The sequence below is a fragment of the Phascolarctos cinereus genome, unplaced genomic scaffold, assembly GCF_003287225.1.
Source record: "Phascolarctos cinereus isolate Bilbo 61053 unplaced genomic scaffold, phaCin_HiC Scaffold_2;HRSCAF=192, whole genome shotgun sequence".
NCBI classification, from domain to species: domain Eukaryota; kingdom Metazoa; phylum Chordata; class Mammalia; order Diprotodontia; family Phascolarctidae; genus Phascolarctos; species Phascolarctos cinereus.
The window spans coordinates 375965003-376253360 of record NW_027555625.1 but is presented as its reverse complement, the minus strand read 5'-3'; the positions used below and the strand labels follow the sequence as shown (position 1 = coordinate 376253360).

Sequence of the window (288358 nt, the reverse complement as noted above, 5' to 3'; positions counted from 1 at the left end):
AGTAATAGGGAAGTAACAGGGCAAATCCCAGGAAGAGACAGTGGTGAAGGTAGGTGATACGCAGTGGAGCCTGAGGAAAGGTAGGGGCAAGATCCTGACGGAGAAGGCAAGTTCCAGGAGAAGATGTTGGCACCATTAAAGAAAGCCTCAGTTGCCTCACTCTAGTTATTGTTCTGCCAATAGCCTCACACTCTCTGTGGGTACAGTCAGTATTGGTCAACATTCTCTGAAGATAACACTTGAAATGAAAGACTGCTCTATTCAAACCTAGACATAAACCCAGCTGAAGCAGGAAATCAAGGAGGGAAATGAAGAGAAGCCTTTCTTCCCTCTATAGCACTGGCAAAGGGTTCTGTTGTTATAGACTACAAAGCTGGAGGAGGATCATCTAGGATCATCAAGTGATGGTTATAAAGATGTTCCGAAGAAGAAGAGGCATGCAATTTGGCCTCTCTGTGTGCACTCTTGCATTCAATTAGCATCAAAGTTACATTTAACGATGCTTAATATGGGACACAGATGCTGAAGTCACTCTGGGTTAAATAATTAAAAAAGCAATCAATAGCCAGCAGGATAATTGAACTATCTTGAGAAGTAGGTTTCCTTGCTTCAGTTACCTTTTTCTTTCTTGATAGCTATTTAAAGGAGTCATATACTACCAACCTGTGCCTGATACACCAAAGCTCGTCCTAAAAAGTACAAAATATAGCAGACACATTAGAGACCATTTTCAATTTAGATTTGAGAATATAACTGGTCAGATATTATTGTAGGGTGTCCCAACTAAAACACAAATTAGGGATTGTGTTGGTTTCCCATTATTGACAAATACTAGTCATTGTCAGTCAGAGTTGGAAGGAAACACTAGGGGACACTTTTCTTTGGGCTAAGAGAAGTTGCTTTTGTGCCTAGACATTGAAAAGGCCCTACCAAAAAAACCATGGGAGCAGGGTGGGGACATAGGGAAGAAAAGAGTATAAATCAGAATAGTTCAAATGTGATTTTCTGAAGTGCCAGCCTTCAGGGAAAAATAAGTAGAGATTCAGAATTCAGTTTTCTTCAAAAGCTGGAGAGGAGGGGAGTGGGATCTGAAGACCCAAATCATAAGAAATTCCTTTGGATTATCAATAATAGCTCAAAGAGAAACTAAGCTTCTACCTTAATTTTGAACAATTGAGGTATATGAAAGTAGCTTGCCATGTCCTTATTATGTCTTCTTGGGAATGAATAAGAAATGAGTCAATCTGAGCCTCTGTAGTCCACTACACAATAGCTTTAAAATGGTGTTATGTGAGTGCATTGTTTCTCATTCTAGTTGGCTAACTGGCAGAGAGAGAGTTCACTGGCTCACACTTCAGGATCCAGACTTCTCAGTAACAAAATCATGTCAAGGTTCTTAATAAATTCTTGTTTCTTTATTTAATGATGACAACTATAAGGATCATTTTAAAAGGAATTTCATTGAACCTGAAAGGTTTATGAGAGCAGTTCAGATCAGGAGATTTTTACAACATATTAAAGCAAGGTTATCCTTAAGGAGTCTGGACTGAAAATTATGCAATGAAGTTGTGGAAACTGCAACGTTATCCCTGCAGGTTGTAAAATTTTAGCATCAACTGGAAACCTAGGAAGACGCAGTCAGGTGGTTGGAACTATAAACCAGAAGTTTGTTTTCCTTTATAAGTTAACAAATGACAACTCTCTATACAACAAAGACAAAACCCTCAAAATCCGTGTGGTGTTGTTATTGTTGCTATTTGCTGTTGTTCTTGTTAGCAAGCTAGATGACATAGTGGATAGAGTGCCAGGCCCTCTCTTGGCTGAATTGAGTTACCTCATTCTCAATGAGATAACTCCTTCACCCTGTGTTGTCTGGTATATATTCCCCTATGTATACCAGTTTCTGTTTTGCTACAATTTGGATAAATAAGCTTCTTTGATATTTGTTGTATACTGTTCAAGTCAAGAAGATTCACCTTCCTAAATTCAAATCCAGCCTCAGATACTTTCTAGCTGTATGACCATGGGCAAGTCATTTAACTCTATTTGCCTCAGTTTCCTCATCTGTTAAATGAGCTAGAGAAGAAAATGGCAAACCATTCCGGTATCTTTACCAAGGTCACAAAAAGTCAGACATGACTGAAACAAATGAACAACATTTAGTGAATTATGCAAATACAAATAGTACAAATACAAATCCCTCAAAATCATTGAGAATTCAGTAAATAAACAATCCCCAAATCAGAGCATCATCACAGATAGAACTGTTATCACTAGTGCCCAGACTTAACATTGCCATAAAATTTTAAGAATGATATTTTGTTAGGTGTCACCATATAAATACTTATAATCTCCAAACTATATTCAATGAAAAGCCTTCAAAACATAGAAACCTAACCAAAAAAAATTTTAATTCATGTAGGAACAGGCCATCCTGTGTGCTACTGATGTTGTTTCAAAGATACTGTCAGCAAGTCTACAAAATATGGGCTTGCATACCAATACCCTCATTCAATTGCAAAAAAAAAAAAAGTCTTATTTACCTGCACCTCAGTTCACAGAACATTAAATATAAAAGAATATCAGAAGTCATAACCCCATTAAAAAAAGGTAAGAATGAAATAGCGATTGTTGTTGTTGATGATGATGATGATGATGATAACCTCAAACTATATGTGAGAACTCAACAAATAAACTATACCAGAACCAGAGCCAGATCACAATGGATAAAACTGTTGCCCACAATTGCATAAACATAACACTTATCTATAAAAACATAACTGGCTTCTAATAGACGTCATCATGTTCAATATGCACAGTCTCTAAGCATTGTGGAATGAAAAGCTTTCAAAATATAGAGACCTAGAGGGAGAGATCAAAACCACATGAAAATATAATGAAATATATACCACCCCAACATCTTGTCTACTACAGCAGTTATCCTGAAGATGTTTTCAGTGAGATTGCAGAATATGACTTTGTGTCCCAATGTTTGTATTCAATTATAAAAAAAAAAACAGTCCACAGAATATTTAAGATGTCAGACAACAAGAGAGGGCCTGTCATATGTGACTTGAAGGGAGGCAAAATAAACATCTCTAGCCTCTTCTCCACCCCATCTTTTCTCCAAGGGAGACTTTCCTTATGGTCAGAAGAGGAAACAGGATGTTGGGGCCAGAGGCCATCACTCTGTTCTCATCAGAGAGAAGGGGGTACCAGACTAGAAGTAAATCTATATGCTGTCTTAAATATTGCCTAGAAGATGTGATTAGATTCCATCTAACTTTTGATGCCTTTGTCATTGAGGTGCAGGGGGTGGGGGGAATGGCACATGGTCTTGAAGGAGGAGAAACCTTAAGCTCTATATCCAAGCCTTAACCCCTTTCCTACCTAATACCAGTTCCACAATGAACAGTATACAACAAATATCAAAGAAGCTTATTTATCCAAATTGTAGCAAAACAGAAATCGGAGAAGGTATACATAGGGGAATATATACCAGACAACACAGGGTGAAGGAGTTATCTCATTGAGAATGAGGTAACTCAATTCAGCCAAGAGAGGGTCCTCTAAGTCACCCAAGGAGAAACTCCCTGAAGTCTCTAGATTAGCAAGCTGGGAACAGGGACATGATCTTCTCCTCCCATATCTTTTACTTCAGCAATCAAAATGGGTTTGGCTTTTTCCTTCCTCTCTCTCAAAGGTAGAAGTTGACTTCATACTACACTCAAAGAAGATTTTAACTTGAAGAATCCCCAGAGGGGACTGACAAAGACTGAAATTCTCTCATTCTGTCCCACCCCTCATGTAGGGCAGGGGCTTCGTCTCCACCAACAAGGAGAGAGATTCCATACCAATGGGCCTTTGAACAGCAGTTACAGATGAATAAATAATAAGATTCTCTAATGACTCTTCTGTCTAAATGCTATTAAATTAGATAAAGGAGAATGAGTTATACTGGCAGTAATACATATTTGAGAAAATAAAAATAATCATTTACGTTCATATTTACATAGTGACTTATGGTTTACAGAAATTATTTCATATTTATTTGCGTACATTATTTCACTTGATCCTCATAATGACCCTATGGAGTAGAGATGGTGTTATTATCTCTATTTTACAGTTGTGAAAACTGAAGTTTAGAAAGGTCAAGTGACTTGCCTGTAGTTAGACGGCTAGTGAGTGTCTGAAACAAGACACTAGGCACTCTAGAAAAAATAGCAGCCACTCCCACAGATCTCCTGGGCATTATGGATTACTCCTACAAGACCCTTCATTGCTTGTTCTGTACCTTATTATGTCCCCAGACAAAAATTTAACTGCATCCAGGGCAGAAACTATGGAAGGGGAGATAAAGTTGAGCCTAAATCTATTGAAAAGCAACCCCGTGCTCTCATTTTTCTTCCTATCTCTTGTGCTATATCCTCTTCATCTTCTCTACCACTTCATTTTTCCCCACTGTTATTTTCTCCACCAAAGAAAAGGTGAGAGCTTGACCTGTGTCTATACAAAACAACTAGGTGGTTCAGTCATCTTCATCCAAAACACAGTCCATTTACTGGGCATTGAAGGGGAAAGCAGTAAGGAGGGCAGAGGAGAGAGAGAGAGAGTAACTACATTCATTTCAAGTAACATGTAGACAAAACAAAAGGTTGATTTTTTTAAAAAGCTACAGTCAAAATAGTATTATTGAATTGAATCGAACTTCAGTTATGCAAAACCTAGCTAATCAGAATCCTCCATTAATCAGAAATTCTTATCTATATGACCTTGAGGAAAAAAGCAAAACTTCTCCACATTCTGATACCAGGGATATAGCCAAAAAAGCATCTTACATAAAATGTACTAGTCAGGATAGATTAAGCCCTTTCCCTAGCTACAACCCCGGACCTCCTATAATCCAACTGCATAATGAGGACCCTGAGGCACTCACTGCAAGTCCTCAATTATCAAAGTAGGCTTCAAAGAATTGCACTAAAAATATTTCTCCTATGGCAGAAAAGTACCCTGGCACATTATAGAGAGCATTTCAACTAGAGTGGAAACAAAAAGTTGTCTGTATAATCCTTAGTTAACCAGATCCTTCAGTTAACCCCACCCTACCTCCACCCTCCAGAACAAAAGCACATTCCCCAGTAATTCTAGTTATTTGAGTTTTTATTATAGCTACATTGGCATCATTTATGCAACTCCTGAAGAATTTCATTTTATAAAATTGTCATAGAGGGAAACTTCATGGAAGACAGCTGGTCCTAGAATCTGAAGACCTGGATTCAAGTCTCATTTCTGACCCATTCTGGCTGCATGGCCCCAGGCAAGTCATTTAACTTCTCAGGGCTTTAGGCTGCTCTCTGAGACTATAAATTGCAGGGGGAAAAAATGCTTAAATGTGTTTGGAGAAGGATTTCTTTCCCAGAAGCTTCCTACACAGATGAAATCTTAAGCCTGGGCAAAAAAAAATGCCAATATTAGTGTATAAGTAAATATAAATCATGGCAGTTGTCCCCTCTCCTATAGTTCCTGAGAGAGCTTGTGGAATTGAAGTTTTAATTCTAATTTTCCTAGAGAAGGCTTCTTTTCTCTGGGAAAACATATTTTTAATTCTCAGGGTACTGTTAGTGCATTTCTTCCAGAAGATAAAGAAAGGTAGCTCAATTCAATATATGTTTTAAGCACCTACTATGTGCAGAGCCCATTTATGAACTAGATGTTTTCTTATAAGGCCTGTTTGAATCCTGCTCTAGATAGTTTTCAGCTGTATGATCCTAGGAAGCCAGGTAACCTCTTCAGTCTCAGTTTCTTTATCTGTAAAATGAGGATAGTAATAGTACCTATCTCACAAAGGCTGTTGTAAGGATTGAAAGAGGCAACTTATGTAAGATGCTTTGCCCACCTTAGCATGCTGTTTTCCTCTAGCATCATGTACCTCTGTTGTTTAACTATTTTGCTTTCAAGCACAAGGTCATTGTGAGAATCAATGTATGCACAATGCTTTGTAAACCTCAAAGTGCCAAAGAGATGTCAGTTAGCAGCAGCAGCAGCATTATATAGCAACTGAAATTCCCTTTCTTCTTTTTATCCTCTGCTGTTCACTTTCATTGTAATGACCACCTCATTCTGTGTATCATTTAGCTGGAAATTTCATGGAATAAATATGTAGAAGAAATGGATTTGCAGAATTTAGAACAGTACATTATGTGTATACTGTTGTATTATGTTCTATTTGTGCTGGTTGAAAAGCACTGGTTAAGCTAAGTGGCAAACTCAAATGGCTGCAATGTTTTCCATTTGGACAGCATGATTTGTTTAGCCTGATATATAATAGCATTCATTTTCTTTACCATTAAATATAGTGCAGTTGCTTTCTGAGCCTCAAACTAGTTCCAGGGATCACTTTATCAGTTATGCCCAGCTGTCATGGCCAAGAAGATTGCAACTTCATCTGGTTTGTATTTTCAATGACAGATATCTTGTTAGCATTAAGGAACTGATGAACTTCTAAGATAAGTTTAGCTTTAGAAAAGGACGATGAGATCTCCAAGAATATAGTAGAATGTGAGAGGAAAGCCAAGGCAGAATATGCTCTAGGGAATAGCTAGGTGGCACAGTGGATAGAACGCTGGCCTTGGAGTCAGGAGGACCTGAGTTCAAATCCAGTCTCAGACACTTACTAGCCAGCTGTGTGACTCTGGGCAAGTCACTTAATCCCCATTGCCTCCAAAATAAATTTTAAAAATAATAAAATAAGTTGTTCGATATACTGTCATAGATCTGAGATCTCATCCATGCAAGTATTCCCTCCACCTGTAAAGATTGCAACTTGTCTATACCTTCTCATATTAAGAAGCATTTTGGTAAAATTCATCTACTAAACAACCTCCCTTTTACCCAATCTGACCTTTTCAAACATGCCTCCTTTTGGAAAGACTTCTCTGACTATAGAAAAAAGAAAACAGTCTACTTGCTTTCTTTCTGCCTACCTATACTCTTGCAGACACCCTACATAGGCAGCTAGGTGGCACAGTGGATAGAGTACTAGACTTGGAGTAAAGGAGATCTGAGTTCAGATCCAGCCACAGATATTTACTGGCTGTCTGTCCCTGGGCACATTTCTTAACCTCTGTTTTAATCAGTTTCCTCATCTGCAAAATGGGGCTAATAATAGCACCTACTTCCCAAGGTGGTTGTGAGAATCAAATGAGATAATAATTGTAAAGCACTTAGCACAGTGCTTGGTACAGGGTAAGTGTGACATAAATGTTAGTTATCTGTATTCACACAGATAAAAATGAATCTGCAAAGCATGCTTCCAGAAAGCATCTGTCATTTTCCAGATGCCTCTACACTAAGTAGCCTGATCCTTCCTAAAAATTAAAATGAAACAGAAGAACTTTGAGAGATTAAAAAAAAAATTAATATGAAAACACTACCTTGATATAAAGAACTGCCTCAGGGAAGTAAGTAGTAGGGACTGAGCTTGGATGGTAGACTCGGGGGTTTAAATTTAGTGTAATCCATTAGCATAACAACAATTTCAATAGACCCTCCCACAGAGATTATGTATTTTTAAAAAAAGGAAGAGAATCTCAAAGAGGAAGGTTAACTGTCATCTCAAAAGGATTAATTGTCACAAAGAGAGACTGAGTGGGGGCACAGACAAAAAAGACTAAAAGAACTTCTTACTTGAGAGGTCGAGTGAGTTAACTGTCAAAGAAAGAGTATGAAGAGATATTTTGAGAGAACTACATTTAAACTCTTATTTCATAAAGAGGTTATTAAGAGAATCACTGTCCCAAAACAAATGTGGCAACATTAGTATGTGATATTCCACATTTCTTTTCTCTCCCTTTGTTTTTTAACTTTAATTTTTATGATGAATTTTTAAACGGACATTTCCAAATACACAAAGAACAGAAAATAAGGAATGTCCATGACACAGAAAGTCTCCATTATGTGTAGTTTTTCTACTTATATGTTAAATTTAACATGGTATTTCTAATACTGCTCTGCCTATTTGCCTCCTCTCCTCTATATATTCATTTAAGAATTTTTACCGTAAATTTAGAGAGACATTATCTATTGAGACATCTTAAAATATGATCATTTTCATATTTAAAAAAGGATATTTGTATAGGAACCATGAACATATATACAGCTTGTTCTTTTCAAAAATATAATAAATATATATAAATATATAATATATATAATAAATATAATAAATTTAACACGACAATTCCAATGCCATCACATACACATATACACATACACATATACAGCATATAAGATTTTTGTCTGAGAAACTCATTCCAAACATTTCTTTTCCAGTTAACTATTTCCCTCCTAATTTTAACATTCTTAATTTTGTTCATGCAAAAATTTTTAAGTTTATGTAATTAAAATTGTCCATTTTATCTCTTACGTATTCTGCATCCTATGGGGTCAAGAATTCTTCCCCCATTCAAAATTGTGAAAAGTATCTCCTTTGCTCCCTCTCTAATTTGCTTATTATATGACCTTTAATAGTTAGATCATACATCCATTTGGACCTTATTGTGGTGTATGGTACAAAGTTCTGGTATAAACCTAATTTCTACCAGACTGCTTTGTATTTTTCCCAAGAGGTTTTATCTAATAGTGAGTCCATTACTTGGAGGTCCTTGGGTTTATCAAATATTAAGCTACTATGTTTGTTTGCTTCTGGATCTTATGTACCTAATATGCTCTACTAATCAACTTTTCCATTTTTTAAACCAGTACCAAACATATTTGACTATTGTTTTGCAGTATACATTGAAATGTGGCATTGTTAGATGCCCTGCTTTTCCACTTTTTTTTTCATTAATTTCCTTGAGATTCTTGACTTTTTGTTCCCTCAGATGAATATTATTATTTTGTCTAGTTGTATAAAGTAAACCTTTGATAGTTTCCTTGGCAGAGAACTAAAAATAGTAAACTAATTTATGTAATTTTAGCACTTTTGTTATATTGACAATTAATAAATAAATCTCAAATCATTTAAGTCTGTTTTTTTCTTTTGTAAAGAGTTTTGTAGTGGTGTTCATATAATTCTTATTGTGTTTTGGTAAGTGTACTCCCAAATATTTTCTATATTCTGCACTTATTTTGAATGTAAATCCTGTTTCTCTATCTTCTTGCTGGGTTTTATTGGTAACATACAGAAAAGCTAATAATTTGTATTTATCTAATATCCTGTTACTTTGCTGGAGTTATCGTTTCATTTAATACTTAGTTGAATCCAAAGTTCTCTGAGTAAACAATCAGACCATCTGGAAAAGCAATAATTTTATTTCTTCTTTGCCTGTTCTTAATCTCTCAACTTTTTTTTCCCTTGTCTTACTGCTTTAGCTAAAATATAAAATAATAGTCATGTCACTGGACATCCTTGCCTCAACCATGACCTTACTGGGAAAGCCTCTGCCATTTTCCCCATTACAGATTTATGTAAATACTTTATGTAAATACTCAACAACATTAAGAAAAGCATTTTAATATTTTAATATAAAATGGTAGTGTAGCTCATCAAAATATTTTTGGCATTCACTAATACAATTGATATTATTGGTTTTGTTATTAATATGGTTACTTATGTTCACAATTTTCCAAAATTTCAACCGATTTGGGGAGTGGAGCCAAGATGGCGGAGTGAAAGCAGTGACTTGCTTGAACTCTCCTCCAAACCCTGCAGATACTCATAAAAAATGTCTCTAAACAAATTCGGAAGCAGCAGAACCCACAAAAAGACAGAGTGAAACAAATTCCAGCCCAAGACAACCTGGATGGTTGATCGGAAAGGGGAGTGCAGCGCAGCAGCCTGGACACACAAGCCACAGCAAACCTGGAGCAGGACTCAGAGGACTGAATCTCGGGCAGCTGTGGAGGTTTCCAGACTCCTCAATCCACCAATGCCAAAGACAACTTAGAAGGTCAGTGGGAAAAGTCTGTTTCTGTCCGTGCTTAGACAGGAAGGTGGGGTCTCAGCTCCATTCCCCAAGAGAGTGGCCCTGGGTGGGGGGCAGCTGCTTTCGTACTTCCAGCCCATGACTGAGGGGGAATCCAGTGGCTGATCAGAGAGGGATTGCAGGGATCTCTTTGCCAGTGCTAAGGCAGGAATCTCTTGCTTTGCCCATGTTTGGATCTGGGTCACAGTTCTGGGCTGCAGTGCTGGGGTGAGGAGGAGTGCTGGCTTGGTGGAGCTTGTAGTGGCTGTAGAGAAATCCTCACAGTTACAGGACAGAAAGGAGTACTTGTGGTCACAGGCCAGGCAAAGAGTAAACACCTCGCCCCTTATCATACCACCTTGGAAGAACTGAAAATTTACAGGCCCCTACAAGTATCTCTGAAAATGGCTGTAGAAACCGCTGAAGCTTGGGACAGTACATTCTCCACATTGGAAGCAGATTCTTACCTTAACAAAGAGTTTAAAACTCAAGTAATTGGCCAGGATCATGAGCAAGCAGTCCAAAAAGAGTCAGACCATAGAATCTTACTTTGGTGAAAAAGAAGATCAAAATATACAACCAGAAGACAACAAAGTCAAAGCTCCTACATCCAAAGCCTCCAAGAAAAATATGAATCAGTCCCAGGCCTTGGAAGAGCTCAAAAGGGATTTTGAGAAGCAAGTAAGGGAAGTAGAGGAAAAACTGGGAAGAGAAATGAGAGTGATGCAAGAAAATCATGAAAAATAAGTCAACAGCTTGCTAAAGGAGACCCAAAAAAATACTGAAGAAAATAACACCTTAAAAAAAGCCTAACCCAAATGGCAAAAGAGGTCCAAAAAGCCAATGAGGAGAAAAATGCCCTAAAAAGAAAAATTGGCCAAATGGAAAAGGAAGTCCAAAAGATTACTGAAGAAAATACTTCCTTAAAAATTAGAATAGAGCAATTGGAAGCTAGTGACTTTATGAGAAATCAAGACACTGTAAAAACAAATCCAAAAGAATGAAAAATTAGAAAACAATGTGAAATATCTCATTGGAAAAACAACTGACCTGGAAAATAGATCCAGGAGAGAGAATTTAAAAATTATTGGACTATCTGAAAGCCATGATCAAAAAAAGAGCCTAGACATCATCTTTCAAGAAATTATCAAGGAAAACTGCCCTGATATAGTAGAACCAGAGGGCAAAATAGAAATTGAAAGAATCCACAGATCTCCTCCTGAAAGAGATCCCAAAGGAAAACTCCTAGGAATATTATAGCCAAATTCCAGAGTTCCCAGGTCAAGGAGAAAATATTACAAGCTGCCAGAAGGAAACAGTTCAAGTACTGTGGAAACACAATCAGGATAACACAAGATTTAGCAGCTTCTACATTAAAGGACCACAGGGCATGGAATATAATATTCCGGAGGGCAAAGGAGATAGGATTACAACCAAGAATCACCTACCCAGCAAAACTGAGTATAATCCTTCAGGGGAAAAAATGGTCATTCAGTGAAATAGAGGACTTTCAAGCATTCTTGATGAAAAGACCAGAGCTGAATAGAAAATTTGACTTTCAAATACAGGACTCAAGTGGAACATGAAGAGGTAAACAGGAAAGAGAAATCATAAGAGACTTATTAAGATTGAACTGTTTACATTCCTGCATGGAAAGATGATATTTATAACTCATGAGACCTTTGTCAGTATTAGGGTAGTTGGAGGAAAAAAATTATATGTATGTATATGTAGATAGATAGAGGGCACAGGGTGAGTTGAAGATTAAGGGGTCATATCTGGAGAATAAAATTAAGGGATGAGAGAGGATTATACTCGGAGAAGAAGAAAGGGAGAGGTAGAATGGGGTAAATTATCTCACAAAAAAAACAGAAAAGAAAAGTCTCTTACAGTGGAGGGGAAAGGGGAAGGTGAGAGGGAATGAGTGAATCTTATTCTCATAGGATTTGGCTTAAGGAGGGAATAACATACACATTCAATTGGGTATGGAAATCTGTCTTACCCTACAGGAAAATAGGGGGAGAAGGGGACAAGAAGGCAGGGGGATGATAGAGAGGAGGGCAGATTGGGAAAGGGGTAATCAGAAGTAAATACTTCTGAGGAGGGACAGGGTCAAAAGAGAGAATGGAATAAATGGAAGGGCAGGATAGGATTAAGGGAAATAGAGTTAGTTTTTCATAACATGTCTACTATGGCCGTGTTTTGCATAACTTTTATACAACTTTTATTGAGTTGCTTGCCTTTTCAATGAGGGTGGGTGGGAAGGGAAGAAGAGAGAAAATTTGAAACCTAAAATTTTAAAAACATATGTTTAAAAAAAATGTTTTCACACGCTACTGGGAAATAAAAAATACAGGAAATGGGGTACAGAAGTCTATCCTGCCCTACAGGAAAATAGAAGGGCAAGGGAATAAGAGAAGGGGGGAGAGATAGAAGAGAGGACAGACTAGGGGAAGGGATATTCAGAATGCATGCCATCTTGGGGTGGGGGGAGGGGTGAGATGGGGTAAAAATTTGGAACTCAAAAACTTGTGGAAGTGAATGTTGAAAACTAAAAATAAATGAATTTATTAAAAGTCAAAAAAAAAGAACATAAAGAGTTTAACTATATTGAGACCCTTGTAATTGCTCTTTCATGTTTACCTTTTTATGCTTGAGTCTTCTGTTTGGATGTTGGATTTTCAATTCAGCATTACACAATAGTGTAAAGATAAACAACTTTGAAATAATCCATTCGGGAATGTTTGAAAGTCCTCTATTTCATTAAATATCTATTTTTCTCTGAAAAAAAAAATCAACCAACTCTTTACTCCTTTTGTAAATCCAAACTTGTTAGAACATAACGATATTTTTTATACATTGCTGTAGCCTCTTTACTAATATTTTTGTATCAATGTTCATTATGGATACAGGTCTATAATTTTCTTATCTACTCTACTACTTTCTGGTTTAGGTATCTGGACTTTTGTTTGTATCATAGAAAACAAATGGTAGAATTCCTTCCATTTTGGGGGAAAGCAATTAAAGTAATATTAGAATTAAATATTCTTATAATATTTAATGTATTCCACTTGTAAATCCAATTATCACTAGGGGCTTTTTTTTCCCTGTGGGAGAAAGAATTGGCTTGCTAAATTTCTTTTTTTTAATAATATTTTATTTTTTCCAATTACACGTAAAGACAATTTTTAACATACTCTTTTTACAGACTTTTGAGTTGCAAATTTTCTCCTTCCCTCCCTCCTTTCACTCCCCCTTCACCAAGATGGTAAGCAATTTTATATAGGTTATATGCATGTGCAATCATGTAAAACTTATTTCCATATTAGTCATGTTATAAAAGAAGAAACAGAACAAAAGGAAAAAACACACAAAAAAGTGAAAAGCATATGCTTCTACCTGCATTCAGGCTCCACCAGTTCTTTCTCTGCATCTGGATACAATTTTCCATCATGACATTTTGGAATCATCTTGAATCATTGTATTGTTGGGAAGAGCTAAATCAATCATAGTTGATCATCATACAGTGTTGCTGCCATAAAAATGTTCTCCTGGTTCTGTTCACTTCACTTTGCATCAGTTCATGTAAGTTTCCAGGTTTTTCTGAAATCTACTCATCATTTCTTATAGCACAGTAGTATTCCATTACATTCATATATGAACACTCATTCAGCCATTCCACATTTGATAGGCATTGCCTCAATTTCCAATTCTTTGCCAGTACAAAAAGAACTGCTTGTACAATATTTTTATTCAAGTAAGTGCTTTTCCCTTTTTTATGATCTCATTGGGATACAGATGTGGTAGTGGTATTGCTGAATCAAAGGGTATACACAGTTTTATAATCCTTTTCGCATGTTTTCAAGTTGTTCTCCAAAATGGTTGGACCATTTCCCAACTCCACCAACAGTGTGTTAGTGTACTAATTTTCCCACATTCTCTCCAACATTTATCATTTTCCTTTTCTGTCATATTAGCCAACCTGATAGGTTTTAGGTGGCACCTCAGAGTTGTTTCAATTTGCATTCCTCTAATCAATAGTGATTTAGAGGATTGCTCAATTTGTTTTCTGAGATAGAGTTATTTAAATTTTGAATTTCTTGCTCCGTTAATCTTAGGATGTTATATTTTATAAATATTCTTTTTTTATTTAAACTACTGATTTTCTTAACTTATAATTGGGCAAAAGCTTCCAAAGATTTCATTTATCTTCTTCAATTGTTTGGAGTTCTGCTTTTCATTTTTTAATAGCTCCTTGTTTTATTTAATCAACTAACGGGTCTTTTTTGTTGTTATTTTGTATCTCTCTTCTTTGATATTCAGGATTATTATTTTTGTATTTAATTGTGGATTTTGATTTATTGGTTTTTCTAGTAGCTTCCATTGCACGTACAATTAACTGATCTATTTTTTCCCTCATTTATTGATTAAAATTTTTAAAGATATAAATTTTCTTCTAAGGATTGCTTTAGCTGCATCTCACAAATTGTGGAATATTATCTTAATATTGTTGTTTTATTTGATGAAATTTTATATTGTTCATATAGTTTGTTCTTTGACTCAAATTCTTTAGGACAAAATTATTTAGTCTCCATTTAAGTTTGGATTGTTTTTTTTTTATTTTCTTTATTCATTGTAACTTCATTGCATTATAGTCAATGAAGCATTTATTTAACATTTCTGATTTTCTAAACTTGCTTATAAAGTGTTTATGTCTTAGCCCATGAGCAATTTCTGTAAAGGTGCCAAATGCAGCTGAGAAATATATGTAATTATAATCATTCCATAATCAACATGGATTTATCATCCTTATCTTTTTCTCATGCTATTCCAAGATTTTCTCTCCTTTAGTTGCAGTATAGCTTTGCATGAAGCTTACTATTATTCCTTGGCATTTAAGCTCTTTCTTTCTTGTTTGATTCTTGTAGCTTTTTTTGCTTTGACAATCTGTTTTGCAGTTTCTTTTAGGAGATGATCAGCTAATTCATTCTATTTTCACTTTGCCCTATGACTCTAATAGATCTGGACAATTTTCTTTTGTGACTTCTTGAATTATGGTACCCTAGTTTTTTGTTCAATCGTGGTTTTCAAGAAGTTCATTTACTCAATGATTCTTTGTTTATCTCTTCCATATTTGTTTTCCAGAGCAGTAGTTTTTGATAGCAGAAACCTTACATTTTCTTCTATGTTTCCATCTTTTGACTTTGTTCTACCTCTTACTGTTTTCTAGACTCGTGACATTCTGACTGTTCCATTATTTGTTTTTTCACTAAAACCATTATACGGGTAAGGTTTTCCATCTCTTCTTAAAACATTTTTATTCTCCTTCCAGGCTTTCCCATCTGAGCTCTTATTTAAATTTTAATTTCATTTTTTTCCAGCCATTGTTATAGTCCTTGTAGCCACATCATTTTTCTTCTCTGTGGATCTGTTTATTGTGGATTAATCCTTTTCACCAGCTCATAATCTTGGTTATTTATTCATTGTATGTGATGTTTTCTTTTCTTTACTTACATCTTCCCAAGTATAGCTCATTTTTCAAGTCTCAAAAGCTTCAGCTTTATCTCAGTTTTGATTCAGTTCCCTGGTGCAAAATCTTTCCTATCTTCCGCTACATTTTGGCCACCTTATTGTTCAGTTCTTGACAGAGTAGAGAAGCTTATTCTGTTACTCTTTGGTTTTCCTTTACTTGGGTCCTATAGGGGAGCTGAGCTCTTTTGCAACCTTCATACCACTACCTTAACATATATGTAAGATAAGGGAGTAGGGAGCAAGACAGTCAACCCTAAGGAGCCACTTGCTTTTCAAGAGCATGGAAGTTACTCTAGTCATGAATTTTACTACTCTAATATATTGTAAGCAATTATTTTGGGGTTTTTTTTATTTATTCCTTTCTAATATAATAAATTATATAATTAGTAACATTGATATTGTTTAAGCCTATGAGACCATAAGTTTTGAGATTAAGATACAGAAGATTGAAAGCTCATAGGAAAAGAAGTTTCTTTGGTTTGTTTATAAACTAGCTGAAGGGACAGAGCTAATTGATTAATCAGTGAGAAATATTAAGTAATTTGCAAATATTTGGTCTTACATTGTATTGCCTTAGAACCTGTATAGAGAATGAATTAGAAAAATGAGCCAGTAGAAGATAATAAGGGGTGAGAGCTGTTGCAGTTGTCAGATAGTGTCCCCTCACAGCCCACCTAATACCACCTTAACTATATATGACATGTGACCATATACGTCACCCATAAACTAACTTACAGGAGAATCATAAATCTAGAGCTATAAGGGATCCTCAAGGTCAACTAGTCCAAGAGTTTTTAACTTTTTTTGTGTCATGGACACCCTTGAGCCATTTTGTGAAATTTATGAACTCCTTCTCAAAATAATATTTTAAGATATATAAAATAAATATATCCAATTATTAAAGAAAGAAATTATATTGCAATACAGTAATAAAAATAGTTTTTAAAAGTTTACAGACCCCAGGTTAAGAACTGATCCTGTCCAATCCTTCATTTCACAGATGAGAAATTATTTGCCCAAAGTCACATAGTTAATTTCTCAGTCTAGTATTCAAACCCATGTCCTCTGATTCCAATACCAGTCCACATTCCACCACACCACACTACCTCATATCATTCAAATTCCAATTTGCACAATGGAAATGCAAGTTTAACAACCACTTCAAAGCCACCTTTTCATTTTCTTGCTAATGAATCAGACAGATTACTTTGTCTAATATTTCTCAGTTTCCAGAATAGAAGTCAAGGCTTTAGGAAGTCAAAAGCATTTGGCACATCTTTAAATATGACTCAGCTACCATGGCCCTCATTCACAGAATGCATAATAGCTGACCGGATGGTTGACTTGGAAGTGTTAATAGTGATACAATTGCAGAGGCAGACAGTCCTGACAGTCAAGCTGTGCCAACACCCAAAATGTGAAGGGGAGAACTGGGACAGTAACGACAGTTCAAGGTAAAAACAAAAAACCTAACTCATTTGCCTCAATCTCTGAACCTCTCAGGTGACAATGCTTTGAGGTCTAGGATAATGAGAATAATTCCCTTAATTCTTCACTTCTCAATGCATGGGGGCAAAGTCTTTTCGTACATCTCCTCCTGAGACCTGCCTCCGTACTTATAAATAGTCTGTGCAATGTGGCTTAAAAGGTAATGTGGGTTAAGGTCTATTTTTTCAAAAGTAGCTCCTCTAGGAATCTGAAATTCCTCATATTAGAGTTGTTTACGCATGTAGTTACCTAACTGGGAAAAATAACAAAGAAACTCACTGAAACCCATCCACCATCACATTGTCACAGATTAGTGCTTCAGATTAACTAGCTGTCATAGGACACTAGTGGAATAGGACCCTGGACAGGAAAATTTTTAATAGAGACAAGACAGCTGAAAGTACAGCTCTGGGCCTTCAGTAGGCAAATGATCACACAAAGACAGAATAACTACATGACAGGAGAGGGTGGGGAGAAGTAAAGTAAACTTGGTCTATTTCACAATTTTGTTTGGGGCCAAATTTGTTCCCTCCTCCTTCACTAACACCCTGGCAACCGATAGAGAGATAGGCAGATATGAATCCATTAGATGTGGCTTCACAATCCAACTCTAAATAAAGGAATTACTCCTACAGATTTCCCCATTATAGGTATTTTACCATTTGACACAGACAAGTTACATAATTCCGCTAGTGATTAAATTACCCATGAAGCTGCTATCTGGTTATGTAGGTTCAAAGTTATTGGTTGTTCCCGTACTTTGGTTTAAACTGATTTGAAATAACTCTGTCTTAACCCCACTCGATTTAAAAAAAAAAAGGCCACATTAAAAACTCCATTTGATCTTCATCAGACGATGAAAAAGCATCAGCCAAACCATATTCATTAACCACTCTGTCCCCTGGGTCTAATCTTAGTCTTGTGTTTAGACTCATAGGGTGTGAGATCATTGTCAGTTTCATTTATCTTGGTTATTAAATTTACAGGGTCTCCTTTAAATTTGATTATATCTTTTTATCTAATTCAAACAAATTCCTAACTCCTGTATGGTAAAATCTTATTGTTAGCTTAATAATGGAGATAATCTTGTTTTACCTCCCTGAGAGAGGTCTCCAATGATCCCACGTGCTCACCATTCCACCCAAATGCACCAAGGCTTTCTTAGAGCAGCTTCTATTGCATATTCTTTACTCTCCATTTCCTCTACAAGTACAATGAGTTTCTGCTATGCACTTCAACTGTGTCTATGCCTCCATATGCATGCTTATTGTATGCAACTTTAACACATTCATTTTACCCAAAAAGAACTGCACAAATTCAATCCCCCCCCTTTTTTTTTTGGTGACACGATTGGGGTTAAATGACTTGCCCAGAGTCACACAGATAGTGAGTGTTATGTGTCTGAGGTCGGATTTGAACTCAGGTCCTCCCAACCTCAGGGCCAGTGCTATATCCACTGCACCACCAAGCTGCCCCAAATTCAACCACTTTTATTGGCTGTGAATTAAAAACTGCTCTCCATACATGATATTTTACCTCCCATCTCTATGGGGGTATGCTATCCCCCACACCTGAAATTCACTTCCCTCCTCACCCTCACCCCAGAGAATTCCTACTATCTTTCAAAAGCTCTGTTCCAATGTCACCTCTTGCAGACTTATCTTAATAACCCCCAACTGCTAGTCCTTCCTCTCTTAAAAGTAACTTTGTATCCATTTGAATATATATTTTTATGCCTCCTACCTTTCCAGTCTTCTTACACTTTACTCTCCACCATATACTCTTTATACCAGTGACACTGCCCTTCTGGCTGTTCATCTCTACACCTCAGGCATTTTCTCTAGATATTCCCCCTTCCCTGCAATGTTCTTCCTCCTCCACTCCAACTAATAATTTTACAACAGACTTCCTTCTTACCTTCTGTCATGATCAGCTTAATCTGTGTAAACATCAGAGGTTCTTGACTCTGGAATACAAACAATGTGGTGGAATGGAAAGAGCTAGGGTTGCAGGCTGAGGATACTGGTCCCTGTTCTGTCACTCACGAGCCACATGTCATGGAGCAAGTCATGTCCTTTGTCAAATATCATCTGCAAAATAAAGAGGATGGATTAGCCAGATTAGATTTGCTTTTCTTTGGCCCCAGAGAACAGCAGTGGATAAAAGTTGCAGGAAGTAAGTTTCTGCTTAACATATGTAGAATCTCCTAATAATTAAAAGCCATCTAAAATTAGAGTAAGCTGCCTCAAGACAGTGAGATCTTGCTGAAAACAGCAAGAACATTTATCGGGGACTTGTAGAAAGCATTCTTTTTAAGATATGCATTAGACTCATGAAGATGACCTTGGAGGTCCAAAAATTCAATGACTCATTTCTTTTGTAAATGATTTAGCCAAAGATATAATTGAAATGCTTATTAAATTTGCAGATAACATGAAGCTGAATATGTTTTATAACAGAAACAAGATCCAAAAAGATCTTGACAGGGAAATATAATGAGTTGACATTTAACATAGATAAATGTAAAGTCCTATCCATGAGTTCAAAAAATCAATTGCATAATTGATTGCACATAGGTTGGGGAAGATAATAACTAGACAGCAGTTAATGGGAAGGGGTGAAAAAAAACACCTGGGGGTATTAGGAACTCAAGATCAGTAAGAATTAACTATGACTTAATAGCCAAAAGTGCTGATGAAACACTAAGAGAGCCATAGCAGAGCGTGGTGATGGTCCCGCTGGAAACTCTTGTATTCTGACCACATTTTAGGAAGGAAATTTATACACATAAAGTATCTACAGGAGACTAAACAGAATGGTAAGGATACTGGAAACCAAGCTATATTAGGATCAGTTGGAGGAACTAGAAATATTTACACCAGAGAAGATAATTTAAGGCATAAGATAGCTATCTTTAAATATTCCAAGAGCTACCTTAAGGAAGATAAATTTTATTCATTCTACTTGGTCCCAGAGGACAGAGCTAGAAGAAGTGAGTGGGGTTACAGAGAAGCAGATTACATTTATCCAAAAGCTGAGTGGGCACAAAATGGATTAAAGTAGTTTGGTGGTTCAGTAGACAGAGCCTTGGGCCTAGAGTCAGGAAGACCAAAATTCAAATGCAGCCTCAGACACATAACAGCATTAGTTGTGTGATCCAGGGCAAGCTACTTAACTTCTGTTTACTTCAGTTTCCTCATCTGTAAAGTGGGGATAATAATGGCACCTACCTTGCAGGGTGGTTATGAAGATCAAATGAAATAATATTTATAAAGCACTTAGCACAGTTCCTGGCACATTGCAGGTACTTAATAAATGTTAACATTATTATTGTTATTATATTATTATTAGTGGATTCTTTGAAGACAGTTTTATGTGGAAAGTGGATGACCACTTATTACAGATATTTTAGAAAGGATTCTAAAATGTCATTATCATTTCCCATTATTTGTCCTCCCCACCACCACCTCCTTAGGAATGATCTTGACTCCAGATCCTTCCAAACCTCTCCTAAAAATAGCCTTTCTATGATGGTGGCCATATTTATTAGGCCATTCTATTGGTGATAAAGAAACCAGTAGCTAGTTCCTCAACAAGAATTATATTACATCAAAATGAAAATAGAGCATACCTGGAGTAGTGAATAGTTACCTCAAAGCTAGAAGACCCAGATGCAAGTCCCCCTTTTGACCCATACTGAATATGTGACCTTGGCCAGCTCATGCAACCTCTCAAACAACTCTCTAAGATAATCAATAGCAGAGATGGCCCAGTCTACATTGATAGAGAAGAAATGGAATTCCCTAAGGAATTCCCAAAAAGAATTAAATCACATGTCTTTTCCCCCTCAAAAAAAAAATTTTTTTAAATGACTCAGTCAAGTCACTATCTCAGGCTCAGTTTCTGATCACGGCACACTTAAAACTTGGTTATATGCCTTATGCAGTATAAATGACAATCTGATTTGATTTTTAATTCCTGGGCACCTGACATTTAAATTCCCCTTAATTATTTATTAATAAACAGAAAAGTAAATCAATGGAATAAAGTAACCATACATTTAACAGCAGCAAATAAACATGATGACCTTATATTTGACAAGTGTAAAGACTTAAGATTTTGGAATGAGAATCTATTATTTGATAAAAAAAAAATCATTGGGAAAATTAGAAAGCAATATGGCAGAAAATGGGCATAGGCCACCATCTTACATCATTTACCAAAGGAGATTTTATAAGAAAATTAAAAGAACATAGAACATATTGCTTATCAGACTTATGGATAGGCAAACAATTTATGAATAAAGAGAGAGAGAGAGAGAAGAGAGAGAGAGAGAGAGAGAGCAAATTTAGCTGTAAAATGGATAATTTACATTAAAAAGGTTTTGCACAAATAAAACAAATGTAACTAAGATCAGAAGGAAAGCAGAAAAATGGGAGGAAATTTTTATAGACAGTTTATCAGATAAAGGTCTCATACATAAAATATATAAAGAACTTTTGCCCAATCTTTAAGAATATGAATCATTCCCCAATTGATAAATGGTCAAAGGATCTGAACAGGGATTTTTCCAATGAAGAAATCAAAACAATTTATAGTCATATGTAAAAAATGCTCTAAATTGTTATTGATTACAGAAATGCAAATTTAAAAACCTTGAAATATTATTTTACACCTACCAATTAGCTAAAATGATAGAAGGGGAAGTGACAAATGATGGAGGGGATATGGAAAAATTGGGACACTAATTCATTGTTGGTGGAATTGTGAACTGATCCAACCATTTTGGAGAGAAATCTGGAATTACGCCCAAAGAGTTACTAAACTACCTTTACTGTTTGACCAAGGAATACCACTACTTGGTCTGTTTCCTCTTCTGTAAAATAAGTTGGGGTAGACTAGATCAGTGGTGTCAACTCAAATAATATCAGATCCCTGCAGGCCACATGTTTATTTAGAAAATCACAAATTAACATTATTTATGTTATATTGCATTTTTAATTTATTTAAACATTTCCCAATTACCTTTTCATCTGGTTCTAACTATACTTTGCCATCCTGCCTATAGCCTACAGGCCACGAGTTTGACATCTCTGGACTAAATTACCTCTGAGATCCTTTCCAGTTCTAAATCTTTAATCCAAAGACCACTCTGGGCTTAGGTTTCTTCTCCTTTGAAATGAGCTGGAATAAATGATCCCTAAGGTGCTTTCCAACTCCAATATTCTGTAAGTCTGAGGTGTATCCATTCTCTATGTAATCCAGTGATAAAATTAAATGAGTTTCATTTTCTCCTTTCTCCTTCTTCTATTAAAGCTGCTGATGGGCGATCAAAGAGCCAAAAAAGCAGATGAGGTGCAAAGCCTGAATAATTCACAAAATCACTAATTAGCCAACGAATAATAGAGTCAAGAAACTCTGGGAATTAAGTGATAATTTATATTCATTAGAATCCAGGGTAAATATTGACTGAAATGAGATAGGCTGTGAAAGGCAACAATATTCCCACAGCTTTGAATATCTGTTTGCCTTTTAGGACATCTTCAGGAAATACCACAGACTGATTTATTAATGCTTTTTTTTTTTAATTCTCCTGGGATTTCATTCTGAGGATGTTTTTAAGTTGAATTATTTTTTTTTCCTCCAAAGGCCCTTACATATTCGTTCAATTTAAGAAACATTTACCGAGTTTCTGCTACATAAAGGCACAGGTTGCCAAGCAGCAGTGAGGGCCCGACTAAAGTGAGACAGCAGGAATTTGTGGTGAAACCAGCCCTCAGAATCATGTGACTTTCTTCAACAATATTTGGCAGCCTGGGAACAGCAGTTGAAATGCTGAATGATGTGGATTACCCTGTTTGGGGGATTGGCAAGACAGGTAGAGCAGAAGATTTAAGCAGATAATAGATCCTGGATTATAGTGACAGCATAATTGAAATAGCTGTTCTTGAGGCCCAGGCTGGGTGGAAAGAAAAGTGAATCCAAGAATGTGCTGGTGCCGATGGGCTTAGAGAACAGGGAGAGGTCAGGGGACTAGAGATTTCCGTGAAGGTAAAGAGCAGGCTTATTAGAAGTATAGAAGTGAGGAAGGGTGGAAGGTAAAATGGTAGGAAGTTATACTCTGAAAAGGAGAATTTCAGAACTCAAGAAATAGTTGGAGGGTAATGCGGTTCTGAGCAACGCTCAGGTGGGACTGATGGAGTAAGGGCCCAAACCGAGACCTTTGACCCTTATCCTAAAAAGAATTGGGGTCCCATTTGTCAGCAGGCCCTAGGGCTTAGACTCTCCTTGAACTCTCCCACTTGGTCAAGGAAATCTCTAGCATTCCCCTGATGCTATAATCCTATCAATTGGCCTTTCCTTATTGCCCATGCCCAATCTCCCAAATCTTTGTTATCTTAATTTAGCCCAGCCCTCTATTATGTGTTACCTTCAAATGGTCCCTGGCCACTTTCCACCTTTGATCCCATCTAGACTCCATTCTACCTCTTAGTCACTCCCATCAAGATCCTCCCTAGACCCCTCTTCCAATCACCCCAAACTAGTTGGCTACTCCTAGATCCCTCCCACAGTCTTTCTGTATATAAGGTCCATCTTGTCTCTATTAAAATGCTCAGATTCTTATAATCTAGCCAAAAGCTCACTAATGTGCAGATTCCTTAAGAGTCTGGCCAATATGGCAGATCTTTAATAAACCTTGTCTTTGGCTGGAAGAAGGCTTGGGTCAAATTCATTTAGACAGGACCTGTGTGTCATGATTTTGGGGCCCCAGCACCCCTAAACCTCTAAACCTCAACAGGACTAGCCATGACTGTGAGTAGCAGAAGTAAAGAAGATAGCAAACTAGAGTTGAGATGGTGGAGGAACTATGAGGCTGGGAATATCAACAAAGATGTTGAAGTGACCAAAGATGATCACAGGCAATAGGATAGAGAAGACAAGTGAACTAAATAATAAAGTCCTAAAAATAAATAAATAAACAGGTAGATAGATAGATAGATAGATAGATAGATAGATAGATAGATAGAAAAATAAATAAATAAATAAATAAATAAATGAAAGGCATGCAATTGTCCCAGAGGCAAGTAAAGCCTGGCAAGGCAAGGAGGGTAGAGTGAGGCTTAATACAAGTTTTCATTGAATTAAGTTTTTGAAATTCCCTTTCAATCATGTAGCTTAAAGGGTGTATAACATGTCATCCACCACTTTTTTTAAATTTAATTTATTTTTAGTTTTCAACATTCACTTCCATACAATTTTGAGTTTTAAATTTTCTCCTCCTCCCACTTCTCCCCCCTCCCCACCCACAGCAGTATACAATCCAATATAGACTCTACATATACATTCATGTTAAGCATATTTTCCCATTAGTCATGATGTAAGGAACAATTAGAACTAATGGGAGGAACCATGAGAATGAAGCAATAAAACAAAACAACAAAAGGAAAGGAGAGCAAATAGTGGGCTTCCACTATTTCTTTTTCTGAGTATGCATAGCAATTTCCATCATGAATCTTTTGTAGTTGTCTTAGATACTTGCATTGCTGTGAAGAGCCAAGTCTGTCACAGCCAGTCATCCCATAATGTGGCTGTTACTGTGTAAAATGTTCTCCTGGTTCTGCTTACTTCATTCAGCATTGGTTCATGTAAGTCTTTCTAAGGTTGTTTATTTTTTCAATTCTGCTTGCTCACCATTTCTTATAGCACAATAGTATTCCATTACATTCATATACCACAACTTGTTCAGCCATTCCTCAGCTGATGGGCATCCTCTCAGCCTCTAATTCATTGCCACCACAAAAAGAGCTGCTATGAATATTTTTGTACATGTGGGTCCTTTGCCCATTTTTATGATCTCTTAGGGATACAAACCTAAGAGTGATGTTGCTGGGTCAAAGGGGATGCACATTTTTATAGCCCTTTGGGCATAGCCCCAGATTGCTCTCCAAAATGATTGGATCATTTCACAACTCCACCAACAATGCATTAGTATTCCAATTTTCTCACATTTCTCCAACATTTATCATTGTCCTGTTTTGTCATGTCAGACAATCTGATAGGTGTGATGTGGTACCTCAGAGTTGTTTTGATTTGCATTTCTCTAATCAACAATGATTTAGAATATTTTTTCATATGACTATAGATAGCTTTAGTTTCTTCCTCTGAGAACTGCCTGTTCATATCCTTTGACCATTTATCAATTGGGGAATGACTTGTATTCTTATAAATTTGACTTAGTTCTCCACATATTTTAGAAATGAGGCCTTCATCAGAGACACTGGTCATAAAAATTCTTTCCCAGTTTTCTGTCTCTTTCCTAATCTTGAATGCATTGACTTTGTTTGTGCAAAACCTTTTCAAATTAAGGTAATCAAAATTGTTCATTTTGCATTTAATAATGTTCTCTATCTCTTGTTTGGTCATAAATTCTTCCCTTCTCCATAGATCTGAAAGGTAAACTATTCCTTGATCTTCCAGTTTGCTTATAGTATGAGTCTTTATATCTAAGTCATGCATCCATTTTGACTTTACCTTGGTATAAACCTGTAAGATGTTGCTCTATGCCTAGTTTCTGCCATACTATTTTTTTTTTCAGTTTTCCCAGCAGTTTTTGTCAAATGGTGAGTTCTTACCGCAGAAGCTGGGGTCTAGGTTTATCAAACAGTAGATTGCTATATTCATTCACTACAGTGTGTTGTGTACCTAATCTATTCCACTGATCTACCACTCTATTTCTTAGCCAGTAACAAGTAGTAGATCAGGTACAGCTAGGCCACCTTTGCTTGCATTTCTTTTCATTAATTCCTTTGATGTTCTGGATTTTTTGTTCTTCCAGATGAATTTTGTTTTTGTATTTGCTAGCTCAATAAAATAATTTTTGGTAGTTTGATTGGTATGGCCACTGAATAAGTAAATTAATTTAGGTAGAATTGTCATTTTTATTATATTAGCTTGGCCTATCCATGAGCAACTGATCTTTTTCCAATTATTTAGATCTAACTTTATTTATGTGAAAAGTGTTTTGTAATTGTGTTCATATAGTTCCTGGTTTTGTTTTGGCAGGTAGACTCCCAAATCTTTTATAGTGTCTATAGTAATTTTAAACAGAATTTCTCTTTCTATCTCCTGCGGCTGGGCTTTGTTAGTAATATATAGAAATGCCAATGATTTGTGAGGGTTTATTTTATAACCTACAACTTTGCTAAATTTGTTTATTATTTCAAGTAATTTTTTACTTGATTCTCTAGATATACCATCATATCATCTGCAAAGAGTGCTGGCTTTGTTTCTTCTTTGCCTATTCTAATTCCTTCAATTTCTTTTTCTTCTCTAATTGCTACAGCTAACATTTCTAGCACAATATTGAATAACAGTAGTGATAATGAACATCTTTGTTTCATCCCAGATCTTACTGGAAATGTTTCTGGTTTATCCCCATTGCATGTAATGCTTGCTGATGGTTTTTGATAGATGCTATCTATCATTTTAAGGAAGATTCCATTTATTCCTTTGCTCTCTGGTGTTTTTAATAGGAATTGGTGTTATAGTTTGTCAAATGCTTTTTCTGCATTTATTGAGATAATCAGATGATTTCTGTTAGTTTTGTTGTTGATATGGTCAACGATGCTGACAGTTTTCCTAATAATGAACCAGCCCTGCATTCCTAGTATAAATCCTACCTGGTCATAGTGTATTATCCTTGAGATAAGTTGTTGTAATCTCTTTGCTAATGTTTTATTTAAAATTTTTGCATCTATATCCATTAGGGAAATTGGTCTATAATTTTCTTTCTCTGTTTTGGCTTTTCCTGATTTAGGTATCAGCACCATATTTGTATCATAAAAAGAATTTGATAGGACTCCACCTTTTTTCCCCAAATAGTTTATATAATATTGGAACTAGTTCTTTAAGTGTTTGATAGAATTCACTTGTAAATCCATCTGGTCCTGGAGATTATTTTTTTTAGGGAGTTCATTGATCATCCACTCCTTTCCACAGAGACTCCAGGGAAACGAGATAAAGTCCCTGGGAAGGTTTGTAAATGACTGAAGCCGAGGCTAGTTTTGTTGGTATGAAGAATTAGGCACTGGCTAGGGCTAGTCTTTTGCCACCCAGGAGTGCATTTTCCCTTCTTCAGCCTTAGTTGTCAGAAGAGGAGTCTGCAATCAAGAGATGGGCTGAATGTACCATTAGGGATTCATTCATTCAGTGAACGGCTAGCTGTACATTCATCAACATCTGTCTCTTGTTTGCTAAGCAGCTCCAATTGTGACCAGGTAATTTACTAAACACAACATAAGCATCAAAATAAAGTTTTTAGTTTTTTGGATAACCTTTCCCTGAGTGCTCTCTAAATGAATTGCTAAATACCAAAGCCATGGGCATTTCCTTCATACCTCCCACTGCACAAGATCTTTCAAATAGTCAGATTCACTTGGTTGTGGTACTAAAGAACAAGCATCCTTCACAGAAGGAGAAACCAAACAAGTAGCCAGTGTGGGAGACTGTTATTAGGGTTTTCTATTATGATCACTTTACCCACTTAATAAATTCATAGACTATAATGCTGAAAGGGATTCTTTAATCCATCACTCTGTATCTTCTTATTAAGAATTCAAAGGAAAGAAAATCATAAATTTGTCTGTTTTTAGAAAACATTTCAGAATCTGACAATTCTTCTACCAGAAAACTCCGTGACTTGGAGTGATCCAGGTTACCTCCAGCGTATAAGTTGCCTCAAGACTTAGGTCAAATTGTATATTAAAAAAAAAAAATCAGTCTCACCAATAAATGGATCAACTTACAACTAAATCCTTAAAGACCAGATGGGGACAATTAGCATATAGGTTGATATATTCAACCTTTAGAAACAGTTGGAGGAAGATTTTTTTCAATAATACCTTTTTGCAAAATGGGTAAAATAGAAAGCACACACACACAAAAAAAATAAGGTTGAATACATCTTAACCAACAGGATTAGTTACTTAGAGAGAAGTCATTTCAGAATTCACAGAGGGGCGGTTAAGATATAATTGTTTAAATATTTAATAATTTTAAGTTCATTACTCACCGCTAAATTACAGGCATAAATTTTTCTATAGGACACAGAAGCATTTTATGTTGGAGGCATAAATTCAAGGGGAAAACTATAGAAACTTTTTTGTTCGTTTGTTTGGTTTTTTATGAGGCAGTTGGGGTTAAATGACTTGCCCAGGATCACACAGCTATGAGTGTTATGTGTCTGAGGCCAGATTTGAACTCCTGACTCCAGGAGGTTTTTGGTCCCCCTGACTATAGGCCCTATGCACTGAATAACCTAGCTGCTCCCTTATAGAAACTTTGTAAACATGCTCTCAGTCTCTTGGCAGAGAGATGAACTATAGGTGCAAAATGAGACATACATTTTAAGACACAACCAGTATACGGATTTGTTTTGCTTGACTATGCTAGTTTGTTACAAGAAAATACTTTTATTTTTTGACAGAGAGCATTGAGAGAGGAAAGAGAGAGAACAGGGAATAATGGTGTTAGGGAAAAAAAGAAAACAAAGGAACGAGAAATGATACCAACTGCCTAATGAGGTCTTTTTGTACTCTTCCTAGATGACTGGAAAGTTGCATCAATGACTTGAACCTAGTCCTCTGGACCAAATAAATCTCAGAACACCTTCCCTGTCTTTAAGGAAAAACTAGCCCAGTCTATGTAGTAGCACTCTAGGCAACGGAAAAGTTGATTAATGGCTTGAGCCCTAGTTTCCTGGGCTGATCAAGTCTAAGAGCAGCTTCTCTGCTTTTTAAGCAAAATTGGACAACTTTGGATTGCCTTTTGTAGTTCCAAAATAGCTTTGGAAGTTCTATACAATATCTGAATTGTAGCTCAGATTAATATTTTTCTCTTCAGGTCTGGGCCCATGCCCCCATAGCCATCTTAAACATCTGTCTAAGATATACACTGAAAAATTAGCTCAATGGGCTGCCCATCCTACTGTGTTTGGCAACATGGGCAATGTGTATTTTCATCCACTTTCTTTTCACACTGCTAAAAGTTAGGGTCTTCTCTTTCAAGTGACTACAGAGTTCATTGAGGAAGGCTTGCGGCACCCTGGGACTCATTGTAATCAGCACAGTGTTTTTCTGTGAACAGAAGCATCTGGAGAACTTTACCATCAATAGGGAACCCCTCTTATATTAAGACTGTGCTCAGAACATTTTCCACTGTTCCTTAGATCAGCTTTCACCCTATTTTGTGACTTTTTTTTAAGGCTGATATTCAGCAGATTTTGAACAAATTTATCTGTGAGATTCATCTGTCACACAGTTTTACATGATTTTAGTATGTGTGGGAAACACCTTGTTTGGGGAGGTCCTTTAAAGCTTAAATTTTTTTCTACGCAATTAAATGCTTCTTTTATATATATCAATAGAGAGAAAATTGTAGGTTCATGTATTTTTTTTTTTTGCTGTTAGGCAATTGGGGTTAAGTGACTTGCCCAGGGGCACACAGCTAGTAAGCGTCAAGTGTTTAGTCTGAGGCCGGATTTGAACTCAGGTCCTCCTGACTTCAGGGCCAGTGTTGTATCCACTGTGCCACCTAGCTGCCCCAGGTTCATGTATTTTCTACATATGAAAGTCAGTTTTATGACTATGCTGATGTGGTCTGCTTTACATAAGAGTCTGTAACTGACTGTCTACTTACGTCCCAAGTTTTCATTAAGAATACTCTTAAAGTATACGTGTACATACATAGCAAATTCTTCTAAGATTATGTAGTGATTAGAAAGTAGGCATATAATTAGTCTTTGCTATAAAATTCTCTTTATCCTTTGTTGGAAAAAAAGTACCATTTACTATTTTTTCCCTTGGAATCTTCCTCTTAATGAAAGTTCTTAAAAGTCAATAAAAATGCAAAAGATAACAAGAAAAAGTTCTCAGCATAATTCTCATACCTTACATTCTGAATCTACAAGTAATGTCCTAGATAGATAATAATGAAAATTGCAGTAAGAACAGAAGACAATGGAAAATAGTTCTACTTAATCTATAATCTTTGGAAATAAAAGAGAAGGCTCAGGGATAAATCCATATCTCTAGCCTTCTTCAACCTATCCCATAGCCCACATAACTGATCATATATGCACTTCAATTTCGAGCTTTGGATGGGGTGGCATATATCGATCTCTCATTAGTGACCCAATGTGACCCAGTCACACATCCATGTTTTAATGGGGAGGGTAGGATGATGCGGAGAATATTGACCTTACCTAGTCACTAGATCAAAGAGAATGAATAGCTACAAAAAGGATGGAGTACAGAACTGATCTTCCATGCTGAGGGAAAAGAGGAGACAAAAGTAGTACAAAACCAGCTGTAGAACACTCATATGAAATATCCATGTGGCAGGGAAACATCCAGATACTCCTAATACTCAACTTGAGAGGGCTCTTAAGTTATGCAACTCTCATGGTTTGGACAGGAGGAAAAATAAACATTGTGGATAAAAGAAAAGCCAAATAGTATCTATGCCCAATACATTTTGCCAACTAATCAGGAGGGTAGTGTCTACCATAAGACAAATGATACAGAAAACTTAGAGAGAAGTCAAGACCCAGGCAGAAAAACTATCTAAATGATTCATAAAGACAAATGAAAAACTAAGCAAGGAGATCAAAAAAAGTTCACAGAACAATGAAGAAATGTCACGCCATGACAGAAAACGGTCTAAAAATCTCCCAATGGAAAAGGAAGTAAGAAAACAAACTCTATGGTCTCACATAAATAATGAAACAACGAGAAATTTTTGGACTGGTTCAAATGAAGAAAATGTGAAAATTAAAAGAAGAAACATGCACAGAAACTGGGACTAAATTTGTTGTAGAAAGAACTTCTTCAAGGAAGAAATCAATAAAACAAAAATGAGAATAGAGAATTATAAAACACAATAGAGAATTTCTCCATGGCAACAGAGGCTCTGAGAAAAGTGGAAGTCTGATATGTAACTCCAAAATACTTATTTGAAGAAAATTCATCAACAAAGAGTCAGAGAAACACATGAGTTCTGTACAATTCAAAGTGATCATTTGAGATCATAGATCTCCCAGAAAAAAAAAAGATTAAATGAAAACCCTAGTGCATCAAATACTATAAGAACATTGCCCCCAAAGTCTTGATAAAAGAGACTAACATCATACTTGATAGGCTTATAGACTGCCAATGGATAGAAACCCTATTCTTCAATCACCAGGAAATATAGAGACTAAACTTCAGAATTTCAATATCGAATAAGAAATATTACAAATGTATAAGAAAGAGGCCATTAGCTTTTCAGGAAAATCAATTCATGGAAGCCAGAAATGAAAAATGACCTAGGAATATGATCTGCTTAAAAAAAAGAAAACTGAGATGCACCTCCAGAATAATCTGTCCTACAAAGCAAAGCCTATTCATCAATGAAAATAAACGACTTTTCGACAACCGGGTGACATTCAAGAAATTCCTCCAAAAGAAAACAGAGAGAGCATTGTTGTCATTCTTCCTTTGTTTTCAAAGAGAATCAGTGACATCATGGGTCGATGTCTTGATTTGTATGTGAATTGTATTTAAGTGAGGCTGAGTGGCACAAAGTCATCAGCCTCACTTTCTCTTCCTGAATCATCAATCCAGTGGCAAGACTGCCAAAATGACTGGCAGTGGACTAAAGTGTGGTGGATGCCCTTGGCATTGGTTGTGTGACTAAGCTCCAATATGACCACTGGAACAAATTGCTCTGTTTGCCCATTCCATGGGGGGAAGTTTCCACTTGAGCTAGATTGTCCCCTAACTCACCAATGGGTTTGAGTTCTAATGGTTACCCTCATTCTGGTTTAGCCTCGCTGCTAAGACACTTCTACCAGGTATGGCTACTGCGCATGATACAGCTTCTTGGACCCACAGGTTGGATGAAAGGCAGACACCAAAGATAGATGAGTAGCCCTGAAAAGGACTCAGCAAGCCCTCTCACCAGAGGTGCTGATCCTCCCTAAACACCCCGTAAACTACAAGGGAGTACAATATTTGATACTCAAATACTTTAAATAGAAGACACACTAGAAAAGAAATGAGTACAGTAAATAATTAAATTTACTAATTTATATTTCCAGGGCAAAACAAAGCATTTAATTGCTTTTTTTAAATTTTATCATTTTTGAGGTCTAAAGATAAAACAAAGAGATCACATGGAGGCAAAAGGATCCAAGGGGCTAGATCAAATGGAGATAAAAGCATCAGAAAGCAGGAAGACTGTTACTTCTTAAGTGAATTACCACATAGAGGTAGAGGAGCACATCTGTCAAATAGTTCAAAATAATGGTGGAATTTAAGGAGAAAGGATATGTTGAAACAAAAGGCAACAATAAAAGGTTTTTTTAATAAAAAATAAAATAAATGTGCTGTGTAGTTTAAAAAAAAAATTTAATTCCATCACTGAGTAAAATCATCTTGTCCCTAGCATATATCTCTTCTTTCTGTGTTTTCTCAGCTCCAAGTTCACATTAAGTGTCATTGCCCCTTGCCATTTACATGGTCTATCTCATTCTGAGATGGGTTTTACACGGTCATTATTGATAAGAATTGATTAATACAGGAACTATGTATATCCATTCCATTTGAAATCTATTTAGTGTTCTTCCAGTTTCATCTACACATGCTCTAAGAATTATCCTGCTTAAGTGGGTCCCCAACTTTACCCTCTCATTCGGCTATGTGAGTTTCAAAACTTCTTCTTTGCTTCATTTTTTAAAAATATTTATTTAGTCAATTACATGCAAAAACAATTTTATGTTAGGTTTTTTTAAAATTTTGAGCTCCAAATTCTGTCTCTCCCTCACCTCCCCCTTCATTAAAAAGGCAAGTGTGATATAGGTTATACATGTGCAGTCATGCAAAACGTGTTTTCACATTAGTCATGTTGTGAAAGAAGTCACAGATGCAAAGGCAAAAATAAAAATAAAAAATGAAGAAAGTGAAAAACAGAATGCTTCAATCTGCATTTAGACTCCATCAGTTCTTTCTCTGTAGGTAGATAGCACTTTTCATCATAAGCCCTTCAGAATTGTCTTGGATCATTGTAGTACTGAAAATAGGTGAGTTATTCACATTTGATCATCATAAAATATTGCTGTTATTGTGTTTAATGTTCTCCTGGTTCTGTTCACTTTACTTTTCATCAGTTCATTTAAGTCCTACCATGTATTTCTGAGAGCATCCTGCTTATCATATCTTATAGCACAATAGTATTCTGTCACAATCATATGCCATAACTCATCCAGCCATTCCCAATTGATGGGTATCCCTCAATTTCTAATTTTTGCTACCACAAAAAGAGCTGCTATAAATATTTTTGTACATATGGCTCCTCTTTCCTTTTTTGTGATCTCTTTGGAATACAGACCTAGTAGTGATTTTGCTGGATCAAAGGATATACATGATTTTATAGACCTCTGGGCATAGTTCCAAATCGCTCTCCAGAATGATTGGATCAGCTCATAACTCTACCAATAGTACATTAGTGTCTCAATTTTCCTACTTCCCCTCCAACATTTTGTCATTTTCCTTTCTTGTCATATTAGCCAATCTCACGGGTATGAGGTGGCACCTCAGAATTGTTTTGATTTGCCTTTCTCTAATCAATAGTGATTTAGAGCATTTTTTCATATGGCTACAGACACTTTGATTATTTCATCTGAAAGCTGCCTATTTATATCCTTTGACCATTTATCAATTGAGAAATGGCTCTTATTTTTATAAATTTGACTCTGTTCTTTATATATTTGAAAAGTTTCACAGAAACTTGCTATTAAAATTTTTTCACAGTTATTATTACTAACTGTATATCCCCCCATCCTACTTTCCCCCATTTATTCTCTCCAATACATCTTCCATTACTGGTTAGTAGGATTTCTATCCCAACAACATAGCTTTCAATAACAAGTCATCTGCACACCAAGATGAGGCATTGAAGTGCTCTTTTATGAGGTTTAAAAGCTATCAAATAGAGCATTTCAAAGCATTTACCTCTATATTACTTTAAAATAGTAGGAAAGTACCCTATGCACTATATTTTAGTAATATTAGTAATACATTTGATACAGATGTTTTCACAATAAAATAGCACTAATTTGGAATTGTGATAAAATTGTAAAAAGTTTGCAAAGCAAATCGATGTCAAGTAGAGGGAAATATTTAGTCTGTGAAATAATGAAAGGTAGCAAACTTTTTAACTTTGTATAAAATTATTTTAGGACATCCTTAACATGAAACCATGAATAAGTTAATTAATGATTCGTTATTTATTAAAGTACAATGTAAATTCCTACAATATGTAGTCTACTTTTATTTTTGTCCCCACTAGGAGTGCTACTCTATGAAATTAATGAAAATACATTTCATAGCTATGGTTAATCATAACTACAAATGAATATGTTGTATATATTTTAAGTTTACTTGGATATTGCTATATAACAATATAATTTTCCTTTTTGCCTTCTAAATGAACTTATACTCCAAATACAGCAAATTAACAGGTTTTTTCAGGTAATTATTTACTACAATGATTTTCTTTCAGTTCTGATTGTATTATTAAACAGCTTTGGACTTATAAGGCATCTTTTATCCTAAGTTATTAGGAGATTTACACTTCCATTTAAACGCTTCTTCAGACATTGGGGGAAGTCAGCTCTCCACAGTGTCAAGCCTGGAGGCAGATGAAGTCTAGCAAGTCAATAGTTGAAAGAAAAATGTGACTTATGTCTCAGTCTTGTGACTCTCACTTTTTCCACTCATGTTCATTTATTTGGATTGACGACATCTTGACTGTCCAGTATTTATATATGTTCTCTTTCTTATAATCTCAGACAGGTAGTTACAATCTGTATTATTACAATATCTGTATTACAATATCTGTAATATTGCCTAACACAAATAAAAATAAAGTAACATTCTAGATTTTCCTGGAAAGAATTTTGGCCCCCTTCACAAGTGATTCCAAAATCAGCCCACATCAACTAGAATATCAGACTATACTGTGTCAGGAAAATGTCTTCATATTTTCTAGATTGAAATCGGGTTGTTGTAAGTCTATCACATTTTACAGCTAATTATGATTCCTCCTTTTTAAGAAAATGTATCCTTGAATTCCCTCAGTTATTCTATAAATTTGGAGATTTGGAGGGTTTTTTACTCATCACAGCCTCCAAAGACAATATAACTTGATGCCTCAATTAGCAGGAAAGAAATGGAAAGTATCCACATAGTTCTTTTGATTTCTGAGCTAAAGGATTTAAGATTTTCATAAGAAATATTTTTTTTAATTTCAGGTTTCATTAGGCATGAAAATTGAATGCTCGCAAATCAAGCTTTAGAACCAAAAAATGTCAGAGTTACAGGGGACTTCCAAAGCCACTGAGTCCAATCCTTCCTTGCACAAGAACACACTCCGTTGTATCAATTAATCAACAAGCATGATTAAACCTCTATTATGTGCCAAGTATAGTACTAGGCACAGAGGACATAAAGGCAAAAGTGAAAGTTTCTGCTCTTATGGAGGTTACATTCTATCTAAGGAAACAACATGTACGTATATAGTTGTACATATACACAAAATAAATATAATGTAATTTTCAGAAGGAAGGAACTTTTATTTGGTGGAGGAGTCATCCTCTTAAAGATCTCCCCATTATCTTCTTAGGAAATACATTCTAGTCTGATATAACTCTAATTGTTAAGAAGCTTATTCTTATATCAAGCTTAACCTTTCCTCTTTGTTTGTTATCTTTTTGTGTATAATTACAAAATGCTTCCCAGAACAGTTGTACCAATTGACAAGCACACCAACAGTGTATGAATGTGCCTATTTCCCCCACAAGTCTTTTTTTTTGGAAGGGGGGAGGAGTTGGGCATCATCTTTGCCAATATGATGCCTGTGAGGTAGAATCTCAGAATTGGTTTCATTTGTATTTCTCCGAAAAATATTCTTTTGGAGCATTTTTTATATGACTATAGATAACCTGGGTTTCTTCCCTTGAGAACCACCTCTTCGTAGCCTTAGATTATTTATCAATTGAGGAATGGTTCTCATTCTGGAAATTTGAATCAGTTCTTAAAGATAACTAATAAGTCTCCTCCAAGTTTTCTCTCCTCTAAGACAAATATTCCCAGTTTCTTCATGTGATCCTCATGTGGCATGATCTTAAGGCTTTTTGCCATCCTGGTCATTCTGAACATTCTCCAGATTGCCAAGGCCCTTCCTAAAATGTAGCCCTTAGAACTGAGCAGGACACTTTGGTCAAACCACAATAGAACATAATAAGTCTATCACCTTCCTAGTCTTGGACATTACTCCTCATAACGCAGCCTAAGATGTCATTAGTTTTTTGGCTGTGATGCCTGATTGTTGACTTATATTGAGCTTGCAATCACTAAAACCCCCAGATCTTTTTCAAATGGACTGCCATCTAGCCATACTTCACCCTACCTTGTTCTTACGAAGTCAATTTTTGTAAACCACTGGTAAAACTTTACCTTTATGACCATTAAATGTTTTCTTATTAGATTCAACCCTAAGTTCCAACTTGTCAAAATATTTTTGGATCTTGCCTCTGAAATACACTGGACTTACTACCCTTTCCAGTTTTGTATCATCTGCAAATCAAACAAGCTTATTGTCTATGCTTTCATCCAATTCATTAAGCCAAATGATAAATAAACAAGAGCCAAGCATGGATGATGGAGGTGTTCCACTGGAGACTTCTGTCCACATTACATCAAAACAACATACAGAGGCTTGGCAATCCAAACACCTCTTACCAAATCCAAAAGTGGTCAATAAAAAGATAATCTTGCCACTCTCTATTGAACAAAGTTGAATTTGGAAGATAACTTATACCCCTTACTCAATTCAATTTAACATGTAATCTCTCTCTTTCTTGAATAATAACTACTTACGTTGATATAGTATTTTAACATACCAAAGCACTTTCTTCATCATCCTGTAAGGTAGGCAGTGCAAATATTATTATTGCTCTTTTATGAGTAACTTTCTTGCTAACTGAGTGTAGTGGTTTTATTGGTTGAAAGTGAAAAAGAAAGGGAGAGGTACTCACTCTCTCCTCTGGTCCCTAATTTTAGAATGGGGGCACTACTGGCTTGGTCCAGATATTCCTTGTCTCCTCATCCCAGATATGGCCTACATTCTCTAGTTACCATCCTCAATTCTGCTCTTATGGACAGAGTTCTCTGTGCATGCATATTGTATTGCATAATGTTATTATGTTATATTGCATAGGAGAAAAGGGGGAAGCAATGGAGAAAGCATCATGACTCAGCAACCCAACCTCCAACCAGACAGCAATGGAAATTGACTCTCTTTCTAGCCCAGCTTTATCTACTTTTGGACTTTTATCAAAATCAATAATTCAGTGTTCTCTTTCAAATTGCTCCTGAGTCCCAAGTTGGTATCCAGATTTACCAACAATTCATTTTCATCTCTCTTGCAAGTCCCTATTTGCAATAATGATGCACACAAATAAAAAGAGTTAAATTTTTAATCTTGAAGCACTGTGACGATGTGGGTAGAGAGCTGGCTGAAAGCTGAGAGGACATGGGTTCAGGTTTCATTTTGGATACATATTGACTATATGACCCTGAGCAAATCATTTTACTTCTCAGTGTTCTAGGCAACTCTATAGAAGACTGTATGTTACAAAGAAATTGCCAACCTTCATTGATAAAGTTTCTTTATTTGAAAATTCTATGCACCATAGGCCTATTCCCTATCCCTATTTTCATCTAGAGCAAGTCAGTGTTAAAGTAGTAATTAAATTATAAATTATGAGCAAACTTAAAGAACTGAGAAGTTTTGTATTAAACATCATCTTCATGGTTGGAAAGACAAGGGAGAAGGGGAAATGCGCTTCACTGTTTACATGAATTCTCAATCAGGGACAAGTTCATCACCAACTGGACATGTCTCTTTCTCCAAACTCCACTGTTATATCTGGCCTCAGTGGAAGAACACAGCAGCCTACTTACCCTCCTTCCCTCTCGCCATGAAACCCAGCTATCCTCAACCGCCATGATGGCTGACCACCCCTCTTTATTCCTTCTCTACAAAATCTGTCTCTTCTTGTTCTCCACGTTAATTCCAATTGAATCGGGCACTCAGTTTCTCTCTTCCCTTCCCTCTCTGTCTGTGCCACAGGGGTGCCACAGCAGCAATAGCTATAATGGCCAGAGCCACCTGGTACCTCCACCTCCTCCTTAGCTTCTTCCTCAAGCTATAGCCTCTTCATCCAAACTCCACATGCTTCCTCACCTCTTGCTTTTAGATAAACATGTGTAAAGCACTTTGCAAATCTTAAGGTGCTATATTAATGCTAGCTATTATTATTATTAATTATTAATAATATTATTATTGTTGTTATTCATTCTAGCCCTGCTCTACTTCATGCAATAGCTTCTTCTCCAGCCAAGGGGAAACAAGGCTGTCTCTCTTTGATACTCAGCCCCTCTTTAGACAATAAATTGTAACAAGCCAGAACATTCTGCCCTGGCCAATAGAACTTTCATTCCCAGATGTATGTCCTTGACAGAGAAGAAAATAAAGACTCCATAGAGAAAGGGAGTCCTATTGAACTTTCATGGTTTGCCCAAGTGTTGTCATGGTTCTTTTAATTCCAGGTCTAGTCCTTTTTGTTTTGCACCTGTGCTTCTTCAAGTAGCAAGGGGGTTTTAGTGCCTTTATTCTTTATTCAGCATCATCCTAGGTACTGTGGAAAGTTTAAAAGAGCTGTGAGACCTGATCCTTGCCTTTGAGGAGCATAAAATCTAAATTCAAATTTTAAATTAATTCAAGAGATATGTCACAGACTTTTTCCCAAAAAATCTCTGGTCCAAGGTCTTCTTAATCACAGGGAAATGGTTTTCTCTGTCTCTGTCTCTGTGTGCCTATGTGTCTTTTGCTGTCTCTATTTCTGTTTCTTTCTCTGTCTCTATCTATCTATCTATCTATCTATCTATCTATCTATCTATCTATCTATCTATCTACCTATCTATCTCTCTGTCTCTGTTTATCTCCCTGTCTCTCTATGTGTCTCTATTTTGTTGGGAGCAGGCTGTGGATAAGCTAAGAAATTAGAGAAGAGAGATTCCATGGAAAATCACGATTCACAAACATATCCAGAATGTTCTCTGTTAACCAACAGTTTCAAATTGTACCTTCTTTTTTTCCCCTTCCTCCAGTCCTTACTTCCATCACAACAAAATCTTTTGCATAACTTTGGATGACATAACACTGGAAGAGATAGCTACCACTGAATGACAAAGTCAGGATCCAAAAAGGATATTGGTTTAAATCTAATGACATGAATGTCAACAGTGAGAAAACCAAATACTCACCTTGTTTGTTTATTTTCATTCAATCAATTTCACAATATAAGGGGAGGAAGCATGATTAAGATCTGGGAGTGTTTGTCAGTGCTTAATATAAGTCAATAGTATGACATAGCAGCCCAAAAAAGATAATGTGATCTTGGACTGCATTAACAGAACCTACAGGGTTAAGAAGGTAAGCTTCCTGCTTCACTTATTCCTGATCAAATCACACCTGGAGAATTGTGTAATCTCATTTGAGTTCACAACTACCCTGTGAGGTAGGTTATTTCCATTTTAGGTATAAGAAAACCGAATATAAGACAGGTTAAGTGACTTGCCCTCTGTCATAACATCTATTAACTGTCTGAGGCAGATTTCAGATGCAAATCTCCATGATTCCAAGTCCAGCATTCTAATCACTATGCTTCCTAGAGCATAGAAGCAGAACCAATGCAATTTAATTAAGACTACATTTTTTTGAAACTGCCTAAGGTAGTAGAATTCCCTTCACTGAAGGACTTTAAGAAAAGGCTTGATAGCTACCAGTTGTTTATGTTGTGGTGGGGACTCTTTTCCAGGGAGGGGTTGGCTAGAATGAGAATGGCTAGAAGACCACTAAGGTTCCTTCCAATTCTGAGATTCCTTGATTCTGTGATTTTCCTGACTGGGTGTGGATACCTAGGAGCAGTAGAACTGCTCAAACCTTGGTCACTAGAGGGAAGAACTAAGCGAGAAGCTTGGATAATCCAGAAAGTGGATAATTGTCCATGAAACAATCAGTAGTTGACTGTAATTACTTATGACATTTGCAGAGCAAACCTTTGTGTTCACACTTACCTTACCAAAGCAGCCCTCCTTTCATGTTCCACATATCTTTTTCCTCGGATGATCACAAATTCACTGGCAGTTCTCATCAGAGCAATAAATTTAATAGCCACTAGCCAGCCAGCTTTCTGACAAACTTACTTTTGTCAACTACTGTATTAAGAACATATGGATCTGCAAGGAACTAAATCAGCTTGGGTTATGTGAGTTGAGGCTCTGGAGAAAGGAAACCTGGGACCTTTAACAAAAGCTGCAATTTGCCAACCAGAGATTCTAACTTCAAATTCAGGAATATTTCTATAGTAAAGAGTTGAGACAAGACATCTTTCATGGCAAATACTCAAGTGCTACTTCCTACAGGAAGCCTTTCTTGATCTCCCCAGTTGCTAGTGTCCACCTCCTAGAAATTAATCAGTATTTCATTTTCAATTACTCTAGAAACTTTTTATTGTTATTGTTCAATCGTTTCCAGCTATGTCTGACTCTACATGACCTCTTTTGTGATTCTCTTGGCAAAGATCCTAGAGTTTTTTTGCCATTTCCTTCTCTAGTTCATTTTACAGATGAGCAACTGAGGCAAACAGGGTTGAGTGACTCACCCAGGGTCACAGAGTTAGTAAGTGTCTGAGGCCAGATTTGAACTCAGGAAGATGAGTCTTCCTTACTCCAGGTCCATCCAGCACTCTATCTACTGCAGCCACCTAGCTAGAAACTCTTTACAATATTATTAATCCTTTGACTATGTCTGCTTTTTGTATTCTATTCACATTTCTATAGGTAAAATAAAGACACTGGACAGAGTAAGTGGAAAATGGTCTCCCATGGGAATGTAAGTTATGCGAGGGCAGGAACCTTTTTTTTGGCCTTTGTTTCCCCAGTACCTAGCATTTAATAAATTCTTGATAAATGTTCCTCATCATTTCTAAGTCACTCTGAGACCTAGAATATAAATTCCCTGTGGTAACTTTCTACAAGAAATTCCATAGCTTTACCAAGATCACCCACTCTTCCAATCAATTTCAATTACTTTTACTTAATAGGTTCTCCTTTTTCCCCTCATTTACTTCTAATTTCCTTCTACTGTTTTCAGTACACTTACACATCTACATATATACAATTAATTGAAGAATTGAGGCAAATATCTAGAATAATCAGCCGAAGATATTTTCCACTCCACTCAGGAATTCAGCAATTCAAGGAATATTTACTAGTTGTAAAGCACTCTGGTAGATGTAGAGAGAGATACCAAGTTTAAATTAAGAACTGGTCTCTGCCCTTAAGGAGCTTACACTACAATGGAGAATTAGCATAGCACTGAAGAGTCAAAAGGCCATGGTTCAAATCTCTATTCTTAACACTTCTTACCCATAAGTCCTTGAACAAGTCATTTAGCCTCAGTTTCCACAACTGTAAAACTGGCAGGACAGCTAGGTAGTACACTGGACAGAGCACTGATCCTGGAGTCAGGATGGCCTGAGTTCAAATTTGGTCTTAGTCACTACCTAGCTGTGTGACCCTGGGCCAGTCACTTAACCCCAATGGCCTCAAAAAAAAAAGTGGATTGGCCTACAGGGGCTCTGAAGTCCCTTCCAGGTCTAGTTCTATAATCCTATCATCCTCACCAAGAACAAGTCACTAACCCTCTCTGATTCTCAATCTCCTCATCTTTAAAATGGGATGGTAATATATTGCTCATCTTACATAGTTGATGATATATGTCCATATGAGATGTTATAGGAAACACTTTTTAAATTTTAAAGCACCACGCATATGTCAATTATGATTAGATCACTGATTTACTTGAATTATGTGGCTGCTGCACACTTAGCTTTACTTGTGTAAACATAGCATTTCCCTCTCCTTCCCACCTCCATTAAAAAATAGAGATGGAAGATGCTTTTAGTCCCAGGCTAAGCTGCCAAAATAATTAGGAATGAACATGCTCCTATTCTTCTTGGCCAACTTTCCCATCAAGTCTCAAGGGAAACAAAATCGTTCTCATTCCTCAGCTTCCCACTTGACAACCTTGTCACCACCATGAGGGGAAGGACACACAGCTACAAGAGAAAGAGGAGAGAGGAAAAGCCCCTTTAAGGGCAAGGAGGTTCTGATGCAGGAACAGGTAGGAACACGTGGGTTCTGGGGATCAAGTTCCCAGCGAATTTCTTAAGCCTTAATCATCCTTCTTGGCAAAGTTCCCATCACTGCTATTTGTATCAAACTGGAAGGGGCCAATTGCATGAATTTTTATTTTATTTAAGGTCACATTTAATACAAAATCCACAGAGACTCATTTTGATCTAATACTCAGCTTTCTTTTCTTCCAGGAAGTTGCTTTGATCTTCCTCTTCCATACCAAAATCTAGAAAACACCGAGCAGTCTGAAGGAGCAAGGGAGCCAGTTAGCATCTCCTTTAGTATTTCCAGTAAAACCTGAGAGAAGCTGGAGACATTCACTGACTGATCTGAAGTAACCTTCCCTGTGAATAAGAACAACAGCAATCACTGTCATGAACTGGGAACCTTTATGAAACTATTTTAAGGATCATGTTTACACTTAAAGCTATAAGGACTACAAAGGATGGCTAGAATCTTAAAAGCTTCCACACTGAGGAGAGGTGGAGGAACGCGCCAGGTGGCCCCACATACTTAAAGTTGGAATTTGAGGGCTTTTGTGATCAGAAAGATATGTCATGTAGCTGCAGGTTTTCTGCTTTTAAGAAAAAACACATTGAGTTTTTAGAAGCAAAAGTCCTAAAGCCACTCAAGTTTATCACTATGAAACACTCTCAAAACTATGGCTACAAGTGGTTAGAGAATCCATACATGGGTTCAAAGATGACAGGGAGGCTGTCCCTGCCCAAAATTATGTCTTACACTGATGCCTGAGATTTCACCATTAGATATTCATTTCTTTGGATTCAACTTTACACAAATTCACATTTATGTAGCACTTAACAGGCCCCAAAGAACTTTCCTCACAATAACCTGAGGTCATTAGTGCTTGAATCATTAACCTCATTTATTGATGCTCAGAGAAGCAAGATGATTTGTACAGCCCCACGACTAATAAATGTTGGAGTCCTAATTTGAACGCAGTTCTTTTGATTCCAGGTTCTGTCCACAATACTACTGTCTCTCTTCTCATTCATTTTTCCATATGACTATACATTGTCATTTAATCCTTGAGATTGGTACTTTTATTCCCATTTTCAGAGGGGGGACTAGATAATGTTATAGATAACGATATTAAGTACCTAATACCCCAACAGAAATGAGTTCTTCAGATAAGCTTCTTTCCTGCAGGAGATGAGGCAGCATGAAAGTAAATGTGCCCAAGGAAAGAGGATAATTGTGAAGAAGAGGAGGGAAGGGCCTAAAGATGAAGGTGGGAATATTGAAAACAAAGGATACATATAACCCTGAAAATTCTCACCATAGTCAGATTTTCCCAAAAGAAAGCATGTTTTTCCCTCTCAGAGTAAGAAGGGAGGATAGGATAGACAAGTATGAATAGAAGTAGGAGTTGTGGGAGCAAAGAACAGGTTCTCTGCTTTTAAAGGACTATGTTTCTAAAATATCAGAACAGTAGACTTGGAGACATGAAGAGCCAGGTTCTAATCCCAGTTCTGATACTTAATAGTTGGATGACAAGTCCCTTTATTTCTATGAAACTCAATTTCCTTATTTGCAAAGTGGCACTAATAGTACTTTCTTCAATTCAAGTCAAGGGACTGTGAGGTCTCTTCCATCTCTGGATCTGTTGTCCTATGATCTATGAACAATTATTTTAGCATCGACCTTATGCCAGGTAGCAGGCAATGTGCTGAAAACAGAAAAGCAAAAAAGGGGAAAGAGACAGTTTCTGCCTCTTGGAGCTTTTGCCTGGAAGAAATACAAATAAGTATATATACAATCTAGACAAAGTGAATAAAAAGAAATTTGTGGTGAAGGAGAGTACTGACAACTGAGAATATCAAGAAAGACGTCCTCAGAGTTTACCTGTCAGATCTATGGAGAAGAGAAGAATTTATGACCAAACAAGAGATAGAGAACATTATGAAATGCAAAATGGATGATTATGATTACATTAAATTGAAAAGTTTTTGCACAAAGCCAATGCAACCAAGATTAGAAGGGAAGCAGGAAACAATTTTTATAGCCAGTGTCTCTGATAAAGACCTCATTTCTAAAATATATAGAGAACTGAGTTGAATTTATAAGATTATAAGTCATTTTCCCATTGATAAATGGTCAAAGGATATGAACAGGCAGTTTTCAGATGAAGAAATTAAAGCTCTCTATAGTCATATAAAAATGCTCTAAATAGCTATTGATTAGAGAAAAACAAACCAAAACACCTCTGAGATACCACATCATACCTATCAGATTGGTTAACATAAAAAAAAACAGGAAAATGATAAATGTTGGAGAAGATGTGGGAAAATTAGAACACTAATGCATTGTTGGTGGAGTTGTGAACTGATCCAACCATTCTGGAGAGCAATTTGGAACCATGCCCAAAAGGTTATAAAACTGTACATATCCTTTGACCCAGCAATACCACTTCTCAGTCTGCACCCCAAAGAGATCATAAAAATGGGCAAAGGACCCACATGTACAAAAATATATACAGCAGCTCTTTTTGTAGTGGCAAAGAATTGGAAATTAAGGGGATGCCCATCAGTTGAGGAATGGCTGAACAAGTTGTGGTATATGAATGTAACGGAATGTTATTGAGCTATAAGAAATGATGAGCAAGCAAACTTTAAAAAAACCTGGACTTATATGAACTGATACAGAGTGAAGTGAGCAGAACCAGGAGAACATTCTACACAGTAACAGCCATATTGTGTGATAACTAACTTTCATAGACTTGGCTTTTCTCAGCAATGCAAAGATTTAAGACAACTCAAAAGACTCATGATGGAAAATGCTATCCACATCCAGAGAAAGAACTGTGGAGTCTGAATGCAGATCAAAACATACTATTTGTTCTCTTTTTTTGTTGTTGTTTTGTTTTATTTCTTCTTCCTCATGGTTCTTCCCATTGGTTCTAATTCTTCTTTACAACATGACTAATGTGAAAATATATTTAATATGAATGCATATGGAGAGCCTATATCAGCTTGCATGTTGTCTTGGAGATTGGGGTGGGGAGAGAAGGGGAGAAAATTGAAAACTCAAAAGCTTATGGAAGTGAATGTTGAAAATCGAAAATAAATTAATGAATTAAAATTTTTTTTAAAAAAAGAAAGACCTCCTCTAAGAGTTGGCACCTGAGCCATACTTAGAAGAAAGTCAGAGAGTTTGTAAGGTAAAAGAGAGAAGGGGAGCATTCTAGCCTGTGTTAAGGTGTGGGAGCAGGTGATCAAATGTTTAATATAGTGAGGATCAAGTAGGCCAGATTGGCTGAAATATAAGCAGGGAATATGAAGAAATAATATGCAATTAGTTTATCAGGATAGGTCAGGTCAAGTTTAGATAGTGAAGGTCTTTAAATGACAGACAGAAGAGTTTATAATTTACTCTAGAGACAATAAAGAGTGACAAGGTCAGACTTGAACTTTAGTAATATTAATTTGGTAGCTATGCAGAGGTTGGATTAAAGAGGCAAAGAGACCAGAGAGAGAAAAAGATTAGAACCACCAAATTATAGAGCTGTAAGGGACCTCAAGCCATCCAGTCCAATCTATCCTTAAAAAAAGGATCTCCACTATCCCAAATAGGGTCACCCAATCTCTGCTTGATGGAAGAGCTCCAATGATGATAAACCCCACACACATGCTCCACTCTTTTGCAGATATGGGAGGTCTACAGGTATGACAGATACATTGCACATATTTTCACAGTTTTTCAATGTATTGATCAGCTTTGCTTTTTTTCTTTAAAAAAATACAATTTGTCATATGGTATAGCTGACAGGGTGACCTAGATAAATTTTGGTAATGTTAAATACACACACACACACACACACACACAACTTTATAAACTTATATAACTTTATAAATATATATGTGTACATATATATATATATATCTCTTTATAAAAAGAGAGAAAGATCACTGGTAATTTTGAAGAGATGGGGGGGGTTTTGTTTTCATTTTTGTTTTTTTTACTAGAGAGATGAGGTTAGAAATCAGTTTTTGGAGAAACAAGAAAAAAAGTTAGAGGAGAAGAAATGGAGGCAATGAGAAATCCTTTTGCTACACAAGCATTTAACTTTTGGCAAGTACTCTTTGATTCTTGTCATTCAACCAACTCCAAACCAATTTACTTATTTTGCATCAAATGCTTTGATAAAGGAAACTCTATCTATAGCATCCCCCTCATCTCCTATCTTAGTAGCTCTATCAAAAAGGGAAACTATGTTATTCAAGCATGACTTGTTCTTGACCAGTTAGCAGGCTCTTATTGCAATATTATGGGCAAGAAGTGATGAAGGCCTGAACTATGCTTATGATTGTGTGAATTGAAAGACAAAAATGAATACAAAAAAATGTTTTGAAAGTAGAATCAATAGGACTTGGCAGTTAATTGGACGTGGGAGACAAGGTTGACTCTGAAGTTACAAACCTAGATTACTGAAAGGATGATTTCTTCAACAGAAATAGAGAAGTCAGGAAGGGGAGTGGGTTTGAAGGGAAATTAAGGAATTTTGATTTAGACAAATGTGAGTTTGAGATTAAGTTCAATAAGTAATTGAAAATTAAAAATGGGAAATGGACAAAAGAGATGACATTAACACAGAGACTAAAAGACCTCAAGAAGTGCCTTAGTCAGCAAACATCTCATTTAATAGCCAAATGGGAGAGATGGCTACAAAAGACAGCAAAATGCTAGAATACAAACTCTTTTATAAAATCTTACAAAGAAGTATAATGAAGTGTTATGAGCAGCATTGTCTCATAAAGTAGAGAGAAGTGGCAAAAGGTAAAACCAGTTTTTTTTAAAAGTTGGCAAGATATCCAACTAAGCAGTCATATCAATAGCATCTGAAGATTGAAATGGAAGGATTATGAACAAAAGAAAAATGAAAAGGATTTTCAAAAGTCACTATTACAAACTTTTCTCCATCAAGGATATTGGAACTACCACCCTTGGTCTTTAATATGATAGTCCTAGATGTGCTTATAAAGGTAACATGAATGCAGCTCAAAAATATAAAGAAGCAAAAAGTAACTGAATTTGGCCGCTTCCACTTCCAGGAGCCAAGATGGCGGAGTAAAAAGGTAGTCGCTCTCACTCTCCCCTATCAACCTCTGAAAACCCAGAAAATATCACCCCAGAAAAAAAAAAACCCTGGAACACCTGAACTAGAAGAAAGACGAGGAGCAGCAGTGCAGTAGCACAGCAAACAGGTCTCCCAGTGCCTCAGCAAAAATAAGGAAGGCAGAACTACAGGGGTCCCCAGGATGATAAGTACCCTGTGGCATTCAGCTGAAAGGAGGTGAAGAAAACAACCTAAAGGCTTCCTAAAACCCCAGCCTTGCTGATTCCAACCCAACACCAGGTGAGCTTTAGGAGCCCTGAAACCTCCAATTGTGAAGAAATCCTGAAGCCCAGGTGGTAGAGCAGGCAAACACCAACAACTAGACCTCCGAGTGCCTCAGTGAGGGCGGGGGAACCGGTGGAAACCAGCTCAGAAAACTACCAGGAGTCTCAGCACTCCACCGCAAAGGAATCTCCGGGTGTATTAGCAGAAACAAGGGAGACAACACTGCAGGGGGCCCCAGGCAGATAAACACCTGCAGCACCATCTAAAAGGAGCTGAAGAAAGCTAAAGGAAAGGAAAAGCAGGCAACCTAGAATTGCCTGAAAGTTCCAGCCTTGCTGATTCCAGCCCAACACAGGTAAGCTGCCAGAAACCTACAGCCTCCAATTCCAGCATAAGAGGCCCCAGCAACAAAGCCAGTGACCAAGACCTAGGCTCCCAACACAAGAAGCTTGGGTCAGTACCCTCTGTTCCCCAGCAGGAGAGCTCAATCTCTTTAAAGGCCAGGGAATAAAGAAACACCATGAGTAAAAAGAAACACCATAGATTCATATTATGAGAAGAGTGAAGATCAAGACAGAAATTCTGAAGAGGACAACATTGTCAACAAACCCACATCTGCAACAACAAAAGGGAATATGAACTGGTCTGAAGCCCAAAAAGCCTTCTTAGAAGAGCTCAAGAAGGATTTTAATAGTCAAATGAGAGAGGTAAAGAGTCCTTCAAAAATACAATTGGCCAATTGGAAAAAAATACACTGAAGAAAACAAGTCCCTAAAAAACAATTGGCCAGTTGAAGAAGGAAGTACAAAAACTAACAGAAGAAAACAATCTGTTAAAAACTAGAATTGGACAAATGGAAACTAATGTCTCTATGAGAGAGCAAGAATCAGTCAAACAGAAACAAAAAAATGAAAAAATGATGAAAATGTAAAATACCTCATCAGTAAAACAACCGACCTGGAAAATCACTCAGGAGAGACAATTTAAAAATTATTGGACTACCTGAAAATCATGATGAAAAAAAGAGCCTGGACAGTATCTTTCAGGAAATCATAAAGGAAAACTGCCCAGAAGTCCTAGAACCAGAAGGGAAAATAACCATAGAAAGAATCCACCGATCACCACCTGAAAGAGATCCCAAATTGACAACGCCAAGAATATAATAGCAAAATTCCAAAATTACCAGATGAAAGAGAAGGTGCTGCAAGCAGCCAGAAAGAAACAATTTAAATATCATGGAACCACAGTCAGGATTACACAGGACCTTGCAGCTTCTACATTAAAAGACCGCAGGGCATGGAACATGATATTCCATAAGGCAAAGGAGCTTGGAATGCAGCCAAGGATCAATTACCCAGCAAAAATGAGCATCATTTTTCAAGGGAGGAGGAGGATATTCAACGAAATAGGAGACTTCCAAACTTTCCTGATAAAAAGACCAGAGCTCAACAAAAAATTTGATCTTCAAGTACAGGACTCAAGAAGGACTTAAAAAGGTAAATGGGACAGAAGGATACAATATGTTGTTAATAAGGGGGGGGGCTGTTTAAACCCCTACAAGGGAATATGAGACTTGCAACCCTTGAGAACTGTATTGTTATTACACCTTGTTAAAGGAGTATACATAAAGAGGGTGGATATTAGTTGACTTTGATGTAATGATAAAAAAAAATCTAATTCAAGTGGGTTAAATGGATCCAAATAAGTGGATCAATCTGATCTTAGAAAATGTACTGAGAAAGGAGGAGGCAGACAAGGGTAAATTACATTACAGGAAAAGACACAAAATCCTATTACAGCAGAGGGAAAGAAGGGGGGGAGCATTGTTTGAACCTTACTCTCATCAGATTTGGCTCAAGAAGGGCATAATATAATCAGTTAGGTATAGAAATCTAACTTGCCCTATAGGCAGTAGGAGGGAAAAGGGGAAAGAAAAGGGAGGGGGAAAGAAAAGAGGGGGGAAAGAAGGGAGGGAAGCAGCAGTAAGACTAAAGGGGAAGAAAAGGGAAAGGGATAATAAAAGGGGAAGGGACTGAAGGAGGCGGTGGTCAAAAGCAAAACACTAGTGAAGAAAGGAAAAAGGAGAAAGAAAAGCATAAATGGGGGAAAAGGATGGAGAAAAAGACACAGATAGTAATCATAACTGTGAATGTGAATGGGATGAACTCTCCCATAAAACAGAAACGGATTGCAGAATGGATTAAAAACCATAATCCTACAATATGTTGTTTACAGGAAACACATTTGAAAAAGAGTGACACATACAGGGTAAAGGTAAAAGGCTGGAGCAGAATATATTATGCGTCAGCTGAAGTAAAAAAAGCAGGGGTAGCAATCCTGATCTCAGATAAAGCAAAAGCAAAAATAGATCTAATCAAAAGAGATAAGGAAGGAAACTACATCCTGCTAAAAGGCACCATAGACAATGAAGTAATATCATTACTAAACATATATGCACCAAATGGTATAGCATCCAAATTCTTACAGGAGAAGTTCAGGGAGTTACAGGAAGAAATAGACAGCAAAACTATACTAGTGGGGACCTGAACCTCCCCCTCTGCACTAGATAAGTCTAACCACAAAATAAACAAGAAAGAAGTTAAGGAGGTGAATAGAACATTAGAAAAGTTAGGTATGATAGACCTCTGGAGAAAACTGAATGGGGATAGAAAGGAATATACTTTTTTCTCGCAGTACATGGCACATACACAAAAATTGACCATGTACTAGGGCATAAAAACCTCACAATCCAATGCAGAAAGGCAGAAATATTAAATGCATCCTTTTCAGATCATGATGCAATAAAAATTATATGTAATAAAGGGCCATGGAAAGATAGACTAAAAAATAATTGGAAACTAAATAATCTAATCCTAAAAAATGATTGGGTCAAACAACAAATCATAGAAACAATCAATAATTTCATTCAAGAGAATGACAATAATGAGACAACATACCAAAACTATGGGATGCAGCAAAAGCAGTTCTTAGGGGAAGTTTTATATCTCTAAATGCTTACATAAATAAAATAGAAAAAGAGGAGATTAATGAATTGGGCATACAACTAAAAAAACTAGAAAAAGAACAAATTAAAAATCCTCAACTAAACACCAAATTAGAAATATTGAAAACCAAAGGAAAAATTAATAAAATTGAAATTAAGAAAACTATTGAACTAATAAATAAAACTAAGAGCTGGTTTTATGAAAAAACCAATAAAATAGATAACCTTTGGTTAATTTAATTAAAAAAAGAAAGAAGAAAACCAAATTACTAGTATCAAGAATGAAAAGGTGAAGCTACCACCAAGGAAGAGGAAATTAAAACAATAATTAGGAATTATTTTGCCCAACTATATGCCAACAAATTTGACAATCTTAGTGAAATGGATACATATTTACAAAAATATAAATTGCCCAGATTAACCAAGAGGAAGTAAAATACTTAAATAACCCCATCTCAGAAAAAAAATTGAACAAGCCATTGATGAACTCCCTAGGAAAAAATCTCCAGGGCCAGATGGATTTACATGCGAATTCTATCAAACATTTAAAGAACAATTAATTCCAATACTATATAGACTATTTGGGAAAATAGGTGAAGAAGGAGTCTTACCAAATTCTTTTTATGATACAAATATGGTGTTGATACCTAAACCAGGAAGAGTCAAAATAGAGAAAGAAAATTATAGACCAATTTCTCTAATGAATATAGATGCAAAAATTTTAAACAAAATACTAGCAAGATTGCAGCAACTTATCACAAGAATAATACACTATGACCAGGTAGGATTTATACCAGGAATGCAGGGTTGGTTCAATATTAGGAAAACTATCAGCATCATTGAGCATATCAACAACAAAACCAACAGAAACCACATGATCATCTCAATAGATGCAGAAAAAGCTTTTGATAAAATACAACACCCATTCCTATTAAAAACACTAGAAAGCATAGGTATAAATGGAGTCTTCCTTAAAATAATAAATAGCATATATCTAAAACCTTCAGCAAGCATTATATGTAATGGGGACAGGCTAGAAGCATTTCCAATAAGATCGGGGGTGAAACAAGGATGTCCATTATCACCACTGTTATTCAATATTGTACTGGAAATTAGCTTTAGCAATAAGAGAAGAAAAAGAAATTGAAGGCATTAGAATAGGCAAAGAAGAAACAAAGCTATCACTCTTTGCAGATGACATGATGATATACTTAGAGAATCCTAGAGAATCAAGTAAAAAACTACTTGAAATAATAAACAACTTTAGCAAAGTTGCAGGCTATAAAATAAACCCACATAAATCATCAGCATTTCTATATATTACCAACAAAGCCCAACAGCAAGAGATAGAAAGAGAAATCCCATTTAAACTTACTGTAGACATTATAAAATATTTAGGAGTCTACCCCGAAACAAACCCAGGAACTCTATGAACACAATTACAAAACACTTTTCACACAAATAAAATCAGATCTAAATAATTGGAAAAACATCAGTTGCTCATGGGTAGGCCGAGCTAATATAATAAAAATGACAATCCTACCTAAGCTAATTTACTTATTCAGTGCCATACCAATCAAACTACCAAAAAATTATTTTATAGAGTTAGAAAAAATAACAAGATTCATTTGGAAAAACAAAAGGTCCAGAATATCAAAGGAACTAATGAAAAGAAATGCAGGGGAAGGTGGCCTAGCAATTCCAGATCTTAAATTGTATTATAAAGCAGCAATCATCAAAACTGCTTGGTACTGGCTAAGAAATAGGGAGGTGGATCAGTGGAATAGGTTAAATATGCAAGACACAGTAGTCAATGACTATAGTAATCTATTATTTGATAAACCCAAAGACCCCAGCTTCTGGGATAAGAACCCACTCTTTGAAAAAAACTGCTGGGAAAACTGGAAAAGAGTATGGCAGAAACTAGGCATAGACCCAAATCTCACACCATATACCAAAATAAAGTCAAAATGGGTTCATGACTTAGATATAAAGGCTGATACCATAAGTAAACTGGGAGAACAAGGAATAGTTTACCTATCAGATCTATGGAGAACAGAAGAATTCATGACCAAACAGGAGATAGAGAACATTATGAAAAGCAAAATGGATAATTTTGATTACATTAAATTGAAAAGTTTTTGCACAAACAAAGCCAATGCAACTAAGATTAGAAGGAAGGTAGAAAATTGGGAAAGAATTTTTACAACCAGTCTCTCTGATAAAGGCCTCATTTCTAAAATATATAGAGAATTAAGACAAATTTATAAGAACACAAGCCATTCCCCAATTGATAAATGGTCAAAGGATATGAACAGACAGTTCTCAGATGAAGAAATTAAAGCCATCTATAGTCATATGAAAAAATGCTCTAAATCATTATTGATTAGAGAAATGCAAATCAAAACAACTCTGAGGTACCACATCACACCTATCAGATTGGCCAACATGACAAAACAGGAAAATGATAAATGTTGGAGAAGATGTGGGAAAATTGGAACACTAATACATTGTTGGTGGAGTTGTGAAATGATCCAACCATTTTGGAGAACAATTTGGAACTATGCCCAAAGGGCTACAAAAATGTGCATACCCTTTGATCCAGCAATAGCACTTCTAGGGCTATATCCCAAAGAGATCAAACAAATGGGAAAAGGACCCACATGTACAAAAATATTCATAGCAGCTCTTTTTGTGGTGGCAAAGAATTGGAAATTGAGGGGATGCCCATCCATTGGGGAATGGCTGAACAAGTTGTGGTATATGAATGTAATGGAATACTATTGTGCTATAAGAAATGATGAACAGGCTGACTTCAGAAAAACCTGGAAAGACTTATATGGTCTGATGAGTGAGCAGAACCAAGAGGACTTTGTACACAATAACAGCCACATTATGATGACTAAATGTTAAACTGAACCCTTCTCAGCATTAAGGATCTAAGACATCTCCAGAGGCCTCGGGATGGAAAATGCTGTCCACATCCAAAGACAGTACTATGGAAGTCGCATCACTATCACTTATTTTTACCTTCTGTTGAGTTTTGTTTCATCTTTCTGATGGTTCCTCATATTGGTTTTAATTTTTACTTACAACTTCACCAAAATATGTTTAATGGGTATGTAAATGTAAAGCCTATATCAGATTGTGTGCCATCTTGGGGAGGGTGGGGGGAGGAAAAGGGAGAAAAATTTTCAACTCAAAAGTATATGGAAAAAATAAAAAAAATTTTAAAAAAGTAACTGAATTTGATCAAGTTCGTATATTATAGAGAATACCCATGCTATAGTTATCAAGGTACTGAACAATCAATACACAAATTATCAGAAGAGAAGAAAGATATCAAAGGGATGTAAGAAATCTCAGACTGTATTAATACTAAGAAAAAGTTGCCAAGAGAACATGAGTAACTATTGACCTACTTTTCTAGTGACAACAAATCTTTATCAGAGTCACTGATACAAGAATTGAGGGCAACCTTAATGAGGCAATTAGTAGGGAACAAGCAGGCTTCCACATGGGCTATTCAACATTTTTTATCATTTCTTAGTTAACTGAAAAATGTAGAGAATATAAGATTCCATTGTGCTTGGTATTTTTTACTATGAAGAAACATTTGATTCAATGTCAGGGCAGGGGAGAGCTGCCTTAGAGACTCATTTATAACAAAGTTATCTTCCATTCATATACCATTCAAACTTCCTTGAAAAAGACATAAAAAAAGCCCTGTTCAGTGTTCAAAGATAATAAACACCAGATGGGACATAAAACATACATACATTTGTATGTTCACCAAAGTTATTTGCCACAGTGAAGGAAGAGATGCAAGGAAGAATCCAGGTTGTAGAAGAATTCGACAAAAATTGTAGAAGTGGAATTGAGATTAGAAGAATTGGAAGAAGTGAGGTCTTCCAAATACTTGAAAATCCATACAGAGACCTCATATGCATGCACACATAGGGGGTGGGAACTGGATGACTCCACAAAAGAAGATTTAAAAGAAGGCAGAGAAGTGGGAAAAAAACCATCAGAGCACAGTGTCCTAACAACCCAAAGAAGGAGATAGCGTCAAGGAGTTGTGTCACAGGATTGCTGCTAAGAAAATGATTTGCAAAAAGTGCTATATAATGTTATAAGAAATGCTCTGTTGTGGGGGTGAGGAAGAAATATATAGAGAAATATGAGTGGTATAAAGAGAATAGATCAAATAAAAAGGACTTCCAATAATGTGACTTATCATCATTTCTGGGAGACCAGGAGCTTCTTGGACATTTTCTTCTAGGACTAGAACTACCTTGTGACATAATTCCACCCAAAGTTGTACTCTCTGGTAACCTGATGGACTAAAGCAGCCTGGTGTCTCTGAACTTCTTTAATATTTTAATAACTTTTATTTCAATATAGTTAAATATTTCAATATTGTTATTTCTATATATGACATAGAATGTCACATACAATGTCATATACAATCAGTTCAAAAGATCATAGAGAATGTAAGGAGAAATAATGTTAAACCAGTCTAGAATAGAAGCTCTGAACATGGAATCTGCAAACTTGTGTGTTTGTTTTTATATTTTGATAGCTGTATTTCAATCTAATTAGTTTCTCTTGTAATCCTGTGCATTTATTGCGTTCAGCACTGGGTGCAACAATTTAAGAAGGACCTTGATCATCTAAAGCGTCCAGAGGAGAGCAACTAGCATGTGAGAGGTTTCAAATCTATATCGTATGAGAATCAGTTGAAAGAACTGGGGACATTTAACCTAGAAAAGAGAAGACTCAAAAGAAACATGATAGATGTTTTTAAGACTGTCATGTGAAGTAGGGATCAGACTTTAGTCCTAGAGGGCAGGACCAGGAGCACTGCATGTATATTTCAAAGATGCAAATCAGTCCAAGGTTTAAATGCATACGCCTGGAAGACTAGGGGAATGTTCTAACAGTTTCCTGTAAACCATTTCAGAGACATCAAAGAGAGCCCTGGGCCCAGACACCACGTGAGACCTTGAACTCAGTTAAGAGTAAGTGGGAAATGAGAGTGGGCAGAGAAGGTATCTCATTTGGGGAATACTTATTCCAGTATCACAGAAAGGAAAATCATAATGATGATGGAGAAACTAAGACACAAGGAATCAAAAAAAAAGTTACCTGGATTGATCCATCAGGGTCTACCTTATGTCCTACTTCTGGGAACCCTTCCCCTAAGAATGTTGGGCTGGGAGTGAAGAAACCAAGGTTCTAATCTCAATCCTGCCTCCTTGTGCAAATCCTGGGGGGCTTCAAATCCTCCTCAAGAAATGAGGGGATTTAGCCAGGTGATCATTAAGGTTCTTTTTTTTTTTTAGGCAATTGGGGTTAAATGACTTGTCCAGGGTTCACACAGCTAGTGTCAAGTGTTTGATCTGAGGTTAGATTTGAACTCAGGTCCTCCTGACTTCAGGGCCAGTGCTTTATCCACAGTGCCACCTAGCTGCTCCTCTAAGGTTCTTTCTACTTTCACTGTTTTAATATTTCTAATTCACTTTACCCCCACCCTGCTTATTCTGTCTTAACCACTGATTCTAGCACATAGTTGCTTTATTTCATTATTGGAACTGACCCATGTATATTGCTTTTGTTTCCTTAACTGTGCTAGTACTCACTAGCTAAATGGTCTGGAACTGTGATTTGATAAATGTAGGGAGGCATGCAGTGAGAAAACTCCTACCAATGCACATCTATAAATTCTCTGCCATTTTATTACAGAGTATTAGTTGCTTGAGATGTGGGCAGGATGGAGGGAAGAGAACATTTATTACTGTGTATCATTGTGATAAGCGCTTTTATAAACACTATCTCATTTGATCCTCACAAGGATCTTGTGACGTATGTACTGTTATTATCCCCATTTCACAGTTGAGGAAACCTAGTTGAGTCGAGTCAAAAGTTGAGTTGAGATCAAATGAGATAATACTTCTAAAGTGCTTAACACTGTGCCTAGCACATGATAGGTACTTCATAAATATGTATTCCCTTTGCTTCCCTCCGTAAGGCGGAGTTTAAGCAACTTCCCCAGGGTCACACAATTAGTAAGAGTCTGAGGCTAGATTTGAATTCAAGTCTTCCTAACCCCAACCCCAGCAAATTCATGCTCCTTCTTTTATAGATAAGGAATGTAAGGCCCAGAGAGGTCAAGTGATTTGCTTAGGGTCATTCAAGTAGTAAGAAGCAGACCCAACTAACTAACTACCCTATGCTAACATTATCTTAGACACAGTTAAGCCCAGGTCATGTGAAGTGAAATGACCTGCCCAGGGTCATATAGCTTGTTTATACCAGAGGCAGGATTTGAACATAAGTCCTCCTAATTCCAAGGCCAACTCTCTACACGACAAACCACACTACCTATTAACAAATAACTATTTTGGGATCATGGATCATAGAATTAGAGCTGAAAGGGATCTTAGATGGCATAGAATCTAACCCCCTCATCTTATAAATGAGAAAATTAAAGCACAGAGAGGTTAAGTGACTTGCTTTGGGCCACACAGCTAGTTAGGTTTGGAGAAAGGATTCAAACTCAGGTCCTCTTGACTCCAAGTGAAATGTTTTTTCCACTATGCCACGTCCACAGAGAGCTTGCCACCTTGAAATGAAGTTGTTGAAATTGTGAAGTAGGCAGTTTGCCCTTAATTCAGAACTTCCTCCTTTTCATGAATCACATCACCAGGCAGGCTTGTGTGACCCATCATTTTTGGCATGCCCTTTCCAGACAGTGGTTTCCCATGGTGGCCCAGCGCTGGCCATGAGAACATTCTCCGTGGCTTCCCTTCCCCCAGCCCCTTATAGCACTCTTGGCACGTTCAGTCTCTGTACCTTTCAACACAACTAATTTAACTCACAACATGCTCCTCAAAATAAAATATCATTCCTCTCAAGGACCCTCAGACTGGTCCATGTAAGCATGTGTACATTTCAACAGTGGCTTTCTGGAAGCAATACCTTTTTTTTTCCTTATCTAACATTTAGGAATGACATACAGTGGAGATTTGGAGTCAGATAAGAAGAGAAGGTAGTGTTATGGCAGAAAAGCAAAGGAGATATTTTTGGGACAGTAGAAGCTTAACAGTGCCCTCCAAATTATAGAACCAAGGGATTATCTATTCATGTAGTCTCCTCCCTCAACCCCTCACCTTCTGCACCTTTAGATTCCTAGGGAATCCTAAGGTGCGTTTTATATGGCCTTCTTCCTCTGTTGCTAGAGAGACAATGAGACAGTGAAGAATGACCATAACATAGGAGCCAGGTTCTCTGTGTGTGACTCAACCTCTCTAGCCTCTTGCTAGGGGCCTGAAACTCAGATTTCATGTTCATTTTAAATGTACAATTCTTGTGTGTTTTCAGTACCTAAAACTGCATTCTCATCACAAAAAAACCTGTTACTCTAATTACACATCACAGATTCCTCTGAACAAAGGGACAAAGAAACATAATATGCTGTGCCCTAGGTTTAAGATCTCTTCCCTAAGCTGGGATAAGACATTCTTAGCTTTTTACGATTATAGGGTCATATCATCCAGCGAGTTAAAACTGAAAAGGTCCTCAGAGACCATCAGATCTATTCTGCTCTTTTTATAGACAAAGAAAGTAAGGCCCAAAGAGGTCAAGTGATTCACTCAGGGTCATTCAAATAGTGAGAAGGAGACCCAACTAACTACCCTATGCTAGCATTATCTTAGACATATATAAATCCAAGTCATATGACTCTAAATCCAATGTCCTTTCCACTATACCAGGCTCCATGCCTGCTTAGTTTTGGGGTTTTTAAAAGTACCTCTATAAAAATCATATTCAAAATTTTCAGCCTGAAGATTTTCACATAGAAAATATCTGTAATCATTCACTCTGGGAGTCATAAATCTGTGGTTAGTTTCATAAATCACTTTCCTTACAGCACTTTCACATTACCTAATTCTTCACATTATGACATAGTGGGCTGAACTCTTATTCCACGACTTGAGTATTTCACCATAATGCCTGAAAAAGCAATGAAGAAATATTTCCTTTAATACTGAAACTTCCTCTATAAATAATGCAGCATTGCTTTGAGATGCCATATCAAAATCCATGGCCCAGAATTCTTAGAAATATAGAATATTAGAGTTGGAAGGTCCCTTTAACAAATAGAGTCAAACTCAAATAGAAATGTGGGCCACTAATCCATACACAAGGTTCTCTGTGGGCTGCATATTGACTTAGTTTTAAAAGGTAATGTTATCTATGTTTTATTGTACTTTTATTTATTTTGTTAAATATTTAACAATTACATTTTAATCAGGTTTGGACTGAACCCAGGCGTGTATGGTCTGCAGGCAATGTGTTTGACATCTCTGCCTTAGATGATTGAGTTCACAGTTGAATACTAAGACTGTTAACATGTAGAGTTTAGAAATGAATCTCTAAACTGGCAAGGACCTGAGAATGTAGAATTTTAGCATCAGAAAAAAAAATTAGAAAATACAACATAAAATGTCAGAGGTAGGAAGGACCTTAGAGACCACTTAGATCCACATTATCACTCATTTTATAGATGGGGAAACTGAGTCCCAAAGAGGGGGAGTAACTTGCCCAAGGTCACAGGATAGGAATTGGAACCTAATTTCCAGTCAGTGCACAACTTGGAATTTGTTCCTTTATTCCATAAAAGAAACAGTAACACTATCACAGAGTCATGAAATTTTAGAGCTGAAAGGCATCTTAGAAGTCTTTTCTGTTTAGCCGAGGGGGCAGAGGGCAGGGGGGAGGGTGCAAAAGATATCCTATAATTGAAGCTCTGACCTCCTATGGACCTAATTCAATATTGAAAGATTATTGACTATAGGACTAATAAAGACTCATCCAGAGCATCTCCTTTCTGGAAAACCTGAATTTGGTTCATTTCTGTCTCTCATCCAAGACATCATCAATTCCCTCATAAGCACTAGGCTAAGAAGGCATGGAACATAGAACAAATTTATCACACACAACAAAGAATACAGAAAAGACTCACACCTGAGTCTATAGATGGTAAAAAAAATAAATTCTATTGTGATGAGCCCCATCTTCCCAGAAAATTATAAAATTACTCTAGACTTCTACTATAACACTAGGCATTGAGGCCTCCCCTAAAAAAGGAAAAAGTATGTTAGGTGGGGCTTGTTGGGGGCATGACTAAGCAAAGAGCTAGAAATGTAGTAAGGAAATAAGAAGTTAACCCTTATGACAAAGCCTACTTTTCACAAGGACCTATACATTTACCCCAGTTTTATAAGGTCATCATGGTGCTGAGGCCCACCCAAGTGGTGAAAGAACTTGAGGCCAATTAGAAAGCTGACATCTCCACCCAGATATTAATAGTACACATAATTTACAATGCCAACAAAAAGCAAGGTCCAGATTTGTTCTGCCTTGAGCTGCCTTTTGCCTCATCACTCCTTAGTTTGGTCCAGGAACTCCTCTACTTCGGAATTTCTGTCCACTTCATTAAAGACCATTCTACCTAACACCTATTGCTTCTGTCTTCTGACACCACAACTATCATCCTTCCCACTGACACTGCAAGCAACATCACATTGAGAGATTCCTTCTGGGGTCACTCCCCAACTGATGCTGATTCTGGCAGTTTGGGTCATCAGAGGGACAGCTGCAGCCATATGTTCTACGAGTGACTCTGCAGTTGGCTTTGCTCCTAAAACTATGCTCATGAGCTTCCGTTGGTGTATTTCCCATTGATAATCATAATAACCTCAATTAATTCTTAAGAAAGGCATTATTCAAATGGTATGACAAAAGCAGTAATTATAAAGCATGAAAGGAGGCTGAGATGCTTTGATATCCAGCCCACAACAAAATCATAATCAGAGGGGAATGAGCCAGAAAGTGAGCAATAGGAGAAAATAAGGAAGGGAGAAAGGGCTGAAATAATCAAAGATTTCAGGAATAAAAAAATTCAAAGACCTTGAATGTAAACAGACAAATAAACAGGAAAAACAGTATCAACAGAAGGAAATATAGCCTTTAGAATCCAGGAATCTATGAATAAATGCTGTGAAACAAAGGAAAATGGTCCAACACTTGATGAGACAAAGAATCCTGTGGAATTTGAGGAAAACATGGAACAACACACTGTTCTTATATATTTCAAAAAGAAATGAGAATTCTGAGAGCAAAATTTATGATCTGCACAACAAAAATAATGGACAGATTTAAAAATTAGATTCTGCAATAGCATACTGCAAGAGACCTTTGAGTGTGACCTAGGGTAATCTACTCTACAAATCTAAGCTTAACCACACATGGAAAAAAAATGGATGTTCAGTGATAAAGAAACATTTTAACTATTTTTGGTGGAAAAAAAAGGAGAGTTGAAGAACTTGTTTGCTTCTCAAACACCCCAAACAACAGAAATGCAGGAATAATGAATAAATGCATCTAGCAAGGACTGCAACAGCAACAGTGACAGCATGAAGACATATGAGACTTCTTTCTAAATGCACACAAGTAAACAGAGGTGAAGGCAGAAATCTGGTAGAGGAAACAATGAAGTAGAACTGAGTCATGACGAATAGAACTTAATGACACCCTGGCTATAGGTGAATCCGTTTGGGGGATTTTGTTTTGTTTTATTTTATGAGACTACAATATAATATGAAAAAGGTACATGAGAAGGGAGGAGAGGAAAGCAGGGAGATAGAATATGTGATGCAGCAGGATCAAATCAAGGACTAGCAAGGAGGGGCAGGTGGCCTCTGTGGTCTCAGAAAAGGAAAAGTCTGTAGGAAGTGGGGAGAAAGATTGAAAGGAAGGAAAAGAAAGGAGGCCTTACTATGGTGGTAGAAGGGGGTTCTTTTGATGAATGTTCCCAAAAAAATGAAGAGAAATGGTTGAAGGAAGCTGAGGACCTAGGTGCCTGAATTTGGTGCCTAAAAATTCTATCTGTCCTACATCAGAAGAGGGCAGGGAGTTGGAATTCCTGAAGATAATTAGCACTTGGGAGAGTGGAGAAGCACGGAGTCAGGAAGGAGATATGGAGGCAAATATGGAAAAATAGGTAACTAGGGGAGGGTATAAATCAGTGTTGGGCTGCATGACCAGGGACATGGTAGGGTAGGTACCCTGCCCTGGGGCACTGTCCTCTCTGACACTTGCAATAATTGACATTGTTTTGGGAGCAAGGAATAATGGAAAAGGGGAAATGATAGAATAAGCTCTACAAGGAAATTGCAGAAATCACATAGAAGGTAGAGCCTAGAATGGACATCTTGGAAGTCTTCATCACATGAGGAATACAGGGAAAAGAGAGATAATAAATAATTATAGGGGTCATGAATCAGAGCATGAGAATCTAGAGTAGACAAAGAGGATAAATAATGAATAAAGTGAGAGAAATCATTTTTTGGAAAGGGGAACAAAAATGAAATTTAAAAAACTAATGAATAGGACAAGTTGAAGGGGAAAACAGGAAGAGGAAATCTACCTGACTGAGAGGAAAAATAGAGGAAATAATTATATAAGGACATAGAAACAGGAAAGTAAAAAAAGGAACTAATATGCAAAATCCCAAAGGGAAAGTGATAATAAATGAGAGGAAGGACTTGGGGGTGAGGGGAAGAGAATCAGTGTAAACGGGGACATCTAAAAAAAAGATTCAATAAAGTTAACTGAAGGAACATAACACAGAAAAAGAAGGGAGGAAAAATAACATGAAAAATACTCAATATTAGAGACAAATGAAAGAAAATATAAGCTTAACTCATAACTCTAAATGTGAATAGATTAAACAATCCAATAAAATGAAAAAGAGGGACAGATTGGATAAGAAAACAATGCCCTACAATCTGCTTACGAAAATACCTTTTGAAAACAAAGACATATGCAGCATAACATTGGAGGGATGGAAAAAATTTACTATGCATCAAGTAACCCAAAAAAAGCAGGAGTTCTAATCATGCTACCTGATAAAGCAAAAACAAACATTCAAAAAATAAAAAGGGATAAACAAGGGAACTATATTATACTGAAAGGCACCATAGACAACAAATCAATATAAATAATAAACTTTCAGTTCCCAATGCCTTGGCATCCAAATTCATAAACGAAATATCTGAGCTACAAGAAGACATAGATTATAACAATAATGATGGAAGAGTTCAATTTCCCTCTCTCAGTTTTGGATAAGTCTAACAGAAAGACAAAGGGAAAATATGGAACTGAACAAGTTGCTGGAGACAGTAGAGTTAAAAGACTTATGGCATCTTCTAAATGGGAAAGCAAAAGAATATTTATGTGTGTGTGTGTGTGTGTGTGTGTGTGTGTGTGTGTGTGTGTGTATTTCTCAGAACTACATGGAAATTTTACAAAAATTGACCATGTATGAGGGCACAGATTAGATAGACAGACAGACAGACACATAGATAGATAGATAGATAGATAGATAGATAGATAGATAGATAGATAGATAGATAGATAGATAGATATGGAGAACATACATCCTTTCCAAATCATAACAGAATGAAAATAGAAAGTGGTTCAAGGACCATAAATGAAAGATACTGAGTCAAAGAAAAAAATCAATAGAAACCATTGCTGATTATGGAAAAGAAAATAGTAATGATGAAACAGTACACAGCTAAAGCAGTCATCGGGGACAAATCATATTCTTAAAAATATACACTAACAAAATGGGGAAGGGGAGGACTAATGAACTGAATATACATTTTGAAAAATTAGAAAGCCAACAAATAAACCTAAAACAAACACAAAAAAGGGAAATGTTAAAAAAAATTACAGAGAAAACAGATACATCAGAAATAAATAGGAATGATAAAACAAAATATGGTTCTTTGAAAATACTAATAAAATCAATAAGCCCTTAGCTAATCTCATCAAAAAGAAGAGAGTAGAAAATTAAATTAATAAAATAGATGAGCAAGGTGAAATCATAGCAAAGCCAGAAAAAATAAAAAGAATCATCAGACCATTTTATGCAGTTATATGTTGACAAAACTTAGAACATGAAAGAAACAGAGGAATATCTTCAAAATACAAAACACACAAATTATCAGAATGCTAGACAGAGATCTTAAATAATCCATCTCAGAAAAGGAAATAGAACTAGCTGTAACTGAACTACCAAAGAAAAAAACTCCTGACTCCGATGGACTCACAGGAGATTTCAAACTGTTAAAGAACACTTAGCACTCATGCTTCACAAATTATTCTCAAAAACTGAGAAAGAAACACCCCACCAGAATACTTTTGTGAAACAAATATAATTCTAATATTTAAACCAGGGAAAAATAAAACACCAAAAGAAAACTATAGATCAATATCATTAATGAACATTGACTCAAAATTTTAAAACAAAATTCTATCAGACTACAGCAATTTATCCAAAAAATCAATAATTATGACCAAGTGGCATTTATATCAGGAATGCAAGGATGGTTCAAGATTAGGAAAACAATAAATATAATTAATCATATTAAAAATAAAAATATCTAAAACCAAGTGATCAGCTAAATAGATACAAAAAAAAAGTCTTTGACAAAGTGCCACATTGTTTTATGCTAAAAAACCCTACCAAGTATAGGCATAAAGTGGCCTTTTTTTGATATCACAAAAAGTATCTAAAACCAAAAGAAAGCATGGCATGTAATGGGGATATACTATTTTTTAATAAATGTGGACCACTCTCCCCACTATTATGATATAGTTCTGGAAATGCTAGCAACAATAATAAAACAAGAGAAAGAAATTAAAATGATCAAGAAACATAAAGAGGAAGTAAAAATATCCTTGCTGATGATAAGATAGATTACTTGGAAAATCCTAGGGAATCAGTGAAGATGCTAATTAAGACTATTAATAGCTTCAGCAAAAGTGTAGGTCACAAAATAAATCCTCAAAAATCAATGGTATTTCTATATAATAATAACAAAACACAAAAAGCAATAATAGAAATGAAACTTCCATTCCAAATAGCTACTAAATTCACAAAATATCTGGAAATCAACCTCCCAAAGCAAACATATAGATTTAATTACATAGTGTTCCTTAAGGAAATAAAGAACGACTTAAATACATGGAGAAATATTCAGTGCTTGTGGCTAGGACATGACATTATAATAAAAATGACAATGTTACCAAAATTAATTTATACTTTTAATGCTATGCCAATCAAATTACCAATGAGATACCTTACAGAACTTAAGAAAGTAATAACAAAATTCATTTGGAAAAACAAAGCTCTAGAATATCAAGGGAAATTATGGGAAAAAAAGTAGACACAAAGGAGGAATGGCACTTCCAGACCCCAAACTATATTATAGCGAGATTATATATATATATATATATATATATATATATATACACACACACACACACACATATATATATGTGTATGTGTATATGTACGTGTGTGTGTTTGTATATACACACATGTGTATGTATGTATAAGTATCTATGTGTTATTATATATGTATTTCTCTATATATGTGTCACTATATATGTGACCGTATATTATATATGTCATCTATATGATTATATATAGTCACCAAAATCATCTGCTACTGATTAAAGAATAGAGAGATAGATCAATGGAATAGATGAGACAAGGAAGATTCAGAAAAAATCAGAATTCAATAACCCAATGTTTGATAAATTGGAAAACACATATTACCTAAGGGGGAAAAACTTATTTAATAAAAACTCTTGAGAAAACTGGAAAGCAGTCTGACATCAATTAGGCTTAGACCAACACCTCACACCACATTCCACAATACATTCTACACGCATATATGACCTTAACATAAAGGTCATTCCATAAAACATTAGAAGAGAAACAGATCATATACCTCTCACAGCTACATATAGATGGTGAATTCTTAACCAAACAAGAGATAGAGGAAATTACAAAAGATAAAATAGTAACTTTGATTATTTGAAACTGAAAATCTTCTGCACAGACAACATTAATGCAGCTAGGATAAGAAGGAAAATGGAGGAAGGAGCTTGGGGAATGTTTTTATCAAATTTCTCTAATAAGAGTTTGGTATCCAAGATAAATAAGCAATTAATAAATATATATGACTAATAGTCATTCCCCAATAGATAAATGTTCAAAGGATATGAACAAACAGTTCTCAAAAGAACTGCAAAGTTTTTGCAAACACATGAAAAAAAAACCTAAATCACTAATAAAAAAAGAAATGCAAACCAAAACAACTCCGAGACTTCAACTCACATGCTGCAAATTTGAAAAAAATGACCCAAAAATGGCAACAATTAACATTGGAGGGGTTGGGAAAGAACAGGCATGTTGATGGACTGTTGTTGGAGCTATGAAATGCTACAACCATTTTGGAAAGCGATTTGGAATAATGCAAAAAAGTGACAAAAATGTCCATATCCTTTGAATCACAGATTCCATTACTGGGTTTATTATATCCAAAGGCATTCATCAATAAGAAGAAAGTATCCATGTACTCCAAAACATTTATAGCAATACTTTTTCTGATAGCAAAGAATTAGAAGCAATATAGATATATCCATCACCTGGGCAATGGCTAAACAAATTGTGGTACAAGAATGTAATGGAATATTACTGTGCTGTAAGAAATTATGTGTAATGGGAAGCAGGGAAACATGGAAAGATCTATGTGAATTGATTCAGAATTAAGTAAGCAGAGCCAGGGAAACAATGTACACAGTAACTACAATACACATGGAAAGAATAAATACATGTCCAAAAATCAAAAGTAAACGTAACAGTATTATAAAGCAAAAGCACTCAAATGAAGTGATATGAGAAGACACCCCCAGCCTACCCCTTCGTGGAGGTGGGAGGTCCATAGGTATTACACATTGCCCACGTTTTTCATCTTTTCCAATGTATCCATTAGTTATGCTGATTATTTTCCTCTCTGAAAAATGCTATTTGTCATACACATTTGCTCTTAGAGAGGGGGAGGGAAGCTTAGGCTAACTTTAGTGATATAAGAAACAGAAAATATTAATAAAAACTTTTTTAAGTGTCGCAGCTGTATTAAAATGTGCTAACTAACCCGGCCTGCATGCTGCAAAGCTAGACAACCCATTTCTAACTTTTTCTTAATCATTTCCACAGCCGCACCTACCTGTCTCAAAAGGGTATTATCTGGAAGCATTAAAGTCCTCCTAAAGATATGCTGGCTCACCTTTTTTAAAATCAAAGTTTCTCAGCCCTCCTCCCTCCTAGCTGAGTATAGAACAAGTAAATTCTATTCACCTCTTCCCTGCCTCAGCACTTCAGGAGTCTCTGTCTGTCTGTCTGTCTGTCTGTCTGTCTCTCTCTCTCTCTCTCTCTCTCTCTCTCTCTCTCTCTTTCTCTCTTTCTCTCTCTCTTTCTCTCTCTCTCTCTTACTCTCTGACTCTCTTTCTGTCTCTCTGTCTCTGTCTCTGTCTCTCTGTCTCTGTCTCTGTCTCTCTCTGCCTCTCTCTCTCTGCTTCTCTCACCGTCTCTGTCTTTCTTTATCTCTCTCTGTCTCTGTGTCTGTCTCTCTGTCGCTCCCCCTTTGTCTATGTCTGTGTGTGTGTGTGTGTGTGTATCTCTCTCTCTCTCTCTCTCTCACTCTCTCTCTCTCTCTCTCTCTCTTTCTCTCCCTCTTCTGCTAAGCCTTTTTGAGGCTGGGGAAAAACAATACCTCTTCCATTCACTTTTGCCAACTCCTGTCATTCTCTCCCCTCCCAACTCCCCCACTTCTAATAATTAGTACCAGGCTACCCAAATTACCTTGAGGGTCAGAGAAGCCTCAAAATGGCATTAGGAATACAAGTACGTCCTTTGCAAAGGGGCAAGAAGCAAGAACTCAGACAGCCACAGACATCAGTGCTATTCCAACAACAAATGCTCCCAGCCCCATTAATCATAGAGATAGGTGGAGATTGGACCATGGTGGGCCTTCGATGCCAAGAGTTTTAACTTCATTTTATAGGCAATGGGTTGTCCTTAAAGATTTTTAAATAGGAGAGCTGCATGGCCAAGGTGGTAGGGGGGGGTGTGTGGGTGTGTGTGGGTGTGTGGATGTGTGTGTGTGTGTGCGTGTGTTGTGGCAGCAGGCACTATTACTAAATGGGATGGACTGAATTTTTCAGAAAAGAAGGAAATAGGGTTTTTAGGAGGAAACAGAAGGTTTTGGGGAAGGAAAACCTTTTAAGCAACTAGATATGTTATACCATACAATGAGATCATGACTGTACCGTACTCAGGAAGAAAGCTCCATTTAGAATCAAGGTGTGATTATCATTATTATTACAATCATCCCACCAGGGAAATAGTGAAAAACCCATTGTCTAAGCCAGTTGAAAACAATCCTGGACAAAAAGCACATTGTAAGGTCTGATACTGCCCTAAAAGAAGCTTAGTAACTCTTTCCCCTCTACAGTTTTTGGTGGCCTGAGTTATAAAAAGACATGGTCTATACATGTTTTAGAGGGAGTGGTGGAGTCCAACAGATTCCCACATTTCCCAGTGGAGAGGAGCCCCTCTCAGATCTGGTTTATTTTACAGTCATGAAGCATCTGTTTACTGTGTTAAACTCATTACCCCGTGGGCAGTTTGGAAACAGCAGCAATTCATCTGTGTAAGTTTCCAAAATGTTATGGTCCTGACTACCTCCTGCTCTCCAGGGTGGAAATAAAGGCTGAAGAAAGGAAAACCAGGATGGTTTCTGGTGTGTGGCATTGATCAGAAGGACTAGGAAGTCATGGGGGCTGGAGAGAGTAATAGCCAAGTAAGAGGCAAGGAAAGAGGAAAGAAAGGGACATTTCAAGAACTCTACTCTGTTCCTCCCTCCCTTAGCCACTACACTGGGTCCTATGTTCATCAGTTTGGGATGGGGAGGGCATAGCTAACAGCCGATACATAATTGATGCCAGCATCTAAATCCAACTATGATTAGCACATGAAAACCCACACCCACCCTAACATGGGCTCCGACACACACACACACACACACACACACACACACACACACACACACTCCCACTTACAACTTTGGCTGAAGATTCAGATGTATAAAAATAGTAGGTGGGGAGAAAGGAGCCATGCACAAAATGATTTCCCACCCCCAGTTTCACCCTAGGTTCCATAATCTCCTAAGGGATGACATGTGGAAAGTAGTGTAGTTTCTAAAGCCTTAAGTAAGAGGTAGGTAAGGTCAAACACAACTCTAAGGTACACATGTCAGGCTTCAAGGCACATGGAGAGGTGGCCTGGAGAAGCAATGAAAATCAAGCAACTTTTCAATCACTTGGATTCCCAAGGACTAAGGCAGTCCAGTAAGGGTTTGCTAGAACTATTGGTCATAATTAAGCTGTTCTTCAAGAAAAGTATGTAATATATTATAAATTCCATCAACCCTGGCACATGAACCAGGAGGTAGTAGAGAGGGTATCTACTTAGTGCTGTATGAGAACAATTTTTGCTAACTAAGATTCCCTTCATCCACTGAAGGCAAAGTTATTTGATGAGTTCAATGATTTCAGAAAAATAGGGAAAGACTTGTATGAAATAATGAAGAGTGAAAAGAGCAGAACCAAGAGAACATTGTATACAGTAACAGCGATATTGTTTTAAGAACAACTTTGAGTGAATAAGTTATTTTGACTGTTATAAATAGCCAAATTAACTATAAAGGACATATGAAGAAAGATGCTATCTGCATCCAGAGAAAGAACTAATAAATAGAAGTATGTGTAGAGTAATTTTATGTATATGTACATATATACATATACATATTCATTATATATATATACATATATATACACACACCTATATACACCTCTTTGTGTCTAATGGTAGCCATTTCTAGGGCAGGGTGAAGGAGGGGGGAAAAAAAGAAATTTACATGATAATTTTGTTGTATATTTGAAAGAAATAGCAAGTTGTGCATAGTAGATTTCCAGTTTCATGAACAACCATCTTTTTTTTTGTGCTATGTTATGGAAATGCTTGTTTTATTCCATAAATGTGTATTAATGTAATTAAAGAAATGAAAAGGAAAAAAAGATAAAGTTACCTCTAGGGAATGAAAAACAAGAGGTATTACAAGGAACCAAATGCAGCCAGGCGATATAGCAGAGAGAATAAGGGACCTGGAGTCAGGAAGACCTAAGTTCAAATCCCACCTTGGACACTTACTAGCTGAGACCCTGGACAAGTCACCTAAACTCTCAAAAACCCAACTTTACATCTGTAAAATAGGGACAATAATAGCACCCATCTTGCAGAGTTGTTGTGAGGATCAAATATATGGGAATATAGACAGAGAGAGAGAGAGAAATAGAGAGAGAGAGAAAGAGAGAGAGAGAGAGAGAGAGAGAGAGAGAGAGAGAGAAGAGGAGAGAGAGAAAGAGAGAGAGAGAGGAGAGAGAGAAGAGAGAGAGAGAGAGAGAGAGAGGGGAGAGAGACAGAGAGCGCTCTGCAAAAGTTGAAGCAACATATAAGTACTTGCTATTATTATTGTCCTCAGAGGACAGAAGAAGACAGAGCAAAGCAAAAGAAAGTCACGGGCATCCAAGGACCATCATAAACATCCTAGCTGAAAACAATTTGAATGTTTAAGGAGAAAGAAAGGGGGTTAGTCAAATTAAATCTAAGGGCCCTTCCAATTCCAATATTCAAATTTCTAACATACTCAGATACTAATCTTCTGTAACTCTCTGAGTATAAGAAGGAGTTAAATGTCATCTACAATTGCTTCTTCAGATTTCTATCCTGGCCTATCAGCATCTTGCAGGGATGAAATTTAAACCAGGTAAGAGTATGTATGGAATATTAGAGAATGCTCCCTGAATGTGGTACGAGAAAGCCGCGATCCATCATGTTGGACCTACTGCTTACTAGCCATGTGATCTATGACAAGATACTTTACCTTAATAAGCTATAAAATGGGAATATACATTACACCTCCAATAAGGCTTTAGCTGATGTTCCCAGTTGCTGGTGCCCCAAATAACTACCTTGTATGTATTTTGCACATACTGTGTGTGTGCTGGCTCCCCCTAAGCTCTTTGAGGAAAGAGACTTCATTTTTTCCTCTATCTCAGACTCCCTTCATCCACTAAAGACAGAGTTATCTATAGAGAATGAAAAGAAGAGCTACAAGGAGCCCATCTGGAGCAGCTAGGCAGTGTCTTTGTATCTCCAGCAACTGGCACAGCGATTGGTACATAGTAGGTACTTCGTAAAAACATGGTGAGTGACTGATTCTCCATGTAGCACATTCCAAGCCCTAAGGATTCTTATCCTAATTTCCACTCTCACCAACAAGTCTCAGGTCCCAGAGTAAGGGCACATCTCCCCCTCAAGGTTCTATGATCAGCCTGAAGTCGCCTTCTGCCCTACCAGACCCCCAGGTATTGCCATCTGACCTGCTAATGAACTTCAAGAATTCCTTGGGCCTTGCCATCCATCCTGCAACTGAATCTTTAGAGCCATGAGGCCCTTTTCTCCATTCTGCAGTTAAACTTGCCTGTATCTGTTACCTCCCCCACTTAGTGTATGAGGTCATTGATACCTGGAATTGTCTTGTTTTTGTAATTGCATCTCCAACACTAAACGCAATACTCAGGGAAATAGTCAGTGTTTGTTTGTTTTCATTCATTCAAGATAAAATTAAAACTACTCACCAATCTTAAGATCTTTTCAGGCTAGGTCCTGGATTCAGTCTGCCTTTTCAGATTTATTGCACATGATGCACCTTCACGCTCTTTTTTCCAGGGTATTGCAGTAGAAAGAGTACTAGATTAGGAGTTGGAGCTGGGTTCAAATCCTTGCTCATCTTCTTACTAGCTGTATGACTTTGGACAAGACTCTTTACCTCTCTGCGGTTCAGTTTCCTTAATTATAAAATGAAGAGATTGGACTAATTCTTCTTTGAATTTCCTTCCAACTCTAGACTTAGGATCCTCTGACTAAACTAAATAATCACTAAGGTCTCTTCCAACTGTAAGTTCTACGATCCCTCTATGTTAGAGCCAAATTGGTCTGCCTGCTTTCCAAAACTTGACATGCCATCTCCCACCTCTCTGCCTTTTGCATGAACAATCCCCCAGCTCTTAGAATATCCTCCTCCCTCACCTCTGCTTCTCAGAATCATTTATTTCCCTAAAGGATAAGGTTCAGGTACTATCTTCTATGACAACCCTTTATTTTTCTCCCTTAGTTATGGTCTCTTCCTCCTCAGATTATATTATCTCTATTTTTCTGTGTATCAGTTGTAACCACCCCACTCCTAATAGAAGATAAGCGCCTATTAGGGCAGGGCAGACAGGGGACAGGAGGAAAAAAAGATGTTTACATGATAATTTTGCTGTCTATTTGGAGGGAATGGTATTATGGAAATACTTGTTTTGTTCCATGAATTGAAAATAAGATAATTTTTTTAAAAGAATGAAAAGAGCAAGAGTAAAACATTAAACATAATACAAAGAAAATTTATAGTATTAAAAACACAGAAGAAAACAAAAAGAAGCTCAGAAGGGAACACAAATGGTAATTTTGATACTACTTTGTTCAATTAAATCTACTCTTTTAAAAGAAACTGTAAGAGAAGTTTGTGGTTTCGTATGTTATCTTCTTTTCTATTCTTTGTTTATTGGAATGTTTGTGTTTATTGATGATAAAGTTCATAATAAAAAAGAAAATTTAAAAAAAGAAAAAAGAAGATAAGCTTTTTAAAGGCAGGGAGCGTGTTTTCTCCACAGTGGCTTTCATATAGTAGGCAATTAACAAATACTTGGGTTGTTTTTTTTTTGGTAAGCCTTAATCAACAAATAAATGTAAGCTATTTCTTTATTGTTATCAGGCAGATGCTTTCTAAAACATCCCATATGTCACAAATTTGTGCATTAAGGTGTTAGAAGGAGTAGTTGAAGGTGAAGTATTTAAATAAAGTTTGGGTCCAAAGAAGATATTTTACAACAAATTCTAGGTACAAACTTGGAATAAAGAAAATTCAATCGACTAACATGAAATTGGTTCAAATTATCTAGCACTGATATTTTGTTTATTGTTGACACTTAGAAAAAATTGTTTAGGGATAGTATTATTGCATGATTTCTAAATACACAATAAAATAAATCTCCTGTTCTTTAGGGCCAAATGATGTTCTTTGTCTCACAATGAAGATTTGAGTAATATAAACGTACTTTTCTTAATTCATTTAATTTCTTCTTGGGTGATATTCTTCTGTCTTTTCTTCTCTAATAACTTAGACTTCCTGGCAATTTTATGTTGAAAATTAAAGCAATATCCTTTCTGAACTTGAATTGATTTTGTCCAAGTCTGTGTTTCAGAAATAATAGCAAAGAGAAATAATGAACTCAGAGAGACCTTGAATTTCACAGATTTCTTCTTTTCTGTCTGGCTTGAAACCATTTTATGAGGTGTGTGGTTTTTTTTTTTCCCAGTTCTCTCCATCTCCCACATTTAAAGAGTCATCGCTTCACTCTTGTCATTACTTTGTATGATTTTTTGTTGTTGATTCCGAAAATAGATTGGTTCAGGGGCTGGTAATTAAATCATCTACTTATATTTCTTCCCTTTACTCAGAGCCAGAAATTTTTTAGGCCCCAAGAAAAAATTTATCCAATATGTGCAGTCAGATCTACTCTAGCCAAATAAGATAGAGGACAAAGGACATTGCATAGATAATTCTGATCCAATGCTTTTTTGAGGGGTTCATTTGGTCCAAATTAATGAGAGAATCCCCTCCATTTTGTCTTTACTTCTCTTGTGCAGACCTACCTTTCTTCTCATAGCATAGCTTTGACCATGCTTATGTAGCCTAAAGTGCCATGGGCATTGTTAATTACCTAGCCAGTGTTACCAATGTAAATAAGCCAACCCTGAGAAGTAGAGCCAGAACAGTCAGTCCATTTTGGGAACATGAATTATCTAAATTATCTGTCTACAATGAGGAGCTAGGGCAGATCTCTACTTCAATATGTATCAGCAATCTGAAACTGAAAATTTAGCAAAAGGATGAAAAATAGATCAAAAGGAGGCATCAACTAAATACATCATTTTTATATTATTTTTAGCAATTCATGTTTTGTTGAATGAAAATATAAATAGTTGGGATTTAACGGACGCATTTAGGACTCTAGTCTATATTCTGTTTTATTTGTTGAGCATGGTTTAACTCATAATAAATTCTATTTTTAATTCCATCAATAATGTGCTACTCTTTATGTCAGGAAACAGCATGGAGTGGTTGAAACAGCACACACAACGTGAAACTAGAAGAACTATGCTGTATTGAGACTTTGCTGTTCACTAACTGCATGGCTTTGAGCAAGTCATTTTCCTGCTACATTTCCTCATCTGTCAAATGAAAGATTGGACTAATTCAGGGGTGGGGAACCTGCAGCCTCGAGGCCACATGTGGTTTCCTAGGTCTTTGGGTGTAGCCTTTTGATCTAGCCCCAGCTTTTTGGATTCAGTCAAAAGGCTGAACTTGAGGACCTAGAGGGCCACATGTGGCCTTCAGGCCGCAGGTTCCCAACCGCTGGACTAGATGATCTAGCAGGTTTCTTCAAGTGCTCATATTTTGTCATCTCTATTTTATCTTGGCTCTGAAAATATTTCTGCTTGTCTGTTTCATTGCCCAGTCATGTCTGATTCTTTGTGGCCTCATTTGGGGTTTTCTTGGCAAAGATACTGGAATGATTTGTCGTTTCCTTCTCCAGTTCATTTTATAGATGAGGAAACTGAGAAAAAAAAGTGTTACATGACTTGCCCAGGGTCACCCAGCTGGAAAGTATCTGAGACCAGATTTGAACTCAGAAAGATCAGTCTTCCTGACTCAGGCTCAGAACTCTATCCACTGCACCACCTACCTGCTCTGCTTGTCTTAATCCCTCTTTAAAATTCCTTGAAGAATTAAACAATATTTAAATAAAATCTCATAGAGATTTTAGATAGATGGAGCTAGAATAGTAGAGCTAGAGCCAACAAGGACATTAAAGGAAATCTTGTCCAAATTTTAGGAAGGTGAGGCATAAGAAACAGGGGTCTATTTTTGTCACTCACTTGCAGAGAGTCTACAAGACTAGTCCATTGCCACACATTAAGTGGGAGAGCTAAGGCCTTGAATCCAGGCCTTTTCATTCAAAATCTAGAACCTTTTCAACTTTACCTCCACCTTCATTCTCATGTGTAACAGCATGGGTAGCAATGGAGTTATCTTGACTCAATTCTTTCACCTTTCTGAAGGGTCCTGAGACAAATCCTACAAATCCTAAAATGAGAGGCAAGATGGAGCATGCGCAGGTTCCTTTAACTTAGAGCCAGGAGAGAAATCTGATGCTTCTAAATAAAAAAAAAAAGATTTTCTTTCTTTCTTTTTTATGATTACTTTGCACTAATTTCAGCGCTTGGAAAAGCTGAGGATTTGACAGCCCAGTATGGTATTTCTCTTGTTAATCCATGGTACAGAAGCACAAAGGTCAGTGCTAACTTCCCCTCTTATTGAGGTATTTCCAACCTGTTTAGAAAAAATGCCAAGATGGTGGAGAGAAGCCAGGAAGTTGCCTGAGCTCTCCCCAATTTCCCTCAGAAACAATGTTAAAGCAAGCCACTAAATGGATTCTGGAGTGACAGAACCCAGATGGAGTGAAACAATTTCCCAGCTTAAGATAACTTAGAAGGACTTCAGGAAAGGGTTGTCTCACTTGGGTAAGAATAGAGCACAGCCCAGTGTCCAGGCAAGCCAGTGAAGGGCTCTTAGCCACAGCACAGATCAGTAATCAAGGCCCCTGAGTCCTGACTCAGCAGGCTAGTGGCACAGCAGGCCAGCTGTGAGGCCTCCAGCACTAGTGCAGAAGGCAAACTGCCAGCCCAGGAACCCACGTACAAAAAGGTATGACTAGGGAGGGCCACCCCAAAGCAGTGGACAAGCTGCCAGCACCTTTGGCCCTGGTGCAGAAAGCCAATGACCAGGCCCCTGACTCCTAATGCAAGAAATTTGGAACAATGCCCCCCGTACTCCAGGAGCAGTGCTCAACTTTGAAAGTCATGAAATAGGATTTTAAAATGAGCGAAAAATAGAAAAGATCCCTGACCATAGAAAGCTACTACGGTGACAGGGAAGATCAAAACATAATCTCAGAATAGGACAACAATGTCAAAATGCCTACGTGTGAAGCCTCAAACAGGAATATAAATTGGTCTCAGGCCCAAAAAGCCTTCTTGGAAGAGCTCAAAAAGGATTTTAAAAACCAAATAAGGGGCAGCTAGATGGTGCAGTGGATAGAGCAGTGGCCCTGAAGTCAGGAGGACCAGAGTTCAAATCTGGCCTCAGACCAAACACTTGACACTTACTAGCTGTGTGACTCTGGGCAAGTCACTTAACCCCAATTGCCTAAGAAACAACAAAACAAAAAAACAAATAAGACAGAAAAAAAGGTAGGAAAAGAAATGAGAATTAAAGGAAGGACAAAAATTGACTGAAGAATACAATTCCTTTGTTTTCCCATTTAATAGTATTTTATTTTTTTCCGATTACATATAAAGATAGTTTTCAACATTTGTTTTTGTAAGATTTTGGGTTTCAAATATTTCTACCTCTCTCTCTTCCTACCCCCTCTTCAAGACAGCAAGCAATCTCATATAGGTTATCCATGTATTAAACATATTTCCACATTAGTCACATTGTGAAAGAAGAAACAGAATCAAAGGGAAAAACCATGAGAAAGAAAAAAGTAAAACAAAAAAAAGTAAAAGTAGTATGCTTTGATCTGCATTTAGATTCCATAGTTCTTTCTCTGGATGTGGATAGTATTTTCCACCATGAGTTTTTTGGAATTGTCTTGGATCATTGTATTGCTGAGAAGAGCTAAGTCTACCATAGTTGATCATTGCACAATGCTGCTGCTACTGTGTACAATGTTCTCCTTCCACTGCTCACTTCACTCAGCATCACTTCATATAAGTCTTCCCAGGTTTTTCTGAAATCTGCCTGCTCATTATTTCTTATAGCACAATAGTATTCCATTATATTCACATATCACAATTTATTCAGCCATTTCCCAGTTGGTAGGCATCCTCTCAATTTCTAATTCTTTGTCACCAGAAAAATAACTGCTATAAATAGTTTTGTACATGTGGGTCTTTCCCCCTTTTTTATGATCTCTTTGGGATACAGACCTAGTAATGGTATCACTGGATCAAAGGTTATGCACAGTTTTATAGATCTTTGGGCATAATTCCAAATTGCTCTCCAGAATGGTTAAATCAGCTCACAATTCCACTAACAAGAAAACAATTCTTTAAAAAATACAATTGGCCAAATGAAAAAAAAATCCACTGAAGAAAACAACTCCTTAAAAAGTAGAATTGGTCAAATGGAGGTGCAACAGCTAATTGAAGAAAACAATTCCTTAAAAATGAGAATTGGGCAAGTGGAAGTTAATGACTCTATGAGACATCAAGAATCAGTCAAAATCAAAAGAATGAAAAATAGAAGAATATGTAACATATCTCATTGGACAAAACAACTGACCTGGAAAATAAATCCAAGAGAGATTGATTTAAGAATTATTGGACTGAACACTTACTAGCTGTGTGACCCTGGGCAAGTCACTTAACCCCAATTGCCAAAAGAGAGAAAGAGAAAGAGAGAGAGAGAGAGAGAGAGAGAGAGAGAGAGAGGAGAGAGAGAGAGAGAGAGAGAGAGAATTATTGGACTGCCTGAAAGCCATGATAAAAAAAAAAAAGCTTGGCCAGCATCTTTCAAGAAATTATCAAGGAAAACTGCCCTGATATCCTAGAATCTGAGGGTAAAATAGTAATTGAAATAATCCATGAATCACCACCTGAAAGAGATCCCAAGATGAAAATTCCAAAGAAAATTGTAGCCAAATTCCAGAGTTATCAGGTCAAGGAGAAAATACTGCAAGTAGTCAGAAAAAAAAAACAATTAAAATATCAAGGAACCACAGTCAATATTTCACAGGATTTAGCAGCTTATACATTAAAGGATAAGAGGGCTTGGAATATGATATTCCAGAAGGCAAAGGACCTTGAATTATAACCAAGAATCAACTACCCAGCAAAACTGAGCATAATCTTTCAGGGTAAAATATGGGCATTCAATGAAATAGGGGACTTTCAATCATTCCTGATGAAAGACCAGAACTGAACAAAAAATTCAGTCTTCAAATACAAGACTCAAGAGAAGCATAAAAAGATAAACAGGAAAGAAAAAGAATGTTATTCAATAAGCTATTTATATCCCTACACAGGAAGACAATACTTGTAACTTTTGAGAACTGTTATTATTATATTAGGGCAGTTAGAAGGGGTGTACATAGACAGAGGGTGTGGGGATAAGTTGACTTTGATGTGATAATATAAAAAATTAAGGGGTGAAAAAAACTGTACTGGGAGAAGAGGGTAGGAAAGGCAAAATAGGGTAAATTACATTGCATGAAGAGGCACAAAACATCTATTACAGTTGAGAGAAAGAAGGGAGAAGGGTCAGCATTGTTTGAACCTTACTGTCATAGGATTTGACTCAAAGAGAGAATAACAAGCACACTAAGTTGGGTATAGAAATTTATCTTACCTATAGGGAAATAGGAGAGGAAAGAGGAAAGAAAAGAGAGAGGCTGATAGAAGGGAGGGCACATTGAGCAGAATATATTATCCTACAGTTGAAGTGAAAAAAGAAAGCAAAGGTAGCAATCCTAATCTCAGACAAAGTAAAAGCAAAAATAGATCTAATTAGAAGAGATAAGGAAGAAAACTACATCTTGAAAAAAAAAAGGTACCATAGACAATGAAGTAATATCAATACTAAATATATAAGAACTAAATGACATTGCATCCAAATTCTTAAAGGAGATGTTAAGTAAGTTACAGGAAGAAATAGTCAGCAAAACTACACTAGTGTGAGACCTCAACCTCCACATCTCAGAACTAGATAAATCTAAATACAAAATAAACAAGAAAGAAGTTAAGGAGGTGAATAGAATTTTAGACACATTAGATATGATAGACCTCTGGAGAAAATTAAATGGGGAGAGAGAAGTATATACCTTTTTTCTCAGCAGTACATGGCACCTACACAAAAACTGACCGTATATTAGGGCATTAAATACTTCACAATCAAATGCAGAGAGGCAGAAATATTAAATGCATACTTTTAGATTATGATGCAATAAAAATTATGTGTAATAAAGTGCCATGAAAAGATAGACTACAAATTAATTGGAAACTAAATAATCTAATCCTAAAGAATGAGTGAGTTAAGCAAGAAATCATAGAAACAATCAATGATTTCATCAAAGAGAATGACAGTAATGAGACAACACACCAAAATTTATGGGAAACAGCCAAAGCAGCTCTTAGGGGAAATTTTATATCTCTAAATGTTTATATGAAAAAAACAGAGAAAGAGCAGATCAATAAATTGGGCAGGCAACTAAAAAAAATTAGAAAAAAAAGTTAAAATTTCCCAATTAAATAGCAAATTAGAAATTCTGCAATCAAAGCAGAAATTAATAAAACTGAAAGTAGAAAAGCTTTGAACTAATAAATAAAGCTAAGAGCTGGTTTTATTGGGGGGGGGAACCAACAAAATAGATAAACTTTTGTTTAATCTGAGTTGAAAAAAAGAAAGAAAAAACCAAATTACCAGTATCAAAAATGAAAAGCTCAAATTCACCACCAATGAAGAGGAAATTAAAGCAATTATTATTAGGAGCTATTTTGTCCAACTGTATGCCAATAAATCTAATAATGTAGGTGAAATGGATGAATATTTACAAAAATATAAATTGCCCCAATTAACAGAAGAGAAAAGAAAATACTTAAATAATGCCATTTTAGAAAAAGAAATTGAACAAACCATCAATGAACTCCCTAAGAAAAAATCTCCAGGGCCAGCTGGATTTACAAGTGAATTCTACCGAATATTTAAAGAACAATTAATTCCAATAGTATATAAATTATTTGAAAAAAAATAAGCAAAGAAAGAGTCCTACCAAATTCCTTTTATGACACAAACATGGTGCTGTTACCTAAATAAGGAAGAGCCAAAACAGAGAAAGAAAATTATAGACCAATTTCCCTAATAAATATTGATACAAAATTTTTAAATAAAATATTAGCAAAGAGATTATAACAACTTATCTCAAGGATAAGAGATGAGATTTATACCAGGAATGCAGGGCTGGCTCAATATTAGGAAAACTACCAGCATAACAGACCATATCAATAACAAAACTAACAAAATCATATGATTATCTCAAAGATGCAGAAAAAACTTTTAACAAAATACAGTACCCTTTCTGTTAAAAACACTGGAGAGCATAGAAATAAATAGAGTTTTCCTTAATGATAAGTAGTATCTATACAAAACCATCATCAAGCATTATATGTAATAGGGATAAACTGGAAGCTTTCCCATTAAAATTGGGTGAAACAAAGTAAAACATTATCACCACTATTATTCAATATTGTACTAGAAATGTTAGCTTTAGCAATAAGAGAAGAAAAAGAAATTGAAGGAATTAGAATAGGCAATGAGGAAACAAAACTATCACTCTTTGCAGATGATATGATGGCATACTTAGAGACAATTAACTTTAGCAAAGTTTCAGTACATAAAATAAACCCACATAACTCACCAGTATTTCTATATATTCCCAAGAAAACCCAGCAGAGAGAGAGAGAGAGAGAGATTCCATTTAAAATAACTATAGACAACATAAAATACTTGGGAGTCTACCTGCCAAGACAAACCCACACTAACTGTGTGACCCTGGGCAAGTCATTTAACCCTTTTTGCCTCTGTTTCCTCATCTGTAAAATGAGGTTGAGAAGGAAACAGCAAACCATTCCAGTATCTTTGCCACGAAAACCCCAAATGAGGTCATGAAGAGTTGGGGTACAACTGAACAACATTCAATTGCTGTTGTTTCCATGAAAAACACTGGAATTATTTCAATAACCTAACCAAAATAGTAACTGTTTGATATACTTGGATTCTGAAGCTTCTATAAATGGGTTATTTCTTGTAGGATTCCCATATATTCATGCTTTATTTGTACATATATTTAGTTGATTCATAACTCAATGTAATTAATGTTTCCAACAATATAAAAAGAGAAAATGGAATTCTTGAAGCATAGTGATAATAATTCACATATACATAGCACTTTTAAGTTTTACAAAGCATTTTGTATACGTGTATGTGTACAATCTGTTTTAAACCGTATAAAAATTTTGTCAGGTAAGTGTCTTATTATTCCCATTTTACAGGTGGAGAGACTAAGAATTGGAAAGGTTAATCAAAGAACTAGGAAGTACCTGAGGCAGCATTTGAACTTAGATTTTACTAAAACTGAATCTAATACACTGTTACCTCTCCCACCCAAACAGGCAATATCCTATGCAAGTAAGATATGTATTTTGTATGGTTGGGTTTTTTCCCCCTAATCACTGGGGTAAATTTTCACAAGTCTTTTCACTCTTAGTAGGCTATACTTTCTTGCGTGGACTTTCATTGGTTATCCAATTTCATATGCCTTTGCTGGTAAGAAGGTAAGCTGGAAAAAATTAGGAAGCTAAAAAGTCTATTTTTTTGTCTAGGTGGATTTGAACCTGGCTTGCTATCACTAAAAATGTTCTGTGTTCTATAAAAGATAGGTGATAATGCCAGGTAGGCTTAATCTTTCATGATCAATTTTTCTTGTGCTCTCTTTCCACTTTGCTCTTGGACATGAAATTCTGGAAGATGGGCCTTGTGTCAAAAAGTATTTATATGAATGATAAAAAACATGTTTCTTTCCAAAGACCTAAATAATCAATCATGTGTGTAATTAAAATAGGGAAGCATGTTTCAGCTAAATGACCTAAGCAAAGGAATCTTCAAAAAGTATTTAGGATAAGGAGACTGGGTACCAAAATGACAATGACATTCCATACCCATATGTGAATCTTTCCCCCTTCCCCCTTCCAAACAAGCTGATAAAGGTCTGAGAAAAGTCATGCCAAGTTTCTAGTTTTAAAATGAGGTTTTTTTTAGATACTTTTGAACCCTCCCTCCCCCCTACTCCCTAAACTCTAAGCATGTTGAAATTCAAAACTTGGAAAGAGGGGAGGATGGGGTGGTTAAGGGGAGGCAAATGCTTTTTACAGCAATGGACAGTTTCAGCCTTAAGGGGATTATTTTGCCAGGATAATGGTTGAGTGAAAGTAGGAGGCTTGCTAAGAGTAATGGGTTTTGTCCGAATTAGCTGCAACTTCTCTGGTACAACTCTAAGGACAGCCTATTACCAAAAATAATAATAATAGTACCTGGGAAAGCACATTATATTGAAATCTGTCACACAAAACTAAGAATTTTCTTTTTGACTCTTTCATTTCTAAAATGCTTTTTGCAAGTTTTAGAAAACTTTTAGCGTATAGTGTAGATGATGTTCTTTCTGCCTCCCAGATAGCACAATTTTAATCATTTAAGTTCAGAGTAAAGTTTTCTTGAAATGGACTCCCTTAGTTCCAAATATGTGATCATTTGGACAGGATTAAACTGAAGTTTCACTTTCCAGGCTATTTTCCAGGTTCATAGATGTAGAATTGGGAGGGATCTTAGAAGTTGTCTAGTCTAATCCCTTCCTTTTACAGATGAGATGTATGGGGTATGCAGGAGGACTAGCATCTCTGGGATGAGGCTTACTGAGCCCTTTTCAGGGCTGTTCATCTACTTTTGGTGTCCATCTTCACCCAACGCTCACCTGTGGCTCCAAGAAGCTCTGCACGTGCAGTTGTCACACCCTGGTAAAACCATCTCAGCTTATGGACTAAACCAGGTTGATGGTAACTGACAGGCCTCAAACCTATCAGTGAGTTAGGGGGATGTCTACCCCAACTTGTGAAGACTTCTCTCAGTACAATGGGCAGATAAGAACAGTTTGTTCTAATGGCCACAAAGACGGCCAAAACAGGAGCTGCAGAGCTCTTTGAGTTGGTCAGACACCAAAGATGCCAAGGTCTTCCACTGCATCCTGGGCCATTGCTGGTCATCTTGACTTTTGTTGTGCTACTGGACTTCAACGACTCAGGAAGAGTGAGGCTGATGACTTTGTACAGCTCTGTTTCACTTAAATCCAATTCACCAGCAAGTCAAGACATCACCCAAGATGTCATTGGTCCCCTTCAAAAATGAAAGATGGGGGCATCTAGGTGGCACAGTGGATAGAGCACCGGCCCTGGAGTCAGGAAGACCTGAGTTCAAATCTGGTCTCAGCCACAACACTTACTAGCTGTGTGATCCTGGGCAAGTCACTTAACCCCAATTGCCTAACCCCCCCCAAAAAATGAAGGATGAACAGCAACAGATGAGGAACATGAGGCCGAAAGAGGCAAAGTGACTATTAGTATCGTGTAGGTAGGTAAGTGACAGAGCCTAGGTTGGGCCCAAGACTTCCAACTCCAAATCCAGCACTTGCCTGCACCACACCGAGTCCAGAGGATCAGAGGGGCACTGATTTAGAGTCAGAAGAGGACTTAGAGCCCTCTGAGCCTGACCCCTTCATTTTACAAATGAGAACATGAAGACCGTTGCCAGTTTAGCAGAAGTGCCAAGCACCCTGTCTGACCATGGATCTACAACACTCCTTAGTATAGCCCAAACCTAATTAAAATGTAACTGGAAAGTATTTAACAAAATAAGTAAAATTGCAGTAGAACACAGATGATGTTAATATGTGGTTTTCTAAGTTAATATGCTGCTACAAAGATCCTTAGATACAGTCTAGTGCTCCCCATTTCTATTCGAGTTTGACACCATTGGTTTAAAAACCAGCCCGGGGTCACATAGCTCGGTGTCTGAGGCAGGTTTCAAACATAAGTCTTTCTGATTCCAAATCCAGAGTTCTATATAGCACATTATCTTCTACTAGGCAAATTAGAAGAGTAAGCAAGATGGGGAGAGGAGGGAGCAGAGATGAAAAAATATGAATTTAACTTAATTAAAAGAATAAAATTTTCAAGCCAAAAGTAGAAATCATCCTTATCAATTCATTAAAGCAAGTCCCAAAAGAAACTCTTTTTAGCAATATTCCCAGCTATACTTTATTAGCTTAATTTAAGTTACTGGACATACTTGGGCATAATGGGTTGCATTTCTTTTAAGAATTAATAGGTCAGATTTTCATTCTGGTTGGCCTTTTACCTTAGCCAAAAGTAATGAGATTTCACTCTATCTTTGAATAAGACAAAGTTTAAAACTCAATTTCCTAGCATTTAAAAAGTACATTTTATATGTGGCTATATGTAAATAGAGCAGTTGCTAGGAAAGAGGTTTTATTATAGTTTGGTCTTTTTATACCTTATGTCTTTATTATGTGGGTAAGACTGCCTTAATAAGCAATTTTGGAATAGCTATAATCCTTGAAATGGCTGGCTAAAATTCCAACTAGATTAATTCAGTCCTTGGTCTCCAAAGTAGATCCATGAGGCACAATGCATTTTACTTTGAATAAGGAGACCTCAAATAAAATTACAATCTGGTTGTCCTAGCACAGGAGTTACAATAAAACTCTACCTAGTTTTCAATGTTTTATGTTACAAAGAGGGGCAATGTAATGTATAGACAAAATGGGAGCTGCCCACTACATTCAGTGGGATAGGACATGTTCCACGAAAGTCCTTACACCATAACTATGCAATTTGCTTTTAAAGATACCTGAAGTTGCCACTGTTAAATTCATATTATAATATTATAATTGAAAAAAAACATTGAACTTAGAATCAGAAGACCTGAGTTCGACTCCCAGTTCTCACACTTATCAAATCACTTGGCCTTTCTTGGGATCTGTTTCTTCAGCTATAAAATGAAAATAGCAAGCCCTGCCCTCCCAACTTCATAATGTTTCTGTAAAAATCAAATAAGAGCTGCTATTCTATACTGACTCTCACCAGAAGGAAGAAGTGGCTGTTGAAGTGCAATTGATGGGAACCTTGGGGAGAAAGAACTATTCCATCTTCGAATTTGTGACAAAGAGGAAAATAGATTTTTAGAGAGTAATTGGACAAGTATTTATTAAGTAATTAGTATGTGCCAAGCACTATGCTAAGAGTTGAGGATACAAAGAAAGATTAAAAACAAGGCCTCTGACCTCAGGGAGCTGACATTGTAATGGAGCAAACAACATGTAAACAATAGTGTCAATACACGATATACACAGTGTAAAGGGAAGGTAATCTCAGAAAGAAAGGTGGGAGGAGGGAACCAGAAAGGCCTCCTACGGAAGGAAGGATTTGAGCTGAGTTTTAAAGGAAACCAGCACGTATGGGGTGTTCAGAAGGACTATCACTTCTGGTATGAGGGCTTGCCGAGCCCTTTTCAGGGCTATTCATCTACCTTTGGTGTCCATCTTCACCCAACTCTCACACGTAGCTCCAAAAAGCTGTTTCATGTGCAGTGGTCACATCCCAGTAACACTGTCTCAGCAGATGGGCTAAACCAGGTGGACAGGCCTCAGATCCATTGATGAGTTAGGGGGATGCCTACCCTAAGCATGTGTAGACTTCCCATGGCAAAATGGGCAAATGAGAACAATTTGTTCCAATGGCCATGAAGGAGGCTGAAGCTGTGCTCCAAAATTTACTAAACTGTGCATGTGCTTTGACCCAGTCATACCACTACTAAGCCTAAAGAGATAAAATAAAGAGGGAAAGGACTCATACGTGCCAAAGTATTTACAGCAACTCTTTTTGTTGTGGCAAAAAAACTGGAAAGTATGAGGGTAGCCCAGCAATTGGGGAATGGATGAACAAATTATACTATACAAATGTGACGTAATGTTATCGTGTTGTAAGAAATGATGACAAGTTGGTTTCAGAGAAACCGTGCAAGAATTGAATGAATTGATGAAGAATAATGTGGGGCCAACCAGCAGTACAATTTATACTATGACAACAATATTGAAAAAACTCTGATCAATGAATATTGAAACGAACTTAAATGAACTTGTTGATAAATCAAAATCAATTAATTGATAAATCAAAATCAATTAATAAAACATTTTAAATTTTGTAACACTTTTTTAAAATAAATATTGCTTCATTTTATCCTTTCAACAATTTTAGAGGGTAGGGTAGGTGCTGATATTATCTTCATTTTACAGATAAGGAAACTAAGGGAAACAGATTAAGTGACTTTCCCACAGTCATATAGTTAGTGAATGTCTGAGATAAGATTTGAATTCAAATTCTCCTGGCTTCAGGTTCAGCACTCTTCCACTATACCACCTACCAGCTTAAGTTTTCACTGGTAGAAATCAGAAGAATTGAAATTAGGATTCTAGCATTGTAAAAGAGAATGTAAACTGTAAAGTACTATGCAAATGCAAAACAGTATTATTAAGCTTGAATTAAGGAGACCTGGTTGTCTCCCACCCAGGAGGCTATGCTTCCAGATTTCCAGGATGGTGCTTGTGGAAAGGGAGATAAAGGCATCAAAAAATAATCTTTGCCGTTTGTTCCTAGAGTTGGCCTTTCTTTTAAAATGTTCATTTACACACCCTAGTTAAATTTATTTTTAAATAATGGTGCTGTTTTCTTCCTTGCTCTTTCATTGCAGGGTTCTGGCTGAGAAATTCTGCCAATAACTAGTTGTCAGTATGATCTTTAAGGTCTCTTGCAATGCTAACAAACTTCTATAACCAACAGATATAGTTATACTTCAATAATTCAATGGATCCAGAATTTTATTAATGTAAATACAACCTCCAATGATGCAGATTGCAATTTACCGATATCTTCTAAACCTGCATGATCCTTGTCCATGTCCTCCCACAAATACTGAATGGAAGGATCCACCTAACATATTGTTCAGATGTTTCATTCATGTCAGACTCTTTGTGAGCCCATTTGGGGTTCTCTGGCAAAGATACCAGAGTGATTTGCCATTTCCTTCTCCACCTCATTTTATAGAAGGGGAAACTGAGGCAAAGAGGGTTAAGTGACTTGCCCAGGGTCACACAGCTAGTAATTGTCTGAGGCCAGATTTGGACCTAGGTCTCCCTGATTCTAGGTCTGGCATTCTATCCACTGAGTCACCTAAATGTTCTCTGACAAACATACTGGAGGTCTTTTGGCATTCTTTGTGTAGCCCTTGGTACATCCCATATTATCTCTCATTCTCACAACATATATAACTGGCTCACCTCCCTTTCCAATCACACATTTCATGAATAATATCTTTGATGTTACTCTTCCCTATGTGCATGTCACTGCTGGCAATAGACTGAAGTGTACATATATCAGCTATGCATTTCTCTACATTGTCCTTTGGGCAATCTTCCATTTTAATTCTTCAGAGATCGTGAGGTTCCATGATTCTTTCATTCACATAATTCTTTGGTAATGACATCCTATGAAACAAGAAACAAATGTACACTCATAGAAATCTCTGTGGGGCCTTTTTTATCAGAGGCTTCGCCTGTTTTCCTCTTACAGTATTTAAAATAAGAAAAACAATGCAACATTAATAGCCTTTATAATACAGTATTATATAGAAAAAATTCCATTGCATTTCACCTTTTCCTTATTTCACATAGCATAACACAGTTTTTATATTAGTCTATGTCATGAAAAAAATGATTCAAAAATGTGAAGATATCCTTTTCTGTCACAGACATCCTGTAATTAGCTCTAGTTTTCATCTCTTCACTGTAGGATCCTGCTTCACAAAACAGAAAAGTTTCCTTTTGTTGGCATGTTGTTGCCAGATGTTTCCACAAAATGCAAAGACAAAGTTATTTGTGTGCACTGGTGTATATGACTTCATCCTTAATGACTGCTTCAAAATGCCCCTCCTCCTTAATTAAACCAATTAGTTCTCCTCTGGTTTCTTTGCAAAGAATTTCTATTGTCTGTCTTCACAGTCTTTTTTGTTATGGCCCCATAGCTTTTCTTCTAAAGTTAAACCTCCAGCTTAGTTCATTTATACGTGCTCAAAAAAAAAAATAGGCCCAGAATAAACACTTCATTAACATTCTGACAAAAGAAAATTCTATCACTGCCAGATTAACATGTGAAACTGTTGCTACCTCAACAATTAACCTTAAATTTTGTTCGATTAAGTGGTAACTGTAAAGCTATGCTTTGAAATAGTATGATAAATTTGCAAATAATATGAGCCATCAAGTTCCTTTTCATTTTGATTTTGTCTTGAGATAGCAATATCTTGAATGCTGCTAGCAAATGTTTTCCTGTTATTGAAATTCTCTTTAATTGCTCTTCAGGAACCTCACCCTTTGCTGCTTTGCCACATAACCTTTCTCATCCCCTTACCTATCTATTTTCCTCCTGATATTGAGATGTTGTACTCTCCTCTTTTAGCAAATCCTTTGTCATCTTTTTCAGCTAGACTTTATAGTAATTTTTATTAAATTTCATCTTGTAAGATCTATCCCAGTGGTCCAGCCTATCAAATACTTTTTGGAGCTTTACTTTGTCAAACAATGTATATGGTCTATCCCTTCTGACTTTGTGTCATCTGTGAAGTGCTATTATTCTGCTTTTGGCCCCAGCATACCTGGATAATTGAAGTTTCCTGTAACTACTATACCATACTTCCATTCTAGGCAATGACGATTCCTGAACTTTTCATCTATTTTCACCTTTTGTCTGTTGTACTCTGAAGTATACTCCAGGATTTTCCTTGCATTGATCTTCACTCAAATGAGCTTTCTCTCTCTCTCTCTCTCTCTCTCTCTCTCTCTCTCTCTCTCTCTCTCTCTCTCTCTCTCTCTCTCTCTCTCTCTCTCTCTCTCTCTTTCTCTATCTATCATTCTTATGTTTACTCACATAAGTATACCATTTAAAAAGTTTTAAATAAAATTTTCTGGATAATATTTTGTTTTACATGACTTATATTTCCCAACTTATCCCTCTCCTTTTTTCTCTACCAGAGAGCTAACCTTGATAACAAAGAAAGATGAAAAAATAGAGTTCAGCAAAAGCAACTATCACATTGAAAAAGTCTGACATTATATGCAGTGTTCCCCACCTATCCCCCATCTCTGAAAAAAAGAAGGAAGCATGTCTTCTTGTATCTCTTCTTTAGAACTAAACTGGGTCACTTCAAGCATGCAATTTCACTTGTTTTGTTGTTGTTGCTTTTCTTTCCATTAACATTATTGTAGTCATTATGTGCATTGTTTTCTTGGTTCTGCTTGCTTAACTTTGTATCAATTCATATGTCTTCCCATGGTTCTCTAATTCATCATATGTACCATTTCTTACAGCATAGTAGCATTCCATTGCATTCATGCCCTACAACTTGTTTAGCCATTTCCCAATTAATGGAATTATTCCTTAATATTACAAGTGATATGAACATATATTTTTCAAAGGAAGAAATCCAAGCTATAAATAGGCAGATAAAAAAGTTCCAAATCACTAATCACTGAGAAATGAAAATGAAAGTAACTCTGAGGTTCTACGTCACACCCATCAGACTAACAGAGTTGACCAAAAAAAAAAGGAAATGACAAGTATTGGAGGGGTTGTGGAAAAGTATTAATGCACTGTTGGTAAAGCTGTGAATTGCTACAGCCATTCTGGAAAGTAATCTGAGTCTCAGTGCCCAAATTTACTCAACTGTATGTAGCCCTGGGTCAAGTGATTCTACTTTGAGACTATACCACAAAGGAAAAAGAAAAAGACCTTCATGTGCAAAGATATTTACAGAAGCTTTTTTTTTTGTGGTGGCAAAAAACTGGATACTCACAATTAACTGGAGAAAGGCTGAACAAATTATAGTATATAAATGGAATAGGATGTTATTAAGAAAGCCCAAAAATATCCTTTTAAAAGAAACCTTGGAAGATTTGTGTGAATTGTTGGAGAATGAAGTGAGCAGAATCAGAATAATTTAAATAACAACTTTGTAAAGCCAAAATATTTGAAACATTTAAGAACTCTCATCAACCTAATGACCAACCACAATTCTAAGAGACCTGTGATGAAGCATGCTACCTGTCTCCTTACATAGAGACGATGAAGCCAGGGTGCATAATGAGATATACACTTTTGGGATATGGCCAATATGGACATTTGTTTTACTTGAGTATGCATATTTTACAAGAGCTTTTTTTCCTTTTTTCCTAAGAAGTGTTGAGAGGGAGAGAAAATAGTTTTTTAAATTAATTTAAATATATATGCATACACACACATATACATAATGCTCTTCTACACCCCCCTTTATTTATTCTGTACCTTTTGAATAAAATATACTTTTATACTACCATATTTCAGTCATCGGTTCCATCCTTCCAAGTCTCAGAGAAACTTAAAATCTAATTTGTTTCCTTACATTTGGGTGTCTGGTTTAACTTGCTTGTTATAAATATTTTGCACTTTTGTTTATAGATATATGAAAGGTGTTAGTGTTGGCTTCTTTCTTGAATTTTATTACCTATGAAGTATGTATGGGGCACCAATATGTCTATTCTTCTACTACTGGAAGGTGCAATATGATGTATAAATTGATAAACATGCATAGATGGTTTTCCGCCCCTTCTTTTCATTTTAAAGACCTTTTGATTAAATGTGCAAGACTTCAGGTAAATATATGCTCTGAATCTACATTATGTTTCCTACATTAAAGCTGCAATCCAGAAACCCAAATCCCAACCTCAGATACCATACTCTTATTCAGCTGTTCACTTCCCAAATCTGCCTTTCTCTTCCGAAAGCCTTTGCCTTCAATTGATAGCAGTGATGAAAATACCACCTGTGCCCCTAAGGTCTTCAATTTCTGGTCCAAGACTTCCTAATCCCTCAAAATGCTTTCTCTATTCCCTCTGGCAGTATCATTTGTCTGCACATGAATTCCCAGAAATGGATACTAGTCATCAGGTTTGACAAGTTTGGGGTGCTGCTCCATTACATTCCAAATATAAGCCCTTCGAAGATAGGAGATCTCTCCATTCTTGGACACGTCAAGAAATCATTGTCTCATTCTTACTCAGCAGGGAGTTGCCAACCACCATGATTTGTCTCTTCATCCTTTAGCCCTTCCTCAATGATTTCTCTCTCTCTTAAAGACATCTGTGGATTCACATCATTACCCTTTGGAGTGCAAGCAGCTGCTTCATCCTTAGAGTATCTATCACTTCCCCAGTACAGGAAGAGCCTCATGTCCATTTCTTCTGACTCAAGCTGATATTCCTTTATGTTTCTTCAAATTCTTTTTCACTTCATTTTTTTTCTTGAAGCTCTTTTTTCATTTTTAAAAAACATATTACCTGATAACCTGGAGACTGTAAAGGCATTCCTTGAGGGATGCCCATCAATTGAGGGATGGCTGAACAGGTTGCAAAATGTAACTGTGCCACAAGAAATGATGAAGGGGATGGTTTTAGAGAAACTTGGTAAGATATATGCTGCAGAACAAAATAAAGGATAACAACAAGAAATTTTGAGAGCCGTAATAACTCTGGTCAATGCAATGACCAACATGACTGCATAGGACTGATAAGGAAGCATGCTACTCACCTCCTGAAAGAGAAGTGCTGGAGTTAAAATGCAGTCACTTGAGCGTGGAAGAGAGACAAACATCATACACTTTTGTAGGGCACTGAAAAAAAATGTCCTTGCCCTCATATTTTCTGGAAGCAAGATCCTCAGTCCTTCAATCCTCTGCTATTTTCAGTAACAGGCTCCCATAAGCAGATTGTCTATTAGCCATATTTTTGCACCTCATTGAGGGTGCCAAAGAATCAATAAGATTAATCAAGTGTTAGAGAATGAGTGGAGAATTCAAGCATTCTTAGACTGGGTGACTTGGAAAATGGTAGTATCATTAACATAAATAGTTAAGTCAAGAGAAGGAGCCCTTTTGAGGGAGCTTAATTAAGGTTGTTTGTTCCCAAACAATCATATGGATCCTACTACTTCCTGACCTAACTTTGAGCCACTCCTGAACTCCTCAAGATAAAAAGAATTTACGGAACTTGTATATAAGTTATATTCAGGGTCAAAAATCATATGGTTTAGAGATGGAAAGAATCTTGGTATTCGTCTATGTAGACATTGTAATTTTACAGATGAGGAGACTGGGGGCTATAAAGGTCAAGTGGCATAGCTAGTCAATAGCAGAGCCAAGATTTCAACTCAGCTATTATAACTAGAACTTGATTTACCTAGCCTTAATCATTGAGTGGACATTGCCTCAGTCAAAGTGAGAGTTCGGAAAGACTTTAGGTTAAAAAGGCCAAGATCTCTCACTGCATCTGGGGCCATCTCCAGTTGCCCTTATCTATATCTTGCCACTGGACCCAGATGGCTCTGGAGGAGAAAGTGAGGCTGGTGACTTTGCACAGCCCTCCCTCACTTCAATCCAATTCACTTGCAAATCACGGCATCCCCTCCCTGATCTTACTCTCTGCTTTGAGAACAACAGCAGAATGCTAGTCAGCTACACTATGATGCCTCTAGGGTTAAATGAATTTACTTATCAAACACTATAAATTCCCACAGTGCCCCATCACTGAATTCCAGAGATCAGCTTTGTCTCTCTAAGAGTTTGTTAAAAGGTAGTATTAAGATGAAGGATAAAATTAAGCTCATTGAATTCTTCTTTTTTTTTTAGGCAGTTGGGGTTAAGGGACTTGCCCAGGGTCATACAACTAGTAAGTGTCAAGTGATTGGTCAGAGGCTGGATTTGAACTCAGGTCCTCCTGACATCAGGGCTGGTGCTTTATCCACTGTACCACCTAGCTGCCCCTAAAGTTTTGGTTTGGTTTGGTCTGTTTCTCATGAGGCAATTGGGGTTAAGTGACTTGCCCAGAGTCATACAGATAGTGAGTATTACATGTCAGAGGCCACATTTGAACTCAGGTCCTCCTGACTCTAGGGCCGGTGTACCACCTAGCTGCCCCTCATTGCATTCTTCTTAATCCCACCCAAAGGTAAAAAGTGGTCCATGGGCCTCCATGCAAACGGCCTAGTGTCCACATGGTAGTCCACTCTTGCTTGCAAATCAGACACCTATTTGGACTTAGAGCCTGGAGCTGGATGGAAATGTAGAGATCCTCTAATGTACTACTCCCTTTATTTTACACATAAGGAAGTTGAGTCACACTGGCAGTGGGCAGCTGAGATGCAGTCCACATTCAGGTTTTAATTACAAATCCCATATTCTTTCCATTGAACCACACTCGATCATCATACACTTACACTGACCACCAGTGCTGAGACAAATTAAACCTAGCCCAGGGAAGCTGGGCTAAATTTGGTGGTGAGGGGGGGAGGTGAAAGGGAGAGTAGTCATGATGCAGAAATAGTGACCAGCAGCCATTAGACCCCACTCTACCACCTCTAGATCAAAGATACTCTTAATCCAAAGCTCCTCAGACTATTTTAAATGCCAGACAAGGCTTGGAAGTGGCCCAGCATATTCCAATAAGAAGCTATTTTTAGCCCCAGACTACCCAGTCTGTGCAACTGGGTAAAGTCAGTCATGGAGGATCTACAGACTGATAAGGAAACTAAAGAGTTAATAAAAAATAATGACAAATACCAAAGCTGTGGGGTGGTAGGGTTTGAGAGAAGGGCACAGATTTTAGAAAGCTCCTTTCTGCGATTCTTAGTGCCCACATCAGTCAGGTTGTCAAGGTTACCTCTCATTCATCTTGGGAATATTATTAGATGTTGACCTATATTGTCTCAAAATAAAATGTAGACACGCTTCATGACTTCATCCTCTACTGCTCAAGTTATTATAACATTCTTTTCTGATTTCAGTTTTCCCTTTCTACCCCATTTGAATTTGGAAAGAATTTTTTAGCTGAGTCATTAACTATATTGTGATGTCATTTTAGATTACTCTGATACTGTATAGTATCTAGATGTCTTTGGCTCAGACTGTGATACAGCAGGAAGAACCCTATACTGGGATGCAAGAGACCTGGGTTCTAGTTCTGACTCTGCTAAACTCTACCTATGTGACCTTGGGCAGGTCATTTGCCTTTTGCTAGCTTCAGTTTCCTTATCTATAAAGGGAGGGGATTGAAATACATAATCACTTCCAGCTCTAAAATTCTAAGATTTTGTAGTTCTAATTTTTAAAATCTATATTTGATATTGTGTGAGGATGTTCTCATCTGTGAATTTCTTTTTTGATCACTTGTAGTCATTGTTTTGGTTCTTACCATTTTCCTCTCTAATTTTAAACCTAAGCTTTTGGAATAATAGAAAGACAAAACTGATAGGCACCTCAAAGGTCACTTAGTCCACACTCCCTGAGGCCAGCTGTTTTCATGTTGTTGTAAAACAGATATTTGAATAAAGGGGGATTATAACTGCTTTTTTTAATTTTCTGAGAATTTCACTGGGAGGACACCAATAAATCACCCAGGCTGGTAGGGCAATAAGGAGAACTATCCAACCATTCTTTCTTTTTTAATAAGCTGTACTTGAAAATATATCCAAAATGTTGGAACCAATAACTAGTCTTAGAAGAACAGTAGAAAAGGTATTTCACAAAACTGTCTTGGAGGGAAAGTTTTTTAAAAGTAACATTCATAAATGAGGAGTCTTACAATAATGTGGAATATTGGAATAGTGAAGAATAATGTGGTGATTAAGCCCAAACTTTAGATAAATCTATTTTGTCCTCAGAGTGAAAAAGCACTAACACACCAAGCAATTTGGAGGCAATTTGCAAAAGCCTTATCTTTAATTCCCTAGGCTTATTTAAATAATAGCTGTAGGCATTTGGCTATTGTTAGGTCCAGACCTTAAAGCCACACTATCACAACTCACATCAGTTTGCCACGCTTTACTGATTACAATAGATGCCCATCTCATCCCATCAAACTTTCGCTACTTTTTACTGTAGAACCACAATGGCTTTCAGCAAAAATCACAGCTAAGTTAGGAAGAGCCATGCAAATGCCAGCAGTAGTGTTTTTTGGCTGAAACTAATAGCATAAAATATAAATGAAGGTCAAATACCATTTCCACAAGCTCAAAGAATCATAGAATCTTAACATTCAGATAATAATAACTGAGACATAACACTAAAATGCGTCAAGTGCCTTACAAACATTCTGTCATGCAAGCCTCACAACAACCCTATGAGGTAAATACTATGGTATTATTAGACATACTTTACAGATGAGGAAACTGAGGCTCAGAAAAGTAAAGAGATTTGCTTTGTCACACAGTTAATGTGTCTGAGGCCTGACTCATATCTAGGACTTTGCCAGTCTAACCCTCTACAAACAGATATAGCTAGGCAGTGCAGCAGATAGAATGCTGGACCAGAAGTCAGGAAGTTTATTGCTGTTGTTCAGTCATTCAGCCATGTCCAACCCTTCATGAGCCTGTGGACCATAGCACACTAATACTGGCTACAGTTTTTTGTTTTTGCTTTTTGTTTATTTGTTTTGTAAAGATACAGGAGTGGTTTGCCATTTCTTTCTCCCATGGATTAAGGCAGAGGTTAAGTGCCCTTGGCTCACACTTAAAGCAGATAGAGATTAAGTGACCTACCCAGGGTCACATAGCTCAGGGTCTGAAGCCAGATTTGAACTCAGATCTTCCTGACTCCAAGGCCAGGGCTCTACCCACTGAGTCACCTAGCTGCCTAATAGTCAGGAAGACCTGACTTCAAATCCTATCTCAGATACTTACTACCTGTGTGACCCTAGGCAAGTCACTTAACCTCTATCTGCCTCAGTTAAAATAAGGATAATAACAGCACCTACTTCCTAGGGTTGTTGTAAAGGCAAAATGAGATAATGTTTATAAGGTATTTTGAAAACCTAAAGCCACTATATAAATGGCAGCTATTATTATAAATATGCAATGGTACTTCCCAAGGAAGGAGCTCTGAAATCATACCTAGGTGCAAACCTGACTTCTAATGGCCGCTCTGGATTTCATCTTCCTCATGTACAAAATGAGACTGTTGGATAAGATTACCTTTGGAATCCCAGTTCTAGATCTATGATCCTAATTCACCTAATCTCCCCATTCAAAAGAAGAAAAAAAACAAACATGAAGCAATTTATCCAAGCTCACTTGTAGTTCATAAGGCAGATTGGCTTATACCCCAAGGACACCATTGATAAGAAGAAACAGCCATATATCAAAATATTTATGGCAGTACTGTTTGTGATAGCAAAGAACCAGAAACAAAGTAAATGCCCACCAATAGAGGAATGGCTAAATAAATTGTGATGCATAATATAATGGAACATTAGAAATTATATTTTGATGAATACAAAGAAGCATGGAAAGCTCTATATGAATGGATGCAGAATGAAATAAGCAGAGCCAAGAAAATATGTACAAATGACTAAAACAATGTAAATGGAAAGAACAACCACATGTGAAAAAATCAAAAGTGAATGTAACAAAATTATAAAGATCAAGCATTGGAAGATATCCCCAACCTCCTTGGAGGGGGAAGGTCACAGGTGTTACACATTGCTTATGTTTTTTTACCTTTTTCAATGTATTGATCAGTTGTGCTGCTTTTTTCCCCCTTATCTTTTTCCTTTTTTGTCTTTAAAAAATACTATTTGTTAAATGGAATGGCTCTCTGGGAGGGAGAGGAATCCTGGGAATAACTATGATGATGCAAAAAAAAATGTCAATAAAAGCTTATTTAAAAAAAAAAAGTAAAAGTAAAAAAGAACCAAATATGGAGAACTTTAAATGTCAGATGGGAATTTTATATCCTAAAGATAATAGGGAACTACTGAATTTTTTTCAGAATGAGTGCAAAATGTTTAGACATTAGGAAGGTTGTTTTGGATGGGTTGGAAGGTGAGAAACTGGAAGCAGGGAAACCAGTCAGAAGAATATCTTAAAAGTCCAGGAAAGGGGTAACTAGATCTCAAACCAATATAGTGTCTCTGTGAGAGGAGAGAAGATGGGACAGAAGCATAAAATGTTTGAGGTGGTAATCAGTAAAACTTGGCATCTGATTGTACATGAAGAGAAAGGGAGAGGGAATAGTTGAGGGAGACACTGTATAGTTACCACTGGCCCCAGAGCCAGGGAACCTGCATTCAAAGTCCACCTCTGATACTTTCTACTGGGCATGACCTGGAAAAAGTCACGTAACTTCCCTGAACCTGTTTCCTCATCTACCAAATGATAGGGCTGGATTAGATAGCCTCAGATGGCCCTTCCAGTTCTAAGACTGTATACAATCTTATGACTTCAAAGAAGGTGTACTCTCGACAGAGAGACATTTGGAGGATGGGTGAATTTGGGACGAAAGACAAACAATTCTGTTTTAGAAATGTTAGGTTTGAGATGCCAGCTTAGGAGATGCCAGAAGAAGTCAAGCAATTAGCTGGAAGCATAAGACTGGAGTTCTAAAGAGACATGACTCTGGGGTGTGTGTGTGTGTGTGTGTGTGTGTGTGTGTGTATTTCAGAGACACCTGCATAGAGAGTTAAATCCAGGAAAGATGATGAAATCACTAAAAGTGTAAGAAGGAGAGCCTAGTCCTTCTGGACTTGTGAGACGGGGCTGGAAGGGCATCCATGCTTAAGAGGGTTGGACATAAAATGGCCGGATAAGTTGGAGGAGAACAAGGAAAGAATGGTAGCACAGAAAGCAAGGGAGGAGAGTAAATCCACAAAGGGTTGCTCAGCAAGTATCAAAAGCTGCAGAGGCATCCAACAGGATGAGTACCAAGAAAATACCATTATGTTTGGCAGTTAAGAGACTGGTTGTCTTAAAGAGAACAGTCTCAGTTGAGTGGTGGGATTGTAAATTAAATCACAAAGCTTGAAAAATGAGTGGGTGGTGAAGTAGTTGGGGAATCTTGTAAATGACTTTTCCTCTAGGAACTTGACTGTGAAAGGAGGAAGAGTTCTAGGACAGACCTCTCTATAACACAGAAAAAGTTTAGCTTGAAGTGAAGAAGAGAAGCCTGGGCAAGTTTTCATATGGTTAGGAAGGAGCCAGAAAATACGGAGCATTTCGTATTAGAAGGGGGAAAAAATGTTTTTTTACTGTAATATAACAATGTATTACAAAGGAAATGGCTGAAGATAAAGTGTTACAATTCCTTGCTACTGTTAATACGTTTTTCTACTTTGTAACTATATGACTTTTTTTTTTAAACCAGCTTCTGGTGAAGAACTTCCTCTTCTAAAGTAGGTCTGCACCTTCTCTGCAATTCAGTCTGAGACAGTTGCTTAGGGCACTGAGAGGTTTAGTGGTTTGCTCAGGGTCACACAACCATGATGTATCAGAGGCATAATTTGAACTCAGACCTTCCTAAGTCTAAGACCAGCTCTTTAACCATACTGTGTAACTTCGATTCGACAACAAAGACAAAGAAACAAACAAAACAGGTGTTATTTTCTTCCACTGTTATTTTAGGTCCAGTATCCAAAGTTAAAAAAAAAAAAAGCAAAAAAGTAAACAGTTGAGTTTTCGTTGCAGCAGGTGGGATTTAGGCTAGGTATTTGAAATTCCTAGGCTATTACATATGGAACAGAATTATTCTGAAAGATTGCTCACACCCAAAAACATGTCCTCCTTCAAAGATTCTTTGATTTTTTTTTAATCCCATAGAGTTCATATATACTTTAGTTCTACTTATGTCATGGCAATAAACGAAAGGACTTCCTGAAGCCCTGTGCTTCTAGAATTTTAGGAAATTTGGCTTTTTAAAAAGTCATTCAGTTACACTGATTGGGAAAATAATCTATAATTCAGTCTCAAATTCCTTGCCCCAATTCTCTTTTACAATGGAGATCTTACTCTGTTCCATTTATGGGTCGGGAATGGCTTAGTTTTGTTCTTTAGAATTTTGTACTGGTGAGTTAGTGAAGAAGCTCCAAAGAGTCTCATAGTAAGAGTAAACCAAGGTTGGGGATTAGCAAGGTGTGCTTGGTGATAGGACAAGTAGGCATGGGATTAGAGAGAAGAGTATAGTGTAGAGGGAATTGGTTCATTGGGGGGCTGAGATATTGCCAGTGCAGGGGTAATTGCCTGCAAGAGAACACAAAGGTGGAAGAAATGGAGGTGATAGTGAGAATGAGGAATGGGGTTAGTGATTCATGACACATAAAGGTGGAGTGATTGAAAGTTGTCATCAGATGAAAGAAAGTTATAGTTCTTGAACAAGAATATGGAAAACTTTTGAGTGACAGCAAGATCAAGAATATGATTAGCCATCTTCGTATCATAGCTGAAAGTTATCTCATGAGTTCACCTTTGACCAGCTGGAAGGGAGAATCCTTGAAGAGAGGGATCAGAGACGTATTGAATGGTTTTAGGAAAATGATTCTCCAAAGGTGTGCTAAAAGCTAAGTGACTTTTGTTCTGTTTGATAGAGAGAAATGTCAGCTGAACTTTACCCTAAGCACTGTAACTATTATCTTATCTCATTGCGAAATTTTGTCTAATGTATTGGAATGCTGTAACTGTAACTCTGAAACAGCTTGGGTAAGAGACATTTTCAGAGCCACCAGGTGACCTTGCCTGTCTATGGTCCTCTCTCCTTAAGCAAATGTTTTAGGATAATGTAAATCACTTTTTAAATACTTCTGGCAGGCTTGTGACTAAAATGCAGAGTTTTCTTCCACACTGTTTACTCACATTGATCCTGTCATCTACTTAAACCTCTGAAGAATAGAATTCTCTAGTGAAGTACCTTAGGGATCTATTCTTGGCACTATGGTCTTTTACAGTTTTACTAACAGTTTAGATGAAGGGATAGCTGGCATACTTATCAAACACATATACCAGGAAATTGGGAGAGATAACATGATTAAAGTCAATATACATTTTTAATTTTTTTATTTATCTCTCATTTTATATCACCTTAATTTCTATCCCTCTCCTACCTTTATAATCAATAATAAAAAAAGAAAGAGAAAAAAAAAGTTGAGCAAACCAATCAACATGCATGCTGACCAAGTCTGACAGTACATGCAGTATTCCACACTCATAATCTCCCACCTCTTCAAAGAAGAGAGGGAGGTATGTTTTCTCTTTTTTTCTTCAGGGTCTCTCTCCTGAAGCAGATGTTTTAGGACAATATAAATCACTTTTTAAATGGTTCAGGCAGGTTTGTGACTAAAATGCGGAGTACAGAATTTTCCTGGTCATTATCTCAGCATTCAGCTTCCATTCTTTTTGTTCTTTCCATTTACGTTATTATACTTATTGGACATATTTTCTCCCTGATTCTGTTTAGCTCATGCTGCATCAGTTCATAGAATTCTTCCTTTGCTTCACCATTTTCCTCATAGTCACATTTCTTGTAGTACAGGAATATCCCATTACATTATTGTACCAAAATTTGTTTAGCCATTCTCTCAATTCTGAGATATTTTCACTCTTACTTCTGACAAACCATGACTTCTCCTTCCTGTATCTGTAAAGTTGTCTTCCTGAATCCACTGAAAAGATTTTACACTTGTCTTCAATGAATGTCATCTTCTTTGAGCCATTCTTTCAGACAGTTGAGATTTTTTTTGCATCCTGACTTTGCCATGCAATATCTTAGCTATCTTTCCCAATATTCTGTCATACTGGCTATGCCTACATCCAAATCATTAATAACTATGTTAGAGGACACAGAGCCATGAACAAAACCCTTTTGTCTGAGTTGACATTAATCCATTAACAGCTACTGCATGATTCTGGTCATTTAATTTCTTTCTGCCTATTCCAAATCTGCCTGATTGTACTATTGTATAGCCTATATCTTTCCAACTTGTCCAAGTGATCACTGCTTCTCTCTCTTTCTCTCTCTCTCTCTCTCTCTCTCTCTCTCTCTCTCTCTCTCTCTCTCTCTGTCTATCTGTCTCTCTCTTTCTGGCTCACCAATGGGATTAAGTGACTTGCCCAGGGTCACACAGCTAGTAAGTGTCAAGTGCCTGAGGCTAGATTTGAACTCAGGTCCTCCTGACTCCAGGGTTGATGCTCTATCCACTGCACCACCTAGCTGCCCCAATCATTGCTTCTCTTTGAAAGTACACACATACCATCCCATTAATAACATATTTTAGACTATGTTAGGAACTGTCATCAAGCTGATTAGCCTAAAATTCTCAGGTTCTATCCTTTCTTTCTTTCTTTCTTTCTTTCTTTTTTTTGTGGTTAGGCAATCAGGGTTAAATGACTTAAGTGATTTACTCAGGGTCACACAGATAGTAAGTACCTCTTGTTTTTGTTTTTGTTTTTAAAATCAGGTCATTTGCCAGTCCCAATCCTGTAGCACCTAATTCTCAATGCTTTTTTTTCTTTTCAAAAACAAATGGCAATAGTTCAGCAATCATATCCACAAGTTGTTTTGTACCTGCAGGTGTAATCTGTGTAAGTCTAATGAGCTGACCTCATTAAGGGCAGCAGCAGTTTTCATAACCTACTCATTTTGAGAGCAGCTTGGTGACACAGTGCATAGAGCACTAGGCTTGTAATCAGGAAGACTCATCTTCACCAGTTCAAATCTGGCCTCAAACACTTCCTAGCTGTATGACCCTTAACCCTGTTTGCCTAATTTCCTTAACCCCGTTGGCCTCAGTTCCTCATCTGTAAAATGAACTGAAAAGGAAATGGCAAGCAACTTCAGTATATTTGCAAAAACAAAACAAAATAAAATCCAAATGGGGTCATGAAGAGTCTGACATGACTAAAATTACTGAACACCATTACCAAAAAATTCTCCACTTTACTTAAGGGCAACTAGGTGATACAGTGGATAGAGAGTCCAGGCTTTAATTCAGGAAGATTAGAGTCAGTTCATATGTGGCTTCAGACACTTACTAGCTTTGTGTCCCTGGGAAAGTCATTTAACCTTGTTTGCCTCAGTTTCCTCATCTGTAAAATGAGCTGGAGAAGGAAATGGCAAACCATTCTAGTATCTTTGCTAAGAAAACCTCAAATGTGGTCATGAAGAGTTAGATATGACTGAAAAATGACTCAACAACACACTCGTTTATATTAGATTTCAATTTGAAGCTAAGCAATTTTATTTTATTCTTCTTGATATGAAGATCATTTTTTATAAGGGGGAGAAGGCAAAATAGGAGTTGAGAAGTTCTGCCTTCTCTTTATTACTTGCTATAATTATCTCATTTCCTCCCACAAGCAGTCTGAGGCCTTGTTTAGGCAATTGGTTGTCTTGGTAGATAGAATGCTAGAGATAAGAGTTGGGAAACCATGAGTTCAAATCTTAAATCTGACTATGACTCAGTTTCCCTAAACCCCAGTATCTAAGTCCCAGAATAAGGATAACAAACCTATCTCCCAAGATTGTCTTAAAAATCAAATAAGTTTGCATATGCAAAGCTCTTTGCAGTGGTTAAAACACTATCAGAATGCTATCCATTATTATTCTCAAAGAACTCCTTAAGCATCCAGGTCACTCCCTTTACAAAGTTCCCTCTATTCCTCCTCATTCCAGCATTTCTCTTTGTATTGTCATCATAACTTCATTATTGAGACCTCCTCATCACACCTGGGCTGACTTCTGATCAATATTGAGCTCTGAAATCCTATCCATCCTTGCTCTGACATCTTTGAAATCTCTTCCCAAAACTAGACTGCCTGCCAGATTTATGGCCAATTTTCCTTTTTCTTATCACAAACTTTAAGAGTCTATAGCTACTTCTTCCCCAGATTCCCATCATTTCTATAAATAAGATTTCTCCTTGTAAGACAGAAATTGTCCAGGGTAGTAAACTCCATTTCTTCCTCTACTTTTTAGAAAATAAATCTATTAAAAATCCATAAAATGCTCCAATAGTGGGTACATCCACTGTCATAGAGGTCTTATTTTAAGTCTTTTTTTAATATTCTATGATTATAATCCTCTATACATGAATGAACTATTATTATCATTTATATTTGGATATCAGTTCTTATTCCCAATGTTTCCCTCCAGTTCTAAATGATCTTTCTCCCTTTTACTCTCTCACCACTATGAACTTTTCCTATTTACTTATCATATTCCAATTTATGTTATTGCTTTCTTGACCTTATATTCCTTTCTAGATTATAAGGCACCTTGAGGGCAGGGCCTGTGTCTTATTCATCTCTGCTTCCCGTCTTCTCTTGGAAGTTGGTCCCCTCATCGTTAACGATATTTCTCCTCAGACCTCACAAAGTACTTTTGTTTGCTCCCTAATGCACTTGTCTTGTAATATTGTGTATAATAATAATGATGATGATGATGATGATAACAACTTGGTATATTGTGTATAACAACCTGGGTTGGTGTCTTAAACCCCTGCTGCTGTAAGTAAACTGCTAGAGCACAAATATTGTATCTCAATCAAAACTGTTTTCTCTCTCAGAGCCTAGCACTGTGCCCTCTTTGCACAATGAGTACTGATACTTAATAGGTTCTTCATAAATATTTATGTTTATGTGTGTAAGTGATTATCATATAAATTATATTATTTATATAAAATACAAATAAATTTATATAAATAATATAAATATTCTTCAAGTTAATCATAATTACTGATTTGTAAAGCATGTAACATGTATTAGGTCACTTGATCTTCACAACAATTCTGTGGGGTAGGTGCTATTCGAATCTCTATGTTACAGATGAGGAAATTGAGGCATAGAGCAGTTAAGTGACTTGCCCAGGGTCACACAGCTACCAAGTATCTGAGGCAGAATTCAAATTCAGATATTCCTGATGCCAAGTACTGCACTATATTCACCTAATTACCCCAACTGAAATGAATTCTAACGCTATGATAAAATAAGAAGTGACATTTTAGGACAAAGTATTCGTGAGATGACACAGAGAAGCACCTAAAGTCTGTGGAAACGATGAATATGATCAAGAGCTACAGTGTCCAAATCAGCCTCCTCTTCCACCCTTACCCAGGCCCTCCTGCTTCCTGCCCCCAAACTAACTTCCCTTCTGGACTTCTCAAGACTGATACCATTCTTTCAGTCACTCAGGCTGGACATCTTGAAGTCATCTTTCACTCCTTCCTTTCATTTGTCTATCATGTTCAATTCATCCAATATTTACTAATCAGCTCCTCTGTACAAGACACTGTGCTAGGTGCTAAGAAGATAAAGACAATAACAGAACAGTCTTTTCACTAAAGGAGTTTATGTCTTACCAAAGAGCTATACAGGCATACCTCATTTTATTGTGCTTTGCAGATATTGGGGGGGGGGGGAGTTGTTTGTTTGTTTTTTACAGATTGAAGTTTTGTGGCAACCCTGTGTGGAATAAGTTTATTGGCACCATTTTTTCCAATGGAATGTGCTCACTTCATGTCTCTGTCACGTTTTGGTGATTCTCCCAATATTTTAAACTTTTTCATTATTGTTATTTCTGTTATAGTGACCTGTGATCAGAGATGTTACTAATGTAATTGTTTTGGGGCAACATGAGCCACGCCCATTTGAGAGAGGAGATGAAATTGATAAATGTTGTATGTGATCTGACTGTTCCACCAACCTGCCATTCCCCCTGTCTTTCTCCCTCTCCTCTGGCTTCTGTATTTCCTGAGACACAATAATATTGAAGGATATTGCATAAACTTAGTTGATAAAGCAGTGGCAAGGTTTGAAAGGATTGATTCCAATTTTAAAAGTTCCACTGTGGGTAAAATGCTATTAAACAATATTGCTTCCTACAGAGAAATCTTTCATAAAAGGAAGAGTTAATCAATGTGGCAAACTTCATCATTGTCTTATTTTAAGAAATTGCCACAGCTACCCCAACCTTCAACAGCCACCACCCAATCAGTCAGCAGCCATCAACATCAAGGCAAGATCCTCCACCAGCAAAAAATATTACAGCTCACTAAAGACTCAGATGATAGTAAGCAATCTTTAGCAACAAAATATTCTTAAATTAAGGTATGAACACTTTTTTAAACATAAAGTATCATATGATTAAGTGCTACAGTATAGTGTAAACATAACTTTGATATGCACTGGGAAACCAAAAACTTTGTGTGCCTCACTTTATTGCAATATTTGTTTTATTGAGGTGGTCTAAAACCAAACCCATGATATTTCCAAGGTATGCCTGTAATCATGGTGGTGCTAGTAAATGTTTAACAACCAGCTTTCCAAAAAAAAGTAAGCGTGACATACTTTTAAGTTTAATTTGCATTCTTAACACCATCTACCATTTTCTTAAGTCTATACAACCAACAAAATGAAAAATCAAGCCTTGATTTGTAGTTTTTGCTGATTTCTGACATGCAAATGCTCACAACAACAATTTAACAATCAGCTCAGAAGAGCTGGTCAGAGCTATCTGCAATACATCCCTTCTACAATTCATATACAATAATTTTATGAAGAGAGAGCAGGAGTAACTAGTAATAAAGCTTCTCATGGGAGGTGAACCCTGAGATGAACCTTGAAGGGATCTAAGGATTTTAAAAGGCAAAGATGAGAAGAAAATAAATAAACCAGCCATACTTTGATTTCTCTCCAGGCTCCACTTTTGATTTTGAATTTTCTCCTCCATGCCTCTACCTGGGTACTATCCCTACCCCTCGCCTTTCCTCTGTACTTTTCAGCATCCTCTCAGGTGTTTTCTTCCCCCATTGGTCCTTGAGGGCAGAAACAGTCTTTCTGTTTATATTTGCATTCTGAATGCTTAGCATAATTTCTGGTTCATAGTAAACATTTAAAAAATTATTCCTGACTTGATTTAAATTGACAAAGCATATCCCAGATGTTCTGGGCCAGCCCTAACTCAGACCAGTCTAGTGGTTCAGGCTTGTGACTAGAATGAATTGAGATACCAGTAAGCCATCAAACATTTAACGAAAGGAGACTGACTTAACAATAGCATGGGAAGGATATTCAGTAAGGATACAGCATCGATTCAGGTGGACCAGCATTAGTTCACAAAGTAGTACACCAGATTAGCAGCATGTGTCAAGCCTGAGGAGCCCCTAACTCCTTGTGTGCTAAGCTTTTGTACTTAGACAACCAGGAATCTACGTTAGTGTCTCAAACCTTAGTTCCCTAGACCAATTAAGTTTCAAGGACAGTTTTGCTGTCTTTTAGGAAAATACTAGCCTTGCTTACATGGCAGAGCTCTTAGTGACTTTTGTGCCTACCATACTTGGCAAGGTGACAGGATCTGCCAAGACAAAGTGGTAGGAAATGACAGCTTATAGGACAGTTTAGCTAGAATGTAGAAGTAGAGCATGGTATTGTACAGAGGTTGGCAAACTATGACCCATGGGCCCATGAACTTAGAATGGTTTTTACATTTTTAAATGGCTGGAAAAAATTTTTTTAAAATACTTCATGAGATACAAATATTATATTTGATTCAAATTTCAGTGTCTATAAATAAAGTTTTATTGAAAGACAGCCACACCCATTCATTCACTGGATTAAGTAGTTGTGACAGAGATTACATGTGGCACTCTCATTTCTTTAAACTGCCATTCAACATACTACAAATTATCACCATAATATGACATTTTGCTGTTTTTTTTAATTAACAGCACATATTCAGCATGTCAAAATAACAACACAGAGAAAACAAAAGTTTTATTACCATTTTTTGAGCTCAGGTCTGAGACAAAATTTTTGCTGAATTTGAAGACCTGCCCTCAATCACTATTATGTAACGCTATGTGGCTTTGGAAATCAGCTTTTTCTAAAGGCTTAATAATGTTTCTTAATAAATTCAACCTAAAATTACAAGACAAAACAGTGTTTATATGTGAAATGCATACCATGGTTAAGTTAAATCTATGATAACTGAAGTTGTTTGAATCACAAGTAATGCCAAGTTGCTTTATACACTTCCTGTGCTGTCAAAAGTTAAAACAGGAAACAAGACCTCTATTCCCACGTGATTTTGCAGATAAGCTCAAACTAAAGTTGCAGTAGTGTTCTTCAGATCTCAATTCAAGCGCAAAAGAAATTTCTATATTTTCAAATCCATTTGAGAAGCTTCTACTTACTTTTGGGAATAATTAATTTGCAATGTAATGACATGCTACATGGCAGATATCAAGAGAAGAATCTAATAGACTCTATAAACACTTTCCAAGGGGTGAATATGCTCAAATAAAGTCATATGTTCATGGACTGATATATTTGATTCAAATTTCAGTTTTATTGAAAGACAGCCACACCCATTCATTCACTGAATTAAGTAGCTGTGACAGAGATTATATGTGGTACTCTCATTTCTTTGAACTGCCATTCAACATACTACAAACTGCATTGATAAACATACCTTGACAGCTCTTATGTGTATCACCATAGTACGATATTTTGACATCAGTATTGGGTAGTACCAATCTATGTGAAAAAAATTTTCAAAGATGAAATATGTAAAGTCTGGTTATAGATCAGAATTAACAGATGAATAGTTGTAATTGATTGTGATAATAGGGAACATTAACCTTGAACCCCAAGTAAGCAAAATGTTATCCCACCAAAAAGAATTCCATTCTTCTCATTAGAAGATCTATATTACAAAGGAATGTATTTAATTGTCATTATATTTTGAATTTCTTCAATAAAAATGTTATATAAATTTGTTTTCTTTCATGTAATATAATACCTACATAATATCCTTGATTTTACCTTGATCCATAAAATTTAAAATATTTGCCATCTGGCTCTTTATACAAAAAGTTTGCCAACTCCTGGTACAATGCAAGGAGAATTATATTGGGAGTGAGAGGGAGTGAGTTCAAATTCTGACTCAGCCTTTTTGTGGTTCAGTCATTTCAGTCATGTCTGACTCTTTGTGACCCCATCTGGGGTTATCTTGGCAAAGATACTGGAGTGGTTTGCCATTTCCTTCTCCATATCATTTTACAGATGAGGAAATTGAGGCAAATTGGGTTAAATGACTTGCCCAGGGTCACACAGGTAGGAATCTGAGGCCAGATTTGAACTCAGGAAGATGAGTCTTCCTGACTGCAGGCTCTGCCTGCACTCTATTCACTGTACCACCTATCTACCTATAGCTAAATTTTGCTCATTCAAGGTTCTGCTCAAATCCTTTCTCCCCTGGGAAGATTTTTCTAACCATCATACTACACAATGACCATCTACTGCCTCTGAAGTGGTATTGTACTGATTACCCTTCATTCAGCCCTTATCACACACTGCTGTTTTCTGCATTTTCATATGTTCTCACTGACCAGATTGTTAGCTTCTCAAAAAGAGAAGCCATATTATGACCCCTTTCATCTTTCACAGAACCTAGAAAAACATCCTGAACAGGCACTCAATAAATATGAGTTGGTTGATAGATATGAAAAGTCAGGTAGAGGAGAGATCAGCATTGGCTGGAATTATGAGGGGAGGAAGTAGACCTTGAGACAATGTTCCCCTTTCATAAAGGCTTTCCTGACCATCGCATCCTGAAGAGATTTCTCTCTCCTCTGAGTTCCCATACCTTTTTACCTGTCTGTTTCTTCATTTGGCAAATCAATATATTAGCTTGTATGACATTTTAATGTTTGCAAAACTCAAATATTACATAGTATCTCCTTCAATCCTCACAACATTATTGTACAGTTGGTATTACAAGTATTCTTATCATCCCTATTTAAAGATAAAGAAACTGAGGCTCAGAGGGTTTGGGCAGCTGAGTAGAGGTTAAGTTATTTGCCCTTGGTCACAAAGTCAATGTCAGAAGTGGAATTCAAACCTAGGTCTCTCCTCACTTCTAGTCAAGTGGTCATCCCATGACTCTAGTCTGATTCTCTATAAGCAAATAATCATGGTAGAGCAAAAGAGCAAAGAGGAATCAGTGTAAATGCATCATTACTCCTGAAAGAATAATACAAAAGTTGTAGGTTTATAGGGTTCCCCTTAGTCAGTGACTAATAGAACTTCAAATCATAGTTTACATTCTTTTCTTCTATTGCAAAGCATTAGTCTGGAAACTTTAGCAAACCTATGAGGTTATTTGTCCATTTGTTTAAAAGAAATAGAATGTTAGCTTCTGAAGAGCAGGGACTCTTTCATGTTTGTATGCATCCCCAGTGCCATAGCACAGTGCTTAATATATGCTTCTGGACTTGATTAACTGTCCTTTGCAACAGTGATGGTTACAAAGTATAACCAGAAAAAGAATAAGAAGGAAATGAGAAAGCTTATGATATCTTTCTCCTGAGAAAAAATTTAAAACATCTCACAAACTCCAAGAAAACCAAAATCTAAATTTGTTGATCATGAATAACAATCACATGGGGCTCCAGTAGTAGACAGTGGATCCTTATAGCTGTGTTAAATGTGTCTTCTTTTTCAGTTCCTGAGTAAAATATTGCCCCTACATTTTATCCAATTTACACCAGATTTTTCAGAGCAATTAAAAAAATGGGAAGACATGACAACTGACTCAGTGGTAACTAACTGCGTGTTCCTCATTATTCCATTGCATTCCAGCAAATATTGTAACATGGCAGTTGTTTCCAGGTGTAATTTCTGCAGATATTTTCTGTGCAGCAATTACATCATTCCAGACTATGGGTCAAATGAGGTTTTTAGACTTGGAGTAAAATAAATCTAACTAAAAGGTTCTGCTATAATTAGTCAGCACAGAGCAGAATAGGTAGCAGCCTTAAAATGGGAGCCAGGAAAGCTGAAGCTGTCTGTTCTGTTTCAAATGCTTCAACAACTCTGTAGATCATCTGTCTTATTCAGTGGTAGTCTGGGTAGCTACCATAATATACGTGTGTGTGTGTGTGTGTGTGTGTGTGTGTGTGTGTACATACATACTATATATATCATTATGGTCATATAATATATTTTTCATTTGCTCAGTTGAGTAAAAATGTGTTTAAAATCAAACTCTTTCACAATCTGATTATATTCACCTGACAGTAGTGATCAAGATAGCAACCTACCATGCATATAGGAAAACAAAAAGTACATTGATGTTTCATGTATTTTCAGATTTACTGGAAATTGTGCACACACAAGTGAATCCTATTTGGCCAGGTAAGAAAAGCATAGTTGAAATTATTTTTTAAGATGAAAATATTCTACTCCTAGAAATTTTGGTACCAAAGCTATGTAAGCAGTCATAAAAGGTCCTCAAACCACTGAAAAAGAGTCCTTACACTATTTAGAAACTGGAAATGATAGCTTATACCAAGCATGAGTACTCACTCAACTCCATTTTCCCCTCCCTTGCTCCTCCTCAGGCTTCTCCACTCTTCCTCCCTTTCTGTCTTCCCTCTCCTTCCTCCTCCTTCTCTCTCTCATTCTCTCCCTCCCTACCTCTCTTTTTCCCTTCTCTGTCTCTGCCTGTCTGTTTCTGTCTGAATCAGAGAGAGAGAGAGTGAGAGAGAGAGAGAGCTCAATATAAATATTTTTCCTTTCTGCAAGTCATTGTCAAGAGCCTTAGCAGAGGCAAACAATGAACCCTTCTTCTTTAGGACTACTGAACCAGCATCCTAATCATTGATCCCAAAGTCAACAACCTCTTTGTCCCTGAGGGATAGCAATTTGGCTAAACAACACAAGCGTGCATGTGTGCGTGCCATACACACACACACACACACACACACACACACACGCACGCACCAAGTCCCTCAAAAGATCATTCATGAGTTCAGAATGACTATACATGAGCTTAGTCACTAGTACCCTGGCCAGTCAGCACTCTTCAACCCTTGAAAATCAGATCAAAAGTGAGATTTTTCTGATAACTGTGTCAAAAGGATTTTTTCCCTAAATAAGCAATAACAATCCAACCTCAAATGCCCTCCAAAGTAGGAACTCACCATTAACATGAGGACAAGAAATCTTACCACAGGCCCCAGGAGGATTGAAAGCAGGCTTGTTAAAGTACCCTTCTCTACAAATCTGGGATAGAGATGGCTGTGTTATACCTTTCAATAAACCCTACTTGGATATTTAAGTCATATATTAGTCTCTGCTTTCATGCTTAAAATATGCCTCTTGTTTTTATTTTATAGTCATTGCCAGATATATGGAAGCTGTGAATCATCTCAAGTAGTTTTCTTGCTAGCAAATAATTAGGTATACTAGTTTCTGATAAATTTTTTTAAAATTTATTCTTTGTTTATTATGAATTTACTTTGTTTTGCACTTTGGTGATTTCATTTTCCTCTTTTTTGCATCGATTAGCTAGCTAAACATTTATGTTGTTATTATTTTTCATTAATAGCTCTTGTTATTTCTACAATTTTTGTCTTTAGATCCATCTATTTCTTGTTTAATTGTCAAGAATGCTTCTTTTGAAATTATTTTTGGTTTGTTAATATGTTGATTTTCTAGCTTTTCTAGTTGCATTTTCAGTTTGTTGCTCCTCTTTTCTTCACTGTGTTAACAAGTGCTTCCAAAGGCATATATTTTCCTCTGAGGACTGCTAATGTGATTTTGCTGTTATCATTTTCTTTTGCAAAGTTGTTCATTGTTTCTATGATTTGTTCTTTGACCTCATTATTCAGGATGTCATTAACTAGTCTTCATTTATATCCATATATTTTGCTGATGTACCCTATATTAATCACTATTTTTGTCATATAATGGTATTCATAATTCTTCTGTGTCCTTAGCACATGATTTATCTTTCTAAATCTACTATATGATACTGAGAACATGAATACTCATTAATGTTCCTGTTCAGAAGACTCCATAAATCTTTCGTGCCTAATTTTTCCTGCTGTCTGTTGTTCTGTTCAATATTATTCTTTTCTGTTCATCTTTCTGTTAAATTTATTTAGCTCTAAGGTAATCATCAAAGTCACCTACAATTATTGCATCACTGTCTTTTTGCAATTCTATTAGTTTTTCCTTTATGAATTTAGATGATATGCTATTTAGAATATGTAATAATGATGTGATTTCATTGTCTATGTTACCTTCAAGTATATTGTAGTTTCCCTATTTATTCTCATTTTGTCTTATAGAATGATTGTACCTCTTGCTTATTTTGAACTGCTTTAAACCCAGTAAGTTTTGTTCCAGCACCTCATTTTCATTCTGCAGATGAAATACACATATATCTTCTCTCTGTCCAACCTCTTAGCTTAAGTAATATTCTTTTACGGTTTCCTTTTCCAAGATAGGTTCATTTATTTTGCCTTCTCCCTTATTTACATAAATACATGTGTGTAACATGTGTGTGTATGTGTTTCATATGTTTATATGTCTTACATACATATTGTATGTGCACATATATACACCAGACATTGTCTTAAATTATACTCTCCATTCATTGGCTATATACTTACATGTTCCTTATCTGTCCTTCTATGTCTTTCATGAAAAGTAAGCATGCTAGAATTAAGCTCTATCCTATCCTATTCTATATCTCCATTACCGTTACTCCATTTGTAGAACTGACACCATCCACCCTTCCCCTTATTTTCCTTTTTTACTTGTTTTGGATTTATTTTTGGTTGTGGTCTTCTGTCTGTCATTCCTAAAAATATCAGTACGTGAAGGAAGTCGAATTTCAGGTATGTACTAGAGCTGTCACAAACCAGCTCAAGAGAGAGCTGATTGTCAAAATTTTCAGCATGAGCATTTACATCTCAGAAACTGACAAATGTTACAAATCAGAGCTTGAATAATTGTTTTGTTGATTGTCCAGTCTTAAGACGGTGATGGAGAAATTAATAAAGCAAACTAAGCTTGAAAATGTGTGGCGGGTCTATATTCTATTTCTGGAGAGCCAGTTGTTAAACATTTAGCAAATTCCTAGATGCTATGTAGCAGTCACGCTTTAGTTTCCTAAGCCATGGCATCATTCTTACCCCCTGTTCTTTCCATAACCATTTAAGCCAGTATATTCTGTTACTAGATATGTATATTCCCCTAGTACCCTCTTTTCTACAGTAAGATTCGGTCCAACTATGCACAAGCCTTGCTCGGAGAGGTGGTCTCTTAAGGTGTACATTCCCCCAAATGAAAACTGTAATGAGGACCTCGTCTGCCTATCATGAAAGGATGCTGCAATGACACTTCTTCACTTTCTTTTCTAGAATAAAACCAGCCTCTAGTTCCTCCCTCCCAGTCCCAGTCTCTCACCTCCAACCCTCTGAACTTCTTCTCCCCCAGCTTCACCCTCCTTGTTTTTTGAGGGACTAAAAAATATTACTTGGCAGCTGCATGGCACAATGGATGGAGTGCCACCAGGCCTGGAGTCAGGAAGACTCATCTTCCTGAGTTCAAATCTGGCCTCAGATACCTCCTAGCTGTGTTACCCTGGGCAAGTCACTTAACTCTGTTTGCCTTAGTTCCTCACCTGTAAAAAAAAAAGGAAATGGCAAACTGCTCCAGTATCTTTGCCAAGAAAACCCTAAATAGGTTCACAAAGAATCAGACATGACTGAAACAACTGAATGACAACAACAACAAAAATATTATTATCTTTTCTCTGCTAATATCCAGCCTAGTTGGGAGATTATTTTAACTTTCCTTTGACTCTTGCCTCTCCTGTCCCCCCCCCACTCATGATTTTCCACTCTATTGTTCACTTATACAATGTAGATTCTAACCCATGGAATATTCTTTCAAGTCTTCCTCCTTTCCTTCTCCTGACTCTTTAATTTCCACTTAAATTTTTAGTCCCCGAGGCACTTTTGTCCCTGAATGATACCTCTTGTTCTTTATTCTAACCCTCAGTCAGATTTCTGTTTTTAAAAAATAATCTTGTCTTTCTCTAGAAACAGTAGAAAAATTATTTTATTACTCTTTTCTTGACAAGTGCACTTATTTGCCTTCCTTGTGTTTCTCTTGTTTGGTATGTTTGCAAGTCAAATGCTCTAATTACCTCTGGTTTCTTTAACTGGAATGACTGAAATGCCTTTCTGTTTGATTAAGCTCAGTTTTGTAGGATATGCTGTTTTAAGGAAAATATACATTTCCTTTCCTTCTCTGATTTTTCATAAATATGGAGTAATCTTGGACAATTCAGTATGACTTTCCTTCATAGCTGAAAAATTTTCTCCTGACTACTTGCAAAATGTGTTATTCAGCATTGAAATTTTTGAAATTCAGCTACTACATGCCTTGAAGTTTCAAGTTTGGGGTCTTTTTCAATAATATGTGGATTCTCTCAATTTGCCATGTATTCTCAAAACTTCCTGGATTTTTGTATTACTCTCTGTTTTATGATATTTAGTCTTTTTAATTTATCATAATTTTTCTCCCCTTTGGACAGCAATGATCTTCATATTCTGTGTGCATTCTATTTTCAAAGTAAATCATTTTTATTTGTACAGATTTCTTGTATTCTTTTCAAATATGCTTTTGTTTGCCTCTCTTCTCCCATATATTGTCACCTGTGTATTTTTGAGTTTAAAAAAATCTATCATTTTATTTGTTAAAGCTACTACTTCAGAGAGATTCTCCACTGTGCATTGTATATACTGCTCACCTTCACTATATTTTCTTCAAGAGCTCTGATTTCCAACTTAATTTCCATCCTAATGTTCTCTTTTTTACAAGTTTTGTTTCTCTCTTGAGCCTGTTATTTCTCACCATTATTCCATGAAGTCTGAGGATTCTGAAGAATCCTTACTCTCTTTTTCATGGGGATTTTTTTTTTTGGCTAGGCAATGGGGTGAAGTGATTTGCTCAGGGTCACACAGCTAGTAAGTGTCAAATGTCTGAGGTCAGATTTGAACTCAGGTCTTCCTGAATCCACTGTACCACCTAGCTGCCCCCATGGGGATTTTTTGTTCCCTTTCCTTTGAGGTGTAATTCTTAGTTATTGTGTTGTTAGCTTTAAAAAAAAAAATCTTGCTCCTTTTCCTTCCATCTTTTAAGGGTCTCACTGTTGGTTTATCTGCTTTGGATCTAGGCTTATATTCAGCTTTTCTCTCTTGGAATTTTTCTTTGGTTTCCAGTCATTTGTATCAAACTTACCTTCTAACTATTTTTTCCCTTCCCCATTCTACCATTGCGATGCAAGCTCTCTCTTGCATAGATCTGCAGGTTTGGTTGAATTGTATCGGGAAGGGAATGGATGGGTCCCTGCCCTATGTAAACTCAACCAGGAATTCATTGACCACAGCTATGTGTTTCTAGGTCTCTTTCATTTGGGCACAGAAGGCCTTCCCCTCCAGTTCTGTACTTCAGGTCTTCTTTCTCTCACGCACAGTCATAGCCCCTTTCTAACTCATGCCTAGGTACTATCCATTTACTCAGCCTCTTGTAGAGTGTCGGGCATTAAGACTGAGTGACTGTCATCTAAGGAACAGGTAGAGTCTATCTAGTTCCTTGTACTGGCTGCACCTAGTACAGTTGGGTTAGGGGCAGCTAGGGTAAGTGAGATCTTTGGATAGATCAGCTCTGCCATTTCAGAAGATTTTTTCCTTGTGAAGGCATTTTATCTTCTCTTATTGATATTTTAATTACAGTCAAAGTGGTATATTTCTCTGTATCTTGAGGTTTTGAATGTAGAAAAGTTTAACATCTTGTTAAAAGGGGGCCCTTCCCTAGCCTTCATACAAAGCATGCACAAATATTCTTGGCATGTTTCCAGTGGACCGTGTGGGAAATCTGAGGGACCAGATTTCTGGCCATGTATGACTCATTGCTGGTATTTCCCTGACTGGTTGCTGAGCCAGAAGAGCTGGTAACATGAAATGCCATACCTGATTGAAAAAAGAGGGGGGCAGTTTCCAGTTGGTAGCTTTCTTAGATACAGCCTGCCTGGTGACTAGATGTGATTTCAGGGCAGGAGAGACAACCTTTCTCTACCATAGCATAATGATGGTGGAGTATACTGCTCTTTATGGGGATCACAGATTCAACTAGCCAGACTTATACCTGGGTTTCTGGTTGCTTTTGCCTGTCATCATCATCATCATCATCATCATCAACAATAACAACAACAAAACAGAACAATAAGCATTTATTAAGTGATTATGCTATGCCAGGCACTGTACTAAATGCTGGAGATACAAATAAGAGCAAAAACATGGCTCCTGCTTTAAGGAGTTCACATTCTAATAAGGACATAATACATAAACAATTATGTACATCCAAAATATGTTATATAAATGGGAGATGCTCTCCTACTTCATTCTTTTAGCATCAACCTCATGAGCATTAAAATGTCTGGAAAGATTGCAGCAACAAAATACCTGGGATTTTCCCTTCCCTGGTACCAAAATAACAATGGGGAGAGGGTTAGTTAGGTAGTGGCAGCAATGGCTTAACACAAGGGAAGAGTCAGAATTAGCAAAAGGTCACCAAAAAGATCAAGCTTGGTAGTTTGACCAGGGAACGCCTAATGCTGAGGTGAACTGTGAAATGGTTAATTAGCAGCCTTACAAAAACTGTTAGATGTCCCCCCAAAAGCCTGGAATATTAGCCTCTCAGATAGCTATTCTAATAGTAGTAAGTTAAACTACTAAGTTCTGTTCTAATCATTCCGTAATACCCACAATGATTCCCTTATGTTAATCACTGCTTTCTTTGAGTAGGTGTAAATTACCTATCAGTTTATATACTGAGTAACTCCTTTACTTCTCCCTTTCTGAAGAATTCCTAAGACTTTCAATCTATCACTATTATTCTAATTAGTAAATATCCTCAGATGCCAAAGTGGAGAAGAGACAATAAATGTGAGAATGGGAAATATACTTCTCTAATTAAGGGTTCGGGCTTCTCTAGGGTTGATACCAGTCATACTGCAAGAGCTAGATAAAGGCCAGGGATTTGTCCAGGTCACTATCCATGTAGCCTCAACCTCTATCTAGCTTCTATGCTGGACTGCTAATTCTCTACCTCCTCCTCTAAATTGCTTATTGGGACAGTAGTAACAGTATATAACCACTCATATAGAGAGAGGGCATTTGCTACTACATGGCAGAGAATGAACAAAAGAGACTGATCAATTCTCCACCCTCTGAAATTAATTTCTTGAACCTAGTAGCTCTAGTGGTAGATTAAGGTCATATGTGGGATGGGGGGAAGGAAGGATAGAGAAGAAAGACAAGGAAGAGAAGAGAGGAGTAAAGTATATCTCCTAGGCAGTAGAAGAATAATATTAGCAATAGCTTCAGATGCCCATCAGAATACTTCTGGACTAAACCAAACCAGAATGTACAATACAACTTGGAGATTCATAGTTGATGAAATACTTTTCAAAATAAATAATAAATGAAAGTTCTAAATCAGAAAAAATAATTCCCACCTGAGATCCCTTTTCACTAGGTTCTCCACTTCTAGTTTATGAGGTCTAAAATACTATGAGAGCAAGGATTGTGTCTTAGATTTTCACAAACTACTTAAATGTTTGTTGAAATGGATTAGATTACATAATGGTAGAGACCTTGGCAATCCAATTCCTTAATTTCACATCTGAAGAAACTGAGGCCCACAGAGGTTAAATGACTGGTCCAGGGTCACTAAAAATTAATGTCACCTAATGACCACAATTAGCAGACCTAAGATTTACAATTAGGTCTAGTGACTCCAAATCTAGTGGTCTTTCCATTACATTAATGCTTCACAGCTGGTGCCCCTTCAGACATTCTACCTGTATCACAAATGGCCAAGAGGGATTAGTGTACCAAAATGGTTACTACTGGTTTCTTTCAGAAGAATGACTATGAGCCAGATCTACATACTCTTTCCTCATTTTTTGCACCCCCATGTAAAATATTGCTGAAAAAGCAGGGAAAGGCATATATTAAAATATCTGTAGAACCATATATAGGATGGATCCTATCAACATATAAAAGTATTTTAATTATTGTTTATATTTAAAAGAACTTTCATCTTTGTAGCACTTTTCCCAAAAGGTCTCAGGAGTGTTTTCAGACACCGTCTCATTAAAACTCACAATTTGCCTGGAAGGAAGAATGGAACCTATTATTATTCCTACTCTACAGATGGGTAAATTGAGTTACAGAGTAGTTAGGACTTGCCATGGGTCACCTAGAGGCCATATAGTTTGTTCCAACAAATAATCATGGGACCAAATCAATTATCTGGAGAATTCTGGCAAAAGAAAAATATTTCCTACGGAATGATTTTTGTTTGAATTAAGCAAATAATCACCTCAATTCTGAACTTCTCTTTGCTAACAGAAATGCAACCAGAGGATTCTAGCTGAGACAGCCTTATCTTCCTCTACTTTTCTTCATATAACCCTATATTCCACCCAACCTGGAATTTACTCTTCCCTAAATACACCCCACAATTTCCCACTTTAGCACTTTTGCTCGTGATGTTTCTTCTGACTGGAATTCACTTCCTCCCTCCTCCTATCTATCTATCTACTTTTCAAGGTTGGCCTCAAATACCACTTCTGCTTTGTTACAATCTTCTAATATGGCGATTAGACACAAATGCATCACCTCAGGTGCTATATTTTGATACCAACAGGAAGTTTCAAGATGAAAGATTAATCCAAAGACTTACCAACCAAATCCTTTATAGTCTTTCCTTTTCTTTTTTTTCACCTTAAATGGCTGTCTAAATAAACTTCAATTTCTCTATCCAAGAGTAAATTTCAGCATGATCTAGTACATTTTCTAGAACAGCGTATAAACCCATCATGTGCTAGTTGAGCCAACCAAAGTTTATCACCATTTCAGGAAAAAATTGAAAGAACAAGGATTTTCTTTCAATGACCAAAAAAAATCAAGTAAGAAAACAAAAGGTCCAGAAGCTATACTTTATAACAAAAAGTAGTATAAGAAACACACACAGGATCAAGTATTTGTAAATTGTAGCAACTACTTCAGGAAGACTCTAATGCAGAAGGAGGGAGTCTCTTGGACTCCTGGTTCTCTATGCTACTGCTCCCCTGCTCCTGCTGCATAGGGACACAGAAGTGCCAGGACACCTCTAGGTGTCTTAAGTCTATAGCTGTCAATCGCTGGCTCCACTTAATGGTGCACCCATGTGTGGGTGGTCATTTCAATTGTGACCAGGTTGAGAGCATTTGGGAATCTGGCACAATTTCAGTACGACTGAAGGAAATTAATAATCTATTTTCCAAATGAAGACAACCAGCCCACTTTTCTATGAGACTCATTAAAAAGCCATACTCTGTTTAAAAAAAAAGCAGCAGCAACACAATAATATCATGGCATGTTAATACTGGGGTAACTCTATAATGTCAGTGTAGCCACTCCCTTTGCAGGTCTAGATCACAAGGCACAGATGCAATTCTTGTGCAATTCTTTTTCATGTCTTTCTATAGAGGGGTTACACAATGCCTTAAAGGCTTTCCCCCAGGTAGTTAAGTACTTTTTTGGATACCAGTTCCATATTCAGACTATCCATCAAATTCTCAATCTCACTTCACAACCAACCCTCCTCCTTTCCCAGTAATATACATGTAGCAAAAGTCATTCCACTTCTACCCACCATGGAATACATTCACAGTCACTATTGCTGGTGACCATGTAGAAGTTTGGGGGGACCTGCTTCCAGACATGTTGGACTTAGCTCTGAGGGCTTGCACTGTGAAATGAGGAAGAGTCTTCTTATTAGCTATGGAATCTAAGGAGCTTTCAGTGGATGTAGTAAAGGAAGGAGCCTACTCTTCACCATCTCTTTCCTCTTTTACTGTGAATTTATGCAATACTCTTTCCAGTTAGGAAAAAGGCAGATAGCCTATTCCTTATTCTGAACACCATACGGCCATGAGCACATTGCAGCGAAAAGTACATGGCCTTCCTAGGCAAGCCTGATCCTGTATTTTAGCTGTCTCTTTTTTAGTTTTTCTTTCCTCATCTTAGACTAACGAGTACCTATCCTGATAAACACGTGTCCAGGACTAAAGATGATTTTGTGAGTTCAAGACAGATAGACATACTAGGTCCAATGAGAGTAGCGGTTGGTTGCAGCAGAAGCAGGAAGGGGAGGGCTGTAAAGAAAATTTCTGCATCAGATAGAACAGCTACTGCTACTAAGAAGAGGATAGGTCCAAGTACAGCCATTTTACCAACAGACGTTTACTGGGAGTTGTATGACCCAAAGTCAAATATAAAATGCTAATCTCCTCACCCACCTCTGCTTCTAGCTCTCTGGCCTATAGCAACATGTATCAGCTGCCTTCTCACTCTGAAACATGCCTCTGCCCCTGTGGCCCCTTCCTCCCATGGGTAAGTTCTTCCGAGGGCCTCTGTTTTGGGTAGAGGCCCAAATCAGCCATCCTTTATTCATTTACCAATTCTGTTTCTGATTCTCTGAACTTTGCACCCCTATACTCCCTCCCCTTTCCTTTTTATGTGTTATCTTTCCCCTTGGAATGTAAGTTCCTTGAGGAAAAAGACTTTCTTTTTACGTGCTCTGTCCAGTGCTTGGCACTGGGCCTGGCACACAGTAAAAACTTAATAAATGCTTCTTGATTAATTGACCCAATACAGTAACAACCCTGCAAAATGCTTTATGTTCTGATAGTTTAAGAATTTCCCAGCAAATGGTAACATCAGTTACTGAATCCTGTTTTAAGTTTGTTTTTGACATCGCATACTTGTGAGTGTCTGTCCTGTGTTTAGCATTCTTTTTGTGTATAAGAATAAATTATCTGTCCTATAATCTATCCTTATTGTAAATAGAGAATCTGTTTTTCCCTCTCACTACTTTTATGTGAGAAGGCCCTAGATGTGAACTATTAGTAAAATCATCCCCAAAGTCGGAGGGACTTAATAAGTCAATTCATGTGAACAAAGGGTCCCTAATCCCACCTAGAATGCCCTTTCACCCTCTATTTACCTATACACTTTTCAAGATTCACCTCAAAAACCACCTCCACTTTGTTGTAACCCCCTAATTTGAAGGTTAGCTACTGTACTGATACGTCACCTCAGATACTGTATTTTGAGACCAACATTAAATATTAGTAATCCAAGGACCCTTCCCAATCACATCCTTTACATTTACTCTTCCTTTTACTTTTTTTTAAGAGATAGGCTCCCCCTAGTAGTGAACCCAGTCTGACCACATGCCTGGTCCAGAGCAGAGGGACCCCTGGGTTGTAAAAGGAGAGCCACAGTACCTCCAACCTCTCGGATGACCTAGAGACATTTTCTTAAGATTAGACACATCACTGATGATGTCTTTTATATCCTGAAAACAAATCATTGTTGGTAATAAACAGAAATGTGTTTATTCATATCATGTGTCTTCCATTGTGCTTTGGATCATTAGAAATTTAGGGTATGACATGTCACCAATCAGAAAATGACAACTATGTGTGAGATAAACTTTCAAATATAATTTGTCATTTTTCTAGTAAGAACTATTTGAAGGATCCTGCCAGGGACCCTAAAGGAATATTTCTTATAAAGTTACTTTTTTAATTGGTATGGATACCTTATGTTTTAAATCACTTTCATATACATAGAGCATATATGAATCACTTACTATATTCCTAGTCTGATATTTAATGCTGAGGAGACAACTGCAAGTAAGAAGCTTGTATTCTGACAGAAGACAACGTACAAAGCGGAGCAGGAAAGGGGTTGGGGAAATAGCATACTGTGTGAAGAAGGCTAGGAAGTGGCACAAAGTCCTGGTTCTTAGCAAGAGGAAGCAAAGTTCAACTACCAGAGCCTGGAATCCCAAGTTCAAGTCCAAGGTTCTGGTGGAAAAGGGGAGGGAGAAAGAGAATGACGACCAGAGTAGAACCAGCACCTATTAGACATGGCTGGGAAATTCCTAATCTCTCTCTCCCCTTGTCCTTATCCAGGAAGCCAACCCTTGGAACAAAGAATAATAAAGAGAAAAAAAGCAGCAGTTTAGCAAAACTAACTAGCACTGACCAAGTTTCACAGTATATATAATGTTCCACCCCAGCAGTGGAACACACCACTCCCATACCTCTGCAAAGAAGGGAAGGAAGTACATTTTTCTCATCTTATGAAGACATTGTAAGGCATTCCTAATCATGGAATTTAAGACCTGGAAGAGGGGGGTGTTGAATTTCTGCTTAACTGTGTTTTGCTTGAATTATTAACAACAATCAGTGAATGGGTTACCACCCATTACTGTAAGTAAGTAATAGTACTTTGGTGATCTCTTCAAGGTCACTTGTGTAATGAAATCATGTTCATTTTCCACATAACATCTCATAAACCTAAGTGCTTTCATAAACAAAACAGATCATATGGTCAATCAATAAACATCTATTAAATGCTACTCTGTGCCAGTCACTATATTACAAACTGGGATCTAGATGAACCACTGTGGCCTGAATCTAGTACATACTTTTCTCCTTAAATCTGCATGGAATAAATCTGGAGCGTAGTCTATCCTTAAGAAAATTACAATGAAATTATTGAAGACAAAGAGAATGGTAATTAGAAAAATAAAAATGAAACATTTTCATTTAAATAGAAATAACATCTCACATTGATATAGGAGCCTTAAGTTTTTGAGTCTCACAACAACCCAGTGAGGTATTATTATTATTATCCCACATGAGCTAGTATATTATTAAGTGTTGTTATCCCTATTTTACTGATGAAGGAACAGGAACAAAGAGGTTAGGTGTAACATGGTATCATGGATAGAGTACTAGGCTTAGGAGACCTAGGTTCAAATCACCTGAGACCTTCAAAAATTGGTATAACTAGGGGCACATATCACTGTGCATCTCTGAGTCTCAATTTCTTCTGATATTTGCACTCTGGCCCCATTCTCTCTGAGCCAGGTCTACTACACCTACCCCCTCAGGTTTCCAGGTTGCTAGGAGGGGTGTGGGGCTGTTTTTTTTTCTATTGTTGTTGGCTCAAACCCCCATTGGCTTATTCTCTGATTTGTTAGGGGCCCAGTAACTAGTACCTCAATTACATTTAACCAATTAGTATCAAGTAATTTTTACAAAGGGATTTTTTCCTTCAAAGATAGAGCAAAAACAAACATACAAATATTCCCCCACACACACCCAATACCTACTGGGCAATAGGCTCAACACTTAACTTACTCCCAATGTAGCCTGAGATCAATTAAGTTCATGTCCAGTTGCAGCATGATTGCCAGGTGAGTCCTTCCACTGTCTGGAGTCTCAAAGGTCACTCCTTGCTCCTTAGGGCACTCATTCTGGGCAACACCCAACCTGGATTCTAACACCAAGATCCTGATGGCTCTCTTTTCTGACCAAGACTATACTCCCCTTCATTCAGAATGGAAAAGAATGAATGAAAAAGTCCAAAGACCAAGGCCCATTTCTCAGGGGCCATTTAGCCTTAGAAGAGAAGATGTTCCTAAGGTCTTTCCTCTTATAGTATTGTCTCTTACCAGACACTGTGAAAGAGTCACAAAGACCTCTACCAGATGCAAATGAAGGTCCAAATAAAAAAGGCCCCTTCCAACCACATGGTTGGTCAACTAGAAGCAGTTACCAAACGTCCACAAATGCCTCACAGACTCTTCAAGGTACTTCCCTTACACATCATCGTGGTTTTCCCAGAAAACATGGAGTTGGGGTAGCTAATGAGTTCTGCACATGCGCTAGACCCCATTATGCTTGCATTATCTACCTCATATGGTTGCCGTCAGGAAAGTGTTTTGCAAACCTTAAAACATTTTATAAAGTTATTGTTCCCAGGGGTTAGCCACTAATAAGTAGTAGGGCTGAAGTCTATTGAAAAATGTCTTACTAGGAAATATTTCTCCTTCTACAGTTAATGGAAAGGGATGCTTTTTATCTGTGATCTTTGAGGAATCTGGAAAAAGAAAGAGGAAGAAGGTGAGGGAAAACTTCCTTGTCAAAACTGTTGTAACTATGGTGATATAAAGAAATATTAAAAGAAAACATACATGAAGAATTTCCGAGGAGCTAGTAAGTACGATGTATTTTGCAAAGACTGTTTTCTATGATAACTGAATAAAGGGAAAAGAAAATGATTAATCTAGCTCATTTCCTGTGGGACTAAATTTAACTCTTAAGGAAAAATATTAAGATCTTTAAGAGACTCTAATCAGTATCTGGAGTGAAATGAATGTTGAAATTGTGTTTCTTGAAGTGAAGAGAAGTCGTCTATTATCATACTGAGGGTTTAAAGACACTGGCTATGAACTTCCTCACCAACAAAATCTTATAAATACTTATATATTTCTTTATAATTAATTGTACTTGCTAACAATTTTTAATTTATTGACTAATTTTAATATTTAAATATAGACAAATAAAAATAATTACTATTTCAGGAAGGTTTCTCTAGTTCATTAAATAATTTAAATATAATTTGCAAAATAGTAATTACTCTTATTATATCTATGATGTATAAGAATGTAAATAAGGAATATAAGGAATATGTGTCAAAAACAGAAAAGTTGAGGACTAACTCCTTGTCAGAACTATTTTTAATTAGCATTCAATTAACTGAGGTAAAGTGGAGGCTTATTTATTATTATTGTTTAATTATTTAGTGTTATATTAAAATATTAAATTATTATTAAATAATTAATGAGAAAGTCTGCAGTTTTGTTAATGAAAAAAAATGTAAGCATACCCTTGAGTCATTCTAGTCTAGGACTTCTTAATCCTTTTTGTGTCATTGGCATTTGGCATTCTAGTGAAGCCTTCTATGGTTCCCTCCTCAGAATAATGTTTTTAAATGTGTAAAAATGAAATACAAGAATTACAAAGGAAAATGAGAGAGAAAGAGACAGAGAGTCAGAGAGAGAGAGATTGAGGATTGAACTTGGTGTATGGGAGAAAGAAATCTTGCAATTGTATAAACTCATAGCCAAAACTGCATCTACATTCATTCTCAGTGCTGACCATGACTCTCTAGTCAAAGACTATTTTTAAGGAACCTCTCATCAGGTCCTGTGCTTGGAACTATTCAGTGTATCTTGATCAGCCATGGGATCATAGAATTTGACAGAAGGAAAGGGAGAGGGAGAGGAGGAGAGAGGGGGGTAGAAGAGATAGACAGACGCACAGACAGAGATGGTGGGGGTGGGGGTGGGGGTGGGGGAAGAATCAACTAAAATGCCATGTGGTCTAACCCCTTAACTCCTAGTTTTACAGAGGAAGAAACTCAAGTTCAGAGAGATGGAGTATCTTGTCCAAGGCAATGGACTAGACGGGTACCTACTAGTACAACCCAAGTTTTCTGATTCCCATTTCAGTGCTGTTTTCTTTACAGTGAACAACGGACATAAGTAACTGGAAATGGCAGGTAGCTAGTCATAAACAAATAAACAAGTAAAAAATTAATGAATAAATAAGCAAATAAATGAATGAATACATACATACATAAATGGTAAAGACTTTCATTCTTTCAAGTCATTGTCTATGGCCAGCAATCTAGTCTGGGAAGTTATTACAACATGAATTTTAGTTCAGGGACTCATGCTCTGTGTGTGACACTGGGCAAATAATAGATTGTAAACCCCATTTGGAACAGGACTATGCCATATTTTTGTATTCCCCTCTTCAGCCCTCATTATGGTACCTTGTACACAGCAGTAGGTGCTCAATGTGATTGTGGAATGGAAATTCAATTTTTCAGACCCTCTATGTCTAAATTTCTCCAGCTGCAGGATCATATTCTGCTTCTTCAAGAATGAAAATAAGTGATATTCTATTTGTGAAAGAGTTTTAGGATCTCAAAAAGATAGTTCAGGGTTATAAATTGGAAAAACACTGGGGAGGAAAGTTCACCTAGCAAAGAACATAAAAAAAATTAGCATTTCAGAGAAGCAGCAAGGAAAAGGAAGAGACAAAGGAGAAGAAGGAAGTACAATGGGACAAGGGAAAATAATGACTTATACTTACTGAGGTTCTTCAAAATTAAATATTATATTATATAATTACTGTTTATATTTCACAGTAGCAAAATTTATATGAATAAGAACTCTACTTTCACCACCAATGAAGTAGATATATTTTTGCGATTATTGGTGGCTTTTTCTTAGGCTTTTGGGAGAATAAATAGTTGGGGGCAGCTAGGTGGTGCAGTGGATAGAGCACCAGCCCTGGATTCAGGAGGACCTGAGTTCAAATCCGGCCTCAGACACATAACACTTACTAGCTATGTGACCCTGGGCAAGTCACTTAACCCCATTGTCTAGCCAAAAAAGAAAGAAAGAAAGAAAGAAAGAAAGAAAGAAAGAAAGAAAGAAAGAAAGAAAGAAAGAAAGAAAGAAAGAAAGAAAGAAAAGAAAAGGGAGAATAAACAGTCTATATTTCAGTCAATTACTAGACATTCAGAAATATTTGACTATGCTACATGTTTACAGGTATTACATGTTTTTAAACAAACCAATAAAAGGATAAGGTTGTATAAGCACTAAACAGAAACTAGATTTTGGCTTTCTACCTTAAAAACCAGATTTTTTTTTTCTATTAGAACATTCTAAAAAATCAATTAAAAATCAGGAATCTGGAGGTAGAAGTATCTCGCTTACCAGTCTATCACAAAAGGAGGCTGACTTTCACAGGTATTCATGCCTAGAATGTTAGAGGCAGCTAGGTGACAAAGTGGATAGGTTGCTGGGCCTGAAGTCAGGAAGACCTGAGTTCAGATCCAACCTCAGACACTCAGTAGCCCTGGGCAAGTCATATGACCTCTGTCTCAATTTTCTCAGTTGTAAAATGATGATAATAATCACACCTCCTTTCCAGGGTTGTTGTGAGGATCAAGGAGATATCATCTGTAAAGCACTTAGCACAGTGGCTGACCCAGAGTAGGCACTTAATAAATACTTGTTCTCTCCCCTCTGTTTTCTTCAGCTTCACATCTTTGTGTTTAGAGAAAAAAAAAGTTTGATCTAGTAGGAGGATGGGCATGTCCTTGTCCAGGCATTTTACATACTTTTAGAAGCTATATAGCCTCTAGAATTTTGATATAATGAACATTAATGGTATTAAATGCTTGGGAGCTGCAAGGGGACACTGCAAGGAGATAGTCTCGCTTCCAAAGGGAAAAAAATGTCTCTGAGAAGCCCCAAGTAGAAAAGTAGTCACTGAAGTTTGTCATGAGCACATTCCTACCTCCCTTCCCGGGTGTCTCTCCCTTCTTTGTTCATAATGCCCCCTTATCTTTTAAGGCCCAGCTCTCCTTTACCTCTAGGGCAGTTAGGTGGCACATTGAATGGCGTGGTAGGCCTGGAGTCAAGAGGACCTGAGTTCAAATCCGGCCTCAGACACTTACTAGCTGTGTGACCCTGGGCAAGTCACTTGACCCTGTTTGCCTCTGTTTCCTCATCTGTAAAATGAGCTGAAGAAGGAAATGGCAAACCACTCTAGTATCTTTACCAAGAAAATCCCAAATGGAGTCACAATGCGCCTGGACTGAAAAACTTCTTCACCTAATTTAAACACTTAAATATATAGATGAGGAACCTGAAGATAACAGTGATCTTTCTCTCCAATCAGAATACTCATTCCATCATGTATCTTTCTCATGAATTGATCATATTCTATTCTGTATGTACATGACATCTTTCTGTATGTTCATCACTATCTACAAAGTTGTGTGACAGACACTGAAGGAATACTTTGAGTGGCCTCTGTAGTTAACCTACAGGTCATTGAGGGTAGTTACCAGACCCGTCAGTGCCTATTGTACTGCTTTGTAGAAAGAAAGTAATCAATTAGCATTTATTGAATGAGTAAGACAAGTCCCATTCAGTGGTAGACAGACAAGTCTTCTTCAAGGATGTGTGATTTTGGAGGCATAGATATCCCTTCCACCAATGTAGACTTAATGCCCGGAGGCTTTTGCAGACAATGTTCATGAGCTGCTGTGAAGAAGAACAACAGTAACATTCTCCAACGGCTAATCCTCTGGAAATAAGATTTTCCAATCAATCAATAAGCATTTATTAAGCATTTACTCAGGTGCCAGCCAATATGCTATGTGTTGGGATTAACATCCAAATTTGACAAACACATCTGGAACAGATATGATGTCTGCGATGGCAAATGCACAGAATAATTTTCATTGTACCCACCATAACTCTTGCCTTAAGGTCATTTTGTCAGAACATGTAAAGGAAAGGGCCAGAAAATGAAAATGTGAGGTAGAAGCATACCCCCTTAATCAGTCTGTTAGTATGCCATCTTTTTAATGATCAGCCATTATAAGACAGAATTACTATGCAAGGGATGTTGCTCCTGTCTGATCACATCACTCCCTTGCTCAAAAAGCTCCGGTGGCTTCCTCTTGCTTCTAGGCTAAAATACAAATTCCTCTGTTGAACATTTAAAGCCCTTCACCATCTGGTTCTAATCTATCTTTCTAAACAGATTTCCCATTACTCCTCATCATGTACTTTATGGTCTACCCAAACCAATCTCCTTGCTGTTTCTAGTACACAATATACCAGTTTCCATCTCCATGTCTCTGCATAGTTTGTCCCTAATACCTGGAATATTCTCTCTCTTCACCATCATACTTTGGAATCCCTGGCTCTACTCAAGCTTCTGCCTCCTGCACTAGGCCCTTCCTAGTTGTCAGCACTCTTCCCCTCCCCAAAATTACTTAAGTTTAACGTACAAAACTGAGCTCATTATTTTCCTCCCACTGATCCTCTCTTCTAACTTCATTACTGTTGAGGGCACCACCACGCTTCTAGTCACTAACGCTCACAACCAAGGTGTTATTCTCAACTCCTCATTCCCTCTCACCTCCTAACATCCAATCTGCTGCCTATGTCTATTGATCTACTTTCACAGTTTCTCTCCCATAACCTCCCTTCTCTTCTCTGACACTGTCACCACCCTGGTGCATGCTCTTATTACCTCACACGTAAACCATTTCAATAGCCAGCTAGTGGGTCTTTCTGCCACAAGGTTTTCCCTACTTCAGTCCATCCTACACTCAGCTGTCCAAGTGATCTTCCTAAGGCACGGGGCCCCTACTCAATAAAATCCCAGTGGCTCCCTACAACCTCTGGGATCAGTTATAATATAAAATCTTCTGTTTGGCATTCCAAGCCCTTTATAACCTACCCCTCCCACCTTTCCAGGCTACGTACTCTTTGATCCAGTGACAGTGACCTCCTTGTTGGTTCTCCCACAAGATACTCCATCTCCAGCCTCTGGGCATTTTCACTGGCTCTCCATGGACTCTCTCCTCATCCCTGCCTCCTGGCTTCCCTAGCTAAAAACCCACCTTCTATCACCTTTTCCAATCCCCTTAATTCAAATGCCTTCTCTCTATTTCCAATTTATGCTGTACGTAGTTTCTTTGCACATAGTTATTTGCATGTTGTCACCCTCATTAGACTGTGAGCTCCTTGAGAGCAGGAGACGCCTTTGGCTCTTCTTTGTATCCGTAGGGCTTAGCATATTAAGCTTATTAAGACATAAGTTTCTTTATGTCTGAGATTTTTTCCTTTTTTAACTTGTCTCCCCAGTGCCTACTGTGGTGCCTGGCATATAGTAGGCTTCTTAAACTAAATTGACTAAATTGACTATCCATTCAGAACTTGAGCTGATTCTAGGCACAACTGTGCATTAGTCAAGAGTATTCTTTGGCCCTTTGAGTTTCCCTTTTCATCCTTCTTTATCCCCCTAGTTATGCCTTCTCCCCTTCCCTCTCCTTTCTCAAGTGCCCACTCTCCTCGAGTACCCTTTTCCTCTCCATAAGATATTTCATAAAATCTTAGGCTAAAGAAACAAATCTCAAATTGTAGAATTTCAGAAATCATCAGTCTCATGGGAAAAGCATAATGCAGGAAGGGAAAAGGAAAAAGAAGGGGAAGAGTGGGGGCTTCCTAGCTTCCCTGAAAACAAACTGGCATAAATGGCTACCCATTATACCTGTGATCAAACCTTGCAGGTATATAAGTGGAATTTCAAACAAATGCAAAAGTGCTTTGTAAATTTGATATGAAAATGTGCAGGGCACCTAGTCCAGTGCCAGGCTCAAAGTAGGCACTCAATAAATATTTGTTGATGATAATGATAGTGATGGAAAACTCATCAGACCCAAGAGGCTAAAAGCAATTAATCAAAAAGTATTCATTGAATGCTTACTGAGTCTGTTGCTGGTTCTGGCTTATTGCCTGCCCGATGCTAATGGGAGAGCCAGGGGAATGACATTGGAAAGAGAGTATCAGCTTGACAACATAGAAGAAACAACAGAGCTGCTGGAGGCACATAGTGACATGTAATTTCTCATCGTTTATGCATGTATCACTGTCAAAATGGTCTAGGTCTTCTTGTTAAAGAAATAAAACTGGCTCAAGACTGAGGATTGCAAAGATGTAAATATCACTAGGGCCAGCTAGGTGGTACAGCAGATGGAGCACCAGGCCTGGAGTTAGGAAGATCTGAGTTCCAATCCAGCCTCAGACACTTACTAGCTGTATATCCCTGAGCAAGTCACTTAATGCCTATTTGCCTCAGTTCCTCATCTATAAAATGGGTGCACACATTGGAGAAGGAAATGACAAACCATTCCAGTATCTTTGCCAAGAAAACTCTGTGGACAAAGTCCATGGGGTCACATAGAGAGAAATGTGATTTAACAACAACAAAATTGTGATTTAACAACAACAGAATATCACTAAATCACCTACAAATACCTCAATTAAGAGGAATTGTTGTCTCCATTCAGTTAATTTTTGGAGTAGCATTCTTCTAGATCTTTGTACTTTGTGCTTCTCCACCAAAGCAAACCATATATGTGCCTGGTAGGTACTCAGTAATTTTTGTTGGATATGACTGAAAATTGAACAACAGAGTCCACATTCTCTTTCTCTTGCCCAAAATAAAAAATGGAAAAGAGAAAACTCCAAAGCCAGTTAATCGGCGAGCATTTATCAGGCACTTACTATGTGCTAAGCACCATACTAAATCCTGAGGATATTTTTTTAAAAGTCTGAGCCTTCAAGGGACTATAAGAAGGTAGAAGGACTAAAAAAGGCCTCATGTAAACAGTGAGATTTAAGCTAAGTTGTGAAAGAAGCTAGGGAGGCTGAGGCCAAGACGAGGAGAGAGAGCATTCCAGACATCATGGGGGGCAGCCAGTGCAAAGGTATGCAGTTAGGAGATAAAGCGTCACTATAAGGAACTGCAGGAAGGCCAATGTAACTGGATAGTATAGTGTGTGGAGGCGAATGAAGTCTAGGAAGACTGGAAAGATGGGAAGGAGGCAGGTGGCAAAGAGCCTTAAATAACAAAAGCAACAGTAGAATTGACAATAGTAGCCAGTTTTCAAGTGGCAATGGTCAGAGGGTCAGGGTTGTTTCCATGATTGAAAGAAGTTACAAATTGCCTTAAATATGGAAAATTTTTAAACCTAGAAAAAAGAAGATAAATGTTACCATTATAGACTACATTTCTAGCATACAATGAAAAGTTATATTTAAATGGAAACAAAAACTGGAAAATATAATTACAGAGGGGGAAAAAAGACACAACTAATTATTACTCCCAAAAGGAATACTGAAAACATCAAATATTGGGGACAATTTGTTATTCTTATAGTTTTTCTGCTATCTGTACATTTGTAGGCAAGGGGATCTTTCTTTTTGCAAATCATTTCTGACAACCCATAACAGCCAGAAACCTGGGATGTATTCAAGGCAGCCTCGTCTAAAGCACCCTAGTTTGTGATAAGATCGAACAATTATTCAAAAAACATTTATTAAGTGGGCTAGGGATACAAAAAGAAGCAAAAGACAGTCCCTGCCCTCAGGGAGCTTACAAACTAATGGAACACGGATGGGTCCTTCAGGTGGAACTATGTAGCAGGCCCACTTAGGGTGCAGAGAACTAAGAACAGAAAACATTATCTGGCTAAGAAATAAATTGCCCTGGGCAATGTAAGATTGAAACATCTCAAGGGATAAAGAAATAATTGACTGCTTGGAGTAGGTGGGAGAGGGGGAGAAGCTCACCAATCTTAACCCTCCAAAAAATTTCCAGAAGATTTAAGGATCACATGAAGGAAACTCAGAGGCCACTGAATTCAACTCCCTCATTTTATAGATAAAGAAACTGGGCCTTAGGGAAGTGATTTAGGGCTAAATAAGAATAATCACGAATTGAGAAGCTCCAGGCATAACTTATATAAGGTGTTCCCAAAATCTTAGTGTCGTTAATAAGCTATTAGAGCTATGTTAAAACATCACTATTTATAATATGTACTTAATATTTGTGTCCCTCACTCTCTTCCCTTAATGGAATTAGCCTTTGTGCTTAAGAATGAAGTTAAGTTCCTCACTTTGTGGACTCCAAAGATTCTCATCAGCGTGCTCCAGGCTAGCTCAGTTTTCTTATCTTGTCCTGCAGGCTAACCTACCCTCTCTCTTTCTAAGAGTTCTGTTAAGATTTCCTTGTGTGTGCTAGTGCTGAGGCCCATTTGAGCCTCGTGTGTCCCTCTCAGGCTATGAAAACATGCCTTTATAATCGTTTAAATAATTCCTGACTGATTTCAGAAAAAACGTGGAAAGACTTATACAAACTAATGCAAAGTGAAGTGAGCAGAACCAGGAGAACTTTGTAAACAGTAACTGCAACATTGTTCATGATCAACTATAAATAACGTAACTATTCTCAGCCATACAATGATCCAAGATAATCCCAAAGGACTTATGATGAAAAATGCTATCCACTTGAGAAAGAACTGAGGAGTCTGAATGCAGATTGAAGCATACTATTTTTCACTGTTTTTTTCATTTTTTTTCCTTTGAGTCTGTGTCTTCTTTCATAACATGATTAATATGGAAATATGTTCTGCATGATTATACATGAATAACCTATGTCAAATTGCTTACTGTCTCAGGGAGGGGGAAGGTGCAGGAGGGAGGGAGAAAATTTGGGACAGAACAATTTTTTTAAATGAATGTTGAAATTTTCTTTACATGTAACTGAGGGGGAAAATAAACTATTATTTAAAATAAATAACTCCTGAAATCCCATCTCCTCCACAATACCATTTTAGATTGACTAGACTTAGCCTTCCTCAACCCAAAGTGGATATGGAATTACCATACGTCCTATCCCTCCTTACCTAGGTGGTAAATGGAAAGACTCTTGGCTTTGGAGTCAGGACCTAGGTTCAAGTCTAGTTCTGTTTGTTTCTACCTGTAAGACCCTGGACAGGTTACTTTCTCTAGCCAATTCCAGTTCTAAATTTATGACCCTCCTGATGTCCAGCAGATGTTTGGAGGAGAAGCACTCCCTCACTGCTTTGGGAAAGTGGATGGAACTAATTTTTTTTGGCCATTATTATCTCTACCTACTAGGGTCAATTTAGGTTGTGACTTTGTTTTGAGGTTATCTGCCTCTATTTCTGCTCTGTTCTCTTGCCTCAAGAGGTAAAGAAAACCCAAAGACTCCTGGTAAAGAGTAAATTGTCTGCTTGGAAACTCTGAGATAAACTAATGATGGTTTAGTTAATCTAGGTCAAAGGCTCTGGACTGACATGGCTCCTCTTCCCTGAAAAGTTAGAAAACTTTAAAATATAAATTAAAACCATAAATCTCTGAGCCTCCAGGCAGAAAAAGAGGCGGTCCTTCCTGTCAGTACCAATAATATGTTTTAAGAGGAGTTCAAGGGGTCAATTCATAAAAAAAGAGAGTAATGACACAACAATCCAAGTTGAACCTAAAAGAAAAGGATGAACTGATCACAGGATTTCAAGAATACTCAGAGGGATCGGATAGAGCACTGGCCCTGAAGTCAGGAGGACCTGAGTTCAAATCTAGTCTCAGACACATAACATTCACTAGCTATGTGACTCTGGGCAAGTCATTTAATCCCAATTGCCTCACAAAAAAAAAAGAAAAAAGAATACTTGGGGGGAAAATGAAACATTAAATTAAATGAGAGGTAAAGAGGCATCCAGAGCAGGCCTGACTCAGGATAGTACCCTGTTGATTCAGGTTCAGTGTCAGAATGAAATTCACTTGTTGGTAAGTCAACAGTTAACAAAGAAAGTTTACTTAACCATAATTGAAAGGAAACTCCAATACTTAGACATGTAGACATGTCCTCCCCTTATCTTCCTATGGAAGTATACCTAATCTGTAGGTCAGCATATGGAAACATATGGTCTTGGGACAACTACCAAGTCTAAAGGACACTGGCTTTACATGGTTGACCTTTTATGCTCTTAGCTGACCAAAAAACAAATCACATCAATAAGGCCAGAGCCTACCAGAAAACTATGTCAAGGGAGACATTCCTAAGTCAGTTAAGTCCCAGGGGCAGCTTTGTCACCTTTCAGATGAACACTAACTTAGCTCATGTTGGGAGGAGGTGGGTGAAGGGGACTCTAACAGATAATCCTAACATAGGAGGAAAGAATAGAATGGAGAATCAATAGCTCAGAACAGATAACAAATCTTATTCAAAAATTGATTAAAAATGAGAATGAGCCAAACTAAAAGCAAATGACTCTATGAGACAACAAGAAATATTAAAACAATACCAAATGATTGACAAAAGAAAAGAAAATGTGAAGTATATACTATCAAAACTAGAAATCAGGTCAGGGTAATATAATCTTAAAATTACTAGATTGAAATAATGACCAAAAATATTATTTATCAGGAAATCACAAATGAGAGCTGTTCATTAGAATCAGAGGACAAGGCAAAAAAATGAAAAGAATATATCTGTAATCCCCTAAAGAAATCCCAAAATGACAACTTGTAGGAAAGACATAGGCAAAACCCTGAGCTACCATATCAAAGAAAAAATACTGTGAGCAGCAAGCAGAAAGAGCGAGTTCAATACTAAGGAATCACAATCAGGATTTCATGTTACCTGGTAACTAGCATTATATAAAAAAAAAGAGATCTTGGAATATGATACTCTGAAAGGTAAAAAATAAAGGTTTAAAACTTAAAATAATCTTACAGGAGGGGAAATGGCTCTTTAATAAAGTAGTGGACTTTTAAGAATTCCATACCTATACTGAGTAGGAGGTGTCAAATACAATTTCTGGAGCCAAAAGAAAATTAGAAAATTAAATATATTTGAGCATTTGAAAGGGGCTTACAGTGGTGGGGGCACCTGCAGTCTCGAGGCCTCATGTGGCTCTCTAGGTCCTCAAGTGTAGCCCTTTGACTGAATCCAAACTTCACGGAACAAATATCAAAACAAAAATCCTAAGGGATTTGTTCTATGAAGTTTGGATTCAAAGGGCCACACTTGAGGACCTAGAGGACATGAAGCCTCAAGGCCACAGGTTCCCCACCACTAGATGAAATGCTCACATTCTAAAAGGGAGAAGAAACAAGTGCCTCTTCAAAATATAATATCTTTGAAGATCATAGAAGGAATTAAATAAGTCAAACAAAGGAGGGGGGCAGGGGATGTTCTACTTTGATGTTCTTAAGGGAAGTAAAAATGAGGTAAAATGGAATGGGAAAAGGGCATTAGCGAAAAAGGGAAGAAGAAGGAGAAGCAACTTACTATCTTGAATAGAAACATACAAAATAAAGACAGGAAACATGGAGGAAAGGGAAGTGGAAATGGGAATTACATGAACCTCACTTTCATCTGAACTGGCCAAAGGAGGATTAAACACACATGCACTTATATACATACACAGAGAAACATACAAAGAGCTTGGTATGGAAGTACATACATTAAGAACTTTCTTTGTGCCTGGTATTGTGCTGTATGCTGGAAATACAACATCAACAACAACAACAACAACAGACTGCTTCTACTTTTTCACTTCTCACTCACTTCTCAATCCCTTTGTCTACCTTTAGTCCATACCACTTAACATGTCACTTTTTGTGACAGGGAGCCATTGTGGTTCTTTTTCTACCTGTCTGACCAATCCTTCTAGTTCTTTTCTGCAAGATCATTAGCCAGGTTCTGTATTCATAAGTATACACCAGGGTTCTGTTCTTGTCTCCCTTCTCTATATATATTCTAAATTTTGGTGATTTCATCAGTTCCTATGGATTCAATTACCTACTCTATGCAATTGACTCCCAAATCTACATATCCAGTCTTTACTTCTCTCTTGAGCTCTAGCCCCAAATCACCAATGGCTTGCTCAGAGGCATCTCCACAGTTATTTCAAACATTATATCACCTCATCTTTCCTCAGAAACCAACCCATCCTCCCTATTTTATCCTCCCTTTTCTGTCAAAGTCACCACCACCTTTCAGACCACCCAGTTCACAACCTTGGAGTCATCTTCAACTCATCACTCTTACTCACCCTCTACAAACAACCAGGTGTCAAGTCCTTTCAATTGAACCTTCACAAGATTTTGTCTGTCCCCTTTTCTCCAATCACATCATTACCATCCTAGTTCAGTCTCTTCCTATCTCTCACCTAAACTATCAAGCATTCAACAAGCATTTATTAAATGCTTGCTGTGTGCCAGGAACTGTAACAGTTGGAACATAAAGAAACTATAAAAAAGCAAATCTGAAAAAATAAAGAAAAAGTAAAATAGTCTTTACTCTCAAGGAAGAGATAGCATGTATATATGATTTAGTCGAGATACATGCAAAGTAGATACAAGGTAGCCTGTAACAATTGTATGTGTCTTGTTATTGCAATAGTTTCCACTGGTCTCATTCACTATATCAATAAGCCTGTTGCAATGGATAGAGTGCTGCTCCTGGAGTCAGAAAGACTCATCTTCCTGAGTTCAAATCTGACCCCAGACACTTACTAGCTGTGTGATCCTGGGCAACTCACTTAACTGTGTTTGCCTCAGTTTCCTCATCTATAAAATGAGCTAGAGAAAGAAATGGCAAACCATTCCATTATCTCTGCCAAGAAAACCGAAATGGGGTCACAAAGGGTCAGACACACTGAAACTGACTAAAAAACAAGAAGTACCCACTACATTCCAGGCACTTACTGTGGTAGACATGAGGATACAAAGACAGAAAACAAAACAACCCTTGCCCTCAAGAAGCTTATAATCTATTGGGAGACCTATGCAGAAATTTAAATACAAAATATCTATACAGTACATATAAAAGTAATGATGGGAGGTGATATTAACAGGTGATCAGGGATCACCTAACACTTGAAAGAAGCCAGATATTCCATGAAGAAGAGATGAATCAGAATTACACACCAGGTATGGGAAATAGCCTGTGCTATGACATGGAAACAAGAGATAGAATGGATTATAGAGGAAGTAGAAAGCAAGCCAGTTTGGCTAAAACACAGAATGCATGCAGAAGAGAAAAGTAGGCATAGCAAGACTGGGAAGGAGGTAAATGGAAGAGTTTAAATTTTGAACTAGAGGCAATAAAGAACCACTGGGACTTCTTGAGCAAGGGAGTAAAATGAACATACCTGTGCTTTAATAATGCCCATTTAGTGCAAACTAAAACAACTCTGAGGTACCACGTTATGACTATTAGATTGGCTAATGTGACCAAAAAAATAATAATAATAATAATAATAAATGTTGGAGGGAATGTGGGAAAACTGGGACATTAATGCATTGTTGGTGAAGTTGTGAACTAATCCTGCCATTCTGGAGAACAATCTGGAACAATGCCCAAAGGGCTATAAAACTGTGCACACCCTTTGATACAGCAAAATCGCTACTAGGTCTATATCACAGATTTTAAAAAGAGGGTGAGGGGGAAGAACCTACTTGTACAAAAATATTCATAGCAGCTCTTTTTGTGGTGGCTAAGAATTGGAAATTGAGGGATGCCTATCAATTGGGGAATGACTTAACAAGTTATGGTATATGATTTGGTGGAATAATATTATAAGAAATGACAAACAAGATGATTTCAGAAAAACCCAGAAAGACTTACATGAACTGATGAAAAGTCAAGTGAGAAGAACAAGTAACAGCAATATGGTATGATGAAGAACTGTGAATGACTTAGCTATTCTCAGCAATACAATGATCCAAGACAATCCTAAAGGACTCATGATAAAAAATGCTATCCTCCTCCAGGGAAAGAACTGATATTACTTGAATTCAGACCGAAGCATACTATTTTTCACTTTCTTTATTTCTTTCATGCTTTAAAAAAAATCTTTGGAAACGTTTTACATGGTTGCACATGTATAACCCATGTAGAATTGCTTATCACCTCAGGGATGGGGGCTGGAAGACAGAGACGGAGAGAAAAGAGGAGGGAGGGATGGAATTTGGAACTTAAAACTTTTAAAAGATGTTTAAAATTGTTTCAACATGTAATTGAAGAGGAATGTTATTTTAAAAAATTAAAAATAAAAGAATGTCCATTTAGCAACTATACAGAGCATAGTTTAGAAAAGGAAAAGACCTCAACCAAGTAGGTGATTTATTCAGTCACCCAAGTATCAAGTATCACAGATGGTATTTGAACTTAGGTCCTCTGATTCCAGAGCCAAAGTTCTGAATATAAGTTCCTTGAAGAAAGGCACTATTTCATTTTTGTCTGTTTCTTTAGTGCCTGGCCTAACAATTCCCACAGAATAAGTATTTGATAAATATATATTGATTAAGTTGAGCCTTATCTGATCCTCTCAACAGCCCTGCAAGGTAGGTACTTTTATTATTCCCATTTTACAGATGAAAAGATTGAGGCTAGCAGTGTTTAACTTTAGGGATAAAAGACACCCCTCTCAGGATAAGCTCATCACTTCTGAACTCCCTGCCATACTGCTAATTCAAGCCTTCACTGAAGCCACTTCCCTCAGCCTCCTCTCTCCCCTGATTGGAGGGCTGGAGTGCAGAGTACCAAACCCCTCCCAATGCCTTCCTTTATAGAGAACAGAAACTGGACTCTCAGTTCATTCCACATTGCATCTGCTGCTCTGCCTGGTTTGAACTCCATGGAACAATATGCTCCTGTGGCAGGTGCCCCAAGGTTTCCCATTCACCCACTTTCCCGCTTCCTTTTGTGTGTGGTCTTCCTTTTCCCTTTTAGATTGCAAACTCCTTAAAGAAAGGGCCATTTTTTAAATTAATTTTATCTCTAGTGCTTAGCACAGTGCCTGGCACATAGTAGGTGTTTAATAAATATTTATTGAATTGGATTGGATTAGCAAAGATTAATGTACGTGGTCATGGTCACATAGCTAGAAATATCTAAGATAGGATTTGAAAACAGGCCTTTCTGATTTAAAGTCCATGCTGTCTCCACTGTAATTCACATTTTACAATGCTTAGTAATACATATTGATTCAAATGAGAAAACGTATGTGAAAATCTCTCGTAAACTTTAGAGCGATACACAAATATGTGACAGTGGTAATTAGATTCCTGATAAATCTATGATGATGATGATGAAAGATGAAAAGGAAAGAGGCAGCATGTGCCAGGCAAGTCAAACTACTACTACCATATTGACCACAATCTCTCCTCAGATCCTGATGAGGCAAGCCTATGTCTCTAACCCCAAAAACCTTGCCCCAAATCACCAGACCTGCTTCTTACCCAGCTGCTCAACTCTATCTACCTCAATCACCACCAGTAGCAATTGTTGACCAACTACCGCCAGCAGGAAGACAGAAGTCCTAGAAGTAACAGCCCACCATTTTACTGGTCCTGCTTCCGGCCCATCCCCCACAGCCATCATCTGGGTAAGTGACTCCTATGGAGAAATGGCTAGCCATCCCCACTAATGGCCAACTAACTTCTACCCACAGAGCAGGCATGCAGCCTAGCTGAAGCAATAACCCACCCTAAGAGAGAATCAGGAAACAGCATATGCCAGGCCAGAGCAAAGTTCTTGTCACCAAAGAACTTAGCACTGTCAAATGGATCAAAATCAGAAATGAATATGAAATAAAGATGAAAAACAAATGAAAAACCAAACGTGTACTATCGATTGCAGTTTTTTCAACATATCTGCTCTTATATGCTAAAAAGTTTGAAAACTAGGTCCACTGTATAAAAATATTTGTTCAATTGGTAGGTCAATTTTTACATTGCCTTTTATTCAGTTTACATATAGAATAAGTTGTTCTACTTTAAAAAAAAATACAGACTATTTCAAAGAGAAGGAAGAGGAATATGTATTTATATAGTACCTACTATGTGCCAGGCACAGAAACACCCTTGCAAGATAGGTGCTATTATTATACCCATTTAACAGTTGAGAAAACTAAGACAAACAGAGGTTAAATGACTTGACCAGAATCATATAGCCAGCAAGTTTCTGAAGTCAAATTTGAACTCAGGTGGTCTGCCCAACTCCAGCCTTGCACTGTGCCACCAGTTGCCTCTGCCTTCAATAAGTCATATAGATGGTTTTATGCTTATGAGCATGAAATATTTTTCATCATATTACAGCATGCCTATGATTACATTACCAAAAACATTTTAGTATGCCAGAGACTGCTAACAATTTCTTATAGCCAGTTTGGGTAGGAAAGAATTCCATTTACAAAAAGAACAAAATGGTATCTGTTATGATGTTACCACGTCAAATGTTTATGATAGATATGGTTAGTATAAAATGCAAATATTGCAGCAGATTCAGCTTGTATATTCAGAGCTTGGCTGGGTTTTCCTGGATGTTCTCACCTTAGAGAGTTGAACAAGAACATAGTTCTTTCACAAAGCAAGTAAGTTATTCTGAAGCAGCAATTTATTTAGTTCGTATGCTAACAATTCTACCAGTCTCAATTTTAGTACCGTAAGCAATATTATTTGTTGCTAGTAGACCAGAGCAGTTGTATAGGTTTAATAATAAAATTAGCAACATCAAGTATACATACATACATATATGAAAATATATGTATGTGTACATGTATATGTGTGTATGTGTACATATGTACATGTATGCATATTTATATATATATACATATACATATATATGTATATATGATTTAGAGCTTGAAGGGACCTTAAAAACTGTCTAGTCTGACCCTGTCATTCATAGATGAGAAAATTGAGACCTAGAGAGGTTAAGTCACTTTCCTAAGGTCACACTGCTGATAAGAAACCAAAAAGCCATGTCTTCTGGTTCTCACTTGGAAGGACTTTCTAATTCATTACCTATACACTGAAAAACTATTTATGTGATATCCCCTTCTAAGCCACCTATACCACCACGGCACCTTCCCTTTCAGCAAAGACACTTCACAGAAAACTTAAATCTCAAGTTTTCTCTCTTCTCCCCAATTCCAGTTTGAATCACCTCAGCTTTATTTCCCAGACTCTTCTCCTTTGCTTGAGATGGACTTTGTCCTTGCCAAGGACAACTTCTATACAAATTCCCCTGATCCACTCGCTGCTTCCCATCTCCTCTATGAGTTCACCTCTTTGATCATCCCTTTTCTCTCTAATCTTTAACCTCTCCTTATGCATTGATTCCTTCCTTGTTACCTTTAACATGCCCAGGTCTCTTCCATCTCTAAAAAAAAAACCAACCCAAAACTTCACTTGGCCCTGCCATCCCCTAAAGCTATCACCCTAACTCTCTCCTACCTTTCATTGTCTAACAAGCAAAAAATTCTCTTACCTCACTGCCTCCACTTTGTCATTTCACACACACTCCAAAACCACTTACAAAATGGCTTCCATTCCACTACCCAACTGAAACTACTCCCTCTTGGGTCACTAATTGCTGAATCCAATGGCCTTTTCCCAGTCCTTAGTCTTCTTGAATGCTCTGTATTTGCCACTATTCAACACCACCCCTTCCTATCTAGATACTCTTGCCTCTCATTTTGAAAAAAAAAAAGTTAATTATGAACTAAACAGTTACTAAACAAATACAAACTTTTCAATATATAGCTCCTTGGATTTTCATCACAGTACTCTGGCTTGGTTCTTTTCCTATCTGTCTTATTGCTCCTTCTCAGTTTCCTTTTCAGGATCACCATTCAGGGCCCACTTCTTATCAATGAGTATACCCCATGACATTGTCCTGAGTCATCCCCTTTTCTCTGTCAGCAATCTCATCACCTCCCATTACTTCAACTATCATCTGTACACAGATAAATCTGAAATCTATGTATCTAGTATTTGTGTCTCTTCTGAGCCCAAGTCCCATATATCCAACTATGTGCTGAATATCTCCCCTTGGATGTCCCATAAGCATAGCAAATTCAACATGTACTAAACAGAATACATTGTCTTTCCCACTAAATGTACCCTGCCTCCTAATTTCCCAACTTCTGCCAAAAATATCATCATTTTTCAGTCATCCAAGTTTGATACATCAATCATTCTCAACCCTTCAGTCTCACTTACCCTCCCCCTATCAGTTGCCAAACCTTGTCAATTCCACCTCCTCAACATGTCTTACATCCAGCCCCTTCTCTCTATTCATACTATAACCACCTGTCATCTGGACTATTTCAATAGCCACGTAATTGGTCTTCTTCTATCCAATGTCTCCCTTCTCCAATGTGTGCTCCACATAGAGCTGCTAGGTTATTATTCTTAAAATGCAGGTGTGCCCATATCACTCCTCTGCTAAAGAAGTTTGTGGGTCTCTATTGGCTTTAGGATAAAATGGAAACTATTATGTTTGGCATTTAAAGTCCTTCACAGTCTGGATCCAGTTTATCTCTCTAGGCTAATTACATACTACTCCCCCTCCTGAACTTTATCTTCTAGCCAAATGAACCTGCTTGCCATTCCTCCTATCCCAACATTCTATCTCCTGCTTTGTTCATTGTAGACTGGCTTTCTCCTGTTCCTGAAATGTTCTCCTTTTTCACCTCTATCTTTTTGACCCATAGCTTCCACCAAGACTCATTTCAAGTGTTTCTTCAAGAGAAGCTCTTGATTTTTCCACAGCTGTGAGTGCCCTCTACATTGGCCTATCCAGACATATGTTGTACTCTTCTAGCAAAGCATAAGCTCCATGAGGGCAGGGACTATCTAACTTTGCTACTGTACTTGTATCCCTATTTCCCGTCACAATATCTGGTACACCATAGATACTTAATACATTCTTGCTGATTATGACAATTTACATTTGGTATTACAAAGGTCAAAAGAGTAGAAGCAGAAGAGAGATTAAGGGCAAGACAGAAGAGAGGAGACTGTACATTACTTCCTTCCATCTTCACAATTCAGCTGTACTGGTTTACTTGCTATTCCTGACCTGTAATATTCTATCTCCTGTTTCAATGATTTTGCATTCGCTATCTTCAAAGCCTGGAATGTTCCCATTTCCCACCTCTGCCTCTTGGGTTTTTTTCTTTTTCAAGACTCAACTTAAGTACCACAGAAGGCCCTTTCTGGTCCCTTCCTCTGCTGGTGCTATCCCTTCTAAGGTCACTACCTTTCTACCTCACCTCCTGGAGGAGAGAGTAAAGCTAACTTCCTACAGTTCTGCCTCACTTAAATCCAATTCATTCGCAAGTCAAGACATGACCCTATGATGTCATTGGTCCTCTTTGAGAACAACCTAGAAACAACAAATTTATCTTTTTGTTTTGTATCTGGTACATACTTATATATGCACATGCTATTTCATTCATTAGAATGAAAGTTCCTTAAGGGTGGGACCTATTTCCTTTTTGTCTGAATTCCCAGCCCTTAACTGTGTCTGACACATAGTTGGTGTTTAATAAATGCTGGTGGGTTGATTGATTGAGACTGGCAATATAATGCAAAGGAACAGAATGTAGTATCATATATTTAGCGTTGCAAAGAACCTGGGAGAACACCTGCTCCAACATCTACATTTTATAGATGTAGAGACTAGTGAGAAGGACACATTGGAAAGAACACTAGGTCTGGAGTCAGGGGATGGATTCAAATCTCACATCTCATATTTTCTATCTATATTACCTTGGACAAAACTTAGCCTTCCCAGACTTCACCTTCCTCATCTGGAAAATAAAAAGGTTGGACTAAATGGCCTCTGAAATCCGTTCTGAGGCAGCTAGGTGGCACAATGAATAGAGCAGTAGGCCTGGAGTCAAAAAGACCTGAGTTCAAATCCAATCTCAGACACGTATTAGTTGTGAGATCTTGGGCAAATTACTTACTTGGGCAAATTACTGCCTTAGCTTCAACTGTAAATTGTGGATAAGAGCACCTACCTAGACTTAGTTCTCTATATATTTGAGAAACAAGGCCTTTATCAGAGACACTTGCTGTAACAAAAAAAAAAAAATTCCTAGCCTTCTGCTTTCCTCCTAACCTTGGTTGCATTGATTTTGTTTAAATAGCACCTACCTCAAAGAACTGCTCCAAGGACCAAATGAGTTAATATTTGGAAAGTGCTTAGCACAGTGCCTGGCATATTGTAGGGGCTTAATAAATGCTCCTTCATTCCCTTTTCCTTTCCCTCTTCTAGCTCTACAATTACAATTACAGAATCTACACTTCTATGACCTGGCCCAGAGAGGTTAAATTACTTGCCTAGTATCACACAGGTAGCAAGTAGCAGAGTCAGAACTGAAACCCCCTGTCTCTTCCTCCAAATACAGTATTTCATAGCAGATAAACTAGTGTGGTAGAGGTTAGGGCATTATTGTGAACAAATGCATGGTAGTCATAATATCAGTATCACGTGCAGAAGGTCACTACTGCAATCTGAACATTCTGAGAGGAAGGTTTGAACAGTGGAGTGATGGAAAATGGAAGATCTTGAATGTCAAGGTCTTGTCAAATCCAGTGGATTTGATGCTTTACTAATAGAGAGTTTTGTAAATTCTAAAATAGGGGCCTGACAATTAAAGTGAGGAAAATTTTAAGAAGAACATAAGAATCCTTGACAGGAGTAAAAAAAACTGAGTTCAAAACTAACTTACTAACAATATGATCTTGGGCAGAAAGAAGGTCCAGAGATAGACTTGGAATCAGCTGTCATTGATGGAAACAGAAAGGAGCTGGATGAGAAAAACATTGTGAAGGAAAAATTGCCAGGAATTCATTGAATATGTTGTTGCACTGAAATAGGCAAAATAATTCTTGGTTGTGTTTAATCCTAAGACTCTTTGAGCTCAAAAGTGTAGCATCTGCTCAGCCCAGGACCAAGAGAATAAGGATTTAGAATAAATATTACTAGCCAGAGATAATGAAGTGGCTATAAGATCATCAAGGAAAGTCTAACATTTCTAGAAACCTGCTTGCTCTCCAGTATGGCAATCAGGATATTATTATTGTTGTTATTTTTGACCAGATCTATGACTTCATCTGTGAACAGCATATCAGATGAAGAACTTCCTCTACCATGCATAGCAACACTTTCTCTGCAACTTATAATTGTAGAAAGTATATTGGGGTAATGAGAGGTTGAATAACTAAGGTCATACAGCCCCTATGTGAAGACTTGAACACAAGTCTTCTTCCCTCTGAAGCTAGTCAGCGGTTTTTGCTACACCATGCTGTCCTTTATAACACTTTATAATATCTTAAAGAAAGATGCTAGGTTAATCCACAATTTCTTCACAGATTGAACTCATTGCAAAAAACAACAACAACAAAAACCAATGATATCATATCAAATTCCAAAAGTAACAAACTTAGGTTTCTATGATCATAGACTGTAGAGCGGTAATGGACCCCAGAGATTATAAACCAATGTCTTCATTTTATATAGGAGGTAATACTCTTTTCTTTAATCAGTGTAATCACAAATAGCTCAGTAAGAAAGTGTTTTCTGGATCATTAGTAATCTGAAAGAAATTTCAAGCCCTCTTCTAGAAAAACTAATGAAATGGGAAAAAATACTTATAAAGTTCTTTAATGGAAAATGATTAATTTTAAGTAAAAAATCTTAATTTGTTATTTTCATAACCTCATAGCTAGACTTTACATGTCATCTGACCCAGCGTCTTCATTTTATAAATGCAGAGGCTGAGGCTCAGAAAGATTGTGTTTTGTCCAAAGGCTGCTCAAGCAGTAAGCAGTAGAGGGAGGATTAAAACCCATACTCTCTAACTCCAGAGCTAGTACTTATCACTGTATCCCATTGCCTCTCCAGGTAACAGCCAAAACAAATTTAAATATGTTCACATACCAAAATAAATCAAAATTGTAAAGGAATGGGAAGACTGAGTAGGGGTAGAGAAGAGAGAAGCAGAAGAAGAAAAAAAAATCCAGTCATTCCAATGTTGAAAAAGCAAGAACATTTGAGATAATGAGATTGTTCATTTAATTGGGTGGCAAAGCAAGTATTTCAGAGTGATGGGAAATAGTATTTTTTTTAAGCAGTCCTATTACAAAGATCATATTACAATGAATTCTATAACTGTTCTTTCCAACTATATTCAACAAATTATTACTGTGTTTTTGGTTAGCCCATACAAATATTGATTACACTGTATTATATCACCTAGTTGTGAGATGCCTAGTTCATGTTGACCTTGGGCTAATCATTTAACTTTTTTGAGCCTCAGTTTCCCCATAAAAATGTCCCTTCTAGCAGTCCCAGGTACTGAAAAATACCATCTATGGGAAGACAAAGGAAAGTATTTACTTCCAAGTGGGGACAACCATAGAGCATTTGAGATGGACCTTTGAAGGAGAGGATTCCAATAGTCAGATATGGAAGGAGAGAACTCTAAGTCAGGTATTAATACTGATATGAACAAAAGTAGGAAAATAAGTGTTGAGTCTGATAAAGAGACAATTCTGTAGTTTTGTGATTATTCACTGTGCAAACTTTGATCATTTCAACTCTCTGGGCTTTAGTTTCCCCACTAGGGACTTGAACTGGATGATCTCTAAATCTCTGAAACCAATAATGGTTAATGTTTATGTAGCTCATTAAGGTTTGTTAAGCTTTACATGTATTATCTCATTAGAACTTTATAATAACTCTGTGAGGTAGGTAAATACCTATTATTATTATCCTAATTTCACAGATGAGGAAACTGTACCCTTGATCACATGGCTACTCAGCTAGTCAGTGCCAGGAGTTAAACCCAGGTCTTTCTGACTTCAAATTCATTACTCTATATGGTATGCTGACTTCTAAGGTTCTTTCATGCTCTAAATCTCATGACCTTGAATGTCGAAAAATTAGGAGATGAAAAACTGTGTAAGTTTTTCAGAACATCTTTGGAAAGAGATTATTTGTGTTGTTGAGTCATTTTTTAAAAAGTCCTGTCCCATTCTTTCATGATCCCATTCGGAGTTTTCTTGGCAAACATAGTAGAGTGGTTTGCCATTTCCTACTCCAGCTCATTTTATAGATGAGAAACTGAGGCAAACAGGGTTAAAATGACTTGCCTAGGGTCACACAGTTAGTAAGTGTTTGAGGCCATATTTGAACTCAGGAAGATCAGTCTTCCTGATTCTAAACCCAGTATTCTATTCATTTAGCCATCTAGCTGCCCCTGAAAGTTCATAATATGCTTTGCCACCCAATTAAATGAACAATCTCATTATCTCAAATGTTCTTGCTTTTTCAACATTGGAATGACTGGATTTTTTTTTCCTCTTCTGCTTCTCTCTTCTCTACCCCTACTCAATCTTCCCATTCCTTTACAATTTTGATTTATTTTGGTATGTGAATGTATTTAAATTTGTTTTGGCTGTTACCTGGAGAGGCAATGGGATACAGTGATAAGTACTAGCTCTGGAGTTAGAGGGTATGGGTTTTAATCCTCCCTTACTACTTACTGCTTGTGCAGCCTTTGGACAAAACACAATATCTCCTTTCTGCTTTAGTTTTGCCAAGTGGGTAGCCCCTCACCCCAAACTCTTGAGTTTTGTTCCCCATCCTACAGGGTAGGCACTCTGCATTAGAGATACCAAATTGAAGGTCTACAGAGCTGGTTGTGCTCATTGTTGTATGCCTGTGAATCCTGGAGGGTATACCACCAACAGGCAAAGAAACGGAATGACTTCCATTTGAATTATCTTAGGAAGATTCTGAAGATCACCTGGCAGGTTAACTTACCAGACACTAAGTTCCTTTCTAGAACTAAACTGCCAGGTATTCAAACTCTACTGCAAAGAGCAAAAAACTTATGCTTGCCAAAAAGATTATTTTATGGAGAATTCACACAGGCAAGTGTTCACATGGTGGTCAGAAGAAGCCAGACAAGGACACTATCAAGGTCTCTCTTAAGAACTTTGGAATTGATTGTGTTACATGGGGGACACTGGCACAGGACTGCCCAGCATGGCATGCCCTTATCAGAGAAGGTGCTGCGATCTATAAGCAAAGCAGAACTGAAGTAGCTCAAAAGAAATGAGAGATGTGTAAATTTAGAGAATCCACCCCAAATGTTCACATGGACTATTTGTGCCTGACCTGTGGCAGAAAATTGCCGAGTTTGTATTGGTCTGATCAGCCACAACCAGACACACTGTATGTTGACTCTAGCATAGTAATGTCATTTTGGTCCTCTTCGAGACCCAAGGACAATAACCAGTCAAACATGATCATCGAGCTACATTTACTCGTTATCAGATATGTATTAAAATGTGATTGGGAAATATTTAATAAAATAAATAAAAATCCAGTAGAACATAACGTAAATGGGTGCTTTTCTAATTCAATATGCGGCCAAAGGGACTGCCTTTGCATGTACGGTTTAGTGATTCCTAGTTTCTATGTGAGTTTGACACTAGTGCTCTACGTACAAGTTTCAAACATAACTCTGGGTCAGTTTCTGGCCAGGACGTGGTCTACGCATGCACCTTTGCCCTCAACCTTTACCAAGATGGCGAACAGCGTCTACTAAGGGCAACGTTAAGGGGATGGGAGGGGCATCCAGCGGGAGTCTTCTCCGCCAAGACCGTTTGTTCAAGGTCTCTTTAGTGACAAAGGTTTTGGTTGACACGTTTCATCTAAACTCCTAAATGAAAGTATTTAACTCCTGCTTGAGAGTACTCCGTGGACCAATACGGACTCTAAGGCTCGGGGATCATAAGTTTACTTTACCAAGATGGCGGCAGGAAGCTTCCGGCAAGCTCCCCAATCCCTGGTCAGGATATCGGGAGGGGGAGGGGGATGACGGGGGCGAAGGCTAGGCCTGAAGTGACAGCTTCTCACTGCTCCGGGTGCCAGAGTCCTGGGAGCCGGGAGTGTTCCAGCGGGGGCCTCTCCACACATACTTTTCCCGCGCCGCTGTCACCCCAGGGACCGGCATATCACCTCGCGTGCACACAAAGACAAATCATAACCATAATTACGATAACTGGCACCCGGGGTAGAAGGCTGGATTCTTTTATCGCTCTCTACTGGACGGGGCGGGAGCCGACTCCCTGGGAGGGGGAGCAGGATTCCGCCCCACTTGGGGAGCGTGTCGGGAGGTGTGGGGGTCTTTGGGCCGTCTTCCCCTCTAGTTAAACACGTGATTCACTTAGACCTTTCGGGGGTTGGGGGACTGTCTTACGGGAACTATTGCAAGGAGTTTTTTTGCAGAAACTTGAAAAGATTTTGTGTCAGGGGCCCGTGGAGGGGAGGAGGGACGCGTGAGGAGAGAGGAAGGGGAAGGGTCAGTAGTGTTGCGAAGTGCAAGGTCTAGCAGATGTCACCACCGTAATTGAGGGGAGGGGCCCCGGCTTGCAATTTGGGCTGGGACTGGTGCTGAAGGGGAGATTAGATGTGGGTTATGTGTGTAAGAGGTGGAGGGGCCTGCCATTCTCGGTGCAAGTCACTGTTTCACATGCAACTCCCCCACGCCTCTTCTTTCCACTCCAAAAGTGCAGCGTGCTGGAGGGTGGGTTTTTTTTTTTTCATTTGGCTTGTAACTTCCTTTAAGTGAGAGCGATGGGAGGGGTGGAGGTTGAACTTGGCAGGCGACGCCTCTTCTCTTGCTGCTGCTGCTGCCGCCGCCGCCGCTGCGGCTCCAACTCGACTCGGGTGGGGGACCTGAGAAAGGGAGGGTGGGTTTTGCTTTGCAACTTCTCATAGCGCAAGAGAAAGGTGGTGGGGGAGCGGCGGCTGCAGACTTCGCTGCACAGACGATGCGTGGGTGGGGGGAACCTTCATGCATGCAACTATCTCGGGGCCAAATGTACGTATGCTATTTCTACCCCCCCCTTAAATGTTCGCCCGAGGGCGTGTCTGTCGGTCAAGTCTGAGAGATAGACTTGTGCACCGCACCGCACCCCCTTCCCTGCCTCCTCCTTCCCCGACCCTAAATGTGTGGCTTGGGGGCTGCTCGTTGCCGCCACCCCCTCCTCCATATCGGTCCAGAACTGTACTCCTTTCTAGGCGTTTTTTCCCAAGTGAGACACTTGAAGTATCTCTTGCTGGCCGTGGCCGGACCACCCCCGCCTAGTTGTCCCTTGGAGACAGCCGTCCCCTGCCCAGCCCTGTGTCCCAGGCCTCTGGACTTCGTGCACTAGGCACTCTTCTCTACCCTCCGCGCCCCGCCAGCCCAGTTGCCTTGGAGTGGACAGCGGGCCTCGCCGGTCCACTGTCACATGCATCACCCACCGGGTATTCTTCGTCATCCCCGTCATCAGAATTGATCTTCTAAGTCAGCTCAGCTTGGAGAAATGGAGTAGGGTGGGGGCGGGAAGGAAGGGAGAAAAGAAACTACAACAGACTAAGCTTCTCTGCTTCCTCCCTCTCCCTCCCCAGAAAGACCAGGTCTGTCGCCGCCGCATTTATTTTTATTTATTATTTTCCTTTGGGGATGAAGGACAGAGGGGTGAGGGGGTAGGGAGGGCACAATGCGCGTGCAGGGACTGGGATTGAAATGCAGTAATCATTGCTTAGCTGCTGCTATCGGAGCTGCAGGGAGGTAAGCCTGTAAGTGGGGGCCGGGGAAGGAGGGGTGGGGGCGCAGTGTGCAAGGGAGGTGGTGGGAGTAAGTTACTGTCGGAGGAGAAAGAGGAGGCGGCGGCTGGCGGGCTGGAGTGCGTTCGAGGGGCTTGGGGAGCTGAGCGTGCGATTGCAGTTGCTCACAATCACCAACAGGTTGCATCGTTCCCCGCCTGCTGCTGCCCCAGAGGCTTCATACTTGCTGGGAGCGGCGAAATATGTGAGTGTGTGTGTGCGTGTGTGCATGTGCGTGTGTGTATGTGGATGTGGCGCCGCCTCCTCCCTCCCCCCCCGCCCCCAGCTCGGTCTAGCTCTCCCTCTCTCCACAACCAGGCAGCCCTTTCCCGTGTCCTCCCTCCCCTTCTCCTCCTCCTCCTCTTAGTCCTCCTCCTCCTCCTCCATTTTGCTAGCTGTCTGTGACTAGACCCCGAGTCACCGCCCGCCTGTCGGGGACGGCTCAAAGTGGGTGTAAGAAGGAGAAGAGGAGTGGGAGGGCTCCGGGGAAAAGAAATGTACCAATAAACAACAGTCCAGAAGACCCGAAGACGGGCCGAGGACAGTTCTTGGCGGTGCGGGAAAGGGGCAAGACTTTTTACATAGGGGTTCTCCCCCTTTTCCCCCCATGGAAAAGGGGGCGGCTGTTTACTTCCTTTTTTTAGAAAAACATTTTTTCCTCCTTCTTTCACACGCTAAGTTGTTTATTTCGACAGTGGTGGGAGCTGTGGAAGGTGGCGGGAGAACCCGACCCTTGGATGAGGTAAGAGACAGATGGAGGAAAGGGGAGGGGGGTTACGGGTGCTTCTGCCCCCCTCCTCCCAAAGCCCTGAGAGTCTTTCTTGGCAAGGCACGGAGTCCTAGGGGCGGCTTTGAATCTTGCAAACTTTTATTAACGGGGTGGGGAGGGGTTGAGTAGGGAGATTTGACAGTGACGAAAGGACAGAAAAAGGGTGACAGTGCTTCATCCCTCCCCCTCGCCACCCCCCTGCCATGCCCGGGTGCGTAGGGTGGACGGGGAGAAAGCTGAGCTTGTACTTTCGGACCAGGAGGCTGAAATAATGCCCCTCTGCGAGGGCTCCAAGCTCCCAGGCGGGGAAGTCGGGGGCCCCAAGCCTCCAGGTTGAGTTAATACCGTACTAGGAAAGCCGCAATACTTTTTTTTTCCTCTCCCCGCCACCCCTTATTTTTCTTCCCTGAGGGTTGATATCTATTTTTATTCTAAACGCGGAAAAAAAACCGAAATAGTGCCTTAACTCTTTTCTCTCCCGAAAATGTTCACTGTTGCCTAGGATTGATTAAAATTTCCGTCGAGGCTACGACGTGTCTGCCTTTTAAGTTCTCTGCATGGGTGGATTTTTTTTTTTTCGGGGACGAAAGGGGCTGACAGCCTGGAAGTTGTAGACTTCTCTAAGGGGCTGGTGTTATCTTGCAGAAGTGGGCGTGTCGGAGAAAGAGCTCAACAGGTCTCGACACATTTCTAGACACTTCGCGCTTTTGTGGGGGTTTCTTCCTTCCAATTAGATAATGATTCTCTCCACCCTCCCTTTTTTTTTCTCCTACAGTTAACAGGGATGTTACCGACCCTCGAAAACCGACCCTTCCTTTAGTTATTGTGCGGCCAAAGGTTTTTGACGGACTGTGGTTTTGATGTTCGTATTTTGGTTGTAAACGTGCTAATTGACGTTCTGTGGTGCCGCTTTAGACATTTAGGCATTGTTCGTAATGGCCAGTTAATGTTGCAGAATCATTTGCAATTTTAAACTAGGAAGAGTGTTGCTTGAGGGACCGTTTTGTCGTTTCTCCCCCACCCCCACCCTCCTTCCTCCGAGCTGGGTATTGTTTTGGTTTCGGGTTTGAAGGCAGCTGTCAGGAAAGCCCGTGGAAATTCATTAGACTCCATTTGATACCTTGTATGTGTTTAGAGATCATTATCAAGTCAACGTAGCTGAGGGACAAGGAAGGTAAACCATATGCACTAAAGATTTGTTATCTGCAGCACCCTACTCCACCCACTTTCAGCCCCTCTCCCATACCTACTCCCCAGCGGCCTTACTTCGAAGCCAACGATCACGTTTATGATTTTTAACTTCTTACTACGGGAAAGTTTTCTCCTATTGAACTGGGTTAGATCGTACTAAATATTCATGTTAGCCTTTTCGAGCATTTCAGATCATTTTTATTATTAAATGTATTCTAAATTTTGTCCTCTTACTGAAGGCATAGTTTTCTATTAAAATCTTCGTAGACAACCAAATGGGACTTTTTTTTTTAAATGGGATGGGTGAAGGTTTAGAATCCAATGAGTATTATTTATTGTGGATTTTTTTTAATGGCTCTTCAGTCCCAATCAGATTGTCTGGATGTTATGTTTTTCTTTCATGATTTTATTTCTCTTTTCAGTACTCTGTTTCAAAGGGGGGGAAAATGCAGTCAGCTAAGAATAAGGTGTACTGATGGTTACGGACAACTGTACATATAGGTATATAATGTAGCATATGTTGACAGTATCCTATGCTATCAATATGAATCAATGGTAACTCTATATTTGCATTTCAAATCAGTCCAGATTTTTGTTAGAAACACTAAAGTTCCAGTTTGTCCCTTGAAATTTAAACTGTCATTAGCTTATGTTAAGTCAGGCTTGTTTTTCATTGTGAATATCCAAGACTGAGTCCTGAATTAGTTCACTTTACCACCCAGCCAGAATGATGGAGTTTAAAATGGGAACATCTTCCTTATCTAGGATACTAGCAAACTGGCAGTGTTGGTTTATTCAAATGGAGTAGAGGGTTTACTTGTAAGTAGTAGTATGATAGGTAGTAGGTATAGATGAATGGTGAGCTGGAGTTGGGAAATTTAGGGAGTAACTAGCAGGATTCTGGTACAGTATTTGCTGTTGCTCTCTTGATTAAAAAGTGGTACGTTTTAGTTATTTCCCCACCTTTCGTAACACAATGACGTATAATCTAATAAACTTCTAAAACAATCATTTTAAACTTTATTAATCATATGCATCATTGTGCATTATATTTTTACAACAGTGGCCAAATGAGTAGCAAAGCATCATCTCGTAATTTTGCTGTTAGGTTTGCAAGTGATCTGCAGTGTATAGAATGCTACATTTAATGAAGCAGAGGAAAGGGTGTTATGACTCTGGAAAGAGAGAAACTACTCTTCTGGTGATGGGAAGTACGATTAGTAGAACCCATACGTGTTGAGCTTCTGTAATATTATGAACCTAATCCTATCACTGAAATGCTGATGTGAATGTATTTGTGGCTTATTTAGTTATGGTGTATATGTTCTTTTTCTAGCTGGAATTAACTGATGGACTCAAAAGAATCGTTAAGTACCTCTCTTGGAGAAGAAACCACCAAAAGTATACATGGTCGAAGCAGAGGAAATGTAATGGACTATTATAAAACCATAAGGGGTGGAGCTACTGTGAAGATTCCTGCGTCTTCATCCTCAGTGGCTGCTGCTTCTCAGTCAGACTCTAAGCAGCAGCCTCTTTTGGGTGACTATTCTAAAGTATCAGCAAGCAGTGCACAGCAGCCAGACCTGTCCAAGGCGGTCTCACTATCAATGGGACTCTACATGGGTGATACAGATTCAAAAGTGATGGGAAATGATCTAGTATTTCCTCAGCAGGGCCAAATTGGTGTTTCTTCTGGTGAAACAGATTTTAGGCTTCTTGAAGAAAGCATCGCCAGCCTCAGTAAGTCATCCAGGGTGTCCAAAAGCCCCAAGAGTTCAGCATCTTCTGCTACAGACAATGAATTTCCAACAACATCTAATTTCGATAAAACTTTAGAAAAGCCAACTTTAAAAAAGGGCCCGACTGGCACTAATGACGGCAGTACAAAACTGTATACTGAAGACCAAAGCACCTTTGATATTTTACAGGATTTGGAATTGCCCTCTGGGTCCCCAAGTAAGGAGGCAAATGAGAGCCCTTGGAGATTAGACCCCTTGCTAGATGAAAACTGTTTGCTTTCTCCTTTGGCAACAGATGAGTCATTTCTTTTAGAAGGAAATGCAGATGAAGACTGCAAGCCTCTTATTTTGCCGGACACTAAGCCTAAAATTACTGAGCAGGGGGGTCTGATTTTGCCCAGTTCTAATATGCCATTGCCTCAAGTGAAAACAGAAAAGGAAGATTTTATTGAACTTTGTACTCCTGGGGTAATTAAACAGGAGAAACTGGGCCCAGTTTACTGTCAAGGAAGTTTTTCTGGGGCAAATATAATTGGTAACAAGATGTCTGCCATTTCTGTTCATGGTGTGAGTACCTCTGGGGGACAGATGTACCACTACGACTTGAATACTTCGTCTGTTTCTCAGCAGCAGGATCACAAGCCTGTATTTAATGTCATTCCACCCATTCCTGTTGGTTCAGAAAATTGGAATAGGTGCCAGGGATCTGGAGATGACAACTTGACTTCCTTGGGAACTCTAAATTTCACTAATAGATCCGTTTTTTCTAATGGATATTCAAGGTAAGAGACATGCAAATATTTTCTTTTAAAAGGGCGGGTCTAAGACTATTTGCTGTGGGTTTTTTTTCAGTGTGTTCGTTGTCTTTAAAAAACTCACGTGTTCCCTCAAGTGTGACATAAGGGCAGAGGATCATCACTTTTGCTCAAATCAAAGTGTCTTCATTATAGTGCGTGCTGAATTGGCTGGATGTATAATTCCATAACAATGTAAACGTACTTTTGCATAACATGCTAATGAAAATATCAAGCTTCTATACTTGCATATTTATGAATACCATTTTCTGCTTAGCACCATGAAAGGACTGAAGATTTTAAAATTAGAACGATCAACAGTGAGTCCTGCTGGTTAGCCAGAGTACTTGTAGCAGAACTTGTGTTTTTGTTTTTGACATTTATTGAATTTCAGCAGTATATGGTAGGCACGGTACAGAATACTGAACGAGACATGGATCTTGCCCGAAGAACTCAGGATGTAAATTAAATGAGAAGCCTCTGCTTATCAGTCTCTTAGGGGACTTGTCATTATTACTGAAAATTCTGAAATTTACACTTGAACACAGATTTTGTGGAGCTTGTGTTCTCAGAATGTCACTTGCTTGGTTTACTGTGTCCATTGTCAGGTCATTCAAAGCTTTCTTGATCCCGGATTTAATATGCAACCCTATTTTCTATATTTTGATAGGAAACTCCCCCGAAAGCAATCAGATCTTCAACCCAAAACAAAGAAACAAAAGGCTTTGATTTTTAACACATTTAGGTTTGGTGGAGAAAGATTGTGGGTCATAGTCTTTTGACAGTAGGAGAAGATGTTCAGAATAATGTTGACTCAGTTTTCTTTACATATGATACTGTATCATATTTCTCCTTAAATATTAACATTGTTTAGCATTCTCATTTACTTCTTGTTGAGGATTTTATATCTGGTTCACTATTTTGTTTCGACCACATTTTAAACTGGTTAGATCTTTCCACATTTCTATAGTGGAAACATTTTTGTTAGTTAAATAAGCTAGATAGAGAATTTTGTAGATTTCTAAAAGATTTGACCATTGTTTAGTTAAGTAAACAAAACTGAACATTTCTGTGTGTTATTTAAGACCTTCCAATTATATTTTGTTTAAGTTATTTATTTCTTATTTGGAAGCAAACCATTTATAATCAATCATTATCTTTCATAAAGTGTGTTTGATAAGGGACATTATGCTGTCATATTAGGGAGTAAGCATTTGTGTTTTGCATTTAAAGACATCTTTTACCATCCTTATGTACATCTAGGACTTTGGGGCAGTAAGCTGTGATTGTATATGTTTGACTCTTTGAATAATAGCACCTCCATTAATTTCCAAGTTGAACAGCAAAACACTGTTAGATTGCTTTATAAAATACATAACCATGCCATGGAGAATGCTGTGTTTTGTGAAACACTTGAGGATTATCAGAGCATTTTGTGCTCTTAATGATAAGCCCTATCATCTTGTTTTCATTTTCGTTGCCCACATATTAAATACATGAAATAAGATACATCCTTTTGCATTCAGTGTGAACACAGGAGACGTATACAAAAAAAGGTTTTAAGTGAACACACTTCCCCTTAAATGACTGAGAATAACTCCTCCCAAATTCGTAACCCTTTGTAACTCTCTAGCAATATAATTCTTAATGGATTGTCATCACAACCCTGAGAGCTGAGAAAAGGGAGTATTGCTGTCTTGTTCTTTCAGTGATCGGGGGCATTCCTTCAGTCAGTTTACTCCAGTGTGAAAGGAGGGAGTTGGACCAGGTCCTTTCCAAGGACCCTGTTAGCTTTCAGTCTTCTATGAATATACTTGATGTGATTATTTTTGTTTACTTGTGTTCAGTGTTTCAAATTAAACTGATGATGGGTTGGGCAACTTCCTTTGGTAACTTTTCTTTGGAAATTTTATACATTATGGTATTAACTTAGTTGGAATTGGGGAACTAGAATTACCCAGAAGAGAAATTCACTCAAATAAATTGAAACAATGTTTCTTTTCAGTTTCAATGTTTCTTTGATTCAGATTGAATCAATCTATTGTTTTCAAATGAGCAACATTGATATGACTCAAAATGGTTGCTTTTCTACTGTGCCTTTATATTGTTGGGTTCTAGCTAAACATTAGTCTTGACCATATCCTTTGAGAACAATTTTAAATTATTTTTGAGATGCCAGCTAGATATTGTGGTTATTAACTCTCTCTTTGTGTTAATATATGTTAATATATATGTTAATATACTTATCCCTAATGTTTTCATTGCAAATATGAAAAGACGTAAAGAAAAAACCCTACTTGTTCAATTTTAAGTCCCTTTTGACATTGCTTTTTTCTGTGTAATAAGCATTTTAGCTATATGCTACATTACTAGAAATTCTTTCAAATTTGTGTCTAAAGCATTGAGTGATCAAAAGTATGTACTTGGCATTAATACTGTAATGTAAAGATGAAGCACCTTGCTTAATTAAGCCTTATAGTCAGGCATATTGATAGGCAAACAATAAAAATTCTCCGAGTTCATACTGCCCAGTTCAACATAAGAAAAATGAGTTAAAAGGTTCCAAATTAATCTATTTTTAAATGTGGAAAGTCCACATAGAGCATAATCATTACATTGATATGAAGACATTGACTTACGACTGGCTTTTCAGAATATTTTTGCTTTTGATGTTGAAACTGTTGTAAAGAGGTGAAAGAGAACTAGATTGTTTCGGATTAACTTTTTTTTGATTTGTTTTTGTTTTGCAGCATTCTTAAGATTGTAATTATAAAATATTGACTGCTTTTAAAAGGCTGAATTAATAGGAGGAAACATATAAGGAAAAGATCAGCTTTGGAGTCAATGTGCAGTTTAGGATTCTAGTGAGAGGGAAGAAGGCGAGTCTATTGGCTTGGTTGCACTTCTGTTGACTACTGGATTCTTGACTTTATGAGAGGGAAGAGGGAGAATAGTGATAAGCTTGAGTGATGAAAATCTGTGTCTATCTTGCCTATTAACATAGTGCTGTATAGATGTCAGAAAATTCAGTTTGAGGTTTTGTAAGGGAAAATGTGTTAGGGAAAAGGAGAAGGATTCTTTTTTAAACCACTATTTAATGTCATTCTTAATAGAAACTTTACTAGTAGGTAATAAGTAAAATTTAAAATGATTTTTCTTCTCTCCTTCCTACTTTACTTCCTTTCTCTCTTCTTTAGTTCCCATCTTCCTTCTCTCTTCCTTCCCTCTCTCCTTCCTTCCTTGCTTCCTGTTTTTCTTGACACCTGTACAGTCTCTTCTCTTGGGATTGGTTACTTCTGTGCCTTTGGGGATTAATTTATTCTGTAAAATTCAGTCATATAGTAAGATGGCATATGTTGAAAGACTGCTTTTGTTTGGTTTTGGTTCTTTTTATATTGTAGTTATTAAGATATTGAGAGAATTATAGTGTACATACATAGTCTAATATAAAAGTATATTTTCATTGTTCCTTTGTAGTCTACTGTTCCTTCGTTTGAAAACAGAGAGTGTCCATATATTTTATAGGAGTTGGGGAAATTTTTTTTTCCTAGCAAAATTTCCCTGACAAAGCTTCTTTCTGTCATTGAGATATCTAAATACATTAAGATTGGGTACCTTTAGGATGGAAATATTAAGACTTGATTATAAAAATTAATAGATTTCATTGAAATTTCTTCCCATAATATTCTTGTATGATTTAGTGACATACTTATAATTGATAATATAATTTAAATTTGTTGTTGTTGTGCTGTCACATAGCTAGTAAGTGAGAGCAGATTTGAAGTCACCAAGATGAGTATATTTTGCTGACTTTTCTTAAGCCCAGCACTCTATCCAGTGCGCCATCTAGCTGCCAAATTACAACTTTGAGACCCTAGGCAAATCACTTATCCTCTGGTCCTCAGTTTCCTCATCTATGAAATGAGGAGGCTGGACTTCACCTCTAAGGCCCTCTTCCAATTCTAAATCACTGATTCCTGTGATCCTATAACCAGACTAGATAGTTGGATTATTTTGTGGTTTATCTGCTACAGAATGTGAGATATGCCAATAGAAATTTTATGGATAATTTATGCTGAAGTTTACTTTGTGTACTAATATGTTGATAAAAAGGACAGTAGGAATGTTTGGGATTTTGATCAAGGAGCGTCTTAAATTTGGATATTTTACTTCAGTGTAAGAAACTTAAAACGTGAAAGTTTGAGCATTGATATTAACTGATGAGTTATATAAGCCTGGCTTTACACCCTTAACCTCTAGGCAACAGAAATAACCCACTTATATTAGTAAATATAACATCTACAAGAGATTTGGAATAAACCCAATGAGCACTTTTGAAAAGTATATGGATTTTTTTTCTTTAATAATTCTCTGTAATAATTAGGTGATGAAGATTAGTCTTAACAGGAAGTGACTTTGCTATGTGTATATCTGTGTGTTTATAAAACTTAAATATGTGACATATGTACATATAAATGTTTCTTTGAATTTGGTCTCTAGGTTTATTTGGGTACTAAAGTAATTTGGCATGTCATTTCTTAGAATATTTTTTCAATACACATTAAGATACTTTGAGGTGAAAGGAAGCAAATTTTGTTCCACATTATCTTCTTAAAGAGCAAGCAAGTAAAATATACTTTCCTTAAGCAAAATTTAATATAGTACTCTGTGTACATGTTTCTATACACATACATAAACACGCATATATAACTTTGAGATACATACGTATTGGTTTGTGTTGAATAGGCAAAGTGATTTTGATAATAGTGCTGATCACTTGCTTCCCTTGGGATTACCTTAAAACTGCATGAATAAATGAACCCTGATGGTACATTTATGTGAAGCGAGAATTAATAATAATAATAATTAATAATAATAATAAGCCAAACTAACAAGTATAGGAGGAAAGGTTGTAGTTGAAAAGCATCACATAAAGATTTTTCAATAAATATTTTCTTTCAATTTATATCTGAAAATAGCAATTCTATATTTTCACAGGAGGCTTTAAAAAATCGTACTTAATAATAGCAGCTTATTTAAGTCCTGACACGTCCAAGTTTCTCTTATTCTTTTCTACCTTACCTTCTGTTTCTACGTTACATGTTTTATAGAAAATTAAAATATTCCTGTGTTAAAAATGCCACTTAAAAAGAGAAATCTTAAAAAAAGAGAGAGAGAGAAATCTTCAACATTCTGTATACTTTTTCTTTGAGTTTGGTTTCTGTTTGTTTCAGTGTTAAGGTAATTTGGTATATAACTTCTTAGAATGTAATTTTTTACAATATGTATCAAAATATTTTGGGGGAAAGGAGGGCAGATTTTTTCCACTTCTGTCTTAGAGTAGCAAAGATCCAATCCACTTCTGTCTTAGAGTAGCAAAGATCCAATCACAAAATACTTTTATCTGTTTAAAGAACAAGCAACATACACTTTTCTAAACAAAATTTAGTATGCGACCACTGTAATTTTTTTAATGTTTTTTAATAGGATTTCCCTGAGGATTTTTAGGTTAACATGGGGGAGGGTAGAAGGGACAGTGTAGAATGGTGGCAGATTGCCAAAATTAAGATAAATTTAGCAAAGTAAAAACAGTTCCTGAATCAGCTGTATCTGTAACCAATGGAGAGAAACTTGAAGCAGGAAAAGACTTTTTACATAAGGGAATTGATGTACAGTGAGTGGGTGGAAGGGGAATGGGAAAAGAGGTGAATGAGGATTTTGGTTTGGCCATTGCTAAGTCAAGTTCAAAACTAATAGTGGTTCTAAAACCTGTAATTGGATGTTTTCTTAAAGGATGGGATTGCTATATTTAAATCCTTTTAGAAAATTTCTGCTCAGGTTGTTTTTATTTGTTTCATATTTATGGAAGCTATTGTCTTAGAAAACAAAATGCAAGGGGATTTTTAAAAAGAATGTAATTAAAAAGGGATATGTTCCGCTCCTTGGTTTAACTTATTTCTTTGTGTAACTGTTATGTTGCTTTCCAGTTAATAAGGAAAGTAAATTTTTATATAATGGCATCTATATAGGATAAATTATAGTTTCTAAAAGCACTAGACACTAATTAACCTATTTATGTGGCTCTGGTCCTTACATTCAGTGATTTTGTATGAAAGTATATCATCCTCTAATTTTACCATTGCGTCACTTTAAATATTAATGACTTAATGTGGATTGTTGAGTGTACTACTTTTGAAAAACAGGGCTAATTTTCATCTTTTTCAATGCTGTTAAATAGCCCTAATTCTGTTTTTAAAAAATTTAGTGTGTCAGGGATTAGTGGTGTCTACATTACAGCTTGTAGTTGCTTAATAGTGAAAACAGATCTTATTTTATGCTTGTTCCATGTGCACTCCAGTGGTCTAAAATTTGACATAGAGGCAAATGGAAAATCTAATGATCTGGTTAGTTTTAGGTGCTTAATGTATTTTCTCACCTTGAATTTTCATTTTCAGGAAGGTAGTAGCTCCTTTTATTAAAAAGCTAGCCTTTATTCCAGTTGATTTCATAATACTCAACAGTCATATTTGACAATGGCTATTATGAAAGTTTATTTGGTAGCCAGGTTTTGAAAGCTATTATGAAATGGCATTCAATTTAGCAAGTAATTTATTTCATGTTGGTTGGAGTAGTGCAGTGACTTATGACCTTATGGTTATCACATGATGATCATTTCAGCTGTGTCACTTGAACAAATGTCAGTTTTTGTTTTGGTTTTTAATTAGGAGAGGGAAAAAGATTCCACAATTTTAGGTGTTTCAAATTGTAGGCTTGGAACTTTGTTTTGCTTCCTCTGTTCCCCCTTCCTACCCAGGAATATCTTCCAAACAACATAATTTCTGCCTCCCATTTTTTTCCAGCTCTTTGAAAATCTTCATCAGCAAATCTCAAGAATATTAAGAATCAACATCAAGAATACTTTAGTGATATTTGTTATTACTGAGAGTAGAAATTTTATGATTCAGAAAAAGAGGAAGCAAAGCAGTATATATGGGGGGGAAAAAAGTAGGAGATGAAATATTTCCAAGGACCCATGGTTTCATCAGTGTGAGCACTCTCTCCACTGATGATGACGACTCTGTGGCAGGGCCTGGCACTTTGCAGCTGTTTAATAAATGCTTGATAGCTTGGTAGATGGTTTCTAACATAGAATGTCACTGTGACTGTACATGTCAGCACCATGTGGCCAGCGTGATCGTGAGCCTCTACAAGCTTAACCAGGCTGCTAGTCAGATGATAAGACATAGAGTCCACTGCAGGCCCATACTTGAAGTCTTTCTGACTTGTTAAAGCCTGTAGAAGCTTGTGCTCTGCAGGTATATTCTTTTGAGAACCCAGGGTCACCTCCACACCCTGGTGAAGCATTGTAGTAGAACTTGGCTGGAGGTGACCCTGGGATCTCAAAAAATATGCCAGTTGGAATGCAAGGGGCCTGAAATGCACTTTTAAATTTAGCATTACAGAGGGTCAGCTACCTCTTCAGCTAGAAATGCCACGTAAGAGGGCTTCATAAGTGCTTTGTGAACTGCTGGCAAATGTGAACACTGGGGAAGAGGTGACATGAGGGGGAAAAGAAGGAAAAAGCATAGAGAAAAGAATGTAATATTTTGTTGTCCAAGTTCTGAAGTGTAGACCTACTTACTGTGTAACTATTATGGTTAAAATCTTTTAATTTCTCATGCTTAAGTTCTTCCATTTCAAAAATGTGAATAATATGAACATGAACAACAGGGCTGTTTCAGGAACATATGAGAGGACAAGAAGCAGATCTCTTGATCCACAATTTGTTGTTGTTGTCCAGTCACATCCAACTCTTCGTGATTCCATTTGGGGTTTTCTTCGCAAAAATACTGGAGTGTTTTGCCATTTCCTTCTCCAGGTCATTTTACAGATGAGGAAACTGAAGTAAGCAGGGTTGAGTGACTTGCCCAGGGTCACACAGATAGGAAGTGTCTGAGGCTGAATTTGAACTCAGGAAGATGAGTCTTCTTGATTCTAGGCCCAGCACTCTATTCACTGCACCACTTAGCTGCCCCCCATGGTCAGGCATTTGTGCCAGGCCCTCAAAATATAAAGACAAAAATTCCTTAAAAGAGCTTATATTTATAAAGGGGAGACAACGTATACACATGTTAATATGTGCAAAATATATACAAAATAACTACATGGCAATTTGAAGTCCAAGGTACTGGAAGGTGGGGGGAGGGGGAGAAAGGAGTAGGGGATTCAGGAAAGGCCTTGTGTAGGTCAAGCTGCTGGAGTTGACCTTTGAAAGAGTAGGAGTGAGGAGGGTGTGCATTCCAGGCACAGGGGACAGACTGTGCAAAGGACAGGCAGTGGAATGTCTTATGTGTAAGGTATGGTAAGAAAGGCCAGTTTGGCTGAAATGAAGATTTCCTGAAGGGAATAACATATGAGGCTGGAAAGATAGGTTGGAACCGTATCTCGAAGGGTTTTAAATGCCAAATTCAATGTTTGTATTTGAACCTTGAGGTAATAGAGAGCGATTGGAGTTTATCAGGCAGGGTCCTACCTCTGCTTAAGAATGTGACTTTGGCAGCTGCATGGAGGATGAATTGGAAAGAGGAAAGACTTCTGGCAGGTGAGCTAATAAGAAGGCTACTACCCTGTGATAGTCAAGGTGAGAGGTGATGAAGCCCTGAGCTAGTGTGGGGGCCATGTGGGTAGAGAGAAACAGACGCATAGAAGAACTTTGAAGGTAGAATTGAGAAGAGTTGGCATCTGAATGGATATGTGAGGTGAGAGAAAATGAGGAGTTGAAGAAAATGCATTGCAAACCCAGGCAACTAGAAGGTAGGTAAGTTGCAAGGAAGGGGGAGGGGAATTTTATTTTGGACTTGTCAAGCTTGATATGCATACAGGACATCTAATTGGAAATGTCAGTAGGCATTTAGTAATGTGGAACTGGAGTTTAGGAGGGAGATTTGGGCTCTATTCCTCAGCTTCCTCATCTGTAAAAAAAAAATGAGATACTAGGTGATTTCTAACAGGTTCCTGTTGGCTCAAAATTCTATGGTCCCTTGATTTTTGAACGGAAAAGAATGGGATTGAGTATAGGTTTGCTTCACTGGTCTGAAAGGAATGAACAGAATACATAGACACTGATAAATTAGGAATGAACTGATCATCATCTTTGAAAATAATATTGTTAATCTGTTGTGGGTAATTCATCATTCTAAGCGTCATGGATTTAAAGCAAGGAGAAATCATGGTTCTTGTTGAGTTATAAAAGTATTAAGAGGAAGCAGAATCTGATGTGATACTGTTTTCTTTAACATTCTGGAAAAATCTCTTTGCTGATAATAGTTAATAATAAGAACAAACATTTATATAGAGACTTAAGGTTTAGAAAACACTTTGCATACATTAATATCATTGAAGCCTTACCACAACCCTGTGGGATATGTGCCTTTGTCATCCCCATTTGATTGATGAAAACACTGGGACTCAGAGTGGGCAAGTCATTTTGCCCAGGATCACAAAGCTTGTAGGTATCTAAATTGGGCTTCGAACCCAAGTTTTCCTGACTCCAAGCTTGGCATTACATCCACAATGCCAGGATGCCTGTTTACTAAGTGGGATCTTTAGTTTCATGTAGTAAATATGAAAAGGGGAAAAGTGATGTATCAGCTCAAGTAGGTGGCAGGGAGGGGCTAACGGAGGTGTGAAGCAATCATGTTTCCTTTGTAAATGTTAGAAGGGGAAAAAAGCAAAGGAGATGTTGTCAGCAGATAGAGAAATATCACCAAAATAGAGACTTTATACAGCTTATAAGGAAATCAGTTTTAGGAGACTGACTTGTGACTCTATCCAAATTGTGTGTTGACAAAATGTGTTCTTTTTGTTGTTGACATTAGTCTTAAGGTTATCTTGAGACTTTGGAATGAATGCTTTTTTTTTTAAAGTGGTTTTTAGAATAGTCCTAGTTTCTTTGAAGAAACTATTTGGTAAGAAGGGATAATGAAGAGTTTTGGTGGTGGGAGGGTTGTTGTCATTGTACTAAAATTGAAAACGTGGATGTAGATCAAATAATGGTGTGGTTGTTTTTCCTGAACCAGTCTTAACCCAAGGTAGTACAGAAATATTTTAATGCACATTTTTTTTACATCAAAGTACTTTGGATTTCTCATAGTAGAAGCTTTCCCCTTAAATTTTTCATTCATCAGTGAGCTGGGGCGGGGGGGGGATATTTTTGTGTGTATTAACTGTAAACTCATATTTATTTATCTGAACAGTGAAATTTCAGTCTCATGCAATTTACCATGTACTGAATGTGTGCTTATATTCATTAAATATTCTGAACAAAGAGGTCTTTCTTAGGCATATTATCGTGATGCCTAGACTTGCAAAGAACACTGGATGGGGGTCTAAAAGCCTGAGTTCAGATTCTGACTTTTCTATCTGTGGGATTTTTCTGCTTATCTGTGCTGAGTCCTGAGTTTAAATTCTGTACCTGCCCTCCCCTATGCCACCCCCAAGTGAAAATTTTAGGAGTCTCCTTCTTACCTTGTGGTTAATGTCATGTAATAATAACTCACAGCAGTTCTGTAAGATAGGGAGTACAAGTAATAATGTCATCCCATTTAAAAGATGAGGAAACTGAGCTTCTGTGTATCGTGTGTGTGTGTGTGTGTGTGTGTGTGTGTGTGTGTGTGTGTGTGTGTGAGTGAGAGAGACCTTAGTCAAGATCCTTGGCCTCTCTGAGTCTCAGTTTTCTTGTTTATGAGATAAAATAGTTGGACTAGATGGCATTTCAAACAATTCATAATCTTATGGTTTTTATCAGTGAATATTGAAATGCTTTTTTTTAAATCGACTATTCTGAATGAATATAACTTATCCTGACTGAAATCAAAGACAAAAGGTTAAATGATCAAGGCTGGAAGACAAACAAACGAACAAACAAAAATTTTTAAAAGTTGGTTTAAATTGGGAAGCTTGAAATACTGCATATTTTATGGTGTGTATTTTAGAGTGATGTGTGCCATCCTCACTCCCCATCAATTTTAAATCTTTATTATGCCACCTCTAAGCTAATAAAAAGACCTAAATCCTAGCAAATTTTACTTTTCATTTAGACTAAATTTCAAACCCTGAATGGGTTTGAAACTTCTACTGCAGTAGAAGTGATGTAGAAGGCATATGAAGAAGCGTTCATGTCTTTGACAGTAAAAGATATGAGCTCAGTTTTCAGAAAGATCAGCTTATTTGGCAGGAATATTCAAAAGGAAACACCAAAAGATGTTTGGAGGCAAGGAAGGTAGGTGGTAGCTGAAACAAGAAAATCAAGTGACGACTCTGAAAAATAAATTATTATAAAATTGGAGGGTAGGGGTGGGAAATGGACCCAAGGACTCTAGAGCCTTGGAAGACATCCAGAGAGGAGAAATAGAATGAACAGTTGTAGAACCAGGAGACAATCTCTTAAAAAAAAAAAAAAGGAGACACAATGAACTTTATTCAGTAAAAAGTAATAGATGAAAGATAACTGGCTTAGGTTCAGATTTGAGTGATTATTTTTAATGCCAGTCTTTAAAACAGTTAAAGATTTCTTAAAGGGTCCAAGAAAATTAGTGAAAAGACAGGAAAGAAAGAGATGAGAAAAGATTACTAATTAATTGATAAAAAGAATAATAAAAGAACCAATGGACTGACAACAAGGGATTTTAAGAACTGAAGGAAGACCACCTAAAGTTGAAAGTAACAAAAGCCTTTGAAAATTAGATTTCAAGGATAAGAATGGCTCTTAATGAACATATTGTTACATGGTAGGGACCCCAAATCCTGGTAAGGAAGAAGGTACTAAGAGGTGTAAAGTTGCTATTTTCCCTTCTGTTTTGTTTCTCACATTCATCTTTTTTCCATTCCCAACTGCCAACACCTTGGTTCAGAATTTCATTCTCTTTTGTCCAGACTGTCATAATAACCTCCTAACTGCCTCCACTCTCTTTCTCCATCTCCACCCCCAATACATCCTACACATTGCATTAGAATGACATTCCTCAGCAAAGTTCTGATTGTGTCATTGTCTTGCTCCAAAAATCTAACAGCTTCCTGCTCCCTATTAAATAAATAACAGTGGATGGAGCTCTGGACTTGGAGTCAGCAATTGGAGTTCAAATCCAGTCTCAGACTAGCTGCGTGACTCTGGGCAAGTCATTTAACTCTATTTGTCTCAGTTCCCTCATCTGTAAAATGAGCTGGAGAAGGAAATGGCAAAGCACTCCAGCATCTTGGCCCAGAAAACCCCAAAAGGGGTCATGAAGAGTCAAACACGACTTAAAAACAACTAAACAACAACAAATTCTTTTGCTTCATGCTTTCAAGGCCCTCCACAATTTGGCCCCAACACATTTTTTAAATATTATCTCCCAATACTTATCCTTACAAAATGTCATAATTTTGTGATTGCTCAAACATCCTTTTTTTTAATCTCCTTGTCTTTGCTCACAAAATTCCCTCTGCCTGGAATGCCCTTCCTCTGGAACTCTACCTGTCCATTTCCTAACCATCCTTAAAAGACCCAGCTCAAATACCCCATCCCCCACAAAGCTTTCCTGGGATCCTGGGATCATGCCTTTCTCTGAATGCACCTAACACCATGTACCTCTCATATTACACTTTTACATTATAACTTGTACTATATTTATTTGGGTGCAATTCTCATCTCCCCTGCTAAGTTTCAGGAGGGCATATTTATCCTATCTTATCCATTTTTGTATCCTTCACAGCACTTTGCAAATGTGGGATGTTAACACATGAATGATGGACCTGTTTATTCATTCCATCAGTCAGTTAATCAGTCAGCATTTATTAAGTGACTACTAAGTGGCAAAGGCTGTGGTAGGACAAAAGTGAAACTGTCCCTGCCGTCAAGGAGCTGACTTTCTGCTGGAAGGATGCATTGTGCACAGATGTAAGTCAGTACACAGGTTATAAATTTATACAAAGTAACTGAGGAGAGAGAGAGACCGAGACAGAGTGGGAGAGAGAGAGAGAGGGATAAAGAGGGAGGGAATCAGAGAGAGTGACATTGAGAGAGAGAGACAGAGACAGAGACAGAGAGACACTCTAATAACTTTGGTGGATCTATCCAAAAAGGCCTTATGTAGGTAGCAACACTTAAGCTGTGCTTTAAAGGAAGGTAGGAATTCTATGAGGTCAGGTAAAGAGGAAGTATATGTTCTCAGAATTTCTGATATTGGTCTGTAGTTTAATGATATTGGTCTATGGTTTTCCTCCTTTGCTTCATCTTTTCCTGATTTAGGTATTGATACTGTATTTTTCTCAGGAGAAGTATGATAGAGTGGTTTCCTTCTCAATTTTTGAGACTAAATTGTGTAACATTGGTATTAATTGTTCCTTTAAAATTAGGGGGAATTCTCCTGCTAATTTCTTAGAGCCAGGATTGTTGTGTGTTGTTTTTTCAATTTATTTTTGGTAGTTCCTTTATAACTAGTTCTCCTTCATTTTCTGAGATTGGATTATTTAAAGTATTTATTTAGTCTCCTATTAGTTTGGATAGTTAATATTTTTGAAGATATTCCTCCATTTATTACTTTCCCTTGGTTTTGCTAAACACATAACTGCGTAGTAGTTTATGATAAATTCTTTTTTAATTCATGTGTGTGTGAGTGTGTGTGATTTTAATTTGCTCATTTGCAGTTTTGTTGATTTGATTTTTTTTTGGAGGGAGTGTACCACTACATGGCAGAGCCATTTATGCAGAGGTATATATGGTGAGCAGATAGCAAGCCAGTTTTGCTAAAATGGAGAGTGCAGGAAGGGAGAAAAATGAAATGACAGAAAGGTAGATGGGAACCATATTGTGGAGGGCTTTAAATGCCAAGCTGAGATGATTTTGTATTTTGTCTGAGTGGCAACAGGAAGTCACTGAAGATTTTTGAGTAGAGGCATGATATGGTCAGCTTTGTCTGTGTTTTCTGAGTATTAATTAGACAGTTGTGTGGAGGTCAGGTTGTAAAAAGCATAGAATGGTCTTGTCTTCCTGCTTCCATTCTAGAGTATTAACTTGAAAAGTGGGTGCTTTTAGTTGATTGATGGAGAACCTGATCTCTAATTTTATCAGGTTTATATTTTGGCGTTATGCTTGAACAGGAACTGAGAAATTCATAGGTAGTGGATGTTTTATTGTCGGGAGTCCTTTTTTCCTCTAAGAAGTTCTTCTGCTGAGCAGAAAATTGTATTGTTTCCACCTTAACCCCCTAAAGTAGTCTAGAACAAAGTCTCCCAATTCAACAAATTTTGCATGCCTTGGGCAACATTTGGGACTTGAGGATATCCCTCAAATTCATTAATTATATTCACTGTATATAACTGTGTTTCATCCTGTCTTTTTTTTTTTTAGGAAGATTATTAACCCTTTGGGAGCCAAAGAATTCTATTGTCTGTATAAGTAGGAAGAATTGTTTCTCAGATCCATAATGAATTAAATCCCTCTAGTATACACACCATAATTAAAAGCAGCTGTATTCAGCCTGGATTTGCAGACAGTCAGACATTCAAGTAAATAATTGTTCTTAACCTCAGTGGTTATCATTTGGCCACGCTAGTCTGTAATACCATAGAAACAGACAGGTTGAAGCAGTAAACCCAGGAAAGTAGAATTCATGGATCAATTCATACAGTTCATCCTTACCACAGACACATGTAAATTGATTTAGGATTTTTGCCTTGTTCTTCTTGCCTGAATGTGTATGCATGTGACATTTGTCTAAAATAGCTAATCACATTTGGGACGTCTACTGTTTCAGTTTCGGTAATGATGGGGCCATTTATTAAATCTAACTAGGGAAGCTGGTTTGCAAAGAAAATACATGAAAAGAAAAAAGAAATTTTAGATGTAACAAACCACTTAACTTCAAAGTGAATGCTTAGTATTTAAAGAGTCTGGTAAGCCAGCCCTTGGTCATTTTTTTTTAATTAAATGGCCACTCTATGGATTTGATTTCTTTTTTTTTAATTAAGAATTTATATTTTTATTAAGGTAATACAGGAAATATCCTTTTAACTTTTAAATAAAATTACTAGTAATTGGCCACCTTGAAGAAGTGATGGGAATGCCTTGTGGCAGTTCTCAGTGCCATCCTCAGTTAATGAATCTCCCTCATTTTATATTGTACTGCCTATACTTGTGTGCCAAATAGGTACATGGTTTTAGGCCATCTATTAATATGAGTGAATGAATAATAAAACTACGATTAAGTGTTTATTATGTGCTAAATAATAGACATACAAATAGAAAAGCAAGAAAGTCCCAGCTGTCAAAGATCTTCAATTCTAATAGGAGGAAATAACACATATAGGAGATTTTCATGTCGGGAGGTTTCAGTTGCAAGTCAGAAGGAAAGGCCCAAGTATACTCTGAATTCTCCTTGTTCTAGCGCTATTCCAAGTACCCAAATAAGAGAGTAGTCTTTTTCCTTCTCTGGGCCTATAAAGAAAATTTCGTCACTGCTCCTATAGACCTAATTTCCAGCGAACTGTACCTGGAAATTAAATGACATTGGAGGTTTATGATAATATGTTTAAATGTCCTACTTAATTTGAAAGAGGAGAAATAGTTAGAACAAGTTTTGAGAAAATTGTCAAGGTGTTACATTCTGAGATGCCCAAATGTTTGTTCAGAGAATAGTTAAGATAATTAGCATAGTATCTTCTACATTATTATGTTATTTGTTGTTCAGTCATATCAGACTCTTTGTGACCCCATTTGGGTTTTCTTGGGAAAGATACTAGAATGGTTTGTCATTTCCTTCTCTAGCTCATTTTACAGATGAGGAACTGAGGTAAACGAGGTTAAAGTGACTTGCCCAGGGTCACACAACTAGTACGTGTCTAAGGCCAGATTTGAATTCAGGTTTCTCTGAGTTTAGGCCTGGTACTTTATCCACTGTGCATCTAGCTGCCCATAGATAGATCTATACATAGATGTGGAGATATGGAGCTATAGGTGTAGATAGATCCATTAGATAGCTAGACTTAAACATACGTTTGTTTTTCTAGGAAAATCTCAAAATTTAAGCTTATTGAGAGCAGAAACTGTCTTTGCATTACTAGCTCCTGTTGTAATACCAAGGTTACTTTTTGGGCTTTTCTGGCTCAGAATCAATGTAAATAGTAATTTTTTCTCTTTTGGCCAGCTACCCTGAGGGTCTTCCCCTCCCAGTTTGATTTTTTTTTTAATTAGAGGGACTATCCCTTTAATTAAATTTATTTAAGGAGGCCTGTCCACTGTATGGGTGTTGCTTCACTCAGAGTGAGAACCTGGAAAGACTTTAGCTTAAAAGGGCTAAGGTCTCTCATTGCATTGTGGGCCATCTCCAGTCGTCCTGATCAATATCTGTTCACTGTACCCCGATGGCTCTGGAGTAGAAAGTGAGGCTGGCAACTTTGCATGGTCCTCCCTCATTCAAATCAGTAGTCAATTGCAAGTCATGTCATCATCTCCCTGATGTCATGGTCCTCTTCAAGAAAGGACAAACCACAACCACAATATGAAGTGCCTACCAGGCATTGTGCTGAGCGCTAGGAATACAAAAAAAAAAAAAGGCAAACCCAAAACTGGGCAGCTAGGTGGCTCAGTGGATAGAGCACCAGCCTTGAATTCAGGAGGACCTGAGTTCAAATCTGCCCTCAGACATATAACACTTACTAGCTGTGTGACCCTGGGCAAGTCACTTAACCCCATTGCCTAACCAAAAAGAAAAAAAAAACCCAAAACCAAGATATGATTAAATAGCAGTTTTCTGGAAGAAAAAAAAAGTACCTAGGAATTTTATCACGAACTTTAGAGCTAGGAGGGACCTTTAGAGATCATCTAGTGCAAACACTGTGTTTTATAGATAAGGAAATAAGATGTGTAACCATCAAGTAACTTGCTCAGGATTACACAGAAAATTAGAAAAGTCAGGATGACTGTTCGTGTGTCTTGCCTTATAGTCCAGTGATCTTTATACTCCCATCACTTAGCTTGTTATCAGTATTTTGTTACTAAACTAAATTATATTAATGATACTTTTTTTTTTAATTGTGAAGGAAGAAGAGGGTAGCTACTCCATAAGGCAGCACTGGGGATGAATGGGAGTCAGTTGTGGGGACGTGGATTTCAACCCACTATAAGGGATAAACTTCTGGGACTGTCCAGAAATAAAATGGATTGCCATATGAAATGGTTAATTGATTAATCAGCAATGCTTTATTAAGCACTTGCTCTATGCCAGGCACTGTGCCAGGTTCTGGAGATGCTAATACAAAGGATGAAACAATCCTTGCTTTTGTAGAGTTACATTCTTTTTTTAAATAAGTCTTTTATTGATATCTTTTGTTTTTGTATCGCCTACTTACCTTTTCCCCTTCCTAGAGAGCCATCATATATACAATAAAGAACTTCTTTTAAAAAAGGAAGAAAAGAAAAACAACAACAAAACTGATCATTACATTGAAAAAACAATTTGATACGATACTCATTTCCTCCTCCCTCTCCCTTCTTCTTTTGGGCCAAGCTTGTTCTTTGTACTCTTGCAACATTCATTTTATATTATTTTGTGATAATATAATTCTGACAGGGGAACATTGCCCACTGACACTGGAGGTATTCATGGGTTGGAAAGGACATCAGAGGCCCTGCTGTCCAACCTACACTGAGCTGTAACTAAGGATATTTTCACCTGAGGCAAAAAGTCTGAATGGTAGGTGAGGCAGCCCCACAAACAGTAGGGCTTTGGTGGGGTTTTTTGGGGGTTTTTTTTACCACGTATGGGTCTGCCCTTCATCCTGTCCGAAATGGGGGAAAGGTAACGGGCCTCAAAGAGGTTCCTTGGGATGGAGAGACCTGGGAGAAGGTGAAGGTTTATGGTAGTTATGCCTCAGGGTATCTCTGGCTGGAGGAGGACTGGGAGAGAAGGTAGAGAAATGGTAGTTTCCCTGAAAGGGAGCTGTGACTCCCTACCCCATCCCAAAGCTGAAGCATTTCGCAGATTTTGACCACCCTAAGGCAAAGCTCCATTCTCTCCATACTTATGGCTTCACCTTTATATCCATCATTTCTGACAGAAAATCCTCTCTCCTGAAACTCTAAGTGGGCATCTTACCTTTACATAAAAACCTCCAGTGCGGAGGAACCCACTGCCCCCCAAGGTAGCCCATTCTGTCTTTGGATTGGCAGATGTTTTGCCTCGCATCTAGCCAGAATCTGCCTCTGCAATTTCCACTCATTGTTTTTAATTTCCCATTCAGGGGCTAAGCAGAATAAGGCTTATCGCTTTTCCATATGACAGCCCTTCAAATATTTGTACCCTAGAAGGGTACAAGGGGACCCAGGTTCCCTTCTACCTCGGATGTTTTTAGAGTCTCTGATTCAATTTAGCCTCTTCTATTTAGCGTGTGCTAGGAGGATATGGGAGATTCATGACATATATCCCTGTCCTTGAGTGTACAAACTTACTAGAAAAGCAAGTTTTTCATGTTTTCATCTTTTCATTCAATAAGCATTTAGTACATATTTCTGATTTGCCAGGTGCTTCATCGGGTGCTAGAAAAGGGAAGGGGAGAAGGGAATAAGTACTTATTTGACGTCCACTGTTTCACCTGAGCTAAGAGCCTTATAAATATTGTATCATGTGATCCTCAAAAGAATCCTATAAGGTATGTGCCTTAATAGTTGAAGAAACTGAGGCAAATAGAAGTTAAGTGACATGCCCAAAGGTCACACAGCTAATAAGTGTCTGAAGTGTGATTTGAACTCTGCTGTTCCTGGCTCCAGAGCCAATGCTCTGTCCACTCTACTACTACGTGCTAGAGATGCAAACACAAAAACAAAACAATCTGTGCAATCTTGGAACTTACGTTCTATTGGGGAGAAAAAATGTATACCTAAACAACCAAATACGAAATATTCAGATTTTATACAGAGTAGTTTACGAGTGCAGGGATGGTACTAGCAGCTGGAAACACCGAGATAACCCTCCTGGAGCAGATGGCAGTTGATGTGATCTTGGAAGGAAGCTATTGATTCTTTGTGGTCACTAAGAGGAGGAAGTATATTCCATTCATGTGGGACAGCTTGTGCAAAGTCACAGAGATGGGAGATGGAATGTTATGTACAGCAAGCAACTAGCAAATCAGATTTACTGTAATATAGAATTCGTAGATAAGGGGGTAATGTGCCATGAACATGGAAAGGTAGAATGGAGCCAGATTGTGAAACGCTTGTCCTAGAGTTAGGAGGGAGTCATTCAAACTTCTTGAGCAGGGGAATGACATGGTCGGACCTGTCTTTTATCAACATCACTTCCATGGCGTAGAAAGGAGAGAGGCTTGAGATAAGGGAGCAGGGAGACCTTAAGAAGCTATTGAAATAGTCAGAGGTGATTCAGGCCTAAACTAGGGTGATGGTTGCATTAGTCTTCCCTTCAAGGGAAGACTTTATAAAGCAGGTTTTATTCAGGAGGTAGAATCAATAGGATTTAGCAGTTGGTTGGTTGTGAAGGATGAGGGAAAGGAGATAGTAAGGATTACTCTAAGATTATGAACCTAAGGGACTAAAAGGATGGGTGTTGCTCTCAATATTGGAGTGGGTTTAGGAGGAAAGAAAATAAGTTTTATTTGGGAAATGTTGTATTTGAGATGACCTAGGGACAACCAATCAAAAGAATAAATGAATGAATGAAAATTATTTATTAAGTGATGGCTATTAAGAGAACTAGGGAAACAAATAGAAAAAAAAATTAAATGGTTTGTTCTCAAGGAGCTCAGTCTCTAGTTGGAAGTGATAACGAATATAAAAGAGTTCAGATGGAAGGGACCAGAAGTCCTTAGGGTGCAACAGCAGGTCACTGACAGTGCTGAGGGGTATGGAAAACACAATGGCAGGACAGATGGTAAGTCCTGATGCTTTTCCATCTTACTTGTAATTAGTGACTCCTGTCTCATCTAGTGGTATGAACAGCAATGTCATCTTTTCCCTTGTGGGATCTAAGTGGCCCAACAACCAAAGGTGGGTGGGGAGGAGAAAGAAGAGGCAAAAGGCGAGGGGGAGGGGCACCCTAATGGGTGATTCTGGATGGCACTGGATTATGAAGTGGTAGGTGGGATGGGAAGAGTAAAGGAGATGGAGCTGTTTAGTAAGCAGTTAGAGATGTGGGATGGTAAATGAAACAAGTCTTGTGCAAGACAATATCAAATATGTATTTGAATGCTAGACTGCAGTACAGATTTGAAACTGGTTTGGGTCTTAATTATGGTCATGAGATCTGCCTTAGATTCAACTCAGAATCAAGGGAGTTATCCTTGTCAAATGGAATAGGCATGAAAATTGAAACTCAAAGCAGCTTTTAAAAATCCAAACATGTTTCCTTATTATTATGAAAATATTTGGTTTTTTATCCTGGTAATTAAAGGGATTTGCTACTTTCATAACCATTTCCCCTTGTCTCCCAATGTAACAGAGAGCTAAGAATTCATCACATTCACTAAATGTATAAAGCAACCTTTTTTTTTAAATGAAGAGGAAGGAAGAAGAAGAATTTTAAAAAATATTTTGAGTTTAGTTCATAGGAATGATCTGTGGAAGAAAACAAAGTTCCCTTAATGCCTCTGCTACAGTTTGTTCAATAGTTTTATGTTCTGAGTACTTTAAAATTGATTTTCATAAGATATTTATCAGAGGTCTAAGCAGTTCCCTGTAGCATAAAGGACAAATTACAACTGTTTACTTTGCATTACTTTATCTGTTATATCAGTTGGCCTTTGCCCTTAGCACTTATCTTCCAAATACTTATAAACATAGTCCAATATTTTGATTTTGTATGGACTTCATGGAGAGCAGCAGAGTGGAGGAAGAGCTGGCCTTGATGCCAGCTCTGACATACTGGCTCTGTGACCTTTGCTGTGTTACTTGACCTCTCAATGCTTTTGGTAAGACTGAAAGTTACAGACCTGAATTACTAGAGGAAATTTCCTCACCTGGGGTTCCCTAATACCAATGAAATTAGGTCGGTGATGTTACATTGGGATAGTATCTGTTCTTTTGTAGATTCAATTATGTCTCTGAAGACAGTTTCTTATAAAAATGACTTAATGACATGAGTATCTCCTACCAATTAATTGGATGCTTCAATATTATCCCTCAACCAAAAAGAAGCTTTTTTTAAAAGTATTTTTGTCTTACCTGCTTCATTTTTTTCCTCCTTATTTTCAGATCATAGTTCTTGGAGGAGGAGAACTGATAACTTCATTTATTTGAAGATTTATTCCTCTTCTTTGTGTGTTGTACTGACCACTTACTCTGTGCTGGATTTGTAGTCAGTCAGATCTGGGTTTGAATTATACCTCTAAAACTTACCAATGTGACCATGGGCCAGCCACTTATGTTCTCTGAGCCTTAATTTCTACATCTGTAAAATGGAAATAAGTAAAATCATGCCTGTAGCACTTGTCTCATATGGTTGTTGTGATGCTTAGATGAGACAATTTATATAAAATTCTTTGAAAATGGTAGAGCTATATAGATGTCATGATTGCTGTAATAAAGTACACTAGGAGTCAGGCAATGTGGGTTCTAATCCCAGCTTTACTACTAACTAGCTGTATGACCTCAAAGTACTTCATCTCACTGGGACTCAGTTTCCACATCTGTAAATTGAGGAGATTTAATTAGAATCTAATAACTTAATCAACTAGAAATCCAGTCCCTAGGGACACTCAGACACTAACATTCTGTGATTGAATTATTTTATTCAAATCACTGTGATTATATTCATCTTTTTCTAGTGTGTAGGAAAAGCACACCACTACTTTATTTAGCTTTGGGGATGGTTTTCTATTCCATCTATGCTCCCCACTATCGTATATGTTAATATACAGATATATGATTTATATATTCTCTGTCTCTTTGTCACACTTCGTGTGTGTCTGTCTGTCTCTCTGTGTCTCTCTCTTACCTCTGTAACTGCTGTTTCATAGAATAAGTGATTTAAGCTGGAAGAGATCTTACAGGCTGGCCCCTTCCTTTTACAGATGTGGAAATTGAGCCACACAGAAGTTAAATGACCTGCCCAAGGTCCCATTGTTAATACAGTATAGAAGAGATGATGATTTTTGTAGATTTCTTTTGTACCCTTCCACTTTACTGAAGCTATTGGTCATCTTGATTTGTTCACTATGGTTTTTTAAATAAACTGCTATATCACCCATGAATTCCAGTGCTTATATCTTAATTTTTTTCCTCATGTCTTATTGATATACCTAATATCTCTGATACTAAGGCTTTAAAGACTGCTTTAGCTGCAGCAAAAAAAATGTTGGTGTATTTCTCTATTTCTCTCTCTAGGTATTATCCATTTTTATTGTTGACTTCTGAGAAGTCATAGTTTTTAAAAATCCCTCGTAGATAAAATATTCTGTTTCACCCCATTTTCATTCCTGTGTGACTGTTTCTTGCATGGAGCAAATTATTAGGTTTATTTTCTTATCCATTCTATCCTCTTTTATTTTTATTGGTAAATTTATTCCATTTACTTCCTTTATTCTTTACATTTTGAGTCATAACTTAGTCTCTGTCATTTATTTTGCATACATTAATTCGATCCACCACTCTGCCAAATTCTTTTGAGTTTACTTTTATTGTTGATCTTTTTCTTTTTTCCCTTTTTACTCTTCCCTTTTACAGGTCAGATAAGAATACATTTCAGAATGCCTTCTACTCCCCCCACCCTCCCCACTCCAGTCCACTTTCTTAGTTTTAGTAACATTCATTTATTGTACCCTTTTATAAGAAGTGTTCATTTACTTCACTTACATCCTTACTCCTTTTCTCTTCTAGGATACTTTGGAATGTGATCTCCCATTCGTGGGCTTTCTACTGTACACATTCTTTGTTTATTCTCTTCATAATTCTCATACTAGTTGAGGCTTCTAAAAGATGAAGGCCTTGTTCCTTCCCCTGTCTAAGCCACCTGTTTGTGAGATTGTGAATTTCACCTATCCTTTCTCCATCTTTTTTTTTTTTGTCATTGTTGATATTTTGAAGGATCTTCTCAATCTCAGAAATACTGATTCATGAAGGAGATGCTGTTGGGTAGTGTGAAGCCCTCATTATCTCCTATCAAGGAATCTATTCCGAATAGAGATCATTTCAGTCACTACCTGCCCATCATACCAGCACATTCAGTTCTGTATCTGTGTCTCTCCTCCCTCCTCTTCAGCCTACCATCTGTGATGGATATCCCTGGTAACCCATATACCTCCATTTCTAGAGTCAGAAGGACTGAGGAAATATACCCTCTCCCTCAGGAAGGTCACTTGAAGTGCCCAGTCCTCTCAAATGGAACTGGTTTTCAAGACCCCTATCAAACTCCCACCCACCCCTGCTTCTCAGGTAGCACTGTGACGCTACAGAGCATTCCTTCTTCAGGAGGAATATTCAATTCCCATTTTTCAACCCCAGGTTTTGATTCCTACTGCTCTTTCCTAGTGCTGTCCTTGTGCACCTAGTTCCCAACCTTCTCCCTTTTCAGATGTAACAGGTGGGACTTCATCTCTAAATTCCCTTCCCCCTCCCAATCACTCCCATCAGGAAGTTTTCTTCTCTAAATGCTCATTTCCAAAATATTGAATTACTGTTGAGAGAATTATTTATTCAATTCTTTCTCCTTCCCTTTTCCTGCTGTTTTTAGTCCACTTAGCTCTTTGGCCTCATGATTTTGTGTGTGTGTGTGTGTGTGTGTTATATATTAGGCTCAGTTGTGAATGGTTTATTATTTAGGCAATACAAACTGATCTTTACCTTTTGGAGTGTATTATTTCAGTCCTTCCTTTTATTTCTTCTAAATGTGAAGTAACCAAGCTATTTGTACAGATTTTTCTTGGTAGATGAAAGACTAACTAGTGGCTGTCTGCCATATTTGTTGTTTGAAATTTTAAGTTTAATAATTATGTTTCTTAGTGGATTAAACTTTGGTTTTTTTTCTTCCAGTGTCCTGTAGAAACTGTTGATTTAAATTTGACCCCCTTTCCAGTACTCTTACTTGCATTATTTCTGATAATGTGGTTTTGAAGTGTGTATCACCATGATTTTATAGAAGCTTTATGTTCTTTAGATTGTCTTTCCATTCTATCTTTAAGAATTTCATAAAACTCCTATATTTTCCCATGTTGTCTTGATTCTGTTTGATACAATTTTCTTCTGTTTATATGTTTTTGAAGTCTAAGTCTTTCATTATCTTTTTCAGAACATATATGGTTTTGAAGTCTCAATCATGTTTTCTAAATAGTTTGCTGGTGTCTTTATTTTTTTATGCATCTGAATAAATATTCAATAGAGCTTTTCCAACATTTGTTTAACTGGAATAGACCATACAGTGAATAGTAGTGGACAGTGAATAGTAGTGGACAGTGAACTGGGATCAGAGGAAAAGGAGAGATGCAGGCTGAATTGCTTTCAGAAAATTTACTGAATCCAAGTTTCTGTAAAAGCAGTGGCCAATCTTTTTAATGCAAACATTTTATTGGTATTGCTTTATTACAGTGAAACCTAGAATACCACTGTCTCCAAAGAATTAAAGACGAGCATCACACAAAGGGCAGTGGAAAGGCACATAGTGAGTATGAGAAAGTTGAAACTTTGAACCAACAAGGAACTCTGAAGGAGAAGAGGAGTAAAGAATGTCATAAAAGAATTGTAAAACATAAAGAGAATATGAGCTGGTCAGATGGTTAAAATGAAGGAAGATAAGTAGATGGTTTGAATGTTCCATTGGTGTCTTTATAACGTTGGGACAAAAAGAAAGTCTTCCACCATATTGAGTGGCTCCCCTGTGACAAATTTTTGTCAGGCCATGGATGAGAATTATGTAAAATTGGCAGAAGTAGATGGGTTTCTATCAGTATCATTGGGAAATCTGAAAGGGCTAAGGTCACAAAGCTATTGATTATTTGAGCATTTTGTAGTTGATATTCATTGTGTTGCCTTATTCTAGATTGTGTGTTCATTTTTCCTTCTTTATCACCCTGACTGCTGGTTTATTTGTAATGCCCCTCATGTGGCACATTATTTCTTTCTATTTCTGTTTATTATTACTCTAGTATTCTACTTGGTACCTTGCTCACTGTTTAGAGTCGATGAAGGAGGTGGGGGAATTTCTCACTCAGCATCTTGCCCAAAATTCCCCTACTTTTTTAGTTGGTTTTTTGTTTGTTTCATTTTCTGTAGATTATTAAGTGCCTTTTTAGCTGTTTTGGCACATTGGGGGGAAGGAGAAAGTCTGGGCTGCTATCCAGTATTTTTCTTGACTTTCTTATCAGTTGCCCCTTTACTTCTGTTTTTGTTAGTTTGGGATTGGCTTCGCACTTATGGGCCCATCTTGCATCTACAGTTGACAGAATTTTTCCTTCCAGGCAACCAGGGCATCCCATTAAAGAGTGAGGGTATCTAGCTAGACCACAACTGAGGGAAGACCTCAGAGGGGCAACAACAGATACGTTCAAAGCCATGAAGAGTTAGGACTTTTGTTTTTTCAGTCATTTCTCACTCTTCATGACTCCATTTGGGGCTTTCTTGGCAAAGATACTAGAGGGGTTTGCCATTTCCTTCTCCAACTCATTTTACAGATGAGGAAACTGAGGCAAACAGGATTAAGTGACTTCCCCAGAGTCACAAAGCTAGTACATGTCTAAGGCCAAATTTGAACTCAGGAAGATGGATTTTTGAAATATTACGAGAATGTTGACATGTTAGGTATTGGGTTGTCTTGGAAAGCATTTTAGTACCCTCATGAGCATGTGTTTAAAAAAAATACACATGTATCATCCTACCCCCAAATTAGTTTTAAAAAGTGATACTTCCCTATCTGTATTTTAAGAAATTAAATAATGATTCCAAAGAACAAGAATTTAAACTCTGTTTCATTTATCTGGAAATAACAGTGAGAATAGTTTATAGTCTAACAGGGATTCTTGACCTTCCTTGTCAGTCTGGTGAAGGCTAGAGACTCCTTCTCAAAATAATGTTGGTAAATGCATAAAATAAAATACATAGGAGTATAAAGAAATACAATTATATTGAAATACAATTATTGAAAACTTTTATTAAACCCCACGGACTCAAAGTTAAGAATTCCTGCTATAAAGTATGCTTCTGCATATTAAAGCAGTCTAGGCATAAATAGTTACTAATGAGCAAAACACAACTCCTTTGGAAAGAAAGTTAATTGGCTGATGTTCTATAAATTGATATTTGAATTTAAGTTCCTTTTATGATGCTACAGAAATAGAATATGGAATTTTTAGCTTGTGATGTAATCATCTAGACTCAGACAATAACCTGTTAAGGTCTATGTTACAACTAACAAAATTTGTTAGTATTCATCACTGTTGATATTTGTTTAAATTGAAATTAGCAGAATTTAACAAACAAAATCTGTTGCCTAAATTAGAGGGAGAATGGCTTTTAATTTACTTCTAAGCTTTTTTATTAGTGGATCTTCTCAAACTCAAATGCTTTTTGAGTTTTAGAGTTTCAAGGACCGTTATATCATATATGAACAAGATGATTACTCTTCAAAGTCTCTGGTCAGTATTTTGGACTTGTTTGCAGGGTGTTTCATTATTAGGTGTTAATGTAAATATTTTATTCTTAATTGCTGCCAGAATAAAGTAATACTTTCTCCCTTTTTTGTACCTGGCCATCTTTTTACTTAAAATTTTGTCTTATAATTTAAAAAAATTAATATGTAAAGGAATACATTTTAGCCTCAATTGAGTAGAATCAAATGAGGCTAGTCCAAAATATATTCATTCTTAAAATAGTAACACTATTTAAAAAGTATTTTGGGGGTAGGATGATACACATGTTCCAAAAGTATAGATATGGAGAGCATATTTTCTTTCTAGCCCTCAACTGGAGAAAGAATGCCAGCAGTTAAATTGACTTTTCCAATGATTTTCTTGGAGTCATCTGATTATTTGCAGTGTTTATGGCACTTCAGATTTTCAGTCAGATTGATATCACCAACCCTCTGAACCTTTTATTTCTGCTGCATCAGTTTGAATGCTACATTATGGAAGACTCTTGAACTCTGCTATTAGAAGGGAATATTTGCAATATCCAAAGTTTTCATATTGAGAGAGAAATCTCACTTTGTATAGTTTAAAGTGAGTCCTAGCTTGCATCTTGCTCCTCCACTTACATGTGACTTGTAAAACTTGCATATAGTAGGCATTTAATAAATGCTTGTTGATTGATATGAAATCTTTACTGTGCTTGTTATTTATCAATAATTTTTCATAGCCCTTCATGAGAGTACAGAAACTGTATAGCCATTCTAACCTCCCTGCCCTTAACCTTTTTGAATTCTCAGTGGACAGTATAGCTTGGACAAAATAAGGGATCATTTTGGCTGACAGTGGTTTGATGCTACACCTGTATTCCTTGATTATTTACATGTTTAAACATTCACTGTCCATGGCAGTTTATATTTTTATGCTGAGTTTAAGCAATCAGCAAATAAAGATAAAAATCTCTTAATCTTCTCACTCCAATCGCATATGCATCTAATTCATATTTACCATCAATATTTAATGAACTTGAATAGAAAATTTAATAGGAAAGTTAGATAATCACAAAGTAGGGGAGAGAGAGAAAAAAAAAGAGAGGGAGAAAGGGAGGGAGAAAGAGAGAAAGAACAAACTTAAAGCTTACCCTTCAAAATGAAATAGCATATAAGCCACTGGAAATATTTTCTTATGTTTTATAAATAGTTTTGTAGAAGCTGAAACTAATATTTGGTATTATGTTCCTTAGTTCTTGCCAAAAAAAATTGCTATAAAAACCACTTTGTGTATTGATTCTTTATTTCTTTGTATGGAAAATAAGGCTTTTCATTCTCAACTTAATAGTTTTACTTCATGCCAACTGTGGCTTGTAAACTTTTAACTGCTCATTTGTGCAAACTGAAACCACCAGTACCACCTATCTAGAATCATATAATGCAGATATGCTTATTACTGCAAAAATATATGTGTTTATGTGTGTACATGGGCAGCTAGACACCGGGCTTGAAATCAGGAAGACTCATCTTCATGAGTTCTAATCTGGCCTCAGACACTTCTTAGCTGTGTGACTTTAGGCAAGTCACCTCACCCTGTTTGCCTCAGTTCCTCACCTGTAAAATGAGCTGGGGAAGGAAATGGTTAACCACTCCAGTGTCTTTGCCAAGAAAACCCAAATCGGGTCACTGGGAGCCAGACACAATGAGAAACAATCCTACAACAACAACAAAAATCTATATACACATATAAAATGGTTTTTGAAATTTGGAAATAGGCTCTATCTTCAATATAGTTGAATTTTTAGCAAAAATTAAAAAGAATGAACATTTGATAGCAAGATCAGTATCGTATTTGCTTCTATATGCCTAGAATATATCTTGGTGCCTTATACATAGTAAGTACTTAAGAACACTTGTCACATTGACTTTTTGTCATCAGAGTTTCACTGAGCCAGAGAGTCGCTTGATTACTCATTCGTTGAAAGACCAGTTGAGGGATGCTCAACTCAGAAGATAATGAAAAGGAACAAGCAATATTGATGTTGTTCATTCGTTTCAGTCATGTCTGCCTCTGTGACCCCATTTGGGAGTTTTTGGCAAAGATACTGGAGTGGTTTGTCATTTTCTTCTCCAGCTCATTTTACAGATGAGGAAACTGAGGCCAGCAAGGTTAGTGACTTGCCGAGGAAGTGGCTCAAGCCTATTTGAACTCATGAAGAGAGGAGTCTTCCTGATTCGAAGCCCAGTGCTCTAACAACTGTGCCACCTAGCTGCCAGCAAGCAGTGGTATATGCTTAAATCAGCTGTTAGGAGCTCCAGCTAGACGACAGAGTACTGCCAGATATTGATGTCCTAGGGAAACCCAAGATCATGGACCAGTAGAGTGCCATCCCCTACGGAGTGTTTGAGATAGCAGATAATTGGTTCCAGTCCTAGCCCTGCTTCTTACAATCTGTGTGAACTTGGGCACAAGTTCTTTCTCTCTGGTCTCAGTGTCCTCATCTGTTAAATCAAGTGGTTTGACAAAATAACCTTTGATCTGCCTTCTAATTTTAAATCAATGATCCTATGGTCTACCCTGGGTGAAGGCCTGAGTCATTGAGATTATCATTAGAGAGAGAGATTAATTGTGATTGAACGTGTTATTGAACCCAGATTGCTGTGTCAGAGGTCAGGAAACGTTTGTGTGTGTGTGTGTGTGTGTGTGTGTGTGTGTGTGTGTGTGTGTGTGTTTTAATGGTATTAATGGGCAATAAGGAACAATGTATTCAATACTGTTGCATTTGTAAAAATTGAAGGGAAGAAGTGGTCTTAAAATGTCCACAAAGGCCCTGAGAATTTTTGCATTTACGATATTTAGTTGTAGTACTCTAGCTTATTAAAATACGATATATGGCATTCTAAAAGTCTTAATGTAATTTCAACCTATTAAGCTTAAAAATACTTTTAAAAATTGCACTAAGACTTTTGAAATGACCTATATTTGGGACTCTCATTGTTGAGTGTCATGTATTTCTTTTATTTTGAAACTTATCTAATGATTCTTGATAACTGAGTTCTTCAAACTCTCAAGTTTGAAGTTTGTGTTGGGATGTGTGGAGGTAAAGGTCAATTTCCCATCTCATACTTTAAATATAAGATGTGATCTTTCAAACAGATTTAATTGCAAATTGGTGTGTAGTCCTCTAGATTTGGAATTGGAATGATTAGTATAAAATGGAAGAAGTGTTACTCTTTCAGCAAAATTCTAGAATCTTGTTTCTAGGCTTCGCCATTTCCAGGGTAATGAATCTGGCACCTTTCCAGCCATTAACTAATAGAACAAAGATGGGTTTTTAAAGAAGTTTATTTACATAGTGCTTGAAGTCCAATTGAAAACAGGTGTCCTGATGAGTTCTTGTAAACAATGTATGTACCATGACTGGCAAACTTCAGTCAGCATTCCTATTTTTCATCTGTTTGTGGAGATACGCATTATCGTCTGTCTCATCTGGAGGCTCTGAACATGAGGGTATGTGTTTTGAAGTATTTAGATTCTTAAGAAGAAAACTACTACTACCGATTTGTTAAAACCAAACTTCCCTAGAGAAAAAACCCCTTAGGTCCCTGCCAAGGTCAAAGCCTTGCTCATGACCTCATTGAGATATAGAGGTGATCTTGTCCTCTTAAAGCCACTCCCAATGAATTCTGGTCCATCCTGCCAAATTGGCATGACTTTAAGTATGGTCCCAGTGAGAGAGTCAGAGGACCAGGTCAGTCCTGAGAACTTAGTCAATAGAAAGTTGACCACTGCATGATGACTAGGGGGAAGTAGAGGAGGGAAATGAATGAAGGATGATAGCAGTTCATGAAAAACTAAGACATAGATTGTCAACTGTGTCAATAATTACCCCACCTAAGAAGTTGGGGTTCTTTTTTTTATTTTGAAGTAGACAAACATTATAAAGCACCTACTGTGTGTGTGTGTGTGTGTGTGTGTGTGTGTGTGTGTGTGTGTTGCATATTGGTGATACAAAGAAAGGCAAAGGACAGTCATTATTCACAGTCTAGCAGGGGAAACAACATGCAGATATCTATGTACAAACAAAATACAGACAGGATAAATTGAAGGTAATAAAAAAAGGGAATGTATTTGATCTAAAGGGGATTGATATAAAGTCTTTTTGTATAATATGGGATTTTAGCTGAGTCTTGAAAGAAGGCAAGGAAGCCAGGAGATGGAGGTGAGGAGGGAGAAAAATCCAGGCACTTACGAGTGGAGAAATGGGGTGTGCTATGCAAGAAACTGCAAGGGCCCTGTGTCAAACTGCATCAAAGTAAGTTGGGTTAAGTAAAGTGTAAAAAGGAAGGGAGGAGTCAGTTTATAAAGGGTTTTAAATGCTAAACAGATCTGTATGATCCTGGACACGCTAGGGAGTCACTGGAGTTTGTGGAAAGAAGAATATATACTTAAGTAACTGTATTTGAGAAGGATTTTCATATTCTGAGGTTTCAATCAAAGTCTTTTTATTAAGCAGCTACTTTGTTCTAGGAACTGTACAAAGTGGAGATACAAAAAAACAATCCTTACTCCCAAGGAACCTACATTCTAACAGGAGAGATAACAGCATATATAGGTATCTACAGAACAAATATAAGGACAGATACAAAGAGTTATTTATTGAATAAGTGGAAATTATGAGAACAACCAAAAAGGTAGGAGTTTTGAAAGAAAGAGTACAGGCAGATATGAGTTGGTACATTGTAAGGCATAGTGGGAAGAAAGACAGGAATAGAAGAAAGGAGGGAGAAAGAGGAGGAGAGGAAGGAAGGAAAGAAAGAGGACTATCTTTTTATTGCAAAGTGATACACTAATTTGATCTTCCGACCCGTTGAAGGGAGAGGAGCATGTACAGGAAAGTATTGTCCATCTTCCCCTTCCTCACTTCCACCTCCCCAGGTTGGAACTTTGCATGACGTTGTTGATCCTTATGCTGGAAAATAGCTGGTGTGAAATGGTTTCCTTAGGGTAATGCTGTAATGTTGCAATATGAAGTAAATCTCAGGAAACAACTGAGAAATTGAATTACTGGGAGTAGAAATGAGGGGAAAGGCTGTAACAGTGTGGCTGGTGGTTCCTAGGCGCTGAATGGAAACAGCTTTGGTGCCATTATAGGTTTCATCTCTTTTCCTGTGGAAGCCATTGGGTCCCTTTGGTTTCTGTATTGTGACTAGAGGATATTGCGACTTAAGGGAATAAGGAAAAAAAGAGGCTAAAAAGAAGAGAAACGCCTTATTGGATAAACCCATTCACTGAGTACAATGCCTGCTATGTATGAGGAAGGACTTTTCTTTGCCATCTCACAATATAATTGTGGAAAAGAGTAGTGATGAGGCATCAGCTCATGAGATAAGACTTGTCATCTGATTCTGCCTGAATTCTGAAACTAATAGTTGGCGCTCAGTGTAGTATAGTAAAAAGAAAACTTGGCTTTAAGTCAGGAAGACCTGGATTCAAATCCTGTCTCCCAACCCTTACTAGCTGTGGGACTACAGTGGGCAAGTCACTTAATCTCTTCGAGGCTCAGTTTCCTCACTTGTAAAAGGTAAATTATTAACACCTGTAGCACCTGCTTCACAGAACTGTGAGGATCTGATGAAATCATGTTAAGTAAATTTGCTTTGCAAACCTTCAAGCATTGTATGTGTGTCTGTTGTTGTTAGTAGCAGAAACATCATCTTGGGGGAGAGAAAGAGTTTGCGGCATTGGGGTCTAGGCACGAAATACGATCAAGGTTCTAATGACTTCTGCGGTCGTGGACTGACCACAGTTTGCCTGTCTGAATCCGACTGTTCTTCCCACCCCCTCACTGACATCTTCAAACTTAGTACAGTATCCCTTATATTCTATTCTCAATCCCTTATCTTTACTGTCCTTTTCCAGTCCTATTTTGTTTTAATAATGCTAAGTGTATTGCTAGGTTTATAAATATAATGCTAAGTTTTGCATGCAATCGGATTTTTAATTAAAAATTAAAGTCTCTTTCAAGGTGGAAATTGTGGTTTCAGGAAAAGTTATATAAAATGTATATTTTATAATCTCTCTATATAAAAGGGAAGAATAGATCAGGAAAACCCTTCCTCACTGTTGTCAGGATATCATTTTAAGTTGTGACTATGTGTTTTTGTCTGAGGATCCCTGATGCAGGTTGTGGTATATCGGTTGGATTATTTTAGATAAATATTGCACAATAATGAGTGACCTTGGGCTATTAAGAATTAGTGCTTTGGGGTTAATTGAGTAAGATTTACAAATCACCCCTCCTCTGTTCATTATTATTATTAATTTTTTTTTTTAGAACAGGCTCTCACGCTATCTGGCTTCATACATTCTTTTCCCGTACTGCTCTCCGATTGGTGCACAGCACAGAAAGTAAACAACTTACTGTAAACGGGCCCTTTGCCAGCTGGCAAATAGGAGTACTAAGCTTGTGACTTGTACTAAGGGTTAGGAAATGCTTTTTAACTTTTGCACTCTACCCTCAGTCTCTGCCATGAAGAAAAGAAAAAAAACACCCTAAATGAATCAACTTAATCAATTACCTCCACTGGATTATAAGCTTTTTAGGACTCTTTAGAGGGCATGCATAGTTTGATTAGAACTCTGTGTGTAAAACATTAAAATTTAGAAGGTTTAGAAAGATAATTCTAGAACCATATTGCTTTCAGCTGCCTTTGATTGAATTATTTTTGGCAGGGGGAGGGGGGAGGAAAAGGAATTACATCTTTAACATTAGTTCCAAATAGTATTTTCAAAACTCCTCAGAGAAAAGAAAATGTACTAAGTGAGATATAAAGATTTTTGATGTGTTTGTTTTCAAATGTGAAGGACCAAACCAAATCTTTAGGAAAAAAAGTAGACCACCTGGTGAGAGGTAGGCTGGGAAGAAAGTTTAATTTATTTTTCCTGCTATGTCTGATATTTTGTTTCATACTAACCAATGAATTATGAATTTTACCTAAGTGTATGCATTGTATGTCTTGAATTAATTTACACTATGACATTACCTGTCATTTTATTTATATAGTACTTGTATGGTGCTTTTTTACATAGTGCAGTATATTCATGTATTTTTTATGTGTATATACATATATACATATACATTTAAACAATTTATATATTTTTGATTCTTAGAGCAACTCTTTAGATAGGTAAGGCAAATAGTGTTGTCCCCATATGACCAATGAGGAAATGGGGGGGGTGAGGTTCAGAGAGTTGGTTTGTCCAAGTCACTCAGCTAATTAACCAATGGAAGAGCCAGACCTCAAAGCCAGGTTTTGTGTAGAAATGTTGATAATAGGAGCCTATAAAATATTAAACTGAAAAAAAATTAGATGTGATCTAATGGTATAAGAAATAATAGTCTTCTGGAATTTTTGAAGAAATTGCTGATTCTTATTTTTGCTTTAAATCAGAAATTCTTAACTCTGTGTGTGTGTGTGTGTGTGTGCGTGTGAGAGAGAGAGAGAGAGAGAGAGAGAGATCTTGGCAGCCTGTTGAAGCCCAGGAACCCTATCTCAGAATCATGTTTTTAAATGCACAAAATAAAATACATATACAAAGGAAGCCAATTGTGTTGAAATACTGTTAGCAAAATATTAAAAGAACAAGTTCATGGACCCCAGGCTAAATACCCCTGCTCTAGACAAAAGCCTCACTTTGGCGTCATATTACCTAGATAGAAAAGGTCAGTTCTTAGTTTGTGTTGTGTAACAGATTTAGTATCCTAGTTTCTGGTAGTTGTTTAAAGGTTTTTGTGCTAGGAGATCACTGGACCTGTACTCAAAAGTTTTCTTAGAAGGAGGGAAGCTTGTCAAATTTGACCTGCAGACAGTTTCCTATTAAAAGTCATGAGACATGGAGAAAAATGTTTGTTGTGACTTACTTGAACAATCTGTAAGCTTATCTTGGAGACTGTGGCCAGATCACAGCCCCTCCGTAAGTTATTGGCACGTGGTCTTCAAATATTGGTGTGGCTGCTGATAACCCTCTGCAAACCTTGCTAGGCTGATCTTCAAATTGTAATGTCCCCCATAGTACATCATTGGCCATGACTTAAGCCTTTTGAGCTTAGGATGGAGGGAGGGCCTGCCAGAGCTTATCCTGCTCTAGAAAGAGGCTCCATGTCATGATGATGCATCAGAGTGGGGTGCTAGTGGAGGTCTCTTTTTAAACCGCCTTGAAAATAATTGACAAGAAATTCATATGAGAGGCAGCCAGCCGCAAGAGGTAGAGGAAAAACCTTAGAGTCAGAAAGACCTAGGTTCAGGTCCTGCTTCTGACCCATACCATGTGACCATGAGTAAGATGCCCTAAGGAACTCTAAGACTTAGGTAAGGAGCAGTTACAACTTCCATCAGTAGACAGAGTTTCCATACCAGGAAATCCCTAAAAAGATAAGATCACAAATCCTGGTCAAGTAGATTAATTATTAGCATTAGTTATTAAAATAAATTATTTACATTCCATGGCTTTCTAATTTAATAATTAAAAACAGCTTATTTCTCTTGCTCTTCTATCTAATCAGTTTTTTAGACTTAATAGATTTTCTTTGAATCAAAGAAAGCATTATCTGGTCAGCCTTTTTTTTCTGAAAGTCTTATGTCTGTGCTTGATGTTTGATGAATTCAATGTTAGTAAGTATGTAAAATATAGAAGATCTTTGGAAAGGAATTTAATTTTAATTTAATTATTCTTTTCCTTTTCACTGCTAACTTGTTTCCGCTACTCTTGTGTATTCTTTAGCAATGTCTTCTGCTTTCTCAAGGTAATTGTGTCACAAGGTCTTTGGCATGTGTAGAACATGAGAGGCCATAGAAGGTTTAGAACTGACATTCCCAGGACCACCAATATTTAAGTAATTGAAACACAGTAGCAAAACAAGGTTTCTCGGTAGTCTGAAAGCCTCCTTTATTTTTGTTGTTATTGATAGGAATGAACTACTGCTCAGAAGGAAGGCTAGTGTATTCTTGCAACAGAGGCAGCATGGCATGGGAGGGAGGGAGCTGGCTTGAGAGTCAGAAGGCCTGGTTCAAGACCTACTTTTTTTTTTGGCTAGCCAGTTGGGTTAAGTGACTTGCCCAGGGTCACACAGCTAGTAGCTAGTAAGTGTTATGTGTCTGAGGGCATATTTGAACTCAAGTAGTCCGAATCTGGGGGCCAGTGCTGTATCCACTGCACCATCTAGCTGCCTCTCAAGACCTACTTTTGACATATACTTGTGAACCTGGACAAGTTACTTAACCTCTCACTGCCCCCAAGCAATTCTCTAACACTATAAATTACCAAATAGTTGCTGACCTGTATTGGGAGAGGGGATTTCCTTAATAGGATCGATTCTGCAGCTCCCTAATTCTGGACCCCTCACCCAAAAGTATACCTTTTTGTTGTTCTTTGAGTCTGCTTCTCCTTGACCCCCTTTTTGGAGTTTTCTTGGCAAAGATACTGGAGTGGTTTGCCATTTCCTTCTCTGGCTCATTTTACAGATGAGGAAACTGAGGCAAACAGGATTAAGTGGCTTGCCTGGTATCACACAGCTAAGTAAATGTCTGAAGCTGGATTTGAACTCGTGAAGATTAGTGTTCCTGATTCCAAGCCCAGGGCTTGTGCCACCTAGTTTCTTTTCCAAATAGTATGGTGAGGCCCAATGTTATGAATCAGGAAGGGCTTTTTTTTTTTAATTTAAAAAAATTTCATGGATCGTGATGTGATAGTAGTTGTGTTATTAGTATCAGTTGACTGAGAACAGTCATAATGATAAAAAAAATCTACTCTGAGTTCAGTACTACTTTGAATAACGTAAATTTGAAAAAACCCATTATTCACACTGCATTTTTTTATTGGAACTGAAAAAAAGTCCAAATCACAATGCTTGGGCCACATATGTATGCCAGACCTCCTTGCAGTGGCTCAAAAAATGCCTTGACTTACAAGTGAGGATTCACTGCAAGAGTAGAAGATGCTGTGGGCTAGGACCTGGCTTCACCTCCCAACTGTTCTACAATAGTTTCCTTATATTTAACATAAGAATCATTAAATACATACTACTTGAAGCACCTTACAGTATAGTGAGAAATTCGTCTTTTTAAAGCTCATTCTGCTGTAAAATTTGATTATCATTGCCAAAATAATAGTAACTGGATGATGGTGTGATGAAAAAAAACTGTCGTGATGATGAAATTTAATACAAATGAAAAAAATTCTAGGTAAAAATGTAAGTCTCCTTTTGGATTGAATCAAACAATCCAGGAATAACCAACAGATCATCTACGAGGAGTTCTTAATGTGGGAGTCTGTGAACCTGTTTTTGAAAATATGTTTTTTAGTAAGTGTATTTCAATATAATTGGTTTCTTATAGAGGTAAGTAGATGCCATTATTATACTATGTTATGGAAATGCTTGTTTTATTCCATAAATTATACTTATTTTCTTCCTTTGTAATCCTATATATTTTATCTATTTAAAAATGTGATTCTGAGAAGTCCATAGGCTTTACCAGTCTGCTAAAGGAGTCCATGACACAGTGAAAAGTTGAGAACCCCTGATTTTTGAATATCTTAGGATCATTAGGCTTTTCTTCAAATATGTAAAATATTTAATAATATGCATATAATACAGTTCTCTCCTTCCTAAGAACTCCAGAGTCTATGTTGTAAATCAGAGCTCTAGAACTAAAGGGGTGAATTGATATTTAACTTGTGATAGTGTGATATGAAACAGAGATTTAGGAGTAAACAATAGAAGAACAAATAAAATAAGGAGGTTGGATTTCCCTCCCCCACCCTCCACCCTGAGCACCCCCACCCCATCCCTCAAGGGTTCTGGTTTTCTCTAACATTCATTGGTTCTCAATTACAAGACTATAATTTGAGTCAAACCTCTTCAAGTAGATTCCCAATACAACTGTCTGGCAGCCATGTTTTTCGGTTGTAATTATAATAATTTTTAACAGACTTCATTTCATTGTATGGCCCTGTAAAAGTTAGAACTCCCTAGCATGTTTTAAAGTACTATAAATTACAATTAAAAATTCCCATCCATAAAACTTTACCATGTATTTATGGATGGTATTAAGGCTTTGAAAGTTAGAGGGCACTTATAAATATTATTTGATGGCAGGATTTGTAAAGTAACAATTTATACTAATGACTGGGCACTTTTGATGCATCATTATTGCACTACCTGTGCTGGAAGACTGTGTTTTGGCAGGGCAGGATCATTTTGTTAAGCGTGTTTAGTCAGTACTTTGAGGAACAAAACCAAAATAAAACATTTTCTTTAAGCACAGAACCCCAAAGAATAGTATTACAAACCAAGGCAAAAATGTAAGGAGAGATTTGGCAGTGCTTAAAACTGCAAGGCAAGAAATCTTTCTTAATCTGTGTTAGAGGGCTTTTTAAAAGTGCTTAGATTTAAATTATCATCTGACTGATTTTTTTAAAGGCTTTTGGCCCATAACAATTATTTCCTAACAACCATGTGTTAGGGAACTCGTAAGCCACTCCACTCACCAGGGTAATGCAGCATGTACCTAGTCAGCTTCTTCCTTTAAGCCGCTGGGAATCAAGGAACTGTTAAGCCTCAGCCGCATAGGGGTGAAAGTACAAACAAGTCTCTGAAAGGCAAGTCCTTCTGCCTTTCTTCTTTCTCTTGTCATTCCACTTATCTGAGCTGAAAACTACCATCAGATGGATATACAATTCAGTAGATGATAAGAAAGAATTGTTTTCTATCATAATAAAGATTTGAGAACTGACTGGCATCTTGGATTTTATAGTTTGGAGGGATAAGCATTCCTTCTTGGCCTTGTGCAAATATTTACTAAATTTATCATGAAATGTTAAAATATCAGTTTTATTTTTCCATTAAGCCACGTGTTTCATGGCTGTGAACACATGGAAAGTGTATGTTGCTTGACTTGATAAAACCTCTTACCAGACATTGCTTATTGCTAAAAGTGGAAGAAATACCAAATCCAGTTCCCACCCTTTGTATTTTACAAAGGTGCTAGTCTCTTATGCCCAAATTCAGCCTGCCTCCTATTTTTGTATGGCCTATGGGATGTCGTTTTCCAACTCGAGTTTGATGCTCTTAATTCCTATCATTCAGAACTTGCCAAACCTGGGTTCCAGAAATCTTAACATTTTACAGCAGCACCTCATTGGCTAATAAAAGGAGATTATACAAGTGTAAGCTTTAATCAGCCTTTTTGGAATATTTGAATTCTTATTGAGCTTTCAGGCCTGGCTCCTCTCTGAGTTAAGGAAAAGTGGCAGAGATATTTTGTGGAATTGCTTGGTTCCATTTCCATTTCACATAGCACCACCAACAGATTCAAAGAGAAGAGAAACCTGCATTATAGCAAGCCTATATGACTAACTGCATTACCTCTGCCTAAAATTAGGAGCTTCGATGTAAGCCTTTCAAGTATTAGGTGGTATTGGTGCTGAGCCTGTGGCTATAAAAATTGGCACTTTTTTCAAGTATTTCCTATCTAGATATGTTTTGTAAAAGTCTCCTACTCTCAGGTTTTTTGTTTTTGTTTTTGTTTTGTTTTGTTGTTGTTTTTGACATGCACACGTTTCAAATGAATGTAAAAGTGAAGGCCCAGTTCAATTTGTCCTGGGCCACCACTGGTGCCAGAGATTCACCTCGTCTTCTCCTCAGAGCTGCATGAACCCAAAGGCTAAAGAGGCTGAAGCATGCCCACATATGAGACATAGCTTTCTTTTCCAGTTTTTAACACACATTGCCCATTTAATCACATTTGGAATGTATGTAAAATTTTGGTAGATTAGCACGCAGAGTAAGACAAATAACTGTTTGTTAGGCTATTTTCCTATGCATAGATAAGCCAAAGTTGGGGGAAGTGCTGAGCATTTATGGAAAAAATGTTGGGACTCAATAAGAAACATTCTTCTTTCCTGTTTATATTTTCTCTGAGTTAACCAGGTGACTGATTTTTAAAAAGGAGAAGAATTGATACTATGTTAGTATTATAGAATTGCTCATTCCCAAAGGCCAGGGTCTGCCTCTTATCGTACTTTAAAAATAGAGAAACATGGGATTTCATGGAATTATGTGTACCTAAGAGTACTCAGTAGATGTTGTTTGGGATCAAATAATCGTTTCTTTAAAGCTGTGTCGTATAGTTGGAAACTTTGACCCATTACTTTTCTGCAGTGCCAAGCAAGTTTTGTGTATCCTGGTGTCTGCTGTTACTGCTTGGTTTAATTATAAGGAGATGTTATTTTTTTAAATCACGAAAGTGGATAGCCAGGCAAGAAGAGAGAAAGGGGGTCCTGACCAGAGCCAGGGCAAAGCATTTGCATGTCTGAGGCACAGTTTTAAAAATTTAAGCTTTGGCTGTATCACTATCCACCACGCACTTTGAACCTTCACTGTAGAACAGAGCTGTGGAAAACCTTTTGGCAGTCTGGTGAAGCCTGTCGCCCCTTCTCACAACAATGGTTTTAACTGCATAAAACAAAATAGGATTATATTGCAGTGCATCAAAATATGTTTTTTTAAAAACCAAGCTCATGAAGCTGAAGTTTAACAACCCCTGTTGTAGAATGTATAATTTGATTTGTCACAAAATAAATATTTCTGTGCCATGGAGAACAAAATTTTCAAGCATTAAAGCATAATAATTGGAAGTGTCTCTTTTTGCATTCCCTGGTGTATCCCACCTTTGCTCTTGAGAAAATACTAAAGACTTTTCATTGTAATCAGAATTGAATGCAAATTTCTTTCAAAGTTATGATATTGATCAGAAAAGCAAAACACAGTCTTTGAAACAGAAATCAAAATAATTGGACCTGTATTATTTGTATGCACACATATGCACATGTGTGTTTGTGTGTATAGGGAACTTCCACATGAGAGAACTTCCTCCATTTGTTCAGTTTTGTAATGATTTTGCAAAACCTTATGGTATTAACGAGTTGCCTAGAGCAGAGATGCTAGGCAGAGGTGTCAAAATCCCTGCCTCCATAAGCAACTAGGGAAACTCCCTAGTGCAGCTGAACCAGATTAAAATGTAATTGGGAAATATTTAACAAAATAAATAAAAATACAATAAAGCACAGATGTTAATTTGTGGTTTTCTAGATCAGTACACTGCTGGCAGGGATAGATTTCTATTTGAGTGTGACACCACTGGCCTAGAACACCCAGAGGTTAATAAAATAATACTGTTAGCTTACATTTTTATAGCACTTTTAAAATTTGCAAAAATATTTTACACTTATTCTTACAACAACCCTATGAGTTAGCTGTTATTATTATTATTATTATCTTGTTTTTATAAAGTAGGAAACTGAGGCTGAGTGATTGACTTACTTAAGTGACTTTCCCAGGGTCACCGAACCAATATGTATCAGAGATGGAATTTCAATCCAATTCTTCCTTCCTCTGAGAGGAACTCCTTTATCCAGAATACCATAGAGCTTCATATAAATTTACATGTATTTATAAGTATATATGTGTGTGTGTGTGTGTGTGTGTGTGTGTGTATTTACACGTATACAAACATTGGTTGATTGGTTGCTATCCTTTGGTCTCAAAGAGGACCAAAATGACATCGCTATGTTGGAGTCAAGTTACAGTGTGTCCGACTGTGACTGATCAGACCAATATGAGCTCAGACTGCTCCACCACAGTTTGGGCACAAATAGTCCATGTGCACATTTGGGGTGGATTCTCTAAATTTGTGCGTCTTGCATTTCTTTTGGGCTACTTCAATTCTGCTTTGCTTATAGAGCATGGTATTTTTTTATACATGTAAATACATGTATGTTTATTTACACATATACAGAAACAGTTATGTAGGGGAGAGCAGACAGAGACAGCTACTATGACATTTCTGTGAGAAAATGAATCCAGTTCCAGTTTTGAAAACCAGAAACCCATCTTTCCTCATGAAGTGGGAGTGGGACCTCCTCTAGCTCCATGCTATTGATGAGTCCAAAACTCAAGATAAGAGTTTGATCTGGGCAGGAGAAGTGTTTAGGAGTGAAATGGAACTCCAGAGATTTAGTGCTAAGGGTCTGTGTGATTGGAATTCTGATTGAGGATAAATCTCAGTGAATAGTTCTCTTTGTTTTATCAAATGTTTTATTAAAAACATTAAATATCAGTACAGCCAAATTTGCTCAATAACTATTTACATTCAAACTAATTAACTTCTACACCTGCAGTTCCAGTAATATTTTAGTCATTCCCAGTCTCAACAGACTGAAGGACGATTTGTCTTGGGAGGGGTTGGGGGAGGGAAGAGGAGAGAAGCCAGCTTGGCTGTTTGGGGAGGTCTTTTGGAGCAGAGTTGTAAAACTGGGCTGGCGTTTTATGACAACCCAGCCATGACAGGAGATGGCCCCTACCGGGAGCTGGCATGTACCCTTGCTTTCTTCTAGTGGGTTCAAGGCCACTCCTCACCTTCCCCTTCAAGGTCCAGTTTTGACCAAATAGCCCCAACCTTGACTTATGGCACAGAAATGTCACAGTAACTCTAGGCTCTCTGTCCCCTTATATATAAAGTATTTTTGCATACATATATGTAAAGGCACACATGTACATACACATATTTACAAATATATGTAAATTTATATGAAGCAATGTGATTGTTCTAGACAAAGTAGCTCTTAGAGGAAGGAAGGATAGGAAAAGCAGTAGAAGGGATGGAAGGGACACATCTTCCTTCCTTTCTCTCTTAATTTTCTGCCACCTTAGATCTGTTCAAGATTTAGTCCAACTCCATACCTGAAACATCTGAATTGCAGTATCAAAAATTTCTTGAAATTGTAAAACATTTTCAGTATCCAAAAAAATATTTTCAATACATTGGGGGGGGGTAAGAGAGGAGGCAGCTCAGACCTATGATTTCATTGGTGTAGGGAATTCTCGGTGTGGAAAGTTCCTCCATCAGTTCATATCGGCAACTCTTCTGTGATTTCTAGTCTTAGGGAAGACTAGACTTATAGATCTTTAAGTCCCCAATTGCCTGCGGCATTTAGGAGTTGAGTGATTGACTTGATCTCACATCATCTTACCTGCTTAACAGGCTTGTTTTTAAGGATCTAGTGAGAGAAATCCATGAGTGTCATATAAACTATGAAGAACTATGATGGTAATGCAGCCAAGATCTTATCAAAAAGAATGTTTTTATTACTAGCCAGTTTGTAGTGGTTATTGCCTAAATCCTTCGGTGGGTCAGTAACCAGGAGTTGAGTGGTTAGGAATGTAAGCGTCTTTGAAAAGATGAGAGTTTACTCTTACTGCATTATTCTCTCCTCTGTTATCCTGGAAGCTACCTGAGGGGTAGGAATTTTGTCTCTTTTTATTTGCCCTGGACTGCTAGTAAGCATTTAGTAAATTTGTATGGAATAAATTCCTATTCTTTGACCTATTTATAACCTTGTGTAAATCACTGATAACTTTTTTTAAGTTTCTGATTGTGCTTACTCTTTATCTGCATCAGAAATATTTTTTAAGGCTCATTAAATGGAAAAAAAAGCAATTCCAGTAGGAATGATTTGAATAATGACTTTGTTTGGAAAGAGAAAATTCTGCCCTACTGTACACGATGAGCACTGCTTTCTGCCTGTTTGCTTCCTTCTTCGATCATTTGTTGTTATTGTTGTTTGTTTGTTTGTTTCATAGGCCAGCATAATGATAACTCTGCTCTTTCCTTGACTAAATCTTCATTATGGTGTTTGGCATCTCTTTCTATTCACTGGTTTCTTCCAATGCCCACTTCACTACCAATTGTGTATCAAATGTTGTACCAAAATAGGTAAGGCCAACCAGCAGTTTTAGATTGGGTATGTCTCATAGTTGGATCGCATCGTCTCTATTATATAACAGGTTTGCTAATGTACTTCCTGCGGAGCATAATCACTGGGCAGACATCTTTCCAAGTGGGTTTAAAAGAGATCACCTGTTAATTGTCCCTGGTTTTTAGGAGGTGATTTCATCGACCTAGTATATTCACAAGTGAGTTAGCTTAGTGTTCTAACAGGGGAGTGACATATGCCTCATAATCTTCTGTCCTTTCATAAGGACATTGCATCCTTATTCACTGGTGTACTCATGTGACACTTTGAAATAGAAGGGTTTTGGGGGGGGCGTTTTGGGGGTTTTTTGTTTGGTAAAGTGTTGACAGATACTAAATATAAGCTATAAAAAAACAAAATAACTGATTTCAGTGAACTTTTCTGTACCTCCTTCCCCCCTTTAGAATTGTAGGTCTGGAAGAGTTTAGAAGTTTGTCACCTTGTCTTCATACCCTCTCCGTAATCTCTCTATGGCTTATAAAACATCAAGCCCCAAACTGAAAATAGTACAGTGTAATGTTGCAGTGTCTGGTACTGTATAACAGGAAAGTGACCTACAAGCTATTGTATGTCTAATAATATGAGAGTCAGCATGGATATAGTGGATAGAGAGTCAGCCCCGGAGCCAGGAAGACTTGAGTGGAGTCCCACTTCTGATACATGCTTCTGTGTGTCCTGGGGCAAGTCGCTTAACCTCAGTGCTCTAAGCAACTCTCTTAAGATTGCAAGGTACAGAGAAGATATTGACCTGCATCTGTGGAAGGAGTTTCTTCAGCCTGTAGCTCCCTAGTCAGCTGGAATGACAGGTTCAGTCCTTATCCACCTAGGCATCACAGTGTACAGAATTCTGGGCCTGAAGTCAAGAACAGCTGACTCCAAATTCAGCCTCAGGCCCTTTACAAGGTGTGGGACCCTGGACAAGTCACTTAACTTCTGTCTCCCTTAGTTTCCTCAACTGTAAAATGGAAATTATAATAATGGCACCTACCTCATCAGGTTGTTGTAAGGATCAAATGAGATAATATTGTAATAATGTTGTAAGAATCAAATGAGATAATATTTGTAAAGAGCTTAGCACAGTGTCTGGCATATGGTATAATACTCGTTCACTTCCCCTACCTCACCATCCCTATATGTAATAATAATAGCGAACATTTTTATAGCGTTTTAAAGTTTGAAAGGCCTTTTACCTAAATTATCTCATTTTATTCTCACAATGAACATATGAAGTGGGTACTATTTTTATCCCCATTTTACAGTAAGTAAACTGAGTCTGGGAGGGATGAAGTGACCAGGGTCACAAGTGCCTGAGGCAAGATTTGAACTCAGGTCATTCTGATTCTGAGGGTCCACTGTGCCACCTTAAAATGTTAATACCATTTAATGAATACAGCTTTGTCATTTGGTACAAAATGTTAGCCCAATAATTTCACCAGCCTGTTGTCAATACCCTAATTTATAGGGGTGAGGAAATAAATCAGCGTTTTAATTAACTCATTTCTCACGGTTGAAACTAATAAGAGGATTTTGCAGTATGAGCTAGTAACTATTTTAATATCTTATTCATCTTGGGATTGTTTACTTTATCAGTGGTTGCATCCTGCTATAGTTGTCCAGTGACCAAAAAAATAGGTATATTGCTGGAGATAACATCATCAATGTTAATATTCTCCTTTAAATGAAGCAAGAAAATGGAAAGGTTCTTCTTAGAGGGACAAATAAAGGAGTTGGTGGAAATTATTTCATTGTACACCCTCAAGGCAACAGGAAACACTATTTAATGGAAAACTTCGTCACCTCACTTTGAACTGCTTGTGATAAACATGAACCAAAAGATAAGCATGAAGATAGTTGCTACTTATGTGCCAATATCTCTTGCACAAGATGCAAAAAATAGAGAAATTATGAACAATTCAACAAGATCTTCTAGGTACTGTGAACTTGATTTCTTTAATTGCTTAGTAATCATAATTGGTTTCCTTTGTGATTCTACATATTTTGTTTTATGAATATAAAGGCATTCTGAGAAAAGACCTGTAAGCTTCAGACTGCTTAAGGGGTATATGACTTTTTTTAAAAAAAAAAGGTCAACCAAATCAATATACTATATCTAGATACTCTGCGATTTCAGTGCTAAGGTCAGTATGGAGAAGAGAGGAGTTGGGTTTTTTTTTATTTTTTATTTTATTTTAAATTATAGATAAAACAAACATTTCCTTAACAGTATAATAAAAAAGATAGCACACTAAAACTGCAAATCTAGTAAATACAACTTGCAGTTCCATTTAAATATGTAATAAAGTAAGTTTTTTCTTTTCTTTTCTTCCCTCCACTCCCCCCCGAGAGATGGTTACCATTAGACACAAATGTACACACACACACACACACACGTAAAAATCATTCTATACATACTTCTATTTGTCAGTTCTTTCTCTGGATGCAGATAGTGTTTTCATATGTCCTTGTAGTTGATTACAATAGTGAAAATACTTGATTTGTTCAAAGTCATTCTTAAAACAATATGAAAACAGTATTCTCTTGGTTCTGCTTATTTTGCTCTTCATTATTTCATGCAAGTTTTTCCATGTTTTTCTTTTTTTTTTGATAAATAGTATTTTATTTTTTCCAAGTACACGTAAAGGTAGTTTTCAACATTCATTTTTATAAGATTTTGAGTTTCAAATTTTTTCTCCCTCCCTCTTATCCCCCTTGCTCAAGACAGCAAGCAATCTGATATATTATACATGTGCAATCATGTAAACATATTTCCACATTAGTCATGTTGTGAAAGAAGAAACAGAACAAAAGGGAAAAGGCACCAGAAAAAAAGTGAAGATAGTATGCTTCAATCTGCCTTCAGACTCCATAGATCTTTCTCTGGATGTGGATAGCATTTTCCAGCATGAGTCTTTTGGAATTGTCTCGGATCATTGTATTGCTGAGAAGAGCTAAGACAATCATAGTTGATCATCGCACAACGTTGCTGTTACTGTGTACAATTTTCCATGCTTTTCTAAGATCATCGAGTTCATCATTTCTTCTAGTACAGTAGTATTCCAACACAGTCATATACCACAACTTCTTCAGCTAACAAAAAACATTGTTTTTTTAAAGCTGGAAAATTTGGTCCGAAATGAAGAGTTCTAAAGAGGCCAAGGGCTTGTAAGCTACTCAGAGGCCTTATACCTGTCTTTTCAGTCATGAAAACTTTCTTTAATAAAAGGACAAGGAAGTGCTATTTAGCACTTTAGTGCTCTATTTATAGCAAACGCTGAAAAAGATATTCTCACATCAAAAAAAGTCACTATACATTGGAAGATAGAAAATGACAGGTTATCATTGTGGGAGTAATTTCTTGGTCAGCGGTCTGTGTGGAGTCAGACTGTAGAATGGTTAGAACAAAAGGTCAAAATCAGCACTGAATTACAAATGTAAAATGAAGATAGACAAAGATGTTTATTACACTAATTTCAGCCTAACCAATTTAAACAAACTATTTAAAAATGGAATGGGAGGAGTGGATAAAAATAAAGACTGACTCTGATGATCACCGTTTCTTTGAAAAGTTTAACCAGAGTAAAAGAGTCAGGACAATGAGGAGGTCAAGGGTAACAACATTGGCTTTACTGTTTTGCATGTAAGCATTTGGAAAACATTATGGAAGGGGGATAGTGGAAGACTAAAAAGGAGTTTTATCTCATAAAATAGCAAAAATCCATGTAGAGGGAAGAAGCTTGGAGAATGCTTGGTGTGAGACCCAACTAACTAAGCTATATTGTCACAAACATTTATAAAATTGCAAGGAAAATCAGAACTGACCAGTAAAAATCAAATTGATTTGTCAGTGTTCCGGCAGTGACCTATATAATAACATACACACATACATATATATATATATATATATACACACACACACACACACATATACATACATATATATACATATATATGTATGTATATATATAATGTATATATATTATGTATATATATGTTATTTTATATGTATGTGTGTGTATATATATATATATATATAAATAATAATAATAACAGTGGTGCTACCACATAACTAATACCTCAGTAGCTAATATGAAATAAAAGTATGTGGCAAGGACTTTTAAATAATGAAGGCAGAGAGGCTAGATCTAAGTACACACAGAAGAAAATCCTTACTGGAAGTGACACAATTTTGAAGATACTCAGGGTTCAGTTTTAAAACTGTTTCAAAGATGTGTCATTGCCAGAGGGGTGGAAAAATTCATGAATGGTATTATTGCCCCAAACAACCATTCCCCCTCATATCTCCACCTGCCAAAACCCACACAAGCAAGAAGGCCACAGTAATTTAACTGATCCACATCCCTACTATTTCATCTCTCCAAAATTCTTAGGAGAATAGTCTAATCATATGACGGGAGTTTCCTTGACCAAAGTCTGAAAAGGGACCAGACTGCCTTTCGTAGTGGGTTTTCTACAGCAGTCCATATCTTTATTTGCATAAAAAGGTACAGAGAATGTAGGATGCCATGGTGTTTTTTATTTGACTCTTACCAAAAAAACAAAACCAAAAAACCCAAAGGAGCAAGATGAAGGTTCTCCTCCACCTCAATGTCTTTTATAATACCTATATCTGCATCTGTGTTCTTGTTCTGTCGTTCAGTTGGGACCAACTCTTCATGACCCTGTGGACCATAGCATGCCAGTACCATCTATGAGGTTTTCTTAGCAAGGATACTGGAGTGGTTTGCCATTTCCTCCTGCAGTTCTGTATCTCTGATACCTCAGTAACTTCAACATGCAGATGTTAGGATGATATAAGAGATGACTGTGTTCAGTGACCCTCAAATTATCATATCAAGGGAGGGAAGTTGTTCAATGACCTTTGAGTCATTGAGTGTCAAGGGAGAGGTGGGCCTTAGTTCCCTTACCTGTAAAATGAGGAGTTGGACTATACAGTCTCTTGGGCCCCTTCTGACTCTAAACTAGGATGCTGTGACCTGGACTTCAAGAAAGGGAGGCAGTGCATTGCAGTGAAGAGACAGCTGGATTTGGAGTCAGGCGAACACAACTCAGATCATGACTCTACCACCTCCTGCCTGTGAGAAAATAGACGCGCCATTTAATCTCCTTTGGGCCTCAGTTTCCTCAGCTGTCAAATGAGTAGATTGGACTAGATGCTTTCAGAGGTTCCTTTCATTTCCAGATCTGTGATTCTGTGAAAGATATCCTGTATGGAGTCCTTTTGAAAGGTAGATTCCCAAAAGATGGTGAGGACCTCCGTATACTATTACTTATGGATAGCACTCTGCTGATTGTGCCAAGCCCTACAATACTTTGTAAGATATTATGGTATATGGCTTTGAATCATGGAACACCATGATCTCTGAAAAATCAAAATTGTAGGTAACTCAAACAGCAATGGAGAGATAATTTATAGGAATGTAAGTTGCCTGTGGCATATACATGATGGTCATGCAAATGGCATAAAATAAATCTCCAAAGAGATACCTTCAGAAAAAGGAGGGAGACAGACAACTGAGCGCTGTGGTGACTCACATCATATTTTTTTAAAAAGCGAAAAGCAGGAGTTCTTAGCCTTTTTTGAGTTATGGACCCCCTTCTCAAAATAATTATTTTAGTGCATTAAAAATACGTAGGATTTTGAAAGAAACGATGATATTTAAATACAGTTATCAAAATATTTTTTAAAAATAATTCGTAGAACCCATGATAAGAATCTTTGCCATAGAAGGAGATTTCCAGAGCAGCGAATAGATACTTTGTTAAGGATTTGTGAAAAGGTGGACTAGAATCACACAAAATGAGGAGAATTTAATAGGCTGCAATTTTCAATGCTGAAGGAAATTCCCAGCCTAATAAAATAAAGAACCATTCCACTGAATGGGAAAGGGCAGCTAGTTGGCACAGCAGACAGAATGTCAGGCCTAGAATCAGGGAGAGATCTGAGTTCAAATCCAGCCTCAGACACTTATTAGCGAAGTGACCTTAGGCAGCTCATTTAACCTCTGTTTGTATCAGTGCCCTCATCTGTAAAATGAGGGTGATGATAATAGCACCTACCTCCTAGTTTTGCTGTAAGGATCAAATGAGATAGTAAGTGCAAAATGCTTAGCACAAGATTTGGCATGTAGTAAGATATAAATGTTAGTTATTGTTGTTGTTATTAATAATAATAATAATATTTCCTGCTATGGGACCTGGGAGTCGTGAGCCCTGGTTCTGATAACTCGTTTACTATCTCCCTGTGAACCTGAGGCAAGTATTTAAAATTAGGAAAATACCACCTGTCTTATTGACCTCACAAGGTCAATTCCCTCATCTGTAAAATGGGCCTAATAATTCGTACTCTCCTTATCCCCATAGGATTTTGGTGAGCCAAGTGCTCAGCTATAAAGCAGTGGATAAAAAGTGAGCGGAACTTCAGCCTGTGTTACCAAGATCACTTGGAATCCTTTTCCTGTCTTCAGAAAAATGTTCTCCTTCACATATTTTCTTACATTCTTACATGGTTTTTATATATGTATTCTTCTGTCTCCTTCATCTGTTTTCCCTGAACTTAATGATTCACCGCTCCATCAGTCCAGCACGTAGACCCGAGTCTCAAAACTGACTTGTTTGAGGGACCACTTAATGTGTCCCAGGCTGTTGATTGTTCCCTTGGTTACGACACTTTTCAGCCTTGTTCTTGGGCATAGCCTTGTGATACATATGATTAAAAAGTATTGTCTCTTCCTTTTCTGTTTCTTATAAGTCAGATTCCTTTTTTTTTTTGCTGAAAGTTTTGGTTTTATGTCAATCATTTTGTGGCATTTCCATCTCCTAAATAAGCCAACTTATTTCCTTGCTATCCCTTTTGTTCTTCCTTTGATCTGGAAAGGAAATTTGTTCTAGTTGCCAGTACCTTAAAAGTATTTAACAGTGTATTTCTTTGAAAAGTGATTGGAGGGAAGGGAGGGAGGGAGGGAGGAAACTTTATAATTTCTAGGACTAAACTCAGCCCCTAAGAGTGAGAGACTATGGGTGTGGGATATTGCATACACTGTCAAATGTGGTCAATGTGGTTATTAGTTTTACTGAAATACTTTCTTTTTAATCTCAGTTATAAGGGATGGCCCACTGGGTATGGGAGAGCTACCTTTGGAAATGAAGGTGATGTAAAAGAGAGCAATAAGAACGAGACAAAAAGTAGTTATTGAACATGGAGCAAAACAAATCAATTGACATTATACTAAATGTATACTCAGAATAGGGGGCAGCTAGGTGGCACAGTGGATAGCGTGCCAGACTTGAAGTCAGAAAAACTCATCTTTCTAATTTCAGATCTTGAGTTCAAATCAAGTTTTGTGATCCTGGACAAGTCACTTAACCCCTCAGTTTCCTCATCTGTAAAATGATCTGGAGAAGGAAATGGCAAACCACTCCAGTATCTTTTCCAAGAAAACCCCAAATGGGGTTACGGCAAGTTGGACACAATTGAACAACATCAAAAAATATTCAAAGTAGATAGTGACCATATGGTGTAGAAGGACACCTGGATTAGGAGTCCAAAGGTTCTAGTCCCAGCTTCTTTACTGTGTGGTCTTGGCTTTCTGTAGAATAAAGGTGTTGAGCACAAAACGATCTCAAAAGCTCTTTGTAGCCCTTCAGTTTCTATAATCCTTTGGATGTGCTGGTTTTGATAACTGTACCAGTGGTCAGATATAAGAAGAAAGTTGAAGGATATCAATTCCTCATGTGCAGCACCTTTTTATTACTCATTTTGTTTTGACTTTTGGCATGCTGGATTGCTGCTGAAGGCTTGGAAGGAAACAATCTGTCATTTGTATCATGGCGTCAATGGAACAGTCTGTGACTCAACCATAATGTCATCTTGGACTAGCATCAGATGGAGATGAGCCAGAATCTAATGTTATGACACACATAACATTCCTTCCTGCCAGCCCTCTCTCTGCTATGTTTGCCACACAGTTTCATTAAGATAAGCCCATAGTGGTAAGATTTTAGTTGGATTCTAAGGTGAAAATTATGGAGGGTATTATATGAAAATATAATATATACAAATAAAGACCTCTATTTTAAAAGAAATATTAGTTTCTTTTGACTAGGGCTTTTCTTTTCACAAGAACTCTAATAAAAAAAATAAAACATAGAAATTTATACTTTAAAGCATCTGTGTTAAATTTTAGTGTAATCTTACATATTGTAGAAAGCTAGTGATTTTAACAAAGTCTATAAAGCTAATCAGGGCAGATGGAGGCACAGTGGATAGAATGCCAGGCCTTGAGTCAGACACTTACTAGCTGTGTGACCCTGGAGAAGTCACAATTCTGCCTCAGTTTCCTCATCTGTAAAAATGAGCTGGAGAAAGAAGTGACAAACCACTCTAATATCTTTGCCAAAGAAAACCCCAAATTGGAGTCACAAAGCATCAAACATAACTGCAGCATTGAATAACAAAGCTAATTTGCCTAAACTTCTGATTCGGTGTTTCACTGGGGACTTAAATATTACTATTTACACCCAAGTATGTACTTCTCATTTCAGTCATTTGTCAGTAGGCCCTTAGAAAAATCTTCCTAAAAATGGAGACATTAAAAATCTAGCTAATTTTATAATGGAACTCTTATTTTGTCGCTTCCAGAATTTTATACTATAGTTACAGGATTATAGTTTTAGGGGCCCCAGAGAGACCTCAGATGTCATCTAGTCTTTTTTTTCACTCATTTTACTCATGAGGAAATGAAGCCCAGAGAGGTTTGAGGAGCTTGCCTGAGGTCATACATCTAGTAAATAGTAGAGGCAATTAACCCAGATCTTCAGATTCCAGATAGAATGTGCATGCCACTGCCCCAGGCTACCTCTCTGTGGCACTCTACCAGAAGAAGGCTACATGCCCCAAGCATACATACCTTCTGAGCCAATAGCGCTAAAGACTCTGCTAGGAACTCTTCCTTCCCTCAGGAGCTTGGAGAGCTGCTGATCTCTCAGAGATGTCCTTTCTTGGAAGCTTCTCTGTACCCTCCCTCCATTCCTCCTTAGTCAGCCTGACATAAAAGTAGCTTTGTCAATGTCCATTTTCTCTCTATGAAAATGATGTTGCTGGTAGTGATTACAGTCTATCTATAGGTGTGATGTGGACTGAAATGACCGATTTGGGGGGAGCAAATACAAGGGATAGTATTTTTTTAAATTAAATCCTCCTTTTTATTGTGAATTTAATCATCAACAAACATATAAAACATTTCCTATATAAAGGAAAAAGAGATATGTTTAAGAAACTGCAGACTTCTGCTGTGTACAATTTAGAAACTTTTAAAATTGATTTTTCATGCATGCAAATACTTTTAATGTCAGAAAAAAGAAAGCCTCATTTCCATGACATGTTTTTGTTTTGTGATAATTCTACTTATTTATATTAGAGTGAAAACTCAGCCTATAGTGGACATTAACACACAGGCACATGAATGCCTTGTCCCAAGTTGACCTGTACCTTTACTTTTAAGATGTGTTTCTTAGAGGCACCCACACATTTGCAAAGAGGGGTCATGGTGTGAGACATTGTATATAAAGTAAGACTTTTTCAGTGTCTTGGTTAATTTTGCTGAACTGTTTCAGTTTTGAAAAATTCTTTATTATAAGTAATAAGTTCTCTGGGAGGCAGTAGGAGGAGGGATATATTGTCAAATGTAGGCAATATAAAAGCAAAATATATCAATAAACATCTTTTAAAAGTGCTTTTCTAATGAAAGCCTCCTAAATTTAAACAAAGCAACCCCCCCAAAAAAAATCTGTAATTTGATGTTAACAGATGTAATTCTTTGACAGAGGGAAGCTTACTTGTGATTTTTTTTTATTCTCTTAACAGAACACTCCTATTTCTATATTGTTGATTAACTGATTTTATAAAGTTTGGAGCTATAGTCCAGTTGGCCTTTGAGATGGGGGAGGAGGGAGGAGGAAACAGTTTTGAATGTCTGCACACTTAGGAAAAATTTTTACATGCCATGGATGAGGTTTCGCTGTTTGACCCAGATTTCCAGTGTGTAAGATATTCATATAGCATCTCCTATTTTATAGACACTTTGTGGTTGTTAGTTATCTCTCAGTGATTTTGTGAAGTAGACACAAAAAAAATCTTACTGTGTAAGTGAGTAAAAAATTAATGGACAGAGGGGTGGTTTATAACTTTTCCAAGCTAATGGAGTGAATGACTTACAGACCAGCCTTAATTGACAGCAACTTAACATTTACAACACTTCTACCCACCAGACTCTATTTCCACTCAATGCCACTTCCTGACAGGATCCAGTGTGTAGAACTGTGTTGCTCAAGCTGGTCTCAGGTGGTCTCCTTCTAACCTACATACATCCTTCTGTTCTAGTCACAGGTAATAGCCTCACTCTCATCTGATCCTCTAGACAATTCCTTACAGCTCCTTCTTTTTCTTTTCCCCTAAAACCTTTCTGTGTATTCTATAAAGAAAGTTGAATGAAATTTTACGTGGGTGGTTAACATACTACTCAGTATGGAGGGCTATAATCTATCACTGACTTAGGTAGAACATGTTGGTTATTTCTGTACAAAGTTGGGCAGCAGGCCTTTGGCCAGGAACTCAACTTACATCATTTTGACTGAACAGAGACTTTTCCAGGAATGCCTATCCCTGTGAGCTTAGAACCTGCCAGTTTTTGTTGACTGAACTTCCATCCTACCCATTCATCAGTTTTTCACGGGAGGGTTCAGCCACAAACATACATGCCACTATGATTTGGCATCCCCTTTCACTCCCCACGGTGCCAGTTGTACTACCTAGTTTGGGGGAACCTCTGGATCCATATAAGGCCATATTATCCCCTAATTTGGAAGATCTCCTGCCTGGCCAAGGATTTCTACTGCAGATGTCACAGGTTGTTTGAGCTCCCCTGGGGAAGAGATTCCAGGTCTGGTGAGGAACACAAAACTCCTCTGAGGGAAGCAGCTTCATGTAGTGGGGGGGAGTCTTAGATTTGTAGTCAGGAAAACCTAAATTAGAATCCTGCGTCATTACTTGTTTGCTTTGTGACCCTAGGCAAATCACTTAACCTCATTTCACTATGTCACTCTTCGTATTCAGTAAATTTAAGGTTTTTCCTATCACCCCTGGTATTAAATATCAAATTCTCCCTTCAGTTCTTTCAGTCGTGTCTGACTCTTCATCACCCCATATGGGATTTTCTTGGCGAAGATGCTAGAGTGGCTTGCCATTTCCTTCTCCAGGTCATTTGACAGATGAGGCATATATTTGGTGCTTAATAAATGCTTGTTTGGTTAGTGCCTTCCCTCTGAGATTATCTCTAATTTTGCTGTATATAGCTTGTTCGTACATGTATTCAAAGGGATTTTTAGTATCTGTCCTCACCATAGTCTCTTCAATTAGATTAGTTTGAGGTTTAATATAAGCCTTACATTTCTGTGACATGACATAGTTTTTTACTAAAGGTCAAATGTTTATGGCCTATGTTTATGCATACTTTTGAAACTGAATCATACTTCTGAAAACATGGGGGAAAGTCTGCTAGACTTCTTTTTCTTCATTTTCTGATTATTTTTTTGAATCATGCTGGAGAAGTAAAAGGAATTACTTCTGTTGGAAAAATCAGGTATATTCCCCTAAATAAGAATAGTAAAAAAGGAAATGTGGGTTTTTTCCCCTCAAGAAAAGAAAATGGCTAGTAATCAGTTTTGTCAAGTCAAAGTTGTAATCTCATTCTTATACTTTAAATGCATATATTAAATTTATACTATTAAAAACTGGATTTTCTGGCTTATTTATATAAAAGTGACATTAAACCATTAAAGGAAGAAGAAGTAATTTTATAGTTACTTATTTAACCTTCATAACCATATTCTTTAGAAGGGATTCAAATAGATATAGGCTAGAAGAAAGAGAATGTCCCCGTTTCCCAGAGGGGAATGAGATATGTATACTAAATTTAGAACGTTTTGGCTTTGCTCCATAATTTGTCTGGTCAGTAGTACATGCTGCCATCATTGAAATTTTTAGAACTCGGCACATAATTTTTGGTTGAAGTAGTGAAGCCTGAACTGGTAGCAGGACACGGTGTGGTTTAGTGGTCATGAAGTCAAAACACCTGCATTCTAGACCTGGACTCAGCTACTTCCTGGCCATGAGATTTCCCTCCCTCTTGGAACCTCAGTATTTCATCTGCACAATTGTGATGATATCACTTGCAACACCTTCGTTCTTCAGAGGGTTTTGTGAAGAAAGTGCTTTAAGTAAACCTTAAATGCTACAGCAATGTGAGGAGTTGTTTTTATGGTTATTCACTTGTTTCAGTAGCGTCTGCTCTGTGACCACCCTATTTGGGGTTTTCTTGGCAAAGATACTGGAGTGGCTTGCCATTTCCTTCTCCAGCTCATTTTACAGATGAGGAAATTGAGGCAAACAGTGTTAAGTGACTTGCCCATGGTCTAGGAAATGTCTGAGGCGGGATTTGAACTCAGGAAGATGAGTCTTCCAGACTCCAGGCCCTGCACTCTATCTACTGCGCCACCTAGCTGCCAAAATCTGGATAATACTATATTTGCTAAAAAGTAGAATTTAACAAAAAGTGGAGCCTCTTTAAGACTTCATCAAAATGTTCTGGGATGAGAGTAAATTGCTATGAATTGGTCCTGCTTAAAGTGATGGTAGAGTGCAGGCCCTGAAACGAGTTATCCCAAGAATCCAGCAAAGTAATGTGGAGATGTTCCAAAGTCATGTAATGTCATTATTTGTGGGACAGCTTTAGTTGAAGCATATCAAGGGATATCTTTTAACCTCCAATAATTTCCTCTCTCCTGATTTGTACTTCTTGAGACTGTTGCTTTGAGTTGATCAGTGTCCAGTGGTTATCATTATAGTAGGAAGTCATTGGAGTCAATTGAGTGGGGGAGTCACAAAGTTAAGGAAAATTACTTTGGTAGCAGTGGGTTGTATGGACTAGAGTGGTGAGATAGTGGAGGCGGGTATACCAATGAGTAGGCAAGAAGTAATAAAGGCCTGAACCAAGGTGGTAGCTGTGTGAATAGACAGAAGTTGTCAGATGCAAAAGAAATTAGGAAGATAGAGATGGTAAGGTTGGGCATCTACTTGGATATGTGGGATGAAACAGAGCGAGGAGTCAGGGTTAATACCAGACTTCAAATCAGGGAGATTGGAGTGATGGTAGAGCCTTTGACCAAAATAGGGATGTTTGAAAAATGTAGGATTTGAATGAAAGGCAGCAAGTTTAGTTTTGGTCATGTTGAGTTTGAGATGTCTCTCATACAGCTTGAAATGGTCATTTGGCGTTTTCAAGTGTGGTACTGAAACTTAGGGAAGAGGCTAGGAATATATTTTCCCCAGCCCCTTCCCTATAAATGCACACGTATACATACACACACACACACACACACACAGACATGTGTGTAGATACGTATGTATACCTGTACATCTGTGTATGTATGTTGTGTATGTGGTAGCATGGGGGCATAAACAGGTATAGAGCAGTGTTGTGAACTCAGATAGAAGATGGGGACACTAAATCATACATAAAGATCCCTTCAGGCTGCATATTGACATAGCCACATCTATTTATATGCTTCTTTTTTTGTTATCATTGCATTAAAATAAGATAGGCATTATATTTTAATCTGGTTTGGGCCATATTCAGGAATGTTTTGGGTGGCATGTGTTTGATATATCTGATATAGGCTGTAGATAAAGATATCTGTGAGTCATCTACATAGAAATTATAGTTAAACTCATGGGGGATGGTGAGGTTACCAAGAGAATGTCAGTGTAAAAGAGAAGAGAAGCTAGGGCAGATCCTTGGGAAACCTCCAGCTTTTTGCACCTGTGCGTCCTTCTGTGTCCATTGAGATACCATAAGTGCTTTCTTCCTTTCAGAGCCCTGGTCAAAACTGACTTCTTGCATTATTTTACAAGTGCTATCTCTTTGAAGAAATACAAACTTTGGACAGTTAATAACTCATGCTTCTGTATATCACGAAGAATTATAATCCATGAATAAACAAAAAACATTTTAGCCTTTAATTCGAACTCTTCCTTATCCTAATTTATTAGCACATCATTTAAAAAATAATAATAAAAATATGCTGTTTTTATTTTCACTTCTTGCTCATGTACACTTCAAACCATGAAATGGTCAAAAGATAAGACAAAAGAGGGTAAAAGAGAAAATAACATAGTAGATAACCATCGGGGGGGAGGAGAGTGTGTTGTGTGTGTGTGTGTGTGTGTGTGTGTGTGTATGTACCTGTGTATATATCATGCTATATATAGTATGATATATACATATATAAATAAAACTGTGTGATCATCAAGCCCATATAAGCATATGTTCTCAGTTTGGTCTTAGTTTGAAAAGATTTGCCAGAGTGAGTACACTCAAAACCAGAAATGGTAGCCGCTAAGTTTGTGACAAGGAGGCAATATTTTCCTTCTGAAAATTTATTTCCCTCTTGAGGAGATCCATAAATGGCATTGGTGATGCAGGTTATTGTAGTAGACATAAGTCAGAGTGGTGGTTATAATGTATAGGTCATAGATTAGAAATGAGTACATTGCAAAGAATAAGCAATTTTTAATTAAATTTAAGAAACTTTAAGCACCCTAGCATGTGTAAGGCACTATGCTAGGCGTTAGGGATAACAACTATATTTTAAAGTCTGGGCATACTAGCACATAGCTGTGGTCCCAGCTGGTCTCCCCCCAGGGGGGCCAAGGCCGGAGGATGTCCTGACCTCAGGCATTCTGAGCTGCACTTGGCATTCATGTGGTGAGCCCTAGTAATGGGGCCCACCAAGATGCTTAAAAAGGTGCGAATTAGGGCAGATCAAAGCTCCTATATGGGTCAGAATGGAATCAGCCTGTGACGAGTGCCTAGTTCTTCTACATGGGCAGGATGAGGAGACTTAGTCTTTAAAGAAGGGAAAGAAATAAAAAGGGGGGAAATGTTTTAGGGCAGTATTTTCAATTTTTGTAGCAAATAACACCACTTTCCTACACGTAGGGACAAGGTCACTTTGCATCGCTTCATTACCCATGTCTGTGCTCGCCAGTCTAGGCAGTAATGAGCGTAACATTGTAATTGGGGATGCAGTGGCACCACATTCCGTTGCCCAAGATACTTGGTTGTTGATGATTAGCGGGGAGGGGAGAAAACTCCTTCCCATTCAGAAAAGAATGCCTGGCACCAGAACAGGACCAACTAGTCACCCTCACTTATTGCAGCTGGAGAGAAGCATGAGTGCTTTGTGCTCTGTGCTTTGCACAGTGTTCTAAATTAGTATTCTCATTCTGTTCAGGCCTGAGGCTTCTTCTGTGGGTCAGAGGGAAAAAATGAAAGGCTCCTTCCCCTTGGCCATGTCAGGCAGCCACTGGGATTGAGGAATGGGCAGAAAGACTCATGTTTTCGTTCTTGCTGACGTGTCTCAAAATGCTTTGGTTCAGCATTGGGTATATATACTCATGTGCCTACGTCAGAGACTAGGCCATTGGATTCCATCTGGTAGTGTTAACAAAAGGATAAAACCATAAAATCTAAAGGTGAAATCCCCATATTGCATCTAAAGGAAATCAGATCCAGTGGAGGTGCCTGTGTTTTTGGCCACTGCAGCAAATAGGTAATCCATAGGGTAGATGCTAGCTTGTTTTGTTTTGTTTTGTTTTGTTTTTTTAAATTTTCTTTTCATACTGTTGTGGACACTGGCCAGCTTTCAGTATTAAAGATAAGCCTGAAAAATCATTTACTTGTAATGAAACTATGAGCCTATGGTTATCATATATTTATGGTATAAAATTAGGGACCAGTCCTTAAAATAGCTTTATGATTCATGTTTTGGCAAGTAGAAGATGGTTAGCATCTGGCTTTAAACAATAATATGTAGATTTTAGCATGTTAAAAATATATTCCCTCAAAATTCTCTTATCTGTTGTGAATGGCATGGGTTTCTTTAGGGGCTGCTGGGTTGTAATGGTATGGTGCCAAATCTAAGAATTGAGCTTGCTGTACTTCAACAACAAAGATTTTAATTTCATAAATTCAATATCTTTTAGACTTTAGACCTGACACTGATAGGGTCAAATCTGTCTGCTTAGCAGGTTTTGTGTTCCTGCCTGCTGCCCTCCTTATGTAAGAGAGCCTTTTAAAATCTGAAGGCTAGTGTTGACAGTCTGACAGTCTTGCAAAGAAGAGTTTTTTTGTTTCCAATAATAAAAATCTCATCTCAGCAACTTTTGAAGTTATTTAAGTGAAGATGCCATCTCTGGGAAAGACTAAGTTTGTGTGGGTATTTGATCTCTGCCACAAATTATTCCTGCAAAGGAGAGATTAAAAGCAAAATAGAATTAATCTAATCGGTTCCTAAGGGGTTCCCTGGCTGGAGCAGCTTTCAAAGCCTTAGAATTCCAAGATTCCAGCCGTAACAGTGATAGCCATTCCAAGAAAGTCTAGTCTGTGCTCTTGAAACCTTTACATTCGGGAGATTTTTTTTTTAATCACATCGCTCACTTGCTTTCAATGTTTGTCTTTTCCATTCCTATGTAATTTCTAAAATGGAAACAGACACTATTTTAAAAGAATATAAGCTAGTTTTAATGACACAGATTCTGAACAGTGAACAATAGGGTATTTTTTTTGGACTAGAAATAAACAAAATTCCAGCGTTTGTTTGTTTGTTGTTCATTTTACTGTTAAGTTTGGCAAACTTAAGCTAAAGACAGCTTTCTGTGACAATTTAGATTGCTTATCATAATCAGCATTGAAACGAAACCCAAGGAAAAATTCCCATTTAGATGAAATAAAGAAGTATCTATTTTAGGCTACTGTGCGTTGGGAATAAGGGTCACAAAGCCAATGTATGTCAAAAGCATGACTTGAACCCCCTGATATCCTGGCTCCCAGGCCATCTCTCTGTCTAATCCACCACACTGCCCTTCCACATTAAAGATTACGGTAGATAAATTAGAATAGTTGTGTAATTTGTTGTAATGTTTGTTGACCCCAGATAAGGCAGATTCTCAGAATTTCAAAGCTGGAAACAGAGGAGTCATCTAATGAAACCCCAACATTTCTTTGACTCTTCATCCAATGCTCCTTTGAGTGACACCACTGCTTCCATTGAAAACTGTGGCCCAGACCACTAGACCCAGCGTCAGGAAGACCTGAGTTCAAATTCAGTCTTAGATAACTTATTGACTGCGTGATCCTGGGAAGTCACTTAACCTTTTTCTGCCTTGGTTTTCTCATCTGTAAAGTAGAGATAACAGTATCACCTACCTCACAGGTCTGTTACAAGGACCAAATAAGATAACTTGGGTAAAGTACAACTTAGGCAATTTAGATAACTGATGTAAAGGCAAACCTGAGTTATAAATGCTAACCTGTGAGCATCCCAAACAATGCTGTTTCATTCTAAGTTGCAAAGCAGGTAAAGAAATACGTTCAATAGACCAAGTTCACTTATCCAGAGTTCTCTATACCAATAGTTACAGTCATAGATTCAATTTTTTTTTCAAAAAGGGTTTTTTTGTGTATTGTATGCTACATTTGAATAAATAACAAAGAAGCAGATATAAAAAAGTAATAAAGAACTGAGTTCTACTTCTATTTCTGCTACTCAGAAGCTGTTTAACCTTGGAAAGGGTTCTAACTTAATTCCTGTGAAGAAGGTTAGTGTTTGGCTTTAAACAATAATATATGGATTTTAGCATATTAAATATACATATTTAAAATGTAATTTTTGATTGATTTTTTTTTTACCAAAAGAGGCTAGTTTCCCACAGAGTGCTTTCATAGGTTTATGAGAGTTGAATTTTAAAAACACTATCATTTGCAGAGTATCTTAGGTTGGATAATTACATCACATATCGTACCTACCCCCATCAGTTTCCCTCTCTGTAAAGCAACACATGGAATTGGATGATTTTTAAGGTTCCTTCTAGCTTAGCACATTTTGCAATTAAAACTAAAACTTTAAACCACTGTAAATTTACAAGAAGAGTCTTAAAAAAGAATGTTCCTTTTAATTAGATATTTGATAGAAAAAAGTACAGTGACACAGTGTTTATCACCAAACCCCTTTTTGTCATTGTAACAAGAATCCATCAGTAAACATTTGTTCAGCTCCTACTATGTGCCAAGCACTGTGCTAAGTACAGGGTATACAAAAAGATACAAAAGACAGCCCCTGCCCTCCAGGAGCTCACAATCTAATGAAATTCTGAAACGTTAAATGCCTAACATTAGTTGCCTTATATGAATAATTTTTTTTCAATCAGTAGATGTCTAAAATAAAGTATGTAAATGGAATGGTTCATTTGAAAGCAACTCGACTTGAAACCAGTGCTTAGAAGAGTGCTTGGCACTATCTGTCTACCTATCTGTCTGTCTGAGTGTGTGTGTGTGTGTGTGTGTGTGTGTGTGTACTCATGATAGGCAAGATATATATATATATATAGATATATATAGATATATATATAGATAGATATATATAGATATATATATAGATAGATAGATAGATAGATATCTATATATCTATCTATCTATCTATATATATATATATCTATATGTGTGTGTGTGTGTGTGTGTGTGGAGAGAGAGAGAGATTTTTTAGACATGACCAATGTGGATATTTGCTTTCCTTGACTATGTTTATATGATACAAGGGCTCTCCTTTCTTTCTTTCTTTCTTTCTTTCTTTCTTTTTCTTTCTTTCTTTCTTTCTTTCTTTCTTTCTTTCTTTCTTTCCTTCCTTCCTTCCTTCCTTCCTTCCTTCCTTCCTTCCTTCCTTCCTACTGGGGTAGGAGGAGATGAGGAGAAAAATATGCCTGATACTTTAAAAAAAAATTATAAAAAGTAGTGCTCAGCTGCCCATACACAAAAAAAGCTTTATCTAGTTTGGCCCTATTAGTCACATGGTCTACATTTTCATTTAATTCAACATAGGCTAGATTGTCTAAAACTTCTTTAGGAGTTCAAAGTACTGTTTCAGTACATTTAGCATAGGCTGGTAGACATCAGTTGAGAAAAAAGGAAAGAAACCTTGGCATTTTCAAACCTTTTGGCCATAAGAGGACTAAGGAATAAATGTTAGGGAGACTGAATTCAGCCCCTTATAAGGAGTAATATTGTCACTGAACTATCCAGAACTACAATGTGGTACCTTATTTCATGGTAGGTTCCCTGACCCTCAAAGTATTCAGGCAGGACTGGAGGACGATCTGTTGAGAACGCTATAGGCCAGATCTCTGCCTGTGGCAGGTTAGACTGCATGACCTCAAAGTTCCTGTCTAACTCCAAAATTTGATGATTTTGCAAATAATTACAAAAATATTCTTATGCATAGCAAGCCAAGGGTTCAGCACTAGAGATCTGCCAATGCTCATTTTTTAATTTCCTAAGGATATTATCTAGCTGCTGACCCAAATAATTGTATTTATTTGTTTATTTTGCAAAAGGAATCATAGAATCATGCTCATGAACAGAAGTGATCTTCCCTTACTGATTGAATGGGTGGGGAGGGGGGAGGAAGTGGAGAGTATGTGGTATTTAGAACTGTCACAAGACTTCCTTACACTTGAGTAGGGTGCCTGATTTCATGAAAGGCTTTATAATAGATAGTCATAAATTGTTTTATACTAATGTCTGAAAGACTGTATGTAGTAAGGCAGGCAGCAATTTACGCATGTCTTGTAAAAGCAGACAAGCAATGGAGATTGACATAAAACCTGGAGGGGATTGTGGCCAGGTAGCAAGCCTGTCCTACAAGCCCCACGTGGCCACAAAGTTTCGTTTGTAGAGCATGAACAAAAACAGTCACAGAATTCTACTACTTTAAGAAAAATACATCATCCAATGATGACTCTTGTAGACAAGGAAATAGAAAAATACGTGGACAGTGTGAGTGTTGCATTTGGCAAATAAGCAGAACCAGATGTCGCTGAAGCATCAAAACTCAAAAAAGGTGTTTGCAAAGTGAGGGCATAGTACTTACTTCCTTTCTGTATGTGGGAAGCCTATTATAGTAATCACATTCTACTGCTTGACTGATTTCAAATGAAATGCCTACAGCAGTTGGAGACCATTAGCAAACATTCTTCTGGTATCTCCTGACCCAGTGAAAAGAGTGTGTGGTTTAACTCATACTATTGCCACCAAATACCTGTATGTCCCTGGGTAAGTAATTTCACTTACCTGCTGGTTTCTTCATTTGTAAAATGAAAAAGGCTATACCAGATGACCTTTAAGCCACCTTCTAGAGCTAAATCCATGATCTAGAGTCAAACAGGGGCAGCTAGGTGGCACAGTGGCTAAAATGCCAGGAGTCAGTAAAACCTAAGTTCAAATTCAGGCTCAGGCCCTTACTAGCTGTGTGAGGCAAACAGGGCAAGTAACTTAACCCTGTTTGCCTCAGTCTCCTTAGCTGTCAAATGATCTGGAGAAGGAAGTGGCAAACCACTCTAGTATCCTTGCCAAGAAAACTCTTAATGGGATCAACAAGAGTTGGACACAACTGAAATGACTCAACTACAACAAAAAATGATACAATCAGACCAGCGCTTTGTAAATATCACTTTGGCAGCTGTGCAGAAGATAGGTTGGAGTGGGGAGAGACTCGAGGCAGGGATATTCATTAGGAGACTGTTGCAGAAATATGAAGCTTTTCACAAATGTGAGTGTCATGAGAAGGTAAGACTTTAAATGTCTTCAGAATCTAACTGTAGTCTAACTTCCCAGGTTTATCTCACATTATTCTCCTTTACACCATCTACATTTCAGCTGAACTGGACTACTTGCTCTCTATCCCCTTCCCTTCATGATTTTCTGTCTCCCATCTCCATTTCCCCTGTGGCTGACACATGCTTCCTTGTTACTCTCTGTCTCTTAGAATCCCTAGTTTTCTTCAGGGATCAGTTCCGATGCTGCCTTCTACAAAAGGCCTATCCAGAGGCTCTCCTCCCCCTCCCCAGTAATTTGTTTTTACTTTGTATGTATTTTGTTTAATTATCTGTGTACATGTGGTGTCCCCCCCATAGAATATAAGCTCCTTGAAGGTAAGTATTGTTTTGCTTTTGTCTTTGTATCATTAACACTTAGCACAGTGCCTGACACATACTAAATGTTTAATGAATACTTGTAGAATGAAATGAATGAATGAATGGTTTTATCTTGGACTTAAACAAGAGCATATTCTAGGCAGGGAAACCAAAGTCAGATAACAATATCCTGGAGGTGAGAATGCACAGAATGTGTTCATGAAATAAGTAGTATCTTGGTTGTTCTTGAGTTGAAGATTCATATAGGAAAGTAATAGAAGACAAGGTAGGAGAAAAATTTTGAAGGACCTTGAATGTGTAGTTTCGATTTTATCATGTTAGTGTAGAACCATTGAAGGCTTGAGAGCAGGGACCTGATATTTTAAACTGATGCTTTATGGAGAATGATAGTATGGCACTGTGCAGAATGGATTGGAAGGGAGAAGAAAATGAAGGGAAGGAGACCAGTAAGTCGTGTATGAGTGGATCAGGGCTCAGACAAAGGTGGTGGCATAGAAGTAGGGAGGAAGGGCCAGATGTGAAAGATTACAAAGGGATAGAGGAAAGATTTGGTGACTAGATACAAGGAGGAGTCAAAAGTGACTTCAAGGTTCCAGATGGGTGACTGGGAAAATTACTGATAACCCATCTTTAAAAAAAAAAACCCACAAACTATCACTTTTTGCAAATGATATGATATTACACTTAGAAAATCAACTAAAAAACTACTTGAAATTGTGAACAACTTTAGCAGAGTTGCAGGATACAAAATAAACCCACATAAATCATCAGCATTTCTATATATTCCCAACAAAGTCCAGCAGCAAGAGAAAGAAAGAAAAATTCCATTTAAAATAACTGTAGATGAAATAAAATACTTGGAAGTCTACCTGCCAAGACAAAACTGGGAACAAAATGAACACAACTATAAAACACTTTTCACACAAATAAAGTCAGATCTAAACAATTGGAAAAAGAGCAATTGCTATGGGTAGGCCAAGCCAATATAATAAAAATGACAAATCTATTTATTCAGTGCTATACCAATCAAACTATCGAAAATTATTTTATAGAGCTAGAAAAAATAATAACAAAGTTCATCTGGAAGAACAAAAGCTCAAGGATATCAAGGGAATCAATGGAAAAAAAATGCAAAAGAAGGTAAGTTAGCTGTACCAGATCTTAAACTGTGTTGTGAAGTATTAATTATCAAAACAGTCTGGTACTGCCTAAGAAATAAGAGTAGTGGATCAGTGGAATAGATTAGGTACAAATTACATTATAGTAAAAGACCATAGTAATCTAGTGTGTGCTAAACCCAAAGTTCCAAGTTTTTGGAACAGAAACTCACTATTTGACAGAACCTTCTGGGAAAACTGGAAAACAGTATGGCAGAAACTAGATATAGCCCATCATCTCACACCATATACCAAGGTAAGATCAAAATATCAAAATAGGTACATGATTTAGACATAAAAGGTGATACCGGAGCCCGTGTTGTGGCCATGGCCTCTGCCTTTCCCTTCTTTCCCTCTGACCTCCAGTCCCAGCCACTTCCTTGGTCTCTTCCTGTCATGGCTGCGAGGGCACTTTGGAGGGGACAAGTGCCATAGGTGGGGCAGCAGCACTGAGTGGCTGCCGGGTGGGAGGGGAGGGAAGCCAGTCCTGGGAGTCCCATGGAACCCCACCACCTCCCTCTGGGCCAGGCTGGAACAGGAGCAGGAGTGGGAGTGGCCGCCCCCGCCATCTGACCTGCTCGTTCTGCTTGACCCCTGGAGTTGGAGGATCTGAAGGAAGCTTTGGTGGAAACCATGGAGGCAGCTTCCTAAATGGCATGAATGGGAAGCCGATCATGCGGAATCTGAATGAACACTTGGCTTCTTACCTAGAGTATATACACTCTCTGGGTATATTGGATATAAAACTCGAAAGTTATATCATGGAATGGCATAAGAAGAGGGAGCCTAACAAGAAGTAAAATTATTCTCAAGATGAGCAAAATTTCAGCAACCTGCATTTATAGATTTTGGGTGCCAGCTTGTTAATGTTAAGATCCTACTACATGTTGATAACGTGTAGATATAATTATATACGCTTCACTCTTGAGTTTGAAAGTGAACTGGCCATCAAGAAAGAGGTGAATACTGAAGTGGAGGTACTTTGGAAGATCCTGGATGGTGTTTGACATTTGTCATATCTGACTTGGGAAGGGAGGTGGAAAGAAGGCAAGGAGCTTTTCCTTATGAAGAAGCACCACAAAGTAGAAATGGGCAAGCAGCATATGACAGATGATATCAAAGCTGATGGGCACATGAAGTCAATCTCAGGAGATCTCATTAAGGTCCTAGAGGGCATGAGATAGGAATATGAGTTTATAATGAAGAAGAGCTAAGCAGACTTAGACATTTGGTACAAAGAGCAATCAGAATCTGTGTCCCTCCCTATATTCTACCCAGTGAATCATTCCTTGTAACAAAGAATAAAAAAAGAAAGAAAGTTGATCAAAACCAACCAAAACATCAACCAAATCTGACAGTATGTACATTATTTCATACCCATAGTCTTCCATCTCTGTAAAGTGGGGAGAGACGTGCATTTTCTCCTCTTGTACCAAGTTTAGACATTATAATTACAGTTCAACTTGGTTTTTTGTATAGCAACCATGCAGAGAGCTGCCAGTGATTCTAGGGACCCTTCTCAGCAGCACCTTCCTCTTTTGCCGTAATTGAGCACAGGAAAGAGGATCTATAGCCTAGACTCCTCAAAACCTGTATTTGAAGGCCTTTCCACTTTAAAACTTAATACCGTATGTAGAGTCAATATACATTCCGCCCTGTGTCACTCAACCATCTGAGAAAACAACAGCAACTTAGCTCTCCATTCTTACCATCAAGTCTTGATGATTTCACCTCCATGACATCTCTCACCATCATCACCTCCTCTCCACTTACACAGCTGTCATTGTAGTTCAGGTCTTCATCACATTTCACCTAGACTATAGCAGTAGCTTCCTAATTGATCTCTGACCTTCCAGTTTTTCCACTCTCCAGTCTATCCTGCAATCTGAAGAGCTGCCATATTAATTTTGCTATAACACAGGTCCAACCATGTCACTACTTACTTGAAAAATCATCAAAAGTTTCCCCTCACCTCTAGAGTAAAATATAACAACGAATACCCTCCACACTATGGCTCCCAACAACTGTTCCAGACTCGTTTCATATTACTGTCTTTTTGTACAATGTATTTCAGTCCCCTTAGTGGTCACCAAAATCAGCATTTCCTCTCTAGTGTCCATATCTGAAGTATCTCCCTTACAGAACTGTTGAGAGAATCAAAGAGATAATATATACAGAGTGCTAAAAGCACTATATAGAAGTCAGTTGTCATCATCATAACTGAGCATACCTCTCCAATGCAGGTTACAGAATAAGATATGGAATGCTGTATGGAAACAAAGTCAGGTCTCCTTTCTACACATTACCAAATTTTAACATGAACCTACACTTAACCTTTCCCCTGCTGCTTTTGGACTTTCTTTTATCTCATTTCTATCCCATATACATTCTCTGGCAATGCATCCTCATCTTTCCCATAATTATTGTTATTTGTGTTTATCATAATTTTTAAAGTAAGCCTGGATGCAGAGCTTTCTGGATGATTTTTCCCAAAAACTAATAAAGTCATGCCAAAAGGATGGACTCTAGATTACCTCTCATCTTAATTCCTTCACTTTTCTATTTACTTGATCAGTGTGCGTTTATTTATCACCTAGTCTGTGCCATGCACTATGATGTAGAGGGGCAGTGTGGCTCCCCATGTCCTCCTAGACTTTATCTCTACCAAACTTCAGTCTTCTCTCTGATTTCTAGGTTTTCCTTGATGAATATGTCTTCTTAATATACAGAGATATCTTACTCTACCCACTCATCATTCTTTTATCTATGTGTTCCTTGTGAACATCTGGTGATGTGGTACCTCTTTTAAGAGAATTTGCAGTATTGTAACAGTACTGGATTTTTATTGAACCAAGATTTCCACAAATCTCGTGGAATTTTAAGGAAGGTGCCTTTTAGTTTAATGAAGCCTGAGCCATGCGGGTAATTGAGAAGTAGTAGCAGTAGATTGTGTTAACTCAAAGCAATTGGGCATGGAATGGATATAATTGAAGCAAAATTATACTAATAGGGTACAGAGTGAGATGTTAAAAAGCTGTGTATAAAAAATTGATTTGTATCTGCTTACCCAGAGGACAGCTATAATAACTAAACACCACATAATAGATTGCTATAATGTCATCTGTCCATCCATCCATCAGTTAACAAGCATTCACTAAACTCATATTATATGTCAAGCACTGTGTTAGGTACTAACCAAACTAATAACAGTCTTTGTCTCCCAAGGAGCAAATTCTGTTGTTTGAGGAAGCATGTAGAAGTTATATGCATACATACATACATACATACACACACACACATACATACATACATATATATACATACATACATATATATATATACATACATACATATATATATATATATATATATATATATATAATATGTATGTGATATCAGGAGGTGACATGAACTGAGCTTTGTAGGAAGCAAGGGATTCTAAGGAGCAGAGATAAGGATGGTGTACCAGCTTTGGAAGATAATCTGTGCAAAGGCTGAGGGATGGAATCATCTTCCGACTCCAGTGGTCAAAGGAGATTGCACTGGCTCAGACCTTCCAGGGAAAGGGGCATTGTTTCTTAGAAGATTGAGATGAAAATAATTATAGAGACTTTAAAAGTTCTTAATCTTATTTTTATTGATGTCTTTTGTTTTCATATCACATTTATTTCCAAATTAGCTCCTCTTCTGCACAGTCATGCATCCATTGTAATATAAATTTTAAAAAAGAAGAAGAAAAGAGGCCAGCAAAATTAATCAACCTAACACATAAATGAAAGAACTGAAGCCAAGAGAGGGAGTTGAAATTCATGTCAGAAGTGGCCATCCCATTGACCAGACAAAGGTTAGAGCACACCCTTCTCAGCTCTTCCCAGCCCCAGTCTGAAGATAATATATGATAAGGGAACTGTAGTGTAAGTTCCTGTACGGTGTGCTGCTTTTCTTAGGAAAGTGAGAGTAAAACAACCTGTAGGCTTGAGCAATCCTGAGGGTCTCTTGAGTTTCAGACTATCAAAAATACCTTGGAAAACTTGATCTATGAGAAGGTTAAGATAAAATGAAAGCATTTTGCTCTAAAAAAAAAACCAAAAACCAACCAGCTTATAGAATTACTACTGTAACATAATCCCTTTTCAATTTCTCTTTGAAAGTATTCTTTTGATAGTTTTCAAACAATGATCACTAAGCCTTTAGTGAATGAAGAGATAAATCAAAGTCTGGAAAATATATACAGTTGAGCATTTACATATTGCTCATGTCGAACATGTTAGACCAGGTGACTTTTATGATGCCCTCTAGTTCTAAACCTCTACAGCATTCTTGTGCACTAATCAAGGACTTTAAAGGGGGGAAATCTCGTGAGTTTCTTTGGTGGAGTGTTGGGGTTTTTTTTTCCCTCCAGTTACAATGTTCAAGCTTTTTTATGCCTTTTTTTAGATAAGACCTGAAGATCCAATGGTAAATAGAATGGAAATTTTGTCAATAATTATTTTAATTTGGTTGTTATATTAGTTGTATTTGCAGGTTGTTTCACATTGATTCCTCATTTTCTTTTCACTTTTAAAAACATTTTATGGATGCTTTTGTCCATATTATAATACATTTGTATATGGAAGGGAACTTAGAGATCATTGTATTCAACCTCCTCATTTTTTTTTAGTTTTCAACGTTCACTTTTGTAAGATTTTGAGTTCCAAATTTTTTTCTCCCTCTCTCCCTTGCACCCTCACCAAGACAGCTAACCATCTGATATAGGCTATGTGTGTACAATCATATTAAACATATTTCTACATTAGTCATGTTGTGAACAAAAAATCAGAACAAAAGGGAGAACCTGCGAGAAAGACAAAAACAAACCAAAAAAACCCAGAGAAAATAGTATGCTTTGATGTGAATTCAGACTGTATAGTTATTTCTTTGGATGCAGATAGCATTTTCCATCATGATTGACTCCTCATTATCTAAGGACTTGGCATTATGATGCCATTATGCATTTATTGCTCTTTCAATTTGTTATGTAGATAAATTGTTAATTAAATCCAGTTAAATTGGAAGCATTGTAAGTTTTTTGAAGAATATACCATTTGACTCTTCTGTTCTGAATTCATGGAAGGAGAAGGAATTGTAAAGGCAAGTTAAATGGTTTTGGAATTATGAAGAAGACCATGGGCTCCTTCCTAGAAGAGAAGGTAAAAAAGCTTGAACAATGTTTTTCCATTCTTCAGATTATCAGGGAGATGAACTGTTCCTTTTTTTTTTAAAGGGCTTTAATGTAGAAACCAAAAAAAGGATTTGAAAGGTACAAAAGGGAATTTTACCTTTGTCAAGAGGTTATAGAATAAAAGAATGTGATGGCTAAGTAGTAGATAGTAGACTCTTCTCATAGAGGACAGATAAGTCATATGTCTTCCTAGGAAAGATGATGTGGCTTCCCAGGTGCTGTCAAGTTAGAGATCATTCACTAAGGGTCAGAGGAAGAAGAGATGAGTAGTGGACTTTAGTGACACTGTGCTAAGAGGCAGTGAGGCAACCATTTGTCAACCAGATGATAACAATAGGAGAGCTTTGCTGTCTTCCCAGGGCATGTATCCAGGATGTGACAAAGAACCTACAAAAGACTTAAATCAGAGCTGGTGACTACTACCCACATACAGTGATTCATGAAGGCTTAAATGATGCTGCCAGAAGGAATCTAGAAAGCATGGCTGAGGACCAGAAAGCCTTATCAAGAAGTGGAATGTCTTCAGAAGAGAGATGTTGTTTTCATCACTGCTGATAATCCGAGACAAGAGCTTCCATAAGAGGCCAAATTTGAGAATAATAATCATGCTGTTGTTGTCGTTTGTTTAGTCACTCCAGTCACGTCTGACTCCTCATGAACCCATTTGGAGTTTTCTTGGCAAAGATACTGGAGTAGTTTTCCATTTCCTTCTCTGGCTCATTTTATGGATTGGGAAACATGAGGAAAGTGACTTACCTAGGGTCACACAGCTAGCACATGTCTGAGGCTAGATTTGAGGCCTGGCACTTTACCTATGTGCCACCTCGTTGCCCCAAATCATACTTATACCTAACATGTATATAATGGTTTAAAGTTTGCAAATGGCTTCATATATATTATTGTAGTTGATTCTTGCAACAGTCTTAAGAGTTCAAGGCTACAAGTATTATCATAATTTTAATAGATGAGGAAACTAAGACCAAAAAGATTTGTGACTTACCTGTGGTCATACAAATGATAAGTGTCTGAGGCGAGATTCAAACTCAGATCTTCCTGACCTCTTGTCGAGTAGTCTATTCACTGTGCCATGCTAGAACATGAACACCTCATTTAAAATGTACCATCAGCAGAAAGAACAATAACAACAATGACAACAACCCTAGATCTGAAATTATGTGATTATATGTAGTTATGATGTCCAGTGGTGGCCACTGAGAAGAGTTTAAAAAAATGCACCTCCCTCCCAGTCTTTGCAGAGGTAGGGAGCTATGGGTATGGATGTTTCATATCATGGTTTCATTGAACTGTTTTTTTTCTTTTCTTTCTTAAAAATTATTGTTAGGGGGCAGCTAGGTGGCACAGTGGATAGAGCACTGGATCGAGTCAGGAGGACCTGAGTTCAAATCCAGCCTCAGACACATAACACTCACTAGCTATGTGACTCTGGGCAAGTCACTTAACCCCATTGCCTCCAAAAAAAAAAAAAATATATATATATATATATATATATATATATATATATATATATATATATATATATATATACACATATATACATATATATATATAGTTACAAGAGATGACTTGTAAGATGGGGAGATGATGAAAACAAAATGAATAATATTTTGCAACATAAAATAAAAATGTGGTTTTCAAGAATGGATTTTGGATTTCTGAATCTTGACTTAAGACATAGGAATGACAGACTTCCATCAAAAGGTTAGAATATATCTAATAAGCGTTAGCAAGAATATATTTGGCAGAAGTTTTGTAATCTAACTAAAGGAGCTTTAAAAAGGAAAGGAGAAAATTCTCTATGCATAAATACCAGAGAACATGTAGAATAGCTACATATGGTAAGAACAGCAGTAGTGATGTCAAGAAGTTAGCAGGAGATAAAATATAAGACAGGAGTCAACAATAAAATCCATGGCTTTAGATGTCTCTACACAAAGGCACTAAATGTAAGTAACTAGTGTAATGAGCCAGAGGTCTTGATACAAGGAAGCAATTTAACATCATAGGTACTGCCAAGACTTGATAGGATGAGACTCATGAATGGAATGGTCCTGAAAAGATATACACTTGCTCATTAACAGGTGATGAGATAGATAAAAGTATGGAGGCTGGAGGAGTTTGGGGGCAGTTGTAATACCACTGCATATTGTTGTTTAGTTATTTTTCAGTTATGTCTGACTCATTGTGACCCCATTTAGAGTTTTCTTGGCAAAGATAGTGGAGTGGTTTGCCATCTCCTCCAGATCATTTTACAGGTGAGGAAACTGAGGCAAATTAGAGTTAAGTGACTTGCATGCAGCCAGTAAGTATCTAAGGCCAGATTTGAACTCAAGGAGATGAGTCTTTCTGACTCCAAGGATGGCATTCTCTCCACTTTACCAACCAGCTACCTTAAGCGCTATATATTAGGAAGATTATAGTCATAAGAGGACATCCAGGAAACAGGAAGAAGGCCTAGTCAAGAACATTCTGGTGAAAATCAACAGAAATGTAAACAGAAGCAGAATTGTTCTTGTATTCTACAGACCACTTAGAAAGAAGAAAATAGGTAAGGGGTTATGGTTACAAGCTTAGCAGGGAGACATGATATAGTGGTAAGGGTGGATTTCAGTTATTTTAATCTCTACTGGAGCCCCCTCTCTCTTCCAAAATTAGAGCAGGTAGTACTTTCTTATCTTCATTTAATGGTAATTTCATCCTTCAAGAGGTGAAGGAAGCAATAAGATTCTGGACTTGATTCTTACCAACAAGAAGGAATTTGTCGCTGGGCTGGAAATGGTTTTAGTGGACTGCAACCTCAATGTAATTTGGGACAGCATTAAGAGAGGCATAGTTTTCCAGGAAAAGGGCTGTGCTAGTCCTTCTGTGTTCTGTGCTAGTCAGCCCACGTCAAGGAATTATGCCGATGTCTGGGTTCTGTAGTTGAGGAAAAGCATTGCTAAGCTGGAGGGTATTCAGAGGAAGGCAACCGGAATGGTGAACAGCCAGCCTGGAGACTGTGCCAGATAAGAGCCAGCTGAAGGAATGAGTGTTTAGCCTGGAGAAGAGAAGATCTGCAGGAGGAACATGATAGCTGATTTCGAGTATTTAAAGGACGGGCACACACAAGTGTTTAGAATTGTTCTGTTTGGTCCCATGAGGCAGGAGGATCAGTGGAGAAAAGTTACAAAGAGGCAAATCTGGCATTGATGTCAGAAAATGTTTCCTGACGATTCTGTATCCGAAAGTGGGAAAGAGTCCCTCAGGAGGGAACAAGCTCCCCTCATTGGAGGGCTAAAAGCAGACTCAGAATGACTCCTTGTCAAGTATGCTATAGTAGAGAATGAGAGGCAGGAATAGAGCTTGGCTACTAAACTACTAAGATGACCACTAAGTTTTCTTCCAAATCTAAAATGTTGTGACTGGATGAGAACTTTCCGGGGGGGGGAGTATCTTTTCTATCTTAGAATTTTAAATAGAAGGAGAAAGGATGAATGAGCATAGTCTGTATATGCCCTATTTTCTGGGACAGCAGATTTCAAAGGGTTCATAAAAAGAATGTGTAGAATCCAGTTGCCTAAAATTGATTAGAAATCAGCCCAGGAAGGATAGAAAACTCTTTTTTTTCTGAGTAATTAATCATTTTATTAATCGTGGTAGCTAATAATTAATAAAAGGGGTCAAGACCCCTTATGAAACCTATTCAACACTTATATGCCCTTGGAAGAGTGGGTGTTCCTGATGGTGGCAATCAACTCTGATTGTCAATGGGAAGAATAAATATTACAATGAAAGATGGATTTGTTGATTTAAAAAAACTTTTAAGAAAGAAATGATGAAGATACAAAGATAACCAGTCCCAATGAAGAAGAAAAGATAGAACTGTCTATAAATTGTGTTTTTAACCCAGGGTCTGTGAACTTAAAAACGTATTTTGACAACTCTTTCAATATAATTTATTTTCTTTGTAATCTTATGTGTTTTATTTTAAGTACTAAAAACATTATACTGAGAAAGGGTCCATGATCCAAAAAAACATGTTTTAAAACTCCTGTTCTAAAGAACCTTTTAATTGAGCCACTGTTAATGATCTTTGGAAGACTGTGGAGAACAGAGAATGGGGAAGGACAAATATCCCAATCTTCAGCAAAGGGAAGAGGCTGCAACGTATGGATGGATGAAAGGTTTGGTTTTGATTCTTGATAAGATGCTAGAAGGTGTCATAAAGCTTGATTAGTGAAGCTGCTAGAAAAAAAGAAGTGGTTGCAGAGAGGTTTTCACGGTTTCATCAAGAGGTTGTGCCAGACCAACCTCATTTCCTTTTTTTGACAGGTTTATTGTGCTGGTAGATCAGGTTATTGACTGGTAGATCCATGGGAATGGTGCTGACAAGGTTTATTCAGACTTTAGCACAGAGTGTTTGACAGAATCTCTCATGTTTTTCTTGTGGAAAATGTGGAGAAATGTGGACTGGAAATTAGTTCTTTTTGGTGGATTCAGAAGTAGTTGAATAGGCTGTTGTTGTTCAGTCATCTCAGTTATGCCTGACACTTTGTGACTCCGTTTGGGGGTTTGTTGGCAAAATACTGGAATCATTTGTCATTTCCTTCCCCAACTCATTTTACAGATGAGGAAACTGAGGCAAACGAGGTTAAGTGACTTGCCCAGGGTCGCACAGCTAGGAAGTGTCTGAGGCCAGATTTGAACTTGGGAAGATGAGTCTTCTTGACTCCAGGCTTGGCACTCTACCCACTGTACCACCCAGCTGCCCCTGAATAGGCTGATCGAAAGGCTAATTAATAGCCAATAATGAATGTTTGGATGTCAACTTGGAACAACTGTAGTGGAGACTTCTGGTGGTAGTGATGGCAGCAGCTAGACTGGTACTGTGTGCTAAGCACGTTACAAATTCAAATGTTCCTGATTTCTAAGTCTAGCACTCTATCCACTTATGCTTTACTCTCTCTTTAAAAACAAAACAAAAGGCATTTATACAATACCTTCAAGTTTGCAAATTTCTGTGGATCTAGCCTTCTTTAAATCTGTTTAATTCTCTTTTCAGCTGCCTGTCCTGTGGGTGAGATGGATATTGGGTGGGAAGGCCCAGATTGGTCCTTCAAGCTTATCAGTCCCCTCCCTTTTAACTATAATAGCAAACTGAGTGGGAATATCATACTATAAGACCAGTGCACTTCAAAGCCTGATTAGGAAATAGGGATCTAAAGAGGTCACTTGGAACATGGGGATGGATCCTTATGATTCTTTCTGCCCTTTTATGTTGGTTTTTTTTTTCAATTAACAAGGATTTATTTTCTCTTCCTTAACTTCCACCACCAACCAACATTGGGGGAGGGGGAAAAAAAGGAAGAAGAAAGCCCTCATAGCAAACATGAATAGTCAAGTAAAGCAATTGATCATTTCCAAAAATACATATGTCTCATTCTGCACCTTGAATCTTTTAGGGTATAGATAGCATGCCCCTTCATCAGTCCTCTAGAACTGTGGTTGATCACTTCATTGATCAGAGTTCATAAGGCATTTAAAGTTGTGTGCCTTTATATTTTTGTTATTCTTTAGTTTTCTTGGGTCTGCTCACTTCCTTTGTATCAGTTCATACAGTTCTTCCCAAGTTTCTCTGAAACTATCACTTTCATCATTCCTTATTTCATAATAGTATTCCATTGCATTTATATACCATAATTTGTTTAGCTCTTCCCTAGTTGATGGACACCCCCTTAGTTACCAGCTCTTGGCTGCTACACAAGAGATGCTGTGCATGTACATATGGGTTATTTTTCTTTTTTCTTTATTCTCGTTGATGTAAAGGCCTAGTAGTGGTATTGCTTGGTCAAAGGTCTGTACCTTTCAGTGACTTTTTCGGAATAGTTCCAGATTGCTTTCCAGAGTAGTGCCTTTGGTTCTTCACTTGGGGAAGAAAAAAGCCTAATGTAACTTATCAGATAACTCCTAGCTTCTTCAGTACATTCTGTCCAGCTCCAAACATGCAGTCAATAACTATTAGAGATGATGATCATGATGTCCTTCCTGCCGTTTGTGAAAATGGAGCTCTCCATTCAAAGAAGACTGAATCAATACCAACCCAGTATGATGTATTGGTAATGTTCCCTACCTCCTCCATTTCCCCCAATCCATGTTGTTTCTCTCTGTACTCATTGAGACAGGATTAGCTTCATATAGGTTTCCCCAAATTGAAACACTTTAAACAAGTATCCCCTTATAGTGTTCCAGGAACATTGCTAAGAAGCTAGGGATTTAGAGACAAAAAAAAAATCTGAGAAGTTTCTGTTCTACTAGAATGAATGAAAAAAGTGTTCCCAAAAAAGTAAATTCAAAGTATACATGGAGTTATGGGGGGCAGACAGTACTAATGAGGGAGGGAATCAAGAAAGGTCTAAGTAAGAGGTGGCATGTAGGGGCAGCTAGATGGCACAGTGGATAGAGCACTGTCCCTGGAGTCAGGGGGACCTGAGTTCAAATCCAGCCTCAGACCAAGCACTTGACACTCACTAGCTGTGTGACCCTGGGCAAGTCACGTAACCTCAATTGCCTAAAAAAAGAGGTGGCATGTGAGCTGAGTCTTCAAGGGAGATAGAGCGTTTGAGACCTGAGGGACAGTCAACAAACATGTGCTACGTTGAAGTAGGCACTGGGGATTGTTTTTTTTTTTTTAATACGCATCCCATGTATTAAACTACTACTCTGTAATGTCAGTTTACCTGATGGAGCCAAGTGTCTTCATCGGTAGTTTCATATACTCAGGTCTATGTGTTATGCCCCCTGTTATTCATGACAGACCATGATCATCTTCATGCTGAAGTGACAGATAAAATAACTGATTTTTTCCACTGATGTCTGTATTGCATCTGGCAGCTTTCCATGTGGTCAGTAAATATAGTTCTTATCTGATACTGGCTGGAGTGACTGCCTGAAGGGAAGCCAGTAGCCTAGTATAGGGGCCAGACTCACAGCTACTGTTTTATTCATCTGTTTGATCCTTTATTTTTAGCTTTTCCGTTTTGCCATTATCTGTCTGGGGGTCAGTAGTTTGTATATTAATTATGTATATCCTTTAATTTTTGAGTGCTTATTTTTCTGTATTTTTGACTTCCTTGCTCACGGGACAACGAAAAGGCCCATTTACCCAACTTTGATGTTTTTTTCCTTTGTCCACTAAAAGAGTAACACCCCGATCTCACTGAAATTAATATTGTAATGTATTCACAGTTGGTGCTCAAGCATAGTCCTCATTTGGACCATGGTGATGTTTGGTGTTGATGGATATGATGATATGTAAACATAGTCTCTTCTGTCACAGACTCACAGACCTGCCTCATGCCAGGGTTTTTGGTAATCAGCCTACTCTGTTTGTCTAAACTTCCATTAGACCCTCAGTATAACATTATTGAAGACTCAGGCATATACATTTATGGCAGCTCTTGTGGCCAGGCTTGGGACTCCATAGCTTCTACAGTAGGCACAAATATCTCCCAAGCTAAGTCATTTAAACCCAGTAGCAGAAATGATTTAAAAGAATCCACATCAAGGATTTCTTTCTTTTAAATAGACACACAAATCATTTTAATGTGTTTTAGGTAAGGGATTTGCTGAATGAAGACATGTCGTGATTAATCTCCGAGATCTTTGTTCATACTGTAATACTGTATTTGCTTTCTAGAAATCAAATGTGCAAATAGCCATCAGTGCCTTTTTATGCGTCCTAGGAATGGAAGGGACTGATGGAGAGCAAGGGCAGAAAGACTAGTTGGCCCACAAGGAAGCCGGCAGCCAAGGAAGGCATCGTGGTGTGCAGGATTTGATTGGAGGGAGCTGGGTTCTAATCCCAGCTCTGCCACTTACCTGTGCTATGTTAGGTAAATCATTTAACATCTCTGAGCCTGTTCCTTAATTCAGATCAACAAGCGTTTAAGTGTCTGCTTGTGTGCAAAGCACTAAGGGTTCAGAGTCATGAAAACAGGTCCTTTCACAGCAGACTCTGCTGAGGAAAAGCAGTATTTACACAGATTATGTGCTAGATAAATGGAGGAGAGAAAGAACACTAACAACTAAACAGATCAGAAAGGCTTCCCATAAGAGATGGCCCCTTGAAGAAAGCTAACGTTTCTAGGACACAGGTGAGGAGGGAGTATATTCCAACCATGGGAGACAGCCTATATAAAGGTGTGGAGGCAGGAGATGTCATGTCAGATTCAGGAAAAAACAAATAGATTCGTTTCAGTCAGTTAATAATCATAAGCATTTATTAAGCACTTACTATGTGCTAAGAACCGTGCTAAACATTGAAGTCACAAAGAAAGGCAAAAGACAGTCACAGCCCTCTGGGAGCTCACATGAAGGGAAGTAATGTGAAGCAGATCTGGTGAGGAAGTAAAATGAAGGGATTTTCACAAGAAGACCCAATAAGACGCCTTCTAACTCTAAATCTTCTGATTCTTTGGAGCATGTGTTTGTTCTAGCATGCTGCTCAGGCTCAACATTCCAGGACCAGGTCACTTTCTCTTAAAGTGGTGCCTGTAGGGCAACTCTTCTGTTTAGGGGAATGGATAGATGAATTAATTGATTGATTGATTAAAAGCACATGTCTTGATATGCTTACTATAAGCCAAGCACTATGCTAAATGATGGGGCTACAAACGAAAAGGCAAAGACAGTTCTTGCTGACCAGAAAATTACATTCTCGTGGAAGAAACAACATAGGTACTTATCCTCTCCACATCACAACTTTCCCCATACCTGTTTGACTATATCATGGGTCAGCATAAGAAATGAAATGGGAATTTTTTTTTTTGGAGTTTTGCAAAAGCCGTGCGAAGGCCAGCAGACAATACAGAAAAAGTTTAGAAATTCAGAAATGCATAATATATATATACATATATATATAGTATTGTATACATAATATTTTATCTTTTAATATGATAAATACATATAATTTCTTTTTTAAAGTTAAAATATGACCAAATACTTAATCCAAATTTTACAGTGAGGTACTGTAAATGCCCCACAAAAAAAGAAAGAAATCTGACTTCTCTGGTACAAAGGGAGGGTCAAAAAATTTTACGTGGATTTTGCAGATTGTGGTGTCGCTGCATCCCTAACACGCTATGGAAGGAATAACTGTATGTAGTAAAGTGATAGCCACGAAGGGGTACTTTGTTCTGTAAGGTTACAGAGATGACGAATGGGACAGTGGAGTGAGAAAGAAGTAGACTAACACATATTTCATCACGGTTCATAGTCCCTAACTGGGGTGGGTAGGAGAGGAGGAAAGGGAAAGAGGTACAGTGAAGTGATTGGGGGGGAGAGAACATTGGAAAGGAGGTAGCTGTAGAGAAGGGAGTGGGGTGGGGGCTTTCCTGAAATAGTGTTTTGGGAGAGGCATTCACCAATCAGGAAAGTAGGGATAGAGGGGTCGCAGTGGAAGGGCTTCATATCTGGTATAGAGTAGTTCATACTACAGTTATAGTCATGCCACGGGTTTTTTTTTTCCTAATGCAGGCTCTAAAAAGAAGTTCCCTCCAAATGCAAAAAACAAACAGGGGAAGAAAAAAACCCTAGCCAGGAACTGTTTCTAAAAGTCAGCCTGAAATTTCCGCTTTCCTGGCTCCCACAGAGCATCATGTAGCCCTAGGACACTCTGCCAACATTAGGGATAGTCTACTGTTGATCATAGGATTGATACTTATATGGGGCAAAGTGGAATAAAGGGAGGACTCTGGGGGCTAGAGGAAGGCCACAGAATTTTGAAGGGGTGAATAATTTCATCCAGCAGTATACACTCCCTGTCTGCTTTGCTTTTGAGTGTAGTGGTGTTTATATGGAAAGAAAAGGAGGAGAGAGCTTTCTTGGGCTGCTTTCTAGAGTGCTGATGTTGTTTCTTCTGAGTAATCGTACGAACCTAGAAAACACTCTCTCTGTATATTCCTTAAACCATAGCCACGTTCTTCCCAATTTTCCATTTCTTTATATAGAAGGATTTGGCAAAAGATGGGCGCAAAATTGGAACCTGTTTTTTGTGAAGTCCCTTTGTTCTGACAGTGGTTTTAGAACATTAACTGAGCTGTAGGTTGGATTATTGTGTTATTTATATTAATACCTTTTTCACTTTTCTTCTTGGCCTGAAGGAAAAATATCTCATTATGATTCATTAAACTGAATCATCGGATTATGGACTATTATACAGCTAGTAAGAACCTTGAAGATGATCTAATACAAACCTCTCTCTCTCTCTCTCTCTCTCTCTCTCTCTCTCTCTCTCTCTCTCTCTCTCTCTCTTCTCTCTCTCTCTCTCTTTTATCTGAGGAGGAATTTCCTCTGAGAGAGAAAGTCATTTTTCCATGATAGGAGGCCTAGGATTAGATCCCCACATATGCTGGGTACTAACCCAGTGCTGTTACTAGAAGCTTCACAGGATTATACAAATTGAGTTTATTATTTTGCCATGCCAAGCACTAAGTCAAGACAGCATGGTTACTCTGTTTAGTCATTTTTTCAATTATGTCTGGCTCTCTGTGACGCCATTTAGGGTTTTCCTGGCAAAGACACTGGAGTGTTTGTCATTTCCTTCTCCAGCTCATTTTACAGATGAGGAAACTGAGGCAAACAGGGTTAAGTGACTTGCCCAGGCTCACACAGTTTGAGCCTGAAGCCAGATTTGAACTCGAGTCTTCCTACCTCCAGCCCCAGCACTGCACTGTACCACCTAGCTGTCCCCAAGACAACATGGTATGGTACATAAATGTAGGCGTCAGCCTTAGTAGTCAGAAAGAAAGGAATTCAAAGCCATTCCTCGGATACATACTGGCTGCGTGGCCGTGGGCAGGTCACTTAATCACTTAATTCCCTGAGTCAATGTACTAAGAGTATGAGTAACATATGAATTTCTACCCCGGGAATTCCCTGTATCAGGTAAATCACAGGCTCAGACCAAGGGCTACATACCTACAGAACCAAAGTGGAGTCCTTTCACATGGCGAATGTTTGTGTTAGTGTGCTTGTAATTGAGATTTAATTCACCGGTTATTTCCCACGTCTAGAATTCTTTCCCTCCTCATTTCCACCTCCTGGCTTCCTGAATTCTTTCATATCCCAGCTGAAATCCCAATTTCTGTAACAAACCTCTCCTGATCTTCCTTCATGCTAGTGCTCTTTTCTCTGTTAAATATCTCCAGTTTATCCTTTCTATATTTTGTTTGTACGTTGAGGCAGCTAGGTGGTACCATGGATAGAGTGCTAGGCCTGGAGTCAGAAGATCTGAGTTCAAATCCAGCTTCAGACACTTACTAGCTGGGTGACCCTGGGCAAGCCACTTAACCTCTGTCTGCCTCAGTTTCCTCATCTGTAAAAAGGGAATAAAAGTAGCACCTACCTCCTAGGGTTGTTATGAGGATCAAATGAGATGATACCTGCTTAGTATAGTGCCAGGCACATTGCAAGAGCCATATAAATGTTAGATATCATTTGTATTAGCTATTAGTTGTTTGCATATTGCCTCCTTCATTAGACTGCAAGCCCCTTGAGAACAAGGACTGTCTTTTGCCTTTCTTTGTATCTTCAGCTCTTAGCACAGTGACTGAGACATAGGAGGTGCTAAATAAATGTTTACTGATTGACAGTTTGATGTACAGAAAAGAAATATGTCTGTGGATACATGTAAATACATATATATATATACATATATATGTGTATATATATGTGTGTGTATATATATATATATATATATATATATATATATATATATATATATCTGTGTATAAAAATCTATAGACACATAGGAGTAAAGGAAAATGGGAGAGTGAAGAGATTGTATCTATGCCTGTAACTGGTCATTTAGCCCAAGTTTTTGCCCAGGTCTTTTGGTGGGTAAGAGTTAAGAGAAATCTGAGAAGTTTTTTTTTTCTATGTATTCTATTGGGGGAAAACAATGGATCTGTGGTAAGTGGTTTTGTATTCATACATATAGTTCAGTGTGTAGTATTTTAAATCAGCCTGGTATTGCTGTCCACATTTTTGAAAGTGTGCCAATCACCAATTGCCCATTATGGAAGGACATTTTCTAATTGTTATGAACAGAAGCCTGAAAATGATAGATTCTGAAACAATCAAAACTGAATGCAATGAAAATTATAATGACCACACTGGACCTTAAAAAAAGAGATATTAGAAAATACTTTTTTTTACTTCTTGGCAGAGGCAAGGGACTGTATCTTATGTTGAACTTTTTCTGCATGTTAATAAGTTCTGCCAAACTTTTCATCTTTTTTCAAAAATTCTTTCTTTTGAGGGATTGCTTTCTGGAGGAAAGAGAAGGGAGAAGTACAGTGAGGAATGTGTGGATGTGGATGTGCTGATGTATGTATGTAGATACAGATGTATGAAGAAAAGGGGAAAATAACACTGGGAAATGTAGGCATATGTATTTATGTGCGTGTGTTTGTGTGTATAAACTCATCATTAACTCAAGTTTTTGCCCAGATCTTTTGGTGTTAAGAGTTAAGAGAAAACTTAGAAGGTTTACTCATGAACTCTGTTAAAAAAAAATGGATCTATGCTATACTGGATTTCCTATACAGAATATACATACATACACACACATGCAGAGGAGGCAACTAGGTGGTTCAAGTGGATAGAGCCCAGCCTGGAGTCAGAAAGACCTGAGTTCAAATGAGGCCTCAGACATTTACTAGCTGTGTTGACCCTGGACAAGTCACTTAACCTGTGTTTGTCTTAATCCACTGGTAAAGGAAAACCACTCCAGTATTCTTCCCAAAAAAACCCTGTGGACAGTAGGGTCATGAAGAGTCAGAGACAACTGAACAACAACAGTATATATAGAAATACATATACATATATACACATATACATACAGATATACACATATATGTAGGTTTATAATAAAAGATACCGATGATTATTTAATTAAAACACATGTAAAAGAAAATTATAAATGATATGTGTTTGTCACTGGGGAATGGCTAAGCAATCTGTGGCACATTAATGTAATAGAATATCATTTTAGCATAATAAATGATGATTAAAAATACAAAGAAACATAAAAAGACTTATATGAACTGATCCATAATAGAGCAGAACCAAAAAAAAGCAATGTATACTCTATAACAATAAGAATTCAACAATTCAAACTGACTCGTGAAATTGTAATGACCCCGCTTAGCCCTAAAGAAGATGTAAGAAGGCATCTCTCTTACAGAGGCAGAGAACTGTGGGTATGAAACACTGCAGGTGATGTCATCCTTTTTAGATATGTTGGTTACTTTTCCTGAACTTATATTTTTTAAAAATATATTTTTCATTCTTCATTATAAGGGATGCTGTCTGGGAAAGGGAAGCTGTATTGGGAAATGTTGGTGATAGAAAAATGTAAAATGGCAATAAAAATGTATTTTTAAAAGAAAATGTTATTACTAGCTATAATATTCATATGTCCTAGTCATCTCTGTTAACTTTAAAGCCAATGATTTCTAGGAGCTCTGTATATTTCTTCCAGTGTAGTTCAGCATAATTAGGAAAGAAACAAACTCAAATCTGGTTATTGTATCAGTCATAAGGGATGAAAGGAAAAGATTGACGTCTGCTTTTGGCTAAGAGATTTAAGATAGTATGTTTGAATGCATGATGTTAAAATAATGCTGGTAAGCCATAGTGTATCGACTTTTCTCATAAAAATCTCAACTACTCTTCATCCCACAAAACAAATGTCCCCAGTGGTCATCTTTTGATCTGATAATGGAAATGCTATGCCTGACATTGCTATTCCATTAAATATTCAAGAACTATGTCTCTCTCTTCTTCTCACTTCTTTAGCCCTGGAATGAGACCAGATGTGAGCTCTTCTCCATCCAGTTCCTCCACAACAGCGGGACCACCCCCCAAACTCTGCCTTGTTTGCTCTGATGAGGCTTCAGGATGTCATTACGGTGTCCTAACGTGTGGAAGCTGTAAAGTGTTCTTCAAAAGAGCAGTGGAAGGTAGTATGTGTTTTGAAGAGTTTTTTTGGTTTATTTCTCATTCTTATAAATAGCAGCTTGAAAATAATAGGTTATCACTGGCTATGATACTTGGAGGACCAGGTCTTCTCCATTAGCTTCATGGCCAGTGATTTCTGAGAGTGATGCATTTCTTCTGTCCCAATTTGGTAGAAACCAGTAAATAAATTAACTCTGATCAATGTGGTGTTTGGGTTTTTTTAAATTAGTAACTAATGTGTGGCTCTGTGTAAATATGGGAAGGCCCAGAAGTCACCCCTTGGAAGGGAAAGTTGAAGAGAAGATGGAGGGGGAAAGAATCAGTTGGTTATCAAGCATTTATTAAAAACCTATGTGTGGGGGCAGCTAGGTAGTACAGTGGATAGAACTCCAGCGTTGGAGTCAGGAGGACCTGAGGTCAAATCCAGCCTCAGACACGTGATACTTACTAGCTGTGTGACCCTTGGGCAAGTCACTTAACCCCTATTGCCTCACCAAAAAGCAAAACAAAAAACAAAAAACCAAACAAAAACCCTTTGTGTGGGGAAATAAAATGTTGGAGGGGATATTGAAAAATTGGATAATTAGGGGAAAGGGAAAAGAACTTATATGTTCTAAAATGTTTATAGCAGCTCTCTTTATGGTGACAAAGGACTAGAAATTGTGGGAATGTCTGTCAATTAGGGAATAGCTGAACAAGTTGAGGTATATGATTGTGATGGAATATTACTGTACTGTAAGGAATGATGAGCTCAATGATCTTAGAAAAACATGGAAAGATTTGCACGAAATAACGAAGAGTGAAGTGAGCAGAACCAAGAGAACATTGTATACAGTAACAGCAATATTGTTTCAAGAATGACTTTGAGCAAATAAATTATTCTATTATAAACACCCAAATTGACCATAAAGGACATATGAAGAAAGATGCTATTTGCATCCAGAGAAAGAACTGATAAACAGAAGTTTGTATAGAATAATTTTATATATGTATACCTATTTGTGTCTAATGATGGACAGCTCTAGGGCAGAGGAGGGGAGAAAAGGGGAAAAAAAAGAAATTTACATAACTATTGTATATTTAAAAGGAATTGCAGGTTGTACATAGTAGATTTACAGTTTCATGTACAATCTTTTTTATTATACTATGTTATGGAAATGCTTGTTTTATTCCATAAATTAAAAATAAAATAAAGTTTAAAAATTATTTTTTTAAAAAACCTATGTGCCAGGCACTTAAAATAGGTATTGGGGATATGAGTACAAAGAAGGAAAGAATCCCTTCTCTGAAAAAAGCTTGCATTCTAATGGAGGAAAAAACAGTCTAAACATATGCAACATAAATATAAAGAGAATAAATCCGAATATACAAAGTAGCTAACATAAAGCAGTTTGGGAGGGAGTGCACTAATAGTTGCAGAGATGAGGAAAGGTTTTATGCCGATGTGTCTTGAAGGAAGAGGGAGGAAAAGGGTAACAAGCTTTTATTAAACACCTACTCTACACCCGGTACTACACTGAGTATCTTACTGTTATTTCATTTAATCCTCACAACAACCCGAGGAGGTAGGTACTATTATTATCCCCATTTTATAGTTGAGGAAACTGAGGCAGACAGGTTAAGTGGCTTGCCCAGAGTCACACAGTGAGTAAGTGTCTGAAGTCGGCTTTGTCTTGACTCCTGGCCTGGCACTCTATCCGTTGCACCACTTAGAGATTCCACAGTCAGTCAGTCAGTATACATTTAACACCTACTTATGTGCTGGGCACTATGCTCAGCATTGAGGATACAAGTACAAACAAAACCAAACTCAATCCCTGCCCTCAAGGAGCTTACAATCTAATGGGGAATGACAATACACAAAAAGAAGCTAGAATGTGGAGTGGGGAAAAGGTGACCAGGCGGGTGTATTGGAGAGTTCCAGAAAAGTGTGAAAGCAGGGTAGCTGGCAAGAAATGGCGAGAAAGACTGCTGAGCCCCTTCTTTTAATAGAGGCGCTGGAGCCCAAGGCCCTGCCCTCCAGTCGTAGGGTTCAGTCAGAGGAGCAGAGGGTACTGATAGCGTGTGAGTACCAGGCAGATCCAGTCTTGCAGCTTGAGATTTCCCAATGATAAGACAGAGGTAAGGAGGGAGTGTTTCAGGCATAGAGGACAGCTAGTACAAAGGCATGGAGATGGGAGACAGAGGCCAGTTTGCTTATGAGGCTGAACACAGAGGTTGGAGCCAGGCAGTGAAGTTATGTGTGTGACATTTAAAGACCTTCACGATGTGGCTTCAGCTCACGTTCTAAGCCCATTATTCGCCTTTGCTCCAGCCAGATTAGGCTACTTGCCATTCCTCATACACATTTCATCTCTCCTCTCTGTGCCTATCCACAGGCTCCTTCTCATGCCTGGAATGTGCCATTTCCCCAGCCCCACATCTTAGGATCCCTGACTTCCTCCAGAGCACAACCTCCAGGAGGCCTTTCTTGATACCTCCCATTGGCTCCTGCCTACTTCCTCCCTGCCAAAAAAATTACCTTATATTTATTTTATACATATTTTGCATTACTTATGCACGTGTAGTTTCCCCCAGGAGAACATCAGCTGAGGTCAGAGCACGTAGGCCGGTGCCTAGCAGACACAGTAGATATTTCATAGATGCTTTCTGATTGATGTGAGTAATTGGGAGGAGTGGGTGAAGGAAAGAAAATTCTCCCATTTTCTTCTTTAGGAAGGAGCAAACAAACAAAAAAAAGGATCCTACTCACTGAGAGGAAAAAATATTCCCAAGTGGAGGAAACAGTATTCCAATATAACATAATTGCAGGGAATCCATGCAGTATAATCAGATAGCAGAAGGTTTCAGCGGCAGAAAAGGTTAGGAGATCAAATTATTGTGGTACCTTTCATCAGCAATTGCTCTTGGACTCAGGGTCAAGATCACTGAGCTGATCCCCTAGAGGTTAAGGGATTTCACTATGTCATAATCCTAGGCTGTACCCTTGAGGTGGCCTATAGCCTCACATGATACACCACCACAGAGGATAGTGGGAGAAAATGTAGGCAGTTACAAACCCATTCCCCAAGTGCAGAAACAGTCAAGGAAGAAAGAGGTCCCCTTGCAGCGGGTCACTAGGAATAGCTTCACAAATAAAAGACACGTTGTTTCACATCTAGTGATGAAGAGAGGAAAATTCTTAAAATTCCATTGTTGCCTCTGAGTACTCTTGGAATAATTACATATTTTAATGGTTGTGTAAAGTAACTGGTAAACAGTATGGACTGAATGGGTGATCTAAAGCTCTGGTAATACTCATTAAAAAAAAAATAACGTCATCCATTCATTCACAGTCTTAGAAGGATTATTATTGTTTGGCCACAGTTCTGTTTGCATATTCTTGAGAGCTAGATGAGTCATCTCTCTTCCTTTGCTTAGATTTCTTTTTTAAGTATTGTAAATTACAAAATTATCCATGCAGGTCCAACCTAGACTTTGGGTTATAGACCATTCATAAGTAGCTACCTGTCTATTTTCCACTTTTGAGAAGTTAAGAAGAGGGAATATATAACAAAGGATTTATGTTGAGAAGGCACAGGAATTACTCTCCCACTACTTATATTTTAATGTTATTATTAATATTAAGATAGGAAATGGATAGAAAGCTGGTCCCGGAGTCAGAAAGACCTGGGTTCAAGCCTTGTCTCTGACAAATCCTGGTTTTATGAGCCATGGGGTGAATCACTTAACCACTAGTGCTCCAGGCATCTTTATAAGACCATCAGTTAGAGAAGAGTTATCTGTCTGTCTTGATAGATGAAGTTTTCTTGCAAGGAATTTCCCAAACCAATGAAATCACTAATTCAGACCAAGAAATTCATGCACATGTGCATGTGTGTATACATATGTGATTAATATATTCATAATTAGCCCACTACTTACTACTCATCATCATTGCTATGAATAATAGGTCCATTTTTACTGGGTTTAGTCACATGGCGTCCCACTGGGCATTGAACCTAGGGTGAGAAGCTCTGAGTTCAGATTCCTAATTGGTAATAGTAGTAGCATTGGTTATATTGTAGATATATTAATATTGATCATAATTACTATTACTAATAATGACTCATTTATATTGTATTTTAGGGTTTCCAAAGTGCCTTCTTTACAAACTTGGTGAAGTCCATAATATAGTTGCCATTACTCCCATTTTATAGATGAAGAAACAAAGGCTCAGTGACTTGCCCAGGTTAAGACCAAGTAAGTGTCAGTCAGGTCTGTAGCTCAGGTCTCTGTTTTCAAAGCCAGTGTTCATTTCACTAGCCCGTTGGTTAGGTTCCCTGCCTTAGAAAGAGCCTGTCTGGATAGCTCCTTTTCTCTTTTCATAGCTTTTTAAAACATTGGAATACGAGGTTCTGTGTGTATACACATGTATGTATTTGTACAGTTAGATTAGGTGATAAATGAGAAATGATTAAATGAAGAATATTTCTAATAAATCATTTCATTTCAGGGGAACCCATTTCCTTTTCTGTAAGTGAGGGTTTAGATAAAGCTCTCAGTCTCCTGTCTACCTTTAACCTTCTAGATCCTGTGAGATGATCTTTAATCATAAGCAGGGTTGGTTTATTTTTTGGTTTTGGTTTTTATTTGTTTTAGAGGTTCTTTTGTGGGAGGAGTGGTTCCCAAACCTTCTCCAAAAAGCCACTTTTCTATAAAAACATGTCCTTTAGTGTCAAATCTGTTCAGTGAAAGAATCATCCAGAAAGATACAAAGTAACCAAGTAAGGAAGGTCGATGAAAACTCTCATCTTGAAGGGAATGGGAATGAAAGCTGAGTCACAGACTTTTGAGGACCTACTTAGAAAAGTCCTGAGATTTAGCTTGGATGCTCATTGGGCTCTAAATGCAAACTGCTACAGGTACTTTAGGTGGTCACCCTATGTTAAAAGTGTACATGGGAAATATTGGAAAAATTGGAAATTGGAGTCCAAACTAATTTAGTAAATTTAGTCACATAGAGCCCCACATAGCTGGAACTTGGAATTTTTGTGCTCAAAACAGATATCACAAACCACACCCTCAGCTGAGGGATGCAGGGATGGACCTTTTGCTTCCCAGTTGTTTAGTATAGTAGTTTCCCATTTTGACTTACTCTTCCTATCTAGAGGCTTGGCTTTGTTCTTTCCTTGCTGCTGAAACAGCATGGAGCAGTGGATAGAGCATTGGACTTGGGGTCAGGAAGGTTCAGATTCCTCCTCAGACACTACCTGGGCAAGTCATTTAATCTCTCTAGGCCTCTGTTTTGTCACCTGTAAAGTGAAGAATGCAGTCTTGATGGCCTCTGACATCCCTTCCCATTCTAAATCTATGACCCCATAACTTCCAGTACTCTCCAAGGTAGAACCTTGGGGCAAAATCCAAGCTTGCCCCATCCTGGTTCTAGCACTGTAGTGAGGAATTTAACTACTTCTAAGTGGTGATTAACACTGATCACTGTTTATCTTATAAATGTGACCAATGCATTGAGCAGTTCCGTATTTATACAGCATAAGCATAGGCGATCTTTGGTCTCTGTTTTCTGACATGGAGAAAAAGCTATGAATTGGGCTTTGTGCCCCTTCCTTCCTGCTATTCTGTATCTCTATGCATGGCCACACGCCTCTCAACCTTTATGCTTTTACATGCCTCCTGCCTTCATTCATCCTATTTCCTCTGCCTAGGAAGCTAATGTAAGATATCCTAAAGGCAGATTAGTGTCTGAAGTCATCCTTTATGGTGGTTATTTTGAGAAAGAGAGAGACAGACAGACAGAGAGATTAGATGGCAAGGTGGAAGTCTGCCCTGAGAATTAAGGAAGACCTTCAGGCATAGAATCATAAATTTAGAGCTGGAAAAGACCTTAGAGACCATTGATTCCAAAACCTTTGATTTAGAGATGAGGAAACTGAAGCCCAGAGATTTTTTAATTTTAATTTAAAAAATTTTAATTAAAAATCCGTTTTCTCTCTCCTCTGACTTCCCCTGGGGGGAAAAAAAGAAATAAAGAAAACCTTTGTAACAAATATTGGCCATGTCCAAAAAATACATATCTCATTCTGTACCTTGAGTCTGTCATCCTCAGGAAAATGGTAGAATGCTTCATCAGTCTTCAGGAATCATGGTTGATTATTGGGTGATCAGAATTCTTAAGTTTTTAAAAGTTGGTTGATTTTACAGTGTTGTTGTTATTGTTTAAGTTGTGTTCCCCTGGTTCTGTTCACTTCAGTCTGTATCAATTTATACAAGTCTTTCTAGGTTTCTCTGAAACTATACATTTCCACATTCCTTATAGCACGGGTATTCCATTACATTCATATATAACTTGTTCAGCTGTTCACCAATTGGTGGGCACTCCTTTAGCTTTCATATCTTTGTTACTGAAAAAAAAAGGCTGCTATAAACATTTTTGTAATTATTGATCCTTTTCCTCTTTCTTTGGGTTACAACCCTAGTAGTCATATTGCTAGATCATGTACAGTTAGTAACTTTTGGTGTATAGTAACAAATCACTTTCCTGAGTGGCCGGACTGGTTCATAACTCTACCTGGACAATGCTGTAATGGTGTGGGAGGAAGAAAGGATGTGGGCCTAGTAACTTGCTTGCCTTACAGTACAGAGTCCCTCTGCAATCCTCTTCTGGATGCTTTCGATAGCATGGGCTCTCCTACTGTAATGGTACTTTTGGCAGAGTGTAACTCCCAATGAGGTCAGACAGCTTTCCTCCTTCCCACCCCCAGTAGTTCCCCCAACTCCGGCCAAAGGATTCCAGCTGGCTACGGCTGGGTCAGGGAAAAATCGACAAGACATTTTTTCCTCTTTGACTTGCCTTTGTTTGTTTGCTTCCTGTGGCTCAGCCTGGGGCATGTGGCTCTAAAGCTTTGGTTGGTATGGGCAATAAGGGGAAAAAGTGAAAATTTTAAAAGGATACTCCTTAAGCTCCATTACCAGATCTTCACAGCAAAATGCAGGGCTAGGAGAGAAATTTAGCTAGTCACTTTTCTCAACAATTCTTGGATTGCTTCATCGGCCCACATCTATCAGAGGTATTTGTATGGGAGTGCCAGACAAAAATCCTGGGGGTTGATACTTTGACAGTTGATGGTAAATTGATCAGTTAATATCCCGAAGGGTTTGCAACGGTGAGCACATTTATAAGGTGCATACAGTGGTTCATGAGATCAAGTCTCTGATTGACCCATCATTGCCATCAGCCTCAAAGCATAAGACTAAATATCCTTTTTTCCCCTCTGGTACTATATTTAAAGATAGAAATAGAAGTATCTGTTTTGTCTATACAATATTGAACTAAAATTTCAACTTACCATTGGAGAGTTTCACATTATAGTGAAACCAGGTTGTAAGACCACATCATTTACAAGTGAAACTTGAACAGCTCACTTGACTTCCCTGGGCGTCATTTTCTTCACGTCTAAAAGGAAGGAGTTAAACTAGATGGCCTCTAAGGGTCCCTTCTAGCTCTAAATCTATAACTATTATATCTAAATTCTATTATCTTATTATAGTAATCTAGAGCAATTTTAGTTTCTGGAAGTTTTTTTTTTTAAGGATATTGGACTTTTAATGAGGTCAATTAAAGGCAGAAGATATCACTTTTTTCTTTTTCTTTTTTCTTCTTTTTCTTTTTTTTAATTGTTAAAAGTTTAACATCAAGTCTTCCCAAATCACCCCGGCAAAATTCAAGTACTATATTGTGCTAAATTTAAATATACCAAATTCCCTCTCCCTACTCCCCCTGCAAAAAAAGAAAAACCAGCAAAACACAGAGAGAAATTTAGATGCTATCCACAAAAATAAGAAGTATTTTAATATTCTTTTTTCTTTCTTTCCTTCTATAGGGCAGCACAATTATCTTTGTGCTGGAAGAAATGATTGTATCATTGATAAAATTCGAAGAAAAAACTGCCCAGCATGTCGTTACCGAAAATGTCTCCAAGCTGGAATGAACCTAGAAGGTAATTTAAAAGACTTGAGTAGATTGTTTGCCTCTGAATCACAGAAAAATGCATCCGTTTGCTTTGTAAGATGTGAGTAATCAGGTGTAGTGTCTTGCTATCTTCAAAATAGTTGAGTCATTATAGGGCGTTCTTGACCATAATATGCATACTATTGCCTGGCAGAAGTACAGATTTTTCTCTTCTTTCTCATTGTGGGTCCTATTCTGCCTGTTTAACAGACCTGCGCACTACCACAGTTTTATCTACATGTTCTCCTTGTACAAAGGGCACACTCTTTGCATTCACTGTAGCCGGACTGGAAGATGGGAAGGGAAATTATGCCATATGGGTGTTATAGAAGAAAACAAGGCATCCTCTTTGTCCCTTTTGTGCCTCTGTAAAGCTTTTGAATGGAAACACTCTTCTATCAAACATGCATTTGTCATTTTCTTTGTCATGGCCTTTTTAAGAATTCTAGTTCCTAAATGGTCCCTTTATTGGGGGAACGTATAGTCGTTTTACCTCACAAGTCAGGGTGGTTGATGAAGTGAGTACTGGTGTGGAGATAGCTTGGCACAATGGAAAGAGAATTGGCTTTGGAGTCAGAGGACCTGGGGTTTGATTCCCATTGGTCATATTTCATATAGAGTCTGGGAAAAGTCCCTGGGTCTCATTTTCCTTGTCAGTAAAATGAAAGTATTGTTCTAGATGGTCCCTGTTCCCTATCTTTTCCATTTCTATGAGTTTTGTTGCTCTCATCTTCTTATAATAAAAAGCCTCTAAAGTGAAAGATAATGCAGCTTTATTTTTCAGAACATTGTAATGTATTATACAGAAAGTAGCATTTTTTTCATTTTGGGAGTGTTGGAGATGCAGCTCGGCTTGAGGTTGGAGGTTCCTCAAAGACATGATTTGTAGATGTTAAATTAAGAGCTTTGCTTCTCAAAAGTTTGCTTGCCCTAGAGTGAACAGAAGTCTGAGGGGAGAAGCGACTTGACCAACACTGACCAATCACCCCAAGTACAGAGTATGGTGGGAAGGCACTGAGGAACATCCAGAGGATTACTAGAGTTGTAGACTAGACGGGCTGGGACTGAAATGTCTGTCGTTTTGTGGATCATGACTGCTTGCCACTGTTCTGTTAAATTTTGGTAAAGGGATAGTATCTGACTGCCATGAAAGATGTATCATGTTTTGACCCAAAGGGGAAAATTTTTAAACAAAAACGATGCCCCTCCTGTCTGGAATACACTGTCTCCTGGCTTCTGCCTCTTAGTATCCTTTATTTCCTTCAAAGCTCAGCTCAATACCACTAAGGCCTTTCCTGATCCCCCAGTGCTAGTGCCCTCTATTTCTCACCTCCCAAAAAAACTGAACTGTATTTTTAATATACCTTTTTATGTACTTACATCTACACATATTGGCTCCCTGATAAAATGCAAGCTCCTTGAGAGTAGGGACTGTTTAATTTTTGTTCTTATATCCCCAACAATTAGCACAGTGCCTAGAATATAGTAGGTGATCGGTAAGCTTGTTAATTGAGTAAGTAGGAATAATTCTGTACTTACATTTAAAGAGATTGTAAAGCTATTTAGTTAAGAAGTACAATACATTCTGACATTTTTCAGTGAATAGGCTTAGCCCAAATAGGCCAAGAAGAGAGAGATAAAGAAGAAAAAGAGGGAGGGTGGGACAGAGAGAAGGAGGGAGAGGGAAGAGAGAGAAGGAAGGAGGAGGAAGAGAGAAAGAAGGGACATACAGAGGGAGGGTGGGAGGGAAGGAAGGAAAGGGGAGAGAGAGAAGGAGGGAGAAGAAAGAGGAGTCAAAGAGAGAGAAGGGAGGGAGAGAAGAGGGTAAGAAGGGATAGAGAAGGAGGAAAGAGAAGAGAAAGAAAGAGAGAAGAGGGAAGAAGAGAGAGAGAGAGGAGAGGAGGGAGGAGGAGAGGAGGGAGGAAAGAGAGATTTAAAGGTTCATTATCCCCAGGAGAGTCTCTCATATCCAGAATTTGTTGAACATACTGTGTTGATACTTCCTACCAACTGAATGACCTTTATTGAACTTATTTGGTAAAACATTTCAAAGAGGAAAAAAAAATTACCCTGGAAAATAGCCTCTGTCCTCCACTAATATCATTTAGGCGGTGATCTAATTAAAAGGAGCCCTGCTTTCAAAACGATGTCAGTAATACCCAGAAGGGTGTGACTCCATATTGTACAACTGACATAGAAAGCATGTAGTTGATACTTCCCTCCCCACCCTCCCCCAGACAAGGTAGTATACTGCAAGAATTTTTCTCCTGGGGAAAAATGTTTAGCATTAGCAGATTCTAATTGTGTATTTAAAGTAAATAACAAATAATATCAGCAGAACAATACAGCTGATTTGGTGTTCTCTTTGGGAGTTTGGTTTCCCTTTGTTAAAAGTAGGTTGATGGAGTGTGACTTGTGGGCAGAAGCTCTTCCACAAACCACATCTGTCTTCCTGCTTTATGGAAGCACCTCAGATTATTTGAGCCAAGCAAGTTTTCAGTCAACCTCTTAGTCACTCCAGCCCTGTATTCAGAGCCAATAGGGCAGAGTGCTGGCCTTGGAGCCAGGGACCTGAATTCAGATCCCACCTCTGACACAGACTAGCCAAGTGACTGTGGGCAAGTCGTTTAATCTCTCAGTTCCTGGAGGCAAATCTTTAAGAAGATAAAATTTAAAGTAGTTGCATATCTGTATCCTTGAATGGAGTTCCCACCCTAAGAGTCCCCAACATTAAATGGGCTTGACATTAAAGAGCTTGACAACAAAAAATTGTGGCTGATTTTGTTTTGAAGTTATTCAAGTGGAAAGATAGCTGCCCACCTAACGTAACTGTTCAGAAAACTAGGCAGGTCAATTAACAAATTAAACTGGGGAGGGGACTTCTTGATCCACAGGAGACCTTTTTGATTTTGGAAATATTGATAGATATTGCTAACTTACTGTGCTTGGCATGTGCTAGGTCTCCTGCTAAGGTAGGTGTGTTCTTTAAATAAATTCAACAAGTATTTATCTGTAATTATAGCATAATGACTTAAATTTGCAATACATATGTTAGCTCATTTGATTCTTACAATACCCCTGTGAGATATGTGGTATTATTATCCCCATTTTACAAATGAGGAACTGAGGCCAAGAGAGATTAAATGACTTACTTGCCGAGGGTCAGGTCATACAGCTGGCAAGTTTCTGAGACAGGGTTTGAACTCGGGGCTACCTGACTGCACATTAACTTCATCCACTAGGCCATCTAGCTCCTTCATTAAGCACCTATGTGCTAGACTACACATATAAAAATAAAACAGACATTTCAAACTGGAAATCCACCAGACTTTCCTCAAGGAATTTATATTCTCTTGTCAGTCTTTGCTAGTCAGTCTTTATGTTAACAATTGTGTGATGGGGCAACAGTTATGTGATAGAGGGAGTTAATTTTTAACACAATATCTGTACTATGTCCAAATAGGGATGAGGAGGTTTCATAAGGAAGGTCTTCAGTATTTTGTCATAAATGGGTTTTATCTGTATACCTCTTTGTTCCTGTCACAGTGGCATTGTCCTCATACCTGAAATGTTTCATCCTGGCCTTTCTACTTTAACTTGGATAATCACTTTTATTCTCAACGAGCTTCCAGACAAACCCTGCCCAAAATGATTAATTCACTACTATGATTTCACATTAGGAAATTCTGATGGCTACTACTGAATTAATTCTTATCCTACATAAACAAATCATTTTCAAAAGAACCTAAAATCAGTAGTATTTGTATGGGACATTCCTTTGTAGAAAGAGACATTGTCCAAAGTTGAAGGAAATTTTAGTTCTAGCTCATGTTTATATAGTACATTAAAGACTTATGGGGCAGGTAGGTGGCACAGTGGATAGAGCACCGACCCTGAAGTCAGGAGGACCTGAGTTCAAATCCGGCCTCAGACCAAACACTTCACGCTTACTAGCTGTGTGACCCTGGTCAAGTCACTTAACCCCAATTGCCTTAAAAAAAAAAAGATTTACAAAGGCATTTTTCCTTGAAAGAATGATGAGTTTTCCAAATACCCACCAGCATCTACAGGAGTAGCTAATATGTTTCTCATATTTTTGCAAATATCGGTTTCAGTTTTTAGAGAAAGATGGCATATTAACATCCCCTCTTGATAGATGAGGGAACAGAGACTATAAAAGGTTAACCTACTTGTCCAAAACCATGTTGCTAATAAGTATGCTAGCCAGACTTCAAAGTATGTCTTCGGATTTTGGGTCTTGTGACCTTAAATATGTTACTCTATCTAAGGCAGAGTTTCCCAGCCTTTTTAGTCCCAATGTCCTCAAGTTAGGAGGGACCCTTGCCCTAAGGTAAGGAGAGAACATGAAGAGGTTCTTTGTGTAAAAAATTGTCTCCCTACTTTGAAGACTTAAAACTATATCCTTTTCAGACCTTGGGGATTTTGCTGATGGAAAGGGGGCAAAGACAAAGACAAATGTGAGATTTGTATATGAAAAACAGTCGTAAAGCATCCCACAGAAACAATGTGCTCGTCCAGAGCAAGGCCTCCCTCAGCGCCTTGTTTCCTAGCAGCTCTTTTGTATATGACCAATGGAAAACTTTAGAGTTTATAACCAGGCAACTCTGAACCCCAGAACTGTTTTGTGATTATTAAACAAATGTTCATTGCTTGCTTATTACGGCTTAGCTAGCATAGATGAAGATTTGGTCATCCAAAATGAGGCCTTCCAATGAGCCTTGAACCAGAAAAAGTAGGTCTAATAAAGGACCTCAGACAATGGTGAGAGAGAAGCTATGTGTTTCTGTACTGCTGCATGCCACTTCAGAGAGAAGATATTCTTTTCTGTAGTTCTCGCTACCTGCAGCCTGGGATGGAGGAATCCCTTAGGGTCCAACCACACAAGCAGAACTGGAGAAACTTCTGCAAATCCCAGCCTGCATCATTTACCCTTACAGAAGAAAAATGGCATAACCCAACAGCAAAGCAGCCACGCTCATCCGTGAGCACCCTTGCAGCAAAGAAGTCCCACGCAGCCCCCACAGAGCAGCCTGGCAGAGCAGATCCACCTGTTCAGCGCTGATGCCACACCCATACACAAACTCAGTCTCTGAGAAAGAAGGACATTAAGGTTCGCATTTCCAGAATTATGGCCACATGTTTTCCTATACATGTTAAGCCATTAACATCGTATTTTCAGATTGTACTCAAGATGTCAGACCCTGAAAATAAATGGCCAAAGAGCCACAGAGTTTATACACTGACCGCTATTAACTCTGAAAAAAATGTCAGAGAGCTCAGAGACGTCATCACGACAACTGTTAACTCTGAAAAATAAAATAAAACCAAAGAGCTAACAATGGTTATACGCAAAAAGCTTTCTTTATTTTATTGGAGGAAGGAAGTTAGACACGTGTACCAAGGTCAGTTCTGATACTGAGGAGACCTACTTTAGTGAGGCCAAGCCTTGCAGTGGCCAGACGAAGAAATGCAGGGAGCTGTAGCTATGGCAGTGAGGGGGCAACAGTAACAAGGAGGCGAGTTTGATTCATAGCAGGGCTTCATGACCAGAACATTGTTCCTGCAGGTGCTTGTCCAAGCTCAGGGGCCACCTGGGGCTGGTGGGAAGTAATTCTGGGAATCTGCTGCAGCAGAGCTCATCCAGAGGGTGAGTGCAAAGGATTGTTGTTATGCCAAGCTCAGGGCACGGCTTGTTTGCTGGGCCTTACCTCTCCTATTAGTAAAATGAGAGGAGTGGTTTTAGCATGGGAATCCTGACAAAGAGCATATTCCAAGTTTATGGATGGAACACTGTGTTATTCTTTCCTTGCCTTTTGCATACATGCTTCTTTTAAAAAGTTCATTGAATTGGCTAGTTGATTTGTTAATGGTAAGCACACAAGTAAGGCTCACAAGCTGTAATAGGAAGGATAGACACCCACAAAGATTATCCCTAAAACCCTAAGAGTAGTCGTAGCAGCCACCCCTCTGAGAATGCAGCCTGCTAGCAGGTTGGGGGGATAAGTGAATGGGTTGGAGGTGGGAGATACAAGATCTGCTATGTAGCTAGTTAAATTTTTTTTTCAATCAGCAAAAATCTTCCATCTCACCCTTCCACCTAACCCCCGCTCAACTTGAGAATAAAAGGCAAACAGAACCCCATTACAATCAAAACAAATTTCCATGTTGGCCTTTTTTAAAAAATTTATCTCATTTTGCATTATGAGTTCTTCACCTCTCTATCAGGAATGCGTAGCATAGGTCATCATTAGCCCTCTGAAATCTCAGTTGGTCATTGGTCATAGTTGGTCATCAGTTGGTCATGGTGAGAGTTCCTAATTCTTTCAGGGTTGTTTGCCTTTACTATGTAGATGGCATTGTATAATTTGTTCTCCTGATTCTGCTCACTTCATTTTCTATCAACAGTTCATATAAGTATTCTTAGGTTTCTCTAATATCATCGCCTTCATCATTTCTTAGAACAGCAGTATTCCATCACATTTCTGTACCCTAAATTGTTCGTCTGTATACCAATTTATGGGCACCTTCTCAGATTCCATTCTTTGCAGCCTCAAAAGAGCCATAAATATTTTTGTATGTCCTTAGAGTTTGTTTTGCTTAGGACTAATCCCTCCCTTAATCTGTTCTTTCCCTAATTCCCTCTCCCCTCTTCACTTTCCCTCCCATGTCTCTGTTTAAAGAAATGTATTTCTGTACCCAGCTGTGTGTGTGTGTTCTTCCTTCCTTTAACCAGTTCAGATGAGAGTGAAGTTGGAAGTGTCAGCTGCTCCCCTCCACCTCCTTCTCCCTGTTTGTGTAGATGTCTACTCGTGCATATTAATTATATGCGTTAATTTTTCCTAACCTCTGTTTCCCTTCCTCCCACCCAATGTACTCCTCTTCCCCTCTCTTTTCATTCTTCTCTTAAGATCATCAAGAGATAACAGAACCACCCCAGGCCTAGTCTAATTAGAATCTGTGACCTCTTATGATGATAGGGCTCAGATAAAATACATGTATCGTCTCCCTATATTAGAATCCAAAGTTTGTCCTTATTTAGTCAGTTATCACTGTTCATTCACATTTACCTCATGTTTCTTCTATCTTTGAAGTTCAAAGTTTCTACATATTTCTGCTCTTTTCATCAGGAATACTTGGAAGTCCTCTATTTCATTAAAGATCCATTTTTCCCCTATTCAATTTTGCTGGGTAAGTTATTCTTTGCTATAAGCCCTTTGCCTTCTGTGAAATCATATTCAGGTTTTCCACTCCTTTATAGTGGTAGCTGCTGAATCATGTGTGTTACTGACTGTGGTTTCTCAGTACTTGAATTCTTGCCTTCTAGTTGCTTGCAGTATTTTTTCTTTGACATGGAAGCTCTGGATTTTGTTAGTGATGTTCCTAGGTATTTTCATTTAGTGTTTCTTTCAGAAGGTGACTGGTGGATTTTTCCTTTTTCCACTTCTCCTTCTGGTGCCAAAATATCTGGGCAGTTTTCTTTTTAAGATTTCTTGAAATAGGATGTCTAGCATCTTTTGTAGTTGTTGTTATGACATTCAGGTAGTCCAATAATTCTTAGTTGATTTTTTTTCTCCTTAATCTTTTTCCAGGTCGATTGTTTGTGCTTTCAGATACCTTACATTGTCTCCTATTTTTTTCAGTCTTTTGGTTTGGTTTGGTTTGGTTTTTTAGGCAATTGGGGTTAAGTGACTTGCCCAGGGTCACACAGCTTGCAAGTGTCAAGTGTTTGGTCTGAGGTCGGATTTGAACTCAGGTGCTCCTGACTTCAGGGCCGGTGCTCTACCCACTGCACCGCCTAACTGTCCCTTGACTTTGTTTTAATATTCCTTGTCGTCTCACAGAGTCACTGGCTTCTATCTGGTCCATTCTAATTTTCAGGAAGTTTGTTCCTTGGGCCGGGTTTTGTACCTCTTGTGTCAAGTTGTAAATTCTGTTTCCAATTCTTTCTTCTGTAGCTCTCATTTCTTGTCCATTTTTTTTTCTTAAGTGCTTTCATTTCATTTATAAAAACACTTTCTAAAACTCTTGCTTCATATCTTCTAGGAATTCTAGTTGAAGTTGTATTCAAGCCATATTTTTCTCTGAGACATTTCTTATAGATGAAGTCATTCTCTTCAGGGTTTGTGTTTTGAGTATCCCTGCCAGCCTAATAGCTCGTTATGATGAAGTTTTCTTTTTTAATTTGCCTATTTCGTGACTTCAGACTTGATCTTAGGGCTGGGCTCTGCCTTACTCTGACAGAAAGGTCTAAGTTGATCCTGCTACAGCTTTTTGGTTTTTTTTTCCTTTTAGGCAGTTGAGGTTAAGGGACTTTCTCCCAGAGTCATACAGCTAGTAAGTGTCAAGTGTTTTGGTCTGAGGCCGGATTTTAACTCAGGTCTCCTGACTTCAGGACCAGTGCTCTATCCGCTATGCCACCTAGCTGCCACTCTGCTGCTGCTTTTTAAGGATTGAGTGTTGTATTTTTCCAGGATCTCAGGGACCAGCTGATGGACTACAAGCTTTAAGTGCTCCCAAAGTTATCTGATACAGGGCAAGTCTGATTCTTGCCCCTCCCCCTTTTCCCACTCTGATCTGAGCACTGCAAGATCTTGACCTAGATTTCATTCAGAACAAGAGAATGCTGATTAACTTAGCCCTTATTGGCCGTCTCCGAAGTTCTGCTGGTTCATAGTGATAGAATCGTCGCGTCTTTGGTCTGGAATTCCAGTCGTGGTTATTTCTCTTCAGGCTGAGCTAGATGCTGAAACTGAGATCCTACTCTGCCCCTGGGGTCCAAACCATTCTCCTGCTGGGGCTCCCTACCCAGAAACATCACCTATGCAGGTCTCGTTCTCAGTTCATAGTCTGGATCCATGACCCAGAACTAGGTAGTGAGCAGCAAAATAACAGTCTGGCACTTGGTCACATCACAGTACCCTGGTGTAGGTCTGGGACCTCCCCTTCCCCTGGTATACAGCCTCTTTTTGGTCACTGAAGCAATCCACCTGCTTTCAGAGTGTTCCTGTTCCAATCATGTCTTCTTTGTCAGCAGACCTCTCTGTCTCCCTGTACTGACCTGGGCTGAACAAAGGACTCACTGTGACTTTTTTTCTGAATTTCCCTTCAGGATTAGGTCTGATGCATTTTCTAGGTCTTTTTGGAGTTTTGTGGATGGGAACTTGCTGCATTTCTCATTGCCACTCTCCTACAGAGGCATTAAAAAAAAACTGGAAGTAAACAGTAGTGAGTCAACTCTTTGAATTTTTGTGAAAGGGTGCTTAGTGCTGCTAAAGGGCCCTCTGAATCTAGGTTTTCCATACTGTCAGAGTCTAACAAACTCATGTACAAGAGAGCACTAGGTTGCCATGTGGGAGCAGCTGCAAATGGGGGATGGAACAGGGGTGGTGCCTCATGTTAACCACCTGTCAAGGCTTATTTATCTTTGTGAATAGGAATATATTTTGTGTCTTGAAAAGTGAGGTTAATAACAATGGAATATATTTGCATACATAGGTATGTATGTGTGTATGCATATGTATATATATATACACATATACATGTATAAATATACACACATGTGCATATGTTTTTGTGTGTAAAGTTAAAAGAGAACAATATTAGTTTTGTATTCCTGAATTTTATGAATAAAAAGCCAGGGTTGATATATTTTTTAGCATTTCCACATACACCGACCTATATGTCTATGTATTTGTATGTTTAAGTAGGATCAGAATAATGAAGGCTACTGGAGCATTTCGAGGACTATATCTCAGAACAATATTATAGGTTTTTTAAAGTACCAAAATGAGGTCCTCTAAGAAGTTTATAGTGTTGTGATACCCACCTTGGACCAGTCTTAAGGTCTGCCTAAGTAAACTAAGATTTGTGCTACAATGCTTGTTAAAGCAAGCTTTTACTGTAACAAATAGTATCATCCCAGAATAGTACCTGTGCTTCCTTCATGGAACACAGCCCAACCCCTTGGGGTGTTTCAAATAAAATTCTACAGACTCAAAAAGAAGAAAGAATGATAAACATTATTCTTTGAAAATGGATGGGGGTTTTGTAGCTTTATTTTGAAAGCCTCATCAGGCAGCTAGATGGTGCAGTGGAGAGAGTGCCAGACCTGGAATGAGGAAGACCTGAGCTCAAATTCAGCCTCAGATACTTACTGGTGGAGTGGCCCTGGGCAAGTCACTTAACTTCTGTCTGGCTCACTTGTTCAGTTGAAAAATGAGCTTAATTATAGTACCTACCTCTCAGGGTTGCTGTGAGGATAATATATGTATCAAGGTGAGATAATATTTATCAGGTGCTTAGCCCAATGCCTGGCACATAGTGGGCACCTAATAAATATATGTTTGTCTCCTTCCTATTAATCTATATGGATCCATTATCTGTCAGTGGTAGGTATTTTTTGGTGCCAGACCATCGAGTTTAAGAAGTATGCTAGTGAGCCACATTTCACATTTTTTTCCATTTTCTAATTCTTGGTAACCTTTCCCAGATCACCAGACTTTTTTTTTCTCTGAGTAGCATGGTTTTGTGGCATTTCACTAATGACAGTCCTAAAGTCCTAAAATGGCAGGATGAGTTCAGTCAAAGGTGTTCATTTCTCCTGATATCCCAAGAGGACAGAATGAACGTGGCTCTACAGAGTACTACTGTGTATATATTGGGCCCTAATCCCCACATAAGGGCAGCTTATTTGGGTGTACTTACCCTGGAAAAAGATGGGCAAAATGAACAAAGAAGTTTCCATGTATATCTTGAGGTAATAGTCATTGCCATTTTAAAGATCTTGACCTACTTTTTGTTAAATGTTGGTCTCTAAGTCATAACAGACATTTATTTTAAAACTGCAGTATATGTGTTCAAATGTGGGGCTTCATCTTTGCTATAGAAGGGTCAAGTAGAGTTTACTAGAAATGAAAATGAGATTTTTTTTTTCGGTTAGTTCCTACCTCTGTCTAATCAGTCTTCTTTTTAAAATATTTTCTGAGCTCTTAGGTTCTCCCTTTCCTTAGGAACAGGGAAGGTGAGACTGCCACAAATCCCCACATAATAGCCGGCTTACATTTTTTGTGGTAAATCCTTGATAATAGTAATAATACAAAATAAGACCTCTGGCATGTTGGGTAGATCTTTGATAGAGGATTTACAGAAAGACAGGTACAAGAATGCCTGGAATAAGCTATGTAGAAGTGTTGTGATCTGCATTGGCAGAAGGGCATCCTGTACAGTTGAGGTATAGTTAAAAGAATGTTGGTTCTGAAGACAGAAGACCTGAGTTCAAATCCCACCTCTGACCTGAATGACCTTGGACAGGTCCCTTAACTTTTGAGGACCCAGGTTTCCTAATCTGTAAAGTGAAGGGGTTGGGCCAGATTGTTTCTTGAGGTCCCTTCTTCCCCTAAATCTGTGATACTATGAGGTCATGGATACACCAAAGTAGAGAGAAAAAAAGATACCTAGCCTGAAGAGAAGATGGGGCAAGGAGAGGGTTTGGGGTTGGGAATGGGAGGTGTCTTCAGATAAGTGGAAGGATGTCACATGGAAAAGGGCTAAGATTTGCTCTGCTTGGCCCCAAAGGACTGGACTAAGCAATGAGTATAAGTTAAAACAAGTCAAATTTGGGCTGAATGTCAGGAAAAATTTCCTTGTGATTAGAGCTATCCAAAAGAAGGATGAATTTCCTCCAGAGCTAGTGGGTTCTGCATCACTGCAGGTCTTTCAAACACAGGGTGAATAATCCTTGTGGTGGATCTTATAGAAGAGACTCCTCTCTGAGTGTAGCTTGGCCCATATGACCTCTGAGGTGTCTTCCAAGTCTGAGATTCTGTAATACCTAGTATTTTATTAAGGACACCCATAGAACGAATGTCCTGGAAAGTTGCATTTTTACTATGTAAACATAATACTGTAGGAGCAAATATTCCCCTAACCTCATGGGAAAGAGGATTTATGTAGTTGGATGAGTATGTGATTCTGCTTAGCTCTAAGGTAGACCCCCCTCCTGATTGGAAGAGTCAGGTAGTGAATAGCATAAAGACGACAAGACCTACAGACTTTTCCTACAAGCGTTAGCAATGGTTTTTCATACAGGTGTAGTTTACCATGACAAGCCACATGTGAAATAATCAGATTTAAAAGGCAGAGGAGTAAAAATGCATTTTACTAAATAAATCGCTGAAATGACTAAATATTAATGAAATTGAATTTACGTATACACTTTTCACAAGAAAGCATCTGTTACATGTGGCTGACCACACTGGCTGCTTGCCAGGGCAGGAATGAAGATGGAGAGCAATCTTTCATTACTTCAGATTGTTCTGTCAGGTTGTATGGCTACATTAGCACTAGAGCTAAATAGACCTGAGAGTGCGTCTCTCCCATTTGAAGTCAGCTCTCTTAAATGAAAAGTACAGAAGAGGGGAAAGCAGCACAACTGGGTAGAAAGAGAGCCATTCAGTTTTGGAGTGAGCTATATTACTTTGGGCAAGTTATTCCATCTTGCTGAGCCTCATCTGGGAAATGGGAATCATTAATATTTATATTTTCATTGTGAGAAAATAGCTGTATAAACTGTAAGGTGCTGCAGAAAAGGAAACCATTATTGTTGGTGGTGGTGATGATGGTAACCGTTGTTGTTGTTGTTATTGATGTTGTTATCATCATCATTTCATGACACTTAATCTTTTTTTTCCCCTTAACCCACAGCTCGAAAGACAAAGAAGAAAATTAAAGGAATTCAGCAACCCAATCCAGCAACAAGAGAGAATTCTGAAAGTCCTGTCAACAAAACAGTGGTTCCTGCGTCATTGCCACAGCTCACCCCAACGCTAGTGTCACTCCTGGAGGTCATTGAGCCAGAGGTGTTATATTCAGGATATGACAGTTCGTTGCCTGATAGCACTTGGAGGATCATGTCAACACTTAACATGTTAGGAGGACGGCAAGTGATTGCAGCAGTGAAATGGGCAAAGGCAATACCAGGTAAGAAGAAAGTATGATCTGTGGACCAATAGATAGCTTGATCTGTAGATCTGTATCTGTGGATATATATAGATGGATCAATTGATTGCTTGATATATAAATAAAGATAGATCTATTTCAGTCATTTCAAGTTTCAGTCATTTCCAACTCATCATGACCCCATTTGAGGTTTTCTTGGCAGAGATACTGGACAAGTTGCCATTTCCTTCTCCAACTCATTTTACAGATGAGGAAACTGAGGCAAACAGGTTTAAGTGACTTGCCCAGGGTCACACATCTAGTAAGTGTCTAGGCCAGATTCGAACTCAGGTTTCTCTAAGTCTAGGCCTGGGACTTTATCCATATTGCTACCTAGCTGCCCATAGATAGAACTATACATAAATCTAGAGATATAGATCTATACTATTGATCTATTGATAGCTTGATCTGTAGAGAAAGATAGATAAATAGCCTTTTCTTTTTTGAAAAAAAATATTTTTACCCAATAGGCTTGAGGGCTTTGTGGGAAAATCACACATTTTAACCACTTTATCAGCCTAGATATAAAAGGCAGCTAGGTAGCACAGTGGATAGAGTACTTGACTTAGAGTCAGAAAGAGCTGAGTTCAAATCCTACCTCAGATATTTATTAGCTGTGTGACCCAGAGCAACCATTTGACCTCTTCTAGCTTCAGTTTTCCCATCTGTAACATGAGGATGATGATAAAACCTCACAAGATTGTTTTGAGAATCCAGTGAGTTAACATACACAAAATGCTTTGGCAACTTTAAAGTTCTGCATAAATACTCTAAGAGTAGAGGTTCCCTTTTTTGCTTTTTCCCTTCTTGTATTCTTTCTAGTCATAGAAAATGAACCTAGTCTTTACCTAGACATAGCAGGGAACAAAAGATGTCCACCCTATTTTATTGGCCTCTCTCTCATACTGTTCTCTCATTCCATCAGGTTACCCCAGGCAGTGTGCAGGGGAGCCAGGTTGTGTGTATCTAAAAGAATTTATTTTTATTCAGTGAGATAATACAGAGTGGTCAGTCAACTTATGTTATTGGTTATGGTCTTAGAGAGGCAATTTGTCATAATTGATAGAGGACTTAACCTCAAGGTCGGAAAAACTGAGTTCAACTCTTACTCCTGACACACAGTCATTCTTGCCTCTGTGACTGGCAAATCATTTCATTGCTTAGAGGTCCCCAGGCAACACTGTAAGCTGTAGACAGGTTGGTGATCTGCATTTGTAGAAGGAGTTTCCATCCTGGGAGTTCTCCATCCCTGTGAAATCACAGGTCTAGATGAGTTATGTCCTTATGTGTACCTTTTTACAAGAAGAAAATTAAAAGATGATTCTTTTTATCCTTAAATTATTTGGATGAAAAATGATTGGGGAGAGACTACAGATGTGGTGGGATAAATGTTTAGAGGTTAAAATGCATCTTTCATAAGCATGGCGTTGGACAGGTAGAAGGCTGGGGGCAAGAGTTAGACCTGAGTGTGACAGATCAGTAATTCAAAGGTTATGCTGTTTAATATTTAATTTTTTTCTACTTCTGCTACTGTGCAACTTTAATGAAGTCCCCTAACCTCTCAGTGCTCTAGGTAACTCTTTAGGAATACAGGTTTCAGAGAAGGTGCCAACTCGCATTTGTGGAGGGAGTTTCCTTATCTAGGAATTTCCTCTACCAATGAAATCCTTATACCCTTTCGGCTGTTGCCTATAATTAAGTGGTAGTCATAGCTGGGCATCATGAAAGGTTTTTTCTATGGACACCAAAGCTATCATTTTGGTCACTTTGATTTGGTCTTACTTTAGGTTTCAGAAACTTACACCTGGATGACCAAATGACCCTGCTGCAATACTCCTGGATGTTCCTGATGTCTTTTGCACTAGGGTGGAGATCATACAAACAATCAAGCGGCAACCTGCTGTGTTTCGCTCCTGACCTGATTATGAATGAGTAAGTGGTCCATGAGGAATATTTACCTGCCACCATTTTGAACAAGCTTCATTTTTCTAGGAATAGGTAGTATTGTGATGGTCTGTGCTAGTGAGTGAAAGAGAAGTGTGCAAAATACCAGAGAGCTAGGAAGGCTTGATTAATTCTGGTTGGTCAGCACTGACCAAGAGGGAAGAAAGGCGGGGCGTTTATTCCTGTCTAGCTGGGTATATTCTAGAAGGTATCTTTGGCTCATGGAGGTTAATTCACTGGGTCAGTGTGAGTCTAGTAAGGATAATCGAAGGACATCTTTGGGATCAAAGCAAAGTATTCAGCTTCTGTGTTCATATAGAATTGAAAGAACACACAGCAAAATTCTGAAGGGAGAGGAACCTCTGATTTTGATCATATTCCACCCTATGTTGTTATTAACAGCCATATGTGCTAAGAATGTGTCATAAGTAACATTGGAAGGGACAGATAATGTCAGGTGACAGGACCTAAATGGGATTTCATGGGAATAAATATATAGACCTGTACAAGAAAAGAATGGGGAGGGAAGGAACAAGCATTTATTTTGTACCTACTTGATCCCCATTTTACAGTTGCAGAAACTGAGATAGACAGGTGAAATGATTTGCTCAGGCCCATACAGCTAGTAAGTGTCTGGTGCTGGATTTGAACTCAAGTCTTTATGACTTCAGGCTGAATGCTGTATCCACTGTGCCTTCCAGCTGGGGAAGATGTGACTAAATGACCAGTTGATTTGGAGGTGGGGGGAGGGAAAGCTCAAGGGTTTTAATCAACAGGAAAGTTGATAAGACCTAAGCTTTTACCTTGACACCATTGAAGCTCACTGCACTCCCAAAAATCATGTGTCCCATCGAGGGATCCTAGTTCTACTGTAGCCAGTCTTTTGTTTTAGGCCCAGTTCTGGGTCAGTAGAAGCTAGAACTAATGAGGGTGGTGGAGGCAGATTTAAGCTCACTATCAGAAAGGATTTTCTAATCACTTAGATACTATTTGAAAAATGAAATGGTTGCATCTGTAGGAGTTAGTGAGTAACCTTGTCACTGGAGGGATTTCAGTAGAAATTGGATGACTGAAGTTATAGATGCGCTACAAGGAATTTCATCTGGTGATCTGGTCCTGCAGTGGATAGAGAGCACTTGTCCTGGAATCAGGAAGACATAAAATCAAATCTGGCATTAAGACACTTACTAGCTGTATGACCCTGGGCAAGTCACTCAACCTGTTTGCTTCAGTTTCCTCAGTTGTAAAGTGGGAATAATAATAGCACCTACCTCCCAGGATTGTTGTGAAGATCAAATGAGATATTAAATAGTAAATAGTAATAATAGTAAAATAATAATAGTAATAATAGTAAAAATAGATAGTAAATTGCTTAACACAGTACCTGGCACATAGTACATGCTGTAGAAATGCTTATTCCCTTCTCCCTCAATCGCTTACTTCGTTAACACATGGAAATTTGTACTCCCTTCTGATTCTTAAAATGCAATAGAAACAAAGTCTGAAGGGTTTAGAAAAAAAACTATGGAAAGTCTAGTAGGTGCATCCCTTCTAGTTGTTCTTTTTGAATTATCTCTTTTTTTTAACACTATGGCCTTTATCTTAATAAGTAGCAAAAAAAGTAAAAGGTTCTAGATGTTCTGTGTAATATAAGCCCTCATATCCAAAGTGTGTGTATATACATATGGGCTAGGAAAAGGGGAAGGGACAGAGGGGAAAGAATCAAAGATTTGGGGAAAGAAAGTGTCAATCCTGGGTGGCATCATATATTTATACCTCCAATTTGACTGAACAAGATTTTATTAAATACCTACTGTATACAAGGAAAGCTTTGTGATATGGGTAGCTGCATGAAGGATGAATTGGGGAGGGGAGAGATAGGAGTCTATAATGAGGGTCTGAACTGAGGTTGTGGTTGTGAGAGTGGATGGACGAGGAAAGATATAAAAGATGTTGTAAAAAAAATAAAAGGTAGAAGGGGAAGGGAATGACCATTTATATAGCACCTACTACATTCCTGGCAGTGTGCTAAGCATTTTACAGATCTCTTATTTGATCCTCACAACAATCTTATGAGGTGGTACTGTTATTATCCTCATTACAGTTGAGGAAACTAAGGCAAATGGAGGTTAAATTATTTACCCAGAGTCACACAGCTAATAAGTCTCTGAAGCTGAATTTGAACTCAGATCTTCGTGACTCCAGGTCCTGCTCTTTATCCACTGCACCACTCAGCTGCCAAGACATCACTTGTCTAATAATCAGCAATGGTGAAATAAAGGAGAAGGGTCCAAGATGACTCTTAAGATTTCAAACCTGAGTAACTTGGAAGATATTAGTTCTCCCCTCAAAAAATGCAGAAGTTTGGAGGAGGGATGAAAGAGAAGATGATGCATTAGTTTTGAATAATGATGAGTTTGAGGTGTGGTGGAACGTCTAGGTAGAGATATCCATCAGGAAGGTAGAGATATGAGACTGAAGTGTAGAAAGGTACTGAGCTAGATGTATAGATTTGGGAATTATCAATATAAAGGAAGTAACTGAACCCACCGAAGAGATGAGATTACTGAGGAAGAGAGTATAGAGAATGAACATAGTTTTGGGGAACACTCACACTACAGGGCTAAGAAATGATGACAGTGATAATACCACCATTTGTATAGGTCTTTAAAGTTTACAAAGCACTGTACATGTGTCGATCTGGGTTCATGTTCAGAGCAATCTATTAAGGTACATATAACAGGTATTATTATCCCCATTTTACAGATGAGCAAATAAGGGCTTAGATTAAATAACTTGCACATGATCAGATAGAAGGGAAATTAGGAGAGAGAAGAGTCACAGAAGCCATGAGAGGAGAAAGTATCCAGGAGGAGAGAATGATCACCATTGTGAAGGTTTCATTGAGGTCAGAGAGAGAACGGAGGCTGAAAGAAGACCATGAATTTATCAATGAAGACATCACTGGCAACCTTGAAAGAGCAATTTCAGTAGAGTATTGGAGTCAGAAAACCGATTATAGGGGCTGAGGAGTGAATGGATGGATGGTGAAGAAGCCAGAAAGGACAGATATTAGTTTAGCATTGAAAAAGAGAGATTTTGGATGATAGCTTGAAAGAATGGCAGGTTAGAAGAGTGTTTTGGGGGGGATTGTGGGTTTTTTGGTTTTTGGTTTTTTGGCTAGGGACATATGTATAAGCAGCTAGGGAGGAGCCAGTATATTGGTAAATAATTGGGGATAAGAGATAATGATCAGTGGTAGGGCAGACTACAGGGTTTCTTTACCTTTGTTGTGTCATGGATCCTTTTGAAAGTCTGATGAAGCCTATGAACCCCTTTTCAGAATATGCATGAAATAAAATACACAGGATTACAAAGGAAACTGAGTTATAGTGAAATACAATAATCAAAATCTTTTCAAAATAAATTCATGGAGTCTACATTAAGAACTTCCTGACCTAGAAGAAAGGAGAGAATGAGATCAAGGATACAAATAGAAGAGTTAGCTTGGGGACAGGGTCTGGCTAGGAATTCACAGGATGAAGCACTTCAGTGCACAAGAAGCTGGGCACTAGAACAAGATGAGCTCCCAGGTGCAGGAACAGGTGTCAGCTGGCAGTTTCATCGCCCACTAGCTAGGCTCACTGCCCAATTCAGAGAGGAGGACCTGCACTTAGGAGTAGCATTTGGGGTAAAGAGCTATCATATGCCATAGGCTGTGTCCTGAGCAAGTTCAGAAATAAGTAGCAGCTATGTGGCTCTTACTCCAGGAGCAGAGCAGGGTTTCTGTTCCAGCCTCTAGCCTGATTTGAAGCCTGCAGAACAATAACAAGGGCAAGAATCCCAAACCAAAGGAAATCTTGAAGTTCTTTCACCCTGAACCAGCCAATCTTGGATCCCAGCTTACTGATTCTGGCTAAATCCAACAAAAGTCCACTGTTGCTCAGAGCCACATCCAGGACAGGAACTTACAGAGGTTGGAGTGGGGGAGGGTGGTAAGATCAGATGTTACCCTGGGAATCACTTTGGGAATCAACAAAAGCTTGCAGAGCTCCAGCCTGTCCCTGAGATACTGAAAAAAATACAACATTCAATACCCCAAGAAAGTAGGAGCAGTACCAGCCCATAACTCCCCTCCAGAACTGTACAGAGCCCAGTCCTGGCACCAAATCTGAAGTCAGGAAGTAATCTGGAAGAATGAGCAATCAAAGGAAAATAAAAATCCTACCATAAAAAGCTATTGTGATGACAGGGATGCTCAGGACAAACTCAGAAGAGGAGAATGGCTCCAAAACATCTACAAGCAAAGACTTACAGAAAAACACAGCTGGGGTACAAATTCTACTAGAATTCTAGGAAGATATGAATTAAGAGTTGCCGGCATTTTTTAAAGAGTTAAAAGTATCTTTTTTATAAATGAAATAAGAGTGCTTGAAGAAAAAATGGAAAGGGAATTAACAGCTTAGTGCCAAAGGTATAAAACCTTGCCCAAGCAAAAACTCCCTGAACATCAGAATGGACCAAATGGAAGCCAATGACTCCATGAAACATCAAGAAATATTGAAAACAAAGTCAAAAGACTGAAGGAAATAAAACAGAAGAAAATATAAGGTATCTCAAAGCAAAAATAACTGACCTGGAAAACATGATTGAGAAAAAAAGTTAAGAATTGTTGAACTACCTGAAAGTTATGACCAAAAGAAAAAAAGTTTTAACATATTTCAAGAAATCACAAAAGAAAACTGCCCAGATGGCTTAGAACCATAGGACAAAGTGGATATAGAAAGAATCTACCCAGTCATCTCTGGAAAGAAACCCCAAAATGAAAATTCCCAGGAACAAAACATTATAGCCAAAATCCAGAGCTTTCAGGTCAAAGGGGGAAAAAAAAAATATAAGCAGCCAGAAAGCAACAACTCAAGTACTAGGGAATTTTATTCAGGATTACACAGGATTTAGCAGCCACCACTATGAAAGAATAGAGAGTTTGGAATTAATATTTAGGAAGGCAAAGAACATGGGATTGTAACCAAGAATAACTTGCCAGAAAAACTGATTGTAATGTTACAGGGGGGAAATGGACCTTTTATGAAGGAGGTTTCCAAGCATTGCTAATGAAAAAACGAGAGCTGTGTAGAAAATTGAAGTTTAATACAAGAGTTAAGAGAAACAAAAGATAAACACAAATAATCATAAGAGACTAAAGAAGGATAAATGCCTTCTGTTTTTAATATGTAGAGATGATAACATGTGTCCTCTCTGAGCCCTATCAGAAAAGTTAGTGAGAATTTTTTTTTTAATCTCAAATAATCAGGGTATATAAGAAGTCTATACAAACAAGGCAGAAAATGGAGAGTGGCTGATGCTTCAATCTGATTCTCATCTGAGCTGATCAAGGGAGGGAAGAATACGCACATACACACAAAGACACAAACACACACTATTGGGTACAGCAACATGTTTCATTCATCAGGGAGGGAAATGGGAAAAGAGAAGATGGGGAATTAGAGAGAGGGCAAATTAAAGGAGGGATTAGTCCTAAGCAAAACAAAGTCTAAGGATGTACAAAAATGTTTAAGGCTTTTTTGAGGTGGCTTAATGCTTAACACAGTGCCTGATATATTGTGGGTGTTTAATACATATTTGTTGACTGACTGGCAAAGAATGGAAATTTGAGGGAGTGCCCAGCGCCAACTTGGAAGTGGTTGAACAAATGGTCATAGAATATTTTAAGCAATGATGAAGGAAATGGTTTCAGAGAACCCTGGAAAGATATAGATACAGATATATGGATATAGATATAGATATATAAACTAATACAGGCTAAAGTCAGCAGAACCAGGAGAGCAGGAGAATAGTTTATACAGTGACAACAATATTTTAAAGACAAACAACTTTGAAAGTTGTGTGAACTGTGATCACCATAATAACCAGCCATAATTCCAGAGGACAGATGCATGCTGAAACATGCTATCTAAATCCTGAGACTAAGAGTATGGAAATTATATTTTTATACACACACGTTTATATTTTTTTCTTTGGGATGTGGCCAAATACATACATACATATATGTGTTAATGTATATGTGTATGTATGTGTATATGTGTATCCAATGAAAGAAAATTTTGGGGAAAATTTTTTCTTATCGAACGAGAAAATAAGAGATCATCTAGTGAAACCTCCTGAATTTCATAGATGGTGTAGATGAGGAAACTGAGACCCAGAAATATTTAAGAGAATTGCTGAAGGTCACACAGGAAGTAAAAAGTAGAGCCAAGACTTGAACCGAGGTCCTCTGACTCCAAATCAAATGCTCTTTCTAGTTACCATTCTGGTTCAAATTATACTATAAAGCAGTAATCATTAAAACTTCTTGTACTAGAAAAGAAGTAGATCAGTGAAATAGGTTAGACAGCAGTGAACTAGAACAAGGTTTAGACAGCAGCCTAACATTCAGTATACCTAGGATCATGAAACACTGGGGAATAAACCCATTATTAAATTTTTAAAAATTATTAGAAAAATTAGCAGTTTGGCAAATATATATATATATATACACATAACAAACACCTCACACCATTAATCATAATTATGAATAAACTGGCAATTTAAATATTTTAATATATCATTAAGTACTAGATGACAAGGGATTGTTACATCTTTTATACCTGTTAAGAGCAGAGGAATTCTAAAAAAGCAGTAACTTAGAGGAAATAATAAGAGATACAACAGGTGTTTGATTATATGAAAATAAAAACTTTTACATGACACTAGGCAATTTATCCAAAATAAGAAGGAAAGGAAAAAAACTGGAAAAAAATACTTTCATGCAGCAACTCTGAAAGCCTATCATCCATACTCTGTAAGGAATTAAGATAAAGGTAGGCATCATTCTCTGTTCATTAAGTGGTCAAAGGATATGAACAAACTCATAAAAAAAAAAACAGGCACAGCTACCGGGAAAAAATAATCAAAATATCTAAGAATCAATTGCAAGTTAAAACAACTTTGAAATTCCTTATAGACTGATTCTATTCATATAGAGAACTCCTAATGTGGAAATTTCCTCCACCAGTGCAGATGATCAGCAGTTCTTCTCTATCTTAGAGAACTGAAACTTAGAGAATTTCTCAGGGTCCTAAGAAGTTAAATAACTTGTTAATTTTTTTCTTTTTAAAATTTTATTTTTTATTTATTTTAGTGGGGGGTTTTTTTGTTGAAAATTCTATCCTTGCCTTCAGCTCCTCCCCCCACCCATTAAGAAGGCAGGCGATGTGATATTAGTTATCCATGTGAAGTCATGCAAAACATATTCCCATATCAGTCACATTGCCCAAAAAAAGAAAAATGAAGTAAGTGAAAAAACTACACTTCAGTTTGCATCCAGAGTTTGTCATTTCTCTAGAGGTAGATAGCATTATTCATCAGGAGTCCTTTGGAATTATCTTGGATCACTGTATTGATCAGAATTGCCGAGCCCTCAACACTTGATCATTGTTACAATATTTTTGTTACTGTGTATCTCCTGGTTCTGCTCACTTCACTCTGCATCAGTTCATTTTCACATAGCTGGTATGTCTGAGAGGTAGGATTTGAACCCATTTTTGACTCCAGCTCTCTCTCCACTGTGCCATCAAATTAGCAAAGATAACAACAACAAAAGGTAAAATTCTTTCCTGGTTCTTCTGTGGTAAAAGTAAGCATACTATTATACTGCTCTTAGAGTGCTAGTCTTTTGGGAAAATAATATGAAATTATTCAATAAGAGTTTTAAAAGGTGACTACCATTTGATTCAGTGGTCCCACAACTAGGACCAAACCCAAAGCAGTTATTAATGGGAAAAAATACCTAGATGTACAAAAACATTTCTAGTATCACTATTTGTAATAGTAAAAGAAACTGGAAACAAACTAGGTGTCTGTCTACCAGACATGACTGAACAAATTGTGTTATAATGATTTAATAAAATGCTATTGTAACAAATAATCAGTTTAAAAATTCAAAGAAATATGAGACAGATTCCATGAAATGACTTAGAGTAATAATAAAAGAATGAGATATACACCAACAGTTCTGTAGTTAAGTACAATGACATCAACAAATCCGTATTATATACACAATAAAGATCAAAAAGGATTAAAAAATAAGGGAGTTTGTGGGTATTTCTATGCTAAGTCAAAAGCAAATTCTTTGTGAGTTCCAGAAGATGTAAAGCGAGTGAAACAGATGTCTCAAATGAAGGGAAGTTGTTAAAATTGCAGCAGGAGTTCTGGGGACTGTAGGAGAGGATAGGAGAGAGAGAAAGTGCTGAGTTTGATAAGGATGAGAATGTAGAAAAAGATAACAGCAGAGAATAATTTTTTTTTTTGCTACCATCAGATGGGCAAGTGAATGACAAGGATATGGGGAATTTTCTATCAGTGTGCTAGAAGTATAGAATAGGAAGGTGCTAATATGGTATAACAAAGTATAACATGGTTATAAGATTCTAATAAGAATTGTAGTAGGGGAAAAAAATAATAGTCGTAGGAAAAGGTTTCTAACTAATAGAGTATTCTATCCAGAACTGCCTTTGTTGATTAGAATTGAAAATGGGAAGGGTGATGGTAATGGTGTATAGGAAGGCTAGGTCGTGAAAAAGGCCATTGCAGTCATCATTTCTGAATTATTTGTCCCCAAAGGTGGCTCTTTTAGTTCATAAGATCATAGCTTTAGAGTTAAACACTGAAATCAACCTTCTCTGATGACAAAGCTGAATCCCAGAGAGGTTCACTGACTTGGTCATGCACCAAGTAAGCATCTAAGGAAGAATTTGAATCTAGGTTCAAAGCCCATTCCACTAGACCAGGCTGCCTTTTATTATATTTTTCTCAACACTGTTACATAGGTTTGTTCCAAGCTAATGCTTTCAACTACAAACATGAGAACTCTCAAAAACGAATAATTATAGTTAATGCACTGGGTTTCACTTTTGTAAATCTAGTTATGTGGAAAGCTGAGTTCTGGAAATCCTGGCTGAGTTATGACTGAGTCTCTGTGCGATCTTGGAGACATCCTTTTGAATCTCTTAACAGTAATTTGATTTGATACTCAGAGTAGGGAAGATCTAGAACTCAACTCCTAAGGCCTCAGCAAAAAAAAAAAATGAGTAAAGAGAGAGAGATGTAAGGGATGACTAAAACCCAAAAGAGAAGAATAATTAAAAAACATATAATAAAAACCTCAAAGGGAAAAAAAAACAGTTGTCCCATAGAAACAATTAGAATTCTTTGTTTAAAAAAAGTATGTAAGAGTTTTAAAATAATGTGAAAGAAATAGTAGCTATGGAGAAGAAAATTAAGGAAAGGATCAACAGCTTTTATAGAAGTGGTGCAAAACTTTATTCTAGTAGCAAACTCCCCCAAAATCAGAATGAAATAAATACAAATTAATGACCCTAGAACACAACAAGAATTCTTACAATAAAGTCAAAGACACAGAAAATAGAGGTAAATGTAAACTATTGCATATGCATATCAAAAGCAGCTGACTTTGAAAACAGATCAAGGAGACGTAACTTAAAAACCATAAGACTACCTGAAATCCATAATAAAAAAAAAAACCTTGGATGATATATTTCAAGAAATCTTTAATGAAAATTTCCCAGATACATTAGAACAAAAGGGCATTGTGAAAAATAGGGGAGGAAATCCACCAATCACCTGAAAAAAAAAACCCAAAATGAAAATTCTCAGGAATGACATTGCCACAATTCAGATTCCAAAGAAATGAAAAAATATTAGAAGCATCCAGATAGAAAGAATTCAGATATGGAGAAATCACAATCAAGATTGCATATAGCAGCTAGCACCATAAAGTAGCCGAAAGTATGGTATGAGATATTCAGAAAGTGAAAGATAAAGGTCTGCATCCAAGAGTGATTCACCCAGCAAAATAGAGAGTAATCCTACAAGGAGAAAAAAATGGATCCTCAATGAAAAAGAAAACTTTCAATCATTCCTGATTGTAAAGAAGAAGAAAAAAACTGAAAGCTGAAAAGGAACTCTGAAATGCAAATATCAGGAGAAAAATAAAAAGGCAAATGCAAGTGAACAATTTGATGAACTGTTTACATTCTAATGGAAATGGAGAGGTGTTGAAAGTGTTCTTTCAAAATCGTAATGTCACGGAGGGTCACAGAGGTAGTTACTTGAGATAGAACACCTATAAATAGTTTTGTTATGTTTTGAAAATGCTATAAGAAAAAATAAAGGGGGGAGAGAAAAATACATTGAAGGAAAATGAGAAGGGGACTTATTAACATATGTAATCAGGTTGTACAGGTAAAATTATATATAAACATAGAAGAAGTAGAGAAAGCAAGCGTCACTTGAACTTTACTTTCATTTAAACTAATGAAAAATGATCGGAACATCTACACAGTTTTGTATAGAAATACATTCAAATCAGCAGGGATACTAAGAGGAAAAACAAGAGTATAAGAAAAAGGATAGATTCAGGAGGGGAATAGTCATAAGTAAAATAAACCTTAAGCTTGGGAAGAAGATGAAGAGAAGTTTAAAACAGACACTTAACACTTACTAGCTGTGTGACCCTGGGCAAGTCACTTAACCCCCATTGCCCAACCCCCCCCAAAACAAACTATGAATATGAATGGAATTAACTCACCTATAAAATGGAAGAGGTTAATAAAACCCAACAATTTGTTATATACAGGAAACACACTTGAAACACAAATATTCACATAGTTAAAATAAGGGGTTGGAGCAAAATCTATTATGCCTCAGCCAATTTTTTTTAAAAAAAAGGCAATTGTAGCAATTATGATTTCATTCAAGACAGTAGCAAAAACAGATAACTAAAACTATAAAGAAGCCACATTTTGCTGAAAACTAACAGAAAATAAAATTATCTCAACACTTAACATCCATACACTAAATGACATAGCTCCTGAATAATTAAGGGAAAAACTAAGTTAATTACAAGAAGAAATAGGCAATAAAACCTTAATAGCAGGAGGTGACCTTATTCATTCCTACCAGCCCTATATAAATGTAATAAAAAATAAACAAAGAACATAACCTATGTAGAAATTTAGAAAAATTTAATATGATAGAACTGTGGTGACTATTGCTGCATATGGCATCTTTATAAAATTAATCATAAAAACCTCATGAACAAATGCAGAAAAGCAGATATGTGTGTGTGTATGTATCCTGGATAGACCATAATGAATTAAAATTATGTTAAAGAGTTGCTAAAAAAAAAAAGGATGAAACACAACTGAAACACAATTAAATAACTTAATGCTAAAGAATTTGTGAATCAAAAATAAATCATAGAAACCATAGATAATTTCATTAAAAACAATGACACCAACAAAACAGCATACCAGAATTTTTGGTATAGAGCCATCAGTCCTTGGGGCAAATTTGACATATATATGTTTTTGTGTACAGACATTGAGAGAATTTGTTTTGCTTCATTTTGGTTATTATTCCAAGGAATTTGGTTTTTTTTGTTTGTTTTCAGTGAGGTTGGGGTGAGAAGGAAAGAAAATGAATTTCGGTTCATTAAAAAACATTTTAATAGAAGGTTGTACTACAGCTTTGGAATGTTGCATATACTTTCAGATAAGGTCACTGTATTTTCAGTTTTGCTTAATTATTTTACTTTGTTACAAGAGAGCTGTCACAGAGTACAGGTATTCTATAAAGTAAAAACCAAAAAAAATCAGCAAAAAATTTTTAAAAGAAATTATTTCATATGTAAAAAGACATTAATAATGATAAGGTCATTGAACCAGATTGTCTCTGTTGTAGTATCTTTAAGAGATTTTGTATAATTTTGAAAAGGAGACAACTTGTTGGAAGAATATATAAGATGGTGTTTCACTGTACAAAATCAAATGCTTCTTTATAATCAATAAATATGGTGAAATTTTGTATGTTCCTTAAGAAAAAAAAAATTAGACTACGCATGGATGAACTCATGTACAGTATTTCTGTACTCATGATTTTAGTCTTTTGAGCAGTTTGACCATGCATACATTTAACACCATCAGCAGTCTTAGACATATGTGGCTTTTGTCTGAATGCCAGGTGACCACCCTAAGAATGGCTTTAGAAAAAACTGCTTTTATTTTAGAGTGAACTTCTTACCAAAAGGACAGAGGGGAAGGTGAGGGACAGATGACGAGGAGGATGAACTGTTCAAATTTTAATGGTCCAGCTAATATACTTTTAAAAAATTCAACTATTCACATACAAATAGGAGGAGTAATATATAAGAGTTATTATAAAATTAGAAAAGACAAGATGTACAACTATTTGGATATATGAGGTAAGGAATAGTATCAAATCAAAGAAAATGTTGAAATATAAATTTGAAAGACTGAAAGCCTGGTAGGGAAGTTTGATGAAGTGCTTCTGTTTTGAATATACTGATTTTTAGATATCTCTAAACTATTTTAATAGGCATTTGGTGATACCGTACTGGAGAAAAACTAGGGCTGAAGAGGGGTGTGTGTGGGTGGGTGTGTGTGTGTGTGTGTGTATCTGTGTATATTGTATATGTGTATATGTATATGTAGATATATCTGTAAGTCTTCTGCCTAGATTATAATTATTTAAGTCCATGAGAGTTGATGAGGTCACCAAGAGAGTATAGAGAGAAGAGAGGGACTTGAACTAAACACAGAAATTTCTGGTCCTTCCAACTCTAAATCTTGCAACCACTGGCTGTGTTTTATGTTGATTTAGTCAGAGTATCACAGTACTCAGGACTCAGAGATGGTGTAGTCCAATCCTTCCACCTTGCATGTGAATAAACCAAGACCCAGAGAAAGAAGTGGCTTGTCAGAGATGACACAGGTAGTAAGTAGCAGAGTTAGAACTCAAACCTGCATCTTCTGATCCTGGACATAATGTTCTTTTCACCATATCACACTGCCTCCATTGGTTACTTTGGCAGTGGGATGAAATAAGAGACTTTTACAGTTGTTGTAGTGATGAGACCTAAACTAGGAGGAAAGTTGTAAGGAATATTGTGGAGATAGAATTGATCATATTTGGCAATTATGACTTGGGAGAAGGGAGGGAGTCAGGTTTTGAACCAGAGCTATATATTTAGACTGAAGGTAGTAGTATCACTGGAAATGAAAGAGAATAGGATAACATTTATTGACATGGGCAGTTTACTAGTGCAGAAACGTTAGCCCTTTAAATGGAGCCAAAGAATAAGATAGTATATCATTGTTTTCTATTCATCTTGGAAATATTTGGTCCTTCGGAACACGCCTATACATCCAAAAAATCTGTAAGATTATAATTTCATAGTATTTAAACATAACTGGTGAGTTATCATTGTTAAAGTATCATGTGGGAGGTAGCTATTTTCATCAGTTATAGTACATATACTGTAATTGGAGATTAGTAATTCTTGGTTCCATTGTAGCTTGCTAGTACTTATAACCAAGTTATAATTATATGCTAAGAAATGAATATTTGAATGCTTTTATTTAACAAAGCATTTCTTATAGTGCATGTCTGTTAATTAATTGGTCAGTGTTTTCTAAGTAAATGCAACAATTCGAGATGTTTTAAAAGTTCTCAAGATCCACCGGAGGGACCAAGCTTGTTTTTATGAAGAGTAGGAGGCTTCTATTTGACTGTCTTCCCTATTCAGTGAATATATGCAGACAGATCACATTAAAAGAGTAAGAAGAGTAGTTTCAGTACTTTGTACAGAAACCAAAAGTCGACATGCACATTGAACCAATGTCTCAGGTATAAACCTTATAAGTGCTCTGCAGTGAAGCTAAATTAACATAGCTAGCCTTTCCTCTGATCCAGTTGTCACATATTTGCCATGAGTTGCTACTAATTGTATGAGAAGTATAAGACCAGTTCTAATAGCAACTCTGAAAGGTTGAAATAGTTAAAGAAAAGAATGTGAGTGCACACGTGGGTGTGTGGGTGTGTAGGGAAACATTTTCTAGAGCAGCAGTTCTTAACTTTTTTGTGCTATGGATGCTTTTAGCAGTTTTGTGGAATCTGTGGACTTCTGAAGATAATGTTTTTAAATCCATGAAGTACATAAGATTACAAAAGAAACCAGTCATTGAATTATAGTTGTCAAAATGTTTAGAAAACAGGCTCACAGACCCCTAGGTTAAAAACTCTTGATCTAAGGGAATATCACAAGGTAAATTAAAAGGGTAACATATGAGAAATGGGGACCTAATGAAGTTCATTTTGAAGTAGGAGGGGGAAAAACAAGTAAACAGTAATTTGGTGGCAGTCATGACAATCCATTATGGATATAGGTTAGAGATGTCACAAGCCTTTTTATAAAAGTGGCAAATGAAGAATTATAAAAATCTTGTAGGAAGGGGAATTCTATCCCCAAATATAGAAACACCAGCTGCAGTTTCTCCAGGTGAAAAATCTAATTATTTCTCCAGACTGTGTTTGAAATGGGTCAAATGAGATGGCTGTGTTTGGTTAGATCTATCTGATTATCTGTTTCTAATGGCAGTTTTTCATGTTTGCCTTTCTTTCATAGGCAGAGGATGAATTTACCCTGCATGTATGACCAATGTAAACATATGTTACTTGTGTCCAGTGAATTACAAAGGCTTCAGGTGTCTTATGAAGAATATCTCTGCATGAAAACCTTATTACTTCTCTCTACAGGTAGGCTAGTCACTTATCTGGTGCCAAGTATTTGTTTCATGTGACTGTATTCCATTCAGAGACATTATAGACATCCAGGTGGTAAAATGGATAAGGCATTGGACTTGGAATCAGGAAGTCCTGAATTCAAATCCTGCCTCAGACACTAACTGTGTGATCCTGGGCAAATCACTTAACTTCTATCTGCATCTGTAAAAATACTAATGGTGTTTTGAGGCTCAAATGAGATAGTATTTTAAAGAGCCTTGTAAATACTAAAGCTACGTAAATGCTAGGTGTTCTCATTATGATTTTTGTTACATTAAGTGTCAGCTATATGTGAAACTGCCCATAGAGATAGCCTCATTTGTAATCCTTCATTAGTATATCGTCAGTAATACCTAAGAAGACAATTTTCAGGGTTATATAGAGACTATGCAAATATTAGTTGCATTGGACCTTTAATCACCCAGATAAATATTGAACAAAATAATATACACATCTGATGTGTCTGTGTGATTGGTCTTATTTTTTGGATTTCTGAACTGTCCACGTTCCCTTCTACAAAGGGAAAAGAAGTCTTGAGTCTGCAGCATACCACGTAGATAGAAAAACATTGTAGTCCTAAAGTCAATTCGTTGCTGCATCTATTACATAAGATCAAGAACAGAGGGCAACAGGAAGACTGGGGAGGGAAGACTCCTCCCACGTCATATTTATACACACACACACACACACACACACACACACACACACACACACACACACTCACTCAGCTCCATGTTAATGCAGTTGAGCTGAATTCCCAGAATTGCTATAAAGAAGCCTCAGCTCTTCTTGCCAACCCTAAGCAAGATACTGTGAAGCAACGAACCTCTGAGGCAGTCAAAACAAATAAGGCACCTTTTCCCTCTCAGAACGCCAAGGCTTCTTTGATACCAGAGAACCTGAATAGACGTATTTCAGTGTATATGTGACTACACAAAGCACTGGCTTTTCTATGTCTTGCTACCAACATATAACAAGTTATAGGCTGTATAACCTAGGGCACCCAATTTTCCTCTCTGACAGTCATTTACTCCTCCATTTCTCATGAACAACCCCAGAGAAGGTTTGAGGATGTCTTGCACAGGAATACTACCTAATCCAGGGGTAAGGAACTTGTGGTCTTCTAGGTCCCTCGGTACAGTGTTTTGACTAAGTCCAAGTTTTACAGAACAGATTTTTTTTTTTACATAACAAATCCTTTTATTATAAAGGGGATTTGTTCTATGAAGTTTGGATTCGGTCTAAGGGCTACACTTGAAGACTTAGAAGGCCACATGTGGCTTGAGACCACAGATTCCCCACCCCAACCCATCAAAACGAGAATTTCCACAAGTGATCTGCATGGCCCAGTGGAAATGTTTGCCAGAACACAGCAACCAATCCTCACATTCTCTTTGTCCAAATTAAAACGAAGGGCTTTCCAGAAAACTCATTTAATAATATATAGTTATATAATAATATATGCCAGCAGTAACATTTATCAGCCACACCAGAGAATAAGGCAGAAATCTAGTTTTAAAGCCACAAAAATATAAACGAAACATCCTGTTTAGTAGATATTTTTTTACCATGTTCTAAGTGCAGACTACTAAAGATTTTTTTTCAGATACCTGCAAGGAGTTAACCTCAGAGTGTACCTAGACTTAATAGTCTCTCTAGTATGATGAGATTATTTTCAAGGTATATATTGCAGCATCCCTTCAATGCAAATTTCAGTATAGATTAGGAAATCTCTTGTAAAATAAATAATTGAGGGAAAATAACAATTCCATTCAACTTATTTCTTACCAGTGTATAAGACACAGCCCAGCACTATGAAAACACAAAAGTTTAGACAAAACAATCTTTGCCCTCATAGAGTAAGTACATTAGGGAGAAGACACACAAAGAGGTGTGATACTATCCATTGCAAAGAAAGAACCTTGGATTTGGACTTAGAAGACCTGGGCTAAGTCCCAAGTCCACTATTCCCTCACTCTGTGACCTCCAGCAAGCCAGTTACCTGGAAATTGGGTAGAACATTTATATTGCCTATGTCACAGAGCCAATATGAAGATCTCTACCAGAATTAGGATCCAGAGCATTTGCTGAGTCATGCAGTACAGTCCTTTATAAAATGTGAGCTATTATCACTTAAGATCTGCTACACTGAGATGAGACAGGCTAAAAATAAGGTGAGCTTTAGCATTCCTTATTCTCAAAGACACCATCAATTTCATTTTACATCAGGATACGTCATCTCACTTGGCACCCATTTTAGTCTATGTAGGAGCTAGGTCCAACTGATTGTATTTGGCCAGAAGGGGAGGAGACAAAAAAGTATAGGAATGCACTACAAGCATTAGCTAAAGGTACAGCAGTCTTATGATCCTCATTTCAAGAAAAGACCATATACATGTAACAAGCCATCGCAAAAGGATTTGTCTTCTCTTATCTCCAGTGCTGGCTGGCAGATAGTTACCCTGGGTCTACTGACTGGAAAGTGGAAAGCAGCTTCTACTCCACCATGACACCGATAACACCAACCCACAGGAAAAATACTGTTTGTACTGGTTTGATTTGTAAATAGAATTCATAGCCACATAGTGACATAACTTATGCCTCCTCAACAGAGACTATATTCTTTTTCTCACAAGAAGATAGGAACTTCAGGAGTCCAAGCCACTAAGCATCCATGATCTATCTTAGGCTATGTTTATTTTACTGAGTCACATCATTGAACATGGCCATTTCAGCACTATTTCCAAATATTCCTCTTCTGTTCTGTCTTCAGTGAGCCAAACCTGCTACCCACAGGCTTCAAGGCAGTTGTTTCTGATTTCATTTTCTCTCCTCACAACATAGATTTTGAGGATGCTTCTCACTTCTGTTGGGTATCAGAGTTCTGTCATATAGTTAGCTTCCAAGGTGGTTTCATAGACCTTCCCAAATGGCTCTATCTTAACAAAAGCATGTGCCAGTACTGTATAGGACAGTCTTGACTTGTTGCAAACATCATACTTATGGTCAGGGTAGAAATGTTGTTCTGGAGTATTTCACTCTCCAGCCATCACACCACCATGTGAAAGAATTTATAATACATCCGAATCCCCACCATCAAAAGTCAACTTCCTTTTTTTTCCCCCCCTTTTTCAGTTCCCAAGGAAGGTTTGAAGAGCCAGTCACTCTTTGATGAGATTAGAATGACTTACATCAAAGAGCTGGGGAAAGCCATAGTCAAGAGGGAAGGAAACTCAAGTCAGAACTGGCAGCGATTTTATCAGCTCACTAAACTTCTGGACTCCATGCATGAGGTGAGTTTCTCAAATTTCAGTCATCACACTGTTTAGGGGTATTAGGTCTTGCTTTTTGAAACCCATCTATTTAGAATGGTCGATATACTGGAAGTGGCATAAACTACCAGGTAACACCAGGAATGTCATGAAGCAAAAGCAAGAGATGAACTCCCAACTCAGGCCACCCATTTCATTTCAGCACATATTAAGCTCCTACTGTGTGCACATCACCAGCAACAAAATGACAAACACAAACGCATCCTTGTCCTCAAGAGTTGACATTCTTCTGGAAGGGATACAACATGTATACAAGTAGCTGTTTGGTTTTTTTTTTTTTAAAGAGTTACCAAATAAAATACAGGATTTGAGGCAGGAGGGAGCACCAGAAACTAGGGGGGATCAGGGGAGACTTTGTCGAATAGGTGATATTTGAGCTGAGGTATGAAGGAAGAAAAGTATTCTGAGAGGAGGTGAATGAGGAAGGACATTCAATGGAGGCCAATTTGTGCACATGCCCCAAGGTGGGAAGTAGAATACTAGGTTCAAGAAACAACCGGTAGTCCCATTTGGCTGAGATGTAATAACGTTCATGATGGGGAGTCATTTGAAATGAGTCAACAACCATTATTCCTGCAGAAGTGGAAACAGCTGGCACTATGTTTTCCATTCTAGTATTCTGTAGACTCTCCTGTCCACTGGCAGTCCATCCGGCTGAATGCTCTAAGACAACTTGGAATATACCATGTGTAACTGTTTGCTAAGTTCTTCCACTTTTCCCCTTTGGGGAGTCAGGGCAGGGCTGTAATGAACAAGGAATAAGGATTGTTGCTTGCAGCTACATTACAGCCTATCCTTTGGACATCGTTTTTACCTGGCTCATTCTCTTTTCCTTTTAGATAGTTGAAAGCCTTCTGAACTATTGCTTCCAGACATTTTTGGATAAGACCATGAGCATCGAGTTCCCAGAGATGTTGGCTGAAATTATCAGCAATCAGATACCAAAATACTCAAATGGAAATATCAAAAAATTGCTCTTTCATCAGAAATGACTGCCTTAATACAAGAGGTTGCCTTAAAGAAAAGTCAGATTTATCGCTTTCATCATACAGACTTACAGACTGGTTCACTTCTGTCCTCGTGGCGGCGTTTCTTCTGCAATTATGCACTACATGTGGTTTCTAGAGGGCCAAGGCTTGGACATGAACACAGTTGCTTTGAAGCAACAGGAGCAGTAGGGAGAAAGGAAGTGACATAAGTCATTTTGTACATCCTGGAAATCAGACATGTCATCCTGGGAAAGAACTTCTCAGTGGATAGAAAATGGCACCCCAACTCCTGCTGCCAGGAATCTGCATCATGAACATTCTACTAGTGATTTTCCACAGTTGGTTGGATAAGTGTTTTCTAGGACTTTTTTTGGTCATGTTTTTCTTTTTTTTTTTTTCTCTTCCCTTCTCCGCCTGTATAGTTAAGATAGCCTTTTGATTTATGCATGGTAACCCGAAAAAGTTTACAAATGTATGCCAGAAAAGGGAAGTTGTGCCTTTTATAGCTATAACTGTCTGGTTTTAGCAGTTTCCTTTACCTTTATATCCAGTGAACTAGGCCTGCCCATTTTTCTTACATCATTTTTGTATTCGAGTTGCCTGTTGTACAGCTGTCTGTTTCAGGTGGGCATCCGGTTCACAGCTTTCCTAAATAAACGCTAACCATTGTTCTTCTGTGTGAAAATGGGTTGGTGCTTCTACCCCGAGAGTTTTTTGCTCTCAGGAGATCACAAACAGAATTTTCTCAGACCTCAAGGGTCTTTACCAATTATCACCATAATGTTTTATAAGGGATATCTACACATCTGCATAGCAAATAGACACAGTCCCACCCGGTAACTAACTGGTACATGTCACCCAGTCTGGTGGTCTGCTCGATAAGCTATGGTAACTAGAGAATAACTTCTAGAAATGGTCTAATCACACAGTTAGGGCAGAGTGAAAAACAAGGAGCAAGATTCTGAATGCTTTCATGGGTTCTAATTCCTGCCAGCTGTGACATTCTTCAGGCCTCCCTCCTCATCAAGGCTTTGTAGAATAAGAGTCCACAGAAAGATGGCAAGGAAGTAAGCATTAAATCTCATTTGGGGACCCCTTTCTAAAAGAATATTGACCTTCACAGTTTTAGAACAACCCAGAGAAGTTTTTCAGTCATACCTGGAGATTTTGTGTCTGTTCTTAAAACCAGTACTGCCCCTTCCTAAATTTTACTCAAATAAGAAGCCAACCTTATCTGGTTTTTAAAGGTTCAATTTACTAAACCACAGAAATCAAACCAAGAAAATGAACTGGCCCAACACCCATTTTCACATTCCCATCTCGCACCAATCAGTTCCTGTCCCCTGGGGCACAGGAGATGCTCAGCTATGGATTTCTGTGATTTCCGGTCGTGTTGTCAGACTTTTGTGTTTGTGAGGCTTACACGTCCCTTCCTCTCCACTTTCTCATGTGCCATAAACTTGACAGGGGTCTTGTGAATCTCTCCTCCTCACTATGGGTGATCATTTTAGAAGATTTAGAAGCTGTAGTAGCCCTTTCTGTGTGCACCTTAGCGACTTTCTGTAAGCTCAAAACTTAACCTATTTACTGAGCCACAACAAGAATTGATTTTTATTCAGTGGCCAAATTATTTGTGTAATAGAAACTGAAAAAAAAATCTAATATTAAAAATATGAAACTTCTAATATATTTTTATATTTAGTTCTACTTTCAGATATACATATATATAAATATATATCATATTGGTATTCACTAATCCAGGAAAGGAAGGGCTACTGCAGCTTTACATGCAATTTATTCAAGTGATTGTAAAATAGCTTGTATAGTGTATAATAAGAATGAATTTTTAGATGACAGATTGTTTTATCATGACACGTTCTATATTTTTCATAGGGTTCAGAGAAATGCAGAAGGGTAATCTAAATGATTTGTAGTTTGTATGTGAGTGTTCATATAGTTGGCACAGGTCCCCAGAAAGTTGTCCATAGATGAGAAGAGAGGGACTGAGGAGGGAATCCTACATGTGGTCATTTTGCCAAGGCCACATCCCATCAAATTGTGAACAGCGTCATCCCATTACCTGAGATTCCAATCACCTTTCTTGTTCAGACAGTGAGTCTGTTGTCCCTACAGGCTGCTTTGACCTCCTGCTGGAAAAAAAAAATGAAAAGGAATGAAGAAAGAAAAAGACAGACAGACAAAGCAGGGGGGTAAAGAGGTGGCTCTTAGATATGTATGGGCACTGGCCAATAGCGGGGTTACTTTCACATACAGCCTCTCATCCAGCTTAGCAAAAACAGTGACTTAAGGAGCTTGGCAATAATAATGCATACAGGTACCAGCAATATGTATATATACTGCAAAACATCACAGGTCATTCATAATACACTAATTCTTTTCTATCCTATATCAAAGCTTTACTTCCCATTAAAGTGAGGGGGTAAGACTTTTCTTGGATTGCTTTTTGAATGCTACAAGCTTCAGTATTTGATATGCCTTTGCTTTTATTTTTTTTTAAATGGAGTAATTAATCACCTGCTTTTTTTTTTTCAAATGCAAAATAAAAGGGAATGCTTCTTTCCTAATGGCCAGGTTCCAAGTGTTACTGTAAGATGTTTTTCACCTAGCTGGAGGGGAAGTTTTACAGTGCCTCAGAAATAATGTTTTAAGATTCACAATAGTTAGGTTTCAAAATCTGTTCCAGGAAAAGAAATCTCTGCTCAAAGAAAGTTGGTCAACACCAGCTTGCTCCCAAGTTTAAGAAATATCCCATACTGATGGTCTGCTGAGGGAAGGCCCTACTGACAGTTGTGAGATTGCCATGAAGCCATTCACTGGGGAAAGAATGGCACCCACCCTTTTGGGATGAGTATACATGCAGGTGGAATACAATTTTAACTAGGTCAGTATGCTTGGGCTGCAATTGTGGGATCTCGGACAAAAGTTAGACCAGGTGCTACTTGCAGGCAGCCTTCTTTCTCCCACTTGTACTTAACCATTCACACCTATTTTAGTTGTTATTCACTTTAGTGTGAGTTGCAAGGCATGTGTATCCCATATAGAACCACCATGAAAGTACTTCCAGTTATAGCTCAAAAATGTGACCCTTCTTTGTTGACTTTATGATATGATATGGGGTACCACCACATGGGACAGACTGAGGTGATTGGGCAATATGGACACAAAATTGTAAGGCTTCCTGGGATATGCTGTTCTCCTTCCATCTTAGCAGGAGAAGGGGAAAGGTAGTCAGCTATGAACCAGTCTCCTCTCATACAAAAGTAAATTTTTTTGCCCGTGCAGCATTTTATCACCTCTCCTTGGGCGAAGCCCAAAAGAAACCCCTGTCCAAAGAGAGGAAAAGAGCAGGCAATTGGTTTGTGGCAATGGAATTATCATGGAATGAGATTCAGAAATGACTTCTACCCTTGCTTTAAAAGACCCCTTTCACTTCCACAGAGACAGTGCTCTGCTGTCCCAAATCCACAGTCTTAACATGCCTTCTGAAAGACTTGTCTTGATACTCCATAGATGGTAAACACTAGCATCAGTGGGTCCCTTCGCTTTGATAAAGGGATGTGATCTTGAGTCACACAAAAAGGCCACCGATCATGTGTTTCATCATTCCAGCACAGGGACAGGGGAGGGGAGGGAGAGAATACAAGAAGAATGAGTTTAAACAGTATTTTAAATGGCACAACTGTCATCCAAAACCAGTCATGTATTCCAGGTCTTGGTACATCAGTGGCTATCGATGTGCTGAGACAAGAACCTCATTTTTAGGAAAGGAATAGTCTCTTTCAAAGAAGGATTTTGCTTTCTGATGAAAGGCTGTGTGTATGAAAATAGCCCCCTTAGATATTTTACCTTGCTTAACTACATATAGATTTAAGTGTGTCGATATTCTATTTTGTATATTAAACAAAAGCTTATGTAATGGGGACAGATCTATATTATACTGTGTATGGCATTATTAAAAAGCTTTTTCATTATTTTTTATCACAGTAATTTTAAAATGTGTAAAATAATTAAAACCAGTGACTCCTGTTTAAAAAAATATATAAAAGTTGTAGTTTTTTATCCATGCTGAATAATTCTATAGTAAAGAAAGAATAATTCTGTAGTAAAACGTGTCTTTTTCACCCACTCAGTGCAATGGTGGATTGTAAAATCTCGTGTGGCAATGTTTAACTTTGACTTTTTGTTTTAATTCGCCGTCCCAGTAATATCACCGCACACGTTTGTACAGAATTGGCAGTAAATGGTAGTCATTTACAGCTATGCCAAATCATGGCCAGAAATCATAATAAAAACTTGCTTTTTCCATCAAGTGACTCCACAGTGCTTTTTGGTAGCGCTTCAGGTAGATACCTGTACATCCATCTGCTTTCCTATTTCCCAGTATAGGAGGAATCATCCAGGAGGTTTCCTTTTCTTGCCTTCCCTTTCACAACCACCTCCTTGACTTTATTCTCTTTGGAAGGTGGTAACCCTAGAAGTTAAAATCAAAGGGAAAAAGAACAGATTCTTAAAAAAAAAAACATTCCAAACACATACACTTTTGAGCTCTAGGGCTAGAAAATGAACTTAGTGGTGATGAGGCCTGGCTGCCCAACAGTCCTTCAGCCAATCCCACGTTAACAAATGATAACAGAAACTCTAAGCCACAACAGACATTTATCCCATATCTTTGTAAATCTTACCACATCCAATTTGCTCCTTTATAGAGGACAGAGACTATTTTAGATGATGTCAAGGTTCTGGTTCATGTCATTGAAGTTAAAAACTTCAGCCAACAAGTTGGCTAATCTAAATACCTTTCTCCATCTTTAGCATTAATTTCCTTCAGATTATTTCAGCAGCCAGTCACCTCACCCCAGGAGTCAGGTTTGACTTTAAGCACCCTTCTTCAAAGGATCTTAGGAAAACCATCACTACAAAAGCATTATCTGAGCTGTCTTGAACCAACCCCATGCCAAGTTACAGAGATAACCTGGCTTTATGCATTACCTGCCATTGAATAGTTCTTTGGTTTGGGGGTTTGTTTTTTTTTTAAGTTCATATCACCATTGGTTTTGGTAAGAAGCACAACTGTGCTGTTTATTTTACCCCAACATTCATATACAGCTTATTGAGAAATGAATATTAAACAGCGTTGATTGGTATGTACTTTATGGGCCATGCTAACTGTCCCGGATTCATTACTAGTAGCGAGCCAATAAATAATCTTATTAATAGATCCAGTCAGATTTCAGTGTACATCAAAGCATATTGCTTTCATTGCCTTGGGGCTTTAACATTTCTTACTGGGACTCCACAGAAACTAGACACTCTTCAACCTAGTCAGATAATCTTGTCAGCCACCTAGGATGAGATAAAAGAACAGTACATAGAGTTTTAATATAATTTTAATAATAATAATAAAATAATAACAGCCAATATTTATATAGTACTTTAAGTTTTACAAAGTGCTTTACCAGTAGTATGCTGGTAAGTGTTTAACAATTGGATCTCCAAAAGAAAAAAAATGTGTGTATAATTTCTATATGTGTATCTATAGAAATTTTATATATTATATATAAATATGTGTGTATGTGTATATATATATATTTATATATTTATATATACCCATCACACACTCTTAAATTTAATCTGCATTATTAACATTTTCTCCATCATTTTCTTAACCAGGTGGGGAGCCTGCAGCCTTGAGGCTACATGTAGCCCTCTAGGTCACACCTGCACAACTTGGAAGTAGATAGGGGCCAAAATTAAAATAGGCTAAACTTCTTCAGGCCACAGATAGGTTAAACTAGAGACAGACTGATGATGGTTGGTTGCTGTGGGTCACATGACAAACAGGAGAGCATGCAGTGGCAACCCTTGTTTTTCACAGGCTGCCCAAAATCCTTTGGTGGACCGCAAGCGGCCAATGGGCCATATGTTGTGCAGGACTGCCCTAGGTCCTCAAGTGCGCCCTTTGACAGAATCCAAGGTTGTAGTCAGTGAAACTATAAATCAGGGTGTGATTAACAATCCTCTCTCAGGTCTTCCTACCCCCACGTTCAGCACCCTATCCATCATGCCACCTAGCTTCCTAAGACGTGTCCATTCGGCCAGCCAGAATAGCTTTCTTTAAAGAACAATCAGTTGGCCACCAACTTCCCGTGTATTCTAAACCTTGTTTGCTTTGCTGTTGCTCAGTCACATCTGATTCTTTGTGAGCCCATTTGGAGTTATCTTGGCAAAGATGCTGGAATGGTTTGCCAGTTCCTTCTCCAGTGGATTTAAGGCAGAGGTTAAATGACTTGCCCAGGGTCACACAGCTAATAAGTGTCGGAGGCCAAATTTGAACTCAGGTCTTCCAGATTCCAGGCTCAGTACTCTATCCACTGAGCTGAGATCTCCAATCTCTTTTAGATGGCATTGTTTCTAGCTTCTTTCTAGCACCTATACTGAGCTAAAACTATTCTACATTATATTTTCTTTGAAGAAACAATTGCATGTTCCCTATGTTTCACATGTAGCTGATGATTTCTATTGAAATGAACCTGGCTTCCTAAGTTATTGCAGGCCCTCTAGATGCAGACATCTGGAGCTCAGGCCATGTTGACCAAAGTCAGAGTCTGCAGGGCT

The 288358-nt window shown here is 37.7% G+C and overlaps 1 protein-coding gene across 5 annotated transcripts; it reads left to right on the top strand.

Annotated features, from left to right (window-relative positions):
• Nucleotides 1-149211: 149211 nt before the first annotated feature.
• NR3C1 (nuclear receptor subfamily 3 group C member 1) lies at nucleotides 149212-286052 on the top strand. 5 transcript variants are annotated; one of them, XM_021004996.2, is made up of 9 exons: nucleotides 149212-149332; nucleotides 153530-154714; nucleotides 239547-239713; nucleotides 247589-247705; nucleotides 260440-260715; nucleotides 262521-262665; nucleotides 277244-277374; nucleotides 280537-280694; nucleotides 281573-286052. In XM_021004996.2, the coding sequence occupies exons 2-9, from the start codon at nucleotides 153543-153545 to the stop codon at nucleotides 281723-281725; spliced, it is 2319 nt and encodes a 772-aa protein (XP_020860655.1). In that variant the 5' UTR covers nucleotides 149212-149332; nucleotides 153530-153542; the 3' UTR covers nucleotides 281726-286052. The 5 variants fall into 5 exon arrangements, with proteins under 5 accessions (XP_020860655.1, XP_020860653.1, XP_020860654.1 ...); XM_021004994.2 differs by lacking the exon at nucleotides 149212-149332 and adding an exon at nucleotides 149351-149463; XM_021004995.2 differs by lacking the exon at nucleotides 149212-149332 and adding an exon at nucleotides 149495-150044.
• Nucleotides 286053-288358: the final 2306 nt, after the last annotated feature.

Bases quoted from the DNA above. Each gene is read 5' to 3' on its own strand.
- NR3C1 (XM_021004996.2), top strand. From the start codon at position 153,543: ATGGACTCAAAAGAATCGTTAAGTACCTCTCTTGGAGAAGAAACCACC. The intron at 247,706-260,439 runs GTAATTTAAAAG...CTTAACCCACAG, and splicing joins AGCTGGAATGAACCTAGAAG to CTCGAAAGACAAAGAAGAAA. The intron at 262,666-277,243 runs GTAAGTGGTCCA...TTTCTTTCATAG, and splicing joins CCTGACCTGATTATGAATGA to GCAGAGGATGAATTTACCCT.